Raw genomic sequence first — 256701 nt, 5'->3', positions numbered from 1 at the left:
CCATGACCCCTGCCATTGTCTATGCTAGGCTGCTTCCAATAGCTAAGCATAGCTTGGAAAATTCTGCTCTCATGTTTGTTTGCTTTGGGTTTTATTAAGTACTGTTTTTGCATGATTATGTAATTTAACTGTGATCCACCAAAACCTGTCGCTTTGAAAGCACAGGGTAGCAGAACAAAGCTAATCACAGAAACACTCTATTTATGTTAATCCTGCGGGGAGCCTACTCAGGTCATTTCTCTGGAAGCTCTTTTGACCTTGCTTTGCATAGCCTAAACATTAGGCTGCTTTCAGTTATTAAACCTCTGCTAATTCAGATCCCTGGTGCAGAGCAAATGTGCTATTAGTGATGAAAATCGTCATCACAGAAATGCTCGCTGTGGGATTGTAAACCCTGCATTATTTCCATCTCCGGCTTCTAATTTACCTCCGTACTGCGGGCCTCTGCGGATAAAGGAAATGGTCTCCTAAAAAAAAAAAAAAAAGGAAATGGTCTCCTGAAGGGTGGGTGTGCAGGCCAGAGCCTGGAATCGGCTCCTTACTACTGCCACCTCGTGGCCAGTCCAGGCTCTTCAGATTTCTAATGGGTGGAGAAGGGCTTTGGGCTCTGCAGTCCTCAGTCCCGCAGCTGGCGGCGGGGTTTTGGTTGCTGTTTTTACGTAGAGAGTAGGGTACTTGTGCAAGGAGGTGAGGAGTAAACATTCTGATTACCCGAGACGGCAGATTTTTGGACGTGGGTCATTTTGATTCGACTTCTTACTGGAACAGCAAAATACACACATGCACGCATACGCACATACATAAATCCTCTTCTGCTTCTTTCAGTCCTGGCCTCACTAATGCCTCAGGAACTAGGCTATGTCATCTGACACCACAGACCGGGGGACATGAAAACACAGATCTTTCACTCGACTGATTTTAGTTTTCCTTCCCTAAGAGTTCCCAGCCACGAGCCTGGCAGAGGCTGTTCAGAGACGGCGCTCCAGCACCTCTTCCTGAATAACATGTGGGTGGCCGACCGTGGGGCCACCCCAAGGAAGCACTGAGAATGCGGAGTTCCTGAGTCACACTTCTTACCTTGGAGAAAGGCACCGCCTGGTGGGACAGAGCCTTGCTGACATGTGATTACACTTGGTGTGGTGTCTCATGCCTGTAGTGCCAGCACCAGGGGGCGGGGCGGGCCAGGGCAGGGCAGGTAGATGCAGTCTAAGAAGTCCTGAGTGAAACCAGCACAACTTGGTGAGAGGAACTATATGCCCCAAACAAACAAAAATCTAGTTTTGCTTCAACTATAATCTAGTCTTATGCCTTCTGTAGCATTTAAATGGATTTTTTTTTTTACTAAAATTGCTGATTTGTACTTCACTTTGAATATTTTGGAAAGATGAAGGCCAATTCTGAGACAAATTCTCAGATTCAAGCTTAAAGGAGGTGAAAAAAAAAGGGCAAGAAATGCTTTGTCTCCCCCCACCCTTCCCCATTCTCCTCCTCCTCCTCCTCCTCCTATTTTTGAATCAGAGGACAAAGCAGGACAGTGTGGTCAAGTGGTTATTGGCGGTGATCGGGGGAAAGCTCCCCGCCCACCCACTCGCCGGGGACAATTCATAGCTGAAGTAACAGCCAATTCTGTGAGAGCCGGGCGTGGCAGAGGCTGACTTCCGGCCTCTCTTTGTCTCCCATCTCTCTAATGATCCTGCCCGAGGCACTGGAGAGAAAGTACAGCGATTATGCATTGTGACAGGCACAGGCTGCGGATGCGGCAGTGCTAATAACAGTGGTTTTTCCAGTTCTCCCCGTACAAGTTCTGCCTGGCTCATGGCCGTGGGCAGCTTATTCCTGTGGGTGGTGGGAATCCTAGGTTGGCACTCTCATTTTCACTCCCAATCTCCTGGCACTGTAGCTCTCCTTTAGCATGGGTAAGGAGGTAAGTTTAGATGCTAGCAGCTAGTTTTGCCAAAGCTGCCCGAGGAAAAGGACACAGCATTTCAATTCTGTGTGCAGGGATAAAGTTAAGTCTTCTTAATAGGCAGAGTCAGCATCCACTGCCTCAGGTTGATAGCAAGCCAGGGTTTTCTCCTGAGATGAGAAGGCTATGTTAATTCTGTAATTCTATCGCAGATGCGAGAGAGATGCTGTAACTTACAGAGAGGAAAGGTTTGTTTTTGCCTCATCATTTGAAGTCCCCGATTGCTTGGCCCCAAGCTTCAGTTCTAGGGTGAGGGACAGGCCACGGGCAAAGTGTGTGACAGAACAATTCTTTGCTAGGAAGATGGGGGTGGGGCTGGGAGGAGGGGCAGAGGGAGCAGGGGATGCCACTCTGCTTTGCTTTCATGAATTTGACGATGCTGGGTACCTCGCGTACTGTGTTTGTCCTTCAGTGACTGGCTTGTCTGACTTAGCACCAGGTTGGTCAGGCTCACCTCCAGGTACGATCAGGTTCATCCTGGCTGTAGCATGTGATATGAGATGATTTTTATTGGCCACAGACGGGAGTCCATGCTGCAGAGAGCTGAAATACAGCCCTTTACATAGGGCAGCGATGTAGGAAAATGTCTGAAACTCAAAAGAGTTTTGACTAGTGTCAAGAGATCATTTATCTCCGCCTATACCCATCCCAAACATAGAAACATCTAGATCTCCTGCTTTTAAAACACAAGATTAAACGATTATATTTTGAATTTTATGAACACACACACACAAAAACCCATTTCATTATGTATTTCAGCCACAAAAGATGGGGGGTGGGAGCATGGGCAGGAAAAATGAAGGCAGGGAGCGAGGGAGAAAAAGAGATTATCAGGAGAGATATAAAAATATTTTGAGAAGAGGATTAGTGGTAATAAACTGTCCCCATTTTTTTTATTGCAGTTCAGTTATGCCCCGGGCTTCCAAATGGACTTTTGCCTATTATTTCTTGTCCTCTGAAAATGTGAACAGCTGATTAAACTGTTAGTTCCTAGAAACCCAGATTCCTAGGGTGAAGAAAAAAATGCATGCTGCTGGTCAGAGGGTAGAGTACAGGCAGACCTTTCCACAAGAGCCAGGAAGAGCCAAGATGGTTGTGTGTGTGTTCCAGTGTGAGCACAGTCAGCCTTCCCCAGTGCCCTGGCCAGGCCTGGACCCCGAGCTGCGGTGGGGAATCCTCATTCTCACCACACGTCAGGGCTGCCCTCGCTAGGCCATGGAGCCCTGAACTGCCGGAGAGAAATGAGCGCGCCAATTCTTACCTGATATTCTGGCTCTGGGGCTTGGATCAGAGCGTGGGTGCTGTTCTTGAGCTTTTCCCCTCAAGCCTAGTGCCACAGCACTCCAGCCACAGCTCCACAGAAGGGTTTGGGGTGGTTTATTGGAGATAAAAGTCTCACAAGTTTTCCTGCCCAGCCTGGCTTCAAACTGAAGTCCTAAGTTCTCAAGTAGGGATTGAGTCGCTCGGATGACAGGCATGCTTGTTTTCACTTTTCTTCACAGCTGAATAGTACTGCCTTGTCTTGGCCGAGGGAATTTAGCTCATAGAAATGCCCACACATTTTCATGCCATGCAGGGCAGTGTGGTCCTCAAGGGAAGGCCTGGGCCCTGCCTGCCCCCGACCCGGGGCCGTGGAGGAAGAGCCCTGCTGCCGACGCGGTGACAGGAGAGACCAAGTTGTCTCCCGTTTTTCACCTCTTCCTCACCCCCATTTTCCGGCCTTGCCCTCTGAACCTCACGTGGCGGTTCAGGCTGTACTCCTTCGGAGTCGGTGGAGCTGAGCAAGGCCTCGGTAAGCACTCTTCTCTATTACAACCTGACGCCCTAACGCTTCAAGCAGAGGGACAGCCAGGCGACCTACCAGTGGTGACAGCGTGGGTCTGAAAGGTGCCCAAAGCTCATCTGTTGAAGAATTGTCCCCCGAGGCAGCTGGGACTTTTGGAAGGCGGTGGTTGCGTCAGGGCTGTGACACCACGGATGGACTAATCCACCCATGGATTCCTGTTCTGATGTCCTGTGGGGAAGGGATGGAAACTGAGTTGAGGGCCCTTGGTTGGGAGCAGGTTTCTGGGGGTGTGCCTTAGAAGGTCGAATCTTGTACCCCGCCCTTTCCTCTCTGTCTGTACCTTCTGTCCCTCCCGAGGTGGACTTTGGCTTTGGCTCAGTGTACCTGGGGCCCCACACAAACCTTTCCTCCGTCCAGCTGCTTTCCTCGGGTGTGTAGCACCGCTGGGCGGCACGTTGGCCTTCAGGGACGCGAGAGATCTGAGTTAGTATGACAAGTTTCAGCTGCGTATGGCAGAGAGGGGGGAGGTTTTCTTCCCCTGAGTCACTTTCTCTGTTCCTCAGGCAGATCACAGCCCAACCCATAAAGTTGGGGCGCGTGGTGTGGGGGGTAGGCCCCGCCTTTGGCACGCGAAGAGATGAGGTTGTGTGGTGCAGCAGGTAAGAGCAGTCCTGGGCCAGTTTCCTGCTTAAAATAAGAGCGTTCTTGGGGCTGGGAAGGTGGCTCAGTGGTAGAGCGCTTGCCTTGCATGCATGAGGCCCTGGGTTTGACTCTTCAGCACCACATAAGCGGAAAAAGCTGGAAGTGGCGCTGTGGCTCAAGCGCTAGCCTTGAGCTGAAGAGCTGAGGGACAGCGCCCAGGCCCTGAGTTCAGGCCACATGACCAGCCAAAAAAAAAAAAAAAAAAAGAGAGTTCTTAATACTTCTCTTTCCTACTCAGACGCCTGTGAAGGAAGCCATTCTGCATTCTGTCTGTTTGTGTGGGATCGTGTCTATCTTGCTCTTTTGCTGGGCATGAGATATACTCTTCTAAGCACACCCCAGAGACCCAGCTCCCACAGCTGGCTCTCAGCAACTAGCGCCCACCACTTCCGCATAGAGACGCCACCTGATACCTGGCCGTGACAATGCGTTTCCTCAAACAGACGATGTTCGTCCATTGTTGAGTAAACGATGGAACTGGGTCAATGAAACCAGTGAACCTCAAACTTTTTCCCATTCCTGAGGTGCTTGTTAAAACATGTCTGCCAGGGTCCGCTGCGAGTTTTTGGCAAACGGGAGAGCTTGTACCTGTACCAAGTTCCCAGGTGATGGCGGGGCCGCAGCAGGAGAAAGAGCCAGCAGATGGCGCCATGATCGAACCCAGGCCTCCCCTGGGAGTGGATGGAACTGGGTCGATTCAAGTCTCAGGGTGTGGAGGCAGCTTTTCCTCAGCAGGAGCTTGAGGCTGCAGTCTGGCTTTGGAGAGCGGAAGGCACTGAGGGAGTGGCTGGGGCGGGGGGGGGGGGGGGTGCGACAATCAGAGTTATTTCTACCACCCCAGGTGCGCTCCGGTCCTCTCCCTCCCTCCTCCCCCACCTTGCTAGCTGCCAGAAGCATTGTCTTACCAAGAATCAAAAATAAGTTCTATTCCTTGGAGCGTCCTCCTCCGTGGCTCCCTTTGGGGAATGACTACATACAAGCAAGAAACTCTTTCCTAAAGTCTCATGAAATCCCATTCGCTGTTCACGCTGGGGGCCTGGGCCCGCTTCCTACCCGCGCCACCCACCGTGACCGCCCCGGCGCTCAAGTCTCCGGTGTCTCCACCTCAGGTGCCTCCCTGCCCACTTTAAAGAACTGTGAGGATCACAGCATGGTTAGCAAGCCCTTACGTCAAGGTCCGGACGTGCTGATCATGAAGGAGCTAGGCAGGAAAAGTGGGGGTCTGAGGGGCGGGATGGCATCCAGGTTTAGCTCCTGATGTTACGTCGCACAGAGCTAGCTGCACTATCGCACACAGGGGCCACTAGCCCGGGTGGCGTTCAGGTACTTAAAATGCAGCTAAAGTGACCAAAGCAAGCCCGTTTTCAGCTATCTAAGTTTAATCCAACTAACAAGAATGTGCTGGTACTGGGGCTTGAACTCTAGGCCTCATGCTCCCATTTAGCTTCTGTTTTGCTGAAAGCTGGTCCTCTACCACTTGGGCCACACCTCCACATCTGGCCTTTTACTGGTTCATTAGAGATAGAGTCTCATACATTTGTCTACCTTGGCTGGCTTTGAACCAAGCTCCTTATCATCCGAGCATCCTGAGTAGCTAGGATTACAGGTGTGAGCCACTGGAGCCTGGATTAATTTAAATGTAAGTCTGGGGCAGCCCAATATTAGCAGAACATCTGGGTGCATGTCTAGGGGTGATGGAAATGCACCCTTTGGGAAGGGGGAAAGAAATATTTAAATTGCTCTACTGAAAATGGTACAGGAAGTTTAGGGGACCCTCCAACTAGCAAGGAAGGGAGAGAATAAAGAAGGAAGGGTGAGAGGAGACCCAGCCTCTCTGGTGGCAGGAAGGGCTTCCGGCGGGCAAGCCAGTCCATGTGCAGCTGGAATGTCTAATATTCCTTTTCAGTTTGTTTTCCGAGCCACTTGCTGGTGCCGCTGGGCTCTGTTTTCCATCTCTTGCCAAGTGTCTGCACAACCCTGAGCCTGGGGGTGGTGGCAATTAGGGAGCGAAGGGAAGATCGAATCTGAGGTGTCCAGTGAGAGTGACTCATTTAAGAAAAGTATCAGCACACGTGCGAGGGAAACAGAGAAGAAAAATTCAGCACACGCAGGACGGAGCGGTGGGGAGGGGGCTCTGCAGCGATCCTCCATCCTGCTGGGAAGCCAGCCATTCCACTTCTGGGAGCAGGGACGTTTGGATCCTCATAACCCAAGTAGCAGCACAGAGCAGTCAGAACAGGGTTTGCTGCAGGCCTCAGGTGCAGGAGAGAAAGCTTCTAAGTTCCACAGGAGGACCCAGACAGGAAGCAGAGACACCGTGTCTCACTGAATTTATAAAGCATGACATCATTTTTTTTCCAGAGCTTTGTATCTCTCTGTGGTGTGTAACAGCAATGAACCCCCCTGTCCCAAATTTCTGTAGTCTGTGTGTGTGTGTGTGTGTGTGTGAGAGAGAGAGAGAGAGAGAGAAAGAGAGAGAGAGAGAGGGGGGGGGGAGGGGAGGGGAGGGGGGAGAGAGGTTTGCACAGGCAGGTGCAGCTCAGATGACGGGCAAGCTTCATGTGGTGCAGCACAGAGCTCCCAGCCATTATCTTTTGTGTAGTCTTGGAAGCTGGCTCCTGAGTGTCATAAATGTAAGATAAACCTCCTCCTGCAGGGGTTTCTCAGCGCACTGGCAGATGAGACTGCGTCTGCTCCCCACTCCCTGCGTGGACCCTAGCGGTAAATCAAAGCTTCGGCTTAGCAGCCACCTGAGGTTCAGCCCCCAGGAAGGCTGTGGATGCAGAGCCAGGGAGAGGAGCGGGGACTTGTGGGTTTTCCTAGTCCCTCGGCAGCTCTCGCACACGTGTGAGGATCTCACATACGTGCGGGGTCTCACTGGGTCTTGCCTTTGCCCGCACCATCTCCCCATTGCTTCCCCTCTCCCCCTCATCTTTGTCTCCGTGTTCCGTGTTCGTCTCTCCATGTTCCTGGCCATGCTCATGTAATCCCTCATGTTCCGTCTGCGTGGTTGCTCAGGGCAACTCCCAGTGGATGTGGAGCGAGCAGGTATTCTTTGGTCTGATTTGAGAGCATCTCCTTTCCAGAAAACTCCTATTAACAGAATTAAATTACCCAGAGGGTCGGGATGGGGGAGAGGGCAGCAGCATTCAGGTGCAACCTGGCAAAACACAATTCCGTCGGACAATCAGACATTGCTAGTCCAAGAGGCAAAGCTGCAGGCCCGTGGGAGGAGGGGATGGAGGACAGAGGACTCCATGGATGGAGCACAGGAGAGAGGAAGGCGGGGGAAGGGGCATCCCTCTGAGAGGGGCCAGACGAGAAGTACACAGGGAAGAATGAATCCCGAGTGTTGCAAGTCAAATCAACTGCATTGAAATTGTGACTAAAAGGTAACCATTGGTGGCTCACACCTAGAATCCTAGTTACTCAAGGAGGCTGAGAGAGGAGGATTGTATTTCAAAGCCAGATTGGGCATGAAAGTCCATGAGACATCTCCTATTAGCTATCCCCCGAAAAAACCAACCAACCAACCAACCAAAAAACACCCTAAAAGTGGAGATGTGGCTCAAGTGGTAGAGTTTCAATCATCCATGAAATAGCTAAGGAACAGCACCTAGGCCCTGAGTTCAAGCCCTATTCCTGCATTAAATAAATAACGACTCAGTCACCACTGGAGCGGTTCCCTTGGGAGTGCACCTCAAGTTTACTTCCCTCCTGAGGACAGGTAGTGGAGAGGACCACAGCTTGTCTTTGCCTGATGTCCATCCCTCCCTTCCTGCCACAGCCAAGACCAGCAGGATTGCTGTGCGCATTTCTGTCGTTCTCTCTGTCTTTCAGAGCACTCCATCCTGAAATGTTTGTGCAGCTAATTAGTTGGGAAGACAGGAACACCTGCATATTTGAAAGACCCTGATTGTGAGGCATTAATTAGGAGCTTGTCTGAGGGTACCAGTTGGGTGTCTGCTTTCCACTGTGAAAGGTAGAATCCGCAGTCCTTGGAGGAAGTTAGCAATGACACTGCGCTTTCCCACCGCACCAGGCTGCAGAAGGGACTGCTGGCCACAGGGCTCTGGTCCTCTGATGAAGGCCCAGGAAGGTGTATTCTGATTCATTAGCGATGAAGTCGATGTCTGCATGAACCAAGCTTTGAGTGTTTGTTTGCAGTGCAAGGGCGGAAAAGCAAGGGCTGTCCCAGTAAGGTGACAGCATCTTCCATGAAATCCACCCCCTAATGCCAGCTAACACCCAGGTTTATCAAGCAGTTACCAACTTCAGGCACGGGGCTGAGTATCTCCTCCAAGACGCTGGCCTTCTGAACTCACAGATGAGGACGCCATCAGTGTCTGTGAGCCGGGGGGGAATGTGTCCTAAGGTATGGGCTAGCACACACTGAGGCGTGTGAGGGCATCATTGGAAGGCTGGGGCTTCTAGGCGCTCTCTCTCTCTCTCTCTCTGTCTCTCTCTCCTTCTCTCTCTCTCATTCTTGCTCCTGCTCTCTTGCTCTCTGCTCTCTCAGCAGTACTGAGGACTGAACCCAGGACTTGGTGCTTCACAGGCGATTGCTCTACTACTTGAGCCACCCCTCCAGCCCCCTTTCACCCTGGGACTCCCTTTGCGCCTGGGTGTGCCTGGACAGCACTCCTCTCCCTGTCACTGAGGTCACAGGCAGTCAGTGCTGCACCCAGAGCCCGTGGCGGCAGGCTAGGCCCACCACGCTCGTCCCCAGGAACGGGGGTCACAGAAGCACCAGCTGAGATGGGGGTCTCTGTTCCAGCGGCCCTAGAATGCAGGAGCGGTTACAGAGCAGCAAAGTTCCAGGGGTGATCAGGATTCCAGGACAGCCTTGGGAATAATTACAGCTCACAGAGACATCAGCCTGCAAGTTCTCACTAAGCACCCGGAGCACAATAGCCATGTGAGACCCAAAGACCAAGGAGCGTGCAGTGCACTGGGGAGATAAAAATAGCACCCTCGGAACAATTAGAGAGCAATTCAATTCATGCCACTGTCTGGTTCTGACTCAAGTACAACAGGACACAGGGACTTGGGGAGAATGGAGAGGAGAGAGCTTTTCCCTGGAGACACAGCTTCCTGGAAAAGCTGGGGGTGGATGCTGGGGGTATAGTCCTGGGTGGCAGATGCTTTGAGGGCAGGGTAGGGTGCTCTGTGTCTGCAGCAGCCTAAACCAATCCTGGTATCACCTTGGTGTGTGAGCATCCAGTTAAAAGGCAGGATATAACCGGGCACTGGGGCTCATGCTTGCAATCCTAGCTACTCAGGAGGCTGATCTGAGGATCGCAGTTCAAAGCCAGCCCAGGCAGAAAAGTCTGTGAGACTCTTGTCTCCAATTAACTACCAGAAAACTGGAAGTGGTGCTGTGGCTCCAAGTGGTAGAATGCTAGCCTTAAGCAAAAATAGCTCAAAGACAGTGCCTAGGCCCCGTGTTCAAGCTCTACCACTAACCAAAAAAAAAAAAAAAAAGACAGAAAAAAATAAATCGGGACACAGTGCCTGACCTATGACAGCTTTGATGAGTAAATAGATCATCGGAGTCCCAGGCATTCTCGGAGTCACTCAAAGGATGAAGAGTGGCAGGAATATTTCTTGGTCTATTATCTATGCATGGAGGAGGAGAGAGGGAGAGAAGAGGAGGAGAGGGGAGAGGGAGGAAAGAGAGAGAAACACCACACACACACACACACACAAACACACACACGCCTGTGTCTTCATTCCATATTTATTAAGACCTGGTTTAGGGGGAGGGGAGAGGAAGTCTGGAGATGAAACAGACAAAGTTACTGGCTTTTAAACCTCCATATTAGATCTTCCTTTGTAACTCAGAACCTAGTTACTTATACCGTCATTCAGAGGACGGGATATTCTACCCCCTAAACAAACATCTACTCTGCCAGTCATTGGCTTTTGCCCTTACGCCATACTGTCATGCAATAGGGACTGGATCTAAGCACGGAAAGGCAGTTACAGCCACGTGGGGAAATAGCCACAGGAATTCAGGGCAGTGCACAATGGCTTTCATGGCACGGTGTGCAGGGTGTTGGGAGATTTTAAGAAAAGATCCTCCGAGCCAGCCAGATGAGTGAAGATAGACATCACAGAAGACTAAGCATCTAGTGGATTCTGGAAGGTTCTGGAAGGGGCTCTGTTGAGGGCAGGTGTGGTTAGTGGGAATAGTGTCTAAGCAGGTGGAAAGGGATGCAGGAAAGCTAGAAGCATGACAAGACAGCAGCATGCGCCGAAACTATAAATAATTGAGTGTCGCTAGAGCGTGAAGTGCTAAAGGGAGCGAAGTGGACGTTGACATGGCCCGGCCAGCAGGAGCTCACTTGTGAATGACTCGGGTCGAGGCAGCGAGACAGATCCTGTCTGGTTGATGATGGATGGCATGTTGGGGAATGAATGCTGAGTGGTGAAAGGATGGCACTGGACTTGTGGAGTAAAACAGTGTTCTGTCAGCTGCACGCTGGATGAACAGGGCTGCAGTTCAGGGTGGGGAAGGGCAGCTGGGTGAAGAGGTAAAGAGACTAAATTAGAAGCTACGGCCAGGGTCCATGCTGGAGATCAAGAAGACTTGCTCGGAAACAGATGGTGGGAAAGGAAGGATGGGGGGATCAACCAAGTCAGGTTCTGTGGGGTGAAGGGATCGAGGCGGGAAGACCGCTCTGCAGTGGACGCGGGACTGGTGGACCTCCCTGCCCCCACTGTGCTGGAGTCGCTCCTCTTTCTTGGTTGGCACTGAGAGCTGCTCTTACCCAAGGTCATTGCTTCACCTGGGTCATTTCTTCTGGAAGATGCTGCTCACCATTATCCAACATCGTCACATATCTTCAGTTCTGTGTGTGTGTGTGTGCACGCACGCGCATGCGTGCACATGTGTGTGAGCACACCAGTACTGGGCTTTAGCTCATGAATTTGCGCTTTTGCTTGGCTTTTTCACTCACAGCTGGCATTCTACCACTTGAGCCATGCACACCTCCAGTATGTCTAGATTTTTACTGACGAATGAGATCATTGTCACATAGACTTTTCTGCTCAGGCTGGCTTTGAACTGCAGTCCTCAGATCTCAGCCTCCTGAGTAGCTAGGATGACAGGCGTGAGCCACCAGCGCCTAACTAATTCTTACTACGATTCGGACCGTCACCCGCTTTGGGTCAGTCCTCAACCTCTGCGCCTCCTCTTTCATGGCATCATGAGCCTTCCCAGGCAGAGGTTCTTAAAATAGTGATAATCATCATCATAAACAGCACATGCTGAGTACCACTGAGGACCGAGCCTCCAGACAGGCTCTGTAGCTGCAGCTTGCTGTGGATGTGCTTGCTCTCTGTGCAGCCAGGGAGACGGACGTTGTTAGCCGTATGGCTCACAGATGATGGAGTCCAGTTAAATATCCAAGCCCTCGGTCATACGTTCTCCTAACACTCCCTGGGGCGCTCCCCTGCCAAGGGGTTGCCATGGTGACATCAGAGGCAGGGCTGAGGGAAGCTTGAGGATGCGGATTCCTTCGTAGCTCCCTGGAATGGACTGATGTCAGCCTCTAAGTCCCGGCCGGGACGCTCTCTGAGAGGCAGGTTGAGTCCAGACTTGTTGTGTGCTTCCTTAGGTATTGATGGAGCCTCTTGACTCAGCGCTCAAATAGCAACAGCAGATGCACTGGGTCAGGTGATCTGGCTCAGAAATAATGAAGGAATGGGAACAAGGACAGGACTTGGGAACTCCAGGAGCCATGGCGGTGCCGTTCAGGGAGGACACAGGTCACCCCGCCGACCTCCGACGAGGCTTTCTTTGCTGCCAACTACAGAGAACATTTTGTACCTGGAAGTCCTGCCAAAGATCACACTTGGGCTTTGGCCCAGTTTCACGGTGCTCCTCCTCCAGAGGCCCCTGTCAAGTTTGTTTCCGCGTAGCTGCTCCAGCACAGTGCCTCAGCAGCCATTTGGCTCCTGGTGTCCTTCTCCATGCGGCTGGCTGGAAGAGCTACTGCTCTTCCCCTTTCTCCCTTCTTTCTCTAGGCCCATGGTCCCCCCACGCTGCTCCCGTCCCAGCAGCTGGAGGCCTGAGGTCTTTTCTGTGTGGTGCTCTCTCCCCAACATCTCTGCAATAGGATCTCCATGCCCCAGGCCTCCATGCTCTTCCTCTGAGAGAACAGCACCCCTGCCACACGGGCTGGGCAGTTCTCACATGGCATTCAACAGGGTAGATCCAGGTTCTTCCTTCCTTCCTTCCTTCCTTCCTTCCTTCCTTCCTTCCTTCCTTCCTTCCTTCCTTCCTTCCTTCCTTCTTTCCTTCCTTCGTGTGTGTGTGTGTGTGTGTGTCCCAAAGCTTGAACTCAGGGCCTGAGCACAGTTCCTGAGCTTTTTTTTAACTTAAGGCTCTCATTCTACCACTCGAGCCATACCTCCATTTCCAGCTTTTTTTTTCCTTTTTGCCAGAGATGGGGTTTGAACTCAGGGCCTGGGCACTGTCCCTGAGCTTCCTTTGCTAAAGGTTAACACTCTACCACTTGAGTCACAGCTTTTTCTGTTTATGAGGAATTGAACCCAGGGCGTCATGCATGCAAGGCAAGCACTCTACCACTGAGCCACCTTCCCAGCCCATCCAGCGTTTATGATAGTTGGTTGGAGATAAGCATCTCATAGACATTCCTGCCCTGGCTAGTTCTGAGTCACAATCCTCAGATCTTAGTCTCCTGAGTAGCTAGGATTACAGGTGTGAGCCACTGGTGCCTGGCGGGAGATCATGATAGTATATGCTGTTTTGAATGATGTCCTAAGTTTTCAACTTTATTCAGTAGGCAGTAGGCAAGCCTTGGATATTTTGGACAAGAAGAAGATCTTCGGACCTGCTGCTCCTGGAGAGATTTGGGGCAGATGGGAGAACAGGAAGGTATTGTGATCGTTCGGAGGAGAGTTGGGAAGAACTTGATAAAGACAAGGCACCAGGACGATGAAGAAGGCAGATTTGGAAGCCATTAGGCAACAGGCTGGATGGGACACAGAGGCTTCTTCGGTGTTGGGAATGAGAAGGAGGGAGAGAGGACGAGGAGCTAAGAAAGCGTGATGTGCCATAAACCAAACAGAGCAGAAGGAGTAGGATTGGGGGAGGGTAGAGAGGATGAATTTAATTAGGACACGAGGAGTTGATGTTATTCATTGAATCCATTTTTCCACGCCCACTTTTCCTGCTCCTGGCAGTTTCAGAAGGAATGACAATAGGAAGGTGATGGATCCAGCACGATGCACCCCACCAGATCCTGAATTCAAAGCAATGACAGCACCTGGAAGGCTAAACAAGTCACTATGCAAAATGAACTCCCTTGTCTCCAAGGAGGAGGATCAGAGAGAATCCAGAAGCGCCCCGGCATGAGTCAGAGCTCCTGCATGATCGATTTCCCCAAGAACTCGGAGACTTTCTTGACTGGCAGCCCACCCCTCCCTCCCCTTCTTCCTTCTGCTTCCACAAATCTGGATCACCCGCGAGGGTAAGGAGTACTGTCGGATTTTTCAGAACGACATCTTGTCCTCAGCTATATGTAATCTCTGCTCCGCTTCGATCATCTGTTGAAGCTGGGGGGATCATCTCTCAATCTACATCCATCCACAATGTTTAAAAGCACTTCTCATTCATTCAACAAATATTGTTTGAGGGTTTACTATACGCCAGATCCTGGCAAGTCACCAGTGAACAAAACAATGTCCATTTCAGTTGTGACATGTGGACTGGTAGAACTCAGACCAGCACTAACACAGGAAGACACATTTTGGCTCAGTCTTCTGGGTAGCTAGGATTACAGGGTGAGCCATTGGGCCTGGTGTAGCTAGGGTGTATTTTTAAATTTTTTTCTGTGGCCAAACTGAAATTTGATTCTCATCATAATCTGTTACTTGTTCATTATAACATCCAGAGATTTTTTTTTTTCTGTGTCCTCAATTCCTTTTCTCCCCCTGTAGCATCTGACACTAGAATCTGGTGGACATCTATGTTTGTCTGGCTTTCGAGGGCCATTCTCTGAACATTTTCCTGCTCAGTGCATGGAAAGACCAAGTTCCTTTTTCCTCTGTCACAGATGTCATGTGCACTTCCAGTCAGCATTCCTGGAGACTCTCTGCTGAACACCTCTGCACCAAAACACCCCAAAGACCTACTGGGTCTCCATGTCCTGCATCCTCCGCAGCTCTGGGTTCTTTTTATCTCAGAACTCCAATTCTCACAGAACACTTAAACCTGGATAGTTCCAACCCCCAAATTCCTAATGTCAATCATTTTTTAATAAGTTCAACTGTCAGAAAGCTGCACTCTCATAATGACCTACCAGTCAGGAAAGGAATTGAATCTTCCTTTCCTGCCTTTCTGATTTCTCTTGCTAAAATCCAGTCTCAAGTTCACTTTTGACTTACTTGCCCTTCCCCATACCATGTCTCCCATCCTATAGAATTCTGCTAATTCCTTTCCTGGCATTTCTGTCCTTTCTACACAGTTTGTCCTGCCCTACTTCAAGACTTATTCCCACAGGCTGGAATGATGCTATCCAAAGATGCTAGAGTCTGAAGTGGATTTTCTCAATGGATCACCCAGAAAACATCTCTGGTCCTCCATAGTATCATCATATCGATCAGCACAGTTGAAAGAGACCCAAATCCAAGTTGAGATGTCTGGGATATAGACTTTTATCTGTTGCCAAAAGAATTGGGTGCTTTGGGATGTTTATTTAACTTTCCTGGGCCTGGAAGAAGCTTTCAGAGTGACCTCTAAGGCATCTTCCTGCTTAAAAAAATCTTTAACTAGAGCATATCTATACTATTACTGGCTTAGAGGAACAAAATGTATTATCGAGAATCCAGTTAGCTATTCTAGTAGAAGATAAATGGATGGCTTTTGGAAAGGAGAAATAATGGGGAGAAAAGGGAGCAAAATGTTCTTACCCTACAGACGATGCTGTGCGCTGTCATTTGCTTAAATCTGGCTGCAGATGTCTTTAAGGAATGAAAATGAAGCGTCTTTCCCTTGATTATGAGATAAAACCTCAGTGATTCTCCTCTTTCCATTAATTCCTTCTGAAAAAGGGAAGATAGTGATTTGTCAACATTGATCAAAGCAAATGGCCGCTCTTCCCATTCCCAGATCTCATCTTCCAGGTTTAAAGAGGAAATCAGAGAAAAGTAAGTTTTGGTTCCCACTTCTCAGGGTGTGTATCGATTGCATCCTCACATAATTTGCTAGAGTTTCACTTTCTGCCTTGGGTGGATGATTAGCTGGGATTTCCTCTTATCTCGAGATCTGTGCCAATGAAGAAGAGTACTTCATCCTTCCTTCAGGCCAAGAACGGTCAAGGCCACAGACAGTCTGTCTGAGATTGTCTCCCGTGGGCTCTGGGCCGTGTGTCCTAGCACCTAGACAGATCCATGGCAGAGCCTGCCTGCCTGCTAGGCTGTTCCAGAACTCTACATCCGGAGCAATGGGGAGCCTCGTCTGCTATTCCCAAACTATCCAGCTGGTCATTTGAATTGCAAAATTGCCGAAACCTGGAACCTTGTGCAGAGTTTGGGACATAACAAGATCAAAAAAGAGAAAAAAAAATTGACTTCCAGGCAGCTTCCTGGGCTGAGGCTCTTTCATGAAACCTTGAATGGCCACTCTGCCTGATAAAACCCGACAAAGGACTCCGCGAGATGCCCATCAGGCATGCGCTTCCTCCCTGGCCACGCTATCCTGGCACCAGAGAGCAGTGGTGTCTGAACGAATTCTGTCAGCAAACCATCAGCTGTAACTGACACCTGTCATATATAACCTATCCAGTCTGTCCACCCATCTGTTCATAGCAGCAACCTGGTGGCTCTTTGAGGGAACCTAGTCCTGCTCATAAGCGATTCTATCATCTTCAACACCTGGGGTGAGAGTTACACCAAAAGTTCCTGAATACTCAAAAGCCATAAAATCCCAGCATTTGAGAGACTGAGGCCAGCCCGGGCTCCATAGAGACACTATGCTTTAAATACAAAGAAACAAAAAGCAATCAAGCAATAATAATAGTTACAAATTGAGCAAATAATTACATAAAATAAGGCATACACTGTGGTATTACTCTCTGGATGCCATAATTGAAAGGTATGTGTAAAGCTATTGTTTTTAAAAAGTCAGCAAGAAAATATCAAATAGGTAAAATGTTGGAGGACCAACAATGCCCAGCCAAATGTGTATCTCGTAAATCATTATCTATTAATTCTATAAGGCTATATTTACCTTGTTTTCATTCTAGCATAACCATTAATCATATTATAATGTTTTCAGGTTGTCTATGTTTAATTGATAGTAATCTAAAGCAGAAGTCAGAAAGTGTTTTCCTTTTTTTTTTAGACTGAACTTTTTATTTGCATCATTTAGTTGTCCAAGAGAATTTGCAATTGACTTTCTTGAAGACAAAAGAGAAATAATTCAATCTTACATGTGGCTCTGTCCCAAATACTAAGCTAATTGAAAATACTGTTGAACTGTGAACACACTTGTATATAAGACATAAATGAAGCCGGGCGCCAGTGACTCACGCCTGTCATCCTAGCTACTGAGGAGGCTGAGATCTGAGGATCACGGTTCAAAGCCAGCCTGGGCAGGAAAGTCCGTGAAACTCTTATTTCCAATAAACCACCAGAAAACTGGACGTGGCTCTGAGGCTCAAGCAGTAGAACGCTCGCCTTGAACTGAAGAGTGCAGGGACAGAGTCCAAGCCCAGAGTTCAAGACCCACAACTGACAAAAAAAAAAAAAAGACATAAATGAACAAACACAACTGTATATAAGACATAAATGAGAGATTGGAGGCATGTCTCAGGTAGTAGAGAGCCAGCTGGTGAGCAAGTGTCAAATACTGAGTCCTAGTTTCAGACCAAAGAAAAGAAAAGAAAAAGACATAAGTGAGTTACTAGGGGTATAGCTCAAGTGGTAAAGCTCCTGTCTAGAAAGCACAAAGCCCTGAGTTCAAACCCAGTCCTGCCAAACAAACAAACAAGGTATAAATGAATTAATACAACTATATATAAGACATAAATGAATGGGTTTGGTTGGGTCCCAAGAAAACTTTATTTAAAAATTAGGCAGCCAGCTCGGTGCCAGTGGCTCATGCCTTTAATCCTGGCTACTCAGAAAGCTGAGATCTGAGGATCAATGTTTGAAGCCAGGCCAGGCAGACAAATCCTACCAACGCTTATCTGCAATTAACCACCCAAAAGCCAGAAGTGGAGGCATGGCTCAAGTGGTAGAGTGTCAGTTTTGAGCAAAAATAGCTAGGTAAGCCTGGTGCCGGTACTCACACCTGTAATCCTAGCTACTCAAGAGGCTGAGATCTGAGGATCATGGTTCAAAGCCAGCCCAAGCAGGAAAGTCCAAGAGACTCTCATCTCTAGGTAACCACCAGAAAACCAGATGTGGTGCAATGGCTCAAAGTGTAGAATGCTAGCCTTGAGCAAAAAGCTCAGGGACAGCACCCATGCCCTGGGTTCAAGCCCCATAACCACCACCAACAGCAACAAAAGCTAAATAAGAGTGCAAGTCCCTGACTTCAAGACCCAGTGCTAGCTTGCACACACACACACACACTCACACACACACACTCACACACACACACACTCACACACACACACTCACACACACACACTCACACACACACACACTCACACACACACACACAATGTTATGAGGTAAGTTCAGGGTATAGCCCAGTAGTTGAGTACTTGTTCAACATCTGTAAGACCCTGAGTTCAATCCCTAGTACCACAGAAAAGGTCATTATTAGAGATCATTTATCAAAGACTTCAAATAATATTAAGCCTGCTGTGTTTATGGGAGGTATAAAATTCCTTTTCTTTTTAAACTACTTATATTTGAATTTCCATCATTTGCAAACAAAAAGGTTCCAATTATTGTATAATATTCTGGCTGCAAAAGTCAGTCCATTAATGAACTCTTGGTCATCTCTGCCTTTGAAGATTTCTTGAAAATTAGACCTAATTGTCCACATGCTTCCCACCCTTAGCCCCTACACTTATAAATTGCTCAGATCTTGCCAAAGCAATTGGGAAAGAATGACTGTTGAAGCTATGAAAGAAGGTGAAATGCAGATGTAGTTTCGGCCTGGGGCCGAGGTTCACGGTGATTCCTCACTAGAATCCCTTGGCCTAACGAGTGCCACCTCACTCCACCTCAGACGACCCACCTGCTCTGATTTTGATTTTGACCCGTGGGATGCCATCAGATATCACTCAAAAGACTTGAAATCTAAGTGAATGCGCTTCAGCATTTACTTCATCAAAACTAAAACTATCTGATTTTTCAAAGGTAGTGTTAAGAGAATGGAAAGACGATTCTTAGATGAGAAGAAAGTATTTGTAAAGCAAGTATCTGATAAAGGACTGTACCTAGAGTTAAGATATATGTATATATGCATGTACACATCTAACTATTCTGTCAATCTGTCTATCTATCTATCTATCTATCTATCTATCTATCTATCTATCTATCTATCTATCTATCTATCTATCTATCATCTATCTACATACCCACCTTAGTCTACTTAGGCTGCCAAGACACAATATTGAATATTGAGGAATTTCAATAAACAGAAATTTATTCTCTCACAGGAAGACTGAAAGACCAATAGAGGCTGAGACCAAGGTGCTGGCATTCTTGGTTCTGACCATGGCGCTCTCTCCTGTTCTGTTGACAGCTGCCTTTTTTTTGGTCAGTCGTGGGGCTTGAACTCTGTGCCTAAGTGCTGTCCCTCAGCTCTTCAGCTCAAGGCTAGTGCTCTACTGCTTGAGCCTCAGTGCCACTTCCGGTTTTCTGGTGGTTTGTTGGAGATAAGAGTCTCACAGACTTTCCTGCCCAGGCTGGCTTTGAACCGTGATCCTTAGATCTCAGCCTCCTGAGTAGCTAGGATTACAGGCGTGAGCCACCAGCACCTGGCTGACAGCTGCCTTCTTACTCACCTAGCCCTTCCTGTGTGTGTGTGTGTGTGTGTGTGTGTGTGTGTGTGTGTGTGTGTGTGAGAGAGAGAGAGAGAGAGAGAGAGAGAGAGAGAGAGAGAGAGAGAGAGAGAGAGAGAGAGAGAGAGAGAGCACATTTATATTACAAGCAGACGCTAACAGCATACTAAATGGCCATCATAAAGCAAGGGCCAGACATGTAGGCTTTGACACCTGTAACTAAAAGATGTTTTTGCAGCCTGGCCAAGGAATCACATTATCGTCACCTTTATTAGGAAGCAGCTGGAACTCTAGAGATACCTCAAGCTTTTACTTCCCGTGTGCTCTCATAGCAGAGATATTTATTATTGCTGTCTCCTTCCATTAGTCTGCTGGGATTATTATCTGGCACGATGCTGTCTCAGAGTGAAGTAGTCCTTTGTGGGGCATAAAACAGGCCAGATTCATAAAATAGCCCCTCATGTAGGCCCAGTAACTGGTGCTTCAATTAAATTAAAGTCCGTCTCTTGGCATAAGACTGGTCATTTCAATGTTCTTTGAACTTTATGCAAGGTTTTCTTTTTTGCTCATGTTAGGACGTTTTTCTCTCTTGTTAAAGCATATTAAAAACAAACGGAGCACCCCAGAGCCGGCATTTGTTCACCACCTCAAGCTGCCTCTTCCCATCCACACCCGTTCCTGAACAACGGGCTCGAGGTCCAACGCCTACCCCAAAGGTGCCTGTCCACTCCGTCGGTGCCTTGGACTGGGCCCTGGCTCTGCAAGACTGGGCAATGCCCACCATTAGGGAAAACACCCCTGATTGGATTGATAGGCATGGTTCGTGGACTGGAGTCCATTTCCCTGGCTTGAAAGCAGGGAAGGTGATACGGGCTGGAGGGGAGCTCCCAGGATGGGCGAGGCCCCTCCACAGCCAGGCTGGCCTCCCTGTGCGAGAGTGACCAGGGGCAGCTGGTGATGTGGGCAGTGAGGCAGCCGGAGGGAGTAGGCCGAGTGCCGGGGGGCAAGGTGCAGCTCGGAGGGGGCATTCTTCTCCCTGACGCCAGGACCTCTCCGGTGGACCTCATCAGAGCCACTTCTGGTGCCGTGGACTGAAGAAGACCTAGCTCTGCCCTGACACGTTAAAGCACCGTGAGTGAAGGCCTTCCCCTCATGTGAGAATAAGAAGATGACAGTGCCTGCTGCCCAGCAAGCCTCATGATCACATAGTGAATAAGACACAGCACTTCCCACCAGGCCTGAGGCTTATCGGGGTTGAATTAAGTGCATCCTGTTCTTACTGTTACTGTCTTTCTTATTCTTTCTCACCCAGGACGAACTGAACATTTGGCTTGAAGACCTGTGTCTGTCCTATGACTTGAACTCAAGGCTTTTTACAAAGCTTTTTCCGTGCAAGGGTGGTTCTCTACCACTTGAGCCACCAGCTCTGCTTCTGGCTTTTTGCCAGAATAAGTCATATGGACTTTTCTGCCTGGGCTGGCTTTGAATCTCAATGCTCAGATCTTAGCCTCCTGCGTAGCTAGGATTACAGCTACTGGTGCTTGCCCATATGCATTTCTTAAGCTTCCTATGGGTTTGACCCTTCTGGTTTGGCATGGTGATTTATCAAGAGCTTCCTCCAAAGAATGACATACTTTCTGATTCTCAAGGGCATTCAGATGTCCAAATCTCGAAATGTCTAGATTTGCTAGAATGTTGGACTGATACAGCCTGCCCCAGAATCAAGGGTGAACTGCCATTTTGTACATGTTGGAGCTCAAAGAAGTTACTGCAAGCCTCAGTTTGTGCCTTGGTTTCCTCATGTACAAGTGGACGCAGAGTTTGATTGACCTTTTCTGGTCATTGACTATCCAGTTAGAAAATGCCCTACACAAGGGAGTTGGCGGGGCTGGGAAGGTGGCTCAGTGGTAGAGTGCTTGCCTCACATGCATGAGGCCCTGGGTTCGATTCCTCAGCACCACGTAAGCAGAAAAAGCCGGAAGTGGTGCTGTGGCTCCAGTGGTAAAGTGCTAGCCTTAAGCTGAAGAGCTGAAGGACAACGCCCAGGCCCAGAGTTCAAGCCCCATGACCAGCAAACAACAACAACAACAACAAGGGAGTTGATTGTTGTTGTAAATCACAGCCCTTACTTACTGAGTGGCCCTAGGCTAGTTACTTAGCTGTTGTCACAACGCTCGGCTCTTTCTGGATGTTGTGAAGCCTACAGGAAAAGGTGTTTGGGTGGTACAACATTGCAGTGGTTCTTCACACAGGTGGTGTTTTACGAATCCCACCCCAAGCCCCTAATACACCCACACCCATACAGCCACCAAGCAGAGCGCCCATGACAGAAGGTACACATCTGGACCATTTTGTAGTCACCAGTCTCAGTGGTGAAGGTGTCTTCTTCCTCTTCCTCCTCCTCCTTTTTGTTCTTCCCTTTCCCTCCTCCTACTCCTCCATTTCTTCCTCCTCATGTTTTGCCTGGGGAAATAACAAAGCTGTGCTCACTTCTCTCGTCATTTCTCTCTTATTAGCTTGGTTTCTTTCTAAACCCTCTAGAATAATAATTTACAAAATAACCTAGTTGTGTTTGATGCCAGGAGTCGGAGTCTGTCTTGGCTGCCTTTAGGGAATCTGACCTCCAGGGGGAGCAGAGCCAGCCTTCACTCTCTGCTTACCTGAAAGAGGGGGGGGAGGGGGGGAGGACTCCCGGTCCATACGAGGGGGGTCGCCCTGTGCCCTTGGACAGGACGGGACGAAGGTGGGGTGTGGGGAGTCTGAAAGGACATTCTGAGTGAGAATGGAGAGGAGGAGCCTCAGTTCACCATCTCACCTCCCTCCATGCGTCAGGGCTCTCACCGGGAGGAGGAAGGAGAAGCCTTTACGTTCTCTGTTTGTAGAAAGTGTCTTTCTGATCACCTGGTGGGTCCCTGTTCCCTTTCAGCAGGCTCTTGGGACTCCTAGGCTGACCGGCACAGTGCAGCCAGTGGTACGTTGGCAGAGACCATTGAAAGTCGTAGTCTTTTCCCCCTAGGGTTGAACTGGCATCAAGTAACGGTGACACGTCTGTTTATACACATACAGTACAGTAATCAGACACCCCTCCATCTCTCTCCCGCACCCCCATCCCCTTTCCCAACACAATCTCAAACTTCATTGTACTATATTATCATAAGTATGTAAAACGTTTGGACCAGATTCACCCCTCTTCACCTTCTTTGTTCACTTCCCACCTCACGCCAATACCCACACCACCTTGAACAGAACTGTTTTACCTTTCTGGGGTGTGTGTGTGTGTGTGTGTGTGTGTGTGTGTGTGTGTGTGTGTGTGTGTGTGTGTGTGTGTGTGTGTGTGTGTGTGTGTGTGTGTGTGTGTGTGTGTGTGTGTGTGTGTGTGTGCGCGCGCGCGGGCTGCTACTGGGGCTTGAACTCACTGACTTGCACAGCTCGATGGTGGTTGTTTTAAATCAAGACACTTGAGCTCTACCTCCACTTCTAGCTTTTGCGGGTTAGTTGGAGATAAGTGTCTCTCCAATTTGTCTTCCCAGACTGGCTTTGAATTGGGATCCTTGTCCTGCAGCCTCTTAAATAGCTAAAATGCACAGCTGCAAGCCACTGTCGACTAGATTCTGTAATTTACTTTTAAAGAGTGTACTTTAATTGTTCAAAGGGCCTTACGGTGCTATTTCACACACACACACACACACACACACACACACACACACACACACACACACAGACTGACACCTTCACTTACTCTTTCTTTTCCCATCCCCCCACCTGTTACTATTCAACAGAGTTCTGTGAGTTTTGTTTGTTCACAGGTGCCATGGATTTGGTTATTGTTCACCCTCTAACCCTCTTTTCCTCCCTGATTCCGATGTCTTCAAGCAGTCCCACAAGCACACACATGGGATACTTGTGTATCTCTTAGGCGAGAGAAAACATAGCCTGGCTTACTTCCTGAACAAAATCATCTCCAGTTTCATCCATCTCCTCATGAACAGCACAATTCCATTTTTCTTTAGTGTTGAATAACACTCTGTTGTCTGTACACAGCCCATGTTCTTGATTCATGCTGGGGCATCAGCCATTCCCACAGCTTGGCTACTGTGAACAGTGCAGCAGTGAACATGGCGTGTGGGTGCCTCCAGTCTACGGTGACTATAGATAGAGTCTTGGCTCCATTTCTTAATCATTTTGTCATTAATTGTCAGCGGATCCATAGCGGCTCCAGTCCTTCCTGTGTTTCTTCAAGTGTGTTTCAGGCTATGATACGCCTCTCTTCTCCTCACACTTAAGAGGTCACAGGGCAGCAAGTGGCTCATTTGGTCCTTGGATCTATTTGGCCTGTCACCCCATACACTGTCTTTTATTTTTAATTTTCAGAATGAGATAAGGCTGGCTCTCTTTAAGGAGCGGCCTGGAGCATAGACAGATGATGAGATGGCTAGCTAGTGAAGGTACATCCCATAGAAGGAAGTCTGGTGTTTAGGAGCTGCTCAATTAAAAGAAGCTTTTGGCACATATAAATACCCACTATCCCTCTGTGCTCATTTGAGAGCTTGCTCGAAAGGATTTGCTACTGAGATGTCTCAGATTACACAGAATATCTATTATTCACTTCCTCCCGCTCCAGGGAGGACTGCAGCAGGTTTCATACCACATGGGGAGAGAGCAAAGACATGGTTGGACTTTCTGTATTCTTGGTCCTGGGAGGTGTTTATTCTTTTGTAAATGTGTTTGTTTATTTAGAGGCAAGGTTCACTCGGTAGCCCTGACTGACATAGAACTTGTGATTCTTCTGCCTCCCGAATGGTCTGAGGATCATGGTTCAAAGCCAGCCTGAGCAGGAAAGTCCGTGAGGCTTTTATCTCCAATAAACCATCAGAAAACTGTAAGTGGGGGCTGGGAAGGTGGCTCAGTGGTAGAGCGCTTGCTTTGCATGCCTGAGGCCCTGGTTCGATTCCTCAGCACCACATAAGCAAAAAGAAAAAAGCCAGAAGTGGTGCTGTGGCTCAAGCGGTAGAGCGCTAGCCTTGAGCTGAAGAGCTGAGGGACAGTGCCCAGGCCCAGAGTTCAGGCCCCATGACTGGACCCCAGAAAAAAAAAAAAAAAAGAAAACTGTAAGTGGCACAGCGGTTCAAGCGGTAGAGTGCTAGCCTTGAGCTGATGAGCTGAGGGACAGTGCCCAGGCCCAGAGTTCAAGCCCTTCGACCAAAAATAAAATAAGATAAAATAAAATAAGTAGGACTGATCAAATGTCTAGGGTGAGTTAACACTGGCGGTCCCTCCAGAAGTCACACAAGCTGGGCAGTCACATGGACTGCTGCATTTCCACAGGGTAGCACAGTGTTCCCTAAGTGTATGTCTTACATCATTAATTCTCCAAAAGCCATGCAAGAAAGGGTTTTCAGATTGAATGTATTTCCACAATACTCATAAACAGAAGAAAGGCCTAAATTGTCTTGCACTAAAAAAAGAGCTGAGCATTGTAGTACATGTCTATAATCTCAGTACGTGTGAGGCTAACACAAGAGGATACTGAGTTTGAGGCCAGCCTGGGCTACATGAAGAGACCTCTGTCTCAAAGCAATCACAAGAGAATAAAACAGAATGAAACATGGCTTTGTTAATTTTTTTTTTGTCGCCCGTGAGGCTTGAACTCTGGGCCTGGGCACTGTCCCTCAGCTCTTCAGCTCAAGGCTAGTGCTCTACCACTTGAGCTACAGCACCACTTCCAGTTTTCTGGTGGTTTATTGGAGATAGGAGTCTCACGATTTCTCCTGCCCGGGCTGGCTTTGAACCGCGATCCTCAGATCTCAGCCTCCTGAGTAGCTAGGATTACAGGCGTGAGCCACCAGCACCCGGCGGCTTTGTTATTTTTAACTTTCCTTAAATCATGTTTTCCCAAACACACAGGGCTACAGAGTCCTTGATTGGATATCATCTATTAATATTGCAAAAAACTAGTTCGTGTTCTATAGCATAAATGTCTAGAAATATTTTGCCTGATACAAAGATAAGGAGGCCAGGGACTTCTGCTACCCCAGCTTTATAAATATGAACAAGTCGGCAGTCCCTTCTGGGCCATGATCTAAGAAAGCCGGACTCCTTCTAGCTCAATGAATCTAGAAGCTATGGCTACCTGCATGGGACATGCCAAAATACATGAAAAATAGGCTTAGAATTGGAGAATTTGAAATGAGATAATTATGTTGGAGCATAGTACATAGTGTCTAGGAACTCATAACAAATGCTTGATTTTTGACTGGTTTGGGTTGTTTCTTTAAGTCAGTAGTGGGGCCTGAACTCTGGGCCTGGGCGCTGTCCCTCAGCTCTTCAGCTCAAGGCTAGCGCTCTACCACTTGAGCCACAGCGCCACTTCCGGCTTTTTTCTTTTTGCTTATGTGGTGTTGAGAAATTGAACCCAGGGCCTTAAGCATGCAAGGCAAGCGCTCTACCACTGAGCCACCTTCCCAGCCCTGTTCATTTTTTTGATGGTGGTGCTGGGGTTGGAATCCAGGTCTTCATGTGTGCTAGGCAGGCACTTTACTGCTTGAGTCAAACCCAGAGGCTTTAACTTCATTTTGTTGGTGGTATTGCTGTCTGTTTTGTCTTTTCTTTGTTGGAGATCAAACCCAGGGCTTCACAATTGTGTGTATGTACATGCACATGTGGGCATATGCCAGTTCTGGGGCTTGAACTCAGGGCCTGGGCACTGTCCTTTAGTGTTTTCACTAAAGGCTGGCACTGAACCAATTGAGCTGCAGCTCCAGTTTCAGCCTTGCATTGGTTAATTGGAGATAAGAGTCTCATGCACTTTCCTGCCACAGCTGCTTTAATCCTCAGATCTCAGCCTCCTGAGTAGCTGGGGTTACAGGTGTGAAGCAGGGCCCCAGAGGGAGGGGAAGGTGGGGTCTGTCCAGCGGAGTCCCTGGAAAGCAGCTGAGCCCAGTGATTTCAAGCCCTGGGGATGGGAGGAGATGGGCAGTGATGGTCAGCACCTGGGCATGGCGGGAGATGGGCAGTGATGGTCAGCACCTGGGGATGGCGGGAGATGGGCAGTGATGGTCAGCACCTGGGCATGGCGGGAGATGGGCAGTGATGGGCAGCACCTGGGCATGGCGGGAGATGGGCAGTGGTGGCCAGCACCTGGGCATGGCGGGAGATGGGCAGTGATGGTCAGCACCTGGGGAAGGCGGGGGATGGGCAGTGATGGTCAGCACCTGGGCATGGCGGGAGATGGGCAGTGATGGTAAGCACCTGGGGAAGGCGGGAGATGGGCAGTGGCGGTCCTTGGCGGGCTTCATCCTCCGGCCGCTTTCGCGTGGTCGGGCGTTAGCCCGGGGTTTTCTCGCGGGCTCGGGGACCCCGGAGGTGGGGTCCTCGTGTGGCAGCCGGTCCGGACAAGCAGGACAAGCAGGTCCGTTCGCATGCAGGGAGCCGGTGGGCCCCGCGGCGGGACTTCCTGCTCGGCGGTGCGGTCCTGGGCCCCCCCCCCCCCGGCCTCCGCTGCAGGGGAGCCCGGAGACCCGGCGACACCCTCGGCCCGGCTGGGGAGCGCCAGGGGGTCGCGGCGGGTGCCGGCGGCATCCGGGCCCTCCGCCCCCTCTCCCTTCCTCCCTGGAAAGGAGGTGAGCGCTGGGCTCCCGGTGGGGTTCGAACCCCGGGTGTTTAGGCCCCGAAGGAGCGGCCGGCGTGGACGCGCCTGTCGGGTCCTGTGTCCCCGAGTTCCGCCGCCGCAGTGCTGGGCGCGGGAGCGAGGCGGGCCGGCGGGGGGAATCCGGGGGCGGCGGGGCTCCCGAGAGGGAGCGCGGGAGGGGAGCGGGCCCGCGGGCTGGCCGCGATCGCGGAGGAGCGGTCGGAGGCGGCGCCGGGGGGGCGCGGGGCGCGGGGCGCGGGGCGCGCGGGCGGGGCCGGGTATTTATAGAAAGGCGCCGCGGCGGTCACGCCGAGCCTCGGAACCGGGGGAGCCGCAGCACCGGGCGCGGGCGCCGCCGCCGCTCCTCCCGCGCGCCCGGCCTCGGCGGCAGGCGGCCGTCCCGGAGCCCGCGGCGCCGGGGTCCCGCCGCGCCCGCCCCGGCCCCGCGCCCTCCCCACCCCGCCTGGAGCCCGAGCCCGAGGCGGGGGTCCGCCGCCCGCCGCCCGCCGCCCGCCGCCGCCGCGCCCGGGTCTGCGTCCGCATGAGCGGCTCTCCAGCCAAACCCAGGTAGGAACTTCCCGGTCCCCGGACCCCCGGGGGCGCGGCGGGGCGCTGTCGGGTCCAAGTCACCAGAGGGCACGGCAAAGCTATTAACACGGACGGCGGCCTGGCTGTGGGGTCCCGGGGAGGCCGGGCCGGGGCAGCGCGCCCGCACCCGCTCCCTCCGGCGCCATCAGAGCCGGGCGCCCTGGCCCCGGGCACGGCGCGATTCCAAGCTGGGGCAGAAGGAGACGCGGGAGCCCTAGGCGGATCCGGAGGCGGCCAGGCTGGCGGGGGTTGGCCTTCCTCACCTCCTCCTCCGTGTAGCAGTGCGGGACTCCGGGTTTGCATTTCGGGACGTGTGTGGTCACCTGGGGAAATCAGGACTATGTGGACCAGCGGTGCGCAGGGAAGGTACTTGAACCCTCTGGCCGACCTCATCACTCCCAGAGAAAGTTCATGCCTCAGAAAGTTTCCTAGCCAGCTGCTGGCGGCTCGGGAGGCTGAGATCTCAGGAGCTCCGTTTGAAGCCAGCTGGGGCAGGAAAAGTCCAGAGACTCTGCTCTCCAATGAACCACCCCAAAGCTGCAAGTAGAGCTGTGGTTCAAATCATAGATCAACAACCTTGAGCAGAAAAGCTCAGGGACAGCACCCACTCAGCACGAGTTCGGGTCCCACTCAACCCCCTCCACCCCCAGGCAGGAAGAGTTCTTCAGCAAGTGGGGGGGGGAACCTCAAGGTGACAGGAACAGGTGTTTGAATGCAGGCTGTGATCCTGGGCGGGCTGGAGCACAGTAAGGGCAACTCTGCCCCAGGCCGAGTTTCATACAACCACATACACTTGGAAGACCCTGAGACGCCCGCCCCCTACCAAAGAAGTAATAATTAAACATTAAAATTAAAAAATGCTTTCATGATAGCAGCAGATGTAAAACTCCCACCACTTCAGGCAAAAACGAAGAGGTTTGTGCAGGGGGGCTGAGCTATATCTCTCTTCTGCCAACACCTCCTGGGTGCACCCTGCCCCCCTGGGGGGTGGGGGGCTCTTCAGGAGGGACAAACCCAAGCTGGACTCCCTCAGGAAAATGAATATGGCAAACAGGTTGAAAAAGTTACATGTCTATTCATCCAGAGAGAGAGAGAGAGAGAGAGAGAGAGAGAGAGAGAGAGAGGCTCATTGTACACTAGGCAGTCGGAAGGAGGTGTTGTCCCCCAGCCCCTCCTTGATACACGCACACAGCCTTTAGATTAGATAGCACCTTACAGGCACGGAGCCCGTGGCTCCATTGTGAGCAATCCAGTCTTGTTCCGGAGATGAGCTTAACAATTATTCCCTTTATTCACCCGTGCCTCCCACCTTCGTTCCTTACTTGAAGGTTATGTTTCTTGCTCATACTGGATGTCCCCATCCGAGCCACCTTCCCTGCTTCTCAGCACTCTTAATTGGCTCTTTTGATGGGGTATAATAAGGTCACCAGTGCGGCCCCCTCCTTGAGCTCCCTCTCTTAGTAACTTGCTTAGATGTGTCATCTTCCACCTACAACTTGGGCAAGAGCCCTCCCTGCTAGGGGTCCTTGTGATTCAAGAGACCTAGGGTCTGTCAGAGGGGCAGCCGAGATTCCGATTTGCCCCTGACCACATTCAGATGTTGTTCAGAATTGGTGTGAGTGTTGGAAAGGAATCATTATGAACTCCACACTGGGGTCCTGCTCAAGCATCTCAGCTTGGCTTTGCTACCTGTTGGGAGCACCCTATTTGTTTGCTGTATGGAAGGATCATGGACCCAGAGGGAAATCCCATCCATCCCTGCCACCGCCTTCTGGCCCTTAGCTGTCATACTTGTGCCTGAGACCGCTGTCCCACACAGGTGCAGACTGGAGACTTGCAGTCAGTGGGAATCACCAGCCCCAGGCCTACAGCTGTGCTTCTGGGGCTTGGCTCCCCAGGCTTGGCGCTCACAGGCTGCTGGTTTTGCACAGGTGGTTTGTAGGTTTTAGCTGCTTGTGTCTTTGGGCTGAGCTCACATTTCTGCCATGGACCATCTTGTTCTGCTTGGCCCTGGGGCGGGGCTGCGACCTCTGGGGTTCTGCTGGAGTGTGTACTCTTGTCGTCTGGGGGACTCCTGAGTCCTTCAGCTTGACCACAGCCTTGTCTTTCTTCCTCTCCCTATCCCTTTCTGCACCTGTGGATTGGTACCCGAGGAGCCACAGTTCTTTTTCAGCCTAAGCATGATCATTCTTCAAATGCCAGTAAAAGCCTTCAGTGCCTCGATTTCATCTGTGCACAGCCCCGGGGCCGCCTGCGTCTTCCAGTTCCATCCCACAAGCCCGTCACTGGGGGTTTGCACAGCTCTGGCCCCTAAGGCAAGCCCTGGCACGCCATTCGATTCGTAGCTACAGGGTCTGCATTGTGCCGCTGGGCAATGAACTGATATTGTTAAGGAGAGACCAGAGGTGGAAACATTGTTACAACAGAGAGAGGAAGGGATGTGTCTCAGGGAATGGATCCTGAACAGGCATGGGCTCTTACCGAGGGTCACCTTAGTTTATGGACATCACTGTGTGTGTGTGTGTGTGTGTGTGTGTGTGTGTGTGAGTGAGTGTGTGTGTGTGTGTGAGTGTGTGTGTGAGGGAGAGAGAGAATTCTGTAGATGGAGTAATACTTGTTAGGAGGGGCATAAGATAGCTAGAAATCCAGGAATATAGCCAGGTACCAGTGACTCACACCTGTAATCCTAGCTACTCAGGGAACTGTCTGAGGATTGCCATTCAAAGCCAGCCTGGGCAGGAAAGTCCATGAGACTCTTATCTCCAATGAGACACCAGAAAGCCGGAAAGGGTGCTGTGGCTTAAGTGGTAGGGCACTAGCCTTGTGCAAAGAAGCTCAGAGACAGTTCTGAGTTTAAGCCCCACAACTGGCACACGCACGCGCGCGTACACACACACACACACACACACACACACACACACACACACAGAGCCAGGAATGTAAGTTCTTGTTTTTAGAATGGGCTGGCATTGATTAATTGTGTCAGGGGGGCTGCTAACCACCTTTTCTCCTAGCCCTTCTCAAAGTAGTAGCTCAGTTTTGTCCTCAGAGAAGAAGTCTCCAGGGACCTGAAGAATAGCAGCTGTCACTCACAGACTACCACCAATAACCCCGTTCTAGGTGTGTGGAAGAGCTCTGTGGAGTTGGTTTTATGCACATATTAGCAGGCCTGTTGATGATTGATTGTTATGTGGAAACAAACGGCTCCTCTGATGTGAAAGCTGGTCCAAGGCAGGACGTTTCCGAAGCCCTCAGAGGAGGGAAGGCCACGGAATCTGTCCTGCCTCAGCGTTGTGTGACCTTTGGTGTAGATCCCCAGCTCGGAAAGACCACACTTCTTCCTGAGCCTGGCTTATCACCGGGTTAACGTGAGGTGGCTGTAGACTTCAAGGTTCAAGAATTTGGCGATTAAGGGCTGGGAAGGTGGCTCAGTGGTAGAGCGCTTGCCTTGCATGCATGAGGCCCTGGGTTCGATTCCTCAGCACCACATAAGCAAAAATGAAAAAAGCCAGAAGTAGTGCTGTGGCTCAAGTGGTAGAGCGCTAGCCTTGAGCTGAAGAGCTGAGGGACAGCGCCCAGGCCCAGAGTTCAGGCCCCACAACCGGACCCCCCCCCCCCAAAAAAAAAGAATTTGGCAAGTGAACCTTGAGCATTTAATTTTCACAAAGCCTTTATACAAATAAAAATTGATTTGTTCAAAATACAGGCCCAGTGATGTACCACCTGCCTGCTCCCCTCCCACCAGGAGCTATGAGCTCACTGAATACTAAACATATTTAGCTAGAGGAGGGGGTAGGGAAGAGACAGCTCCTACAACTCATCTGCCACTCCATCTAATCGATCTCTGAAATGCCACCTTTTCAGATACCTTGGGGGGGGGAGAGGTGGATAGAGAGAGGACCAGGTGAGAGAGAGCAATCCTTAGAAGAGCTGGTGAGATCCAGGGGGCCAGGAGATAAGCCAAAGCAGGCCAGAGGAGGGTGCCAAAGAAGGGGAGGAGAGCTGGTCTCTGGGAAGAAGAACATGAGGAATGACACCGAGACACACAGGCTGGGAGAGGGCAGGCTGGAGGAGAGACCCTGAAGCCCCAAGGGAGAGAAGACAGATGGGACAAGAAGACGCAGAGAGCATCTTCAAGGCCGTGTGCAAAGAAGGGCCAGAGAAGGGCCAGGGACGGGAGGGAGGAGGCAGCAGCCCTCTGCTCGGCGCTCGTGCTCCGCTGTCCGCCTTTCTTCTCTGGCAGATGAGGAGCCAGGGCCCGTGGACCAGCCCCGCCGCATGCTCGCCGAGCTTCGCGGGGAAGCCGCACGCCTCAGCCCCTCGCCCAGGATCATTCTATTTTTACATTTTGCAGGATTGAAATTAAACAAATGACCCTGGGATGGCAGGTTTTCTTTCTTTTTCTTTTTCTTTTTTTGAAGATTTGATCTAGAACACCCACACAGCCAGCGCCGGGTGGCTTGAAGATTTTGCATAATATCCTATTTAATCAGCTAAGAAGGCTTCCTTGAGGGGGCTGCCTGGCCAGCACAGAGCCTGGGCTTCCACAGCCACCTTGAAAGAACCCTGTTGCTGATAGTGGACCAAAGCCAGAAGGGAGCCTTGTTGTCTGGCTTGGTTGGCAGGAAGAATCCCAGTGAAGTGATTCCAAGAAGCTTAGCATTTCCTCCTCCTCCTCCTAGGACTCTCTCTCAGTCTCTCTCTCAGTCTCTCTCTCTCTCTCTCTCTCTCTCTCTCTCTCTCTCTCTCTCTCTCTCTCTCTCTCTCTCTCTCCCCCCTCTCTCTTACTCCCCTCCCCCTCCTCGTCTCTTTCCCTCCCTCCCTCTTCTCTTCCCTCCCCCCTTTTCTCTCCCTCCTTCCAGCCTCGGATTGTTTTTAGAGATCTCATTGGTGGACAAAAGGAGTCTCATTGGCTGGGGCTGGCTGTAGGAAGCAGAACCCCAGTCCTCTCCATCGGATGGACCTATTTGTTGATCTGGCTGGCAAGCTCCAGTCTGCTGTGGCAACGGCTTAGGCAGCATGTAATGAGCCGGTTTTACCTCTAATATGTGCTGCAAGCACAGAGTAGATGATATTTAATTGGTTTAGATATGGACTCACTCCCTACAGTCCTCAAGAGCTAGCTGTAGTTAAATACACACCCTGCTGCCTAGAACCAAGAATGCCTGTCAGGGGACCCGTTATCAGGAGAAGGTTGATTGAGTAGCTGAAAAAATGTGAGATTCTTCAAAAGGCTTATCATGGCTATGCACATTCATGTTTAGTAGGATATTTATGGGCTCCATTTTCTTATCTACTGAAGGCTTATATAGTTCTACCTCCATTACTTTTAAAATGCTATTTTGACTAGACCATACAGTGATGAAGTTCGCCTTCGAGTCAGTTCTGGATGGGACAGTTTGACTCAGATAGCAACACTTTCCTGCCAGAGAGCCTTCTAGGGGCTGAGATTTCCCTTTAGAAAAAACAGGCATAGCGCCAGAGAAGAGTCCCTGGCGTGACTATAAACAGGTCTGTCTGTCTCTGATGCAGGGAGCAGTCAGAAGCCTCGACGGGGCCATATGCATGCAGAGACCCCAGTGGATTAAGACCTGACAGTACACACCAGGAAGGCAGAAGCCAGTCTCCGGCTCCTCTAACCAGGAGGCATGCAGCTGCTTTCTCAGCGTTCTCTCTCCTTGGCTAGCTAGTTCTTGCAATGGTATCTGGCATGGTTTTGAAACCAAGCAACTTCTTTTTAATGCATCATGGGGGAAAAGGGGAAGAGATAAACCCAGGTCTAGACTTGCATCACTCCTGACGAGTCAGAGTACCACCTTCTGGCTGTGTGATGCCTTTGCCTCCATCTCGAAGGTCTCTGGGCTCAGAGTTGAGCAGGATACAGCCCACAAGCCACCAGAGCAGAACACGGCAGTCCCCAGTCCCTCCTTGCCTGGCCACGCATTTTCCCCAGACTTTTACCCTGATCCTGAACCTCCTCATACTCGTCTTTGTAAAGATATATTTGGGAATGTATTCTTCAACTCGATTTTCATTTCTTTTTTTTCCCAAAAGCTTCCATAGCTCTTTCCTGAGCCAAAGCTCCTGTGAACACTTCAGTTTTATTGTTGCATCCTGGGCCAGACATTTCTTGTCCAAAATGCTTGGGACCAGAGTATATCAGATTTAGTTTTCTATTTAATATTTTCATAGACATAGTGAGATATCATGAGGACAACCTATATTAAGCAGGAAAATCATTAATGTTTCATGTATCATTTGCATACGTAGCTGGAATGGCTATTTTATACAATACTTTAAATGCACATGTGTTTGCCTGTGACTCCCTGTGGGGTCCACTGAGGACATCATGTAAGCACTCAGAAAGTTTGGGGACATGTTGGATTTCAGATTGGGGGTGCTCAGTCTATACTGCTGAATTATCACTTGTATCATGAGCTGTCTATGGCAGAAATCTTATGCAGAATAAATGATTGTTATTCATATCTTAAAGGCACTGAGACTAGATGTCTCAGCAGTAAGTGCTAGAGCTAGAACTTAAACCAATGTCCTAGTACTAACTACGTTATACTTTCCTTATAGATAATACATTTGCATTTCCTTGACATCCTTTCTCACCATCTGTCAGTAAACACTTCTCTGTGTTTACAGGAAGAGACACTGTGTTCATCCTTGTACTTGATACACAAAGGGATCTCCTAAAATGTGAATACATATGCAAATCTAATTTAAGGCTTTAGAATAGAGAGACTGTATCTGTTTTCTTGAGACCCCTGGTTCTCCCCCTTTTTTCCCACATGGAGGGCATTTATTCATAGGAAGCTACACATTTTTGTTTTCTTCATCACAAAACACCACAAATTGCTGGACGCTGGTGGCACACACCTGTAATCTAGCTACTCAGGAGGCTGAGATCTGAGGATCGTAATTCAAAGCTGGCCCAGGCAGGAAAAGTCAGTGAGACACTCAACTGCAATTAAGCACCAGAAAACTGGGAGTGGCGCTGTGGTTCAAGTGGTAGAGCGCTAGCCTTGAGCTGAAGAGCTGAGGGACAGTGCTCAGGCCCAGAGTTCAAGCCCCATGACTGACCAAAAAAAAAAAAAAAGGCCATAAATTGCTATTGGATGTGTTATAAACAAAGATCCATTCTTTAGAACCCCTATTCTGAGAAGAACCCACTTTTTAATTTTAATTTATTGTGTGTCAATTGGGGCTTGGACTCAGAGCTTCTCAGTCTCGCAGCTTTTTCACTCAGGCCTGGAGCGCTACCACTTGAGCCACAGCTCCATTTCTGGCTTTTTGGTAGATTAAGGATAGTGAAGAGTAGCCTTTTCTGCCCTGTGATCTTCAGATCTCAACTTCCTGAGTAGCTAGGATTACAGTGGTGAACTACCAACACCCACCGGACAATGCCCCTTATCAATCAAGGTTTTGTCATGTGAATCACTGCCAAGATGCCTTGACACTTAAATCACAGAAAGGATTTCTATTAAGGATTTCTTGCTATTAAAAAAAAACAAAACTTCTTTAATTTTTTTTTAGATTATCTTTATTTGTGAATCCTGGTCCTATACAGCAGTGGGTTTTTTGGTTTTGTTTTGTTTTGTTTTTGCTAGTCCTGGGTCTTGAACTCTGGGCCTGGGCACTGTCCCTGAGCTTCGTTTGCTTAAGGCTAGCACTCTACCACTTGAGCCACAGCCACTTCTGGCTTTTCTGTTTATGTGGTTCTGAGGAATGGAACCCAGGGCTTCATGCATGCTAGACAAGCATTCTACCAGTAAGCCATATTCCCAGCCCTAAATCAAGTTCTTTAAGGCAAAAGAATTGTAGCACAATTTAAGGGAGACCACCACGTCCGAGAGCGAGATGCCAGGTCCCTCAGAATTCAAGCTTCCGCAAGTCTGCTGCCTTCATCCTGGCAGAGGCCATTCCCTCCATTTGAACTCAGTTGGCAACAAGCAATAGAGAATGTTAATTCCGGGTCTGGGCTGGGCCTTCCCCCTACTCACACACTGCTCCAGTATGCATAAGCTTCCTGTTATTTGTCTGAGAAAGTCCAAATCCAGGTAAATAAGACTGTTCCAACTGCTTTATTTAGCAGTGAGACCAACCCAAGCTGAATGATTTATTTTGGCTTGTCAAAAATCAGGAATGAATTAGCAGAGTTATTTTCTTAGTGCATTGGTTTAGCAGCTGATGAGGCTAGAGAACAAGTCAAACTGAGTTAAAAATAATCTTACCTATTCCGTTTCCTTCTTCCCAAATTTGCTATTTCTTAAGACATCTGTCTGCCACAGACCTGCATACATCGTGCTAGGACTGAGTTTTGACTCTTCTGTTGGAGGTCTGCTGGCTCTTAACGGCAGTCAAAAGGACAGCTGTTCAGCCTTTCGCTATCTCCTGTACCTGCGTCAGAATGGTGGGACTGGGGTCAGGTTTGAGAAATTGATCTTGGGAGAGGACAACAAAAGGAATTACAAACAAGCCTGAGACAGGAGGCGAGCACAGACATTCACACTTTTTACGGGCTTTGTTCCTGTGGGAGCAAAGGACAGAAACAAGTTAATGGATAGGAATCGAGGGTTTTCAGAGCACTGGGTAAGTGCTCTTATCTTCTTTGCTTCTTTTGTACTGGAGTATTTATCTCTACCAATTGTGTACAGGATGTAATGTGTCCTTACTCCAATTTTTTTTTGTTCTAAGCTTATTCCTGTCATTTACTTTATTTCTACATCCTCCGTTCTTTCAATAAATATTGAAACTCAGGCTGAGATCTGAAGATTGTGTTTGAAGCCAGCCTGGGCAGAAAAGTCCCTATGAGATTCTTATTTCCAATTAACCACTCAAAAAACCTGAAGTGGCGCCGTGGCTCATGGAGTAGTAGTGCTAGCCTTGAGCATAAAGAGGCTCAGGGACAGCACCCTGAGTTCAGCTCAGGCCCTGAGTTCAAGCTGTGTATTATTAAATGGGAGATTGTTTTAAAGGCTGTGTAGGTCAATGTTGGTGGAGCTGCAAGGTGTAGGCCCTGCGGAGTCAGAACAGTGGGGGGGGGGGGGAACCCGGGGGGGCCACAGTCCAGCTAGCCATTTTAGGGTGATAGGGAGAGGCTGGTTAATTGGTATTCTGAAGAGTTTCTAAAATATGCTGTTGCAAGCATTTTCCACCTGTAGCTTTTTCAAAGGTCCGAGCCACAGGATTCTTTTTGTTCCTGGGTTGTATTATTTTTATTTTATCTTATGTCATAATACTTAAATTTGTCACTCCCAGAGAACAGTGGCTATGCCTCAGCTCACGAAGCGTGAGGTTCACAGAGCGGTTTTCTAGGCCATTCCCCACTCCGTCCAGCCAAGTAAGACAATGATTTCCCTTTTCATCCAGCCGGGCGTGTTGTGAGGGGTGAGTCACCCCTCAGACTGTGCTCTTTTACAGGCATTGTCACCAGAAGCCAGCATATGAGCCACTGCTAAGACAGACAAAGACTCTTCCTGTCGGCCAGAGAGCAGTACTGGTGGGTGGAAGTCCCACCTGTCTGACTTGAGCCATTGGAGTTCCTGTAGTTCTTGTCTATTCTTACCCCGATTCCCCCCAGGCCCAGTTCCCAGCTCCTTCCTGAGTGCAAGTGCTTGCTAGGTCATTATACAGTAGCTTGGTGCCACTTCAACTCTCTGTTCTACATGCAGTTAGTGGAAGACAACAGGTCTCTGTGTGTTTGTGAGCCATTGATGTCATCCAAAAAGAGTTGTATAGATGGAGTAGGGGGCGGGCAAATAGGTCTTAAACCTCAGATGTGTTTTTGGTTTTGGTGCTTGTACTAAAGCTTGAACTTAGAGACTTACACTCTTGCTTAGCTTAATCACCCAAGGCTGGCACTCTACCACTGGAGCAATACCTCCACTTCTAGCTTTTTGCTGCTTAATTGGAGATAAAGGTCTCATGAATTTGTCTGCCTGAGGTTGGCTTTGAGCCACAGTCCTCAGATCTCAGCCTCCTGAGTCGCAGGATTACAGGTGTGAGCCCCAGTACCTGCCTGCTTACTTGTTCATAGAGCACCAGAGCAGGGTTGTAAAATGTCCTTTCTGTGTTAGTCTGTTACCTTTCCTTATGGGTGGTTCTGGTTTCTTCCACTGTTTTTACAGGAGGACTAAATGTGATTACCCAGCCTTTCAATTGAGATGTCAAACATAATTACCCAGGAAGCAGCCTGGTAGAGGGCCACATGACTCCCTCATTATGGGTCTTACTGCAGACTCTGTTCGAGGAATACTAGAAGTTTGGCTCTTGGTGGCCCTTTGTGATTCTTGCTCTGTATCTCTGGTTATTTAGGAGCCCAGAGTTGCCTTGTTTAACCTTTTATAGATGAAAAAAATGAGGCTGAGCAAAAAGAAGTCACTTCTTCAAGTTCACCAGTCTGTGGGAATCGGCTTGGGCCTGACACCCTTTGCTTGACACAGGATTTCATGCTGTCCGTGAAGGTCTGCTTGTGAGGTGGTGGGAATTGGTCTTCCCACTGAGGTGACTGCTTGGGCACCAAGTAAAATGCTCTGGTCCTCAGATGGTCCTATATGGATAGTGTGTGTGTGTGTGTGTGTGTGTGTGTGTGTGTGTGTGTGTGTGTGTGTGTGTGTGTGTGGTGCACGCATGCATGCACATATGCATGCCAATATTAGGGCCTGAACTTAGGGCCTGGGTACTCTCTTAGCTTTTTCACTCAAGGCAGGAGCTCTACCTCTTGAACCATGCCACCAGCATTATCTTGATCACTTTATCACATTTCTTTCTATTAAGAAGCAGAGATTAGCGTTGATAATTGAGAGCTGACTTTGTCTAAAACATCTTTGAACTCTTACACAGCAGAATGGCTAGACTCATGTAGAGCACCCGTAGCCCTTGCCTGGTCTTAGAGCTGGAAGATTTGAGGGTTTAGGTGAATCCTAATAGCATGGGGCTCTTCCCCAGCTTCTGGCCTGCTCAGGTATGGCAGTGTGCCTGTGACGTGCCCAGCGGTGTAGTCTGAGTCCGTGCTCATATGACCCCAGCGTCCATCTCCAGAACTGAGGGCTCTACAGCTCCCTGCTTGGGGCCTTGCTGGTCAGGCTGACAAAACACATGCTGGCTGCTACAGAAACAGTCCCGAAGCTCCTGTCCCTAATGCACCTGTCCCCCTCTAGGAATAACATATGCTCAGGAAGAAGGGGTTACCCTTCCTAGGTACATCTCTTCCACAGTAGTAGGGGCAGATGGCTTGCCTACGAGGACAAGAACGTGAATGCAAATCAATTAAACTGCTTGTAAGAAAATTAAGGAAGTCTTCCTGCTCTCCTCCATCTCTCTTCATAAAACATACATTAATAAATTGCATTATGAAAACCTATAGTCTCCTTTTGCCAGAGTTCAAAGAGATATCCCTACAAGGTTAGCTGTATGGAATGAGGGTGGTTTGTTATTGGCTGGCGATTTTGCCTCTGATTTTACTCTCCCCAGGAAAATTCCTTCTGGACAAACTACAGTGAAGAGCCATGGACTCATCCATGTTAATAGCTTTACTGAGCAGGTGCTCAGCCGTGCTGGTGTGGAAGGGAGATGCTTTGGCAGGGGGTGGGGGGGAGGGTTCCGATGTATCATGCTGGTACTGATGCTTTGACTATTTTTCTGTCCTGTTCCAATGCTACAAACTGCTTCCAAAATGTGATACATGACATGTTTATAGTCTGGATTGTCTCTCTGTTATCTGTGCTATTGTTTTGGTCTGTCCTGAAATAACCCATCAAGTAATTTTGTGTTTTGTCTGCCCGGTTTTTCCTGTCTCAGTCAAACCAAGTCCGCCTTTCCTTCGGAGCGGGGCCATTTTGCTATGGCATCTTGGAGACAGAAAACGGTAATACAAAACAGTCATTACTACTCACAGCCCTCTTGTCTCTTATACCCCAAACTCTCTGTTCAACCTTTAACTGAAACCACAGCCCACTGTTTCAAGGAGCCACCTCTCAAATAAAGGGAACCACTAAGGCCCAGAGATTTCTAACCACAGATTTACTATCTTTAGCATAAAAGCCGGAGAGCAGTCTAGCTGCCATCTCTGGCAGGAAGGGCAAGTTAAAAACAGTCTGGACACCCTTGAGGTCCCTGACCCACAGGCCTCCCAGCCTGCAAGTTTCATTCTCCTAACAGACTCCTGCTGTACTTGTTTACGTTGGGTTAAATGATTACAAAGCCATACACAGAGCCTCTCGTTTTAGTTCTAGATCAACCTCGCCGTATGGGCTGATGGGTTCTGGGCTGAGTGCTTGGGTCATAAGATGGCAGAGGTGGGAGACATCATCCTAGCAATGAGCTACAGGACAACACCATTAGAGCCTGTTGCCCGGTTGCCATTGCTCGCGTACCCTGTGATAGCGTCAGTCTTCATCATTGGCCAATGGAGCAAATAACTGCAGTCTCAACAAAAGATCCATTTGACCTTGGCATGGAATCAAGTCTACTCTGCCTAAGAAATCCTCTCCATCATTATCATTTTGGCCATTAACAACTATTTATTTATTTTTGTCCATTGTGGGGCTTGAACTGTAGGTCTGGGCGCTGTCCCTCAGCTCTTCAGCTCAAGGCGAGCACTCTACCACTTGAGCCAAAGCACCAATAATGGTTTTCAGGTGGTTCATTGGAGATAAGAGTCTCACGGATTTTCTGCTCAGCTGGCTTTGAACCATGATCCTCAGATCACAGCCTCCTGAGTAGCTACAGGTGTGAGCCACGGGCACCCGGCTTAAACAACACTTTATTGCAGTGCGTGGTGTATGGCAAACACCTTTTAAGAAACAGTACATTCATGTTCTCACTTAACTCCCTTCACAAGCAATCAGTATTATTGATTTCCCAATTCAACATATCAGTTGATAAAAACAACACATCTTGGTCACTGGTAACCCTTTCACCATTTTCCCCTAGCTAACTTTTTTTTTTGACAAGGTCTTGTATGTAGTCCAGAGTGCTGGGGAGAGCATCCTAAGTAGAGAAGACAATGTCCACAAAGACACTGAGACTGAAGAGTGTGGCTTTTTATAGAAGGTGTTATTTTGGAATACTAACAAAGGAAGTAAAGGGATGGAATGAAGAAGAGCATTTGTGGGCACACCAGATGTTTATCTTCTGTCAACCCAGGTCCTTATAACGGGAGCTATTGAGGAATTTAAACAGGGTGATACAATTGTATCTAGCTAGTCTGCCTACAAATGACTGATTCAAGGGAGTCATTCAGTTAGGAATGTCTTTGGCTTCAATTTACTGAATACCTAGCGGACAGTAGCTTAAGCAAATGAGGGGCTACTTTTTATATAATCCCTCCAGGAAATGTGGTTTGGGGCCTGGTGTTGATAGCAGAGAATACAATCTGGAGATGGCCTTGTTTTGTGGTTTCAACCCACCATCCTCACTGGTTTTGTTTTGTTTGTTTTTGCCAGTTCTGGGGCTTGAACTCAGGGCCTGGGCACTGCTCCTGAGCTTCTTTTGTTCTACTACTAGAGCCACAGCGCCACTTATGGCTGTTTCTGTGTATGTGGTACTGAGAAATCAAACCCAGGGCTTTGTGCATGCTAGGCAAGCGCTCTACCACTGAGCCACCTTCCCAGCCCCTCCTCACTGGTTTTGATTCTGATCCTTGAGCTGTTATTTTGTGGTCCCATGAAGTCCATTACTGCTCAGAGACCTTGCTCTCCCTTGAGGAAGGAAGAAATAAGAGTTTGGTGGGGTTTGTTTTGCCCATCATTTTTTCAAGGAGAAAAAAAAAAAAAGAACAGAAATTTCCTAGTGTCCCTTCCTTTATGTCTTCTTGGCCGATCCTGGAAAGAGCCATCGTGAGTTGCAAAGAAAGCTGGAACAAAATATTCTTTCCAGCTTTCATCGCAGGAGAAGGCAGAGTATGTGAAATGAGTGTTGAGTTAGCGAACCAACATGTGCCAGAGAAGTCTCTCTGTATGGCAGGCTTGGGGATGGGACTGTTTCCTGATGAATACCATCCGTTCCGGGAAGTCAAGAAAGCAAAGGACTATCCGTGATGAAAGCAAAACAGTAAACAAGCCTCTTCACTATCACTCGACACAGGGGCAGGGAAGGAAGAACCCTGGGCCTTGGGCACCACTAGCACAGGGAGTAGTCTGGGTCCCATGAGGACTTTGCTCCTGAAGAACTGCTAGGTGGAGGGCACATCCCCGGGTTGGTGGCTGACAGCGTCCAACTTGTTGTTCTGGAAGTGAATGTTCCGTTACCTTTTTGTGTGCCTTGCTAGGCCTCAGTCATTATTTGTTCCCGGCTAGAAGGATGCGAGGGGCTGCTGGAGGGTAATACGGAGTTTAGGAGGTGATGGGGGACTGAGAGCCTCGTTAGTCCACAAGTAGCTTATGTTTCATAGGAAGCAATAAGAGACTGCGGGGAAAAGTGCTTGTGGCTTGAGACCAGTTGAATAGCAGTAACCTAGCCACGGGATACAAGTCACCTGTGAAGTACGCTTTAGTGACTAGATGTCGGGTGTCACCACGCTAGCTCAGCGTGTTGCAGAGTTGTCTGGTCCAGCCTGGGTGTACAGACATCCTTCACAGGTACACATGCATTTGCTGGACGATACTCTGTTGTCTCCTTCTATTCCCTGGCCAACATGTCAGTGGGAAAGACAGCGGCATTTCCAACTCAACATTACTGATTTATTTCTAAATTTGGAAGAAAGAAAAACAGTGCAAGAGTCAGTATTGCAGGAATGCTTCTATAGGATAAACCATTATGCTAATCATACACTCTTAATATAACTATATAATCTCTGCTAGATGACAAAGAATTTTCATATTTACATGCTTCTAAGCAGATGGAATGTACAATCTTGTAATCTGATTTATTTACTGGACTAGAACTCATAAAATACGTGCTAATAAGAACATGCATACTACCTCTTTTTTATTGCTATTATAAATTATCTTTGATAGACTGTAAATAGATACAGGATTGGGAAGGCCTTGAGTCATGCTGCTATTAACATGTGTATCCTAATGTTGACAATAAGGAATAGCTTGGCATGACTTGAGAAGATCTCAAAGGGATATGGACCAGTCTAGGCCCATCTGTCCCTAAGAGAGACACCCACCCTAAATAGCAAGGCAATTTCTCTTACTTGTGAACATGGGCATGATTCTCTCTCTGTCTCTCTCTGTCTGTCTCTGTCTCTCTCTCTCTTTCTTTCCTTCTCTCTCTTCCTCATATTTTTGTTTGCCCAGATCTTGCCTATTGGTCTGGCTCAGGTCCTTTGAGCAGGGATGTTGTAGATAGGGATGGTGAGTAGAACTTGGGTCAGGTCCTTAGAACTCGAGTTCTTTCCTCCCACAGGACAGTGTTTGGATTGCTGCTCCTGCTCATCCTGTTTCCAGTTGGTGTCTTAGAATTGCCATGGGATTTGGGACACTCCATAGCCGTTAGTTAACTACACCCAGAGTTCTACCTACACCAATGGGCATTATCTTTCTCCCTCCCATCCATTCCTCCCTTCCTGAAATATTCACAAAAGTATCTACTTTGATAAGCAATACACAACTCCCTTCAAACACTCTGATGCTCAGCAACTGAATTTCTTTTACAGTCTTATCAATGTGTCCAATAACAGCGCTGCTCCATTTCCTTGATGCTGACTTCTCTGGGGATGTGCCTCCTCTGTCTTGTCTGTTCACCTTGCCCTGGGATGATAACAGCTATAAAAACTCAGAGATGAGCCGGGTACTGGTGGCTCACGCCTATAATCCTAGCTCCTCAGGAGGCTGAGATCTGAGGATCACGATTCAAAGCCAGCCCGGGCAGGAAAGACCATGAGACTCTTATCTCCAATAAACCACCAGAAAACCGGAAGTGGCGCTGTGGCTCAAGTGGTAGAGCGCTAGCCTTGAGCTGAAGAGCTGAGGGACAGCGCCCAGGCCCAGAGTTCAGGCCCCACGACTGGACCCAAAAACAAAACAAAACAAAACAAAAAAACAACTTCTCAGTCATGTGAACCAATCAGCCTGTCTGTTGAGATGCTCTGGGTACAATGAGATGCCACAGGTGAAGACAGCAGGATGTGTGCTGGGGACAGGAGGAAGGAAATGCTCCCTGGAGGGACCAACCCAGACACCTTAGCAGGAAGGCCATCAGGGAGAAAAGGGAAATGCACTCCAGCAGACAGAACCACGGGGGAGTTTGGTGGTGGTGGTGGTGGTGGTGGTGGTGGTGGTGGAGGAGGAGGAGGAGGAGGAGGAGGAGGAGGAGGAGGAAGAGGAGGAGGAGGAGGAGGAGGAGAAGGAGGAGGAGGAGGTAGAGGTATTTGTTTTTGTTTTGTTTTGGGGTTTTGTTATGTTGTTATTGCTAGTGCTTTTTTCCTTTGAGGGTGGGGAAGGAGGGCCCCAGAAATGGAGAGAGGAAGGGTGAACAATTGCAGTCGTGGTATTCAGTAGACACGATGTGGAAAATGAACTTTGTAACTGGTGGGCAGGGATGGGAAGAGAAAGCTAGGGGAATGTGAAGGAAGGGGGGACATTGTGCAAAAATACATGTACTTATAAAATGATACCCCCTGTGTAAAACAGCTTACTAATAGCAATGAGATATTATTGAGAGAGAAAGAGAGAGAGAGAGAGAGAATAAGACTGTGTTATAACAGGAAGGTGGAGCCAGGTCTAGGGGATCTCAAGCCCAGACAGGAGACCAGGAAGGGAGCCATGAAGACCACAGGGGGCGGGGGGGGGCTGTCCTAATGCTGTAACTTTGATTACACACTCACAGAGACAAAGGGACAGACCTATGGACATGCTCCCAAGTCACATCCAGAGTGGCTGGAGAGCATATAGTTCTCTGTTACTCTCTGTATGGAAAGGCTTGAACTAAGAATCTGAAGACAAAGCCTGAGGGAGATCTACGAACGATACGGAGCTTGAATGAAACGGATTGCCTTCCAGACTGTGGTCTCCCCGAAGAAGGAAGGCATCCCTGTGAGGGGGGCTACTCCCTTGTGTGCCCCGTGTTTTAGCCTGAAAACAGAAGCGCGTTTAGCACACAGCCAGCACACAGTACCCAGGCTGTACTCCCTCCGCCCTTAGAACAGATGTAGTTCTTCTCTTACCAGATACGTGGGCTGTAGTGGTCAGAGGACTAGACTTGGTTATTGGTATTAGAGCTGTGTGTGTCTGTGTCTGTGTGTGTGTGCACGCACGCGTGTGTGCATACATGCACACACTGCTCCTGGGGCTTGAACTCAGGACCCGGGTACTATCCCTGAGCTTTTTTGCTCTTTAAGCCACAACATCACTTCTTCCTGTTTGGTGGTTCATTGGAGATCAAAGTCTTATAGACGCTGGCCTTGAGCTGAAGAGCGCAGGGACAGCACGCAGGCCTAGAGTTCAAACCCCATGACCGACCAAAAAAAAAAAGTCTTAAAGACCTTTCTGCCTGGGCTGGCTTCGAACCTTGACCCACAGATCTCAGTCTCCTGAGTAGTTAGGCTTACAGGCCCACAGCTAAGGTTTAGCCTTAAGCAGGACTTTCATAAGGATAATCTCAATAAGTCTGGAGCACCTGGGGGAGGGCAAGTAAAATTATTTATTTAATTACTATTGATAAAGTGCCTTTACTATTGTAGAGACCAAAGCTATCTTGGTCTGGTGTTTGAAGCTCACCAGTAAAGCAGGAAAATGCAATGGAGATGTTGGAAGCATTCAGTGTCACGCAGGAAGATTCCAGCGAGGCAGAGGCATTGGAGGGCAAGTCACATGACGTTGGTTCTATCAGTTCTAGGAGCTTCTGCGAATGAACCAGAGTGAGGGAGTGATAGAGATTTATCATCAAAACATAGCAGGCACAAAGCCACTGGGCTCGGACTCTGCTCTTTTATTCTTTCCTTCTTTAAAGGTGTCTCATGTACCCCAGTTTCAGTGAGGGTTGTGGGTGTGTGGTGAGGGATTTGTTCTGTGTTGCTATAAGAGGAACAAGGGAAGATATAGAAAAGCATCAGGAAGGGAAAAAGAGGGGTCCCGGGCAGGACATTAGGTTATAGAGATGGAATTAGGGAAAGGTATTGGCTGTATCTTAGGAATTTCTCCCAAACACACATTTACTAAAGCATTTGTAGGGCTAGAAGCAGACACAGGAAACAGATCTATATCATTGACTTGGCAGAGATCCTATGAGCCGTGAGGTCTAACCTCATGTGATTATTTAACTTGCAAGAGGCCCGCCACTGGGCTCCAGGGGAGCAAAGGCTTCTATTTGTTTAACTGACATGATTTACTTTTTTGAAAAAGTTAATGTCAAGCCAGGCACTGATGGCTCACACCTGTAATCCTATCTACTCAGGAGGCTGAGATCCGAGGATCACGGTTCAAAGCCATCTGGGCAGGAACGTCTGTAAGACTCTTATCTCCAATGAATCACCAGAAAACTGGAAGTGGCGCTGTGGCTCAAGTGGTAGAGCGCTAGCCTTGAGCTGAAGAGCTGAGGGACAGGGCCCAGACCCAGAGTTCAAGACCCATGACCAACCAAAAAACAACAACAAAAAAACCCCAAAACTTCAACTGGGCACTAGTACTCACACCTGTAATCCTAGTTACTCAGGAAGCTGGGATCTGAGGATTGCAGTTCAAAGCCAGTCCAGGCAGAAAAGTCCCTGTGAGATATTGTCTCCAATTGAGCAAAAGAGCTCAGTAACAGCACTCAGACCCTGAGTTCAAGCCCCATAACTGACAACAACAACAACAACAACAATTTCCATGATCTGGCTTTAATTCTGCCCTCTGATTTACATAGAGTTGGTTCAATTTTTTTTTCTTTCAAAATATTTAAATGTAACTATCATATTCTTGTGTCTCCCAAACTGTACACCATGTCACCTTGCTTCTTCCTAAAAATATTTTTTCTTTCTTTCTTTCTTTCTTTTTTTCTTTCTTTCTTTCTTTCTTTCTTTCTTTCTTTCTTTCTTTCTTTCTTTCTTTCTTTCTTTCTTTCTTTCTTTCTTTCTTTCTTTCTTCCTTCCTTCCTTCCTTTCTTTCTTTTTTGTCAGTTGTAGGGCTTGAACTCAGGGCATGGGCACTGTTCCTGAGCCTCTCTGTGCTCAAGGCTAGAACTCTATACCACTGGAGCCATAGCACCACTTCCAGTTTTCTAGTGGTTCATTGGAGATAAGAGTCTGGAGGACTTTCCTGCCCAGGCTGGCTTTGAACCACGATCCTCAGATCTCAGCCCCCTGAGTAGCTAGAATTACAGGTGTGAGCCACCAGCATCCGGACCTGAAAATATTTTTTAATCTTGCAAACTGAACTTCCGCTTGACCATTCTTCTTTAGAAGTCCTTTGTGTGGTTGGTGACTCATGAAAGTGCCATCCTCAGAACTGAGCAGTCCAAGAATAGTAGCTTGACTGTGGAATCTCTTTCTAGATATTTGGAGATGGAGGAGCCCAAGGACAATTTAGATTTTACTGCAGCTCCTTTGCTCTGTTGACATGTACTGAGCTAAATATGGGTAACATCAACCAACTTATAAACTACAACCTATCCTAATATACAGTCATTCTTACCTACCTCCTTCGGTCCTGTTCATGATGATTCTTCTGGGTGCTTTGATAAAATCTGAGATGCCTTGAAGTTAGCAGTTCTCTCGTGTTATTGCAGCCTAGTGATTGCGTTAACAAAAAAGGCAGTGAGATTCATTTGCCATTGCTGGGGTCTGCTAAAACTACTGGCTGCTATTGTTAAGTGCTCAGCTTTCTGAATGTTCCATAATACCATGTTGTAAAATAACCGTTTTGGAATTCTGCTAGGGATCCATTTTATGCACAGTGCTCTGTAATTTGTGGAATCTTTCTTTTCTTCTCATTTATGGCACATGGGGATAGGTGCCCACAAAGGGGGAGCACACACGGCAGAGCAGCAGAACCACTTCAGGAGAGCTCAAGGTGAAGCGTGGAATGGGCTCCCGAGGCTGAGGAAAGCCGGGGAGAAAGGGAAGGCTTCCTGTGGGCTGGAGAAGATGCCTGGAAGTTGCAAATGCCTGCATAAGTCAGCTTTCCCTTCCTGTCATCCATGCCTGAGGTGATGGGTTATTATGAAGAGAGAATGTGTACACAGCCCACAGCTTCAGAGGTTCCTCCACCGTCAGCTGACTGCTTTATGTGTGTAGGGGGTATGTTGAGGCAGAATTTCATGGCGGAGCACATGGCAGAGCGGAGCTGCTCAGCTCAGGGCTGAGACACCAAAGAGAAGGTCCGCCCAACAGTAGACAGGAGGGCCTTCTTAACGGCAACCTCCCAAGCCCACGGACTCCTGGGAGCTCCCAGGTGAGGACCCGCCTCTAACACAACGCCCTTGTCTTATCTTTTCTTTTCTTTGTTGGTCCTGGGCTTGAACTCTGGGCCTGGGCGCTGTCCCTCAGCTCTTCAGCTCAAGGCTAGCGCTCTACCACCTGAGCCACAGCGCCACTTCCAGTTTTCTGGTGTTTTATTAGAGATGAGAGTCTCACGGTCTTTCCTGCCCGGGCTGGCTTTGAACCCCGATCCTCAGATCTCGGCCTCCTGAGTGGCTGGGATGACAGGTGTGAGCACCGGCGCCCGGCTCACAAGGCCTTTGCGAGGACATTCCAGACCCAGTGCGAAGCGATATCAGCACTGCTGCACCCACCCCAGGGCCATGGCTGGGGGGAGCCAGGGAGGCTCGGGTTCCAGATTTGAAGAAGTGCCCCAAGCTAGTGCCCCAAGTAGTCAGGAGGAATATACAGTCGTGCGGTGCACCCTCCAAACCAAAAACACTGTGGAAACTCCACGGTGGAAGAGAACCAGAACTTGACATACAGGCACGGTTGGTATGCCGCGAGATTTTGTATGGCATCATTTTCCCAATTACAACTTTACTAAGGAGCAATTTGGGGGCCATGCAATTCACCCGCTGAAAGCGTAGAATTCCTTCTCTAGCATGTTGCAAAGGTGTACCACCACCATCACAATCATTTTCACCCTGCCCATAGAAGTCATGACTGCTCACAGTTTCCCCATATCTCCCACAATCTCCCACGGTCACCAGTCCATGCTCTGTCTCAAGAGATTTGCTTAATTTGGGCATGGACTTTGTGTGTGTGTGTGTGTATGTGTGTGACTGAATGATAACCCATTGTAGGTTACTTACCTAATTCTCTGTTAAGGAGCATTTGATTTTTATTTCCACTTTGGGGTTGCTGTGGGTAATGCTGGTGTGAATACAAATTGTTGTGTGGATATGTTTTCACTTCTCTTGGCAATACCTGGAGTGGAATTTCTGGATCCTATGATAAGTCTAGATAATAATGGTAACTAGATGAGTACTAGATCTCTTGGAAAGTTGCTACACTCATTTTCCAAAGTGGCTGCACTATTTCATGGTCTACCAGCAATGTAGGGGGATTCTGATTTCTCCAGCAATATGTTTCATCATATATATAAAAACCACTTGATGCCCCCCCCATATATACATACATACATACATATGAGTATCAAGTGGTTTATTTGTATTTCCCTGATCATGGTATTAAATATACACCCGTGTGCTTATTGGACATTTTTATGTCTTCTTTGGAGAAATGATCCTTTACCTATTTAAATGTTATTGATCTTGTTATTACAGAGTTGTGGTGCTTTGTTTTGCTGATGTTGGGTGCTTCTCTTTCCTTTTCCCTTTCCCCTTCCTTCCCCTTCCCTCTCCTTCCCGTCACCAGCTCTGCTGTCTGTCTGCTGTCCCTTCCTTCCTGCTCGGTATCCCTTGGCCTTCTCGTCCCATGTACCGCCTGCTCCTGTAACTAAAGTCAGCTTGCTGTCCGGGTCCTTTCTAGACACTGATAGTCCCTCATTGTCCCCGTGTGAGTTCCCTCTCTCCGTCTCTGCTCAGCTTCCCTGGAACAAATTCATACCTACTTCAGATGCTCCTTATTTTTAATGTTTTCCTCCTCTTCTCGATAGAACGTGTGCGGTTTCCATGGGAACCCTGGCCAGGGGTATGGGGCTCAGACACAGGGTGAGCTGTATGGGCTCTGCTCATTTTTGAGGCTCTAGGCGTGTTTCCCTCACTCTTCTCCCACCTCCCTCTCCAGTCCTTCCCCGGGCAACTCCTAGATGGGCTTCCGGAGCCCCAGACCCTTGTGTCCTACGACTGAACTGACCAGATGTTGGTGGCAATGGTAGCGAGCACTGCACGTTGGGAGGAAGCTGCTGCTGGCGTCTCCCTGAGCGCCCCGTGCGCTGTTTCCCAGGGGAAGGGCAGTTTGTCCTCACTGCGAGTCCTGGTAGGAGACTTGCATCCTAGACCAGCACCACCTTCTTCATCTGCTGGCAGAGGCGGACGGGCCTCCTGTGGGCACGGTGCCGGTTCCTCGTTACCGAGTCCCCTGCCAGAGGCAGTGGGGGGTTGCTTGAGAAGGGGTGTTTAGGTAACTCCTCAGTGGTGGGTGACGTTCCAGAAGTCTAAAGGGAAAATCCAGTGGGTGCCAGCGGCTCATTCCTGTAATCATAGCCCTTCTAGAGGCTGAGGATCACGGTTTGAAGCCAGCCTGGGTAGGAAAATTCATGAGACTCTTACCTCCAACAAACTACTCAGAAAAAGGCAGAAATGGCACTGTGGCTCATGGTAGAGTGCTAGCCTTGAGCAAAAAAAGCTCAGACAAAGCCCAGACCCTGAGTTCAAGCCCCAGGACTGGCAAAAAAAAAAAAATTTTAAAGGGTGGGAGAGAAATCCAGAAATGGAGGGCTGGGAAGGTGGCTCAGTGGTAGAGCGCTTGCCTTGCATGCAAGAGGCCCTGGGTTTGATTCCTCAGCACCACATAAGCAGAAAAATGTCACAAGTGGCTCTGTGGCTCAAGTGGTAGAGCGCTCGCCTTGAGCTGAAGAGCTGAGGGACAGCGCCCAGGCCCAGAGTTCAGGCCCCACGACCGACAAAAAATAATAACCCAGAGATGGATGTGCAAGCTGGGGTCCATGGTAGGGGCTCTTCCTCGATGTCAGACAGCCCTTCCGTGGCAAGAGCTTTCCTCTTACTCTGCTGACTGCCCCAGATTAGATCTGAGGTTTTGCCAGAGAAGTGAGCTCAGGCTGAGCTGAAAAGAGCGCGTGGTGGCTGGGCTGATCCAGTCAGCCTCTGAGTGGGTGAGGTGGGCACCCACTGCCCGTACTGTGGGGCCCAGCACCGAGGCGGCCTCCTCCAGCCCTCACCCGCACTGCTGCCGCCGAGTGTGCCTCTGAAAGCACATGGTAAAGGCAAAATTTGGGCCATTTCACTGTCCCGGAATAAATGAGTGACACTGACAGGAAAACTAAGAGTGCCTGGGAGAGGGGAGGGAGAACAGCACAGGAAACAGGGCTTCTAAGAGCACTCATTCCTTTCACTGCTCTTCTGAAAAGCAAATGAATCCTTTAAATTAGGTTACTATCACAGTGTGAGCGGCAACCAACAGATCGCTGGCCTGCCTTTCAAGACCAGAAATGGGGAGAGCTTTGAACGTGGGCCTCATTCTCATTTCAGACCTGGCACATTTCTTTCTACTTTTGAACCTAGATCAGTCAAATCCAGGATTTTTTTCTTTAGGGGATTTTAGAGGAGCTGAAAACATTAAGGGCTATGATTAAGTATCATTGGTCCTTAAATTATTTTGGTTATGACATTTACACTGGTAATGAGCCCTAAAGATCAACTTAGAACTCTTTTATGTTATGACATTTCCTGAAGACCACGCATCTGATGTTCACGCGTCATGTGTGTGACATGTATGCATGTGGGAGAAGGCAATTGGACCATGCATCATACATGTGACATGTAGACACACAGGAGAAGGCACTGTGGGTGTGCGTCATACGTGTGACATGTGCATGTAGAAGGCACTGTGATCATGCATGTGACATGTATTCGTGTGGGAGGACGCATGCGTGTGGGTGACTGTGTTGCCCATTATGGCAAAGCATCTGATAGCCTGTGTGCCGTGTGGCTGCACAGGGGACAGCGGCACAATCACACAGAATAATGGGGAGAAATGAATGAAAGGAATCTGCAGAGGTGTGGTTGGTTAACAGTGGAGGTGGCAGGGCTGTAGGAGAGGGTGGTCTCCTTCCAGCTGTTGCCTGGGGTAGCAGTGAATGCCAGGGGAGGTAAGTGGAGGAAGGTGGGGAGCCAATCTCTGGCCCCATTCTCCACCCCTCCTGTTTCCAACCAATGCCTGCCTTAATCTGACCTCACAAAGTGGCTTGTGCTGCTCCTGAGACCAGCCTCCTGCATCGCACTTGGCGTGCAAGGCTTTGCAAGCAGCCCTGGCCCTATGCAAAGTGATTGGCGCACACTTGAACTGATCATGTCGCAAGATACAGGTCAAATAGGGAGTCTTTATTAGAAAGCTGGTGACTGCAGGCAGACTTGTGTCCCAAAGAACCTACAGGCCCAAATGCAGCTAGCACAAAATTTTATTTTGGGGGGCAGTTGTGGGGCCTGAACTCAGGACCTGGGCTCTGTCCCTGAGCTCTTTTGCTCAGGACTAGCGCTCTACCACTTTGAACTGGCTTTTGAGTGTTAATTGGAGATAAGAGTTTCTCAGGGACTATTGTAAAGTTTGTGAAAGGAGAACATCACATGGTTCAGGTAGAAAAGAGTTTATTGGAGGGAGAGCAAGCTCCGGCCCACATGAGATAGAGGTGTGCAAAGAGGAAGAAAGGAAGAGAAGAAGAGGGCGGGATTTATGGTGGAGTGGATTATACAGGGAAAGGCAGGGAGGAGGTGTACCACAGCAGATGCAGAAGTGATCTCAGAGCCTGGGGAACCTCTCAGTGTCTGAAGGAGGCGTGACTGGAGCAGTTCAGGAAGTGACCTCAGCAGGTAAGGAAGTGACCTCAGAGTTCAGAGTCCTTTGCTGACTCACAGTCAGGTGATTTCTGGTTAGGCTATGGGCCATAGATGTTGTCTTTCATGAAGTGGAAGGCAGGTCCTGGGCAGACCTAACAACTATTATCTCCAATTAACTACCCCAGAAAAGCAGGAAGTGGAGCTGTGGCTCAAGTAGAATACTAACCCTGAACACAAAAAGATTAGGGAAGCCGGGCGCTGGTGGCTCACTCCTATAATCCTAGCTACTCTAGAGGCTCAGATCTGAGGATCACGGTTCAAAGACAGCCAGCGCAGAAAAGTCCGTGAGACTCTTATCTCCAATAAACCACTAGAAAACTGGAAGTGGCGCTGTGGCTCGAGGTAGAGCACTTGCCTTGAGCTGGAGAGCTGGGGGACAGCGATTAGGCCCAGAGTTCAAGCCCCATGACCGACAAAAAAAAAAAAAAAAAAAAAAGCTTAGGGACAGCCTCCAGGCCCTGAGTTCGAGTCTCTCTCCCTGCCCCACACAATCTGTGTTCTGGGTCACACCTGCCCCTTTGTCTCTTACACAATGCCTCACAAATTATTTCTTCTTACCTAAGTCTTTAATTTCTTGCTCTCTCATTGTTCATAAATACACACCATAAATATTCATAAACATGCACCACCTTCCTCTTTATCTGTAAATATGCATTTTCCTGATGTGTGAAAAGGAATCCTCTTTCTTTCTTTTCTTTCTTTTTTGGCAGTACTGGAGCTTGAACTTGGCCCCTGTCACTTGAGCCACGCAGCCCTTTCTGTCATGGTGTATTTTGAGCTCGGCCTGCACTGCAGTCCTATTGGTGCTTTCCTGAGTTGCTATGATGACAGGAGTACACCACTACTTTCCCTTTGGCCAAGATGGCAGGTAGTACCCTGGCAGCTAGCCATCCGTTGAGATGGAGTCTCCTGAACTCTCTGTTTTGGCCTAGACTAGCCCTGAGCTCCTGAGCTCTGCCTCACAAGTCCCTAAGCATACTGGCCCAAGCCCTAGTGCCTGAGTAAGAATCGCTTAAGCTTATTTCCTTTTATCTGCCACATCTTATCTTTGGTGGTTGTTCCTTTTGAGTCTATAAAATCTCTTCCTCTTTCGTTCTCTTCCTCTTTCCTCCTCCCCCTCTCTTTCCCCCCTTCCCTACCCCCATCTGCCCTTAAAAATCAACACCTACGGGCTTGCCCCAAGTGCGTCACCCATACATTCCTTGACTCCTTTGGACTCTGATTTATTTTCTTCCATTGTGCCATGAGTGATCTGAGTGGTCTCTAACTCCCTCATGCCAAATCCCACGTCTCCTTTCCAGACGTCACCCCTTCATTTTCTAGATCTCTCCAGTAGAAAGCACCGTCCTGCCTTTCTTCCCAGAGGCTCTCCGGCCCTGGGGTTTCTGTCGGTCTCCCTCGGTGTCTGCCCACCCCTTAGGCCCCTCCGTTCCCTTCTCTCTTCCTTCTGTGTGGGATGGTTAGTTATCCCACCCTTTCCTCTTGCTGTTAGGAGAGCAGGGGCTCTTCAGTCTTGTTCATTCTCCAGTCCCTCCGTGTATCCCGCTGTCCCAGTGCTGGGTCTAAGCAAGTGCCTGGCAAATAATAGACGGAGAAAGGATTCAAATGAGCATCTCTTGACAGAGATGATAAGTGCTTGGGTTCCCTTCCGGAGGGAGGCCGAGGAAGACACAAGGAGGGGCCCGGGCTGCTCCGGAACCTCCCACGTGGAGTGCGCAAAGCCACGGAACAGCACATGCTGGAGTTCCAGGAGTCTGGTGCGTGAGTAACCGCTCTGGGGATGAGTGTCCCCAGAAGGTTTTCAGAGAAGGACTCACTTGGCGCAGGGCTCTGTGGAGTCACAGCTTGCAACGGATTGCTCCGTGCTCCAGAGAAGCAGCGTGTTTGCTGACACGGGAGCCCACGTACGTGAGCTCAGGCCCCATGTGTGCCACCACGGGCAGACTGTATTTAGAAGCCGCAGAAGGGGGAGGAGCAGGAGGAGGAGGAAGAGCAGGAGGAGGAAGAGGAGAAGGCCTATGCGGAGAATTCTGAGTAATTTAATTGGCACAATGACAAGGCAGGAACAATGGTTTTCTCTGCTCAGTAGATGGGGACAGTCGATCAGAGTGGCTAGCTGAATTTCTCAGCGTGGGAGGTGCTTCTCTGTTCCTCTCCTTGTGTGTGTGTGGAGGGGGGGCTGGAATTCAGGGCCTGGGCACTATCCCTGAGCTTTGTCAGTCAAGGCTAGGCTCTACCACTTGAGCCACAGCTGTCTTTCCAGCTTTTTGGCAGTTAATTGGAGATTGCCTGGGCTGGTTTGCACCTCGATCCTCAGATCTCAGACTCCTGAGTAGCAAGGATTATAGGCATGAGCACCTGGTGCCTGACTTTTTCTTGTGCTTCTTTATGGCCTGGTTGTGATGCTCCAGTGTCCTTCCCCATGGCCCAAATCAACACGGGTGATGCGCATCACTTACTCTCAGATTCGCCCTGTGTCCTTTGCTTTCTGTTCAACTTTGTGTTTGGCGAAAGGACATGGGAGCCGCGGGTACAGTGCAGAATGTCCTCTGTCTTCTACCTCCTGCAAGTGGTCCGCTGGGGGCAGAGGTTTCCCGGTTTGGGTTGGATCTTGCTGGACACTTGTGGGAGGAAGCGCAGGCCCGTGGTGCGCAGTGTCCAGATTCCTCTCTCCAATCAATGTAAAACAGCGCTTTCTTTCTGTTAGAAGCCCTTTTAGGAGAAGATGCTTTTCTTTAGCATCTGTACACACTCTAGTCAGTACAAAAACAAAAACAAGGACAAAACTTGATTCTGTTCTTTTGTATGACAGTTTTCAATATAATAAACTAGTTCCCTGAGCCGCTGAAAGCACTCGCTGGAGATGACTGGTCAGCTGTGTTCCGTGTTGTTTTATTTTGATGTTATTTTATTTTCTTTTTTGGGCCCGGTTGTGGAGCCTGAACTCTGGGCCTGGGCGCTGTCCCTCAGCTCTTCAGCTCAAGGCTAGCGCTCTACCACTTGAGCCACAGCGTCACTTCCGGCTTTTTTCTTTTTGCTTATGTGGTGCTGGTGAATCGAACCCAGGGCCTCAGGCATGCAAGGCAAGCGCTCTACCACTGAGCCACCTTCCCAGCCCTGTGTTGTTTTATTTTGAGACAGCATCTTGCTCTGTCAGCCAGGCAGACCTCAAGCTCCTGATCCCCTCACCTCAGCCTCCAGAGGGCTGGAATTACAGGCGTGTCCTACCATGCCTAGCTCAGTTGGTATCTTTAAAATTCAACCTCCCATTTTAAAAGTGAATACATAAACTGAGAGACGAAGACATTCCATGCCTGGCCTAATATCACACTGTACATTGCTGGCGTTACACTGGTGCATTCACCTCTCCTAGATTCATTCTCACCTTTCAGGAGCAGTACCCTAGATCTGGAATCCTAGTGTCAAAAATGTGAGAAAATCTGAAACGGATCACAAATACCCGGAGCCTGGCTCTGCTCTTCTGGCTTCTGGTCTTCCCGCCTCAGCCTTGCATTGGCGGAAGCTCACTGGTGAGGGACGGTGCTGCTCCTGGGGAGCTGCCGGCCTGGGACGTTCTGCCTGGTGCGGGGAAGTTGTGGGCAGGTGCCCAGGTTGCCAGGGCCAAGTTCAGCACTGGCTGCCGCCAAGTGTCCTCCTGCCAAGTCCCCACCCGCTCTTTGAGTCGAAATATCCAACCTGTGGGTTAGAAGGCAACTAGCCGGGAGACCAGGTCTCGACCAGGTCAACCATGTCAGCACTGGATTTGTTAGAAGAGGAGGAGGGAAGAGATGGCCTTGGGATGGATTGACAGGGGTCAGGAGGAGAGGAAAGAATGTGTTGTATCACTGCGTGTGGGGGTGGGGAGAGAAAGAGAGGAAGGAGAGAGGGAGGAGGGAAGGAGAGAGGGAGGGGGAGGGAGAGAGGGAGGGAGCGAGGGAGGGAGCAAGGGAGGATGCTGCCCAGCAGCCCATCTGTTCCCACACTCACCGCCTCACGCTCACCTCCTGACTTCCTCTGTTCCTTCTCCATGCTTCTTCCAGCCACCCTCTAGCTCCCAAGGACCAGGAGAGCAGAGCAATGGCAGCAGAGCGGCCAGGGGAAGAGCAGGACATGCTGTTTAGCCCAGGGACGGATGCGAGTCCTAACCAAGTTGTGTGTGAGGCGTGGCGGGGCCGGTCGCAGCTCTGTGCGTCAGACAACAGGTTGTTAGTACTTACTTGGTGGGAAGGGAGATTACTTGGACTTGGAGTGAGATGAAACTTGGCAATTGAAAAGACTGTTTACATCAACTCAGAAAAACTCTCCCTTGGCAGAAGGTTCTGGAGGACTTGAGCCTGGTACCCATAGAGAGAGTGTGTGCTCGACCAGATCCTACAGTGGGATGTCTGGAGTCTTCGCTTTATCTTTTGGTTATGAAACTGATTTAGAGGACTGGACTGTGGCTGAGTGGTAGAGCGCTTGCCTTGTATGCATGAAGCCCTGCGTTTGATTCCTCAGTACCACATACACAGAAAAAGGCCAGAAATGGAGCTGTGGCTCAAGTGGCAGAGTGCTAGCCTTGAGCAAAAGAAGCTCAGGGACAGTGCCCAGGCCCTGAGTTCAAGCCTCAGGACTCGAAAGAAAGAAAGAGAGAGAGAGGGAGGGAGGGAGGGAGGGAGGGAGGGAGGGAGGGAGGGAGGGAGAGAGAGAAAGAAAGACAGAAAGAGAGAGAGAGGGAGGGAGAGAAAGACTGGGAGCTATTGGCTCATGCCTGTAATCTTAGTACTCAGGAGGCTAAGATCTGAGGATCCTGGTTTGAAGCCAGCTCTGTGTTTCCCTAGGAGCACCCTGCAGTACCTTAGGTTTTGTAGTTACAATTTCTCCAATAATGGGGTTCAATCCTCAGTTTCCTTCTCCTGCTGGGGAGGATTCATTCATGGAACACCAATAATGCCAAGTTCAAAGGGTTCCGAGAGTCTTTGTGCTCAGAAGGGTCCCTGACCCCCAAACTCCAACCAAATCACTGGTAATCTGAACACTGCAGGCTGGGAATTAGTATTTTCTCTGAATAGTTTCTTCTTCTTCTTCTTCTTCTTCTTCTTCTTCTTCTTCTTCTTCTTCTTCTTCTTCTTCTTCTTCTTCTTCTTCCTCTTCCTCTTCCTCTTCCTCTTCCTCTTCCTCCTCCTCCTCCTCCTCCTCCTCCTCCTCCTCCTCCTCCTCCTCCTCCTCCTCCTCCTCCTCCTCCTCCTCCTCCTCCTCCTCCTCCTCCTCCTCCTCTTCCTCCTCCTCCTCCTCCTTTTCAGGGAACTCTTCAAAGTACAGGCCATTCACTGAAAAGCTTCCTGTTCACTTTAAAAGGCTCGATTGTAGCTTCTTGACATACCCATTTGCTCTTCCTAGAGGCCGGAGAAGCTTCCTCTGAGGACCTCGGGTCTTTCTGGCCCACAGACAAGGACTCGCCAGGAGCTGGCAATGGCTCAGTGAAACCTGGCCACTCTTGCCCTACAGGATGTTTCAATGCCAAGCCTGGCGTGTGAATGTGTGCTGGCCAGCAGAGGGCCTGGAGAGCCTGTTTTCCCCACCACCAGGGGATTGACCCTTTGTGTCTGAGTTATTTCTTTGCGATTTCCAACAGGACTGGGCTAGTGATCTTTTCCAAGCATGTTGGGCTAAATCAGTGTCCAAGAATGTAAGAGAAATAAGTAAACGGACAGGAGCTTGAGTTTTCCTCTTCCCAAATTAAGCGTGCTGATGCATTCATTGATTGAGTTTGGTATTGGGGACCACTGATGCCCTCAGCTCTGATCTCCACTGTGTGACCACGATCTCCAAGAAGGCAGCATCTCTTCCGGTGAGTCTATCTCGTCTACAGCCAACAGGCAAAGGGTTCCTCACCGGCTGTTCCCGGCAGCGGCTCTAGATGGTCCAGACCCGGAGTGATGAGGTCACAGCTACTCTGATCACTTCCAAGGACAGAATGTGACCTTTGTGAATGGGCTGTCAGCAAAGTGACCTCGGGATGCCTTTGGTATTTATTGAGGCTGTTGGAGTTGACGCTCTTGCCTGGTGGTGGATTCTAAGCCAGGGGTCAGTGTTCTTCTGGGTTGATGTGCAAAAATGGTTTAGCCTTTATGGACGCCTCCCCCCACCCCCACACACACAAACAAAAACAAAACCACCCAACTGGTCCCGATCTTGGCTTTGGCCTACAATTGCTGAGCCGTTCCCAAGAGAAGTTTAGCTGCATTAAAAGCTGTTTATTAAGAAAACTGGATGGAACTCCTAAAGAGCCTCACCTGCCACTAAGACATTTCCCACAGCCTTCTATCTTAACTGGCAGAGCTTATCTTCCTCGGTTCCTGCGTTCCTGGAGGCCGGCCTGTGTACCACGTACCGCTTCTCCTGCCCTCTCCTCTTGCCGCCCCTTTGTTTTATCTCCCTGAGAGGCCTAGGCGCCAGGCACATTCTACCCAAACGAGAAGGAAGGGGGTCCTTGCAGCCTTTATCTTCTCTCCTGGCAAAAAACTAAATGGCAGGGCTGGAGTAATGGGCCTTAAACAGAAAAAAGCACAATAAACCTATACCACATACTATCTAATTCTAGGAGAAAGGAGGGACTGGAGGAAACTTCCACAAGACCATGTGCTCCTCCCTCTCTGTATTTTTTTTTCCTTCAGAAGTAAAGACATGAGTTTCACATTCCACTGAGCACGTAGGAAGGGACAGGAGGGACAAAGGCAGCCACTTCCGTGGGTCTCCCTGCGGCGGGGCTGGAGAGCACACAGGATAAAGGGGCTCCGTTGACTCCTTAGCTCTGCTGCCTTCTGCTTGCAGAGTAGATGGATCGCACACAGATCCACGCCAGCGGCCCCACCAACCCCAGCCTGTGAGGAGAGGGCTGCCAGAGCAGGTCCAGCGGGAGGACGGGCCTCTGACCTCACGCATTGTTCATTTACGTCTTCTGTAGCCTTTGTGCTCAGCAGAGCCTGTGGGCAGCCATGGGCGGTGATGATTAGAGTTCAGATAGGACTCTGTCCAGAGAACTAGCCAGGAAGCAGTGATGGCTCTGAGCTACAGCCCTCGTTGGCTCAGCTTCAAGGTTGTCCAATTAAATCAGTCCTCTGCCGTCTGCACAGTAGATGACCTCGCAGAGACTTGGGAGGAAGTACTAAAGGTGATAGGCATCCATCATCGCCATATTTCCACCATTATCATTATTACTGCTGTACTTATTATTTTATTTTGCTGCGTACGTGTGTGCGTGTGTGTACATGCGTGTGTGTGCACGCACGTGTGCCGCATGCTGTTTTTGAGGCTTGAACTCAGGGCCTTATTTTCTCGCTTGGCTTTTTCTGCTCAAGGCTTTACCACTTCAGCTACAGCTGCATTTCCAGCTTTTTGCTGATTAACTGGAGATTAGAGTCCCACAGACTTATTCTAGGGCTGGCTTTGAACCATGATCCCTAGATCTCAGCTTCCTGAATAGCTAGGATTATAAGCATCTGCCACCAGGACCTGGCTTAGTTTGCTTTTTTTTATGGCTATACTGGGGTTTGAACTCATGGCTTTCCATTTGATAAACAAGATTTGAGCCATACCCCAGCCCCTTTGCCTTAGTTTTCAGATAAAATACTGTACTTTTGCTGTGGGTGGCCTCAGATTTGGTCTTCCTGCTTCTACTCTTGCATAGCTGGGATTATAGGAGAGGTCTCTGCACCCAGCCACTAGCAAGTGCAAGGGGGGGTTTACTAATGCATGTTGTACTGAGGAAGAACACTGGTCTCCATTTGAACTACAAAATTATACTATATCAAAGGAAATGGCTAAAAAAAGCAGCATGAGAAACCTTTGGAACTACAAGCTGTAAAAGCAAATAACTGGAATTACATGTTTGTGATTTTTAAAGGATTATCCAGGTATGGTGTTACGTACCTCTACTCCAGCACTTGGGAGGCTGAGGCCAGGGAACTAAGAGCTGGAGGTGGGCCTGGGGTACAGGGTGAGGTCCTGTCTTAAGCAAAAACAAAAACAAAAATTATTAGTGGTAGAACTGGAGGTGTGGCTTAAGGAGTAACGTTCTAACCCTGAGCCAAAAAAAAAAAAAAAAAAACTGAGCCAGAGTGAGAGTCCCAGAATTCAAGCCATGGTAATGCATACACATGTCATACACACACACACACACACACACACACACACACACACACACACACACACACACACACACACACCATAGATTTCCTGTTAGTCATTGTTTAATCGACTAACTTTTGTCATCATGCTTCATTGGCAATTTGGTAAGTTTGGGGCATGCTTTTAGCATTTCCTACTAGTCTCATTACTTGTGGCCCCAGCACACTTTATGGGCATTCTGAATATTGTGCACATATACCTAGCCTCCTGTAGCTGTTACTGTAGCTCAGCCAAGGGCTAAATTGGTAAACTTAATACTGAGGTTTGTTTGTTTGTTCTATTTATTGCATCAAGCTCTTGTAAGTCTTAGAAATAAATAAAAATGGCTTAGCTCTGCTTCAAAGAGGATTTTCCCCTAGAGCTGATTTAACATACACACACACACACACACACACACACACACACACACATACACACACATCTCTTAATATGGAAACTAGTGTGCTGAATGCAATCAGTCTTGCTGGGGCTGTGGATATTTCCAGGGTATTAGTTACAGCCCATTGCATTGGCTTTACCAGTTCCTTTTCCTATAAAAAGAGGCATAGAAAGATCACCTGCTTGAATAGCCGAATGGAATGGCGTCTTTTTAACTTCTACAGAGTGTGATGGAAATGAGAATTGAATGGCAAAGGCGCTCCTATTGTAAAGAAGCAATGAAGCATTCTCCAGTTCCTTTAGAAAAAGGCAAGAGCAGAAATCTAAGATGCTGACAAGCCACAAGTTCTATTCACGTTAGTGATAATAATCAGGATAACAACGATGATCATAATTGTGCCTGTTGTTATTGCTTGCCAACTTCCCCTTTCTCCACAGACCTTAAGATAAATAAGCCTGTACTACAGGCTGGGAACTTGACTTGAGCCTCACCTACCTTTTTGTGCATATGAGAAGCCACTGAAAGGATTTTTATGTGGGCAGCGAGTGTGGCCCTGGGTGGAAAAGGTGGATTTTCAGGGTGTGCTGTGGTGTGTGGGTGGCTGATCCTTGGCATCCCTTGTTGCTCTAGTGATGAGGGTGATGCTGTAGCCTGGGAGTGTGGAAGCGTGGATTTTCTGAGCACGAGCTCTGTGGCCAGGACTGGGCCCCAGGCTTTGGACGTATTATCGTGTTCATTGCTCACAGTCAGCCTGGGAGGTGAGCACTTTTATGGTCAACTGTTCTTCACGGTTCACTGAGGCACTGAGTGATCAGTTAGCCGGCTGCAAAGTGGCGGGTCCTGGGTTTGAACTCATACATTCTAACTGTAACACTCTTGCATATCATGCTAGCCTCCACCTAGTCTTCTGCAAGTGAGGAAGTAAATGAATATTTTGTTCCTGCTTTTCTTAGAATATTTGTAGTACATGTTAAGAATGTACAATTTTGTCTGCCAGCATTGGAAATTCAGATGTCATATATATATATATGCAGATATCATATTTAAATTTATTTTAAATGAATCTTGAAATGGATATTAAGAATATATAGGGAACTGGGTATTGGTGGCTCAAGCTGGCAATCCTACCTGCTCCGGAGGCTGTGATCTGAGTATTGTGGTTTGAAGCCAGCCTGAGCAAGAAAGCTCATGAGACTCTTTGTCTCCAATTAACCAACAAAAAGCTAAAAGTGGAGCTGTGGCTCAAGTGGTAGAGCTCTAGCCTTAACGATAAAGCTAAATGAGAGCTTAAGGCCTAGAGTTCAAGCTTCAATATGGGCTCAAAAAAGAATGAGTGAACAAAAGAAAGGAGGAAAGAAAGAAAGAAGGAAGGATGAAAGGAAGGAAGGAAGAAAAAAGAAAGAAAGGAAAAGAAAGAAGGAAAAAAGGAAGGAAGGGGCTGAGAATATGGTTTAGTGGTAGAGTACTTGCCCAGCATTCATGAAGCCCTGGGTTTAATTCCTCAGTACCACATACACGGAAAAAGCCGGAAGTGGCACTGTGGCACTGAATTCAAGCTCCAGGACTGGCAAAAAATAAAAAAGAAATAAAAAAGAAAAGAAGGAAGAAAGAAAGAAAAAGCAAGGAAGGAAAGAAGAAAGGAAGAAAGAAGACAGGAGAGAGAAAGGAAGGAAGAAGAAAGAAAAAGAGAAATGAAGAATATGGTATTTTATATAGGCACATGCAACGTAGGTGCATCTAAAGCCTCATCTATTTGAATAACAAACCAAAATGATATCTTTCAACTCCCACTAAATCTGACAAGATGGTAATTGAATGGTAAAAGCACTCCTGTTGTAAGGGAGTAATGAACTTAGCAAATCAGGAGCCAACTTAGGACTAGAAGTTGGCTTTCAAGGCTTAGCTCACTCAAAGCGAGAGGCAGCCAAGCTGACATGTGAGAACCCAAAGCCAGAAGTGGACCTGTGACTCAGTAGCAGAGCACCAGCCTGGAGCAAAAAAGCTGAGGGACAGCACCCAGGACCTGAGTTCAAGCTCTAGAACCAGCATGCATGCACATGTGTGTGCGCACACACACACACACACACACACCACCATCACCACCATCGCCACTACCACCAAACGTTATACAAAAATTCAGTCCGCGAGATAGAGAGAAGATACACGTTCAGAGGTTGAATTGGGAGTCTTTATTAGAAAGCTGGTGACTCCAAGTGGACTCCTGTCTCAAAGACCTGAGCTGCACTCAGAACTCAGCTTGTTCGTAATTAATGGACTGCCTCCATCTATAGGAGCCAGCAGTAGGCGACCAACGCGGCCAGTACGATGTAGGGATTCGCGTCCTTGCGGGTATTCTTCTACTTGGAGACTCACATAAAATGAACGCCTAGAGAGGGGAAATTCAATGATGTTTGATGTTGGCCTTCCTGTGGTCAGGAGTGGGTCTCCTCTGGACCAAGGTGGAGATTTTCAGGAAGGTTGGACAGCATGAGAATGTGGAAGTTGGCCTGGGAAGGTGGCTCAGTGGTAGAGCGCTTGCCTTGCATGCATGAGGCCTTGGGTTCCATTCCTCAGCACCACATAAGCAGAAAGAGCTGGAAGTGGCACTGTGGCTCAAGTGGTAGAGTGCAAGCCTTGAGCAAAAGAAGCTCAGGGACAGCACCCAGGCTCTGAGTTCAAGCCCCAGGACTGGCCAAAAAAAAACAAGAATGTGGAAGTTGGGGAGAGTTGTCTATCTGGGGACCTTTGAGAGAAAGTAGGACAAAGTCTCTTCTGGCAGGCATGGTATAGCTGAGGCCCGCAGCCAGCAAATGTAAGAGCATTGATTGAACTTCAGTTCAGAGTGTTTTTCTGAAGAGTTGGGAGATTAAAAGCTGTTTTCAGGTGCATTTTTTTGTTTTTTCAATTGCTCCCTAAAGATCCATAGTCCAAAAACTCTTCTTACCTGAGAATTCTGAGCGTTTAGTTCATCAGGAATGAATGTTCTGGCAAAGAGCATTATGGTCCTGGGTTCCTTCCTCCAGGGTCCCCGAGGAGCTGGAGGGAAGCTGGTTGGGACTTGGTAATTCAGGGGATCGTGACTACAGTCACAGCGGGCCAGGGGCAGGCCATATTCTTGTTTCTGCCTTTTTAGAAGGGCCTTGTGCTAGAAAAGCCATCTCTGGAGAGTTTGAGGTGGGGAGCTAGTTGTGCTGGGTGACTCCCCAATCCGCCTGTCCCTGTGCCCCCCCCCCGACCTTTGCCGAACATAAACGTGTTTCCTGCACAACAGGCTGGCACATGATGCTGCCTTCAGTAAGACGCGGCAGTGGAGGGCTGGCGCAGGGGAGAGCGCTTTCCGAGCACGCACGAGGCCCTGGGTTCGAGCCTCAGTACCCTCCACCCTCTCAACAAAAAGAAAACAGTAATCATTATGCTACAGGATGCCAATGATGAGTTGAGCGGAGGTCTGAGCAAACTGCTTTGAGGGTGTCCTGAACTTGTAACAACGGATGTTAATGGAGGTAGCAGATGTTTTTGGAGGAGGCTCAGCAGGCAGGAGAGCTGGGAGTGAGTGCCCGAGCAGTCAGAGGCTGGGGCGTGTGGAGAAGACAGAACCTTAGGTCTGGAAGTGCCCCGCGGTGGTCTGGCCCCCTCACAGAGAGCAGGTCTCCTTGGTACCCTGCAGCGCCCTGCGTGGAAGCTCACTGTCATGTCTGGATTACCGTGTCTGCTTCTGATGGAGCCCGGGAGGTTTGGGCAGACGGGGCATGGCGAGGAGGCAGGCAGTACCCTTGACTTTCCATGTTCTAGGGGCACCGGGCCTGAAGGGCACACGGGACAGAGGAGTGCTGACTGTCCAGCCGGGACAGTTTTGAGGGTGAGGACAGAGCACCATGTCCCAGCTCCAGGGTCCGAGGTTCTGCCTAGGGGGTGCTCAGACTGGGATGCGGTGAGCAAGCCTGCAAGGAGCGAGACTCCGCACTCACTGCCCGGTCTCAGCCCTCGCCCCATGCTACTTCCTGGAAACAAGTCCAATTAGAACCTTAAGACCACAGATTGGGTCTGCAATCCTTAACAGCAGGAGCCTTGAACACGGGGACAGGGGCTGCCCTGCTCATGACCCTCAGATGCCCAGGCAGCCTTCCCAACAGGTAAGAGGTACTAGAATACTTAGGGGGAAACAGAAATTAGGGCTACACTTTATTATTATTGTTGTTGTTGTTATTTAGTGTGTGTATGTGTGTGTGCGCGTATGTGCGTGTGTGTGCACACACACCAGTACTCAAGCTTAATCTTAGAACTTGGGTGCTATCACTTAGCTATTTTGCTTCAGGCTGGCACTCTACCACTGAGCCACAGCTCCACTTTGGGCTTTTTGCTGACTATTTGGAGATAAGAATGTTGGATTTGTCTGCTCGGGCTGGTTTTGAGCCACCATTTTCAGATCTCAGCCTCCTGAGTAGCTAGGATCACATGAGCCTGTACATGGGTAAGTGTTTAGCTCAGATATATAAGTATATATTTTTGTTGTCAGTCCTGGGGCTTGAACTCAGGGCCTGGGCACTGTCCCTGAGCTTCTTTTGCTCAAGGCTAGCTCTCTACTACAGCACCACTTCCAAGCCTTTTCTGTTATGTGGTACTGAGGAATCATACCCAGGGCTTCGTGTATGCTAGGCAAGCGCTCTAACCACTGAGCCACCTTCCCAGCCCCTCTCTTTTTCTTTTTGAACAAGGCCCGGTTATGTCGTTTAGGCTGATCTTGAGCTGCTGGATTCAGTCAGTCCTCCTGCCCAGCCTCTTGAACCCCCAGGACCTTAGGTATGCACTACAGCACTTGGTTTAAATATGAAGAATTGCTTCAAGCAACTCTTTCCAGTTCACAGATGCTGAGGACTGCAGGCAGACACAGATCACCTCTCAGAGCCTATCTCCAGATCTCAGCTTCAGAGTCTGCAGAATGCTGCACAGTACCCGTGAGTGTGGCCGGGTGTGAGCCCCCCAGGGGGGAGGGGCGCCCAGCACAGTGCTCATCCTTCTCGGGGGTCAGGACTCTCCTGAAAGGTGGAGACCAGCAACAGGCAAGAGCTCACACCCAGTGCTGAACCGCACAGAGTAATTAATTACCTCCAGATGCATCGCTGCAGAGAGATAAACGATTCCGGGTGCCTGGGAGTGGTTGCGGGGCAGGGTGACAAGTGTTCCAGAAGATGCTTCTCCTTCCAGCCCAGCCTTCATCAGCTTCCTCCTCTGTCATAACAAAACAATTTGAATTTTTTTTGGGGGGTCCGGTCGTGGGGCCTGAACTCTGGGCCTGGGCGCTGTCCCTCAGCTCTTCAGCTCAAGGCTAGCGCTCTACTACTTGAGCCACAGCGCCACCTCCGGCTTTTTTTCTTTTTGCTTATGTGGTGCTGGGGAATCGAACCCAGGGCCTCATGCATGCAAGGCAAGCACTCTACCACTGAGCCACCTTCCCAGCCCTGAATTTTTTTTTGCTTGACGGAGTATGCAAAGATAATCTCCTGGGTGCTCTGCAGATGAGAGGTCATCAGCGATCAGCGCAAGCCAGGTGACCGGCTCTAGGGGTGGTGGGGGCATTTGGTTCTCTGGAACCTGGTCGGCAAGTCTGGTTCTCCAGTGTGCAGAACAGGAAGGAATGGGCCTGAGCTCCTAGCAGAAGAACCTGGGCCGGTAGCTCTAGGGCTTCAGCGCAGTCATGGCCTAAAGCATGGGAGCCTTCTCTCTCTGCCTGAGCCTCGCTCCTCCTCCTCCAGTCTGGGTCGGGAAGGTCACACAACGCCGTTCATCATCTGTGAAGCTCAGCTGTTTTCTTTTCTTTCTTTTTTTTTTTTTTTGTCGGTCGTGGGGCTTGAACTCTGGGCCTGGGTGCTGTCCCTCAGCGCTTCAGCTCAAGGTGAGCGCTCTACCACTTGAGCTACAGCGCCACTTCCGGTTTTCTGGTGGTTTATTGGAGATAGGAGTCCCACAGTCTCTCCTGCCCGGGCTGGCTTTGAACCGCGATCCTCAGATCTCAGCCTCCTGAGTAGCTAGGATTACAGGCGTGAGCCACCAGCGCCTGGCTAACTCAGCTGTTTTCATACGTGGTTTTAAGAAAATGACGTGGCGTCCTTGTGCCTCAGTTTGCTAATCTGTGAAACAAAATGAACTGTGGAGACAAAGCAGAGGTTGAACCAGGTGTGTGTGTGTGCGTGTGTGCAAGGTCTCACTGTACAGCCCAGGGCGGCCTCAAGCTTTCTTACCTCAGCCTCTCAAGTGCTGGGATTGGCGGCAAGGGCTGCCCTTCCCAGCTGGGACCAACTCTCTGAAATTATTGCCATTTTGAAATTCTGCGCTCAGCAGAGCGTGAACTCTTTCAGACCTCACACACCTGCTTCCGAGCACCGCTGCCCTCAGCGTCTTGAGCGTAAATGCGTGTGGAGTGGAGGAGTGCGGGAGGGTGTACAGCGCCCCCCACAACCCCTCGCAGTGCATTCAGCAGACTCCAGGCAAACCGGTCTCTTCTTTTTCTTTTTTAAATTTGTTTACATTAGCTATACATGGGGGGGGGGGATTTCACTGTTTCACTTCCACACATTTACAATCTTACTCCCTCTATTACTCTTCCTTCCCCCTCTTCCAAAACAATTTCAGCAGGTGTCATTGTTCTGTTTTCATAGCTACAATACTTGGACTGCATTCATCCTCTTCTTGCTAGCCTGACCCCCTCCCACTGGTACTCACCAGAGATGAATCCTTTTAGTATTTTGGTTGTACCTCTTGCTAGGTTTTAAAAAAAAATATCTATAGCCCCATGCTTTAAAAAATGTCTTTCAATATATTACTGGTATGTCACATTTATTGAATAAATAAAAGATATTAATCTCAGATCTTAGATAAAAGAATTCAGATACAGACATTTGCACAAAATAACATACCCTTAAATATAAAGACCATCAAGGATGTTGTAAAGGCCATCAAACTAACTTACAATAGAAAACAGCCCTATATTGCAGAAGAAAAACATGAAGAAGAGGAGGAAGAGGAGGAAGAGGAGGAAGAGGAGGAGGAGGGGAAAGCAGATGCGTAGGGTCTTTCTTTTCTTCACCACCCTGCAAAGAAAATAATAATAAATAAGGTCTCCTGAGCCCTCTGCCTCTCTCCTAATCTATGGGGGATTGCTGTTGTTTCCAAAAACTGAAGTGTGCCCTAGGAAGAAGCCATCCTATCTCATATTTACCACTAGTCTAGGATTTCTATCAATTTGGTTAAAGCTAACATTTCCCAGATCAACAAGACTGTCCTTTCCTCTACCAAGAACAACATCCAATATTCTACCCATGTATCCATCCATCCACCATCCATCCACACTCCATTACTGAGTACCTGTATGAGGCTCTGTATGAGCCTCTCTGCAAACCTTTCAATGCCAGTTTCCTATGGTTTTAACTTTGACTGCTTCCCTGGAGGTAGCTCTTACTGTGTGACTGATCCCTGCCCCCCTCCCCCCCCCCAGTTCCGATGAATTCCAAATTGGTAGCTTGAGCCCTTCTTCTTTTTTTTTTTTGGTCCGGTCCTGTGCCTGAACTCTGGGCCTGGGCGCTGTCCCTTAGCTCTTCAGCTCAAGGTTAGCGCTCTACCACTTGAGCCACAGCGCCACTTCCGGCTTTTTTCTTTTTGCTTATGTGGTGCTGAGGAATCGAACCCAGGGCCTGGAGCATGCAAGGCAAGCGCTTTACCACTGAGCCACCTTCCCAGCCCCGAGCCCTTCTTCTTCTTCTTCAGTTTTCAAGCCTTAAATTAGAGTGACCATTCTGTCTTCCAATACAGGTTTCCCAAAATGAGTTTGTTCATTTTCACTTCACCTAAAATTTAAAAAAAACAACTAAATTTAATTAAAAAAAAAAAAAAAAACCTCAAGGCAAACTTTGAGTGCCTTCGCACATGCCGCACTTTGCTGGAAACATGGCCTCTGGTTCTATCTGGAAATCTAACTTTGTGAACTTGCAGACCTTGACTTGATGCTGACTCCCCTGTGACTGCTCTGGGTAAGGATCTTTCTCCCTGTCTTCACATGGCATTTATCACACATTTCTACCTACTGAAGTGCATTTTCCTATCAGATTGCCGTTTGGGAGTGATTTTATGCTCCATCTTCCCCTTTGTGAAGCAGCTGAGGACAGAGTCTTTGGCGATCAGCTTTCAAATAAAATACTCTTAAGAAGCAATGAATCCTTTCACATAAACTTTTCAGAAGCTCTTTATAGTATCCAGTATGATGGCATGCTTAGTGTCTGGAACATAGAATACTTTGTGATTGATTTGCTAGATTACCGGGTACCTCGCTACACTTCAATTTTCTTAGCAGGTATAGTCAGGACTCCATTTTAAGTGGCATAATCATAGAGTCACATTTTGTTCCTCTGAAACGTAACATCTAACAACAATAACACATACACAGAGGGGGCGAGGGAAAACTAATAAAGCTTATTCTCACCCTCTAAATGTTCCCTTGACTAGACTCTTCTTCCCCTTCTTCCCTTCCCTTCCCCTCTCCTCCAGTCCTCTCCTCTCCCCTGCCCTCTCCTTCTCTCCTTTCCCCTTTCCCTTTTCCTCCTCTCCCCCCTGCCTTTTTCCTCTTCTTGCCCTCCTCCCCACCCCGGGTAACTTTTCACAGTCTAACTCTAGGTCCTAGAAGAATGTTTCAGCCAGGGAAGAAGGTTCTCAAAATCCATTGGAGAATAAATAGCCGTCTCCCGTCCCCTTCCCTGACTTCTTCATTTGTTTCTTCCATGCTTACTCTTTAACCTAGAGCAATCTCATTTCTTCTCTTGCCACTCCGCTGAAACTGTTGTTGCAAAGGTCACCCATGACCTAATTGCTATCTCTAATGGAATTATCTCAGTCTTTCTCGTGGCACCTGGCACCATTTATCTCCTTGAAACGGTCGACGGAGAAAGCCTAAGCTGTCAAGTAGAGACCCCCGTTGTGATTTGTTTCTCTCTCGCTTGCGGGCTACGTGAACGTGGGCAGGTCACCCCTGCGCAGTGTAGAACGGGCCGTCGGCAGCAGCTAATCAGGATTGTCGGGGCCTCAAATGGCATGGGCACACAAAGCGCTTAGCCCAGGGCCTGGCTGCAAAAGTTGGCTCCTTTCTTTCTTCCACTTCCACGCCGTCCCTCTGCCTCTGAACACATCTTCATGCGGGCCCCATTTTCCCTATCCAGCTGCTGTCATTCCTGCCTTATTTCAGATTATCCCTACTTCTTGCCTAGAGCCTGCTATTCGAAGCATCAATACCTCAAAATACTGACAGACCGAAAGACAATTTCCTAATGGGTCCAGTGCCTTCTACCTTTTCTGTTCAATACCTCACACTGTCACCAGAGTTGATGGTCTCCAAATACAGCTCAACAATGTCACCTTTCAAAAAAAAAAAAAAAAACCTAACTAAGAATGCAAATCAATGTGAATGGCTACCTTGTGTTTAAGGAATAAATTCTATGCTACATTTGGTCCTAGATTTCTCCTGTCGCATCGCCTGGACCTCTCTCCATCAGTTCTTATTTATCTGGCCTTATTTTTCAAACTACTATCTTTACTTCTCGAGGTCTTCATTGCTCATACTGCTTCTGCTTATATTCTTTTCTGTTGAAATGCATTCATGCTTCAAGGTGCACACATACACTGTTTGTGTGTGTGTGTGTGTGTGTGTGTGTGTGTGTATGAGAGAGAGAAAGAGAGAGAGAGGGAGAGACAGAGAGGGGAGAGAGAGAGAGAGAATCAGGGCTTGAACTCAGGACTTCCCATTCTTGCTTGGTTTTTTGTTCAAAGCTGGCTCTCTACTGATTGAGCTGCTCCTCCACTTCTGGCTTTCTGGTTGGTTAACTAGAGATACCAATCTCCTGGATTTGCCTACTTGGGCTGGTTTTGAACCACAATCCTCAGCTCTCAGCCTCCTGAGTAGTTAGGACCACAGTTGTGAGCCACCAGCACCTGACTCACGTTCATTTTGCATGTCATTAATCCTGCTGGGCTGGATTGTGGGTTCCCAGGCGCGCGTGATACACAAGCTATGTCATCTTTCTCTTATTTGTTCCCAGGACTGAGGCAGTGAGGAGTGTCACCCAGTGCTGTAAGCTTAACAACTCCTTATATAGAACTCAACTGAAGAGTCCAGCTTCTTTTTTCTTTTTCTTTTTTCCAGTCCTGGGGCTTGAACTCAGGGCCTGGGCGCTGTTCCTGAGCCTCTCTGTGCTCAAGGCTAGCACTCTACCACTTGAACCACATTCTGGCCTTTTCTGTGTATGTGGTACTGAGGAATCGAACCCAGGGCTTCCTAAATGCTAGGCGAGCACTCTACCACTAAGCCACATTCCCAGCCCCGAGTCCAGTTTCTTAACAAGGGCATGATAAAATACAATTAGACATAGTAAAGCTTAACACTGCCAGTCACTAGTGGCTCATGCCTGTAATCCTAGCTTCCCAGGAGGCTGAGCACCACAGTTCAAAGCTAGCCTGGATAGGAAAGACTGTGAGACTCTTCTCTCCAGTTAACCATCAGAAAACTGAAAGTGGAGCTGTGCTAGTCTTGAGCAAAAAAGCCCAGGGACAGTGCCCAGGCCCCCGAGTTCAAGTCCCACAACCAACTTAGATAGATAGGTAGATAGATAGATAGATAGATAGATAGATAGATAGATAGGTAGGTAGGTAGGTAGGTAGGTAGATAGATAGATAGATAGATAGATAGATAGATAGATAGATAGATAGATAGATAGATAGATAGATAGATAGATAGATAGAAGTTAACTTTTTTTTTTTGGTTGGTCATTGGGCTTGAACTCTGGGCCTGGGCACTGTCCCTCAGCTCTTCAGCTCAAAGCAAGATTCTACCACCTTAGCCATAGCGCTACTTCCGGCTTTTTCTGCTTATGTGGTGCTGAGGAATCCAGCCCAGGGCTTCATGCATGCCAGGCAATCACTCTACCACTGAGCCACCTTCCCAGCCCCAAAGCTAACATTTAGAGTAGTATTTATCTCTGTGCCAAGCTGTGCTCTAAGAGGCCAATGTAGTGGAATGTTCTCTGTGGACTAGATAATACTCATGAATTTTATTATATACAAGGGAGAAGGAAGCCAGGCTCACACCTATAATCCTAGGTACTAGGGGGGCTGAGACGTGAGGATTGAAGTTCCAAGCCAGCCCATGGGCAGAAAAATTCACAAGACTCTGATCTCCAGTTAACTTGCAAAACTGCCAGAAGTGGGGCTAGAATATTAGCCTTGAATGAAAAAAGTTCAGGGACAGCCGGGCGCTGGTGGCTCACGCCTGTAATCCTAGCTACTCAGGAGGCTGAGATCTGAGGATCGCGGTTCAAAGCCAGCCCAGGCAGGAGAAACCGTGAGACTCCTATCTCCAATAAACCACCAGAAAATCGGAAGTGGCACTGTGGCTCAAGTGGTAGAGTGCTAGCCTTGAGCTGAAGAGCTGAGGGACAGCGCCCAGGCCCAGAGTTCAAGCCCCACGACCAACCAAAAAAAAAAAAAAAAAAGTTCAGGGACAGACCTTGAGTTCAGGCCTTGAGTTCAAGCTCTGGTAGTATTGGCACGCACGCAGGCACACACGCACACACACACAGAGTGACAGTGAATGATGGAAAGTGATCTGAGCAGCTCGTGACTTTGGCCTGTGCATCGAGTCATTTGTGGATTGCTCAACACTCCATGATCCCACTAAGGAGTGCAGATGAAGACTTCCGGCGTGGGGCCATGGCCCCAGGATGGACAGGGTGACCTCCAGCCCTGGTTTGCACACAAATTGTCCTTGTAAGATTAAGAGGACGGGAGATGATGTCTGCCCAGCTCTTGGTATTCCAATGTCAAGAACAAGGGCAGTCTGATGTTGTTCTGTACAGCATTTTCTGACTCCTAAGCCTTTTGAAGCACTAGACACCAGAAAGGCTTATCTGGTGATGTCAGCGCCGCCCTGGCTGCCTTGAAGGCTGGTGGAGACCAGCCTTGCAGACCCGTGTGTGCCCCGAGGCTGGCAGCCCTGCCCGGCTCCTGGCTGGGCAGGTCATCCCCACTGGGCATTTCTCCTTTTTCCTCCATGTGGTTTAGTTAGGTCCTGTGTGCCCAGCCCAGGTCTCCCACTCTGCCCTCCTTTGCTTGAGCCACAGCTCTGCTTCTGGCTCTCTGCTGGTCCATGGGCTCAGTGGTAGAGTGCTTGCCTAGCACGCATGAAGCCCTGGGTTCCATTCCCCAGTACCACATTCACAGAAAAAGCCAGAAGTGGCGCTGTGGCTCAATTGGTAGAGTGCTAGCCTTGGGCAAAAGAAAGTCAGGGACAGTGCCTAGGCCCTGAGTTCAAGTCCCAGGACTGGCAAAAAAAAAAAAAAAAATCTCAGGGAGTTTGAACCATCATGATTGCCAGATCTCAGATTCTCCTGAGTAGCTAGGATTACAGGTGTGAGCTACAGGTATTTGGCTCCACCCTTTTTCCTCTACCACACAAATTCAGTTCCATTTCTTCTAGCTCCTCCCTAGCCAAATGAAGGAAAGATTCTGAAAGGGACCGGAGACCAGTCCCCCGGCAGCTCAAGTCATTCTGTCTCCTGATCTTCCGCCCTTCCTGTCCCACCGCTACCCTAATGGTTGGTAGTTGGGTCAAGGATTCAAAGCTGTTTTTGGGTCCCAGGGAGATGTTTATTTAGTATCTGGTGTTCAAAATGCCCCTAACAGTTGCTTCAAACTGATTTTGTAGAAGACAGAGGGAAAGGCTTTTATTTCAGAGAGAATCTGAGTTTTCAACTCCCACAAATGCCAGGATGGGCTGGGCTCTCCAGAGATCATCTCTTTTCTTCCACTGCCGGTAACTGGACTCATTACCTTTAGAGTTCTGCAGGGAGAACCGCTCTCACCGGGTTTGGGCACGCATTCCAGTTCTTAACCGGCTTTGCCTGAGTAAATGTTTGTCTCGGGAGGAGGTCCGCCCGTCCCCCACCAGCAGTGGACCGGTCAGCAGCAACGGGATGTTCCCCAGCCCCGCAGTGGACAGGTCAGCAGCAGAGAAGGGAGGAATGTCTGACCATTGTTCCCAAAGCAACCATGCTGTCTGCCCAGGCTTCCTTCCCTGAGAGTCACAGGTTCCCCTTCTACACCCAAAGCGCCCGCGTGGGCTGGGCTGGGCTTGGGCAGCCTCTGCATTCCCCCCTGCTGTGCAAGGGGGAACCTCTGTGCCCCAGGGGTGGTGGCTTTGTTTTTAGGGTTTTTGTTTTTGTGTGCTTGTTTTCGTTGTTGCCCCAGGCACCGGGGCTGGAACTCAGATCCTGGTCATCTCTCTTAGCTTTTTGTTCAAGGCTGATACTCTAACCTGGGAGCCACAGATCAACTTCCACCTTTTTTTTTTTTCTTTCTTTTGTGGTTAAGTGGAGACAAGAATCTCAGACTTCCCCTCCCGGGCTGGCTGCAGCCTTGACGTCTGGGTAGTTAGCATTTACAGACCCCAGGGCCCAACCTTGAGTCTCGAAGTTAAAGTGCTGAGGAGATGTTCTCTGGTGTTCTCTCCAAGGTGCCGGCCCTTGCCCTGGGGCAGGTGGAACGGTGGGCTTGGGGTACAGGCCCCTCCTACCTTGCACGCACTTGGGGTGCACCCCCAGAGACATCCAGCCTCAAAGCTGCTAGTTTCACTGAAGTTTTCGGTTGGAAGTTTTGACTGAATAATGGACTGTGTCGATTATGGGTCCCAGATGTAATAGGCAGGTGTTGGGTGTCTTGTGTCGCTGGAGAAAGGGAGCCTGTGCAGCCCAGAATAAACAACAGTTGCTGAGTAATGTGAGCTCCTTTCATTAGAGCCCTTGCGGCGAGGTGGGGTGGGGGTGGGGCTGTTCTGGTCACCACCTGTCTGGGGCCGCGAGGTGAGGTCAGATCCCAAAGAGCTGAGGAGCCACTCCGAGCCAAATGGGGAGGAGAGGGAGCGTGGAGAGCAAATACAATGGCTGAGGACCGGAAGGGGGTTAGGGACACTCTTGGACCTTTAAACCCCTACTACACCAAGTGCTTCCTCCTTACCTCCCTCTCTTCTTTCCTTCCTTCCTTCCTTTCCTTCCTTCATTCCCTCTCTTCTTTCCTTCCTTCCTTCCTTTCCTTCCTTCATTCCCTCTCTTCTTTCCTTCCCTTCCTTCATTCCCTCTCTTCTTTCCTTCCTTCCTTCCTTCCTTCTTTCCTTCCTTCCTTTTTTTGCCAGTCCTGGGGCTTGAACTTAGGGCCTGGGCACTGTCCCTGAGCTTCTTTTGCTCAAGGCTAGCACTCTACCACTTGAGACACCACACCACTTCCAGCTTTTTCTGTGTATGTGGTGCTGAGGAATCGAACCCAGGGCTTCATGCATGCTAGGCGAGCACTCTGCCACTGAGCCACCTTCCCAGCCCCTTTGCTTCCTTTTCTCTGCCTGTAAAACAGATTTTGGGAATTTGGACAGTGACATGAAATTTGGTGGTATACCCAGATGGAGTCAGGACTAAGGAAATTTCTGGAAGTATGAGAAACTTGCTTTCCAGAGTCCATGCATTTGATTGAAGGTCTGGTTTCCAACCCTGGCCTTGTCAGATTAGTTGCTGTCTCCTATAAGTGACCTTGATACCTTCCTGCACCACTGTGCCTGACATTGGTCCATCTCTGCTGTTCTACCTCGGTCCTAGCTCTGCTGGGAAGGTGTGGTCTGACGTCCAAAGGCCCTCTGACAAGGCAGGAATGTCACACACACACACACACACACACACAGAACACAGGGCACTGGAAACATTCAGACTCGTTTATCCTCAATTACCCTCAAGAAGGGAGCGAGGGTTGTCCAGGCTGTTAGAGGACTGCTTTTGTTCCATTGTTATCTTAATAAATGGACCAGGCAGAGGAGCTGGGGTGTCTTTTGACTATAGCCTGACGGAAAGAGGGGGCTGCCTGTGGCTCTGAGGGGAGGCAGTGTTAGGGATCAGAGGTGCTCTGGGTGCCATCTGGAGGAGTCTTTCCCTCAGGGCCGGTAAAATGCAAATGTCCCTTCTCTGTGGTGCCCAAGGGTTCAATTAAATCCCAAAGGTTTTCAGGTTCAGAATGCGTAATGGCTGAAGTGTGTGGGAAGCAGGGGCTGGTGGCTTTTGTCAGCCCTGGATTATATTCAGCATGCCCCCCTCCCAAATGTACACAGGGGGTGTACCCTCGGTTGATCCTCCCTTTCTCCAAATTTTCTTTAAGTTTCCTGACTCTTGTCTGTCTTGTGGACCCCTGTTTATTTTTTGGCCAGCCTTCTGTCTACTTCAGCAGCTGGGACTCCAGTCCAGCCTCAGGCAGGCCCCTTACACGGGGACCTTGTCAGGTCCCTTCAAAGCGCTCCTCCTTGGAGGAGATCTAAGGCAGTGAACAGACCCTGGGGACCCCTGGCCTGGCTGGGACTGTGAAGTCTCCAGTCGCAGCCCAGCCTCCTGGCATCCTCAAGCTGGAAGAGCCGTCTTGCTCCTAGCCAGGCCTGATACCTCATGGAAAGGGTTTATCCATGCCACATCCGGGCCCCAAAATAAAGTGACACCAGATCCTCCGGATGTGGAGTCAGGAACTGGGACCCATGTTCTGGGACGTCATTTATAGATGGCCTGGCCGGGCTTCCTCTCAGCCAGCCTCCCCTGAGCGCACCTCCTTCCTTCTCCAGAGCCTCTCAGAGGCTGTGCAATGTCAGGGTGTCTGGAGCACACCTATGTGGCGTTTCAGGGCACCCCAGACCTGTGTCCAGCTGTGACCCTTTGTGTCCTGCTGGCCTGCACACACGCGCGCGTGCACACACACACACACACACACACTCGCACTGAATTATTGTGGCCTTTAGGGTGTTGGTTTTCCTAAGCTTTGGGGCACCTGTGAAGTGTGGTCTTATTCTCCCAGGGAAGCGAGGCCATGGTTCTCGGCTGGAGGGACTCACAGATTGGGTAGCGAAGTGGGCAGGTCTGGTTGTGGACTGGCCATGTGGTCTTAAGTGTTCCTTGTGTCCAGCTGGGAAGTGCTGGGCACGGGTGCCACAGACTGTTCTAGCCGTGGGGCTGGCTAGGCTCAGACCCCACCCAGATGGCTTCTTTCTGGGGCCATGTCTTAGGACACAAGTGGATCTAGGGGAGGAGCCACTCAGTACTTTTGAGACACTACTAGGACTGACCCACATGTTCTAGGCTCTGTGATGTGGGGACAAACTAGATTATGTGACCCAGTCCATGCTCACAGCCGTACTAAACCAGTCCCGGGCAGGTCGCAGGGTCCCATGCGGTGAACCGCCGCGCTTGGCTCCCCTCCTGTCCTCTCATGCTTGGGTGCCACATTGGCAGGGACGGAACAAGGTGCAGTCTGTCTGTCTTACTGGTCCTGTGTGTGTGAGTCTCCATGGCGTGTTACACGTGTGCATGGTCTGTTGTGGGTGTGCGTTCCTGGTCTGTTACATGGATGTGTCTCTGTAGTCTGTTATGTGTGTGTCCGTGGTCTATCCCATGGATGCGCGTGTGTGTCCGTGGTCTGTCCCATGGATGCGCGTGTGTCTCCGTGGTCTGTCCCATGGATGCGTGTGTGTCTCCGTGGTCGGTTACGCGTGTGTGTCACGGTCTGTGAGGCGCCATCGAGTCCTTCCTTCTCAGCGGTCATTTTGGAAGCAGCCCCCTGCCTTCTCCCCGGCTATGTCCGGTCCGCCCGCGCGGACGCACCGGACTCGGAGAGGCGACTGGGCTGGAGAGTGTCCGGTCCCCGCACCGGCCGGCGGGGGGCCGGAGCCGCGGGGGGCCCCCGGTGTCCCCGGCCCCGGGAAGGGGCGGGGCTCGCGCGGGGCCCGCGGGCCAATCGCGGCCGGGGAAAGTTTGGCGGGCGCTCGGGTTTCGGGGGCCGCGCGGGGCGGCGCCTCGGGCGGGCACCGGCGGTCGGGGCGGCCCGGCCCCGCCCCCTCCCCGTAGTTACCGGTGTCTCGCTTCCTCCCTCTCTCCCCGGCCCTCCGCCGCGCAGCGCCGCTCCCGCGGCTCCCCGGCCCGGTCCGCCCCGCGCGCTCCGCTGAGAGTCGGCCGCGCCGCCCTGGGACCCGGCGAGGCGAAGGCGCCGCGAGCGGAAGACAAACAAGGAGCGCGGGCCCGGCGCGCGGCGGGCGGCGGAGGCGGCGGCCCGGACCAGCGCGCCCGCGCGGAAAAGTTTCCCCCGGCGGCGGCGGCGCGCGCGGCGCCCCGGGACCCCGAGCCCAGCTCCACCCCCGGGCCGCGGGCGCCGGACCCCGAGGATGCCGGCGGCCAACGCGATGGAGAGCCCGCAGCCGCCCGCCCTGCAGGTGCCCGAGCCGCGGGGCGCGCCCGAGGGCGGCCCGGCCTGGTCCAGCTCCTCCACCCCGACCCTGCGCCGCCGGCGCCTCCAGATGCGCCGGACGCGGAACGTGCGCGAGCCGAGCCTGGAGGCCGCGCTGGCGCCCGACCTGCCCGGCGCCCTGGGCCCCGGCAAGGAGTTCCTGCAGCTGCCCTCCATCGAGATCACGCCCTCCAGCGACGAGGACACCCCGTGGTCCAACTGCTCCACGCCCAGCGCCTCGCCGCGCCGCAAGCGCTTCCTCCTCCGCAAGTGGCTGCGGGTGCGGGAGCGGAAGGAGTGCAGTGAGAGCAGGTAGGTCCCGCGCGCCCCGCGCGCCCCCGCGCCCGGCCCTCCCCTCCCCGCGCGCCCCGCGCGCCCCCGCGCCCCCGCGCCCGGCCCTCTCCTCCCCGCGCGCCCCCGCGCCCGGCCCTCCCCTCCCCGCGCGCCCGGCCCTCCCCTCCCCGCGCACCCTGCGCGCCCCCGCGCCCGGCCCTCCCCTCCCCTCCCCGCGCACCCTGCGCGCCCCCGCGCCCGGCCCTGCCCTCCCCGCGCCCCCCCGCGCCCGGCCCTCCCCTCCCCTCCCCGAGCACCCTGTGCGCCCCCCCCCCCCCCGCGCCCGGCCCTCCCCTCCCCGCGCGCCCCCGCGCCCGGCCCTCCCCTCCCCGCGCGCCCCCGCGCCCGGCTCTCCCCTCCCCGCGCGTCCCCGCGCCCGGCCCTCCCCTCCCCGCGCGTCCCCGCGCCTGGCCTCCCCCCCCCCGCGCGCCCCCGGTGGAAACTTCCCGGTGAGGGAGAGAGCCCGGCGCCCAGGCGCTGCCCTGGGGACCAGGGCGGCCGCCCTGAGCTCCACCCTCGTCACCGTCTCCCACCGGGACCAGGCACTCCGCTCCTGGTTAGAGACACCGCCTAGACCTAGGGCTTCGCGGGGTCCTCGCTGGGCGGTGGGAGGGGACGACGAATCTTGGGACTAAAGTCGTTTGTCGTGACTTGTGACTTGTCAGTTTCCCCTCCAAAGAGGGACCCTAAAAGCAGACTCGGGTGACAACAGAACACCAGATACCGGGTAATCTGTGAAGGGTTGGCGCGCATTGGCTCAGGGTTCTGGACACCTGAGAGCACGGCGCTGCGCGGTGCTTGGCACGTGGGGAGGGCCTCCCCGCCCTCCTCGCCCATCTGGCGGGGTGTGGCGCCACACGCCCAGGGTCCTATTTCGTGAGAGGCCGAGGTGGAAGGATGGCGAGTTTGAGGCCGCTCTGAGCTGTGTACTTCGTACCAGGCCCAACGCCGGGGGGGGGGGGGGGGGGCAAGACAGAGCAAGCTGTCTTCAGGGGGACTCACCCTTGCGGCCTCAATAAATCCTAATCCACCTCCAGATAAGGGAATTCCGCTTCTCACCTGAGAACATGTAGGAGACACACAGACAACATAGCTGTGAGATGGCCTAATGAAGAAGTGGAGAAACGGTGACTGGTGGGCCGTCAGATTGATGTCCGCCAAAGGGCTCAAGTTTTGATTCATGGAAAATGCGCTGCAACCCACGAGAGCTCACGCCTGTAATCCTAGCTACTTGGGAAGCAGAGGTCTGAGGATCCACCGTTTGAAGCCAGCCTGGGCAGGAAGGTCCATGAGACTCTTATCTTTAATAAACTACCCAGAAAAAGTTGGAAGTGGCGCTGTGGCTCAAGTACAGGCACAGGGAGAGCACCCGGGACCTGAATTCAAGAAAAACACACAAAAAGCACCGAAATCCAAGGGGTTGGTGGCTCTCCCCTGTAATCCTAGCAACTCAGGAGGCTGAGATTTGAGGATCCTGATTTGAAGCCAGTCTCTGGAAAGTCCATGAGACTCTTATCTACAATTAACCACCCAAAACCAGAAGTATAATTGTGGCTTAAGTGGTAGAGCAGCAGCTTTGAGTGAAAAATCTAAGGGACAGAGCCCAATTCCTGAGTTTAAGCCATGGAACTTGCACATACACACAGATGTGTTGAGATCCTATATACAGAAGTGGTTTTGCTCTTAAAAATATACAAATAGGATTCAACTAAATGAGGAGCTATGGTTGGTTCTAGAAAATATGAAGACATACCTTCAATATATGAGTGGCAGCTGCTCCTTTCTCTTCTGGGTAATTGGGTGGAAGCATGTCTGGTGCAGGCCCAGGGCCTGACGAGTTATATCAGTTGGCTTATTTAGAGTCATTGTCATACCTGCCGTGTGATTAACGTGACATTTTGTTATTGCTGGTTGTGTAGCCCTCTGAGCTCAGGAAATAAGGCAGTGGGACGTGCTGGGACTAGCGTTTGGGATTAGAACTTGGAACAAACGACCAGCAACAACAACATGTAAAAAGAACCTAGAGAATTAGTGTCTGCGTGTCTTCCAAAATTACTTAGCCCAACCCGTTGAGGTAATTGTTCAAAACCCAGACTGAAGACCAGAGTCTCTGACCTGCTGAATGTAGATGGAAAGTCAGAAATCGGGTGGGGAGAGGGGCTCCTTTCAGGTTGGCATTGCGTTGCCGTTCTGAGGAGGGCAGGGATGAGGGCTTTGGGCAGTGGGCCACTGCAGCTTGTCGGTCTAGGGGACATGAATTCCCTCTGTGCCATCACCCTTCCCCGGCCATTCTGTTTTCTACCTGTCCTTCCTGATGGCTCAGTTTGGCAGGTGGACAGCTAGAGTGTATTTTCACCCCGGGCCTTCGGGTTTCTGTGAGGCTCCCCTGTGACCTTGAGCCGTGCCTCCCACGGGCTGTGTGCAGCCTGGCAGGCCGGGTTGTTCTGGTGACTCGTCTGCAGATAAAGGACGCTTTCTCTTGGTTCTCCATCTTTCCCCTGATTCTTGGAGGAAGGAAGGCCTGTTTCAGGTTTCACTCAGCACAGTTGCTGGTGGAGTGCCCCCCTATTTGACTCGTTTGTAAGGCTCACCGCTCTGCTTGTGAGAGGCACAGGGAGTGTGGCAGAGCCAAAGCCCCTGCCCTATTTTGGAGGGGGGGAGTGAGGCTGAACCAGGGCCTTGAGCCTGCCGGGTAGGCTCTCTACCAATGGAGCTGTGTTCCCAGCCCTTTCCACTTTGGTGATTTTCAAGATAAGTTCGCCTTTTTTTTTTTTTTTTTTTTTGTACAGACCAGTCTGAACATTGATCCTCCTGTTGATACTTCCTTCCTGTAGCTGTGGATGACCGGCATGCCACCACACCCAGCTGTTACTGATTAAAACGGGAGTCCTGAGCTTTCTGCTTGGCCTGGCCTTGTTTTTCCATTCTCCCATTATCTACTTCCCAGGTGCCTGGGATTATCAGGTGTGAACCAGTAAGCCTAGCCTATGTCTGGCCACTCACACTCTTCTTAACACACAGCAACAAGAAGATGCAAAGGGGCCTGTGATTGGTCATTAACCTAAGGAAGTCATCAGTACCGGATAGGGTTAACTAGCAAGTTATTCTACCAGACCCATAACTCCTTGAGGGAGGAGACGGAGTCCTACTCGGTGCCAAGTTTTCTTAAAGCACCTTAAACGCTTGATCACCTTTAATCCTCTCAACAAACTCAAGCGAAGAAACAGCCGGGAACCTGAAGTTCAGAGATTAACTGGCTCCTGGTCAAACAGCAACAAGGCTGGAATTTGAACCATGTTCTTCTGATCCTAAAGCTTGAGTTCTTCATCATTCCACTGAGGCATCTCTCCCGGGCTTGGAGGTGGTGGGCCCCTGCATGCTCGTGAAGGTACTACTAAAGTGTGAAGGAGTTGGTCGTGGAAGGTAGGAACTGAGTCAGGACAGCAAGCAGGCTGCTGAAACGATTGTGTGTGTGTGTGTGTGTGTGAGTGTGTGAGTGTGTGTGAGTGTGTGAGTGTAGACGATACTGATGACACAGGTGTACTGCCTTTCAGAAGCAGCCAGCCTTTGGCCGTTGATGTGGTTTTAGATTAGATCCCTGGTGGAAGCTGAGGTGGTGGAGATGTAGTGTGGTGGGCTGATTCACGCTGGCCAGCTTCCTTCCTCTGTGGGAGCTGGTCTTTCGAGAGTTTCCATGCGGTTGGATACTCAGCTGTGCCAGTTGTATGCTACGCAAGAGCCTGGCATGAGTGTGGGCCAGTTCCCAGGGGTAAGTCTGCCCTTCTTGGTCAGTTCAGTTTTCCTCGTGGTGCTCTGTGGCCCGCTGCCGGCCCACTCGGCCTTCATGGAGGCGTCTGAGCGGCCAAGCTGCCAAGACGGAACTTTCTTGCTGCCCCCAGTGGGGCAGCGCTGGGCCTGGGGGCAGGTGTTTAGATGCAGAACCCAGCTGGCCTGGAGAGCCCCGCGTGCTTGCCGGGCTGCTGTGTGCCCACGAGCTTTAGGGATTTTCCTGAGGCCCTTTCTTGGCATTCTTGGCCAAGATCCATGTGTGCCTTGTTGCGGTGGGGAGGGGGGGAGGGAGAGACCTGGAGGAGAATATAGCCTGTGATTGTCTTGGGGGCCCTGGGAGCTGGTTTACCACAGCGTTGGAGCTGGTGGAACTTCTCCGAGGAGAGCGTGCAACCTTTCTCAGAGATACAGAACAGGAACACGTAGGCGGTTTGTCTGATCTCGTCTCGTCTTTCTTTTCTTCTGCTTTTCGTGCTAATATTGTGGCTTGAGCTCGGGGCCTTGCTTGCTCATTGCTGGCCCTTTCCCAGTTGGGCCACAACTCCAGCTCAGCTTTTGGCTGGGTAATTAATTGGATAGTAAGTCTCAAGGGTTTTTTTTGCCAGGTCTGGCTTTGAACCAGGATCCTCTAGGTCTCAGCCTTCTAAGTAAGTAGCTAGGATTATAGACATGAGCCCCTGGCACCCAGCTTGGCTTCAGAGAGAAAGGTGTCAGCGGAAAGATGTCAGACAGTGGTCTGCCACCCCTGGGCCACCACAAGCAGCCACATGCCACCCCCTGCAAGTGATTCAAATGCTCTGCTTTCTATGGTTCTGGCTTTTCAGTTCTAACGGCATAGTCCAAATTCATTGCTGGGGAAATACTCTGTATTGGATAAGACTAGTGGGCAAAATTCAGTCACTGGTGTCTTGTCAGATAGGGTGAAGTGTTTTACATCCTTTGCACAGCCTGACTGAGCAATACTCCCCGGCCAGTCTGATCTCTCAATGTGGCAAGGAAGGGAAGCTCCCGGCAGGTCTTGGAGGCGGAGCTGGTCTCCAGCCCTAACTAGGCCTCACATCTTACTCAGCCCAGCCCACCTCTCTAGTGTCCTTTGCCCCCTGGCCTGGTACCTCTACGCCGAATTCTGGCCACAGAGCTTCTAGATGCTTCTGGTTGGAGGGAGGAAATGACGTGGCTGAGGGAAGGTATAAGAACACAGCGAACAACCCACATGTTTTCCACCTACCCCACTTTTGCAGCGATGGAAAAAAGCATTCGCCTAGGTTCCTGCCCAGTTTGTGGGTGACAACTGCTCTGATTTGAATGGGACTATGTGTCTTGGAAGCCAGGCTGGAGTTGGATCCTCAGGGGTCCAGCTGGTACCAAGAGGGTGGAGACCTAGTTCAACTTTGGTGTTTCAAGGTGAAGTCTTTGGGAAATGCTTAGAATTTGATGAGATCATTAGGCTGGGGAGCTCATGATTGGGTCATGGTGGCTTTTTATGAGAGCCAGGCACCTTCCCAGTGGCTCACAGCCATAATCCCATCTACTCTGGAGGCTGAGATCTGAGAAGCACAGTTAAAGCCAGCCTTGGCAGGAAAGCCCCGGAGACTCTTATCTCCAATTAATCACCCAAAGGCCAGAGGTAGAGCTGTGGTTCAAGTAACAAGCAAAAAAGAAAGCAACAAAACAACAACAAAAATACCTCAGGAATAGTGCCCAGGTTCCAAGTTCAATCTCTAGAACCAAAAGAAAAGAGGCAGGGGGAGGGGGAGACCGGAGGGGAGAGGGGCGGGGGCCAGCTGGGTGACACACCTGCTCCCTGACTGTCCTGTGCCGCCCTGTGCCACCTCTGGATTCTGTTAGCCAGAAGCCATCAGGAGTGGATGTGAATCCTGAAACCTGAAGAACTTTGAGGTAGATCAAACCTTTTTTAATTTTTTGATGCTTTATTGTAAAGGTGATGTACAGAGGGGCTACAGTTACATGAGTCAGGTAATGAGTCCATTTCCTTTTGACCAGTGTGGCCCCTCCCAGTTTTACCCCTCCCGACTTCCCTCCCCTGCCCCAGTTGTATAGTTCATTTCCATGTCTAGTGGGTTTCACTGCTGAATTGGTTCATTCTTTGTCTCACCATTTCTGTGCTTCTCCTTCTCTATCCCCTCCCCAAATTAGATAAACTTACATACAGTGCAAGTAAAACTTTCTTAAAAAATAGCTCTGGGGCGCTGGTGCTCACACCTATAATCCTAGCCACTAAGGCTGAGATCTGAGTGGGATTTTGTTTTTTTGTTTGTTTTTTGCCAGTCCTAGGGCTGCAACTCAGGGCCTGGGCATTGTCACTGAGCTTCATTTGTTCAAGGCTAGCACTCTACCACATGAGCCATAGCGTCACTTCCAGCTTTTTCTGTTTATATGGTACTGAGAAATCTAACCCAGGGCTTCATACATGCTAGACAAGCACTCTACCACTAGGCCACATTCACAGCCCCAAGGCTGAGATCTGAGGATCACGGTTCAAAGCCAGCCTGGGCAAGAAAGTCCATGAGACTCTTATCTCCAATTAACCACCAGCAAACCAGAAGTAGTGCTGTGGCTCAAGTGGTAGAGCACTCGACTTGAGCTGAAGAACTAAGGGACAGTGCCCAGGTCCTGAGCTCAATCCCCAGGACTGACAAAAAGTAAAATAAAATAAAATAAAATCAGCATGCCTTTGTGATTTTGTTACAGTAACAACAACAACAACAACAAAAAACCCCAAAACCTAAACAGCAATCCTTGGATATTTGAGCCACTAATTAGGAAAGTACAGGATAACAGTTTGGAGACTACCAAGGTCTGCCAGTTCATTGTCTTAAATCATTGCTGTGGAAGTCGATGATCATGTTGGGGCTAATAGCAAAAGCTAGCTAAAATTTGGGGCACTCGGAAAGCAGTTTATAATTTTAACACAACTTGGATGTCTATACTCCCTTCTATCACCATTTCCCCCTTCCTGGGATTGGGCTGTGAGCCTCTAATCTTCTGGCTCTGGTGGTGGGCTTAGGGCCTGCCCTGGGACCCAGTCCCTGTCACCCATTAGCATTGGAGGGCTTGTTATGAACTCACTCAATCTCTCTGGGTTCAGATTCCGTGGGTTTAGGAGCTGTGTGACCACAACGGGGGATAGAGGCCAAGTCTGTGTCCTACCACAGATGACTCCCTGTCTTCGATCATGATTCCAAAGGACCAAATGGTTCCAAGACACTGGCACATGACTGGAGTCCCACTTGGTCATTAATGATTAATCTGTCCTTCCTTGTATCCTGTGGAAACATCTCTGGTTCCAGGTTACTCAGATTTGCACTGCTCCATTTCATCTTGTCTGGTTCTGAAAGCATACATGGTCTCAGTATAAGCCTTTGCCTCTTCTGTGGTCTGCTACATTGAGCTAAGAGACAGTATTTCCCTCCTCTTCCTCTCTTGTGCTGGTACTGGGCCTTGAACTCAGGGCCTAAATGTTGTTCCTTGGCTTTTTCGCACAAGGTTGGTTCTTTACCACTTGAGCCATAGCTTCCCATCTGGCTTTTTGCTGCTTAATTGGAGATAAGAGTCTCAATGGAATTTTCTGCCTTGGGCTGGCTTTGAACTGTGATCTTGAGATCTCATCCTCCTGAGTGGATTAGATTACAGGTGAGAGCTAGCAGTCATCCCTTTTAATTAATTAATTAGTTTTTTTTTGCTTGTCCTGGGACTTGAACTCAAGGCCTGGGTGTTGTCCTTGAGATTCTTTTTTTGCTCAAGGCTAGCACTCTACCACTTGAACCACAGCACCACTTCCAGCTTTTTCAGAGTAGTTTATTGGAGATAAGAGTCTTGTGGCCTTTCCTGCCCAGCCTGGCTTCAAACTGTGATCCCCAGATCTCAGCCTCCTGAGTAGCTAGGATTACAGGCATGAGCCACTGGTGTCTGGCTCTCCCTTTTATTTTTATTCACTTGTTCTTTTTGTTGTTGTTGTTGTTGTTGGTTGTGGGACCTGAACTCTTCAGCTCAAAGCCAACACTCTACCACTTGAGCCACAGTGCCACTTCCAGGTTTTTCTGCTTATGTGGTGCTGAGGAATTGAACCCAGGGCCTCAGGCATGCAAGACAAGCACTCTACCACTGAGCCACCTTCCCAGCCCTGACTTGTTCTTTTTATGGAGAAGCCTGGCGGTGGCTGTCCAGGGGTCATTAGCCTGGGCTCCAGTGTTATCCAGGGGCGCATTATCAGCAACAGCACACATTTCTTTCACGAGATCCATTCCTGGGGTTTTAGAAGCTCTGACCTGGAACTGGAATCAGAAAAAAAAAAAAAAAAAAAAGACCACATCCTTGCTATTCTAATTGCCCAGGCAGTTTGTGAAACAAGGACCGAAAATAATTTCCAAAGTTCTGCTTCTGGAGTAGTGGACGGGAGGACGGAGGTGGGTCTCCAGAGTCCGGGGCAGAGCTCTGGCAGGTGTGCATGCCATTAGCTGCTGTCATGGCCACCCGTTTCCCAAACATAGCAGCCAGGCCAGGCCGACCTCGGGCCACCTGCCTTGTCCTCGCCAGCATTTATCTCCCAGCTGGGTCACTGCACTTGAGAGCCCTTCTGACCTTTGGGTGGCACTGCAGGGTTGGAAGGATTCCTGGGAGCGGAGAGGGAGCATCTCATCCCCAGGAATGGGCTGCCCTTCGCTTGGTCACAGCAGTGCTGTCTGCCCCCGGGTCTGACATGAGAAGTCACGTTGGAAAAAAAGGCAAGTCCTCCAGGAGGACTTAGATACTTCTTGCTGTGTTTTTGAGCCATACTTTGTAGGATGCTTTACCTGAGATCTATTGGGGATCCTGCCCCCTCCCCAGCTCCTTTCCTCTTGCGGTGTCCTCATTGGAGATGGACCAATTAGTTGGCTGCTGGCCATGCTTGATGACATTCCTGTAGAGACTCAGAGTCCTCAGAGCTGTTGCTTTCAGATTTTGAGGAAAGCCTTGGCTTTGTTCTGCCAGTTGCTGGACCTTTTCCAGAGAGCTCTGTGAACCCCTTCGAGGAGGCTTTGCATGGGGTGGCCTGCCCATTCTAAAAGGTTTCTAAAAGAACGCTTTCTCTCTCCCCCTCTCTCTCTCCCCCCCCTTTCCCTCTCTCTCTCTCTTTCTCTTTCAGATTGCTTCCCTCAATATCTCCATTAATGTCCAGACTCTGTGTGTCTGTGTGTCAGTGTGTACTGAAAGTTGAACTCAGGACCCTGGGCTTTTTCCACTCATAGCCAGCACCCTACCACTTGAGACATACCCATTTCCAGCTTTTTGCTGTTAATTGGAGATAAGATTCTCACTGATTTGTCCACTTGGTCTGTCTTTGAACCAGTCCTCAGATCTCAGCCTCCTGAGTAGCTCATAGCCCAGTGAAAAGACCAGGATATAAAGAACAGCATTTACAGTGAAAGGCCCTGCTTGGCCGGAGAGGCGTTGTAATTTTCCCTTCGCCTTGCTTCCTCCCCCTCCGCTGCCACCTGTCCACACCTGGCTCTGCACTTCTCAGAACACGCAGCTTCCATGTTTGTTTTCAAGGATGAATGGGTTCCACAGGGCCATTTTGGCACCCTCCACGCTGGTCAGTGGCCGGTGACACCAGCGTACAGATCCTTAACTCACCTGTGCTGTCTTCTCTTTTTTTTTTTTTTTTTTTTTGTTGTTGTTGTTGTTATTGTTAGTAGTTGTGGGACCTGAACTCAGGGCCTGGGTGCTGTCCCTGAGCTATTTTGTTCAAGGCTAGTGCTTTACCACTTTGAGCCACAGCACCACATCCAGTTTTCTAGTGATTAATTGGAGATTAGAGTCTCATGGACCTTCCTGCCTGGCTGGCTTTGAACCGTGATCCTCAGATTTCAGTCTCCTGAGTAGCTACGCTGACAGCTAGGTGACCCACTGGTGCCCAGCTGTCCTCTCCAGTTCTTGGGAGCCCATCTTTGCCCAGGATGCAACCACATCCTGGCAGTGAGCTGATGGCATTCTGTCCACACTTGTCTGCCTTTCGGGGCAGTTTCTCCTGGGATGGCCGCCCAGGACCAGCCTTGGAGATCAGCGTGGGCTGCTGGTCATTGTGCAGAGAGGCAGCATGGGAAAGAGGCTTTGCTTCTGCTACTTTCTTTGCTCTGGTCCTGGGCCAGTTACTTAATCTGCCTGGCCTTGGTGACTTTACCCTCCTTCCTCCTTCCTTTCTTCTTCCCACTTATAGGAGCCACTGGTCCTGGAGCTGAAGCAGGCAGGCGCTCTACCACTTGAGTCAAGCTCTTAGCTCTTTTTGCTTTATTTTTCTGGTGGGGGTCTCTCATGCCGTGCCTGTGCTCTTCCTTCTCGGGCTCCGGGATGTCGTTCCCCACTTAAGGATGATTACACATGTATAGTAATTTATCACGTGGACGTAGAGATTGATTACACATAGTCCCTGTAGCCTCCGGGCAGAAGCGGGACCTCACAGACTCACTGTGTCCTTCACTGGGTCTAAGCTATGAAGTCAGTTCATTTTATTCAGCGCCGACAAAGCTCTTTGCATGGAACATAGTTGGAGCGGGAGCAAACATGTGTTTAGGGAATGAATGAATGCTCACACAATGAAAGCATCGAAGGAAATTCAATTTTCATTTTCTGAAGCAAGACGTCCTCTCTGAGCCGAATAATTATCATCCGTTTGCCGTTTGTGTAAACCTGAGTTATTACATGTTGGCTTCTGTGTCTGTTTTAGATCTGTTGGTTTCCTTTCTGGTGTTGCTTTGATCTGGTTTGTGTCCCCATCGGCCTGCAAGTGCCAGGGGCCTGCGGCTACTGCTCTTACAACTGCGTGAGAGGAACTGACCCCCCCTCCAAGAAGGCTCTGGCCAGAGCGTATTAACAGTAACGTGTTGGGAGCTGGAAGTGGAGTGGTGGCTCAAGTAGTAGAATACCAGCCTTGACTGAAAAAGCTAAGGGAGAGTACCTGGGTCCTGAGTTCAAACCCAATGCCAGTGTGTATGCGTGTGCACTTGCACATGTGTGTACCCATGCACACTATAAATAGCGACACACACAACATATTAGGAGCCGTATTTTTCTGATACGTGACCTAGGGCTCTGGTACAATGTACAAGTATTGACTAGGTTCCTCCATCCAATAATAGCAATAATAATAATAAAATCAACCATGGCAACTTTGGATAGTGTTTATTTTTGGAGCCGTGGTTGCTATGGTAACAATTCTTTTCTCATCGTCTGCTTCCAGGTCAGGCAAATAGTCTTTTATTTCTCTTACAGAGAAGAAGGATTTTGGAGTAAATGCCTTCTTCCTTCTACCTCTCCCTTGGCCCAGTGAACTTAAAATATTTATAAAATTCGTGCTGTGTGCCAAGTATTATTCTTGAGATCAGAAACCACAGTGATAAAAATAAGATGTGAAATCCACATCTTGCTGGATACCAACAAATTAACAATGCAATATTGTCTTCATTTGTTTAAAAGCAAGTTACTTGGCCAGGCCACGCTTCTAATCCTAGCTACTCAGGAGGCTGGGATCTCAGCTTGAAACCAGCCAGGCAGAAAAGCCTGATACACTGATCTCAAATTAACGAGCAAAAAGACAGAAGTAGAGGTGTGGCTTAAGTGGTAGAGTGCCAGCCTTTGAGCAGAAAGGGGAGGGGAAAGGGAGAGAGAGTGGAGGGGGGGAGAGAGGGGGCGGGAGAGCATGAGCTTGAACAAGCTAAGGATTCGCACTCAAGCCCCAGTACTGGGACACACACACACACACACACACACACACACACACACACACGTACACACGCACGCACACACGCACGCACGCGCGCGTGCACAAATTATCTGAGCACCTCACTGAAAGGGAGTTGGTTTGCTTCCTAAAATTCAAAATCCAGAGTTGTAAGAGGCAGAGTTTTGTCCACGGCTTTGAAGGAAGCCATAGAACTAGCTAGGGAGCTGGCTGGGGGGCAGTGAGGCTGCCCCTCCCCCATGGTTAATCGGATTTAATTTGATTTGCCAGGGACATCTGGAATGCAGACAACTTTTGTTCCTCCCGAGTTGTTGTCCTTGTTGTCCGGGCCTGGGGCGAAGGTGGGGTTAAGCTGGGTCTGTCTCCGCGGCTGTCAGATGCCTACGCAGTGGCTGCCCTGGTGTGTGGGGTGGCCCCTGGGGAGCCAAGGCTCTGGATCACCCACAGTGCGAGAGCCTGGAAGGCAGGCAGTGCGGGAGAGTGTGGGGCTGGGATGGCACGCGGCCTTGGACTGGCAGAGGAGGGTACCGTGTGGGCACAAGTGACACCAGTGCCAGCACATTGTCACAGCCTCCGTCTGAAAGCCCTTGTCCTTTCAAAGCCTTCGCCAGCCTTGGGCTCAGGAGAGACAGGATGAGGCCCCAGGGACCCCCCACGGTCTCCCATACACACCTCTTCTAATGACAAGCTCAGCACGACTGTCTGGCTGTCCCTTAGGGCAGTCGTCCCTACAACCTATGGGTCGGATGTGGGAATGAGGACGGCCACTGGTCCTTAAGGAACTGAAACCCTGACACGTGGCCCACTTCCGAGTTGCTAAGCAGTGACAGAAATCGGTGTAGTGGCTCACAGCTGTAATCCCGGCTACTGAGGGGGCAGAGATTGGGAGGATCAGAGGTTCAAAGCCAGCACTGGCAAAAAATGAGGGAGATCCCCATCCCAACAAATGAGTTGGACATGTGCTGAAATTCCACTTATGAGAGAGGCACAGGGAGAAGATACACATTTCACCTGAGGACAAAAGGGGCAAGACCCTGTTCAGAAAATGATGAAAGCAAAAAGAGAACCAGAGCCAGCCAGTGGCTCACGCCTGTAATCCTAGCTACTCTGGAGGCCGAGATCTGAGGATCATGGTTCAAAGCCAGCCTGTGCAGGAAAGTCCATGAGACTCTTACTTCCAGTGAACCGCCAGAAAACTGGAAGTGGTGCTGTGGCTGAAAGTGGTAGAGTGCTTGCCTTGAGCAAGAGAGCTCAGGGACAATGCCCATGACTAACCAGAAAGAAAAAAGAGAGAGAGCAACTCATTCTTGTAATCCTAGGTACTCAAGAGACTGAGATCTGAGGACCAAGGTTAATAGCCAATCTGGGCAAACAAATCCAAGAGACTCTTATCCCTAATTAACCAGCAAAAAGCTGGAACTAGAGACATGACTCAAGTGGTAGAGTACCTGCCTAGAAAGAATGAGGTCCTGAGTTCAAACCCAAGTACCACTAAGGAAAAGATGCAAAGTCTGGTGCCAGTGGCTCATCTCTGTAATCCTAACTATTTAGCTAACTACTCAGGGGGCTGAGATCTGTGGATTGTGGTTCAAAGCCAGCCTGGGCAGAAAAGTGCCCATGAGACTCTTATCTCCAGTTAACCACTCAAAAACTGGAAGTGGCGCTACAGCTCACGTGATAGAGCACTAGCCTTGAGCACAAAGAGGCTCAGGGACAGCGCCCAGGCTGAGTGCAAGCCCTACAACCAACAACAATAACGAGAAGAGGGAAAATGAGAGAGAAAGAGAGAGAGAGAGAGAGAGAGAGAGAGATCACTCATAATTCATCTCTATTTCTTTTCTTTTTATTTTTAATTTGGATTTTTTTAAATTGTGAAAATACCATACAGAGGGGTTACAATTATATGAGCAAGGTAATGAGTACATTTCTTATCAAGCATTGTTGCCTCCTCCTTTGTTTCCCCAAATTCTTTTCTTTTTTTTCTTTTGTTGGTTGTGGGGCCTGAACTCTGGGCCCGGGCGCTGTCCCTCAGCTCTTCAGCTCAAGGCTAGCGCTCTACCACTGAGCCACCTTCCCAGCCTCATCTCTATTTCTATACATGTATGTATCTGACATGCATTATATATGTATGTATCTGATTATACAGAGGCATGCACACACACACACACACGCACACGCACATTCATGCTGATATTGTAGGCAATTAAAATCCTTGGGAAGTAGGCCACATAGGCCAAAGATGACAGCCACAGTTCCGGCATGCCTCTACCCTTTCAACGCTGCAGCTCCTGCGGGGAGCGTTGGCTGGATTTTTGCAAGCACTCATTAAACAGTTGGGCTGCCAGGGGGAAGGGAGACCAAATGCCACCAGCACTGGTTGCTTGGCTCCTGTCGGCTGGCCCTTGAACCGAGGCTGTCTAGTTCATTTATTGTTCATCCGTTCCTTTGCCTAAAAGCAAATTTTTATAGAGAAACTGTGAGGCCTGCAGTGTGAAACACCAAATAAATGCAAGCCTTTAAAAGATGGCAGATGTGTCTAGGAGGAAGCAGCGGCTGTGATCTTGGGTGATCCTGCTGGCTAGAGTCTCAGGAAGGCTGCCTTCCTTAGGAAGCAGTGTGGGCTGGACGCTTCTGTGGTAGGAAAGCAGAAGCAATTTATTCTCCGCTAGGGCCTAGTTTGTTCTGTCTCAGACTAGACAAAGATGGCTACAGCTTGTAGAGCGGGGAGTCCCTGCTATGGATAAAGGTTGTGGATAAAGCCTGCCATTTTGCTTCTCTCCTCCCTTTTCTGATGGATGGAAACCGACCCTTTAGTTTCTCCTTCCAAGAAGAAGAAACAAGACTTTTCTTTTGTGTCTCAGAAGCATCCTTGAGATGAACAATTTAAAATTTGGAAGGCCATCTTCACAGTATTATTATTATTATTAATAATAATATTGCTAGTCGTGGGGCTTGAACTCAGGGCCTGGGCACTGTCCCTTTGCTTCTTTTGCTCAAGGCTAGCACTCTACCACTTGAGCCACAGTGCCATTTCTGGCCTTTTTCTGTTTATGTGGTACTGAGGAATCAAACCCAGGGTTTCAGGCATGCAAGGCAAGCACTCTACCACTCAGCCACCTTCCCAGTCCTTTGTGGCTTTATTTATTTACTTCTTATAACCTCGTCCCTCCTCACCATGGGGAATCCAGAGCCCCAGGGCACCTCCTCAGTGTGTACCACGAGTTCAAGGCCACCTGGCATGGAAATGTGGGTTTATGAAAATAGAGCAATGAAGCCTGTTGAAATTTTTTTGAAGTGTAGGGTAGTAGAATGGAGTGACCGGGTAAGGTTGCTCGGCATACTTTGTGTGTGGAAATGGGTGTGGAAATGAACCCTCCTCTACCATTGCTGTATGATAATAAATAATATGAAAAACCTATTAAAGACCACTTGGGTGGAGCGGTTATGCCAGTGATCCCAAGAGGCTGAGACAGGAGGATTGTGGGTTAAAGGCCAGCTGGGTTACATAGTAAGAATGTATCAAAAACAAAACAAAACAGTGCTGTAGACAGTCTATGAGCTAGAGAAACATTTGTGAGATGAAGATGCTTTTTGCGCGTCACCTGAAAAATCGGATTCCCTCTTTCATAAGACGGGTACATGCAATTCTTTTGTTCCAACAAATACTTGAACTTATGTCTAAGTGATACTTTAGGACCACTGTGTCCTGTACTTCTGAGAGTTCTGTGACTTGCTCCATCCCCCTCAGTACGAATGATAAATACTGCTCAAATGTGTTACTTTGTGTAAGATTCACACCCACTGGGCTGGGAAGGTGGCTCAGTGGTAGAGTGCTTGCCTTGCATGCCTGAGGCCCTGGGTTCAATTCCTCAGCACCACATAAGCAAAAAGAAAAAAGCCGGAAGTGGCGCTGTGGCTCAAGTGGTAGAGTGCTAGCCTTGAGCTGAAGAGCTGAGGGACAGCGCCCAGGCCCAGAGTTCAGGCCCCACGACCGGACCCCCAAAAAAAAACCAAAAAAAAAAAAACCCACAAAGGTTCACACCCATTATGTATAATAAATGTTTAAGAAAATAGGAAAGCAAACACGTAAGTTTACTTTTCTCCCAGTTGGTAGAGGTATGGAGTGAAAGAGGAAAATGTTTGATTAAACTATGTGTTCCCACTATGAGCAGATAGACATTCATTAGGATAAAGTGAAACAGATTTTGCTGGAAACTGCTTCTGACTTCCCTTTAGATTTAAAAGTACACCAAGAGGGGCTGGGAAGGTGGCTCAGTGGTAGAGCACTTGCCTTGCACACCTGAGGCCTTGGGTTGGATTCCTCAGCACCACATAAGCAAAAAGAAAAAAGCCAGAAGTGGCGCTGTGGCTCAAGTGGTAGAGCGCTGGCCTTGAGCTGAAGAGCTGAGGGACAGCGCCCAGGCCCAGAGGTCAGGCCTCGGATGGTATGCATTTACAGGACCTCCATCTTCCCTTCGGGACTTGTTCTGCACACATCAGTGCCAGTCATGCAACACAGGCGCATTGCCCTCGCTGCTGCCACTTCTGTAGTAAGTGGCGCGGATTTCAGTGCAGGCTCTGCCCTTTAGTCTCAGGTGATAATAACCTGTTTTTTAGTCTTTTTTTTTTTGAGACTCAGCTCCCAGTTTTACTTTTGAGATGATCATTTTGGGGTAGGTATGAGGGGTGCTGCTACTAAGACTTGATGTCAGGGCTTAGCTTGCTTAGCTTTTTCCACTCAAAGCCAGTGCTCTACCACTTGAACCATGTCTCTGGTTCCAGTTTTTTTTTTTGCTGGTTATTAGGGGATTAGAATCTTTCAGGTTTGTCTATCCAGGCTGGCTTTGAACCATGACCCTCACATCTCAGCCTTCTGAGTGAGCACCAATACCTAGCTGAAATGATCACTTTTTATGTGCTACTGTGTTGATGATCAGTGTCTCATCTCTGCATCCCTCCTGCAGAAGATTTTGGGACCCTTAAAAGCAGGAATCTTGCTGGGTACCAGAGCTTACACCTGTGACCCTAGCTACCCAGGAGTCTGAGATCTTAGGATCACGATTCAAAGCCAGCTTGAGCAGGAAAGTCCATGAGACTCTGGTCTTCAACTAACCACCAAAAATCAGAATTGGAGCTAGGCCTCAAGTGGTAGCATGCCAGCCTTGTGTGAAAAAGTTAAATGACAACACCCAGGCCCTGAGTTCAAGCATCAGCACCAAAAATAAATAAAAAGAGGAAGAATCTTGCCTATTTTCTTTGTTTCTGTGTTCCCAGTAGCACAGGACCCTTCTACAGTTAGGATCATTCAAGGGCTAAGGAAAAGGGGAGTTTGAGATACCTTCTACCCCAGGGACAGCAGGGTGCGGCCGGAGGAGCGTTCCGAACCCCCGGCTTGCGTTTTGCTCTTTGTAATGCTGTTCATGCCTCTGTGACACCTGTTCATACACCTGTCTCTTAAACGTCTTCCGGTCATTGGTGTCCCGTTCTGAAAAGGAGAGAATTAGATGAGGCTGTTGGTGAGGTTCTCTCCCGCTGGTGAGCATTGACCCATGATTTTATGAATTGAATTATAGACTTATACAATGACAGGCTATAAAGAGATCAGAGTGAAAGGACACAGCGATCAGAGAGAGCAGGCGGGAAGTGAGTGGGTCTCTGGGCTTGTTTGCTGGTTGCCTTGCTCTGAACCACGTTCATTCTCTAGCCGTCGTCCGTCCCTCAGCTTTCTGTTTTTTTGGGTCCGGTCGTGAGGCCTGAACTCTGGGCCTGGGTGCTGTCCCTCAGCTCTTCAGCTCAAGGCTAGTGCTCTACCTTGAGTCACAGCGCCACTTCTGGCTTTTTTCTTTTTGCTTATGTGGTGCTGAGGAATCAAACCCAGGGCCTCAGGCATGCAAGGCAAGCACTCTACCACTGAGCCACCTTCCCAGCCCCCGTCCCTCAGCTTTCTAGGTTCATCCACACATTCTTCTCTGCCTACCGATCTGTCTCCCACTTAGCTGCCAGAACAGATTTCTAGGAAAGTTTTTTTTGTTTTTTAAGTTCAGCTTCATTACCTAAAGCCTGACTTACATAGAGAGACCCCATCTCAAAGAAAGAACTTCAGGAGAAGAGGATAGAATTTTCATGAAAAAGGAAAATATTATTTAGTAAGTACCGGCTTTTAAGTGAGATGGAAGGTGGGAAATGTGGACGGTCAGTACCTGACCACATCCATTTCCCCGGCTCTGGGATAGGAACTTTTGTTTACGCCTGAATGTCTTAGGCCTTTTGTCCTAGGTTGTGATTCTGAAGGGCAGAGTTGTGTCTTGCTTCCTGGGGTCTGCGAGGCTCTTGCCGGGCCCTACCTGAAGCTCACTTCTCTTTCCCCTGCCCCAGGGCCCCCATGCAAAAAACGTTGTTTGAATGAAATTTGAAGTGAATGCACGGCCCCACAACTGAAGAGGCTCTGTGGAAAGCGAATGAATGCAAAGTTACCGCCAGTGCTTTAACAGCAGCTGAGCGCAAGGGTGCACGCCTGTACTGCCAGCACTCAGGAGGCTGTGATTGGAGGACTGAGAGCCTGAGGCTAACCTGGGGTACATAGACACCCTTGAAAACAAATACGAAACAAAACAGTGAACAAATGAAACATCTAAAACCCCTCAAACCAAATCAATCAAAAGCAGAAGTTTCCCAAAGGGCGTAGCAGGGAAGATACAGCATTCAATGCCTCAGGCATAGTCCATCTGTTCTGTTCTTCCCAGCTTCCCAAGTCCCCCAGTTAGTAGATGACCAGAAGTCTTGGTTGGTTAGAAGTAAGTGTGTGTGTGTGTGTGTGTGTGTGTGTGTGTGTGTGTGTGTGTGTGTGTGTGTGTGTGTGTGTGTGTGTGTGTGTGTGTGTGTGTGTGTGTGTGTGTGTGTGTGTGTGTGTGTGTGTGTGTGTGTGTGTGTGTGTGTGTGTGTGTCTAATTTCTTCCAACTGGAAAAAGCCAGGATCACAGTGTTTCCTGGGGCTAAAAGGTAAATGAATTGGGGGTGGGGGTGGGGCATGGGAGCAGGAAGCTGAGAGGGTCTTCTGGGGAATAGCACAGTTCAAAGGCCTTTCGTCCTGGAGCTTCCTGGTGACTGGTGGTGTGTTGGTCTGGGATGGGTTTTCCATGGGGCTCTCTCCCGTCTTTCATTTTAGTCCTAAGAATCCATCCTCTCCAGGTGCTTTTGCATGTCCCCCACCCTTGGGTGCCTTTCTCCTTGAGCTCAGCCTTCTCAGTTACAAGTTCCCCACTTTGTACCTTTTCAAGATTCATTTATTTTACTCCCCCATCCCCCCTTGTGCCAGACCTGGGGCTTGGAATCATGGCCTTTTTGGTCAAGGCTGGGGCTCTACCACTCGAGCTATAGCTTCACTTCTGGGTTTTTTTGTTTGTTTGTTTGTTTTGTTTTTTGGCTGGGTAAGAGTCTCTCTCTGCCCAGGCTAGCTTCAAACCAGGATCCTCAAATCTCAGCCTCCCGAGTAGCTAGGATGACAGGCGTGAGCCACCATCATCTGGCTTATTATTTTCAATTTTGTGAACTGCAGGAACACAGGCGGCCAGTGACAGAATTAATGCTGGTATGCAATTATCAGCAAAAGAGAAAGCCTTGTTCTTAGTGGCTGCTGGTCTTTAGTCGGCTGTGACGAGGCCTGGGCTGCTCAGTCCCGAACCTCTGCTGAGCATTGTCTGGCAGGTGTTACCCCTCGTTTCTGAGGACTCGGCGGCCCAGGTCTGCTCAGGGTTGGTTAGTCCCTCGACCCGGCTGCTCACTCCTGCTGGCAGGAGAACAGACTTGGCTCCATCCCTGGCATTCTTCCTAGACCTCCTGTGGAGAGCCTTGGGGCACCACACTTGGGCTGGGCAGCGGCCTCAGCCCCAGAGTCCTGCCCTCGTGCCCAACCAGAATGGGCCTGAACTCTCTGGTCCCCGAGTGCTGAATGGCCTGCTGTGCCCGGCGCATCTCACCTGTCGTTTTCACGCTCTCGGGTCGTTAAGACGTGTGCTGCTAGATGCGGTTCCTGGGTGTTCTTCAGCTCTGGTCAGAGGCTTTTTCCTGCGGTCGTGGACTCCGCGCCGGGCGCCGCCACCAGGCAGCTGCTGTCCCCGGGCCGCGGCTGGCTGGCTCTCGGTTTCAGGTGTGCGTGTGACGTGGCTGAGAGCTGCTGGCTTCAGGTCAGAACTGACGGATGCTCCACGAGATGGACGTGAAGCCCCGCCCAGCTCCCAGCCTCAGCCCAGGACAGCCCGACAGGGACCCCACTCACCAGTGAAGTCGTTCCCGCCGCCCTCTGCTTTCATGCCAATACCAGGGTTCAGCCTGGTGTGGGGTCAGGGTGAAAGAATAAGGGCATCAAGGGCAGAAGGTGTAGACAGAAACCCGCAGTCCATGCCTCCTGTAATCTGAACTATTCAGGAGGCTGAGATCTGAGGATCGAGGTTTGAAGTCAACCCAGGCAGGCAAGCCTGAGAGACTTTTTTTTTTTTGTGGGTCATGGGATTTGAACTCCGGGCCTGGGCGCTGTCCCTCAGCTCCTCAGCTCAAGGCGAGCGCTCTACCACTGGAGCCATAGCGCCACTTCCGGCTTTTTTCTTTTTTCTTATGTGGTGTTGAGGAATCGAACCCAGGGCCTCATGCATGCAAGGCAAGCGCTCTACCACTGAGCCACCTTCCCAGCCCCTCCTGAGAGATTCTTATCCTCAGTTAGTCACCAAAAGAAACTGAGAAGTGGAGCTGGCAAAGTGCCAGCCTTGAGTGCAAACATGAAGGGACGGCATCCGGGCCCTGAGTTCAAGCCCAGGACCTGCTTACAGGAAAAAGAATCTTTGCGTTAACATGTACTAATTGTACCTGAGAATGGATTCCTTCTTCACCTCCCTTTCCAGTATCTGTTTGTTACCTCTCCGGTGAGGCTGGGCAGACGAGATGGAGTGTGGACCCGGAGCCCCTAACAGTCTGTGAAGCAGTGTTCAAGGTGGAGGGCTGGAGTCAGGAGCAGATCGGGTGGCTAAGCACCCACTGTCTTCAGTAGATGGAGGAGGAGGTCTTCCCCAGCGTACCCCAAGGGGTCTCTCTGAGGACAATGGCCCTTGTGTGGGGGGGGAACAGTGACAAGTTTGGGTTTGTCATTAGTTTCTGCAGGGCAGAGGGGGCAGAGCTGTGGGTCAGGCTGGGGGTGGAGTTACTGATTTAATCTCCGGGTGTGCAGAGGGGAGAGCAGCCCCTGCTCTGTGTGCAGGCCCCCCGGGCAGGGTGGCAGAGGCTGGTTATGTAAGAAAGGGTTGAAGCTGGGAATCAAAGGACAAGGGTTGAGGAATGAATTTGCCTGCTGGATTAAGGAGTTCTGGTGGCTTCCTGCACATGACGGGGGGGGGGGGGGAGCAGGGGGGGGCGGGGGCAGAGGCCGAGTGTCCCCTGGTTGGCTGGTCGCCAGACTTGGTGACCCGTGGCAGTGGGGGACGTGGCAGCGGCGGGCACAGAGCTGCACTGGAAGGGAGCGGGAGGCGGCTGGGCCCTGTTAGAAACCGTGTGCTATCACCGCCAGCGCCAAGCAGCGACTTTAGAGACGGACCTGGGGATCTGCACCTTGAAGCTGGCCTCTGATCCAAACCAGTGTGGTTTGTCCAACATTTATTGATACAGTTCAGTAAAGTGGGACTTTAGTCATTTGCAAGCCTAAGATGTGGCTTAAACATGAGGCACATAAAAACAAATTAAAAAAACAAAACAAAACAAAACAGAAAACAGCTCCATCAGTCAGAATCTAGGTTTGGCAAGTCAATAGGAACTTTTTTTTTTTCCTATTCATTTGACTGGTACTGGGGCTTGAACTCAGGGCCTCTTGCTCTTGATTAGTGTTTTCACTCAAGGTTGATGCTTTACCACTTGAGTCACAGCTCTACTTCTGGCTTTTTGCTGGCTCACTGGAGATAAGAGTCTCCTGGGTTTATCTGCCTGGTCTAGCTGCAAGCTGTGATCCTCACATCTCAGCCTCCTGAGCACCTGGGATACGCCAGCAGTGCCAGGCTTTCCTGCCTTTTTCACTGGCATCAATTACTTGGACAGACGACTTCGTACAATGTAGAAGCCTTGATCACTGGGCCCTCCCTCCCCCGCCCTCATCTGCCAATCCTCACCCTGCCCCCCAGTGCTAACCAACTTCTTTGGTCCAGTTTCACATGTGTATAAAATACTCTGCACTTATGTTTAAACAGTTTTCAGGGTTCAGGTACTTTTTTTTTTTGCGAGGGGGGGGTGGTAGCTGGAAGTGGAGATCCTCCTGCCTCTGTCTCCAGAGTGCTGGGATTATAGGCTGCACCACTATGCCTGCCTCTGTGTGACTTGTACTACGACCAGTCTTTGGGCAGGGACATGGACATAAATGGATGGAGGTAGAAAGTCGGGAATGGCGGAGGGGAAAGTGTTGAACCGATTTCTGAATCTCCTGGTTTAGGCGACTAATCCGACGGATGGTGATGTGGGTGAGGGGCTCGGGCAGGCAGCTATGAATTGTCTGGGGGGAGGAATGAAGGTGGGGGTTGGGAAGCTGTGAGCGTGCTAGTGAAGGAGGCGGCAGGATTTTGTTGCTGTCTAGTAAACAGTCGGATTACAGGGGCCTGGGGTCCGCTGAAGCCGTCGGAGCCGGAGATCCAGCTCTGGGGTGAGCAGGTGGGGTTGGGTGAAGGCATGGGTGGGTGTGGGCTGGCTGGAGGCGAGCGTGGTGGGGGAGAGGAGAGGGCTGGACAGACGCCAGGAGATGGTCAAGCGACCACCAGTCTGTATATCAATTACCAAGCCCGTGGTTTTGTAGGTGCTGATGACATTTCCAGAAGCCTGGCAATGAGTACTCGGGGTGTTTGTTCTGTAACAGGACAACATAAAATGTTAAGTTGTTTTTGTTTTGGTTTTTGGGTTTTTTTGGTCGGTTTTTGGCTTGAATTCTGTAAACCCCACATGACAAGGCATACTCTTGGGTACCGACCTGGAGTTCTGCATGACGCGTGCACTGGACACACACAGCCACGTGCGAGTTCACTCAGTCGCCTAGTATGGAGTCAGTGGTGTCTCCCCCCCCACCCCCCCAGCCTGGTGGCTGGAGAGGAGCGGGAGGGATTGGAGGTGTGTGTGTCGTGACTCGTCCCTGTTCAGAGGGGAGCTGTGGAGACGGACGCTGAGCTCATTTTGCACACCTTACAGGAAGGCAGCAGGGCCCCAAATGCAGCAGTTTGTCCAAAATACACTTTGGGGGCTTGTGTGTGTGCAGTGGCTTTTGTTTGCTTTGGGTTGAAGAACTTTCTGTGGCTTTCTCTCCCCCCATGGAGTGCTGTGGCGTGGCGAGTGAGGGTTCTCTGTGGACAGGGAGGAGCAGGTTGCTGGGGCGGGCAGAAGCGGGAGGGCCTGCTGCGGCCTTTGACACCTCGCTGTCCCAAATCTTGAGTCCTCACAGATTTCAAACCTGGGAGCAATCAGGCTACACCCATGGCCTCCTGAGTGCAGGCTTACTTCTAAGGGACCTGGTTGACTTGTATTTACTCTCTAAGAGTGGCTGAGATTTCACCGTGAAGCTAGGCAGCGGTTGAGGCCCAAGAGGCTCCTGGGGTGTGGGAAGTGCTGCATGGCTAAGAGGAAATGGAAAGGCTGGGAGCTGATACAGTCCTCCCTTCCCCTTTCTCAGAATCCATGTCAGGAATGGAACTGGGTAAGTCTAATTCTTCTCATTGCGTGGGCCGAGAGCCCTAGAGCTTTGTTGTGTGTGAGGACCCTTTATTTTTAATCTTTCCTTTTACCAAGCACTGGAAAGAACATTAATTTTCCACCTCCAGTCAGAGCTCTGCTATACCTGTGCTCAGACAAGCCAAGGATTGCCACGAACATCTCTAACGCATGAGCAATCCTAAAGAAGGGTAAATTCACGAGTCTCAGCCCCGGATCTCAAGTCCCCTCACCGTCTCCCGGGCGCTTGTGTTTGGCCAGCCTGTGTGCCCGCCTGGAGGCGCTTCTGTCGCTTCGCACAGCTGAGGGTCCACGGCATCTTAGCTCAGGACGGGCGCCGCAGGGCTGGCATTGGTTAGGGACACACTGGTGGTTTTGTTGAAGTAGCTTCTGTATGTCAAGGGCTACTTTGGTGTCCCCAAAGCCTAGACCAATGCGTGAAGCACAGTCAATGGAAACATGAGCTAGTGAAAGACACCCCAGAGGTCACACTGCCCCTTCCACACCCCAGGGGGATTCACGGGACACTTTCAACACCTTCAGAAAATGTTGACCAAAAGGAGAGCTCTGTCCGCTGGCGTGAGGGCACACTCAGCCCAGAAGTCCTTCTGGACTGACCAGACACTCTGGGACATGGAGGTCGTTATAAATATAGCGTGGAAGGACACGCAGAGATTTGCTTATTCATTTATCAGAAATATTCTGTACAGGTAATACATGCTAGGCAAGAAGGGTAGGCACCGAGGATTGGAAGAAATAAGGAAAGATCTTTGCACTCCTTCTTTCTAGTGTGGCAGAAGACATGGTAAGCCATTAAGTATTAGTTAGCTGGCACAGGCCAACTCGGCGGCAGCAGGAATTCAGAGTACGTGGCGGGCATCAAGGGAGAGTTCTCCGGGTTTTGCTTTTGGAGGATCCAGAAGGGCCACAAGATCGAGTGTCTGCTTAATGCCAGATAACTTAGGTGTCTGTGGCGATTAGTTGATTTAATTCTTCTAAGACATCAATAGTGTAGATATTAGACTGCTGGGTAGAGGATGGAATGGGGCTGTCTAGGGCTGAGATTTGAGTGTGGGTGGTCTAAGGCTAGAGTCATGAGGTTCGATTCTTAGCTAAGCTAGCTACATTGCTTCTGTGATGGGAGCTAGGGGGAAAGAAGGGGTCGGGAAAGCCAGATGGATTCAGAGAAAGAGGGGTTCAAGGCAGAGGCGGGCAGCGGGCTGGGGTGGGCTGTGTCCCCTCAGGTCTGGGATCGGAGACAGTGTCTGCACTGAGGTGAGGAGTTACTTGGCCTCAAGTGATGGGAAGTTGACGAGGGCTTTATTCCTCTTTCTTTTCTTTCCTTCTTTCCTTCTTTCTTTCTTCCTTTCGTCAGTTGGAGGGCCTGAACTCTGGGCCTGGGCACTGTCCCTCCGCTCTTCAGCTCAAGGCTAGCACTCTACCACTTGAGCCACAGCGCCACTTTCAGCTTTTTCTGATTATGTGGTACTGAGGAATCGAACCCAGGGCCTCATGCATGCAAGGCAAGCGCTCTACCACTGAGCCACCTTCCCATCCCAGGGTTTTTCTTGAATGTAGAGGGTGCTGGGGGTGAAACCCAGAGCCTCGTGCAGGCGGACAAGTGATCTCCCTTGAGTTGTACCCCCAGCTCTTATCTACAGAGAACCACAAAAATACAGTGGTGGTGTTGTGGCTAACGTGGTAGAGCACCAGCCAGCCTTTTTAAAATTAAGCTGTTTTTTTTTTTTTTTTTTTTTTGTCGGTCGTGGGGCTTGAACTCTGGGCCTGGGCGCTGTCCCTCAGCTCTTCAGCTCAAGGCCAGCGCTCTACCACTTGAGCTACAGCGCCACTTCCGGTTTTCTGATAGTTTATTGGAGATAGGAGTCTCACGATCTTTCCTGCCCGGGCTGGCTTTGAACCGCGATCCTCAGATCTCAGCCTCCTGAGTAGCTAGGATTACAGGCGTGAGCCACCAGCGCCCGGCTAAGCTGTTTTTTTGTTTTTGTGCCAATACTAGGTCTTGAACTTGAGGCCTAGGTGCCATCCCTTAGCTCATGGACTGTCCTGTCCAGGCTGGCTTCAAACCATGATCCTCAGGTCTCAGCCTCCTGAGTAGCTAGGAGTTCAGTCAGACGTGATCCTCCTGTGCTTTTGAATACTAAACCCCAGCTCGCCCCCATGGCTGATTGGACCCTCCCCAAATCTCTAGTCCCCGTCCAGATTCAGCAAGCTATTATTGTGTTGCCCATTCTACATAGGTCATGCTTGCTTATCGAGTGCTGGGTGAGTTGTGATGTCCATGCCTATAATTCCAGCAACTAGGGGAGTGAGCCCAGAGGGAATCAAGTGTTGAAGGGCGAGCCTGGGCAACTTGGTGAAATCCTGCCTTAAAGTACAATCAAAAGGACTGGGAATGCTGCTCCGTGGTAGGGCGCTTGCCTAGTACATGTGAGGCCCTGGGCTCAGTCACTGCTAGTGCAAACATTTAGCGAAAGAAAAAGAGAAAGAAATGTTGCTGGATTCTGTTCCCCTGGCAGTCCAGCTGCGCCTTGCAAGAGGGAACAAGGACACCGTCCTGGTGGCTTGTGGGTTTGGCCCGGCCTGGTGCACGTGTCCCTCCAGTGGGGAGGGACAGAGGCATCATGAGAATTTGCCCAGCCTGCTTTGCCAAGCTTCCTGGTCACAGCCTGGTGAATTCCTGCCTGTGGGGCTCAGGGCAGGGCTTCGCTGAGATTTCCCCGGCCCTTCCCGGGCTGCTCTGACCTGCACTGCCACGCTGCTGCTGCTGCTGCTGCTGCTGAAGAAGAAGAAGAAGAAGAAAACTAGGGTTTCGAGCAGAAAGGGAGCTCTGGCTCAAGTGGTAGAGTGCCAGCTTTGAGCAAAGAGCTAAGGGACAGTGCCCAGGCTCTGAGTTCAAGCCCCAGTGCTGGCACAAAAACAAAACCCAGCATTCCATGGGGCTGGAATCCCTTGGGAGTAGTCAGGAATTATAAGAGGTCGCTGCCGTGTTGAGTCCCATGGTTTAGTGCTCCAGACTGGATTTCTACAGCAACTGAGGCCAGTTCACAGTAGGGAGATGACACCGTGCCGGTGTCTCCACAAGCTGTCTTGGGGGAATGGTGAACAGCTGCTTTCTTTTTTTTTTTTTTTTGTCGGCCGTGGGGCTTGAACTCTGGGCCTGGGCGCTGTCCCTCAGCTCTTCAGCTCAAGGCAAGCGCTCTACCACTTGAGCTACAGCGCCACTTCCGGTTTTCTGGTGGTTTATTGGAGATAGGAGTCTCACGGTCTCTCCTGCCCAGGCTGGCTTTGAACCGCGATCCTCAGATCTCAGCCTCCTGAGTAGCTAGGATGACAGGCGTGAGCCACCAGCGCCCGGCTGAACAGCTGCTTTCTACATCCCCTCTCACAGCGCAAGCCGTCTTCCAGTCATCTGGTGCCTAGATGAAGTCTTTCCAAATCCTTCTTTAGGGTTTCTTTTTCAAGCCAGCAGACATTTTTATCTGCCAGTGCCATCTGCTGGACTTGCTCCAAATTCTTTTCAGCGTGTGCGTGTGCATGTGCGTGTGTGTGCGTGTGCCTGTGTGTGTGTGTGTGTGTTGGTTCTCAGAGCCTCAGGGCTGCCACTCTACCACTTGAGTCCTATCTCCACTTCTGGCTTTTTGCTGGTTAATTGGAGAAAAGATGAGAAGAATCTCGCTGGCTTTTCTACCAGGACTGACTTTGAACCACAATTCTCAGCTCTCGGCCTCCTGAGTAGCTAGGATTACAGGCCTGTCCCCGTGGCGCTGATCTTTTCCGCTTCCTTCCACGACTCCGCGGTTCTGTGGCTGTGGGGAGGCCGGGTCCCCTCTGGGGTGCCGGAGGGGGGAGGGGGGAGATGCCGTGGGGTCACCTTCAGCTACTCCACCCCGACCTCCGCTCAGCACCCTGCCCGCACCTTGTCTAGGGTGTCTGCATCCCTGGACCCCTGTCCCCTGCAGGAGGGATCTCCTGTGGTCAGCCTTCCCTCCCACCCCCTAGCAGCGTACCTGGGGCATAGAAAGCAAGCGGTGGAGCAGAGCTATAATGACTTTTGTTCTGCCTCTCCCAAATCCATCCAGTATGTACGTGTGCATGTATGAATATATATATATATATAGAGAGAGAGAGATGTTGTGTATAACATATCACATGTCATATGTAACAGGGTTCTTTATATACAGATATATATGTAATACATATGTAATGGGTCATGTTTGTACCGCCTTGCCTGGTTGTTTGCAGTTCTTGATGCTCAGGATTGGTTTTAGTTATGGTTTAGGAGGCAACAGTGCCATCTGGTGGCCTAACTGGCTAACACCAGCTCAGAATGACTCCTGGGCAGTTCTAGTGTATTACAATGCTGTATGTTTGGGTTGCCTGGCAGACCCTGGCCCAGGGAGAGAATCACACCGACCGTTCCGGTTGGTGGAGCCCTCTTGTAAGGCCCCCTTAGAGAGCTGTCTCTCGTTGGGTGGAAAAGAATGAAGGACTCTACCCTGCTATTCCCATCTTGGCCCCTAGAGGCAAAGAAGACCAGGTGTTCCTGTGCCGTGGTGTTTGGAATCCCGCACCCCCATGCCCCACCCAGCTCCCCCTGCCCAGTCACACTGGTTCCTTGGGGTCTAGGTGGGTTGGGGAAGGAGGGTCGTGTCTCTGGCCGAAGACGGCGCCCAGGGACACAGACAGGCAGCGGGCGGGACCTTCCTTGTCCAGTCCTCCGGATTTGTGCCCTTTCTCCTACCCCGTGCATGCTCACGTGACACTTCCACGGGGAAACGTGCAGATGTAGTTGTGTAACTGCATTTCCTCACCTGAAAGACCTCCTGCGGGTTGGGAAGGAAGCTGAGAACTAACGGCTCACATCCTGTCTGTCCCCAGCAGCCAGCAGAGCAGCCAGCAGAGCAGCCACGACGATGATTCCAGCAGGTTCCTGAGTCCTCGAGGCCGGGAGGAAAGGTAAGAGCAGAGGAGGGCGGGGTGGGGGGAAGGGACCGTGGTGGGGTGCGGGCTGGGTGAGATGGTGCTCCTCCCGTGGGAGAACTTTGGGAGACCTCTGTGTTTGGATAAAACCAAGGGCAGAACACGGTGGCTACTCTGGAGGCTGAGATCTGAGGATCATGATTTGAGGCCAGGCGGCAGATCCCAGCCCCTGGGGTAGCTAGGATTACTGATGTGAGCAAGGAGCTTCTAAGCTCCTTAGGACTTGCTCTGCCCAGGAAGTCTGTGGACAGTAGGAAACGAGACCAGCAATGCGAGCGTGAGCCTGGGCGGGCAAGACTGGCCCTGCGTCCTGCCCCTGGGTCCACGCATGAGGGAACGTGGACCCTCAGGAAGGTCTAGAGGGGCTGGCTGACACCCTCTTAAATTCAATTAATTGGTTAATTCACTCATTTATTTAGACATACTGGGGATCAAACTCAGGGCTGTACACCTTCTAGGCATGGGCTTCACTATATCTACAACCTTAATTGCACTTTTTTTTTCGGTGATACTGAGGTTTGAACTCAGGACCTTGCACTTGCTAGGTTGGTATCCTAACACCTGAGCCGTGCCTCCAATCTGGCTTTGTGTTGGTTAATTGGAAATGGAGCCTAGTGAGCTTTTCTGCTCAGGTTGGCTTGGAATTGCACGCCTCTATCTCAGCCTTGCTGTAGCTGGGATTATAGGATGGGCTACCAACACTACAACACAGCTCCTCACCATAGTTTTCAAAGCAACTTACTTAATTTTACTTCCCTGGAGTGCCCCCTGTTTGTTGCGCATCACATCTTGTAAGCCATGAAATAGGGGAAGGTGTCAGGCGGGGCAGGGGCTCAGGAGGTGCGCGGCCTGACCGTAAGGTCTGGTGGTGGGTGCAGTGAGTTCTTTGGCAGCAATCAGCCCACGATTGATTTCTGCCTTTCCACTGGCCAGGGAGACCTGGAAGGCAGGGTGAAGCTCAGCACAGAGTGAGCGGCTGTTTGGAGACGCCGGGGCTTTGGAGCTGAGGTCCCAGAGCCCGGGAGCTGACACCCAGCACACACAGGCCTGTGACTTCCAGCTCCGTCCTGCCACTCTGATTGTGTGTGCGTGTGCATGCATGTGTGTGTGCGCGTGTGCGTGTGTGCGTGCACGTGCCCACATGCGCCCGTGTGTGTGCCCGCTAGTTCTCCAGGGCCTTGTATTCTCCCTTAGCTTTTTATACTCAAGGCTGGTGCTCTACCACTTGAGCCACACCTCCACTTCCAAGAGTCATTTTCTTCTAGTTCTTTCCTCAGTTTAAGGCAGAATTTTGCTCTGTAGCCCCGGCTGGACTTGGAACTTGGGATCTTCCTACCTCAGCCCCTCCAGAGTGCCGGGATTACAGGCTGTACCACATGCCTGGCTAGGAGGGCTATCTCCAGTTCTGCTTGTTCTATTTCTGAAATGTCCCCACGTGCACATTTCTGGAGCACTCTAACTCCTTCCTGGCTGGCCGCTGAATTCCCCACGGTCCCTTCCCTGGTCGCTCAGGTGATGCTTCACCACGAGGAGGGGGGATCGGGGGCGGGCCCTGGGCGGCCCCCCCGCTCCGCGCCAGCCGCTGACATGGCACCCACGCCTGCCAGCACCCTCCGCCGGTGTGGGGACGGGAGCGGGGAGGAGCTCTCCAGGTGCCCCGTGCTGTGGGAGGGGAGGAGAGGGGAGGCTCTGCGTGGACCTGGGGTGTGGACCCGAGGCAGCGGGGTCTGCTTAGCAGCAGACTGCAGTTCCCGGCCCTGGCCCTCCACCTGCCCGGGTTTCCTCTGGGGCCCGGAGCAGGGCAGTTCCGTGTCAGGAGCCGGTCCTCGCCAGCAGGTGGGGCGTCTGCAGGGGCCCAGCGAGCCACGTGGCTCCCCCTGAGCCCCCCGCCGGCCGTGTGCGCTCCCCCCAGCCCAGCATGGTGCAGAACCTGCGCGTGGAGTCCACGTCCTGCAGCGCGGCCGTCAGGCAGGCTTGCCACGGTCGCGTGTCCTCCCTGAGGAAGAAGCTGGCCTTTCTCCGAGCCAAGTAGGTGGCGGGGAGCCCAGGAGGCGAGGGGCAGGAGCAGGGGCCTCCTCAGGAAGGCTGGAGCGCCCCGGGGTCTGGCTGCCCTGATCGGAAGCCGGGCAAGCGCCTGATGAAGGGCCAGTGCCGGAAGGGGCAGCTGGGCTCCAGCAGGCGGCGGGGGAGTCTGAAGGGGCAGGCCGGGCCGGGCCGGGCCGGGCCGGGCCGGGCGCGTCAGCCTGGGACCTCCTGGGACCCTCTGGAAGTCAGTGCGGCTCCCGGGGCTCAGAGGCCGCGTTCTTTGCTTCTCTCGTGGCGAATTACTTCAGTTGGTTAAGAACTTGGAGAACCCAAGAGGAAGGACCAATAATGCTACCTGGGGTGGAATTCTAGGGCAGACGGGGGTGTCTTTAGTAGTGTATTGTGATGGAACCGGGGCTTGAACCTGGGGCCTGGGTGCTGCCCCTAAGCTTTTTTGCTCAAGGCTGGCATTCTATCACTTGAGTCACACCTTCACTTCTATTTCTATTTTTATTTCTATTTTTATGTTTTGCTGGTTAATTGGCGTCTCATGGACCTTCCTGCGTAGGCTGGCTTTGAACCATGATCCTCAGGTCTTGGCCACTGAGTAGCTGGGATTACAGGCATGTGCCACTGGTACCTGGCTTTACTTGGTTTGTGTGCTTGTTTGTATTGTTCAAAATCATCTTACTCCTATGAATCTACCTCCTTCCCAAAACATGGAGATAATTATACCTATGTGGTAAAGATTGTGAGGATCGAAACAGGAGAAAGTAGGATAGCCCTGGGACTGTGCTGGCACACAGCGGGTGCCCACCGAGTCCTAGCTTTGGTAGTCAGCAGCGGGTGGGAGCCCGGGCTAAGCCTGGGAGGCGGCTGGACAGCTGGACGGCGTGGCTGGCGGGAAGAGGGGGTTGAGAGCTGTGGTGCCTGCTCCTTTGCTGAGTGGCAGCTGCCTTGGGTGAGGAGATGGAGGTGTGTGCCAGCTTCCTGACCTGCAGCAGCCCGGCCCAACTCCCGGCCCGTGGTCCTGACCTGCAGCAGCCCGGCCACACTGCCCGGCCCGTGGTCCTGACCTGCAGCAGCCCGGCCACACTGCCCGGCCCGTGGCAGCAGGCACACTCCTGCCAGCCGGGTCCCTGGAGGCCGCTCCCGTCCAGTGCCGGTGGTCACAAGCTTCACCAACGACTCTGAAAGGGGCCCACGGGCTCCCCTTCCCACCTGAAGAGTAGCACAGGCTGGTGCCGGCGGCCCGCGGGGATCCACCTCCACCTCTGCAGGCTCCGTTTCCTCCCTGGGGCTTCTCCCCTCACCCCATTTCCACCTCAGCCCTGAGCTCGCGCTGCGGCCGTGGCTGGGCTGTGTGTGGATGTGGCATCGGCTGGCTCCCCCGCCGCGGAGGGCAGGAGTGGGTGGGGTGGGTTGAGTGCGCGCTCCTGAGCGCTCAGCAAGAGCCAGGCGTCGGGGCGCTTGCCCGGCCCACACCTCCTCCCCGCCAGCCCCCGCGGCCCCAGGGCAGCCCCAGGCCTCGCTGACAGCCGACTGGCTGCAGGACTGGCTGCAGGTGTAGCGTCACTTGCTTGCGTTTCTCCTACTTCAGCATTTCTCCTCTGCCAGAGAGGGGCCATTAATTATAGCTCAGCAAAGTCTCTCCCCCCCCTTTCCTCTCCTTCCCTCCCCTGACCTCCCCTCCCCTCTCCTCTCCTTCCCTCTCCTGACCTCCCCTCCCCTCTCTGACCTCCCCTCCCCTCCTCTCTCTGACCTCCCCTCTCCTCCCCTGACCTCTCCTCTCCTGACCTCCCCTCCCTGCTTCTCTCCTCTCCTCTCCTCTCCTCTCCTCTCCTCTCCTCTCCTCTCCTCTCCTCTCCTCTCCTCTCCTCTCCTCTCCTCTCCTCTCCTCTCCTTCTCTCTCCCCATCCCCTACTCCCATAATTGGGATTTGAGTTTGGACAACTGGCAGGGGGGATGGTAGGTAACTTTCATCCACCACCCCCTTCTCCCCCCTCCCCTACTTTCCTAAGTCCTTCTGGGAGAAATCGGTCTCCTATCAGCCATGATGCAGAAGCCTGTGAGTGGGTGAAAGTTGGGAGCTCAAGGCAGAGAATCTACCCTCGGGCTGAGCCCTGTGCCGCGTGCTTTGCTTCTACGTTATTTGAGATTGATGGAAGTTAGGCAACAAAGCCCATGCGTCCTGCCTCTCCCTCTCTCCCTTTCCCCCTCTCCCTCTCTCTCCCCCCCCACTCTCTCTTGCACTTTGTTTGTTTGTTTTTTGGGTCCAGTAGTGGGACCTGAACTCTGGGCCTGGGTGCTGTCCCTCAGCTCTTCAGCTCAAGGCTAGCACTCTCCCACTTGAGCCACAGCACCACTTCTGGCTTTTTTCTTTTTGCTTATGTGGTGCTGAGGAATTGAACCCAGGGCCTCAGGCATGCAAGGCAAGCGCTCTACCACTGAGCCACCTTCCCAGCCCTCTCTTGCACTTTGAACTTGGGGCCTCAAGCTTGTTTGGCTTGTACTCTACCCATTAAGCCATGTCTCTAGACCAACTTTTAGCTAGTTATTTTGGGATGGAGTTTGACAGATTTTTCTGCCCGGTCTGGCCTCAAACCTTGTTGTTCTGGATTTCAGCCTCCTGAGTAGCTAGGATTACAGGCGTGAGCCGCTAGGCCCGGCCCCAGTGCTCCTCACTCATATTGCTCATTCATGGCGGTTGGCCTGGAGCAGCTCTCTGCAGAGCCCTTGCTCTTACACGCAGGGCTGGGGAAGCCACTACGGCTGTGTTGGCAGTGCAGCCTGGCTGTAGACCCCTGTGGTACCAGTGTGCGTACCAGTAGTGTGTGCGTACCACTAGTGTGTGTACCACCTGCATGTGTGTACGCCATGGGGGGTACCACCAGTGTGTAGATGGTGTGTGTGTTGCTCTGTACTAAACAGTTTTTATTAGCACCAATTGGTTGTACAAGGGGGTTTTATTTTGACATGTCCTTATGAAATGTAGTATAATGAGGCAGAGATTGAAAAAGGAAGAGATTTAAGAAGCAATTGAGTTAGGCATGGTGGCGCACATCGATAATCCCAGTGCACGGGAAGCTGCGGCAGGAAGAACTTGAGTCTGAGACCAGCCCGAGCTAAGCTACGTAAGGAGACACGGTCACAAACAACAGCCACCACAATCAAGAAGTACACACGCAGGCCTTCAGGTGGTGCTGCGTGGCAGGAGCCGGAAGCCAGGGCCCTCCGGCCTAAAAGCGTCACATGCCGCGCGCCCTTCCCGTGCCGATTCCACCGGTTATCTACCCCTCTGTGCATAACTTCCACAAGGAGACATTTGCCAAGAAACTGGGGTCTCTTTCAACAAAGAAACCAATAGCTGTCGGGAAACTCGGAGTGTACGTGAGGGAATGACGCAGCCCCTGTGTGTGTGTGGGGGGGGGGTGTCTTTAAGAGCAGAGGTATCTGGTATTCATGGCAGGAGCTGCCTTTTGCTTTGTTGATACTGCCACGTGGTCTCGAATGGCCTAGGCTGGCCTTGAACTCTTGGTCCTCCTGCCTCAGCCTTCTGAGTGTTGAGATTTTAGGTGTGCCCCACCTCAGGGCATGGGGCTCCCCTCTGAGGGTGTGTGGCTTTCTGTGGGTTCTCTGGTCCCATGGTAACAGCAGTGCTCTGTGGGTGTGGCTTAGTTAGCCACCCCGCGCGCTCGCTTGTCAGCCGCCAAGGCTGGGATTTAACGCCAGAGCGGGGGTTCTCATTTCTCTAAGGCGTCTCCTCGAAGGAGGGAAGGGCGGCTCTGGGGGCCCCTGCGCAGAGCCTGCTTCCCTGGGCCCCGATGGCTCCATCTTCCCGGCCAGGGTGGTGAGATCCGCACTCCAGAGAGAGGCTATCGGCGGGGCTGTGAGTGCCGGTGATCCTTTAGACAGTTGGCCGGGAGAGAGCAGACAGCCGTGAAAGTGAACGTCCTAATTAAATATGCCTTCCGGCCGAAGGCTCTTGAGAGATCCCTTTCAAGAGTGTCTTCTGTGCCTTGTTGATTTTGAGAAGTATCCAAAGAGTTCAACAGACCTGTGGTGTTGGGAAAGGTCCAGGATGGGGCCACCTTTCCCAGCCTCCTCTGGGCTTCTGCTTCCTGGCCAGGTGTGTGCTGCAGGGTGGAACCGTGCTGCGCTTCCCTCGGTGGGCATCAGCTGAGCCCCTGCGGGAGCTCTTCCTTTGTCCACGGGCCTCCTCCGGCCTCCCGTGGGAGGATGACACGCTGCTGCTTGCCGGCCTTCCCGGGGGCTGCGCCTGTGGGCTGTCTGCCACCTTATCCTCAGCGTTAGCAGTGCTGACTGGGGTGTCTCCCAGTGGGCTGAGCTCAGGGATGCCCACAGGTCCAGACAATCCACAGCATCTCCCACCCCGAGGATCCTTCCTGCACCTCCTCTGGTCTGCAGGGGAGTGGTTTGGTGCCACACACTGGGCCAAGGTCATGCAGCATCCTGGCCCTCTGTGGCTTCCCCTACATTCACACCTGGAGCTCAGTTCTGATGAGCCCCAGGGCTCTCCGCAGCCCCGCCACGGGGCTTGTGTGAACGCCATATTGGCACAGGAGCAGGACTCCCAGGCAGAGAACGCTAGTGCCTCACACATTCGCGACCTTTTCCTGTGCTGAAGAACTTGCACCAGCTTTGTCCTCACGGTGCACACGTGCAGGGACCCAGCGCCCGCTGGAGGTGGTGTGGCTGTGCATGGAGATGGTAGGTAAGAAGAGACGCTGCACACACGGGCGCCTGGCCTGGGCGCCAGGAGCAGACGGCTTGGAAGGTTGAGGGATGCATAGAGCACCCGCTGCCCCACCCTGCCACCCTGGACGACCCTCAGATAGTAAGTGTAAAGACATCATCTCCATTGGCATGTGGTGAACGTGTCTATTGCTGTCAGTCATTGTGTGGTCATTTAAGTGTCGGGCATTTTTCTATGAAATACTATTACTCTTATTGGAAGACCTCAACTCTACAATATTCCAAAATGTAAGACTTCCAGCACTGACAGAAGTGGAAATTTCCACACCTGACCTTGGCTGATGAGTCACAGGCAAAAGGAAGACACTAAAAATACAATTCAAAATTAGTTTCGGGCTATGTGTACAAGTTGTATGAGACAATAGACTTGGGGGAGAAGGTGTGTTTTAGCACTGAAGTTTGAAGTCAAGGCTCTGAGCTTTCTCTCCTGGTGCTCTACTACTTGAGTCATGCTTCCAGACTGGTTTTTTCCCGGTTATTTTGTAGTCTCATAGACTTTTCTTCCTGGGCTGTCTTTGAACCTTGTTCTTCCAGATCTCAGCTTCCTGTATATAGATGTATATAGCACCTGTTCCTAGCTGGAATTTTGTATTTCACTGGAAACCCACCTCCAAGATATCACATTATATATATTATTCCAAAATCAAAACAAAAACTTCAAATCCAAAACTCATCCCACACCTCTAAATTCTAACCCATGCTACACTGCCCTGTCTAGACCTGGAGGCTGAGACCTGTTCATATCACTCACACGTGTGACCCTGCGGGGGTTGCAGGCATGGCTAGCAGGGAAGGAAGGCCGCCGCTTTGCCCGTGCTAGCAACAAAGGCCCGGGTCTTGCAGGCTGGGGAGCTGGGGGACTGGGGGCCTAGGCCCCCTTTCCCTGTATCTGCAGGATTTGCACACTACCATTCGGCTCTGCCCAGTGTTCCCTGTTACCCTCATTCTTTCCCTTACGTTAGCCGCTGTCTCACACCTCTGTCTTGATATTTTATTTTGCCTCAAATGGCAGGTGGGTTTGTCTGCAATCCATGGTCCTCTACCACAGCGGACTCTGGGAGAGACTTAAAATCCTGTGCCCTGGGGTCAGAGGTCACCTGGAGGAGGCGAAGGCAAGCCTCTGCCCACTGAGGACAGAAAGCGAACACGTAGCATGGAGCATGGAGCACGTGCCGGACGCCGTTTGAAGGTGTGTGAGGTGTTAGCCCAGTAATGGCAGCTCGTAACGGCTTCTGAGTTGAGCCATGCCCCTGCCTTGCTAATGAGGACGCACAGGGACATGCTCCAGGTCTCGTGCACCGTGTGGTGGGGCAGAGCCTGGGGCTTGGCATTCCTCGCACCCGGGACCCGTCCACAGGTCTGTCTCTCCCCTTCCACAGAACCTGTTCTCTGTACCTAAGCTAGCTCTTTCTTCTTTGAAGTTCCCTTCAATTCTGTGATCCGTCTCTCTCTCTCTGTGCCATGCCTTCTTTTCAGTAGACAGTCATCACCCAGACTCTAGGGAAGGGGTTTTTACCCTTTTGGATGAAGATGGCTGATCCCTACTGGCAGTCTGGGACAAGCAGAGAGCCCAAGCCTGGGCTCTTTAAGCAGTGCAGACATGGCCGCAGGACTGCCTGCTGCCCAGAACTACATCTCCCAGAATGCCCTGTTGTGAAGTTTATCTGACCAGGGTTTGAAACATCCTGCCCGGAGGCTCCTGGGAGAAGCGGCAGGTGCCCTGTCCCCGCTTGGAGCTGTGCCGTTCCCTCCCGCATCTCCCCCTTCCCCACTGGCAAAGCTCACTCGTTTCAAAAGCATCTGTTTTAGTTTTTTCCCTTCTTTTCTTAACTTGTGCCTTAGTACAGTAATTAAGGAGTTAGAAAGTAATACCTAGGGTAAAGTAATTAGCATGAATAATTGCCCTGGAGAGAGAATATTATGAAGAAGCATTTCTTTCTCTTTTTTTTTCTCCCCCATTAAATATTAAACAAAATGAGTTGAAGTTGGAAGAGGATCTCTAGTTCCAAAAGCAAATGCTGAAAATTCATGGGTTAGAAGAGTTACAAGGAATTATCAGACTTCTCTGGTGCTTAGCAGAGGTGTAGATTTCATGGTAGCTCTGACATCTTGTTTTTCTTTTAATTTCCCCATTGCAGTATCTATCACTTTTCTTGTTCTCTTTCCATACCCAGGTTTGAACTCAGGTCCTCATGCTTGAGTGGCATGTTTAACTTTCTTGGCTCAACTGGTGCTCTGCCACATGAGCTGATTATTTTAGAGATGGAATCTTGAGGATTTTTCTCCCTGAGCTGGCTTTAACTCTGATCCTCCAGATCTCAGCCTCTTGAGTACCTAAATTCACAGCAAGAGCTACTAGCACCTAGCTGAATATCACTTTCTTGTCTTCTCTTTTTTTTTTTTCCAGATATGAGTTACTTTGTAAAAATACACAGAGGTCAGCATGTATTTGCCATGTCCGGATGTGTTGTGGTTTTTTTCTCCCCGTAGTGAGGTATGGGAGATTGAATTCAGGACCTCATGCATGCATGGTAGGCTAGCACTCTACCACTAAGGTACATCACCAGCCTTATTCCTATTTTGAGACAGGGTCTTACCAAATGGCCAAGGCTAGTCTCCAAGTCCTGTCTAAAAAGCCTCCTTAGAATTTGTGCTTATGCGTACTAGACCTGTCTGTGTGTGATGATTTTTTAAGACGGGAATAGGCAGACTGGGTGCCAGTGGCTCATTCCTATAATCCTAGTTACTCAGAAGGCTTCAATCTGAGGACTGCAGTTCAAAGCTAGCCCTGGCAGGAAAGTCTGCAAGACTCGTTTTCTTCAATTACCACCAAAATAGTTGGGGATGGTTTTATGGCTCAAGTAGTAGGGTGCTAGTCTTGAGCACAAAAGCTCAGGGACAGTGCCTAGGCCCTAAGTTCAAGCCCCAGGACTGGTGCAAAAGGGGGAAAAATGGAGTAGGTAAATGGTTTTGGGTCAGTGGGGAGACCGAATAGACTCTTATGACGATAGGTTTGCTGTCTGTGTGGTTTTGTGGGTACCAGCCTTCTGTTCTCCATCTGTGCATTGACTTTTCTGCAGGAACATAGAGTGGACTGCAGGCTGGAGCAGTAGCCAGAGGTCACAGGCTTCTGAGCAGGGAGGAGGTCCATGGTCATGGTTAGCTTTGCCAGTGTTTTGTTTTGGACACAGAGTCTGGCTGTATAGCAAGGCCTAGGCGGGTCTTGAACTCTTGATCCTGCCTCATGCTCCCAAGTCTCAGGATTATAGATGTGTACCACAAGGCTTGGCTTTTGAGGTTGATTATATCCTTCACCATGGTCTAGAGCTTATAAAAAACAGAGAGCGAGCTACAGAAAATCACCCACTGATTTGAATCCTGCTAATAGTTGAACATGCCTAACAAAACTCTGAGGAAACATGCGCTCCACAACTGAAAACACTTTTAGTCCCAAGCCTATCAGGTAAGGGAGATGTAGGGCACAACCTAGTGCTGTTTTATTTGGATAAAATGGAGTAGGAATGGGAGAAGTGATATATTCCACATTTAATAATATGGAGAAGAAATGAGCCAGGCATAGGGATCAGGTCCCCTCCTCGTGCTCCTTAATTTTTGAATTAAACTTGGTAAGGCAATGACTTTGCTGCCTAATGTGAGTACGAGCAAATTCATTCTTTTCAGCTAAGGGCAATTTTCTCTGCGCTATGGAGATTGCTTTATTTTTATTTATTTAGTTTTGTGCCAGTACTGCGGCTTGAACTCAGGGCCTGGCAGCTTTCCCTTACAGGCCTGGTCTACTCCAGCCTCAACCAATTGAACCACAGCTCCACTTGTAGCTTTCTGACAGACTTTCCAGCCTGGGATGGCTTTAAACCATGCCAGAGCTCAGCCTCCTGAGTAGTTAGGATGACAGGTGTGAGTCACGGTGCCTGGCAAAAGATTAAACCACTTCTCAAGTAAAGATCAGTGGAAATGAGCCCAGGGAAGTTGTTGACCTTAGATTCCTCTTGGGTAAGAATGAATGGAGAGGGGCTGGGAAGGTGGCTCAGTGGTAGAGCGCTTGCCTTGCATGCATGAGGCCCTGGGTTCGATTCCTCAGCACCACATAAGCAGAAAAAGCCAGAAGTGGTGCTGCTCTGTCTCAAGTGGTAGAGTTCTAGCCTACAGCTGAAGAGCTGAGGGACGGCGCCCAGGCCCAGAGTTCAGGCCCCATGACCGACAAAAAATAAATAAATAAAAGGATGAATGGAGCAGTGACTGGAAGTCCGGTGCGACTGGTCTGAGGCCTGTGCAGGAGAGGTGGGCCCCGCGGCTTGGTTCGGATGAGCAGGTGGGCTGGCTGGTAGGGCCAGGCTGACTGGGGAGAGGCGCTGGGAAGGAGGCTGCCGGGGCACACAGGTTTGCTTTTCCCTGGGTGGCTCTCTCTGCGCGGGAGGATCTCTCTGGTAGCTCTGCAGGAAAATCGGAGCTGGCAACCCGTGTCACCGCTAGCTTCTCCGAGTGTTGCTCTTTTGTACCAGTGCTGATTCTGGCACAGGCAACTGCATGCAGGGAATATCTGCGCAGCACTCCCAGTAGGGTCTTTGTAACCCGGCCGTTCCTGGCGGGCCGGGGTTCTCTAACTGGTCCGCCTCCCTCAGCAACCTCTGTCTCCCCCAGGCAGCCTGGCGAAGCCGCGGGGGGGGGGGGGGGTCAGGGGCCGAGAGGAAGCTGCCGTCCTTGCAGGCCGAGCGGCCGTCCCTGCTGGGCAGGAAACCTAGAGTGATGAATGGGGCTGGATGAAGTCATCCTGCTCCTCCAATCAGGCTGCCGGGAGCCAGCCCGGGCCTCTGCGGAGCGGCCGCTCGCGTGTGCCTCCACACACAGGCTGGGGGTGGCTGGGAGAGCACTGTGCGTGGGGTGTGACCCGCGCTCCTGGCTCCCGCGTAGGCCTCAGTCAGTCTGAATGTTATTGCAAGGTGAGTGGCCTCCCCTTTGTGCTCTGCACCCCCTGCCGCCCTGCCCTGCCACTCCCGCACCTCCCTCCTGCTTCTTCTGAGTCCCTGCCCCCGCCCAAGGGCCTCACACCTGTCCCCACCGCCGGTCCCAAGCCCCCAGCACCCGCTCACGTGCACCCCCAGTCCTGACTGGGGATGGAACGCAGGGCCTCCACCGCACATGCTCCCCAGGAGGGGGGCCTGATGAGACCCACACCAGCCTCCAGGGGCCGAGTGCCAGGAGAGAGGGGGTGCCCCGACCCGAGCTGGGGCCTCTGTGGGACTCGCCAGGGCCCCAGGGCTTCTTTCCTGCCCTCCCCACTCGGGGCCCCAGGCCTCTGGTTTCCCTCTTGGCCTCCGGAGGGGGTGAGGTGCTCTTTCTGGGTAGAGGTTTGTGACTCTGCCTTTTCTCTCTGGATGGTGCCACCGCCCCCCTCCCCCAGGCCAAGTGGAGATGATGGAGCCGGCCGATGTGGCGACAGCAAAGGTAGGATGGAAATGCTGCCGGCCGCACTGTGCGTAAGTGGCTTCGCTCGGCGACTTCTGCCTTCAGTTCACTTCCTCTCCCCCCCCCCCCTCCATTCCTGAGCATCCAGGGGCTGTGTCCGTGGAAGGAAGCGACCTCGGGAGAGGTGCTTGCGGAGTGACAAGCCACCTTGTGTCCCCACCAGTCTAAGCCAGTGGATGGATGGATGGATGGATGGGTAGGTGGGTGGAGGAATGGATGGATGGATGGATGGATGGATGGGTGGATGGATGGGTGGATGGGTGGATGGATGGATGGATGGATGGATGGATGGATGGGTGGATGTGTGGATGGATGGATGGGTGGATGGATGGATGGATGGATGGATGGATGGGTGGGTGGAGGAATGGATGGATGGATGGATGGATGGGTGGGTGGGTGGGTGGGTGGAGGAATGGATGGATGGATGGATGGATGGATGGATGGGTGGATGGATGGGTGGATGGATGGATGGATGGATGGGTGGATGGATGGATGGATGGGTGGATGTGTGGATGGATGGATGGGTGGATGGATGGATGGATGGATGGATGGATGGATGGATGGGTGGGTGGGTGGATGGATGGATGGGTGGATGGGTGGGTGGATGGATGGATGAGTTGATGGGGAGATGGATGGATGGATGGATGGATGGATGGATGGATGGGTGGATGGATGGATGGATGGGTGGATGGATGGATGGGTGGGTGGATGGATGGATGGATGGGTGGATGGGTGGATGGATGGATGGGTGGATGGGTGGGTGGATGGATGGCAACAAGGGACGCCATGCCTGTAGTGTCTGGACTCACTTCCATGGCTGTCTTTTTCTTTAGTAGTCTTCGCCCTGTTTCTTTTTAGTCACTCCTCTTCATTTGTCTTCTTCCTCTGCCCGCACTACGGCACTGTCTCCCTGCCTTGGTGCATCTGACATTCTGGGGGCCTCCCCTCTCCTCCCCCGTGCTTTCTGAGCCGGGTGGGGCTGGGGTGGGCCGGGCTGGGAAGCCTTAGCAGCCCTCATATGCTGCAGCCGAGGCTGGGCTCGCGATTGGTGAGCTGGTGTCTGTCTGATTGGCAGGTGGTGGGCTGACCCCTCCCCTGGCTCTGAGCCCTCGGGGACGGTGCCTGGGTGCCATGAGTGGTTTGTGCACACTAGAGGGCGATCCTCAGCAGCTTTCTAATCTCTCCCAGATCCTGTTTGCAATTGGAAATGTATTTTTCTGTGGTTTTATTAGTGATTGACCCACACACACACAAGGAGCTTGAGACACTGGCTGTGGCTGGGCCGTCCAAGGAGGCCGCGTCTGCGTGGCCCTTACCCAGCCCCTAGCCCCTGTGCACAGGGAGACGCCTTGTTTGTGGTCCTTGCTTTTTGACCAGACCGTAGGGTCTCCTTTCTCTCAGAGATGGAAGTCTCTGCGAGGCTCAGACTTCTGGAGCAGGTTGGGTTCGCTGTGTTGCGTACAGAAGAGAGCGTGAGGTAGGTCAAGGTGCAGGTGCTTCAGGCAGTGATGTGCTATCCTGGTCAGGATAGGCCTGTGGGAGTCACAGGGCTGGGTGGGTTTTGCATCTTTACTTGCTGTGTGATGGGATCCAAGTTACTTTACATCTCTGAGCTTTCACCTCAGTCTGCAATAAGATGGACGTTACATGCGTCTGTTGTTTTGCCAGGTTAAAGATGCCTCACATTTGAAGAAGGGGGCTGGAGAAAGCACATGAAATGAGAACAGGTCCTCCTGGGCCTTTCCCTTTTCTTTCTCCTCTTTGTTCTCTTCTTGTCACAAACATTTAAGGTCCTGTGACCCCCGCCTGCCCCCTGGAAGTATGCTGGGGCAGCTGTGGGGGCAGGGAGCGCCACTGTGCCTAGACTCAAAGCAGTTCACCGCCGCTTCCCAAAGCTGCCGCCGGCCCACGAGGCAGCCCCCGAAGCCCTGGGCAGTATGCTGTGAACCGGCTGGCTTTCAGGTCCTGTGTGGGGAGCACTCTGGGTGTGGCGAAGTTTGGAGGCACTGTGGGAGTTGTGAGGTTAGTTTGGGGAGATGTGTTCGTGCCTGCATTTGCAAAGGAGGGGGAAGCAGAGATGGCCTTTGTTGGCCTCCATCCTTCTGTCCACGTTGCAGATCACCCCAACAGGCATAGAGGTCAGACAGGATGCTGGAGCTGGGTTCTTGCTGAGGGTAACATTTGCCTTCAGGACCTGGACCACAAAATTACAGGAACAGATGCTGTTCAACTCAACCTGTCCTGATCCAAGCCTGTTGGACGGATGCCGTTAGTGCGGGCGTTTTTCATCTTGGTTGTGAACTATGAAGCTCTCTGGGCTTGATTAATTATATCTGTGTGTCCCTGTGTGTTTTCCTGGGAGAGACCCCATGGCTTCTGTCAACGCTACAGAAAGCTTGTCACTCGCAAGTGTATGGTCATTTAACTGATCTGAGATACCACAGTCCAGGTTCAAATCCTGAGGTTCAGGGGGGCATTGGGTCAAACGCAGATGGACTGACAAGCCATTTGCATGACTTGGATGTCACCTGTCTGTGTGGAAATGCCTGCCAGTGCGCCCCTCACCTCAGCCCTTCCCACTGCATGTCTGGGCTGCTGCTCCCAGGAGTCCCCACAGATCCACAATGCACTGGGTTAGGTTACTCTGGAATGAAGTAACTTGATGGGCTTGGCCAGCCTGGATGAAATGCCCGCTGGTTCCTAGAGAAGGGCTTTTGGAGGTGTGGCTTTATTCTGGAATTCTGGATTTTGAGGTTCTCTTGAAGCATTGCTTTTTAAAATCTGTAAGGTTATATGTTCAGACTAATGCTCTGACCTGTTAAGAAACATAAGGTCCAAAATTATGTCCTTAGAGTTTTGATCTCAACCTTGAGAAAAGAGATCGGGAGAGTTTATAAATCCATCACTCAATGAGTGTTTATTAAATGCCAGTTTTATGCCCATGGAGGTTTTAGTCAGATAACGCCTGACCCCAAGGGCAGGTGCTCCTAGTTGCTGGGGGAGGTGAACAGATTTTTAGCAGCACAAGGTAAGCAGGGTCAGGAGAAAGGCATCGGCCCCACGGAGTCACGTGAGAGCCACCAACTGGGCAGGCCCTGGGGAAATGGGGTTCAGTCTCAGCATTGATCAGACAGGCCCACATGAGAGCCGTCCGAGCTCCACTCTGCAGCCGGGCACCTCTGATAGTGACCTTGTCCTGGTCTCTTTCCTCATTTTTCAGCAAGGGCATCAACACTACAGAGCGGTGAGGGTTAGACCAGAGCACTTAGGTGGGATGTGAGTCCCTCCATAGGAGGCTGGGATCTGAGGAGCAAGGCTGGAAACCCCCTTATCTCCAATTAACCAGCAAAGAGTGGAAGTGGAGTGAGGCTCAGGTAGTGGAGTACTGGCCTTAAGCAAAAGGCCATGTCAGATCACCAGACCCTGAGTTCAAGCCCCAGTACTGGCACTAAAATTTTTTTTTTTTCTGGGAAGGTGGCTCAGTGGTAGAGCACTTGCCTTGCATGCATGAGGCCCTGGGTTCCATTCCTCAGCACCACATAAGCAGAAAAAGCCAGAAGTGGTGCTGCTCTGTCTCAAGTGGTAGAGCGCTAGCCTTGAGCTGAAGAGCTGAGGGACAGCGCCCAGGCCCAGAGTTCAGGCCCTACGACTAACAAAAAATAAGTAAATAAATAAAAAATAGGGCTGGGAAGGTGGCTCAGTTGTAGAGCGCTTGCCTTGCATGCCTGAGGCCCTGAGTTCGATTCCTCAGCACCACATAAGCAAAAAGAAAAAAAAAGCCAGAAGTGGTGCTGTGGTTCAAGTGGTAGAGCGCTAGCCTTGAGCTGAAGAGCTGAGGGACAGCGCCCAGGCCCAGAGTTCAGGCATCATGACTGGACCCCCCCCAAAAAAATTTTTTTTGAAAACTAAACATAATTTAGGTTTTTTTGTGTTTTCATACTTAGCATGGTGCCCTAATTTTTCGCCATTCATTCTGGGTCCATATAGAAACTTGACCATGGTTTGTACTCGCACTCAGCTGGCCCCCAACCATTAGAGGAGCACACTGGTGACTTAGCGTGGGCAGCACAGGTGTGTTTCCCCAGCAGGTGAGTTCAGAGGCTCGGGCGTGCTGGTGACAGAGCCGTGTGTTACGATCGTGAGAGAATGCGGTGGGCACCGGACCTTCTGAGTGCATTTCCTTTTGTAAGTGTGTTTAAAGCAGTGGTGGGGAGAGTCCTGGAGGTGGACAGTGAGCAGTTTGCAGACTGCGTCATCAGAGGCTGTCCCACGGAGGCGAGCAGACGGGGGAGCGGCAGTGGACACCTGTCACACAATTAGGAAGGACAGTGACAAATTCTGGATTCATTTTCTGGCTAGCAGAGTAATCAGGCCATAATGATAGCAGGCAGGCTTCATGTCGGTTCACGAGCAGGCTCGCCATTCCTTGTCAACTGATTAAAAAATTAGCATAATGATTACAAATCTTTGTTCATTTTGAAAGGAAGAGGCATATGTCCTGATTAGATATGCCTCTCTCTGGTTGTTATTACATTATACTTTGTTATGGAATGCGCCTGTCTTATCTTTGATTATAAGTTTCTAGAGATCAAGGTGTGTGTGTGTGTGTGTGTGTGTGTGTGTGTGTGTGTGTGTGTGTGTGTGTGTGTGTGTGTGTGTGTGTGTGTGTGTGTGTGTGTGTGTGTGTGTGTGTGTTATGTATGGGGGGGGTAATGTTGGATTTTGAAAATTCATGATTTACCCGGGCCATGAACCAATGTAATGAACACACCACCATTACGTTTTATTTTAATACAGCGAGTACACCCAATTACTGCTGGGTGAATACAGCAGAGCCTTAGGCTCTGTGGACCCCTAGTTCCAAGAAACCACTGTGACATGAAAACCCAGGAAGGCCCAGGATGCTCAGGGCGCAGTGCTTTTCCCCGTGTGTGCGATTCATTCTCCCCATAGTGCTACCATGCTCCTCACACCTCCGTGTACCGCACATCTCCATCTATCACTTAACGTAAGCACATTGCGTGGACATCTCTGGCTTGGGAGGATTACCCTTTTGGGGCACTATTTGTTGTTTTCACCAAATAAAAGGCAGAGAAACACTTGTCAGGCTACGGGATTTAAACACAATTGACGAGAAGGTGGGGCCAGAGGCACTTACCTACCCCAACCGAATTTAAAATCCATCTGCCTATCCATCTGTCTGTCTGTCTGTCTGTCTGTCTATCTATTGACCCATCACTTATCTATGGATCCATTCATGAATGAAGAGCTGTGCTTGGTTAAGACCATATGAAATAAATCTGCACTAGAAACATAGGAAAAGCAGTAGAGAAAACGTAGGGTTGGCTGGTGGGTTGGTGGGCAGTGGTTGACCATCACTAGGGTTAACTTGTATTCCTGACCCCCGACTCCTAGTGGCTATTGTCATCAGAGCCTGAAGGTCACAGGCCTGGTAAGTATGGACTGCAACTCCGGAATCCCGGTGCTAAACCACAGCACACATCAGGGACGGGCCAGGCCAGGGGTCAGTTCAGACTTACCGCACAGATGCAAGTTACATTGCTGCCAGTAGTAGCTCCTCGCTGTCTCCTTTTACTGTGAAATGAGGAACCCTGGCTTCATCCAGGTTTTTCGTTTTTGTCTCTTGGCAACCCTCAGAATAGGTAACTTAGTTGGGAAGGAGAAAGCCCCATGTGGTGAGGGTGAGCGGGAAGCAGCTGGCCGTGGGCGATGGGCGCCCCTTTCTGAGAGAATCTGTTTGTAAGCCCCCACCAGGTCTCCAGCACCAGCGCTTACCCCAGATTCTCCTAAGAACAAGCCGGGAGGAATCTGCCTTGTTCTTCCATCTGGCTGGAGAGATTTCTTTGGTTAGACTTGCAGTTGCGGTGGGTGGAGTCAGACGACCCTCTCCTTCCTGGTCTGGAGGGGCCGATGGGGTTCCATGGGGTGTGTGTTTTCCTGACTCTCCAACTCCTACCTCCTAGAGAGAGGCTGGCCTTCTGTCTACCAGCAGAGTGTTAGGTTTTTAAAAAGAGGTAGCCGAGTAAGAACAGCACCAGCACGCACGTGGTACTCAGGTAAGGGGTAGGTTTATTCAGTAGACCTGTTGGGACCAGGCAAGGTTGGCACTCCACGTGGCTGGGAAAGGCCTGGGAATGAGAGAGAGCTGGGAAAGAGAGGAAAGAGAGAGGAAAGAGCTAGAAAAGAGCAGAGAGAGGTAAGAACAGCAGCACTCACGTGGTATTCAGGTAAGGGGTAGGTTTATTCAGTAGATCTGCTGGGACCAGGCAAGGTTGGCACTCCACGTGGCTGGGAAAGAGGAAAGAAAGGAAAGAGAGAGAAAAGAGCTAGAAAAGGGAGAGAGAGCAGAGAGCTAGAAAAGAACAGAGAGAGAGGTAAGAACAGAGAGAGAGAGATAGAAATGAACAGATAGAGTGTCTGGGCCTGGGCTAGGCCTTATCTAGGGTATAGGCCGGGAAAGGTGTGGCCACATCAAATTCAGATGTGACCTCAGCGGATGCAGATGTGACCTCTTCCAGGTGTCCCAGTTGCCTAGGGAACGCAGGTACTGGGTGGAGACTTTGCTGTGAGGAGGGTGGAGTCTGCTCGCCATCCAGGAGCCGACCTTACACAGAGGAGGGCTTGTCAGCCAGGACAGACTGGTGAATGACAGGCAGGCTGACTGATCTGGAGCAGGGCTTTGGAGAGCGAGGGCAGGGGGGTGCAGGAGAAGTCTTCTTTGAGATTTCCCCTGGCAGAGAGGGTGAGGGCCTGGGAAACCCTGTCCCCTCCAAAAGCCAGCCTCGTGGGAGAGGAATGTCAAGAGGGCTCGGACGATCAGAGCAGACAGAGCAGAGCATTGGGCTCTGCAGGGAGCTGGCGCCCAGCAGAGCTGGCCCGGGAGGAGGCTTCCAGACTGGAGAGGGGTGAAGGGCCTTGTGGTGCCACATCCATGCTTTACCTTTTGGTTCTTCCTGCCTCTGCCTGCGCATCCCTCAATACACATGGGACACTGGCTCCAGAATGTTCTGCAGATCCCTAGTCCATCAAAGCCCAAGCTTCTTTTTTTGGGGGGGGGGTCCAGTTGTGGAGCCTGAACTCTGGGCCTGGGTGCTGTCCCTCAGCTCTTCAGCTCAAGGCTAGCGCTCTACCACTTGAGCCACAGCGCCACTTCTGGCTTTTTTCTTTTTGCTTATGTGTGGTGCTGAGGAATCGAACCCAGGGCCTCAGGCATGCAAGGCAAGTGCTCTACCACTGAGCCACCTTCCCAGCCCCAAGCCTCTTGCACGCAGCGGGACATCAGTGCACATCCTTCCCCTTTAGGACCCAGTACAAGGATGGATGCCATGTCAATAGCTGGTAGGCTGTGTTGCTCAGGGACTAATGACCAGGCAAGAGTCTGTGGGGGTGGGGTCTGGCGGACGCCCCCTCCTCTCCCCTTGTGCCTGGCTGACCACCTTGCTCGCCTGCCCTAGGGAAACCCCTAGAGTCTCAGGCGGAAGTCGGGGTCTGGACACCACCAGCCGTGCCTGTCCCTGCTGTCCCGGGAGCTGGTCAGCCTCCACCCGCCTGGCGCGCATCCCTGTGTCGCCGGCCCTGTGGCAGGGAGGCAGGGAGGCAGGGCTGTGCTCAAGGACGCAAGGAGAGCCACGACCAGGAGGGGAGGGCCGGCCGGAAGGCTCCAAGCTGGGAGCTGCCACAGATGAACAGCCCAGAAGGCCAGGCCAAGGCCTGCAGGGCCACACTGTCACCCCGGTGGGGTGGCAGAGGGTGGAGAGCCTGAGGGCCGAGGGAGGGCGGGGGAGGAGGAGGGACCCAGAAGGGGTGGGGAGCACCTGAGGGGCCATCTGCCGGCCCCCGGCACAGCCTCTGTTGAAGGCGGCCTGGAGTCTGGCGGAGGGGGAGGGGATGGTTGTGGGAAGGCAGGCTGCGTCCTCCCCCATACCTCTCGCTTGCTTCCTGACCTCCAAAACGCTCCTTAAATATAACACTCCAGCGCCTGATGACTGCCGGCCAGCCGGAGCCTGCGCCTGGCTCCCCAGCGTGTGACTGCAGCACCGCGCTGCCCCAGTTCAGTCAGCAAGGAGAGGCCCTGCCATGCCCGCGGACTGCGGCCCTGCTGGCCTGGACGAGGGGCCGGAACATGGAGGGCCCCTCCAGACAGGGACCCTGGGGCCTGGGGGACTTACCAAGGTCACCGTGAGGCGGAGAAAGGGCTTAGGGGCCTGGTGGCCGGCGGAGGGGGGGGGCGGCGGTGACCAGGGGGAGGTGGCCAGGGGGAGGTGGCCAGGGGGAGGTGACCCCTCTCTGGCCGTACCCATCCCTATTTTTGGACAAGGCACAAAACCGTTTTCGTTGGATTATGCAGCAAGAAGGCTTTCAAGGCCCATAGGAAGTCATCCCTTCCCCCCACCCAAAACAATCAAAGTAGTTGAAATCAAAAGGGGACTTCTGCTGGTGGCTCCCACCTGTCATCCTAGCTACTCAGGAGGCTGAGATCTGAGGATCACGGTTCAAAGCCAGCCTGGGCAGGAAAGGCTGCCAGTCTCTTACCTCCAATTAAACATCCCAAAATACAGGAAGTAAAACTGTGGCTCAAAGTGGTAGAGCACTAGCCTTGAGCAAAAAGCTCAGGGATAACACCCAGGCTCTGAGTTCACTACTGACAAGACAAAACAAAACGAAACCACCAAGAAAACTCCAACATTTCAAACCCAGTACAGTTTGGAAGAAACCACGGAAGCAATGAAAGGCTTAGTTAACACAAACTGATGCTCTAGTAATCAAACCACAAGCCATGTCCAAACATGGAGGGATTTTTTGTTTTGTTTTGTTTTGTTTTGCCAGTCCTGGGGCTTGAACTCAGGGCTTGGGCACTGTCCCTAAGCTGCTTTTGCTCAAGGCTAGCACTCTACCACTTGAACCACAGCGCCACTTTTGACTTTTTGTGTTGATGTGGTACTGAGGAATTGAACCCAGGGCTTCATGCATGCTAGGCAAGCACTCTACCACCAAGCCACCTTTCCAGCTCCAAACTTGGAGATTTTTGAAACTGTCCAGGCTAGCTTTGAACCACGATCCTCAGATCCTCAGCCTCCTGAGTAGCTAGGATTATAGGTATGAGCCACCGGCGCCCAGCACTTGGAGATTTTTTTTTGGGGGGGGGTCCGGACGTGGGGCCTGAACTCTGGGCCTGGGCGCTGTCCCTCAGCTCTTCAGCTCAAGGCTAGCATTCTACCACTTGAGCCACAGCGCCACTCCAGCTTTTTTCTTTTTGCTTATGTGGTGCTGAGGAATCGAACCCAGGGCCTCAGGCATGCAAGGCAAGCGCTCTACCACTGAGCCATCTTCCCAGCCCACTTGGAGATTTTTGAAACTGCATGTCATGTAAAACTCTGTTATGGTCTAGCCCCTCTGCTCCTTGCCCTACCAAGTCTGCTCACAAAAACTCAAAGGAGAAGATGGACACCCAGTTATTTTTTAACTACAACTGTTTTCAGCCAATATTGAGCAGTTTCAGGGTATCTATAAGACACAAATATACAAATGATTCACTTATTAACAGGCAGAGATGACACTAGTTGTCCTGAACTGATTTGGGGGAGGGTGGAGGAAGAGAATAAAAAAGTAGAAAATATATGAAGTATAAAGAGAAAAGACAACTATGCTCTGGTGGCTCACACCTGTAATCGTAGCTACCTAGGAGGCTGAGATCTGAGGATCTCGGTTCAAAGCCAGCCCGGGAAGGAAAGTCTCTTAGACTCTTATTTTCAATAAACCACCAGAAAACCGGAAGTGGCACTGTGGCTCTAAGTGGTAGAGCACTAGCCTTGGGCAAAAGAGCTCAGGGACAGCACCCAGCCCTGAGTTCAAGCCCCACAACTGACAAAAAATAAATAAAAGGGGTGGGGGGAGGAAGAGAAAAGGCAAAGGTTGCGCTTCCTGTGTTGTCTGCGAACTCCACCATTCTCTTCACCATCTTTTTTTCTTTGTGCATGTGCCAGTCCTGGGGCTTGTGCTCACGGTCTCTCACTCTCGGTTGGATTTTTCACTCAAGCGTGTGTAACTTGAGTCACATCTCCACTTCCAGCTTTGTTGCTGATTAAGTGGAGATAAGGTCTCCTTGGATTTTATTGCCTGGGCTTTGTACTTCAGGCCTCAGACCTCAGCCTTCAGATTGGCTACGATTATAGACATGAGCCGCCAGTGCCCGTCCTAAGCACCTGTTTGAAAATCTTGGTCATTCTTTCACTTTTTAGGTTTATGGCTATGGAGTAGATTTATTTGTTTTAGTTGTTCTTCATATAGAGGTATGGAATCATACTCACCTCCATCTTCCTTGACTCCCCTTCTCTGTTTAGTATTGTGTTTCTGAAATTCATCCGTTCTGTGGAAGAGAAAGTATGGCGCATGTACACATACAGTGCTGTATACTGTTCCATTGCCACAACAGCCCAGTATTTGTCTTCCGCGTTGCTATCTACTTGTTTTGCTCGCAGGTTCCTTCTTTTGCCGGTTGGCCCTGTTATTCTGGAGAGGGTCCCACTGTGTTCTGACGTGAGCTGCGGTCTCCCTGGAGCAGGATGGCTGATAGGAGCTGCATCTTAACTTCATAATTGGGTAGTTGAACTTAGACATCCCTTTCCCAGCTCTTGTCTAACACTCAATAATGCCAGGCTTTGATTTTCTTGGGCCTGAAATGGCTTCTTGTGGCATTCTGAATGTGTATTTCCCCAAGTCCTAACGAAGGTGGAGTGCCTGTCCACCTATTCATTCATTATTTCCTTATTCAAATCTTTTGTCTATTTCCGTCATGTCTCTGGCCCATGTCAGAGCTGGTAGAAGTTTCATGAACAGTTCTTTTCCTGGTGTGTGCTGGAAATACTTTGGGAGGGGCAGTGCTGTGCCGGGCAGTACTGGGGTTTGAACTCGGGGCCCTGTGCTGGGGTGTTCCACTCCTGCTGACCTCTAACAGGTGTCTCTCCAGACAGACCTTGCCTTTTCCCCCCGTCCTTTGGAATGAGCACAAGTTGTGCTTGGCTCTGCTGGGCATGTGGTTCTTCTCTTCCGCGCCTGTTGGGTTTTGTGAGTTGAGTGGGTAAGCCTCAGTTCCAGTCAGTTGGTTGGTGACGGCGGTTTTCCCCCTTGCTTCCAGTTGGGGCTTTGGACTGGCTGATTTTCCTAGGTTGGCCTTGGGCTGGGCTCCTCCTACCTTTGGAGTAGCTAAGACCACAAGTATATGCCCAGCTTGTTGTTTGTTCTGGTACTGGAGCTTGAACTCAGGGCCTGAATGGCATCTCTTAGCTTTTTCATTCAAGGTTGGTTTTCTACCACTTGAGCCACAGCTCCACTTCTGGCTTTTGGTGGTTAATTGGAGATAAGAGTCTCTTAGACTTTCCAGCCAGGGCTGCCTTTGAAGTGCTATCTTTACAGGCGGGATCCACCAGCACCAAGCCCCAGCTTGATTTTGAGACAGGGTCTTGCTAGCTCTTGGCTGGGCTAGCCTGCAATCATGATCTAGTTATCTCTTATGACTGCAGAGTTGATGGGCTAGCACAGGAATCTTCATATCTACCCAGAGTCCTCTCAGTGAGGTTCTCAGAGTGGCTGGATCACTGGGCCTGTGAGTTTGAGGGATTGGGGTATCTAGGTCTTGAAAGACAGGTCTGTGCTGAAGGTAGGGTTTGGGTGGAGGGGCACAGGCGCTTGGAAAGGTAGCTACAGGTGTGTTCCAGAGGCCTGAGGCGTGGAGTGGGGCCTGGCACGGGCTGTGGTTGGACTCCATGTTTTGACTGTACGTCCCCAGAAGCAGCACGGTGTCCTGGAGTGTCTCCTCTAAGCCCTCAGACAGACCGCAGCGATTGCACTTGAATAAAGTTTGAATGGGTCACTTAAACACTTGCTTCTGGCCCCTGCCCTAGGGAGAGTGGAATGCTGAGAGCCAGGGGCCCCTCCTGCCTTCAGGAAGCTCACCCCTGCGAGGCCGAGGCCGACCAAGCAAATTCCAGTCCCATGAGTCTTTCAGCCGGGGAGCTGCGCCCCGGGTTTTGTAGAAGCATAGGCCGGCGGTGAGCGCACGGTCTGGGGTGATCTGTGAACTGTTTGGGGGCCAGTTTGGGGAATCGCTTATTATGGTTCAGTTGAAGGTTGCTATTTCATAATTAATCTCCTCTTTGTTCATTCCCAACCATCCGCATTTCTGACCCAGATAGTCAGAAACTGGGGGAAGTTGGTGTGCAACTCCTGCGTCCTGGCCTTGGGGGGTTTCATTTAGGGGGAGCCAGGCCCTCTCTGGGAGTCCTGTGTTCCCCACGGAGGTCCAGGGCTGTGTGTCCTGCGGTGCAGTGGGGCGCGGTGCAGTGCTTGGAGCCCCTAAGTGGTGACAAAGTGCCATTTAAACCCCAAGCCGGACTCTTGCAATGCCCAGGGTTGCTGGGGCAGGTAACGGAGGGGCAGAGGAGAACTGGACCCTGTGTCCTGCTGGTAGTGGCCCTGCCTGCCGCGGGTGTTGGACAGGTTGAGGGTGGGGAACTCCAGTGCAGCCCACACCTTGGGGGCTTGGGATGGGATTTCTGAGGTTTGCTGGGATTTGGGGTCTGGGTTCCCTTCCCCTGCCTCCCGCGGTGCTGCCCCTCTCCCCTCCCTTCCCGGAGCCCGGTCCCGGGCAGCACGCAGTCAGTCCCTGGCGGTCTGTCCCACCCTGGGACAGAACGGGCACTGTGTCTTTAAATGGGCGGAAGTGGCTGGCAGAGCTGCGCTTGGGGCTCGGTGCTGCATTGATTAGGAGATTACATGGAGCCGCAGGAGCAGCCTGTGGGGAGCGAGGGGCCGGTTGTGCCAGGTCTGAGCTCTTCCTCGGCCGTCCTCCCCCGGGCTGCCCGGGGCAGATAGGAGCTCGGGAGGGAGGGTGGCGGCCGGCCTGCCCGTGGACAGCGGCTCCCGGGCGGGCGGGCTGGGCAGCCTCCCCGGCATCTGCCCATCCTCACTGGAAGCCGGGGCAGCGGCTGAGCCGCTCCGGCCTGGGGCTGGATTTGCAGAAGCTGCCCCGGGCCTCCTGGCCGGGCTTCCAGCTGGAAGGGGCTCCGTGGGGGGCAGCAGCCGTTGGGGTGCCCTCTCCCTCTCCCTTTCTCCTCCTCTCTCTCTCCCTCTCTCTCCTCCTCTGTCGTGTGTGAGTCGCGGTCCATGGGATTCTGTTCTTCTGGGACTCGGTCATCTTTCCCACTATGTTCTGGGACCTCGGGAGCCAAGCCCGGGATGCTAAGCACGCGGCGGGCCGATGGTCCTGACTGTACTAATGAAAGGATTCAAGCTGTCTTGGTAAGTGGAGGAGGGGGCTCCTTCTCCCCCATCTTTCTTCAACCCTGGCGGGGTTCCTCCCTGCACCTCAGCAGCTCCCAGAGATCTCCTTGGGTGAGGCCTGAGCTGCAGATGGGGTGACACTCAAAGTTGGGGTATACGCCCCCCAGCCTCTGCACTGCTATAGCATTTCAGTCCCCCCGAAAGATAAGAGGGGTCCGGAAGTTGGGGGAGGGGCTGGGGAGAGAATCTAACTGCAGCAGAAGAGTCTCCAACTTTGAGGGCTGATGAGTGCACAGGGAGGGGGCTTCTTAGAGGAAGATCCCGCCCTGGGGGCTGGTGGGGCCCTGTGCCGTGTGTGGCTGGGCTGGGGCACCGCTAGGCTCTTCCCCCCCGAGGATGGATACCAGGGTGGGGGCATATTTTAAATATCGGGTGCTTGGAGCCCCCTGAGCTGTGCCAGCAGCTCTGACAGCCGTGGAAAGGGTGAGAGAGGAGCCAGATCCCATTCTAGGGGGCTGTCTGTCTGTCTGTCTGCCCCCTGCAGCCCCAAGCGCGCACCCTGGGGCTCTTCGCTAATGCTGGCCTTGGCATTGGAGCCCAAGAGGAGCTTTTTGCTTTGCTTGCTTGGGGTGTGGGGGAGCCTTGTATTCTAGCAACAGACGTAGTCAGAGTATTTTTACCTTCCATTTTAAAAATAACACTCTTATTGCTCTCTCTTCTTTGATCCGCGGAGGACCAGATGGGTGGCTGAACTGGCTTTTTGTCTGGTTGAGAAGCTGCAGATTTAGCTCAGGAAAACTTTGTTCTCCCAGGGAAATCTGGGCAATGTGTGCAGCCGAGGTCTCCCCCCGCCCACCTCCCAGCCTGGGGGGGAAGGTGGGATGGAGGGGGGCGGCCTTTCCCCCTTGAACAAGGTGGAGGTGGGAGGCACAGAGGAGCTTGGGAGCGCTCCCTGCAGGGCTGCAGCCCCGCTCCGCTCCCCAGGCCTCCACTCCGCGGCCTCAGGCCCCCCCTGCAGCTGGACCTCCGCGGGGTCTCTGTGTGGCAGGTTGAATGGGTATCAAGTAGTTGAGGGAAAGAGTCTTTGCTGGGCTTTAAGCCACATCTGGCTTTCCAGTAACCCCTTCCCTAGATTAATCCCCTCCCTCCCCCCAAGACAATCAGCTCAGTTGTCTTCCTGTAGGCCAGAAGGTCCTTCATTGGCTCTTGAAAAGGTGGCTTGAAGAGGCTGAGGGAGGAGCTGTTCCCGCAGGCTTAACTCTTAAGCACTGGGAGACTCCCAAGCCCGGCTCTGGGGTCCCTCCCTCCCACGTTCAGTCCTGTGCCCAAGGAGAATGCTCGGCAGAGGTGTCCGCACCAGCCACCCTGTCTTTGTTCCTGTGGGGCCACGCTTCCTGCCTGGTCCTACTGGGTTGCAGATTATCAGCAGAGCTCACTGTCCCGGGGGTTCAGGGACCCAGGGTCTCCTTCCCCTGCGGTCAGCCGCCAGCCCAGCCCACCAGGCAAGCCTGGCTGTCATTCACATGGGACATCACTTCAATGCAGAGGGGTCTCTGCTCGGCCTGGATTGCCCCCCCCCCCCAGGGACTTGCAGAGATGTTTGCCTTTAAAATCTGCCTTGCGTATCTCTTGATGCATTTCAACAAGGAATGCAATGCTCAGCCGAGCACTGGAATTGGCTCACCTTGGTCTGCTTGGGCCTGACATGGGGGGGTGGGGGGGAAAGGGATGTCCTTTCTGCTGTTCAATCATGGGTCCCCTGTTCCCTTAAATACGGTATCCCCCCCCCCATATTTGTTTTGTGGATGTTTGAAAGCAGGATGCTCCCTCCTGAGGGATGACCAAGCACGTTGCCTGCCTTGTGGCTGGCGCTGGACGCACAGCGCAGGGCCTGTGTTTGAAAGCGTTTCTGTGAGCGCTGTGGACGTCGGCTCTGTGAGGGCACAGACCGGGATAGCGCCGCCCAAAGTAGGACAGTAGCAGCCGGCACGGCTGGAAACTTACCAGGGCTCAGCCACCACGCCGCGCTCACGGGGCTCGCAGCATTTCATGGGGAAACTGAGACAGATGGGGGAGTGGCCTGTGTGAGGGCACCCAGAGAGAACTCCTGGCTTTGGGGTGGCCGCGGGGGGGCCCCCCATGACACATGGCTGGGGGTCCTCACTCCTGGGTAGCGTGTGTCCCTGGCTCTGCCATAGTGAATAACTGAATGAGACGTGCGTGCGTGCGTGCGTGCGTGCGTGCATGCGCCAGTACTAGGGCTTGAACTCAGGGCCTGAGCACTGATCCTAAGGCTTTTTGCTTCTGGGTTTTTGGTGGTTAACTGGAGATAAGAGTCGCACTGACGTTCTTGCCTGCTGGCTTCTTCCTTCAATCCTTAGGCCTCAGCCTCCTGAGAAGGTGGGACTACAGGCGAGAGCCACCAGTGCTTGGCTCGAGCCAGGCCCCTTTAACGGTGTGGAAATGTGTTCTCTCAGGTGACTTCCCATAATCCCCCCAAAGTGACCCCTGACTCCTTTTGAGAGCCAGGGAAACTGAGGTACAGAACGAGGAAGTGCTTTGGTTAAATTTATGTGAATAAAAGCCAGATGTAAAGTCTCCCTTTATCTTCCTTCTGGCTGGGGCCGGAGGTGAGAGGGAGGTGCATCTGTGTCAGGTCTGCTCTCCTGGAGAGCAGCTCACGGCTGAGCCAGCATCGCAACCAGCCCTTCATTCTGGAATTGCGGATCCAGGCTGTATTATCTTGACCTGTGCTCTGGCATTCAGGAGTTAAACCTGGTGGAAGGCCACCCATCACCATGGTCATAAAGGGCCGCACACTCACAGATGGATGGAGACCCTACACACTGGCGCTTGCGCGCGGGCGCGCGCGCACACACACACACACACACACACACACACACACACGTGCGTGAGCCAGTAAGCACTAAGGGTCTCGTAAGTGCAATGAAGAACCAAATAATCTCAGAGCCGGGTGCTGGTGGCTCACACCTGTAATCCCAGCTACTCAGGAGGCTGAGATCTCAAGACTGCAGTTCACAGCTAGCCTAGGTAGGAAAATCCATGAGACTCTTATCTCCAGTTAACCAGCAAAAGGTTAGAGATGGAGCTGTTGCCCAAGGGGTAGAGCACCAGCCTTGAGAAAAACAGTCAGGAACAGCACTGAGGCCCTAACTTAAAGCCCCAGTATCAGCACAAACAAATAAACAATTCCAGCTATGGTGGAGGTTTCTCTGGGTAAAGGTCTGGGAGGAGGCTGGAATATAGTAGTTGGGGGACCGCACCTCCAGCGTGGTGGGCTTATCACAGGGCATGTTTGGATGCTGCCTCTGATATGTGTCTGTGATTGACAAGTGGCCTGTCTCGGCAGACGGCAGGAGACAGGTGCCTCCATCCTGTCTCCGGCGTTGGGCATGAGGCCGTCCTGGAGGACAGCTCAGTGACCGTGTCTGCCCGTAACTTTGTGGGCAAGGTGAGGGTAGCGGTGGAGGGGGCGGAGTAGGGTCCCTAACGTTAGAAAGCCAGCGTCCCCGTTCCTGCATGGCGCTCCCCTTCTCTTGGTGATGTAAAGATGTTTCTGCTTTCTGTAGCACCCGGGAAGCTCACACACACACACAGCTGGGACTGTTTCCTATCTCAAGTGCTTGGTCCGCCACAGGCCGGGGTGGACCGTGTGGCTCTGTCTGCGCTCTCTGCTCCTGTTCCTGGCCCTTGTATCTGTTGAGGGCCGGGGGTCGGCACAGATGTGCGGGAGAGCTGGTGTGGGGAGAAGGTGAGACTGTGTAAAAAATCAAATGACAGATCTCGTAAGAGTTCAGAGAACCTAGCCAGGCAGGAAAGTCTGTGAGACTCTTATCTCCAATTAACCAGCAAAGAGCTGCAAGTGGAACTATGCTCAAGTGGTCGAGTACCAGCCGTGAGTGAAAGAGCTTGTGTCACTGCGTTCAAGCCCTAGCTAAGAGACCTTGGTGGAGCCTAGCTGTAGGACGTGTAGCAAGGGTGGCATTTAGCAAGGAGCGTTCTCAGTCCCCAGAGGAGGGAGGGCTTAGAGCTCCTTTGTGTGAATTAGGAAGACAGGTCCTGGGATTGCCCAGTCACTGACTTTTGCTCAATAATTCATAGCCATCATTGGTTAGCCATATTGGTACCCAAGGTCAACGGTCCATTGTTCTCTATCTGGGCCTTGATCTGTTTGTCAGTGAAGGGAGCTCTTTCTTCCTGGGGCTTATCTAAACCACGAGTCTGTCTTTTGAGGTGCTTTGCTTTGCAGTTGGCCTCTGCACACCTTTTTAGAGCCGGTTTCTCAGACAGAGGGTCAGGAGGAGGTGGGTGGGGGTGAAGCGTGTGGGGTGTCTCTCTGTGCCTGGCGAGTTGATCCCAAGTGAGAGTCTTGTCACCCCCTTGGGGCCTGTGGGGTGGTCTCGGTGGGCGCTGCTGCTGGCCGCGGCGAACCGGGAGTAAGTGACAGTGCTGGGTGGATTAGTCACCTCTCAGCTTCCTTTTACTAATGATTATTTTTCAAAGGTCACAGTCCTGCAGGCGGGCGGCTGTGATGTGCACTCTTGGTGCCCTTCTTTGGCCAGCAGGGGGTCCTGAAAATCAAACCTGGCTTGAAAGTATTATTCATTTACAAACATTGCTCAGCAGGCCCACCCTCTTGTGAACAGTGTGCCGGTTATTGTTTGGGGAGGGAGAGGAGCTGGAGTTCCTCATGGCCAAGGGTATGGAGGGCCAGAGGGCCGAGCCTGTGAGATGTTAGCCCTTGAGCCAGCAGGGCAGTTCCGGGCAGTGACTGAATCTTCTGACACTACAGCTTTCTTCAAAGCGTTGTTGGGAATCTGTGGCTCACTCCTGTTATCCCAGCTTCTCAGGAGGCTGAGATCTAAGGATTGAGATTGGAAGCCAACTCAAGCAGGCGAGTCCGTGAGACTCTTAGCTCATCTACCTAACCACCAAAAAGCCAGAAGTACAGCTTGTGGCTCAGGAGGGAGAGCACCCTGGCCTTGAGTTCACGCCCAGTGTCAGCAGAAACGAACGGACTAAGTAACCGACTGAGCCCGGCAGTGGCTCCTGGTTTCTCCTAAGTCCAGTTCAAGATCACCACCTCCCCTCAACCTCTGGACAGCCCCCCAGGGACATGTGACCCCCAGGGACATTGTGTCATGATCCTACCCCCCTCTTGGCTCAGTGCAGTCACCTGGGGGTGAGGACAGTGCAGTTAGGCTCACACCCGCCCTGGCTGCTGTCACTGAGCAGCTAGTACAGGAAAGCTGGGGAACGCGGGCCTCTGGAGGCAGGCTGTCACTCTAGGATGGGCCCAGCCTTCACAGGTGCCACGAGAAGCAAGGCCTGGCGGTGAGGTTGGCAGAAGACCCTCTGTGACCCTAGGCCAGGGGTCAAGTTGAGCTTGCGTCCTGTTACGTACGGCTTGCTAACCAAGAATGCATCTGTGTGGGGTTTTTTGTTTGTAAACAATTGAAGAAAAATCAAGAGAAAGCTGAAGTGAAAATTACGTGAGATTTCATCCTTTCCCGTTGGACGCAAGCTCACACCTTGGTCTATGTATTTTGCATAAATACTGTGCATGTATAGGTATTCTGCCTGCTGACGTGTTATAGCCCAGAGCTAAGCAGTTGGGACAGGAACCTGTGTCCTAAAAACCTAAAACATCCATTGTCTGAGCTCTCTTGTGCAACATTTGATTTAGACAAATAGAGTTAATTCTCAAGCATGACAAAATGCTGCACTTTGACTGCATTCTTGTAAGCTAGTAGTTTCGTTTAGTGGTTCATGCTCCTATAACAACTTACTGTATGACAGGTGTATTTTTAATCTTACTATAGAGAAACAAACCAAAGTTTTCTGAGCTATGCATTATTATTAGCTTCTGGGTGAATAACGTACAGAGTCTTAAGTTCTCTGCCGAAGGTTGCATAGCTAAAAGTGTTTGAACTGGCAGTTTGACTTCAGAATCCATACTTCTAACCATCACAGTTACAAATCCATTGGCTGAGGGCATGGCTTAAGTGGTAGAACACCTGCCTAACAAAACACAAGGTTCTGAGTTCAAATCCCAGTATGCCCTCCCACTACCCCCCCCCCCAAAAAAAAGCACCACAAAAGTTAAGACAAAGCAATTGGAAGGTAGGTCTTTCCCTTTTCATTTGCCCAAGGAAGTATGAGGAGAATCTTGGGATCATTGACCAAGATGGCACTTGAAAGATACAGGGAGACAGAGTGACATTAGCCAAAAGGTTGAGAAAGGGGGTAAGTGGATGGGGTTGGGTGTGGGTTGATTCTTAAAATAGAGGCTAGGGACAGTTTCAGGAGAGACCAGCTGGCCTCTGAGGCCTGGGGGGGGGGCGTGGGGGACACCATACCAGGCCACAAAAACCGGAACAAGGGTTTTGTGGGATGGGGAGAGCTGGACAGCCAGGCCAAAGAAGCGGGGTGGGGGGGGTGGGGGGGACAGGGGGGAGGCTGGGGTAGAAGTTGAAGAGATGAAGCAGAGTTCATGTAGGGGCAGCTCAGAGATGAGAGACCAGGGCCTGCTGCCCCCGCTGGAGATGCCTGGGGCCAGGATGGCCAAAGAGCACAGAGACACATTTGCCGGCTCAGTGCACAGCGCGCTTGGGGCAAGGACTGGGCGTGCATGGGGACTGTGGGAACATCTGTGAAGATGAGCTTCAGTAAGGAGCCACAGGAGGGGGGCACCAGCAGGAGGCCCACAGAAAGAACAGAAGGGGGGTGAGCTGGCCTTTCTCCTTCCTTCCTCCTTTCCTTCCCTCCCCTTCCCCCCTCCCACCTCCCCTTCCATGCCTCCCAGCTCCATCCCTGTCCTTGGTTCTGATCCAAATCTGGAGCTTTCAACACAAGCCTTTCGGTGTGGTAAGGCTTTCCTGAGCAGAACGCACAGTGAAAATAACTTCCCTGTCCCTCAGGGCTGGGTTAAGGAGGATTTTCTTTGTGTGTGTGAAATGTTTCACCCATATCAAACAATATAAGTCATATATCCATACAACTTCAAGATAAACAAGGAAGTGGCAGGAAGCCTCAGAACCTTTCCCACACCTGTGAAGCTATTTTTTGTTTGTTTTTGTTTTGGGGGGCTTGAACTCAGCCTGGGGGCCTGGGCAGTGTCCCTGAGCTCTTCAGCCCAAGGCAAGCGCTCTACCAGTTGAGCCACAGCACTACTTCTGGCTTTTTCTGCTTATGTGGTGCTGAGGAATCGAACCCAGGGCCTCATGCGTGCAAGGCAAGCACTCTACCACTGAGCCACCTTCCCAGTCCCGTGTGAAGCCATTCTTTTTTTGGGGGGGGTCCGGTCATGGGGCCTGAACTCTGGGCCTGGGTGCTGTCCCTCAGCTCTTCAGCTCAAGGCTAGCACTCTACTACTTGAGCCACAGCGCCACTTCCAGCTTTTTTTTTTTTCTGCTTATGTGGTGCTGAGGATTCAAACCCAGGGCCTCAAGCATGCAAGGCAAGTGCTCTACCACTGAGCCACCTTCCCAGCCCTGTGAAGCCATTCTTAACATCACATTGGTGACAATATTCAAAAGCCCAGATGACAACGCCCCAGAGAATGCAAAGCTGTGCTGACACCTGGAGCCTGGGTTTTAGCATGCTTCCTGTGGCGGAGGGGGCTGCTGCTCTCCCCCTCACACCTGTGTGGGCTGAGACGAAGGGACCAAGGGTCAAGCCAGCCTAGGCATCAAGATCCATGAGACTCCTGCCTCCAGTTTATCAGCAGAAAGCTCAAAGTGGAGCTGTGGCTCAAGTAGTTAAGTGGTTTTTGTTTTGGGTAGTGCTAGGATTAGAACTCAGGGCCTCATGCTTGCTAAGCAAACAAAGCCTGGGAATGTGGCTTAGTGGTAGAGTGCTTGCCTAGTATGCATGAAGCCCTGGGTTCCATTCCTCAGTACAATATACACAAAAGAAGCCAGAAGAAGCGCTGTGGCTCAGCTGGTAGAGTGCTAGCCTTGAGCAAAAGAAGCTCAGAGACAGTGCCCAGGCCCTGAGCCCAGGACTGACAAATCAAAACAAAACCACTTGCTAGGCAGGTACTGTACCACTTGAGCCACCTCTCCAGCCCCAGTGCAGCTTTGCGGTAAATACTGCCTTTCTTCTTGGCACTTAATTATATGATTTACTGGGACATAGTGTGTTCACGGTTCCAATAATAATATTAGCACCCCAATAATATTAGTTTTCGTGTTTTCTTAACTGCCCCGTGGATGTCAGTGTAGAGAGAGACTACGCCTCCAGGGACTGAGGGAAGAGACCGCGACCTCACAGAGCGGCAGCATCTGGCTGGATTGGCCAGGTGACTGTCCAGCCACCCCTTCCCACTCCCTGGAGGCTCCACCCCGTTCATTGTTGATGCCACCTCTCCTCCCGGCTGGTGTGATTTCTACAGCAGTCATCCGCCCTCTCTGCCTGTCGGGTCGGAATGTTATGTTTCTCTTGGAGCATCGGCTCTGTGGCCAGTTTTCTTTTGAGTTCTTGCCCTCCCTCTTCCTACAGATGTCCCTCTGACCTGGCCCTCCAGCACAGTCTTGCTCACTCTCCTGTGTAGGCGAATTGCACACACACACACACACACACACACACACACACACGCGCGCGCGCACACACACACACACACACACACACACACACACACACACACACACACACACACACACACACACGAGACCCTGGGCTCTTGCCTGCTCACTGCTCCTGACCTAGGGTGGTGTCTGCCATCTTCAGAGCAGGTGCTGAGGAATGGGGGGGGGGTCCCTAAAGTGCTCACTCAGGCAGGGCTCCCCAAGCATCTCTGACCTTTGTGGAGAGAGGGCGTCCTTAAAGGGACAGCAAGCTCTTTTCTTTTCTCATGGCGCATGGCCAGCCCAGATGCCAGGGACTTGAAGAGGTCTTTGTTCTGGCAAAGGCAGACATTTCCAACTGCCGGTTCCCTGCGAGGTTCGACACGTTAAGTAGCCTGGATCCCCCCACCCTCTTCCAGGCGCCCGCCATCCCCAAGGCAGTTTTGTCACCAGGATTAAGTCCACAATGGCCCTCGCTGGGCCACCTGCTCAGTGCCCCCTCCCAGGCTATTTGGGGGTGGTTGGGGTGGTTGGGCAGCCCCTGTGAGCGGTGCAGGGTCCTCTGCCCAGACGGCCTGACATGGGCGTTCGACTGCAGGCTCTGGATTCCGGTTCCAGAACTTCTGGGCCCCCAGAATCTGAATAGGCAACATCAGAGTTTGAGAAGCCACTGGCTTAGATGGTTGTCAGCATCATGTGGGACTCAAGGGACCCAGAAATTCTGCCTGAATCTGCACAAGGCAGTTCCTCATTGGGGATCTGGGGAGGGGACCCTGAAGCTGAGCCACTGGGTGTGAATCCTGACCTCACTAGCGACAGTCTGACTGACCTGGGGTGAGTTCCTCCACCAGTCCGCGCCTCTGGGTTCCCACTGGAAATGATCGTACAACGGCAGTACCTGGGAGGGAGGCTACTTGGAGGGATAGAGTCTCTTTCTCAGGTCCTGACTCAAGACTGAACTCAAGGCCTTGTACTTGCTAATCAGCACCCTGCCCTACCAATTGAGCCATATTCTCAACCCATGTTTTGCTTTAGTTTTTTGTTTGTTTGTTTGTTTGTTTTTTCAGTTAGAGTCAGACTAGGATTGTCCTACACGGATCTCCTCACCTGGGAGGAGAGGCCCCTGCACAAGGCTGGCCTGGGATTGTACTCTTGAATTGAGATCCTACTGTTACCTGCCTGCCTAGTGGCTAGGATTATAGACCTGACCCGCTACACCTAGCTTTTGTTGTTTTGTTGTTGTTGTTTTTAAGTGTTGTTGTTGTTTTTAAGATAAAGAGATCATCCAGGCTGGAGATTGTCATTTGAATAGTCTTGGTCCTTGTGGAAGCTGGCTTCAGATCAGGAGACCTCGCATGTGTTAGGAACTGAACATTCATTCTTGGGCTGAGCCTGTGTGGGTCTTGGCTTATTCTGTGCATTTCCTTCTGCAAAGGAGGCTCCATCATTTGTCCTCTGGTATCTTGGTCCATAAAGTGAGCAGAGATCCCCACCCCCACTCCCACCTCCCGGTCACAGTCTGCAAAGGCTGCCCCAGGAAGGCCCAGAAAGCTACATCTGTCAGACTCACCGACCTCCTCTTCAGAAAGGGATAGAGACAACAACCCGTAGGCCAGAAATAGCTAGCCGTAAGTACAAGGCATTATAATTACTATCCACGCCCAGCTCAGTCCCCAGAGTTAAATTAACCCTCAGGGCAGGAGGGTGGACAGCCGTGTCCTGGGGGGTGGGGCTGTGTGCTTGGGAGTTGTGACCAAGGATACTGGAGAAGACTTGCTCTCCGGCCCTGAATTTCAGTGTGCGTCCACACTTCTATTATAGCTTCTTGGTTTTACTCAGCTATTACTTTTCTGAAAGCAATCTTGTTGACCATGTTTTCCTATGTCTACTGCTTTTGATCCTGTGCTCTCTAATTTCCTTGGGCATCTGTTCCACAGCACAGATGCTGTGGCTGTGCATGGCGTGGCAGGAGGGAGATACACACCTAACCTGGAAGAATTGGGCTAGTTTACACCCACTCTAGGTGTAAGGGAAATGACCACGCGAGACCAGACATTGGTCAAATAAGGAATTGAAGTAGTACACTCACAGGCTGCAGGGCCGGTTGTGCTTCTTTAAGCTGACAATCCCAAATACCTCCAAATCCAAAACTTCCTGAGCACCGAGATGAGGCCATGAATGGAAAATTCCATGCTCGACTTTACGTGATGCTATAGTAAGTGCACTAACATTCATCCATCCATCTACCTGTCCATTTATTTTTGTGTCAGTACTGGGGCCATTGAGCCACTGAGCCACAGCTCCACTTCCAACTTTTTATTGGTTTATTGGAGGTAAGAGTCTCGCATCCTGCCCAGGCTTTGAACTCTGATTCTCAGATCTTAGGGTCCTCAAGAGCCAGGATTACAGGCCTGAGCCACTGGTGCCCAGCCTACTAATGTTCACTTATATAAACCATAAATAATCTGTGTTTAGGCTTGGACTTCATTCCTAAAAAGACATCCATTATGCATATATATATATATATAAATATTCCAAAATCGCAAATCCCGAACACTGCTGGTCCCAAGCACTTGGGATGAGGCATCTTCAACCTGCCATCTGTAGATCTTGATGTGAGATGCCGGCAAGTCAAATGCAAGGTTATTTAGAAGAAAACAAGCCAGGCCTCTGGAGCATATCACGTGGGCTGTTTTCCGTCTTGATTACAAATGTCAGCATGCAGGGACCCAGCAGTGGGCAGGGTTTTCTTAGCATCCGCTCCCTCCCACTGGAACATATTTTACAAGGCTTCCAGGAAGCTGCACAGGGCCGTTTCTGTTCGTGGGGGGGAGTTGGATGCCACCGCTGCTCTGAGATGCAGTGATAGATCGAAGCAGGACTTGTGCTGTCTGTCTGCCCTGAGGAGGGGCTGACACTGCTCCCTTCTTAGTTAAGGATATTGATTCCTTCTTGGAGGCTAACGGAAAAGGAAAACATGACCTTGTGTTGGTTCCTTTTCTACTTTTTTTTTCTTTCTCAGTTACTGGGGCTTGAACACAGGGTCTAGGTGCTGTCCCTTACCGTTTTTACTCAAAGGCTGGAGCCAGTTCTACCACTTTATCCACACCTCCACCTCCCGCTTTTTGATGGCTCAGAGTCTCATAGATTTCCCTGTTTTGGCTGGCTTCGAACCGCAATCCTCAGACATCCAGCTTCTGAGTCTCTAGCACTGCAGCCATGAGCCACCGGTACCCAGCTGCTTGTACCACTTTTATCATTGGAGGGAATTACAAAGGAATGACGGTTTGGGGTAGAGATCAGACTGAGAGCTCAAAAATCATTTCCATGTGGAGGTTCACGGGTGTGTGTGTTTCTGGCCTCTCAGCAGTAGTAGGGAAGTAGCATGCATGACGTCAAAGCCAGTGGAAGTGTCTCATCTCCTGGTGTGGCTGAGGCCAGGTCTATGACCTGGCTTTCCTCACTGCTCTGCAAGGGGTAAGAAGAAACAGAAGTGGGATGCCAGTGGCTCCCAGGACCCTTGCCCAAAACAAGGGTCTGAGGAGGCTGAGGCTCAGAGCAGGGGTGTGTTATTACCATTATGACCATGTAGGTGTTCGGACCCGAGGAAGTTGGGCATTGTTTTATTAAGTGAATGCTGGGCTGATCCCTCACCCTGAATCCCTCTTTTAGGAGCTCCATATATCTCCTCCCTTCTTTTCCCTTACACGAGTTCCCTACTAGTTCCCAGTACAGAGCACGGGTCCCATGTTGGTGCTCTTTTGCTGTGAGTTCCAGTCACTGGTGGATGATCTCTGGTCTAAAGGAAGAGCAGGCGTGGGCTGGATGGGGGGATGGTCTCGAGGCTCAAGCCTTGGGCTTGAAGGACTCAAGATCTATTCTTAAGCACAATGTGTCAGCATCTTAACTGGGGCACCCAGCAAGCAGGCTTCCCTGTGTAAGACGGTAATCCAGGATTAAGAAGAGGTCAGTCACCTCTGCAAAGAGGTGATCTGGAGCGGGGCTTAGTGTCTCAGTGTCTCAGTGTCTCCTGATGTCCAGCACGCTCCTGCCGTGTGCCCCTCTGCCGGTGGCAAGGAGCTTGGAGTCTCTTAAAACTTGAATGTGGTGCAGACCACCCTGAGCCTTGACTTTGGCCTTTTCCTGTGCCCTTCACCGCGCATCTTGGCTCCTCCTTGTTCACGTGTATTCCTTGAGCATGTGTTTTAAGGCTGGAAAGAGACACTGAAGAAGACTCCCAAATTTACCTGCCGGGGGTTTCTTGGGAAATGCTCCTGCAGTGATGCTGTTTCCAAGATACCTAGCCTGCCCTGCTGCTTGGCGGGAAGCCAGGGGACCAGGAGCTGGCTTAATGAGAGGTTAAAAACTCTGATGCCCTGAGAGAGGCTTTGGCCGGTGGCATGGAAGCTGTAGAGCTGGGGCAGCCCTGCAGATGCGTCCCGGAGTGAGGCGAAGTGAGCGGGTGGTTCCTATCTGGTCACTGGACGGGCTGGTCTGCAGGCAGTGTCTGTGGTCCAGGCATGTCTGTCGGAGGAGTTCGTCCATGACCAGCGGGGTGGGCTCCATGGCTTGTTTGGGGACGGAGGATGCTGCCAAGGGGCTGCACGTGCAGGTTCAGAGGAAGTGGAGGGCCATGCTGAAGAGGCAGACAACTTGGGCTAAGTTGCCCATGTTCCTTTCCTGGCGTTCTCTTCTGTGTCAAGCCTGGGACTTTAATTTGCATTGGGAAAACAGAGTCGATTTTCACCTGTGTTCTAATGCTCTGCCGCCCCCTTGCAGCCACCGGGCTGGCAGGTTCTTGGTTCTCATGGGCAGTGGTTGGTCACCTACGAAGAGAGCAGCCTGCCCCGTGACTCTCCCTCTGGAGATTCGGAGTGGCATCCATCCTCTTTCTCACTTTCTTTTTCTCTCTGTCCGTGTGATCAATGCCTCTCTCCAGCTCCTGGGCCCCACGCTGCTTCCCTTGCAATCATGACCTCTGCTGGCCTAGGCCGTGAGAGAGAGAGAGAGAGAGAGAGAGAGAGAGAGAGAGAGAGAGAGAGAGAGAGAGAGAGAGTGTGTGTGTGTGTCCTAATGTTGGAGCGTGCATAGGGCCTGAGCTTTCTGTCTGAAGCATAGCCCTGTTGACCTTCCTTGGGAGTGAATTCTTGCCTGGTGCTACCAAGCCATCAGTCTAATTTTGGAGATTGAGAAAAAAGGAAGTTTTTCATTCTCCCTCCAGTGCCTTTCAGAATGTCAGGAAATTTAGCCACACGAGATCATCTTTTTTTAAAGGGAAAAGAATAGAGCAAATAGGATCAATTGAGGACGGGGCCACTTTCAATATTAAGTTTCTAGTTCCTAGTGAATGATGTGTTGGTGTGCCAGGGAAATGTGCAGATATGTCTATGATCTCTTGGACTCAATTTTCTTTTCTGTGAAATGAGAACAATAGATTAAATGAGATGCATTCCAAATATGTTCTTCACAAAGTCTTTGAATAAGGCCTAGCATGTTGCATCGTGCCAAGGTTTAAATGAACAAGGTCTAGCATGTTGCATCATGCCGAGGTTTAAGAGTTGTTTTTGTTTTTCATCTTTCCTCCCAAAGTGCCCACAAAGAAGCCTCTGCTTCTCATGCCCTGTCTCTCTTTGACTGTAGTGGCTTGGGAGGCCGTGGTGTTGAATGGCTGAGAACGGGCTCTGGAGTCAGAATGCTGACAGAAAAGTCTTCCTTTCTGTTTTGTTGTAGTTTGTTTGTTTTTAAATTTTCTGACCAGGAGGAAATTATTTAATCTTCAATATTCCCCTACTTCCTCTTTTGTAGCATAGGATTGGTGTGAGGATTAAACAAGGATCAGAATGGTCCCTGACTCTTAGTATACTCTAACTTTTCTGGCTATTTTGTCATTCCTGAATAACTTGAGGGCGGGCAGACCCTGTTAACTCAGCTGCGCTTTCTACTCCTCTGCACAGGAGAGCATCCAGCTATGCCAATCATCTGAACAAGGAAAGTTCCATGTTAAGAATCATTAACAACGGGTGGGGGGGGGGAGGGAGGATGGGAAGGGATGGGAAGGGGAAACAAAGAGCGGGCAACAATGCTTGATAAGAAATGTACCCGTTATCTTGCCCATGTAATTGTAACTCCTCTGTACAGTATTCTCACAATTAAAAAAAAAGAATCATTAACAAGTAAAGACATAGAAGAACTCCAAAGAATGCCAAGATAATAGATATTGCTGTGTAGAGAAAGAGGGAGGGAAAGAAGGATCAGGGAGGAGAGCACTAAATGAAGGACTAAGCTTTCTTTGTAGGAAGGCCCCACCCAAGATGCAGATTCTGAACTCATGGAAGAGGGCGTGGCCGTGGATCAGTGGAGGCTGAAGGTGGCCCCAGGTGGGGCACAGGATTTGCCAGCTGTCTGTCTGGGTCCAGCGAACAAAGTTCCCCTGCCCATACCCTGCCCCTCAGCTCCACCGTTCAGTGGAGAAATGTGTCCAGGAACAGCTGTGTGTCACAGACAGTGTATAGAAGGGTGAATTTGGAGCGAGAGGCAAGTGGATAATTGGCCTACAGTGGAACCCACCCAGCAGGGTGATTCTGAAGGTTAAGTGTAATACTGTATTTAGTATTGTACAGCAAGGAACCCCATTGAAAGTGCTTTAAGAATGGCTCACATGTGTGGGTATCATCACAGACCTCCCCCACACTGCGTGCCAATGGAAGTCCTAACAACACAGTACGGCACCGGCTGCACATTCAGGTGCCTTTTATGTAAGTCAGTGGGCGTTTCTAGACGTAGCAAGATGGGATAGAAGCATGAATTTGTGATTGGAGGGAGTGGAGGCCAGCTTGAGCGAAGTTTCCTCATTAGTTGGATGAGATAAAGTTTAAGGAAAGAGTCACATGTGTAAAAGCACCCATCCTGGTGACCATCACTTGATTCTTTCCTGTCTTTCTCTGTACATGCATATGTGTGTGTGCATGTGTGTGCGCACGCATGCACACGTGCATGTGCCAGTAACAGAGCCTGATCTCATGCACCTGGCTGGTCCTTAGCTTTTTCATCAAGGCTGGCACTCTACCACTCGACACATCTCCTAGCTCCACCAAAATTGTTTATCTGCTTGGGTAGATCTAGCTCATAACCTCTTCCTTACTTCTGTTCCTGCAGAAGCTCTCCTCCAAGAGCTGTCAGACTGCACAGAACGCTGAGAAATCCCTTCCTCTCCTCCCTCCTCTCTCCTCTTCCCTTCTCCCTGTGTCTCCCCTCTTCCTTCCCTCCTCCCCTCCCTCCCTTCCTTCTGGTGGAACTGGGGTTTGAACTCTGATACCTTTGGGCTTGCTAGGCAGGTGCACTATCACTTAAGCCACACCTACAGCATCCTCTTTCTCTTTTCAAAGTAGAAACAGCCTCCATGTTTCCCATCTCTAAGAGAAAGGTTTAACTCAGAAGAGGGTACCTACTTTACCTTCTGTTTCCCAAATCCATGTACAGAAAAGAGTTATGGGATTTCCAAAGGCACCGATAACTTAGTAATGGAAGTGTGGAGTCTGAATGGTGGGTATCTGTCCGGGGAATTCGTTTTGCATGTTATGACTCAGCATGGATTCACAGACACTGTTAGCAGATGGCCTCTGTCTTCCCAAGTTCTTTTTTTTTCTTTTTTTCTTTTTTTTTTTTTTTTTGGGACCAGTCGTGGGGCCTGAACTCTGGGCCTGGGAGCTGTCCCTCAGCTCTTCAGCTCAAGGCTAGCACTCTACCACTTGAGTCACAACACCACTTCCGGCTTTTTTCTTTTTGCTTATGTGGTGCTGAGGAATTGAACCCAGGGCCTCAGGCATGCACGGCAAGCGCTCTACCACTGAGCCACCTTCCCAGCCCCAAGTTCTTTTCTTTCTCTTCCTCTTGCTTGGCTGTTTTACTCAAGGCTAGCACTCTGTTACCTGAGTCACAGCTCCACTTCCAGTTTTTTGCCGCTCAGTTGGAGATAAGAGTCTTATGGAATTTCCTTTCTAGGTTGGCTTTGAACCACAGTCTTCAGAGCTCAGCCTCCCAAGTAGCTGGGATTTCAGGTGTGAGCCGCCATGTCTAGCTCCAAGGCCTTTGCTGACACAGGATAGATAAGAGTGAACTCAGGGAAGGCAGATTGGGTGTGTTCCCATATGTGTTCTTCCGTTTAATTACTGTATACGATGGGAAATTATTAATTAAATTACCTTCCTCCTCATCTGAAAAATGGGGATTATGAGCCCCCATCTTTTACATTACATGAAATCATTCTTATCAGGGGCTTAGCAAATGGCATTTGCTAAGCACTTTGGAAGTACTCTTGCTATTATCAGGATAATTTTGGTTTTATTGTAGCTCAAGTGAGGAGCATTTATTATGAAAGAAATGTTTATGTTCTCCATAATACAGTAGGCCAGAGACTTGGCTTTGCATGGCCTGGAACCTTCTTGGGTAATGAGCTCTGGGGCATGGAGAGCAGGCTCAGCACATTCTCATGGCTGAGGTCACAGTACCCAGGTCTTAGGAAACAGTTTCGTTTTGTTTTGTTTTTAGTTTCAGACTCCACTAAAGATGGATGAATACCTGCTCGGCACTGGGAAATCTTTCATTGTGCTGATTTTCAGCAGTAGCGGTCGCTGTTGGCCAGGATAGAGAATAATAGCTTCTGTTTGTCTCACAGGTACACAGTTTATGTTAGATGAAGTCGAAGGTGTATTATGTGTGTTTGCATCATGTAATCCTCTCACAACCTGACTCAAGTCTCTTGTTTTTGTGACCAATCTAAAGGTAATGGTAGAGAGAACAAGATCCAGGAAACTTCTATGCGTGTATGAAAATGTCCTAGTCAGCCACATCCTTTTGTACAATAGATAGATGTTCATAAAAGAAAATAAAGAGAAAAACAATGGAGGGATCTGAAGCTAAGTGTGCATAACTTTTACCGAGTTAGCACTGGCTTCATCATTTCAACCAAAAGCTACCACAACACATCGTGGGAATACTAACCGTATGGGACTGTAGAGGACGAAGAGGAGTGCGTGCATTCTAAAGTGCTCATGGGAATCCCTGAAGAGCTAGCCCAGGCTGTCCAAAGTCACCTAGGGAGTACTGGAGGCAGGTGCCAGTATTCAGCATGCGAAAACAAGCGGAAAGAACAGTGGAATTTGCAGTTAAGTTCTGCACTTCCTCTCCTACCTGCTGCGCGGCAGGGGGAGGGAAGGCACTCAACTTGTCCACTGCTTTGATTCTGTCTCCTCATGTATCCAGCAGTAGAAAACGAATAAAGATCTATGTATTGGCTTTTTCAGATGGCAGCTGAATCTGAGGTAGGATGTGGGAGGGGAGGAATGACTGAGACTTAGAGATGCAAAAGGCAGCCAGACTTGGGTGTGGATCCAGATCCAAGGCCAAGTTTATTTTGTGGTGTCAACGCAAAGAGGCTGGAAGGCTGTCGTCTAAGCAGGAAAGCAGGCTGGGCACTGGGGCTTGGCCACCTCCCGAGGATGGCCGTCGAGGCCAGCCAGGGCAGAAAAGTGTGCTAGACTACAGCCCCAAAATAACTAGCAAACAAGCCCAAGATTGGAGGCCTGGTTAGCTCAGAGGCCATAGGGACCCAGTGACTGTGGCCTGGAACCCTCCAGGTAGCCCAGGAAAACCTTTTCTCTCTTAAGTTGGTTATCTCAGGTATTTTATCAGCCTGTGGAAAGGTAATCTGGGCAGCTCATTATCTTGGGGAAACAGTCTGGTGATCTAGAGTGCCAGCTCAGGCCCTTCCTCTCCCTCCCTCCATTCATTTCTCCTTTTCTTCCTTCCCTTTCTCCTTTTCTTCCTTCCCTCTTCCCTTCCTTTCTTCCTGTAAGCTGAGTAGGTTATTGGAAGGATAAAGGAAAGCCAAGAAAGGAAAGTAGGCAGATTCTCCTTCTAGAGATGAAGAGCCCACAGGAGCCCTCTAGGCAGGGGGTCCTGGGGTAGTTCTAGTCCTGGGGTCCTCCGCATCTTCTCCCCCGGGCTTTGTGCTGATCGCTGGACGGCTGGTGCGTGTGCCGTCCCAGCTCTTTTTGTTAGTTGAGTGGGCACCCTGGGCATGATGGGAAGTAGTATTGGAGCGAGAACTCACGGCATTCTGGGAAGAAGCAATTGAGCAGGAGCCCAGGGCACTGTGGACACAAGAGCGCCAGGATGGGCCGGCCGCTTGTTGTACACCACGGGACCGACACCTTGTCTGGACTCAGCATCCTCAGCTGTTTTTGGCCACTAAGACCGACTCGTGTGACCGGGGGGATCGAATGTCTTAATGTGGACAAAGTACTTTATAAGCACAAGTGCCTTTCAAGCGGTTCATGATGTCATTGGAGGGTAGACTACCAGACAGAATGTGTACCTGGACATGCCTCTCAGCACCACCCATGTGATATGGGAATTCCATCTGGAGACACAGAGGTTGAATTGGGAGTCATTATTACAAAGCCAGCAGCTGCAGACAGACACACATCCCCCCAAAACTTAGAGCCTCAACTACATTTCAGGCTGTTAGGAAACTGAGCCATGAGAGTAGGAGAGTGAAGAGCAGAAAAACACTCTCATCAAACCTGATCAGTTCCAATGGTGAGCTGAAGTGGTGAGCTGCGGAAAGTCAGGAGACAGGAGGGTCCCTGAGGTGATGGGGTGCGGGGGGGCCTAAACAGGGTCACGGTTACTGGGAGCTCCCGAGCTCAAAGTCTAGAGGGTACAAGGCACGGACTGGCAGGCCCAAGTCCCCGCCCCTGCCTCTAGGAGTTCAGGCACACCTGAATTCCTTCATTCACCAAGAATCCAAAATGGTCCCCGTTAGACCCAGTGCCCGAGCATCTACCACATTGCCCCGATGGTGCCAGTTAAACCTAGTAGCCATATTTCAAAATGCTGTCCTGTCAGCGGATGGATGGAGAACCCCAAAAGTCACATGCTTGACACCAGTGCTGAGCCTCCATCCTGGGCAAACCTGACCTGATCAGGAAGCGAGCATGGCCGTTTGAGGTCTCTGCTGCCAGCCTGCTGCCCTGAGAAGCCCTTGCCATTTTCCTGTACAGATTGCAGCGTCCAGGGGCCGCCTACCTCCTCCGGATCCCCAGGGCTCAGGCAGCAAGAGCTGCAGCCATCCAGGAAAGGATGCGAGGCTCGATTTAGAGCCTGCGCCTGTGTTTTTATTTAGCATCCCTTCCTTCACACAGGTTGACCTAATAGGCAACACCTGGAAAATAATTGGCGACAGCCCCGGGAGCACAGGCTCCTGGGAGCAGCATCTTGTGTTTTGTCAGATTTGGCGATGGAGAGGAAATCGCTCCCCGCGGCCCCGGTGGCTCTGTCCTCCAAGCTGGCATGAATAATTGAGGGCTGGCAAGCCGACTGCACCAAAGAGTTGCATTATGTAAACCTGCAGGCGGCTGCGCGTGTGTGTGTGTGTGCGCGCGCACGCACCCGCGTGTGTCTGCGCGAGAGGGTGCATGTCTGAGTGTGTCTGTGCGTCTGTGCGCGTGCGTGGCTGAGCTCAGAACAGCTGTGTGTGAGGGAGGGAGAAAGAGAGAGAGAGAAAGAGAGGGGGGGACAAGCGAGCAAGGGGCTTCTGTATGCTGAGCAGCCACGCCAAATACCCACCACAGCCACAGAGGGAGGTGGGGGGCAAAGAAAATCAAAGGGGGGCCATGCCTAGGATTCCAGGGCCGCGGGAGACCATAGAACGAGGGAGATTTCCCAGCTTATGAGAGCCCTGCTTCTCCCCTCCCCGCCCCAGTCCCCTCCTCTGGTGGTAGAGACACGGCCGGCCGGCATGGACGTGGAGGGGAGGCCCTGCGGCCTCAGCCCCTGCCCCCCGCCCCGCCCCCACTGCCCAATGCATGAATGAATGAGCGCCTTCCTCTCTGCCGGCTCTCTGCTACTGTTCCTAATGGCTTCCAGGTTAGTGCTACCTCGTGCTGACGCGCTCCTGTGTGTACGTGTCAGTCTATCTTTGTTTCCTCCTGGGATGTGGGGGGGGGAAGGCGTGGCTGGGTCCTGGGGTCAGGTGGGGTCCCAGGGGCTGTCGCGAGGACCTGTCTGTCTGTCTGTGTCTGTCTGTCTGGGTGGTGTGCGTGCACGCTGTTCAGGGCAGCCAGGAACACAAACCTTTGGAGGCAGAGTGAGATCTGGAGTCCATGTTTGCTTCTGTCTCTGTCTGGGATCTGGAAGCAGCCGGCGTGACATGCCGCGGAGGTCCCAGCTGCCCTCCCCCCTGGCCTCTCCTCTCCGCGCCCCTCTTCCCTCCAGGAGCCCTGCTTGAGGCCAGCTTTGCAGCCAGCGGGCAGGGGCAGCCCTGGGTGGGCTGGAGCCCAGGGGTGCCTCCAACGCTGTCTGAACCAGGGCCCCTCTCTGACCGGGGCAGGCGGTCAGGGGACTGCATTCGAGGGACGTCGTAGAGGTGGCCTGGCCTCGGGGGGAGGGGAGGAGACTGGACAGGCCATGTGTTCCGGTCCCCACCCACTGACTTCCGTGGGTGGGAGGGGGCCTGGGCAGGGGAGCTTAGGGACAGACGTGACTTGCTCCCCACGAGGCACTCGGGTCTGTGACCAGCCGACGAGAGGAGAGGCGGGAAGCGGACAGCGATTCACTTCTTCAGCTCAGCCGGCACTTGACTCGCAGATTTGTCCTGTGTGTTAAGGAAATAGACGGGGGGCGGGGGCTGACTCCCCCACCCCCCAGCTCCCTGCACTGCGGGTTCTGTACTTGATTTAGGGAAGGGGAGGACTTGGAGCCTGCCCCATCCCCACCCCCACCTAGAACCCAGCGCTCGGGGCGGGCTGGGGCTGATGGCTGTGTTCTGAGATTAGCCAGCGAGCCCCTGTTCTGTGTCTCCCCTCCCACCTCCCCTCCCCACAGCTAACCCTGAGTCATGCACGCACTTCACGCCCTCGCTTGAGTAGCACTTTGTAGGTTACAGAAGCCTCGGTCCGAGTTACTGTGTTTTTTTTGTCTTTAAATCCAGCCCTAGTAGAAGGGACAGACAGAGGAGTGTCTTCAGAGCTGTCTACAAAGTAGCGAGCTGAGGGCTTGAGGTGGACAGCGGGAACCAGCGCCCCTGGTAACTGCTTAGACCTTGAAGCAGCAGCGTTGACATGTCAGCTGGGGGAGAAGGAAGAAAAAAATCTTTCTACCCAGAAGAACAACGAACACAAACACAGCCCTCCTCTTCCTCTCTTTCCTGGCCCCACCACTGTTATCTGTTGTCTGTCTTGGTGATGCGCGTACACCTGTGCCGAGTGCTGTGTGGGTAGCTGTCTGGGGCACAGGTTTCCCATCGTGGTGGCGGCGGGGCGGGGGGCAGGAGACGGCTCTGGGAAAAGTCTCTGTGGGCCCTGCACTGGTAGAGCAGGCCTGCAAACTCAGTAAGATGTGGTAGGGCTTTGTGGGCCATTCTGTCTCTGTCACTGCTAACTCAGGCCTGCTTTGCATAGAGGCTGAGAAACCTGTCAACAAATCATTTCATGGCTGTGTTCACACACACACACACACACACACACACACACACACACACACAACCTTTATTCATGGCCTCTGACTTGGGGACGTCACAGAACTGTCGCATGCCATAAAATATTCTTTGGGTTTCTTCCACCCATTTAAAGAGGTAAATAGCTTTTTAAAAAGAGAGTTTTGTGGGCTGGGAAGGTGGCTCAGTGGTAGAGCGCTTGCCTTGCATGCATGAGGCCCTGGGTTCGATTCCTCAGCACCACATAAGCAAAAAGAAAGAAGCCGGAAGTGGTGCTGTGGCTCAAATGGTAGAGTGCTAGCCTTGAGCTGAAGAGCTGAGGGACAGCACCCAGGCCCAGAGTTCAGGCCCACGACTGGACCAAAAAAAAAAAAAAAGAGAGAGTTTTGTTTTTGGCTCAGGTACCGGGGCTTGAACTCAGAGCCTGGCCTCTGTCCCTTAGGCTTTTTGCTCAAAGCTAACACTCTATTATTTGAGCCACAGCTCCGCCTCCAAAATGTGTGGTTTTGAACCTGGCAGAGTGGTGTTCCCAATGAGCACGTCCGGATTTTAGTATGACACGGGTTAGAATAAGCTGGGTGACTTCTTCCTGGTCCTGCCAGATCTAGGGTTTGGCGGGGACGTGGTGGGTGTGTGGGTGTGCGTGCACACCAGACCTCATGCTTTTCTCTTGCTGCAGGATAAAGTGACAGAATGACACCCAGAGACTCACCAAAAACCGTGACTAATTCCAGCTTCCCTTGTTTTAGAAAATGACTCCCCAAATAGGTTTGCACTCTGGTTTGTGCGAAGCCCATGGGGCGGTTCTTCTGCTCCCTTCTGAGCCTGTCTGTCCCCACTCTGGAGAACTTGGACGGGAGTCCATTGAGTGGAGAGGGAGCCGAATGGGTGGTTATTTGTAGCTCTGTTCTGTGAGAACTCACTTTACAAGAAATGAGATTTGAGAACAGGTCCTAGGGTCAGAAGCCACAGGACAGCTTGGAGTTTACAATTTAAAAAAAAAAAAACTCTCAAGAGTTGCCCTGGGGTGAAACATTTGCATATCAAATAACTTCTCTAGTGCTTGTTTTAAGAGCTGGGTCTAATTGATGTGTGGGTGGAGATTCTGTTTGGACAAAGGGTCTTTAACTTCTGAGAATAGGTTAGAGGACCTAGAATTCTCTAACCAGGGAGAGGGGAGGGAAGGAGGGGCTGCTGACCTCAAGTCTAGGAAAGCCTGAATGAGAGAATGGCCTTAAATGCCAGATGACATACTTTTAAGGCTTGCTTCTGGTAGAAAGTGGCAACAAGGAGAAAGACAAGGTGAAGCTCTGGGATTTCGCGCCCTAAATGTATGTTAGGTTAGGCTAAAACCTCTGGGGTGACTTACTTGCCTGCCTGAAGCCGGGCAGGGAGACTGAGCTCTTCAGCACTTCTTTCTACCGAAATCCCCATGATTGGAGCACAGTGATCGTTCCTTGAGCTATTTCTAGTTCACTGTCTCACAGAAAAAAAGCAAGAGCTGGCCTTGCGTTCCCGAGGTGAAGGAAGGGTGGGCAAGCCCATCTCTATAGGACCGTCAGCCACGCATGGGAAGGGCTCACCCTACGCGGCCCAGCGCCTCCCACCCGTGTCCCACCGCCTAGCCAGGAACTGACGTGCTCTGACCAGAGAGGTGGTGCTGGATTGAGGCTGAGGCAGCGGCATGCAGGTCCTAATGGGGTGTGAAGCCCTCTGTCTGAGAGACGGCACCGTTCTACATGCCTCTCTGGGTGCTGTCTGTGTGCTCGTTGGCATCCTCTTCTTATATCCTTCGGGGGGGGGTCAGGTGGCATCGGCATTCTTCTCGAACAATAAAAAGCTGCATTTTTGAGAGGAGCGCTTTGCCCCCCCCCCGCCCTGATTATACCCAGGGAAGGGACCCAGTCGGCAACGCCACCTAATGCCCCATGCGCTGTTCTTCGCGGTGACAGGTGGTGATTAGAGATATGTCGATTGAATCCAAGCGGCTCCTATTACACCATGTTGGTAATTACATTTATCTCTTCCTCCAGATTGTGGGTTTCTTAGTCAGAGGCAATATTCCTCGCGTCTGGAACATTACTTGGCACGGAGCATGGTCTCATCCATGGGTGGGTGGGTGGTGAATGGATGGATGGTTCCTGCCCAGATTCCTTCCAGCTTTAGTGGCAACATTTCTCTTGAGGGGGGTGGGAACGGGGGGGGATGGGGTGGGGAGGGGCCCTCCATGGGCAAACTTGGAACTCGGAGTTCTATTCAGTTGAACTCCCCCTTGCCTCCTTCAGTGGCTGTGGTCTTCTCCCGATGGATTGGAAAGCTTTGTCAGGGAAAGGGCTTTCTGGAATAGTGTAGTGCCTTTCTCCTTTTCCCTTGAACGTTGAAGCTTCTGAAATACTTTGGGTGGGATTGGCAGAGGCCCATAGAAGTCAGGTTAGAAAGTACTGTCTCTCTGTGCCCAGTATCATGTTTAATGTTGTATGGAGGCAAAGAACCATCACACAATCTATTGGGCTGGATGTGTAACTGTGGAGTCGGAGGTGCGCAGAGCATGCTGATTGGATGATGTTGAAACAGATGAGCTTCCTTTCTAAAGGCTGCTGAGCCCCAAGAATTAGACAGATAATGATCATTAAAAGTCCTGGAGAAATAAGGGCATGGAGTTCCAAATCCCTCCACAGGATGTTCATACCTGTCTGCTGCCGCCTCACGAGTGCTGTACCGTGAAGCCAAGGCCGGTGGCTGCCATCTGGGCTGCCTCAGAGGAAATCCCTGCAGCCGGGGGAAAGATGGAGCCTGCAGCCAGGGAGGCTCCTTGTAGGTGAAACAGTTACGGATCAGCCCAGCCAGCCAGAAGGACTGTTCCCCAACGGCCAGGGGCCTGTGTGCTGTGGACAGTCTCAGGAAGAGGCCATTGTGCAACTCTTGTAAGTGTCTGCTTCATCTCCCAGCATCCTTGTAGGGGTCGGGGCCAGCTGAGGGTGTGGATGGGGACCATCTTGTGCTCTCCCTACATCTTCAGGAAGTGGGTTCCATCCCTTCGCTGGGAGCTCACAGCCTGCTCCTCACCCTTTCTTAGTGTCATGAGTAAGGGTAGGGACCTCTTGCACTGGGGATGCACGGTTTAACTCAGTTTATCTTTAACTTTTTCATGCCGGTAAGATAGGCATGGACAGCCGAGGAACATGAAGTCCACAGAAAGATAAAATGGTTTTTCTCAAGGGTACCAAAGAGCTCAGGATTTTTTTTTTTTAATAGGTCCTGGAGCTTGAACTCCGGGCCTGGGCACTGTCCTTCAGCTTCTTTTTGCTCAAGGCTAGTGCTGTACCCCTGAGTGGCAGCGCCCCTTCTGGCCTTTTCTGAGTAGTTTGTTGGAGATTACAGTCTCCAGAACTTTCTTGCCTGGGCTGGCTCCCATCCACGAACCTCAGATCTCAGCCTTCCAGGTAGCTAGGATTATAGGTGTGAACTACAGGTGCCCAGTGAGCTTAGGATTGAAACCCTGATCAATACTATGATATCTGGACAAAAATAAAAAATGGACAAGACCAGCCAGGAGTCTGGGGGAGAGGTCCTATTTTAGTTTTCATGGGTCCAGACATCAGAATAAGGACTGACTTCTAAAGAAGAAGGCTGATTTGGGCCCAGTTTAAGAGAAATACGTCTAGGAGCATGGCTACCAATATAAGCAGTGGCTTTTAGAAGAACTCTTTTGTTGTTGTTGTTGTTGGTCGTGGGGCTTGAACTCTGGGCCTGGGCGCTGTCCCTCAGATCTCAGCCTCCTAAGTAGCTAGGATGACAGGCGTGAGCCACCGGCGCCCGGCAGAAGAACTTGTTTCTTTACTCCTGCACGCGCCAGTGTGTGGCAGTCATTTTGCTAGAGGCCCTGGGGGGACATTGCGGCTCCTGCGGTGCAGACAAGGGCAAGCAGGTGATGCCACAGTGCTGCTGGCCTGGCCTGGCACAGGAGTGCACCTTGGACGGGGTGGCCCTTCGGGAGTCTGCTCCACACTTGACCTTGGAGGTTGTAAAGAAACCAACAGGCTCAGGCGGAGACACCAACAAGTGGAGCTGTCTTTGGGCACTTGCTGTGTTCAGGGAAGAGAATGGCCCAAGAAGGCTGGACTAGCTCTGTGAGGGCATGGTACCGGAAGACATTGGGAAGGCGGTTGGATGCCAGGAGTTGGGTAGCTGTCCAGTATGTCCTTCTCCTCGGAGACTCGAGTCTCGGCCTCCAGGGGAGGGTCGGGAAGCTCCCCGGGGGACTTCTGGCGGTGGTCTGTGTGGCACCCCCGAGGCGCCCCCCGATCGGACCCTCTCTGAAGATGCGTGGCCATCGCGGCGGCGCTGGCTTCCTCCCAAACCATCTGATCCTGTGTCTGTCCGCGGGGTGGGGGTGGGGAAAGTGGGTCAGGCTGTTTTGGCATTTCAGGCGTGGAGTCCCACTTCTCTTGCAGGCTCTTGTCTCCATGGAAATGAAAAATAGTGTTTGTCATGCCTGTTCCTGGATTGAATTCCAAACTGGGATGAACAGAAGCTGCGGGAAACCCAGGCGGCGGGGAGCAGGAGGATGGATGGTACAAGCTGCAGCGTTGTGGACGAGCCTGCTAGCTGGAGCTAGAGAAGGCCTTTCCCCGGGCCAGTCCCACCCCCCACATTCCCTCTGGGACCCAAGAATGCCTGCAGAAGGGTAACTGAACCTCTCGCTGCTTTTCTCTTTCACAGACCTTGCCCCTAAGTCAACTCATCAGTTAATAGATTCATCAGCAACCGAAGTCGCTGGTAGGGCTTTGCTCCATGCAAGACATGGCACAGGTCTAGGGGTTTCATCAGGCAGCTAGTTGCAGATGTTGTAGATGGACTGGCCTTGTTGACTTTGTAAGATTTTGGGAAAAGCATTTTTTAGAACTTTCCTCCGATACTTACAGGAGGGCAGGAGGGGTCAGGAAGCCCCTGAGTTGTGGGCAGGACACCCACAGAGATGTGAACAGGCCAACCGGGCAGAGGAGCCGGCACAGGATGCTCCCAGCAGCTTGTGCCCCGTGGTACAGCAGGTGGAACAGGCCCATTCCAAGCCAGGATCTGCAGGTGGCATCTGTGAGACCTGTGATTGGGCAGAAAGGCCCTCTCCGGGGAGCCTGCGTCCTCCCTGCCCTTGCTCCGGGCAAGATGCCGCTGAACCCTAGCCAAAGTGAGGCGGCGGCCGCGGGCCGCCTCTGTCCTGCAGTGGGGTAAACACACGCCCTCACGCAAGCCTCCCGACTCCTTTCTTCACTGGGCCATCACAGCTTACCCTCCTGATACAGTGGGCTTTCTTCCTCTGAGGAAACTGACCCGCTGGGCGTGGGGGGTCTCACGTAGCAGTTACTACAAGTGGTAACACCAAGAGCAGGGTCCACTCAGGGCCACTCCTAGCAGCAGATGGGCACCCATTTCTGACCCCTTCAACCACCCACCATATCTAGCGTCCTACAAAATATGTTGGGAGCCACTGAGACTTGTTGGCACTGGTCTGGGAAGATGAGTTTGAGTATGTGCACGTACTAGTACTGGCACTTGAACTTGAGGCCTTGGGCTCTTCGAGCCTGGCTTTTTCATTCAAGGCTGGCACTCCATCACTTTGAATATTTTTTTTGGGGGGGGGTCCAGTCATGGGGCCTGAACTCTGGGCCTGGGCACTGTCTCTTAGCTCTTCAGCTCAAGGCTAGCGCTCTACCACTTGAGCCACAGCACCACTTCCGGCTTTTTCTGTTTATTGGTGCTGAGGAATCGAACCCAGGGCCTCATGCATGCAAGGCAAGCGCTCTACCACTGAGCCACCTTCCCAGCCCCCACTCCATCACTTTGAACCACAGCTCCACTTCCAGCTTTCTACTGATTAATTGGAGATAAGAGTCTCATAGACTTTTTTGCCTGGGCTGGCTTTGAACCTCTGTCTTCAGATCTCAGCCTCCTGAGTAGCTAGGATGACAGGCGTGAGCCACTGGCACCCGGCTGGATTAATTTTTATAAGTGACTTGGTATTTTCCTCTCCAAGGGAATCGGGGAGCGGTTGGGATGTGGGATTTGAGCCATTCACCTCCTTCCCCCAAGGTTCCGGTTGGTTCTGCCCCTTGCTACCCTATTGGACTATGGATTTTCACGGCTAGAGACGTTGCGTGGACACCGTTAAATGGCAAGCAGAAATGCAAAGAGGAAGAACCACCCTCAGGAGTCCTCACAAACTCTCAGTGTGGAAGTGGTGTGGGTGATGGGTTGCATGTAAAGCCCTTGCAGATGCTGCGCAGATGCACCTGTGGCCTTTCTCTCTGGAGTGAGCTTGGGCTATGGGAAAATCCAAAGGGGAACTGGCTGATTCCCCTGGTAGTGTGGAGGGTGATGCATGTCCTCAATCTTACAGAGAGGAACAGAGTTCACTTTATGATTGTCGCTCAAATACATCAGTTGAGGCCGGGCGTGTTGGTGTAAGCCTGTAACTCCAGCTCTTGAGGGGGCTGAAGTAGGGGGATTGAGGTCCACGGCTGGCCCAGGCTCTGAGTTCAATCCTCAGTGCTGCCAGATAAAAAGGAGAGACTTGCGGTGCATCAGCCCATGGGCCAAGTACGTCACTCGCGTTATTTCGCCGTATAGACAACATGGCTCTGTGAGACAGGCGTCCATTCTTCCAGAGAGAAAAATGAGGCTTAGGAGACCAGGTCACACCACAAGCAGGTGGCCAGCGTGGGACCCAGCCCGGGCTAGCTGGCGTCGCAGGCGGCAGTTAACCCTGTCCCTGCCCTGCGGGCTCCTGGCACACGCACTGGAGCTGGACGTCCCATTTCTAGTTGAGTGCTTTGCTTCCCCAGTGCGGGCAGCGGCGCCCGGCCCGGCACGCAGCCTCCTACAGAACTTGCCAGCGTCCTCGAGGACGCAACAGCACCCGACTCAGCACAGGCTGGGAGCGAGCCGCGGCCCGCTGGCTGGTAGGATGCACTGTGGTGTGATTTCGGGGAGCCTCGGCTGCCGTCCAAGCTAGGTGGAGGCTCGGGACATCCAGAGGGAGGGGCGTTAGTCCTGCAGATCCTGGTGATTTTCTATCACGGTGTTCCACGCCCAGCGACCGCGCTTTGCTGCCAGGGGCTGGGCGGCCAACCGAGGACCCACTGTGCTGTGCTCCTTGGTTGAGGGCCGCTGTCCTCGCGGGGGGCTGAGGGTGAGGCTGGAACACGGTGGCCAGCACGTCCAGGGGGCGGATGGAGACTATGGAGCCATTGAGAAGCCTGCGTGCTCTTTCCACATCTCTCTGTTTGTGAAGGCCCTCAGCCAGATCTGAGCACAGGACGTGGGGTCAGGCACTCGACAGCAGGAGATAGTGTGGTCAGACTCAGGCAAGCACTGTTTGTTAGTGAGAAAACCCGGAGACTGAGATAGGCCTTGTTGGAGATCTTCAAAGCAGGAAATGGATGAACAGCATCTGGGACACAGGCCGTGGGCTGAGGGTGTCTGTGGGGCTGGAGCCCGAGCGCGAGCATGCTGTGTAATGCTCTGTGCGGTCCATGCTGTTCTATGCCTCCATCTCCTTTCTTTCTAGAACATTCTCTTCTCTCCTTCTCTGACCTCCACCTGGCCCTGCACTAAGCTCCAGGGCCATTTCTGTAAGAAAGCCAGTCTCCCCATCCCCCACCCTGATCACCTCATTTGTAGTTTATCTTCAGACAAAAAGATATGTGTTCAGCTTATCTGTGCTGAAAATGCCCGAAGCCAGGGCCCTTCCCTTGGCATCTTGAACGTCCAGCACTGGTGTAGTGGAGGTGGTCAGTGAACACTGCCAAAGCCGGAAAGACAAGTCTGCAAGCCACATCCCTCGTCAGGGGCTTACACCCCCTATTGCTTAGGGTTTGGGGGATTTTGTGGGTTTTATTTATTTATTTATTTTGGTCAGTTGTGAGGCTTGAACTCCAGGCCTGGGCGCTGTCCCTGGGCCTCTTTGTGTGCAAGGCTAGCACCCTACCACTTGAGCCACAGCACCACTTCCAGCTTTTTCTGCTTATCTGGTGCTGAGGAATCGAACCCAGGGCCTCATGCATGTGAGGCAAGCACTCTACCACTGAGCCACCTTCCCAGCCCCATTTAAGGTCCTTTTCTTTGCTTTAAAGTCTAAAGATTTTAAAATATAATACAATCTTATTATTAATCATGCTGGCATGATTAATGGCATAGAGTTTGAAAGGTTCAACACTATGAGAAATAGTTTTTTCATACGGGATCTGCTGGTTTTATTTCTTAGCAGTATATGCAAATCTGTGGGATGAAGGGATGACTGTGTGGTGTATGTGTGTGTGTGCATGTGTGTGCATGCGTGTGTGCATATGTGGTGCAGGCATGCACACATGGATGTGTATATGCATCGTGCTGATACTGGAGCTCTCAGCTTTTCACTCATGTCTGGCTCTCTACCACTTGAGCCATACCTCCACTCCCAACTTTATGCTAGTTAATTGGAGATAAGAGCTCCCCAGATTTCTCTGCCCAGGCTGAGATCTCAGCCTCCTGAGTAGCTGGGATTACAGGCATGAGCCACCAGCGCCCGACTCCCAGATCAGTGTGTGACACAGAAGCCTGCTTGGCTTGTGTCTCGGTAGTTGTTTGGTTTGGTTGTTGTGGGTAGGGAGAGAGTCCCCCGCTGTTCTGGGAATGGAATCCTGGGAGGCACTTTAAACCTATTTGGCTGTGGTTTGAAATTGGCTGGCCCGGCTCACTCTCAGGACCCCCAGACCACACGCTGTGGGCTGCCGGTCTGCAAACTTGGCCCCGTGGTGAGGCTTCTTCCGCTGAGGCAGAACAGTGAAACTTTCTTCCCCGGGGTCTCCAGTGCTGTAGTCCCAGGGCAAGGGGGGCAGGGGCAGGACTTGGTGGGCGTCCCGGAGCAGGGACCGCTGGTGGTAAGTGAGATGTTAAATGCACGCTGTGTTTTTGCTCTCCTTGTGCGTCCTTTGGCCATGGTGGTCTCCCCCCCACATTGGTTTCCTTCCAAAAAGTTCAGCGCTGCCCCCCCCCGCTGTCTCCCCCTCGGTGCTTTCTGCTCTGCCTGGGCCGAGGTCCTGCTGAAGGGACTTGGTTTTTATCTCTGGTGTGTCCGCTGGGATGTTGGAGGACGGGGCTTCTGGGGCTTCCCACACAGCCACCACTCCCTGAAGGAAAGCTGGATGTGGTGTCCTGAGAGTGCAGCTCCCGCACCCCTTGCCCCTCCTGCTCCCGCACCTCCTGCCCTCCCATACCCCCTGCCCTCCCGCACCCCCTGCCCTCCCATACCCCCTGCCCTCCCGCACCCCCTGCCCTCCCATACCCCCTGCCCTCCCGCACCCCCTGCCCTCCCATACCCCCTGCCCTCCCGCACCCCCTGCCCCTCCCGCCCCCGCACCTCCTGCCCTCCCATACCCCCTGCCCTCCCGCACCCCCTGCCCTCTGACTGCTCAGTTGGTGGCTGGGGTACTTGGCTCTTTACACCCAACACCACAACCTGGTGCTGTCCGCTTGGTAGCTTCACATTCGCTTTCTTTCCCATTTTCCCTGCCTGTGTTTGTGTGTGTGTGTGTGTGTGTGTGTGTGTGTGTGTGTGTGTGTGTGTGTGTGTGTGTGTGTGTGTGTGTGTGTGTGTGTGTGTGTGTGTGTGTGCAGGTGCTTGTGTGCATGCATACACACTCATGTGCACTGGTACTATGGTACTGTGTGTGTACGTGTGTGTGCAAGTGCATGTGTGCATGCATACACACCCGTGTACACTGGTACTGTGGCTTGAACTCAGTACCACAGCACTTTTTTGTTCAAGGCTGGTGCTCTTCCACTTGAGCAACATGGCTAGCCTGGCTTTTTCTGGTAAGGTAGGCTGACCTCAAACCTCAGTCCTCAGATCTCAGCCTTCTGAGTAGCTAAGATTACAGGCCCCAGCCACCAGTGTCCACCCCCCAACTCTTACTAATTAACCTTTCCCTTTATTAATCTCTTTCTGTATTCTGTCCAACAAAGCAAACATCTACTGAAGTTTAACCAGCACATTCAGTTTTCCTCTCCTTTTTTCTCTGTCATCTCTTCTCCTCTGAAAACACAAGCAAGTGAGAATCTGGTAGTCACTAGGAGATCATAATAGCGTAATTGGGTTTGGTAAGATGGGATGGTTAAGGCACTTGCTGGACATGAATGTGGGGGAGGGGTGGTGCTTGTTCACCTTCACCATCAGGGAAAGCGGAGCCGTCTGTAAGAAAACACAACAGAATGGTGTGGGCAGGAAAACCCAAGCAGAAAGCCCACATTTTGTGTGCAGGCCCTCTGCGATCAGCAGACGCTTACCTTACCTGCCAGATTCGGTTTTCACTTTTAAAATTAGGGGTCTGGGCACTTAGGGTGCTGTTTTAAGAGCCCAGTGTCATGAAATATGTGAGAACGCTCTGAAAAACAGTATTGTGACTGCCATTATTATGAGCAAGTGTTCCAAGTAGAGCATGTATACAATGAACTAATAGCATTGTGTGAGCTCCAGTGAGCCTTTCAGATCATAACTGGACGGCGCTTGGCATCTGAGAGGATAATGGGGGCTCCAGCAGTGGTTGGATGGTCAGACACCCGGATGGATAAATGTAAAGCTCAATTGCTGATTGCCCTACCAGCCCTTTCCTAGTCCTAGTTCTGTTTTCATATGTTGGCACCACTGCCCTCTCCTGGCCAATAGCAGAATTACACGGCACTGAGTCCATCCCTGGGCCCCTGTCTCCCTAGGCGCCCAGGCCTCCAGCCTGCATCACTGACCGCCTGCTCTCCTCCCCCTCCCCCTCCCCCTCCCCCCTCCTCCTCCCCTCCCCCTTCTCCCCCTCCCCCTCCTCCCCTGCAGCACGGCCAGTAACTCCAACCGCAGCACACCGGCCTGCTCCCCGATTCTCCGGAAGCGGTCCCGCTCGCCCACCCCTCAGAACCAGGACGGAGACGCGATGGTGGAGAAGGGTTCGGACCACTCCTCGGACAAGTCCCCGTCCACCCCCGAGCAGGGCGTGCAGCGTAGCTGCTCCTCCCAGTCCGGCCGGAGTGGGGGCAAAAATTCCAAGGTGAGCGGGGGCCGCCGACCCTTGTCGGCTGGTGCCGGGGGGCTTGGTGCTGCCCGGGAAGGGGTGCTCTCCTCCTGCGGTGAGTGGATGGCGCCGGTGTCCTTCAGGCCCCGGCCGGGCAGGCAGGCAGGACCGAGCTCAGCTCAGTGGCTTTCCAGCCTGGATCCTGAGGGCCCTCCGCCCTGGGAGCCCCAGGACCGGGTGCTGAACCCTTCTGCAAAGTTGCCCCCTAGAGCTAGTGCTAGGGATTGAATCTTTCAGAGAAACTTCCAGAATGCTCTGTCCGGCATCCTGCATTGCCATCGTCCCCACCCACTCCACACACATCGGGCCACGAGGACAGCGACCCGGCCGGGCATGGCGGCATGTGGGCCCTGGCAGCCCCGGGCTGGTGATGGCTCCCCAGAGAGCACCCCTCCCGTCCTCAGTCTTCCGGGAAGCATGAGGCAGCACTGCCCAGATGCTCCTTCTAGAAGCTTCTCTCTGCCTTCAGATTCCCAGGGCCCGGCAGGGGCTGGGGACCCCAGGGAGGTGAGGGAGACCGTGCCCCATCTGAATTTGTCTTTTGATTTCTTGTTCTTCCTCTTCCTCCCGCCACTTCCCAAATCCCTTCTTTGCATGCACCGTCTTAGTCTCACAAGCGCCTCTCAAAAGTAAGCCATGTTTCGTCTGTCTCCTCCTCTCCCCTCTAGTGTTGACGTGTCTGTAGTGCTCAGCATCCTCGCCCTCCGCCCCCCGCCAGTTCTGCCCACGTGTCCTGCTTGGTCCCTCTCCCAGAAGGGCCGGCCCCACGGCCCACTGTGCCCCCTCCCCACCCAGATTGGCTTGAAGTTACCGAGGGATGCGGGAGGCCCCCCCCCACGTCTGCCTGCGCCCCAGCACTGCCTGCGGTGGGCATCCGTCCCCCTTCCATAGCGCCCTCTCCAAGCAGAGCCCGCTGGGGGGCCCACAGCCTTGCGGGGGGCGGCCCCCTCAGGGCACCGCAGGCCCCTGCTGCCCCTGGTGATGGGGGATGGTGGGAGGATGCCCTTTTGGAGGGCACCATCCTTGCCCCCATCCCCACAGCTGCTCGCCTGGGTGACCCCGCCCACTTCCCCCCATGCCCATGGTACTGGGGGGGGCGGTGCCCCGAGTGCCTAGAGTAGCCCCTCCAGGTCCTGGAGAGACGGGAACAGGTCAGGGAGACAGAGACAGGGGCCCAAGGCAGGGCAGAGGGCATCGCAGGGCTCTCCCTCCCCCACCGCGGAGCCGGGCCTGGGTGCGGAGGAAGCCAAGGTCCCGTCTCTCTTAAGTGCAGCAGACGGGCACGCTGCTGTTCCATCCTGGGGAGGGGCAGAGGCTGCACAGCTGGGCCCGCAGGCTGCCACCTTCCTACGGAAAGCGGGGCAGCAGCTGTAGCTGGCTGCGGGTGGAGTGGGCACGCCGGCAGGTGTCCTCTGTGGGCTCGGGAGCCTGGGCATGCATGGCAGGCCCGGCATCAAGGGCAGGCCCGGCATCGAGGGCAGGCCCGGCATCGAGCGCAGGCCCGGCATCGAGCGCAGGCCCGGCATCGAGCGCAGGCCCGGCATCAAGGGCAGGCCCGGCATCGAGGGCAGGCCCGGCATCGAGGGCAGGCCCGGCATCGAGGGCAGGCCCGGCATCGAGGGGCAGGCCCGGCATCGAGGGCAGGCCCGGCATCGAGGGCAGGCCCGGCATCGAGCGCAGGCCCGGCATCGAGCGCAGGCCCGGCATCGAGCGCAGGCCTGGCATCAAGGGGCAGGCCCGGCATGGAGCGCAGGCCCGGCATCAAGGGGCAGGCCCGGCATCAAGGGCAGGCCCGGCATGGAGCGCAGGCCCGGCATCAAGGGGCAGGCCCGGCATCGAGGGCAGGCCCGGCATCGAGGGCAGGCCCGGCATCGAGTGCAGGCCCGGCATCGAGGGCAGGCCCGGCATCGAGGGCAGGCCCGGCATCGAGGGCAGGCCCGGCATCGAGGGGCAGGCCCGGCATCGAGGGGCAGGCCCGGCATCAAGGGGCAGGCCCGGCATCGAGCGCAGGCCCGGCATCGAGCGCAGGCCCGGCATCGAGGGGCAGGCCCGGCATCGAGGGGCAGGCCCGGCATTGAGCGCAGGCCCGGCATCGAGGGCAGGGGTCTGGCCAGACTTGCGCCCGCTCTCCTGAGAGCGCCCGTCCCTGCTCTTGTCGATGGGGCCTTGAGGTGTTGTAGGCCCGGCTGGTGGGAGGGAGGGCCTGGATGACCCACACCAGGTGGGCACCGGGGGCTTCTCTCTGCTCCCACATTTGTGAGAAGAACACACGGAGCAGGGGCGTGGCCACCGCTGGGAGTGTATATGTTTGGATCTGGCCATGGGTTGGAGCAGGGAGTGTCCAGTGATAAGGACTCATGTTAAGCTCTGAAATGGCGGGTCATGTCGGGAACCAGGGGCCAAGATGCAGAGTGCAGGCGTGGACAGGGACCACGTGGGGTGCAGACAGCGGGGTCTGGAAGGTGTAGAATCCAGAACCATCTAGGAGGAGGGGTCCCTTCTCCACGGATGAAAGAACAGAGCGTGGGGAGTGTTTAAAGCAGACCGAGCAGCTTCATTGGAGAGCAAAAGGGAGACTGTGATGCAGGCCTTCCCTGGAGAAGGGTCCAGTGGGTCCAGCGGCATCCTCTGCCAGGGTGGTCTCTCCAGCGTGGGGCTCCTCCCAGGTCGTGCCCACGGCTGAGGGCTGGTGTGTGCACCGTCCCGGGGCTTTTTTATTGGTAAGTGGGAACCCAGGGCATGGTGGGAAGAAGAAGCAGTACCATTATTATTGTTGTTGTTGTTTGTGCTTTCTCCTCTAACGGAGGAGGTCCACTCTCCCCCAAATCTAGGAGCTGTAGGCAGTGTGGAGCCTAGGAGACTGACCTGACACGGGGCGAAGATGGTGGATCTAGGAGAGGGAGACACTGCAGCTTAGCGAATGGACCCCGTGTGGTCTAGGTGGTGTAGATGGTAGCCTCTAGGAGGTGTACACAGAATTGCCCAGTGTGGCCTAGGAGGAGTAGACAAAGTTGTCTGGAGCGTCTGCCCCTCAGAGTGGACCTGTGGTCTCCGCAGCTGAGGTGGGTGCTGAGGAGGGAGACGTGTCTGGCTGCAGGCGGTGGGGCAGACCCAGGGTCTTGGGAACACGCCCAACGCTGGCTGAATGGAAGCTGGTGTGGGCTCCCTCTTGGCAGTTGAGGTCAGATGATTCGGCACCTGGACTTCCTCACCCCGAGAGACCCGGGGTCTGGGCAGGGCCATCTTCAGCAGACAGGCCTCCTCTGAGCCCTCAGCCCCAGCCCTCGGTGCTCTGTCCACACGGGTGGGCTGGAGGCCGTGGTCTTCCTGGAATGCAGGCGCAGGCTACAGAAGGCGGTGGGAGTTCCAGCAGGAGACAGCCCTGTGCAGACCCGGGCCGAGGAGGCCTCGGTGGCCATAGGCCGTCTCGGAGGAGGTGCAGGGCAGGGGATCTGAGGTCCCACCGCTCCGGTGGCTGCTGGGCCATCTTGGGCCGTCTCCCGTCCTCCCCAGAGGAGGCCATACCTTGAGGTGTTTTTCAGGCAAGCTAGAAAATGCCCCCTTTGCCCTCCCTGGCCTCCATTTCTTCTGGTGTGACGCTCGGGGAAGGCCTGGCTGGGCCCAGTCTTGTTTCAACGCGCTGTTGAGTCTGATCCTTGTTTCTGTCTCCCGTGGGCTGGACGGGAAGATGGGTCCCATTCCCAGCAGCCGTGCTCTGCCCCACCATCAGCTCCCGCCCAGCAATGATTGCTTCTGGCCACCAGAGGGAGCCAAGCCACCCCTGTTGCCAGCGCCTCTGGAGAGCAAGCCTGGGGGTGGGGGGGGCGGAGGCCGGCCAGTCCTCCGCTTGGGCCTGCAGCCCCTCTCTCTCTGGGCTTGGCTTTAATGACCCAGTGTCGTCACGCTAGTGTTCTCCCTTTTTGTTTTTTGTTTGCATTCTAATTTTTGTGGTTTTCTTTTCAGTATGACAGACTTAACCTGATCAAAGTAAGACGTTGGTTTTGCCCCCCTCACCCCTAGCGACAAGTCGAGTGCGTAGCCCCGTGCCCACCTCCCGGCTGCCTTGTCCTTTGCCCTGGGAGATGCCTTTGGACGTGGGGGCAGGAAACTTTCCCAAGGTGACTTGGGAGTGTTTCCAGGGCCCGACCTTGCTCCGGTCCTCGGGGTCCGCCCCTGTACCCAAGGCTCACGGAAGCCAGAAATGAGCCCCGCTCACTTTCTCTTCTGAAGCCGTGTCTCTGTGCCCGCCCCCTCCTCTCTCTAGCCAGATCCGTAGATGGCGCTCTCCAGCCCGTGCCGCAGCCCCTGGCTCTCTCCTTGGTTCCCTGGTGGTCTCTGTGCTCCGGGCAGGGCTCCGAGCGGCCTCAGCAGGGTGGCGGCCTCTCCCCCGCGCCTGCAGCCTCTCTAACTTTCTTCCAGGACCCAGCTCAGGAGGGCATGGGGGGCGGGAGGGGGAATGATCCCAAGAGACTGGTCCCTGAGGGATGGTCCAGGAGGGGGTGGAGATTTGGGGGGAGGATCAAGGGGCCCTGGGTGCGGGAGGCGCGTCTGGAGGGAGCGGATGGGAAGCCCGCCGGGGCTAGCCGCTCAGGGGCCACAGAGCCCCACAAAGCCGTGTTCTAGCCGCTGCCTTTTGCGTTTCTCTTGAGGGCTTGTGCGCATGCTCTGCCCGCCTTTACAGAAGAGCAGGTAGTGGGTGCCACTACCCACACTACTGCGGGGCCATTTCCTCAGGGGCGCACCGGGCCTTCGGCCAGGCTCGTGATGACCCTGACGTTCTTTGCCCCAAACAGATTTCCAAGGGATGAGTGCTTGGTGCCAGTGCGTGGACAGGGACCGCCCATGCGGGGAGGGAGATCCTACCCCGTGCCCGCCCCCCGCCCCGGGGCCTGAAGGCCACCGCAGGGACCGGACAGTAGCCTCCGCTGTGGAACAGATGGCTGCGCCCTGGTGTGGGCTTTCAGGAGCTCAAGGGAGCCGCGGGCAGCGGCCCTCCTGCGGCAGCGTGCATCCGCGCGGCTGTGCCGTCCCAGGCTCAGAGAGCGGCCCCTGTCCGCGCCTCCAGCGCCGGCCGCGGCCCCGGGGCCTCCCGGCCCGGCTCCCCGCCCAGCAGCACCAGGGCCCCGGGGGGCTGGGCTGGCCGCAGGAGGGACAGCGCCGTGTCAGGGCAGTGTGACTTCCGGATTAGTCCGTGGAGAGACGGCTTTGGGGGAATTACCATGAGCCCCTTTCAAGGAGGGGGCTGGAGGGCCATCTGTCGTCCTGGCCACATCTGGCGGCTGAGGTGGGAACGGGGGTGGGGGGGGACTCTCCCCAAGGCAGCACGTTGGTCCCTCGCGTCACCTGCAAAGCGAGGGGTCAGGTGTCTGCAGAGGTCGTGCGGTGGGAAGGAAGAGGGGTGAGGGGAGGTGGACCCCAGGCCCGGTGCTCAGTCACCCATATCCCTCCAGGCGCGCCCAGAGCGCACCGAGGGCCGGCTGCCCGTCCGGCCTTCGAGCTGGCTTCCCTGCCCAGGAAGGGCGGAAGGGCGCCATGGCGCACAGGCCCACGCCCCTGGCTGTGGTCAAGGCTACTGACCTGTGCGGGAAGCCCTACCGTCCTAGTGAATGCAGGGCCTAGGGACAGCGTCAGGGGGAGCTGGACACAGACAAGGCACCAGCCCTTCTCCAGGGAACCTGTTCCCTTCCAGTCTTCGGGGGGCTGGGTGCACAACCCTCCCCGGGGTTGGGGAGGCCCCTTAGCAAAGGCTCCCGCCCGCCTCCCCCAGAATCTGTCCTGCTAGCACTTAGGATCAGAAGAAGGAACTCACGCACCCCACGCGCTGAGAGCACTTTGGCAGAGAAGTCCCCTGTGCTGTCCCCACCGCCGCCCTGTCCACGCTGCCTTCCACAGGGCTGCCCACCTGCCGGGCTGGCCTCCTCCGTCCTCCGCTTCGGGGCAGGGCCTCGTCGGGTCCTGGATGCGCTCCACGCATCCTGAGCCCCCATCCACAGAACCTCGTGATGGGGCTCCGTCTCCCTTCCAGCCACGCTCTCGCTGGTGCTGCCGCTGCCTGCCCCCCTCCCCCGGCCACCCCGGCCTTCCTGGCCTTGGGCCCGTCCAGCATGAGCTGCGCCCAGGTCTCCTTTCTGCAGCTGTCTTAGAAAGGATGCTCGTGAGCAGCCCCCGGGAGCAGGGGACCGCCCGGGGCTCCTCCTGCCAGTCCTCCGCTGTGTCTCCTCCGGCTGCTCCACCCTGACTAATCTTGCCTTCTTTTATGTTTGTCTTTTCAGAAAAGCCAGAGCTGGTACAATGTAAGTATTCCTGTTTCTCTCCTTGTTGGGTGGGTGGGGAGTGGGCGGGTGAATGAGGAGGGGCAATGTGGGGTTCAGTTCTTGCTTCTCCATGAGCGTTTCCCCTTACCAGCTTCCTCTGTCCCCAAACCAGATGCAGTAATTGTTCTCTGTAGCTGGGCAGGGAAAGGCCTGGTCAGGAAGGATGTCCTGCCCTGCCCCCTGCCCCCTGCCCCCTGCCCCCTGCCCTCTGCTCCCTGCCCCCTGTCCCCTGCCCTCTGCCCTCTGCCCCCTGCCCCCTGCCCTGTCCCCTGCTTCACTGACACTCCCGCACAAGGCCGCTCTTGTTTTCTAGGCGGGAGCAGGCAGACAGGGTGTTGGGACTGGGGCAGCCTTGGGGTGTGAAGACCTCATCCCTTGGCACAGACTCTTGGGGATCATCTTGAGCTGAGAACCCTCCCATGGAGTAGAGTCTGACTTGTGCCCTGGCACCTTCGCAGGGGCCCCCGGAGCCCTCTCCTGTCACAAGACGTGGCCGCCCTGAGGTCTGTGGTGAGGGTGTAGCCGCGCCATCTCTAGGTCACCTGCCTGGTCCGCAGACAGCCCTGCAGGGCCACGTCCCCTGACTACAGAGTCAAAGCTGGGGCCTTTGAACTCTTGCCCTGGAGAGCAGCTGAATGGAGCCTCTTGGCAGGCCCTGGCTGTGTCTCCGTCTCTGGGACTGCCCGGGGGGAGCTGCCGATGGCTTCAGACTCTGTCCCTTCTCTGAGCCTGCGTCTGGGTCTTCGTGCATGATGCTGCAGAATGCCATCTCCGTCTCTCTTCTTAGCCCAAGTCCTGCTGGAGAGGGGCTCTGCGCAGGGAGGAGCCACTGGGGAATGGTAGACAGGAGAAGCTGGCTGTGAATGAAAGCTGGAGGGAGTCAGGGAGGGGGCTGGGGAGGGGCCGTGTGTGCAATGTCCAGCCCTTCCCTAATACCAGCACAGACCAACCAGCTCTGGGGCTTCCCATCAACCCCTGCCCATCCTGGGTGCTCTTGATTGGTATGCCGGCCGTAGTCCCACCTACCCACCCCACCGGGCCATTCTGATAGGAGGAAGCTGAGGACTGGGGTGGACTGGGGTGCTGGACCCCTCCCCCTCACGGCTGCTCCTCCCTTTCACCTCCCCCTTAACCTGTGTCCTCCCCAGGCTGCTCAGGGCTGGTAATGGAGGAGGGGGGAAGAGAAGCGCTCTGCCGGGGAGGGGAGGGGAGGGGAGGGGAGGGGGGTACAGGCCTGGCTGTTCTTCCTGGCAGCTGTCTCGGGCTGGCTGTTTCAGAACTCCATCGTCCTCTACCCAATGGTCCCTTTTGAGAGGGAAGTACCTGACCACAGCCCTCTAGCCCTGTCCGTCCTTCCTCTCCCTCTCCCTCCATCTCCTCCAGTCTCTCATTCCATCTTCAACTAGCCTTCCCTTTCCCATTGATTCTCCCTCGGCCTCCCCGCCTCCCCGGCCCCGTGCCCAAGACGTGGCTTCTCGGACTGCAGCGGCAGCGAAGACACTTGGCTGGAGGATGGGCGAGGCTGCGGCAGGCCCCAGAACCCGCCCGGAGAGCCTCACCGGTCCTTCCCACTCCTAGAAAACTGCCCCTGCCCCCCCCCCCAAACCTCCAGGAAGCAGAAAGGAATGAACGTGGGGGAGCAGACCCCGGGAGACGGAAGATGGAGAGATGGGCAGAGAGGGGCTTTCCCTTCGGCACCAGACAGTGTCAGAGCAAGAGAAATAAATTCTGGCCTGGGTGTGAGCCCTTGTGGGCCGCGTGGGGAGGGGGCGGATGCACACTTCTCTACCTTGCTTCTTTCCCGGAGTGCCGCCTGGCACCGGCTGCCCGACGCCCCTGCCCACTAGGACACTGGCTTTGTGGGGGTGCACAGCGCCAGTAGGGCTAGTCCTGTGGACAACCCAGCGAACCTGCCTGGGATAAGTATGAGAAAGGAGGGTCGAAGCTTTGTAGGCTCAAACCCCATGTGTCATGGGGGGGGAGGGGGGGACAAGCCCCCAGCCTGGCACTTTCTGAAGGACTGCCTCTCTGACCCTCATCTACTACCTCCTTTTGTGATGTACCCGTGACCCTGAAGACCCTCCATCCGTCACCTCCCTGGTGTGATCTCATCTCTTCTGATGACACGTCTCTCGGGCCCACACCCTTCCCTACCCTTTTTGTTGTTGTTGTTGGTCGTGGGACCTGGGCGCTGTCCCTCAGCTCTTCAGCTCAAGGCGAGTGCTCTACCGCTTGAGCCTCAGCGCCACTTCCAGTTTGCTGGTGGTTTATTGGAGATAAGAGTCTCACGGACTTTCCTGCCCCGGCTGGCTTTGAACTGTGGTCCTCAGATCTCAGCCTCCTGAGTAGCTAGGATGACGGGCGTGAGCCACCGGCGTTCGGCTCCTTCCCTGCCCTGGAGCTGCTGCTTCCACATGGCCGGCTCTCCACCTCCTGCCCCCCTGCCCCACACCTGGCTCGGGCTGCCGGATGTCCTGTGTGGATCTTAACTGATTTCCTCCTAGGTGAGGTTAATGCTGTACTCTGATACATTTTCCCCCTCCTGGGTTCCCCCTCCCTCTCATTCCTGCCGAGCCCAGGGAAGGGGTACCACTTGGTCCCTGCTCCTGATATTTGCCTTCGAGTTAATGTTTAGGCCAGGGCCAATTCCCCTGGCTCAGTGTCTGGCCCTGCCCTGCCCAGCCCGTGAAGCGGGGTAGAGGGAGACAAAGGCTGATGCAGACTGGGACTCATCTCCACCTCTTATCTCTCTGGGCAGATCCTGCCCCTATCTCGCCCACACAGTCATTTTTTTATGTGGCCTCTATCAGTGGTTCCGGGGAATTGCAGTCCAACGCCTGGCGCCCGGTGCTGAGCCTGGGTGCAGCAGAGTGCTGGGGAGGAGGCAGGCAGGAGGGGAGGCCAGGCCTGCTGGGCAGAGAGCTCCTCTCCGCCTGGGTACGGTACGGCGGGGTCCGCACCGGCAGGCATTCTCGCAGAGGCCCGTGAGGAATGTATTGATTTGGTGAATAATTTCTGAGCGTCATGCTAACTGCTGTAGGAGACAGGAAACTGTTAGAGGCGTGGAAGGTTCCGGGGTGGGAGGTCAAGAGCAGGTCACGTGGCAGGACGCAGCAAGGCAGGGGCTGACCCCAGGGTCAGAGAGCAGAGTAGGGAGAGGGTGGGGAAAGTCTCCTGTGCAGGAGTCAGACTCTTCTACGTTGCCAGCAGTGATGCCTGGAAGATCCCACATTCCTCCCAATTACTATCTTTGGGTTGGGGCCCAGCATCTACTCTTTTTCTTTTTTTTTTTGTTGTTTATGTTGGTCCTGGCACTTGAACTCTGGGCCTGGGCGCTGTCCCTCAGCTCTTCAGCTCAAGGCTAGCGCTCTACCGCTTGAGCCACAGTGCCACTTCCAGTTTGCTGGTGGTTCATTGGAGATAAAGAGTCTCACGGACTTTCCTGCCTGGGTTGGCTTTGAACCACGGTCCTCAGATCTCAGCCTCTTCAGTAGCTAGGATGACAGGCGTGAGCCACCGACGCCCGGCAAAACTCTATTCTTTAATGTGTCCGCCAGGTCATCATGCTGTAATTGGAGTGGTATTGTACGATGGTGCTGAGGCTTCACCCTAGACACGGTGAAGACTCCCCTGTCTCCTGGGCATTGTTCCTTTGCCCCCCAGGTCCGAGCAGCTGACCCCCCGTCTTAGTGGTGCTGAGGGAGGACAGCATCCTGGGAGAAGGAGGTGCCTCAGACAGACCCCAAGGCCGTTGACCTCAGCTTCTCCCCGGCTAGCACACTCACTCCGAGAGCCGCTGGGCGGTGCAGCGCCCAGCCTGCTGGTTTGCCGCTGGAGATGGGTCAGCTAGGGGGAGAGCATGTCTCAAGACGTCCCTGGCTCTTTGAGTCTCAAATTTCAGATTTCATCATCACCGCGGTGCCCTTGGCACACCCCTCCCTCCCCCCCCACTTGGAACTGTGGCCAGCAACTTTCCATTGCAGGAAACATCTGCTGGGTCGGCGGGGCTAGGCTAGGGGTTACTGTAGGACGTTGGCCGGGCCCATCGCACAGATCCTGTAACTCGAAGCATGTGCGGCTAAGGCCAGGCCTCCCTCCTGCCCCAGCGGCTCTTAACAAAGAAGTTGTTTGCTGAAAGGAACGGGTCTGGAGGGGAAAGGGGCGTGTGCAGGGGGTGGGAGGAGAGCCGGCCCAGAGCTGCGGCTCTGCCCGGGACAGGACCTGGCGGGCGTGGGACCCGGCGGCCTGGTGGGGAGACGGGCTATTCAAATGTGCCACTCTACCTACGATACAGCAAGGACCAGGGAGCCCCGATCTCTCCTGCGCGCCTAGCAGAAGGCCGTGCGTCTCGCTGCAGGCCATACTGTCCTGTAGAGCCGGCCAGCCCGCTGGGGTCCCCCCCCCCCAAGGCTCCCTGCGTCTGCCTCTTCTGGCCTCCGCCGCGGCCACGGGTGACCGGGTGACGGTGCTGGTGCCGGTCTGCACTGGGGAGGAGGAGGAGGCGCTGAGCCACACCCCTCTCGGGGCCCCAGCCTGAAGACTGGCAGGACGGATAAAACAGACAGAGCCTCCTCGTCTCGTTCATGAGGCCTGGCACCAGGGACGCGGGAGCCCGAGATCGCCCCTCTTCCTTCAGCCCAATGCAGCCCGCCGCTTGGGCCCCGGGGGGACAGTAGGGAGCGCACAGAGGGAGGGGCAGGACTGGGGGCCATGGAGTCCCTGGCCGAGTCCGGGGTCCTGTGGAGCCTCCTGCTGGAGCAGGACGGCTGGTGTCTCCGGTGGCATGTGAAGATGTTTGCCCGCGAGCTCGCTGCTGCCGAGCACTGCTGCTGGCACGGATCTGAGGAGCTCCCCGCTGTGAGTGTGTCACCCCGTGTCTCTGTGTCCCCACGGCCCTTCTGGGCGCCCTGGCGTGCCCCGCTTGGCTCCAGACTTGACAGCCCTGGAGTGGGAATTCCCTGGCCGTTCCCAACAGGAGGAGACTGCTTTGATGGTCGGTAGGGGGAGGGGGGAGGGGGGGAGGGAGGGGGGAGGGTCCGCCCCCCCCCCCCGCGGGGTCTCTGTGCTTTATGCTGCAGTGTGGCGATGTCTCTGCCATCTTCAGGGCCCGTTGGTAGGATTAGGGCCCTTCCCGCAGACCTGGGGTCCGGGGCCTGGGGACCCGGAGGGGCGGCGTGCCCGCCACAGGCAGAGGAAGGGCCCTGCGGGGACTGTGGCCACACTCCGCGCCTCCGTCCCAGTGGACATCGGGGCTGCCCAGAGGAGAGGACAGGCAGAGGTTGAGGGAGAATCAGAAGCAGGAGGTGCGCGGTGTCTGTGTGTCCGCAGGGGCTGAGGCCACCCTGCAGGTGCTTCTCAGACCAGGGTTGCAACTTTGTGAACACCAACGAGGAGACTGGAGGCCGTGGGAGCCCCAGAGTAGGTGAACATCAGAGCGAGACAGGGAGACAGACAGACAGACGGAGAGATCTTTCCGGCATCTCTGCTACTTCCAGCTCGCTGACACATCTCCTGTGCACTCCCATTTAGTAACCGCGCCCCTTGGGCAAGTTGCTCGACCTATCTGTGACTCAGTTTCCTCCAGTGTGAAGCAGGATTTTGGAAGCCCTTCCGTGATTAGATGAAGGGATGCACGGGGCAGGCCTGTGCCGTGATAGCTCATTCTGTGCTCGCCTAACAGCCGCTCGGGGTGAAGAAGCCGAGTGTGGAGGACACTGTGGCCAGGGGGCCAAGCACGGGCTTGTGGTGTGTGGGCCAGGGGGCCGGGCGGGTTGGCTGTCTCAGGACCGGGGATTGTTGCAGCCGAGGGTTTTCCTAGTCGTAGAGGTCATGACCTTGAGGACGTCCACCCCCAGGGGACTTGATGCCTGATTCAAGTACTTGGCGGGTGGTTTCGGGACTCTGGGGGCGCAGGGCGGCACAGCAGTGTTCTGGACAAGGCAGCTGGGCACCTGCTAGCAAGAAGAAACGCTAGGCATTCACATTCATTACAGACCAAGTGACCGACAGCCTTCTGCCATCTTTCCCCCCTCTCCCCCCCCACCTCCCAGCAGTTTCCCTTTTCCCTCTCTGCTCCGCTTCTCCACCCTACCTTCCCTCTCCCGTGGGAAACCTCCCCAAACTAAAGCCACGCCACCATCTCCCCTCCCGCACCGGGACATCCTGACACGAACTCCCTTTGTTCAAGAGACCATCAAGCACGGCTTGGGGGGCTTTGCGCGGTACAGATTCACACCTGGCGTCCGATTCCCCATAAGCCACCCCACTTGTTAAGAAGCCCCAAAAGTTGGGGTACGGGGGGCTCAGTCTTTCCTCACGACAGCTGTACGCCTGTGGATTTCCAGGGAAGTGGGTGTCGTACCAGCAGGACACTCTGCTCGGGCGTGGGCTCCCGGCCCCTGCTCGGCGGCCCGGGTCTGCAGGAGTCAGTCGAGGCTGGTGGAGTCCGGCTGTCTGTGGCCCTGTGCAGCCTCCTCGGTCTGTCATCTGTGCTTCCATAATGGTTTTTGTTGGGGGGGGGGGGGGGAGAGAGAGAAAGAGAGAGAGAGAGAGAGAGAGAGAGCATCTACTTTAAAGATTGTGAGCTCTGTAAACGCGGGGTTGCTGTCGGTCCATTGGGCTGGCTTCTTCGTAGTTATTGGTCTGTGGGGCTGAGCCGCTCCCAAGGCCCTGGGATGGTGAGCTCCGGGCTGGCCAGCAAGAGCCCCACAGCGCATCACAGGGTCAGATTCTCTGTACTGGCTTTTCCCACCCAACCTCCTGTTTCTTCCCTGGCCTCCTGTGTCTGTGAGCAAAAGATCCTCGCTTTGAGGGGCCTTACCTTGAAGGGTGCCCCCACCAGCAGTGCTGACACTGACTGCCCGCTTCCCTCTGGATTAGGAGTCCATCTACCAGGATGGGGAGGGACACTGTGCCCCTTGAATGTCGGGGGTGCTTTTAATTTCTCCTTCTTCCTGTTTTTGTTTGTTTTTGTTGGTGGTGAGGCTTAAACTCACCTGGGCCTGGGCGCTGTCCCTGAGCCTCTTTGTGTTCAAGGCTAGCTAGCGCTCTACCACTTGAGCCACAGCGCCCCTTTCATCTTTGGAGTGGTTAATTGAGGCTGAGTGTCTCACAGGACTTCTGCCTGGGCTGGCTTTGAACCACGATCCTCAGATCTCAGCCTTCCGAGTAGCTAGGATGACAGGCGTGAGCCACCTGCGCCTGTCTCCCCACCCCCCTTCTTATATGAGTTAGTTCAATTGAAGATGATACAGAACTCAGACTCGAGCCAAGAGCGGGCTCTGCAGGAATCGAAGCTGGGCTCCCTTTGAGTGCGCAGCTGAGGTGGGAGTGGCTGGCAGACTAGAGACAATGAGCCACTGGGATGTTTTAGAAGGAGGCTGTTACTGTACGCAGACTCCTAGACCAAGCGTCATGCCACCTGTACAGTGCGCGAGGTCCAGATGACGGTGGGAATGGAATCAGGGCTCGCAGGAACAGCTTATTTTTAGCCAGACTTCTCAGCTCCACCTGTGGCCAGGGGACCCTTCCTGCGGCCTTCACTGGCTTTTATTTGGTTTTCCTCTTTGCTGTCTCTGCTTGGCCCCTTACCTTCCCCTCTGTCTCCTCGTCCTGCTTCTTGGCTATTTCAGGAGCGTCTTCTTGGCACCTTTGTGGCTAGACGTGGTGCCTGCCAGCCTTGCCCAGACCCTGATCCTAAACCCTTGAAACTCTTGGCTCATGCCTTTCCTAGTACTGGCCTTATGATTTTTTTTTCATGCCATGATTTAAAATAAAATCACATAGCGAAGAGTTCATTCACTGCGTCAGTGCTGCTGATGTCTGAGAGACACTGGCCGCTGTCCCTGGGCCCTGCTTCACTGCCCAGGGGCCTGTGGCTGGCAGAGGATGTCCCAGGAGGCCCTGGCAGTGGCCCTCCTTCCCGCCCAGGGACCCTCGAAGCCTCTGCCTTCATGTTTTGTGAGTGATGAGTGTTGGATGCAGAGTCTGCAGAAACCGCTTCTCTGCATTGGTTTTCCATCCCAAGGCCTGCTTTGCTGCCCGAGCCTCCAGGGCGTCTGGGGTAGCAGAGCCTGCCTGGCCTTCTCCCGGGCCTGCAGCCTGGCTCTCTAGTCCTCCTTGAGCATCTGGCTAATCCCGCTTTGGCCGTTGTCATGCAGGTGTTAAGCCCCACTTACAAGCAGAGAAATGAAGACTTCCGAAAGCTCTTTAAGCAACTTCCAGACACGGAGCGCCTCATTGTCGGTGAGCTGGCGGCCTGGGAGGGGTCAGGCAGGAAGTTGCTCAGGCTGCTTCTGTGTGGAGCCAGCCCAAGTGAGCACATGCGCCTGGAGCCCACGATTGTGCCCTGAGCGGAGGGCCGACCCCAGTGCACCTGGTTCAGGGCGCTCACAGTAGCTTCCGGTACCCACCCAGAGGGAGTCACAGGCACGTATGCAGATGGAAAGGGATTGGCAAACCCCATTGGCCTTTCACTATCTGTGTGTGCCCTGACTTGAGGTGCCAGAGACTTCCTTGGTTCAAGGATCTGGCAGCCCTGGGCATGGGCAGGTGATTGAACTCCCCTGGGCCTAGTGGGAGGGTGGCTGCATGCTCCGGCACCCCTGAGCGCCCATCCTGTTCCCTGACAGACTACTCGTGCGCACTCCAAAGAGACATCCTTCTCCAGGGCCGACTCTACCTCTCCGAAAACTGGATCTGCTTCTACAGCAACATCTTCCGCTGGGAAACTCTGGTAAACACCCGGGACCCTGGCAGAGGTGTAGTTCGGGGGTCAAGCTTCAGCCTCGTGTGCTAAAGCCATTCTTGGTTCACTCCCCAGTGCTACTTAAAAGTAAGAAAAAAGAAAGGAAAAGAAAAAATCTGAAGACCTGGGAGCTGGGCTCTGGGGGCTCACGCCTGTAATCCTAGATACTTAGAAAGCTGAGATCCAAGGATCATAGTTCAAAGACAGACCAGGTAGGAACACCCATGAGGCTCTTATCTCTAATTAACCAGAAAAGCCAGAAGAAGTGCGGGTGTGGCTCAAGTGGTAGAGCACCATTCTTGGACAAAAACAACAACAAAAAACGAACACCCAAGGTTCAATGCTCAGGTTTTGAGTTCAAGCCCTAGTACTGGCACAGAAGAAGAAATAAAAAGACTTGGGACTTGCTCCCTTGGGCTTTCTCCTTGGCCGTGGCCACACAAGGCTGCCCCAGTCTCTTCCTGAGCTGAGTTTTCTCCCTGTCATTTGCCCAGTTCATGCCAGCACACGCCTGAGTCTTGAAGAGTGCCCAATTCTGAGTTCCAATGAAGCTATCTCCTCTTTCGCACATTTTCCTCCCACCTCTTGGGTGTGGAAGAGGGTATGAAGAGCATTTGCTTCTGGCAAATGCAGGAAATTATTTGGCATAAGTTGCTACTCAGGAAGATACAGTAAAGTAGGAAGGGCTTTGGCCTTGGCGCCCAGAACTGGCTTGTGTGCTTTTGAAAGCTAATTCACTGTGAATTTATGCTAGTCTTTCTTTATAGTCCATATAACCCTCATCTTATAAAATAAGATACAAACTAACTAGGTTATTGTTTGTATTTATTTTATTTTTTGTGCCAGCACTGGGGTTTGAACTCGGGGCCTGGGCACTGTCTCTTAGCCTTTTTGTTGTTGTTGTTGTTCAAGGCTGTGCTCTACCGCTTGAGCCACACTTCTGCTTCTGGTTATTGGCAGTTAATGAGAGATGAGAGTCTCATGGACTTTTCTGCCTGGGCTGGCTTTGAACTGTGAACCTTGAGTAGCTGGAACTATAAGCACCAGCAGTCTCCAGTGCCTGGCTCCCAATGGCAGCTTCTCTGAACATTTAGCAAACTGCAGAAGTGAGAGCGACAAACGCTTCCTAAGCCCAGAGCCCAGGCTCCCGTGGCCGCTGTGCAGCCCAGCTCCTACATAGCCGCCTGACCAAAGGGAATAATCGTGGGCCCCCGCCAGGGATGAGATCCGTGTGCTGTGGTGGGATTTCCTTTCTCACCTGGGGGCCCAGCAGACACGTCTCCCGACTCTGCCAGTGCCCCTCTTGCTCAGTCTGTACTCTCTGTGTCTGTGGGGATGCCAGCTGACAGTCCGTTTGAAAGACGTCTGCTCCATGACGAAAGAGAAGACAGCCCGCCTCATTCCCAATGCCATCCAAGTCTGCACAGACTCAGAAAAGGTAAACAGAGTCAAATTCTGGCCTTTGGGACCTACCCGCCCTCCTCACACATTCTTCTGCGTTTCAGCCCTAAACTGCATTAATCCAGCCCGCTGCTAAGTGGGCTGGAATGAGACGCAGGAAACGATGCAGATGCGGGCGCTGTGGGGGTTGGGGCCGAGCTGCCGGGGAGGCATGCGTAACGCTGGACTTGGATCCAGTCCTGTGCATGGAGGCGTGTTGAGTGACCTCTGTGCACCTCAGGTTTCTGGAATCTAAAACAGGCCTAGCCATCCTTATTTAGAGTCTAGAAATGATGCCCCATGAAAACACCGCAGAAAGAGAAGCCATCGCTGTCCCCGTGGACGCGGCGGATGACGTGTCTGATTAGAGATGGATTGCGCTTGTGCCTGTGGAGGGAAGGCAGGAGATAAAAGTTTAGAAGAGGGAACTCAGTGATCTTGAGCTTGAAGCAGAGCTGAGAGCTAGCAGGCCACAGGCAGGGGCATCTCCTGGGCCCGGGTCTCTCGCTCCTGTGCATTTGGGTAGTAGGGTGCTTAGAACTGTGAGATTCTAGGTTCTAGGGTCAGACAGGCTTTAGTCCCCATTCTCTGTCCGGCATGGACAGGTGTTGTCAGTGCCTGCATTGTCTAGCTTGTTCTTAGCTATCAACCCCTGCTCTTCACATAAGGCGTTGTGTGGATTTTTTTATTCTCTCTCTCTCTCTCTCTCTCTCTCTCTCTCTCTCTCTCTCTCTCTTAGTTAGTGCTCACTTATAAGGCAGGTACTCTACCGCTTGAGCCACATCTCCGGCCCCTCTGTATGGTTTTACATGAAATATCGCTTGTGAAGCACTGAGCAGATGCTCAGTGAAATGCAACACTCCATCCTTCCTCCTGAATGTTACCCCCAGCCCGCCGGTCCCTCTGGCCGCACAGACCAGGCCTTGTTCCGGTCGGTGCTGTGCCGTTCCTTCAACACACACAGCAGAGTCAGCACAGGCATGGGCACATGCACGCGCGCAGCCAGAGAGCCTGGGAGTTGCCTTTCCTCTCAGCAGCTTCCAAGCTCTCCCCTGACTAGGTTCCAGTTGTAGATGAAGAATTTTATTTTCTTTTTTATGGGAGGGATATTGTCAAACCAGAGAGAAAAACACTGAAGAAAATGTAAATTAAGGGGCTGGGAAGATGGCTCAGTGGTAGAGCGCTTGCCTTGCATGCATGAGGCCCTGGGTTCGATTCTCCAGCACCACATAACCAAAAAGAAAAAAAGCCAGAAGTGGCGCTGTGGCTCAAGTGGTAGAGTGCTAGCCTTGAGCTGAAGAGCTGAGGGACAGCGCCCAGGCCCAGAGTTCAAGCCTCACAACCAGACCCCAAAAAATAAGAAAATGTAAATTAAATTTTTAAAACAGCTGGGCGTGGGGTTGCGGTGAGGATGGAGACCCCGGGCCCCCGGGCCCAGCGCGCTGCCCGGCACTGGCTGCCTGCGCTGTGATCTCGCATAGCGGGACCCCGGCGCATTTTCGGGTGAAGTCACATCAAGGGGAGCATGCTGCGGCTTGCTACATGGGCAGCCTTTGGGGGGGGGGGGCGGAGATTGACTCCGAACCACACACCAGGACAGAGCAATTCCACCAGCTGCAGACCAACCCGCCCCCAGGCTATTATGAATCTGAACACGTGTTTCTTAGGGTTTTCTTTTCCAACCTAGCACTTTTTCACTTCGTTTGGAGCCCGGGATCGGACGTACATGATGATGTTCCGGCTCTGGCAGAATGCGCTCCTTGAAAAGGTAAGTGCTGCCCCGCCCCGGCCTTCAGCCAGCCAAGGAGGTGCTGGTCCCCGTGGGGCTTGCTTCTCCCGCGGCGTGGCACCAGCCAGCTCCAGGGGAGCCCCACGCCCTCGTGGTGCGGACGTCCGGCGGTCCTGGAGGGAGCTCATGGCCGAGAGCGTGGCCTCAGCCTGCCAAGGAAAGCCTTCGACCCCACAGTGTTCAAATGTGCCAACCCGACGTGGCAAAACATGCAGCCCCAGGAATGACTGCTGTGGAAAAGAAACAACTGTCATGAGAGAAAAGGGTGGTGGTGGTGGTTCTGTGCTGGTCCTTGGGCTTGAACTCAGGGCCTGGGTGCTGTCCCTGAGTGTTTGCGCTCAAGGCCACGGCTCCACATGTGGCCTTCTTGGTGCTTAGAGAGAAGAATCCCTTAGATGTTCCTGCCACTCTGGCTTTGAATAGCTCTCAGCCTCCTGAGTGGATGGGATTACAGGTGTGAGCCACCAGTGCCCAGCAGGAAAGGGTTTATAGTTGCAGATCCCCAGAAATATGGGGCATGGCTCCTGGGCCACATGGGCCGGTGAGGAGGCCGAGGGGCGAGGGTTCGAGAGGCCCCTGTGGGACGGAAGGGAGGGCGTGGCCAGGGTGGCGCGTGGTGTGAATAATGTCAGTGGGCCTTGGTGTCTGATCACCCCTGGCTTCGGGGAGTCAGGGCGGAGGAACCTGGTGGGTGGGGAGAAGGTAGGTTCGTGGGTGCGTACCGCCTTTGGACAGATTGCTTGGTTTGTTACACATCGTCTGGCTCTAGGAATTTTCTTGCTCTGGGAGCTTCACTCCTGTCAGCAAGGTGATACAGAGAATCAAGCTGCGGGACCCGGGGGCGGGGCCTGAAATCCTAGCTGCCCCGGAGGCTGCGGTCCGAGGAGGGCCTGACGTCCACTCGGGAAGGGGTAGCTTGGCTTTCCCCGTCCCGGGGAGCGGGCCTGTGTGCGGTGCCCCTGTGCAAAGGGGGGTCCCGAGGAAGAGGCTCAGAGCCCCTGTCTCCTCCCCGCAGCCCCTGTGCCCCAAGGAGCTCTGGCACTTTGTCCACCAGTGCTACGGGAATGAGCTGGGCCTGACCAGCGATGATGAGGACTACGTGCCCCCGGACGACGACTTCAACACCATGGGGTGAGCGAGGCCCAGGCGGGCGGCCCCGGGACTGGGACTCGGGGTGGGGTGGCGGCCAGCGTGCCCGGGGGCAGAATGGCCTTGTCCCGTGAGTAAGGGAGGCCCGGAGGACGCCAGAGGGGACAGCGAGGCACGGTGGAAGAGCGCGTAGGGGCCGAGCAGGCGGGGGGCAGGGCCGTGAGGCGGAGGGGGCCGCGGTGAGGGTCCTGCGCCCGCGGGGCTGGCCGGTGCTCCAGAGTGGGATGCGCAGGGTTGAAATTGTCCATCTCACCTCGTCACAGAACCATTCTGGCTTCTGTGTTGGAAATAACCTGAAGGGAGCAGAACAGAAGCCTTGAATAATTTAGGTAATCTAAATGAAGGGTGACAGTGTCGGGAGCAGGTTGGGGGCCGTCAGAAATGGCTGTAAGCAGTTCGGGCCTGGATTTGCTGATGGATCAGAAAGGAACAAAAGGCAACATTAAAGCTGGTTGGCTGACTTGGCCACTTGGAAAAACAGAGAGGCGCCAAATGGAGATGGACAGAAGTGTGTGCAGAACAGTTCTGGGGGAGGTAGGAGGTGGGTTTTACCAAATCGAGATGGGGGAACCTGCTAGCCAAGTGGGAAGGTCAGAGAAGGCCAGGAAACATTTAGGAGTGTGGGGGTCATGGGAAAATGTGGGCCTTGGGGCTGGGAGCGGGGGCGGGGAGGGCGCGGGAGGTACACCGGGAAGCCCAGGGGAGCAGGGATTGTCCCCGTGTCACTCGCTGGAGTGAGATGAGGAGCAATAAGGACCATGAGAGCTTGGAAAGGTGGCCATGGGGGACAGGCTAGAGGAGGACAGGTCAGGAAAGAAATGGAGTGTGTGGTGCTTAGACCTGGGCGTGGTGAGATGCCCGCAGGGACTAGTGGTGTCCTACCGACTTCACCAACACTGATGGGGTTATCTCTACCATGTACATAATGGTTTACCACACCATTGTGCCGCCGCTAGACATACAACACTCAAATCTGATGCTGCTCCCAATCATGATTATAAAGTGGGGGGAGGACAGAAGCACCCCCGACTTGGAGATTTCTTCTGGTGTGCACGATGCAGAGAAGTTGGTTAGCTGTCACCCAGAATTTGGTGGATACCACTGAGTCCTGCCTTAGGTAGTCTTTGGAACTTAGCAGGGCGGTTCTAGTTGTTAGGGTGGGATGGAATCCAGTGGACCAAATGGTTTGAGATTAATAAAGGGCATGGTTAGGTAGGGATAAATCTTAACAGGAAGGGGAACTTTTTCATGGGCTGGGTGGGGAGAGGTAGGGTGAGTAGGAAGGTTTTAGGGAGGTAGATTTTTTTGGTTAGAGGAAGCAGGAAAGCCTGCTTTTTAGATGGACACAGGCCCAAGTTCTAAGAAGCGTCGGTGATCTTGATCGTTGAGACTAATGTGGGGCGGCGTCTTCTCCAGATACTGTGAGGAGATCCCCGTGGAGGAGACCGAAGTGAACGACAGCTCCTCTAAAAGCAGCATAGAGACCAAGCCCGATGCCAGCCCTCAGCTGCCCAAGAAGTCCGTCACCAACAGCACGCTCACCTCCACAGGGAGCAGCGAGGCTCCCGTCTCGGTGAGAGCGGCGGGCCACGTCCCCATCCCGGCCCAGCATCCGAGGCTCTTAGATACCCGCAGGAGCTCAGCCTGGGAGCTGCCGGCAGGGGGGTGCATGCATCTGTGGTCAGTTCCTTAAGGAGGTATCAGGAGTCCTGGGGTTGTCTGTGATCTGGTGCTGGGCCCCGCGCTGGCTTTAGCTGGCTAGGTTATGTGACGTGGTTTGACGTGGGAGATTAAAACGGTTCCAAGTCCCCTGTGAAGTGGATTCTGGCTGCTCTAGATCCACCCCTCTCTTGGAAATTGGTCTTGGGCCCATATTTTTTATTTCTGTTGCCTTGGTCTGAAGTCAAAATCACGCGTGGGAACTGTAGAATGCTTTATTATTGTCAGGTGCCAGTGGCTCACGCCTGTAATCCTAGCTACTCAGGAGGCCGAGATCTGAAGATCAAGGTTTGGAGCCAGCATAGGCAGAAAAGCCCATGAGTCTCTTACTTCCCGTTAACCAGCAAAAGTGGAGGTGTGACTCAAGTGGTAGAGCACCAGCCTTGAGCGAAAAAAGCTAAAGTTTAAGGTCCTGACTTCAAGCCCCAATACTGGCATACTGTCATGTGCGCACTCATGCACACGTGCGTGCACACGCACACACATGCACACAGAACAGTTCGTCCATTTGTTTACTATGTATCGAGTTCTCTGAAGTTTATTGTTCTGCTAGTCCTGGGGCTTGAACTCAGGGCCTGGGCGCTGTCCCTGAGCCTCTTTGTGCTCAAGGCCAGCGCTCTACCACTTGAGCCACAGCGCCACTTCGGGTTTTTCTGAGTAGTCCAGTGGAGGTCAGAGTCTCACGCGTTTCCTGTAAGCATGAGGATGTCCCGGCCAGCCCGTATCTCCCGTGGGGAGGCGGGCCCCTCACTGCGTGTCTCCGCTGCAGTTTGACGGCCTGGCGCTGGAGGAGGAGGGGCTGGAGGGCGACGGGCCCCTGGAGAAGGAGCTTGCCCTGGACAACATCATAGGGGAGAAGATGGAGATCCTCGCGCCCGTCACCTCCCCCTCCCTGGACTTCAACGACAACGAGGACATCCCCACCGAGCTCAGCGATTCCTCAGACACCCACGATGAAGGTAAGCGGCTCAGCGTGACCCCCGGGTGCCTTCCGGAAGGCTTGCAGTGCGCGTCTGTGGTCTGTCCGCAGATCCCGGTGGGTGACGGAGCTCTGTATACTGAAGGGCACCTTGGTGTTAGCTACGCCCCTCTCCAGAGCCCTGCAGGGCCCATCTTCCCATACATGTCTAGCAACGCTTGTCCTGCGTTCAGACTTGTCTCAAAATGCCCCTCCTGTTAATAGCGGCTTGTCCGGCTCTGTGCCCCACAGCCACGGGAGGCCAGGAAACCTTGATATGTCCCAAGGAAAGCATCGCTCAGTAGATCCCCGGAAGTAACGCAGACTTCAACAGACTCTTCCTCAGGATAGTTACAGAACTCACTCGAGACTCGAGCCAGGGGTGTTCACTAGACCAGCAAAGAGAGAGGTTGCGCGTCGCAGGGGTTGCAGCCTTCCCTTCTCCCGGGCCCACTCGGGAAGTGTGAGGCTCCTGGAGTCCGGGGAGTGGAGCTGGTGCTCGGTGCTCGTGGAGCCAGCTGAGTCCCTGGGCTCCTCCTCTGAAGTGCTGGTCGGTTCTTTCTAGCGCGCAGACGCAGAGCTCTCTGGTTCACCTGTGCACGGTCACTCTGGGGTCACCCATGGGTGACCCCTTCTAACTTGTGCCCTCTCACCCCTGTGGCCTGGGATCTCGGCCACCACAGTGGGCCCGGGTCGGGCTGCCATCTGCTGGGATGGTCCAGCCTGGGCCCTGGAGGCTGCCGCATGCTCCTCCAACCCCAAGCATGCAGGAAATGTGGGCCTCTGGTCTTGAGGGCCTGTGCACACACAGTCATGAGGGACTGGGATGCCGGAGGCTCGAAGGGAGCACCGAGTCTCAGCACCCACCTAGGCGGCCTTGGTGGTGGCGCCGTATTAGCTCTCGGGTGCGGGCAGGTGCGGGCTGCCCCCGCGGCCCTGCCCACGCCCCCGCCTGTGCTCCGTGCAGGGGAGGTCCAGGCCTTCTATGAGGACCTGAGCGGCCGCCAGTATGTGAACGAGGTCTTCAACTTCAGCGTGGACAAACTCTATGACCTGCTCTTCACCAACTCGCCCTTCCTGCGGGACTTCATGGAGCAGCGGCGTTTCTCCGGTCAGACCGACCCGCCAGGCCGGCCCTCCCCGCCCCCACCCCCTCCCTCCCTCCACGCTTGCTCCCTGTCCTTCCTCTTTGCCTCCCTCTTCCTGTGACCCTGGAGCTCCCGATGGCCGGACACCCTCCTCCAGGCCTTCCATAAGGCCAGAGCCGCCTCAGGACCCTTGCTGCCCCGTGGCCGGCTTCCCCTGCGCCCCGCAGCGCACGAGGGCCCCCACTGCCGAGGCAGCCACCCCACTCCCTGGGGAGAGGACGTCCCCCCGAGGGACCTCAGGCCCTGGACACAGCGCCTCCAGTGTTGCCAGCACCCGTAGGAGGCCCGAGACCTCCTCCCCAGCCCCCGAACGGTCTCCACCCTGAGCCCTGCGCGCCGCTTCAGCAGTGCCACAATGAGCCTCTTTCTGCTCCCACTCACCCCTCTCCCCCCCACCCCCTTCCCCCTCCTCCCTTCTTCCGCCCCCGCTCCCTCCTCCCCAGCAGTGGGCCTCCTTGGTCCGCACAGAGAGGAGGGAGGTGATGGGGGCTCCCGTGGGAGGGCTCACGAGCCCCGGCCCCTCTCCTCACCCCAGGGCACCCCTCTACCCTCAGACATCATCTTCCACCCGTGGAAGAAGGAGGAGAATGGAAACCAGAGCCGAATGGTTCTCTACACCATCACCCTTACCAATCCGCTGGCTCCCAAAACTGCCACTGTCAGGGAGACGCAGGTGGGAGCAGCCGCAGGGGGCAGGCGGGGGCGGGGGGGGGCTGTCCCGGTGGGCAGGCGCCGGTGCCGGTGGGCGGGCGGTCTCCGTGGCTCAGATGGGCCCCACTTCCAGGGCTTCTGCACTTCCCATTCAAGAGTCCTGGGGCAGGGCGCTTGGGAAAGATGCTTTTCCGTCTTACATCCCTGGGTTTGACCCCCCCTCCCCCTCCCCCCTCCCCCCGGCCCGGGATGTGCAGACCATGTACAAGGCAAGCCAGGAGAGCGAATGCTACGTGATCGACGCCGAAGTCCTCACCCACGACGTGCCCTACCATGACTACTTCTACACCATCAACCGCTACACGCTCACACGCGTGGCCCGAAACAAGAGCCGACTCAGGTACCGGGGTGGAGGGGGTGTGGCTGGGTTCAGACAAGTGTCACCCGCTTCCTGGGGAAGGGAGGACAGAGCCTCACCGCCGGCCGGGGACTCCGCCTTCTCAGGGCTGCTGGGACTCCAGCTCCATCTTGATGGCTGGTACTCTGTCATGAGTGCTTCTCCTTCACCACGCAGCACCAGCCAGATAGCCTGCGTCACCCCCCCCATCCGTGCTTCTCTGTGGCTCATACACAAGAGTCTTAGAACGACTCCCCAGTGTGGATTTATTTCCACTTTTCAGATCACTAGTAGCTTTGGCAAAAGCCAGGTGCTGAAACTCAGCTCTTAGAAACGGCAGCCTGTGTCTTCCCGCCGCGCTCTGCCGTGTCTCGTGTGTCTCCCAGAGAGCAGAAGCCAGCTCCCCGCGCTCCGGCGCTTGCAGCCTTCTCTCTGCTCCTGTTGGAACCCCTGCGCCTCAAAGCAGTCCTTTGTGTGGGTGTGGGCCGTGCGTCCAAAGGAAGGAAGGAAGGAAGGCAGGAAGGAAGGCAGGAAGGAAGGCAGGAAGGAAGGCAGGCAGGCAGGCAGGCAGGCAGGAGTGCAGCCCCGACAGCCAGTGGGCACAGGCGCAGCGCGTGCATGCTCACTGGTGGGGCGTCTGGTCCTCACGCCAAGCACCTGAGCCTGCGCCTCCGGCTCCTCCCTCAGGGTCTCCACAGAGCTGCGGTATCGAAAGCAGCCCTGGGGCTTGGTGAAAACCTTCATCGAGAAGAACTTCTGGAGTGGGCTGGAGGACTACTTCCGCCATTTAGGTGCGCGCACGGGCCAGGCTGCCGGCTCACCCGGAGAGCGTGGGCCGCGTGGGGGGGGGGGGGGCGTGCAGAGGGGAGGACCAGGCAGTGAGCCGTCTGATGGGCTCCCCTGTGGCTGTGAGAACTGGCGGGGACGGGTCCATCTTTCATGCAACCGTGTCTGCAACTTGATTGGATGGTCGAGGGATCCGATGCCTCTGCGCACCCCCTGGAACGTCCGGAGGAGAGGGCTGGGGGGGAGGGCGGCGCTGGGGCTCCTCCTTTGGCATCCCCAGGGCCTCTGCCCACCGGCTGGCCTCCCAGGCCCTGGGGTAGGGAGGTGCTCTTGTAGGAAGTGGTCTCTGAAGGCCGGGAAGAGGAGCAGTCATGCGGCCCTTCTGTGCCTGACAGAGAGCGAGCTGACCAAAACCGAGAGCAGCTACCTGGCCGAGATGCACCGGCAGTCCCCCAAGGAGAAGAGCAGCAAGACGCCCGCCGTGCGCAGGCGGAAGCGGCCCCACGCCCACCTGCGGGTGCCCCACCTGGAAGAGGCCATGAGCCCCGTCACCACGCCCACCGATGAAGACGTGGGCCACAGGACCAAGCACGTGGCAGGTGGGTCCCGGCTGGGGCTGGGGCTGGGCTGGGGGCTGGAGCCATCGCTCACGCACACGTGCACACGTTTGCACATATACGCAACTTTGCACCTTGAGTGTGATCTGACTGTAACAAGGGTGAGGCTCCCCGGCTCTGGGCCCTGTTTAACACTTTCATGTGCTCTTACTAACCTCCTGTTGGCCCCGAGCTCAGGGGCTGACCTCATCCTGGGGGGATGGACTTCCTGTTGACCCCATCCTTAGGCCCACCTCCTCCTGTTGTAAGTCTGGGCAGCATCCGGCCAATGTCCCAGGGACCAGCGCCGTCCCGGCGGACAAAGGGCTCTAGGGGCATCTGAGTGGCCTCTTTCTTCTCGTGCAGGTTCCACGCAGACGCGGCACACCCCCGAGGACACCCCCAATGGTTTCCACCTGCAGAGCGTGTCCAAGCTGCTGCTGGTTATCAGCTGTGTGTAAGGAACTCGACGCTCCCTGCCCCCGCACGCAGCCCCGGGAAGACCCCTGCCACCTCTCCCGCACACAGCGGCCCTTCCTCGTGTCCGTTGTTTGCTTGGCCCTCTGGTCTTCTCTGTCTGCATCGCGGTCTGTCACTTCTTACCTCTTACCTCTCTTCACTTAGCACCTAGTGAGGCTGCACACGGAACTCCGACCCTTCAGGACACAAACGCCAACAGTGAGAGAGGCAGGGCCGCTCCAGAGCCCCAGGCAGGGTAGAGCTGACTGAGGCGAGCCCACGTTTCAGGAGCCCGTTCACTTGCAGCAGGGGCCTAGCTGCCTGCCCTGTGCTAGGCACTCACATCCCAGAACCATAGGAGGTGGAGCTGGGGGGCACTGCAGGTTCAGGCCAGCCCGAGGGACTCCACCTGGGATGGAAGAAGTTGGGCGTGGTAGCATGTGCCCGCCATCCCCGCTACAGCGGGAAGTGTAAAATAGGAGGATTGCGGTCCTGAGGGCGGGGGGGGGGGGAAGGGGGGAGGAGAAGAGGGGAGAGTGAGACCCTATCTCAAAAACAACTAGCATGACATAGAGCTGGAGATGTGGCTCAGCAGCAGAGCACCCGCCTAGAGAGTGAGTTCAAGCCCCAGTACCACCAAAATAGGGTTAGACATTTTTAAGGGAGGACCCACAAGCTGTCCTCAATCCTGAGTGGCTCTGGATTTACTCTCTTCACTTCTCCGCCATCTCATAACGTTCAGTCCCAAAATGACCCAGGCAGCCCCCCAAGCTGGGAGGAGAGACACACACACGCACACACACACACGCACACACACACGCACACACACACCTGCATTACACACACACACACACACACACACCGTCCTCCGGCCCCTGCGTTACCCTTGCACACACACACACACACACACACACACACACACACACACCCGTCCTCCGGCCCCTGCGTTACCCTTGCTCGGCCTCCCTGCCTCACACCAGTCCCCACGCAGCTCTGGGAGGCCTCGGCTGGTCTCAGCGAGCCCAGGCCCAGGCTGTGGGGCCCTCTGCAGCCGGGAGGAGCTGCCCGAGGCCGGAGGCTCGTCTCTGGAGTCCCAGCGGGAGGCAGGGCGTTGTCTCCTTGCCCCATTTTCCCTTGCTCTCTCCTTCCTGGACTCCTTCCCCTGTGGTCCCAGCGCCTCGTATCTCTTTCTCATGTACATTCACTTGTTCTCGGCCCCCGACCCCGTTCCCCACTCCTCTTTCTAACCTCTGCCTCCTCCTCCTTTCTCTCCCTCGCTCCCATCAGGATCTGTTTCAGGTACTGGCTCTTGGATGATGCCCCTTACACCCCTCATCTTCCTTTCCAGCTTCCCTCCCTTCCCCCTCCCCGTGCCCAGTACCTTCGCCCCGCAGCCCTCTCCGCACTCCCCTGCTATGCCCAGGCTCCTCCAGACCAGGCTGCTGCTCTCGCCGTTTGCTGCTTCCCTTTGCTCATTTCAGAGGACGCAGCTGGGCAGGACCAGCACGGGGGCGGGGCGGGGCGGGCGGGGCGGGCGCAGCTCCCACCCACAGCCCGGCTGCTGACGGCCCTCGCTTCTCCTTCTTCATCTGTCTTCTAGTCTGGTGCTGCTGGTCATCCTCAACACGATGCTCTTCTACAAGCTGTGGGTGCTGGAGTACACCACCCAGACCCTCACCGCCTGGCAGGGGCTCCGGCTCCAGGAGAGGTAATCCTGGCCTTGCCTCCTTCTGAGGCCTAGCTTCCGCCCCGGGGCCCTTGAGATGCCCTCACCGCCCTCACAAACCAGGGAGGGGGAGGCGGCTTTGGGATGAGCCCGGTGGAGAAGCCCTGGCAGCTTCCGTCCGCTGGTTTGGGGCGCCCACTGGGCTGTGAGGGCCGTGAGCAGAGGACAAGGTGCTCTGATGTGACTCTCTGTCCTAGGGGTCTGGGAACACAGGACGGTCCGCTGAGCATAACTCCAGCTGCCGGGGCGCCCCCTCTACCCCACAGGTTACCCCAGTCGCAGACAGAGTGGGCCCAGCTCTTAGAGTCTCAACAAAAGTACCACGACTCTGAGCTCCAAAAGTGGAGAGAGATTATCAAATCCTCTGTGATACTGCTTGACCAGGTACGGTGCCTGAGCATCTGCCCGTCCCCGCGTCCCCAAAGTGGGGGGAGGGGGAAGGGACAGGGATGCTGGGAGAAAGGCCTTCATGCCTCCCGCCCCGAGGCTCGCTCCTCTCCACCAGCGCGTCCACTGTCCCCGCTTGAAGCCATCCTCGCACGGGCATTAGACACCCAGGCATTCCTCAGAATAATGAGGGTCAGTAAAATCACACGTTGACTTCACACCAGGAGGGCTGTAAGTTAGTTGAAAACAACCTTTTTCTTATGTATCTACTTATGTATTTACTATTTTTATAACTTGTAGGCCTTGCACAGGCATATTTGTCTGAGGTGTCTCTGCTTTTATGGATTTGTCTTCTCAGCAGACATCTGCCATTTTCCTTTTTGTTTCGTGCCACTTCTGGGGCGTGAAACTCACGGCCTGGGCGCCGTCCCTGAGCTCTTTTGCTCAAGGCTGGCACTCTACCACTTGAGCCGCAGTTCCATTTCTGGCTTTTTGCTGGTTAACTGGAGATAAGAATCTCTTGGACTTTCCTGACCCAGCAGGCTTTGAACCACAATTCTCAGCTCTCAGCCTCCTGAGTAACTAGGATTGCAGGCATGGGTCACCAACTAGAGAAAGTTCTAGAGAGATGCGGCGCTTAAGACAGTGAGCCTCCCCAGGGTGGCCAGTGAGGAGCTGACTGAAGCACTTTGCATGAACTCCCTGCTCCCACCGTCCCGTGGCCTTGGGGACCTGCCACAGGGGTGCGTGACCGCCGCTGCCGCGTGGAGACACTCCCTAAGGGCCGGGCCCCTGTCTTACAGATGAAGGACTCGCTCATCAATCTGCAGAACGGCATCCGTTCCCGGGACTACACGTCCGACAGTGACGAGAAGCGGAGCCATTACCACTGACAAGGCAGGAGAGGGTGACCGCAGAGACCTGTGCAATACGTGTACATAGACCCTATAAATATATATATATATAAATATATATATATACAGAATATAAATATATATATTATATACAGATTTTAAAGAGATCATACCTATGTACCAGGGAGAAGGCGCGGCCCCCACCCCCCCACCCCCCTGTCCAGCCGGAGCACTGGAGGGCTGAGGACAGGGACCTCCTCTTAGCACCCACCTCCCCCATCCTCCTCCTCCCTCCATTTCTCACCGTTCCCTTGCTGGCCACTCTTGGCTCTTGGAAGGGAAGTGTTGCTGAGCCAAAGTCAGGCCTGTGAAGACCCGCGGTCTCGAGAGAAGTCTCGAGGGGGCATTGCTTAAGGTGCTTCATTCCCTGATCCCTTTTTGATTTGTCTCCAAATAAAAGACAACCTGTTCTTCCCCACCCCTTGCTTCCCCAGGCCTTCTCTCGCGAGCCCAGGAGCATGGGGGGCAAGAGTCAAATCCAAACTTCCACCCTGGCGGCCATTGCGGGGGACCCCTCTGAGGCCTGGGTGGGCGGGCAGCATCAGAGGGCCTGGGCACAGAGGCCACGGGCCGGCCCAGGCCGCCCTCTCAGCCGGCCCTGCTCTGCCCTGCGCTGTGCTCTGAGCTGGGCTGGCTGTGGTCCCTTTTTCTCTCTGGTTTTTTCTCCCAGGCTGGATCTGGGAGGAGTGTCACTTTTCTAGTGCCTAAAGTCCTATTGTTTCTCTGTGCCCTAAGAGCACGCTGTCTATTAGCCACGGGGAGGACATTTTTGACCTTGTTAAACCCAGGTTAGTGGTTAGAACCCAAGTCAGATCCGTAGCTCTGATCTTTCGCTGTGAGCTGTGAGTTTGAATCTGGGATGTGCTTCAGGGTGTCCTAGACTCTCCAGGGTGAGCAAGACTTTGAAAGAGAGAGAGAATGCCCTAGGATCGTGGGTGTTGGCAGGCCGTGCCCAGCATTCTGTAGTGAGCGCCCCAGCCCAGCCTCTGTGGGTCCCGGCGTCTTTGGCGTCAGCAGTGGAGACAGCTCCTGAGACCGTGGAAGGAAGGCTTTGGCGCAAGTGCTTGTGTTTGGACAGAAAAGGGGCTCGAAGGAGCCACTACCCACAGGAGGCCGTCCCATCCCATCCTTGTGTCTCTGGGCTTGTTTGTGTGCGTGTGTGCAAATCCTGCAAGTTTCTGGTTCCAGAGAAGTACGAGATTACCAAGAAGTAGAGGGAAGACGCCGAATTAGGAGCGTAAGCCCGCCAGATTTGGCCTACTTGGACTGCTGGCTTTCTCTGATCACGGGAGGCCCTTGTGGGCGCGTCCATGGCCCACATACTACTGGTTTTTTCCGCCATAACCATAGGAATGCTGCCAGCCCTGGGCAGGGCTCATGGACATCCCTGGCGCAGAACCCCGGTTCACCTGGCCAGACGCGCTCCTTCTTCTCCTGGGCCTCTTGACACAAACGGCAGAAGAGCCCAGAGCCCAGCTCTCCCAAAACACCAGCGCCAAGGAGGGAAGATGTTACCGTGACCAACTGCAGCGGCAGGCTTTTCTTAGAATGGCTTGGAACATTGCATTTTCGGAAGTGGAAAGCTTTTGACTTCTTTGGGTCTTGTCTGAGAGCTAGGTCTTGGTATTTTCCAGAGGGACGGTGAGGACGCCGGGTAGCTGCCCGGCCCTCGTCCACGGGAGGAGGGTGGAGAGGTGAGATGCGTCCCACGGAGGCTGCGCATGCCCCACCACAGTCGCTCAGCACGCAGTCCTTCAGCCCGGACTCTGAGGCAGACGCTGGGGACCGCAGTCAGCACCGTGAGCCACACCGAGAAGGAAAGGTGCAGATGCCAAAGAATTGCCCCTGGGAGTAACCCGGGGCCCCAAATCACCCCCAGAACTGTTCAATTGATGGCGTACGTGATCACTGAGCCTCATTATTAAAGATGACGTGAGTCCTACAGAATGGCGTAAAGTGGGTGTGTGCGTGGGGGGAGGGGGTGGCGGGAACAGAGTTGGCACAGAGTCCTGCTGCCGGCACGGCCCGCTCGGGTGTCAGAGGAGCTGCTGGTTTGAACCCCAGAACCCCAGGAGTGATGTGTGTATCTAGGGTGTGTCTCCTTTAAAAAACACCATGGATCTCTTGTGAGATTTCTCTGTGCTTATCGTTATTATCGTGATGGCCGTTCCCGGGCGCGAACCCTCGGCGCTCCACCCGCGTCGCAGCCGCAGCCTTGTTTTGGCTTTGAAACTGGAAAACACAAGAAGTATGCGTTCCCCCGAGAAACCGATTTCCATCCTTAGGCAGTGAGTTGTGAAGAGAAGGCTCAGTGGCTCCTGCAGACAAGCCTGGGGTCAGCCCTGCCGGCGTGGGCGCCTGCGGGCCACCGGCTTTTATTTTAGTTGTAGTTAATAATGGAGGAATGCTGAGGGCCCCGCAGACCTCTCCCTGTGAGGATTCGTGTGGGAGAATGGTCGAGAGGCTGCGCTCAGTCCTAATGTGCAGTTTCTAACCAGATGAAGCACAGCTCCAGGATTATAGACTTCCATTCCGGCTTACTATGGCGGGACCCGCACCACCCGCCTCCCAGCAGCCGTGTAGACAGCTCCTCTGCCTCCCCGGACGAGGGGACCGCGGCCCAGGACCGCAAGGCCAGCCGCTGACGCTGAGCCGGGCGCTGTGGTCAGCCGCAGTGTCCGCGGTGACAGGCGGAGGCCGGCCTCTCTGGGGTGGAAGCTTGCGTTGGCTTCGCTTGCAGGGTAGGCCCCACACCAGGCTGCGCGTCGTGAGTTAGCGTTAGAGGCTCTCTGGTCACTCGTGAGCACTCGGGCAGCGTGCGGGTTTCCCAGAAGCGGAGGTGGCTAGGCGTTGTGCTCGGGGGCTGGAGGGCTTGGGAGGCCCCGCAGCAGACGCCAGAGCCGCCGTCTGTTACCCTGGGAAGGCGTTTCTTCCTCCTTTGGCGAGGAACTGGGAGGAGAGGGTCGGGGACAGAAGAGCACTATCAGGGATGCGCCCGTCCTCCATCTCAGTACCGTGAAGTCTCGTCGCGCCATGGCTCCTCACGGCAGAGGGCAGAGTGGTGTGAAGCCATGCCCAGCCTCACCGGCCTCTCTGGGCTCAACCAGAACCCTCCTTGGCTCGGATCAATTATATAGCATTGGCCAAAGCCCTGCAGTTGGTGTAGGCCCTGGAGGGAACGTGGCCCATAGTCTACGTGCATTGGGGCCGAGTCTGTAGGGTGAGGTCCTGGGAAAATGACCGGCCCTGGCCCTACCCTGCCGTGGTCCGAGGGCCCTTTCTGTGTTGTGCTGCGCGGTGCCCGGCCACCGCCCGCCCCGTCTGCCGGGGGTCTGGGACTGGCCCTGGGGGAATCTCCCTCTGGCCCTGTCCCGGCCTGCAGGAATCCCCATGGACCTCCTTCCAACTCCACCCTACCCGTCTCCCAGCTTCGGGACAACCATCCCCACCCCCAACTTCCAGCAGGCCGGCCGATCCCTTGTCTTTCCAGAACATGCATTCTGGGCTCACGAGGAGGGATGGTTCTGGCTTTGGATTTTTTCCGGAAGGCTGTCTGCCCGTCCTGCTTTGCAGAGTGAGCCGGCAGCGCGTCTGCGTGGGGTGCAGCGCTCCCCTCCTCTGCTGGCCGCCTCACCCACCGGGGCCCCGTCTGCTCCCCGCTTCTGCCCCGTGCGACCACTCAGGGGTCTTGTGACGGCGTGTGGCCAGCCGGATGCTCTCCCCGCCGCACGGAGGGTTGAAGGACATGGCCGCCTCCGCCCCGGGCCTTCTCGCTTCTCTCCACACCGGAGACCTCGCAGCGCGCCAGGCGGTACGGCTGGCTCTGTGGGGACTGGCCCCGGGCGCCGGCGCCGTGTGCGCAGCTGCGCGGGGACCCCTCCCCCCACCGTGTGCGCAGCTGCACGGGACCCCCTCCCCCCACCGTGTGCGGTGCTGCGCGGGGACCCCCTCCCCCCACCGTGTGCGCAGCTGCGCGGGGACCCCTCCCCCCACCGTGTGCGCAGCTGCGCGGGGACCCCCCCCGTTTTGCCAACCAGTATGTGTGGCACCCACATTTCCCTCCCTGCACCAGGGCCAGACCACTGTCTGCAGGGACCACGCCGTCTTCCCCACGGCGGTGCTCTCCCCTCACTCAGCCTGGGCTCCGCGGTGGGGAGGACCGGGCGAGCGGCCCTGGCGGCCCCTGAGCCACGCTGACGGGGCGGCGTGGGGTGGGGGAGGAGAGGGAACAGCGCCCACCCTCACCCCGGCCCCGGACGGGGAAGAACGCGGCCGGTGCAGTGAGTTGTCTGGTTGGCACTGCGCGGGGCCGGCGCCGTGCGCGGGGCCCGGGAAGCTCACTGCTAGAACCTAGAGACGCGCAAGGCCGCCAGCCAAACCTCGGTGAGGCGCCAGCGCCGTGGCCGCGCGCGTGCACTAAAGAGCAGAGCACTGGATCACGCGTGGGCGGTGCGCGTGGCTTCTCGTGTGGCCGCGGTCCTCGTGGCGCGTTCCTGGCGTGCGCGCCTGTGTGCGCGGTGCCCGCCCGGGGCGCGGAGGCCGGATGCGCGTCGTCGCGCCGCCCAGACCTGGTGTGTTGAAGATGTTCTTCTGCAGCGCATGTGACTGCGGGCCTCGCGCTGGCCAGGCAGCCACCTGAATGACGTCCACGGCCCTTTCTGTTCTGTTTTTCAAATAGGGTCTGGCATCGGTGCCTGGCTGACCTGGACCACAATCCTCCTGTTTATACCTCCTGTGCAGCCCGGCCGCAGCAGCACACCACTGCGCCCAGCCTGATTGCTTGGAGTCGGTGACATGTTCCCCATCTGAGCCTCCCCCGCAGACTGATTTTGTTTCGGCTCAGTCTGGGCTACTGTAAGAGCTGTGGTGGCGGAATCCAGTTTCCTGTGGTACTTTTTCCCTTTGGGGAGTCTTGGCACTTCCAGGACGAGGGAAATCAGGAGACGCTTTGCCTTGCATTATGCGCCTCGGGAAGCGGAGGCGAGAGCCCTGCCCCCCATCTCCCCGAGTTCCCTCACCACTGGCGTCTACCACCCGGTCAGCAAAGTTGCTGCTGGGTGAGATGATGTCTCCTGTGTTCTGAATCTTAGTAGAGGAAAAGGGAATAGGCAAGATCACACAGAGCCATGTTTCCTGGTAGACTAGGGAGTGTTTCGGTTCTCTGGGTGTGCTCATAAGGTGTAGGTGCTGGGTGGGGGAAGGGGCTGGAGTCTAGCACGGGGTTCCATGAGGTGCTGAGGGGCGCCAGAGTCTACGCAGCAGACACAGAGCAGAGCAGAGCAGAGCCAGCTTTATTGAGAACAGGAAGGTTATTGAAAGAAAACACTACGAGCAGGCATTAGGCTGGGGGCATGGGTGGTCTCGCAATGTTTCTGGGGTAGGAAATGCAGGAGGTGCTGTGGGGTGACCAGCAGGGAAGATTCCATCTACCGTCGTGCCGAGTTTGCTAGTTGTGTGTGATGGTGGTTCACAAGCACTGGTCAGGGTGACCTCCCTTCCCGCCCCACCCCCTGCCCTCTGCACCCGCCGCACCCTGCCCGTCCAGTCCAGCCAGCAGCGCGGACGCAGGGAGCAAGGACGGAGCAACTCGGGCTCCAGGTGCAGCCGGCATGTGCCCGAGCTGTGGTCAGACTTGCTCACCATCTACCGTGGTACCAGAGGGATGAAGTAGGGTTTGGATGGTGGCATTTTCACGCCCAGGATCTTCGAGTGTAGACGGGTGGTACTGGATGAAGTCGGGGAGTGGATGGTGGGAAGGCCGATGGCAGCACTCCAAGCACTGTCTGCACCCATGTCCAGCGGCCAGCGGCCACGGAGCCGGGGCTCCGTCTGTTCGCAGGGGGAGGCGGGGGCAGGGGTTTCTGTTGTTTTCTCCTCCCATTACTCTTCCGCTTACCGGGAAAGGGGACGGTCAAAGACGTGTCTGAAAAGTTAGCCCTCGGCCCTCCTTCCGGCAAGGCTCTCGGCACAGCCTTCTCTCTTGGCTTTGCTCTCCTCTCTCCCTCACCTCCTGTGTTAGACAAGGCTGTTTTGCAAGGTTTACCTCTGACTTGTGGGCTCCAGCTTTCCTCCTGCCGCAGCCTCCTGATTAGCTGGGACTGGCGTGGACTACTCTTCCCGACGCATGTTTTTATTGTCCTGTGTAGGACTAGAAGGAGACAGAGTACTTTCTCCTCCCCTTCGCCATTCACTGTGGGACATATTTTCCAGTGTATTTCCTCCTTGGGAATTTTCCTTTGCTACTCACAGGTCTAGTTTGACATTGAAGGCACGCCCAAAAACACCTTGAAGAAAAAAAAGCTCTATATGCAAATGGTTGGAGATGAGAATGGAAAGGTAAAGGTCAACAAGCTGTGGAAATGGAGGCTGAGGGAAGGACGGGCACTGGCTGCCAGGTCTCCCCACCCGAGGTCGGAGCTCTGCCACCAGGCTGCGCTGACAGTGTAGGCCCACGAGGCGAGCGAGCGGCCTTGGAGCCCGGCGGGTTACGTTCGCGCGGTGAGGCAGTGGGTTGGGCAGCGCCACCCCCAGCCCCGCGTGGCCCTGGCTGAGCTGTGTTATTGACCATCAGCCTTGGGAAGTCCCAGCGTCAGGACGACAGGTGCGGTTCACAATGGCTCTGGCCCCTGAGAACTCTTCCAAGCCCTTCGATAAGCAACAGCATGCCAGATGAAGCTTCCAGAGCCGCACGTGTGTAGCTGGGCCTTGTGCAGGAATACGGGAAGAGGGAGAAGGGTGAAGACTTAAATAGGCTGGTGATTTATCGTCACGGTCAAGGCTCCCGGGAAGGAGATGAGCTGCAGCTATGGAGAGATGAAGCGCAAACCCAACTCGGGCAATGAGAAAGATCGACTCTCACAGGCACCGTCCTGCCGTCCAGCACGCCGCGCAGTGGTGGGGGAGGGGAAGAAGAGGGTGAGGACTGGCCGGAAGCAAGAGCAGCGAAGAGCTCGGTGGACGTGACTGACACAGAGGGGCAGGAGGTGGCAGTGTCTGGGCAGACGGCAAGCCAGGCTGGAGGTGAGAAGGCTCAGATTCTGGCTCCCACTGATTATCTCTAGTGTCATGATTCAGTAAAGCTGCGTGTTAATTAACGTCCACCCCAAGAGGTCACTGCAGAGGCATAAAATGGCCTCACAAGCCATACGCTCAAATGACAGCATCCACAACGCGAGGGGTTGAAGAGTCAGAAAAAGGAAGAGAAAGGTAACTTGGATAAACAATGCGTGTCATTCAGCTTCATTAGAAATCACTTTGAAGACATTGGGGTGGGGCTTTAAAAAAAAAAGTGATGGGGAAAAGAAGTGCCCGGAACTGGTGGCTCACACCTGTAATCTGAGCTACTCAGAAGGCTGAGATCTAGAGGACCCAAGGCCCAGCCCGGGAAGGAAAATCTGCAAGATGCCACCTCCAAAATAACTGACAAAAAGTTGGGCTGGATTCAAGGCTCAAATGGTTGGGTGCCAGCCAAACAAGCAAGCAGAGCAAGCTTGAGGCCCCGAGTTGAAACCCCAGTGCAGCTAAGCAAGCACGTGCACAAAGAAAGCAGGAAGAGAAAAGCAGTCATGCAGACCACCTCACTGCAAGCTACCTGCCCGGTCCACTGGAACCAAGCAGAAGTGGTGTGGAAGGAAGAGCTTGCTGCTGGGGGCGGGTCTGGACTGGTTGTGACTAGGTAAACCTGTGCTAACCAGACTTGTTTCCTACTGTAACAGTCTATCCCCAGTCTCTGAAGGATAGCGTGGAAAATTACTATTAAGGGTTTTGGATTTATTGCAGTATTTCCTTCTGACTTAGGTGTGTGGGGTCTCATTTCAAGGACATCTCTGGGATGGAAGAGATGGAAAGAAAATGGGCTTGTTACATGCAGCCCAAAGCCCAAGGAAAATGGCCTTGTGTATAAACCTCCCAGCTCCGAGGGGCAGGGCTCTGGCTGGGCCTCAGACACTGCCATCTGGCATCTGCTAAGACCCCCTCCCCTCTCTCATCGCCGGGTATGAAGGGTATTGCCCTTGGATCAGTCTCTAAAGTGAAAATGAGGTTGACTAATATTTTCCCCACTGTTTCTCTGCTCTCTTTAAGGACAGAGAGAAATCCAAACAAGATCAGAAAGGTGTCATGTGACTCCGACGAGCTCCTTAAATTGCCCTTCATCCTTGGTGCCTCAGGACTGAGTCCAGGTCTCCAGAGACCTGTCGGGCTCTCGAGCTGGAGTACTAAGCTCCAGAGAACACCTTAGTCCGTATAGAAGGAGAACCTAGAGAGGCATGCTTCTCTCTGGTGCCGTGAACGGGGGACACTCGACCTCACAGTGCCCCGGTACACAGCAGGCTTTTGCTTTGACCCAGCCGAGTCACTGCTTGCTTCCGTCTCCTGCAGCAATGAGGAAGAGCCGGCCCCGGCCGGGGGAGCGGAGGGACGCACTACCCTCCAGCACTTCTGCAGCACTGGCTGCCCACGGGAGAAATCCGGCTGGAAAAGGCAGGAGAGGGTGAGGTTGAGTCCGAGGAAAATGCCGGCTCCTCCATGGTGGCAGAGTCTTGAGAGGTCGGGAGTGAAAGGTCAGACGCGGTGGATGCACGCCGCGTGGGCAGGGGAGAGGTGCGGCTGCAGCGAGGGCGGGCTGGGCTGGGCCTCCTCCTGCTGCCCTCCACCTCTCGAACTCTGGAAATCCTGTCCTTGGGTGCGGAGGCCACCTACCAACGACAAAACAACTCACTGAGAACTTCTGGCCCCGGTAGAATCCAAACATGTGCTGTGCTCAGAGAGGGAGCAGGAGAGGATCGGATGCTGGGGAGGCGGGGGGGGGGGGTGAGGGGGGAGGGGAATGAGGTTTCCCCACGGCTCAGGTCACCCCTGAAGGACTGGACACCTGAGCATCAACCAAAGAACCTCAAGGGTGGGGATAACCTGGCCTAAGGAGCTAGACGTGAAGTCACTGGGCTGCGGGTGCCCCAGCAGCCCAGACCCCGCAGTCCCCGCCCCTCCACGTCCTGGATGTCACCTGGAGCCACCGCGAGGCCCTGGCGCTATTCCTCCACGGGGACCGCGGCGTTCTCCTTGTGCTCCGACGGGATGGCAAGGTAGTCAGACCTACAGGTGGGCAGGGAGGAGAGCGTGGCTTGCTCGTGGATCAGACGGACATGGAGCCTGCAGGTATCAGTCTGGGAGCATACTGTGAGATGGTCTGTGAAGAATGACGTCTCCCTTGTGTCCATGAGACACACCAGGGCACTGCCTGAGACGCCTCCCCTTGAGTTCCTCATCTCAAAGCTGCCTGGATCACAGGAGTCCTATCAACTAAAATCCAAGTACCATGAGGCCAGGTTTCTGGTTACTAATTCTCGAGACTCTTTTATGCTTCTATGTGGAGTCAGGGTAAATTTCCTGGACTTGCCTCTGGTCGATGTGGATGGGTCACAGCTCTCTGGGATTCTGGTTCTTCTGAGGGTCTTAGTCCTGTATGGACCCAATCTAGTACTTCCTAAGCCTGGGCACTTCCTGTCTAAGCATGAGCATTTCTAAGCAATTAAGAAATCACAGCCTGCTTCAGCATAATTTTTTTTATCTGTATATGATCATATATATTTTTTTACTTTCCTGAGGTCATAGATATTGTGTAAAATAGGGTTTTATTTATGACTTAGTGCCAGTACTAGGCCTTGAACTCGGCCTTGCGCTCTCCCTTGGCTTTGCATTCTACCATTTGAGTCATACCTCTGCTTCTGGCCTTTTGCTGGTTAGTTGGAAGTAAGAGTCAAATGGGCTTTTCTGCCCAGGCTAGGTTCAAGCCATAATGCTCAGATCTCAGCCTCCTGAGTAGCCAGGACTAGAGCTGCGCGTGCAGCATCGTACGCAGCGTTTCACACACGTTTCCAGGTGTTACCAGCCCTGGCTTTCCAGGCTGTTGCCTGAGTGACCCTGAGGTCTGTGTTCTCTTCTGTCTTTCCTCTCCCCACTCAGCCTGCCAGTGTGGTCCCTTAGACCCTTCTCTCTCGTGTCCCTCATTTCTCGTATGTGCTCTTGAGGGACCGGGGTCTTGGTGGAATGAGGGAGGTGTGGGCTGGACAGGAGAAGTTTACAGCCCCCGGGTGGGGTCTTCAGTGGCTTCGAGGTTCTAAGGGAAGAACGCGGGACTCGGGGTAGCGCCCTGGAGGAACCAGCTGACCACCACACAAGGAGTGAGAACGGATGTGAGGGACAGGGAGACTAGGTTCAAATCCCACCGTCTCCATTCACTGTGCCCAACCCCAGCAGGCCACTTGACCCCTGCCTGCTGCTGGGGACTGTATGGGCTGCTGGGTGGCAGCGGCGGCTGGTCCTCTCCTCACTGGCTAAACGCAGGCCAGCGTGCAGCAGGGATGGGCTGGCAAGGGTCTGCGGGCAACTCTCCCCGTTTGCTGTTGCTCATCTGTAAATGGGGGCAATCGTGTTGCCTGCGTGGTGGGCTGTCCTGACGGATGCCCAGCCATCTCCTCGCCCCTGACAGCTCTCACCATGACTTCGGTGGCTCTGGACTCACGCGTTCTCTTGGGCTGCCTCCTCGGCCTTCGAGACCTTTCTGTAGCAGTATATCATCTCAATGAGCAGCCACAAGGTGAGGAAGACCAGCAGGATGTACATCATGATCTCCGAGACCACAGAGGTGAAGTCCTCTCCAGCTGCGAGGAGGAGGAGGAAGAGATTCAGATGTGTGTCCCACATACCCGCACCTGCCGTGGGGGCCTGTTCTGTGTGCACCAGTACTGGGGCCTGAACTCGGCGGCGCCTCCTCTCGTCTGGCTGCTTGCTCACAGCTGGTGCTTTCCCACTCCAGCCATGCCTCAATCCAGTACTTTTTTTTACTGGTTAGTTGGAGACAGTCCCTTGGATTTTTTGACTTTAACTTTGATCCTCAGATCTCAGCCTCCTGAATAGCTAGGCTTACAGGTGTGAGCACTGGTGCTGGGCTAAGTCTGGCTTAACTGAGCATCAACGCTTAAAGGAGCTCCAGCTTTCACTGGCTTTCACTGGCTGCTTCATTCAGGGTTCCACCCCGGAAGCTGTTCTCGGGGTTGTTTGTTCTTAGTGGTGGCACTAGGGTTTGAATGCAGGACCTTGTGCTTGTTAGGCAGGCGTTCTACCCCCTTGAGCCATGCCTCCATGCCCCTTCTCAGTGGTTTCAGTTCCTCTAGGTAAAGAGGCTTTAGATTTCTATTCAGAACAGGAGCCAAGAGCCTAAGGCCAGGAAGAGTCCAACTTGAACAGAAAGGCCCGGGGATGGGGGATGGGGGAGATGGGGTCGCCACCTCTGAGCAACCAGAGGATGGTGAGGGTCCCATGGGAGGCTGCCAAGGGACCACAAGGACAGCAGGGAAGAAAGGAGAAGACACACAAAAGGCGGGTGGTGGCGTGAGGTGGGAGGAGGGCAGGCCGCTGGGGTGGGTAAATGGATTCTGCCCCCGCCTCCCTCTCCCTTTCACACCCGTGAGCCAGCCCCTCACTCACGGCCCCAGAGCTCCCTCCCTCCTCCCTCAACATGACAGACAGCACCCAACCCACTGAGTTCGCACCTGCAGCTTTGAGTCTGGCGGCCTGTATTTGAGAACGCCTCCCGGGGAGCCTCCACACTTCTTTCCAACTGAACCATCCAAGCAGCTCTGAGGTTCTAATAACAACCCTGTCTCCCCTCTCTTCTTACCCAAGGCTGCCTGGCTGCCTGGCTAGCTCACTCCCCCCGGGCCAGGGGGCCTCTGGAGGCAAAGGCCTCGGAGTGGCATCTACCTAGATCTAGAAGGCCGCAGCCAACAGTTCCGGAGGTTGAACAGCAGAGGGCGCCAGGCTCCGGTCCCCAGAGAGGAGCGGGCGAAGTAAACAGGAGAGGAATGGAACTTTTGAAGAGAAGCTACTCCAGAGAGCCGCCAGCCGCGCCCTGCTGCTCACCGCGGACACGGAGAGGGGCAGGGACTCACCCCTGCACTCGGGTGCTCTGAGCATTTTCTGCCTCCATAAGGGATCCACCTTCCACTTTGATCTTGGTGTACCTGCATCTTCTCTGCCATTCACTCTCAGGACGGGACAACCTTCACCTCTTTATTTTTCCCCACAATATGACTTAAAAACATCGACTGCGTCTGGGCGGTCAGGGATCCTGGGTCACTGCTCTAGGCAGGATGCTGACTTTGACCTCACTTGCTTTTTTTCATGACCCAGGCCGCAATGAGCTCACCCTTCTATGTCTAAGGGCAGCCATGATGCTAAGAACATGCTAGGAACATGCTAAGGACATGACTGAGCGGCCGCTGGGAGCGGCCCCTGGTTTCGCTGATCACACGCTGGCGTGTGAAGACACATTTGCAAGGAGCTGGAAGCACAGCTCCCGGGCCCGCTGGTGAGACTACAGGAGGGAATGAGGAGCTGGGCGTCCTGCCTGGGTTCTGGGCTTGGACCGTGTTCGACTCACAGACACGGCCGACGCCAGAGGCGTCCGCAGACGGTGCCCTCGGACAGCTCTCGAGGGTCACTTCCAGCCAAGAATGGATATATGAGAAGAAAAATGCCACAGGTGGCGAAGGGTGATGATTGCGGCAGAGAAAGCCAGACGCCAAAGCCAAAAAAAGAGATGGTTCAGAGAGCGCGCTCACAGCGTCAGCATTCCCGGGCGGTCTGCTGGACGGTGCAAATTCTACAGAATCAGAAAGTGTGTGTTCTAAGAAGCCCAGCGTGAAGGGCGGGTGTGGTGTCGGCCTGGGGCACCCCGTTCTCAGTATGGGGGGGAGCGAGGCGGGGAGCCACAGTGCAAAGCCAGCCCCACAAACCCTGCCTGAAAAGCAGTGACAGCGGCGAGGGCCTGGGTGAGGCTCGACTAGCAAGCACAGGCACGAGTTCGAGTCCCACTACCCCAAGAAATAAAAATGAACTACTGCATCTGGCTCTGGGGCTTGCTGAACCCTGAGAGCTCTGCTTTGGCGCTGTCGCTGGCTTCCGGGTGGGAAGGGAGAGAACTTGTAGATAACCCCACGGCTTCTCTGAGCGTCCACGCAGGCCCCGGCTGAGGGAAGCGCCCTCCACCGCTGGCTCTCGGCCCCCGCTGTCCTCGGAGCCTTGGCGGGGCAGAGGGGCGGCGGTGAGGCAGCGGGGGGGGGGGGGAGCAGGGCCCTCCTGCAGCCCGCAGCGTCCGCCAGCCCCCCGCCCCCCACCGCCCGGCCCTCCGCCTCACCTTCCTCCGTGACCCGGAGGGGAATCAGCCGCGTGGTCTTCACAAAGGGCCGATGTGCCTCAAACTCGAACTCGCGGGACACGTTGCAGGTGTAGAGCCCCGAGTCGTTGAGGGTGACGTTGAGCACGGTGATGGACACGTCCTGCAGGTCCTTGCTCCCGTTCCACTGCAGCCGCCCCTGGAAGGGGCTCTCCACCTCCTGGTGGCCATTCCGATACTCAAAGATCTGCAGGCAGAGGAGCGGGGCAGGTGGAGCCAGGAGAGGGGGCAGGGGGGAGGGGGCGGGGGCTGGGGGGAGGGGGCAGGGAGGAGAGGAAGGGCAGGGGGCGGGGCAGGGGCGTGAAGGAAAGGTGGGAGGGGCAGAAGGGGCCATGTCCCCAGGAGAGCCACACTGCGGCAGGGGTGGAACGGTAGCGGAGAGGAGGCAGACAGGTGTCGACAGGGGACCCACAGGGGAGAGGCGGGGAGGGGTGAGTGGGGAAAGCCTGGCAGGAAAAGCCAGGGGAGAAGGGGGAAGGAGGGAAGGTGGCTGGTGCTTTCTGGGGCCCAGGAGCAGGGGCAGAGGAGGGGCAGCAGGAGGTGGGCAGGAAGGCGGAGCGGGAGGCATGGCGGCCCAGCCTGGTGGCCCTGGGCAGGCGGCAGCTGGCCTGGCCAGGGCAGGACCCAGGGTCCCCCGCTGCCCCTGGACATCTGAACCTCAGGTTTTCATGTTGGGCCCAAGGACTGAAATTCCTTCGTTTTCCGAAGGACTCGTGCCACCGTGCCCCTCAAGGGTGCGCACCAGCTGCGGCTGGACCAGTAGGATTTCCCCGGCAAGGTCTCCATTTCCTGCTCTGCCAGGAAGGTAAAGGGCGCTGCCAAAATGGCTGGGCACTGTCCCTGGGCTTTTCAGCTCAAGGCTGGTGCTTGACCACTTAGGCCACACTCTACCTCCAGCTTTTTGCTGGACTTTCCCGTGTGGGCTGGCTCGAAGCTGCCATCCTCAGATCTCAGCCTCCTGAGCAGCTGGGATGATGGGCGTGGCAGGGCGCGGGCATCCTTGGCGCTCCAGTCGCTGTCTGGGGGGGGGGGGGCCTGCGCTGCGTCTACAGGGAGGCTCTGCTCTGCTCTGCTCTGCTCTGCGCTCCCTAACCACGTCCCGGGACTGCGGGGAGGACGGGACAGACCAGAGGCCGCAGGACAGGCGCTAGCACACCCAGGCTCTAAGCAGGGCTCCTCGTGCTCCCCTCCCTCCTCCCAGCCAGGGCTGCCTCGGCGGCCGGCCTCTGCCTGCCCGCGGCTGAGCTGAAGGAAGAGAGGCCGCGTGGGAGCCGGGGAGCGGCCGCACAGGCCGGGACATACAAGGAAGTCTTTACCGCCCTCCGGCCTGTAGAACCACTCGACCACCGTGGTGGCCTCCACCTCCTCCCTCTTCATGCAGGAGATGCAGCGCAGCTTCATGGGCTCGCCCTGGACCGCCTCCGTCTCGGAGGGCACCTCCACGCACACGGGGAGGCAGACCCCAGCTGCAGAGGGGGCAGGGAGGAGGGGCAGAGAAGGGAGGCGTGAGGCCGGGCGTGGCCTCGCGCACAGCGCACGGGCGGATGCACAGACGGACGCACGGGCGGACGGATGACGCTCGCCGGGTCTCCCCGTCCAGGCGGGGCACGGGCCTGGCTTCCAGCCAGCAACCCACCAGCCACGGAGTCCTTCCACCCTGCGCCACACCCACGGCCACACGGGCGTGTGCATGAAAGGACCTGGCGGAGCTCTAACCACTTCCAGGCCTCTACCCAGGGCCAAGCAGCGCAGCAGGCGCTGTGTTGCTGGGCGGCGCGGCTCCTTGCCGCTGGGCGGGCCTGGCACACGCGTCTGGAAAGGTGGACGCGACTGTGTTGTTTGTTGTCTGAGACTCCAAGTTCTCTAAAGCTGTCGGGAGATCTCACCCTATCTGCACTTTAGGAAAAGGAGGGGGGGTAATGTGGGGGTGAGGCCTGGCGAAAGGCACCAACCCGAGGCAGGTCAGACAGTGCCACACCTCGCGTGCCCCCGGGGATCCTGTCACAGGTCCTGCCCTCCAGACGCGCAGACCCACGTGGGCAAGGCGAGTGTACCAGATCTCAGACTCAGGCTTAATCCAAAGTGGGGCACAGCTGGCAATAAAACAAACGCAAATGTGGGCGGCACTGACAGGCAGAGGCGGAAGGAGTTCCGCGGTGTTCAGAACAAATCTGCACGGTCGGAACCTGCCAGGGACATGGCATCTCACAAAAGGAAGCTGTGTGCAGCCGCCGTGCCCACGGGGGAACAAGACGCTGAGGGCCTGCGGGCAGGGTCTGGTGAGAAGGAATGCGTGCGTGTGTGTGCATGTGTGCGTGTGCATGTGTGCACACTCATGTGGCGTCCAGCATGGACAAAGAACATAGTCATTTAAAAAAATGGAAAGATCAAGCCGGGCGCCAGTGGCTCACGCCTGTCATCCTAGCTACTCAGGAGGCTGAGATCTGAGGATCTTGGTTCAAAGCCAGCTCAAGCAGGAAAGTCCTTGAGACTCTTATCTCCAATAAACCACTAGAAAACCAGAAGTGGCGCTGTGGCTCAAGTGGTAGAGCGCTCACCTTGAGCTTAAGAGCTGAGGGACAGTGCCCAGGCTCAGAGTTCAAGCCCCATGACTGAGACACACACACAGACACACACGAAGGTGATTTAGCCTATTAAGTATTTGTGGGGGGAAAAAAACGAGAAAGAAGAATAGGCTGTGTTAATGGCTGCTATATTTAACCAAAGAGAACCAACTCTTGTGCTATCACCAAGTCTCTGTCCATTGTCACACTGCCTTTCCCAAGATCGCTCTAGAACACTTCCTTTGCAGTAAGAGGTCTTCATTAGAATATAATTACCAAAAGAGGTCATACATGAGAGGTGCTGTGGCTCAAAGTGGTACAGCACTAGCTTTGACCTAGGGACAGCACTAGGCCCTGAGTTCAAGCCTCACAACCAAAAACAACAAAAACAAGTTATTTGCTGGCCCCCAGTGGCTCACACCTGTCATCCTAGTTACTCAGGAGGCTGAGATCTGAGGATCACGGTTCAAAGCCAGCCCAGGCAGAAACAGTCATGAGACTCTTATCTCCAATAAAACGCACCAGAAAACCATAAGTGGAGCTGCGGCTCAAGTGGTAGAGCGCTAGCCTTGAGCTGAAGAGTTGAGGGACAGCGCCCAGGCCCAGAGTTCAAGCCCCACAACCAAAAAAAAAAAAAAGATGTCAGGAATGGGCTTATTTTTAGACGTCAACATCCTGAAATGATTTGCCCTCTCAGATGAACAGTTATGCTGCTGGGCCTGGAACGGGCAAGATGGGGAGCTGTGGAAGAGCAGGCCTGCAGAGGCCGGTCCAGAAGGCACAGGAGCTAAACGGAAGGGGGAGGCCAGGGAAAGCCGAGGGCATCGGGGATGAAGGCTAGGACGGGGGTCTGTGTGCCCACCGCGGTCTAGAAGAGGCCAGGCAACACTGGAGTCAGCAAAGAGCTGCACCTTGCTGCTCCCCGAGTCCACGGTCTCCTCCCTGACTCACCACCCACAGCACTGCCACAGGGAGTAAAGGAAGCAGTGAAGATCGCTTTGTAAGCTGCTTCAGCCGCAGGTGGAGGGCTTAAAACTATCACGTGACAATAAAAGAAATAAGGGAACTTCTCTTTCCTTTCGTGCAGAAGGTCCTCAGAAAGTTGTTTCCGCACTTTGTGGGCGTTCTATGCAAATATGGCTTGAAAAGAAGAAGTACATTAACGCCAACTTATTTCCAGAATTCCAATCCCATGCAAGCCAAGTGAACTTGCATTTGTGAGTGGGGATCATTTTCTTAGTCCTAGCACTGTTGGATAAAGGGATGCTAGCGATCATCTGTGCCAACTTCTAAAGTCTACCTATGAGGAGGCAGCTATGTTGTTTTGTTTTTGTTTGCCAGTTGTAGGTCTTGAACTCAGGGCCTGGGCACTGTCCCTGCGCTCTTCCTACCACTTTGAGCCACAGTGCCACTTCAGTTCTCTGCTCCTTAATTGGAGATCAGGGTCTCACAGACTTTCCTGCCCGGGCTGGCTTTGAACCGCGATCCTCAGATCTCAGCCTCCTGAGTAGCGAGGATGGCAGGCGTGAGCTAGAGCTTCAGGTTTCACCTGGCAACGCAAAGGACAGAGACGCCAAGCTGCTAGGTGCATCACTGCATGGCGGCACGCTGGTCCCCGCCACTCTAATCCAGGGGAGGACTCTCACTCAAAACGTGGAAAGAAAAGTCTCCCCTCCATCTGCACCCCCAGCCTCTCAGCCTCTCGGCGCGGGCCTCCCTGGGGAGGCTGCGGCTCCGCTCCCCTCGGGTCTCCTGTGCCCTCGGGGCGCGCGGCGGGAAGGCTGCCCTTGGGGCTTGGTGTTATTCTTCCCGTCCGTTCCGCGGGGAGCCCGGCCGGGCCCCGGTGGCGCAGCCGCCACGCCGAGGCCTCCGGCGGGGCCCGGAGTGACCGCGGGCCTACGCCAGGGGTGGGCGCGGGCGGGGCGCGGCCTCCGCCCAGAGACGCCGAGGTCGCGCAGGCCACGCGGCCACTACAGGCCCCGGTCCCGCTCGGATTCCACGCACGCGCCGCTGCGCTCCCGCACACGTGCGGGCTCCCAGGCCCAGGCGGCCGGTCACGCCCGGCCCCGCCCCGCCCCGCCGCCCAGGCCCGCAGCGGACCACAGGGGCGTCCACCGGGGACCAGCGGCCCCGGGCCCGGCCCCAGGCCGGCGAGCGGCGGGCGGCCCGGCGGGCTTCCCGGTGGCGCTAAGCGGACCCGCGGGCGGCGGGGCCCGGGGCCCCTCTCCCGGCTCCCGGAGCCGGCGCCGCCCTCCGGAGCCCGGCCCCGGCCCCGCGCCCCGCGCCCGACCGCGGCCGGCGCCCACCTGATGCCCGCGGCGGGCCGCACTTACCCCAGGAGGCGAGCAGCAGGGCGGCCGCGGGGAGCGGCGCGGCGCGGGCGCGCATCCCGTCGGCGGGGTCGCGCGGCCCGGCAAGGCTGCGCGCGCCGCGATCCTTCCAGAACGCCTCCGGGACGAGCGGGGGCCTGGATCGGGCCCGGGCCCGGCTCAGCACCGCGGCCAGCGGCCTCCCCGCGCCCCCGCGCTGCGCGGCCCGGCCCGGCTCCGCCCGCGGCGGCCCTCGCGGGGCCTAGGAGGCCGGGCCGTCGAGGGGGTCCATGGCCGCCCGCCGGGCCGCCGCGGCGCGGAGCTCGGGGCTGGGCGTGTCCCCCGGCCGCGGGATCCGCCCTCGTCGGCTCCGGACGCGGGGCCCCGGCTCGCGGGGGACAGCGGGGCCGAGGGACGGAGGCGCCCGGGGGCGGCGCGGCCGGAGACGAGCCCCTTCCCCTGCAGCGCGGTCCGCGGCCGCTCCGGCCCCTCCTCGGCGAGCGCCGTCGGTCTGGACATGCGCGGGGGCTCCGCCCGGCCCGCGCGACCCTCCCCCGCCGCGGCCACGCCCCCCACCCCGCGCGGGGCGGAGCCGGCGCCGAGGACGCGCGGGGTCCCCCGGGGCCCCCGCCGCGGTGACGTCACCGCGGCCCAGAGCCGGGCTCCGGCGTCTCCCGCGCCCCCGCCCCGCGCCCCCGCCCCGCACACCCCCCCGCACCCCCCCCCCCGTTCCCCCTCTCACCCTCACCCTCCCAGGCCAGCCTAGGGCCGGCATCAGGTGAACTGGTTCCCAGCGCCTCGAGCGCGAGACGCACCTGTTCCCCAGTCCACCCGCGGTCGAGGAGCGGCGCCCCATCCCTGCGCCCCCCCCCGGCCCGCGCCCCCCCCCCCCCGCCTGCGCCCCCTCCGCGCCTGCGCCACCCCCCGGCCTGCGCCCCCTCCGCGCCTGCGCCCCCCCCGGCCTGCGCCCCCTCCGCGCCTGCGCCCCCCCCCGGCCTGCGCCCCCCCATCCCTGCGCCCCCCCCGGCCTGCGCCCCCCTCCCCGCCTGCGCCCCCCCGGCCTGCGCCCCCCCCGGCCTGCGCCCCCCCCGGCCTGCGCCCCCTCCGCGCCTGCGCCCCCCCCCGGCCTGCGCCCCCCCCCCCCGCCTGCGCCCCCCCTCCCCGCCTGCGCCCCCCCCGGCCTGCGCCCCCTCCGCGCCTGCGCCCCCCCCGGCCTGCGCCCCCCTCCCCGCCTGCGCCCCCCTCCCCGCCTGCGCCCCCCCCGGCCTGCGCCCCCTCCGCGCCTGCGCCCCCCCCCGGCCTGCGCCCCCCCCCCGCCTGCGCCCCCTCCACGTTGCTCTTAACACTCGTTTCCCAGCAAGAGGGCGGTGGCGTCTGGATCCTGGGCATCGGCCGGCCGCAGCCGCGACGCAGATGGGAGGCTGAAGTTGGCTTCACCAAACTCTCGGGCCCAGGCACGCGTGACCCTGCTCCTGTGCGTGCTGACCCCCGCTCATGTGGGGTGCTGACCCCCCCCCACTCATGTGGGGTGCTGACCCCCCCCGCTCATGTGGGGTGCTGACCACCTCCCCGCTCATGTGGGGTGCTGACCCCCCGCTCATGTGGGGTGCTGACCCCCCCCCCGCTCATGTGGGGTGCTGACCCCCCCCCCGCTCATGTGGGGTGCTGACCCCCCCCCCGCTCATGTGGGGTGCTGACCCCCCCCCCGCTCATGTGGGGTGCTGACCCCCCCCGCTCATGTGGGGTGCTGACCCCCCCCCGCTCATGTGGGGTGCTGACCCCCCCCGCTCATGTGGGGTGCTGACCCCCCCTGCTCATGTGGGGTGCTGACCCCTGCTCATGTGGGGTGCTGACCCCCCCCGCTCATGTGGGGTGCTGACCCCCCGCTCATGTGGGGTGCTGACCCCCCCCCGCTCATGTGGGGTGCTGACCCCCCCTTCCCCCATGTGGGGTGCTGCCCATGCCCCCCCACGTTTGTCCATTTGAAGGCCCAAGGAAGTGCTGGCGTACTTCATCCCCCCACGTTAGAAACGTGGCATACCGTTTGCGTTTAAAGCCAGCTTCCGCCATCCACGCATCCGTGGAGCTTCATTGCCTCTTCCTTTTTTTCTTCCTTTTTTCTTTTTTTTTTTTTTATTTTGGGTCGGTCGTGGGGCCTAAACTCTGGGCCTGGGCGCTGTCCCTCAGCTCTTCAGCTCAAGGCTATCGCTGTACCACTTGAGCCACAGCGCCACTTCCAGTTTTCGAGTGGTTCATTGGAGATAAGAGTCTCACGAACTTTCCTGCCCCGGCTGGCTTTGAACCCCAATCCTCAGATCTCAGCCTCCTGAGTAGCTAGGATTATAGGCGTGAGCCACCGGCACCCGGCTCAGTGAGACTCTTATCTCCAGTTAGCCAGCAAAAAGCCGCAAGTGGAGCTGTGGCTCAAATGGTAGAAAGCTAGCCTTGAACAAAAAGCTCAGGGACAGCGCCCTGTATTCAAGCCCCAGGACTGGCAGAGGAGGAGGAGGAGGAGCAGCTGCTGCTCAGGGGGGGGGCTTCCACACTGATGCTTATAGTTTCAGAGATGTTGACCCATGAGGAAGCCGCAGAGAGGCAGAGGCAGAGCAAAGCTGATCTAATGGTAGCAACAGGAAGCGGCACAGCAGGGAACAGCAGGAAGCAGGTGAAGAAGACAGAGCGCTGGCCACACGTCCTGCGGGACCCACTTCCTCCAGTGAGGCGCCATCTTGCACACTTCCACCATCTCCCATTTTGACCCCATCAGGCAGATGAAGCCCTTGGTGCCACGCCGGAGTTCTGGTGGACGGGACCCTGTGCCGAGAGGAGCGAGGGAAGAGTGAAGCGTGGAAGCCAAAATCAATACAAGGATCAGAAGAGGTCTGTCAGAGACATGAGAGAGCCCTGCAAGGTGGGCTGCCAGACAGGCCAAGAGAAAAGAGAGGCCCAGGGCCGTGCTAGCTGTGCTCAGAGACTGAGAAGAGGATGGCACGGAGCGTCTTCGGGGGAGGGAACAGCATGAGGAACAGCGTGCTGGAGGGGGGTGAATGGCATCTGACACGTGCAGGGAGGGGGATGTGGGAAGGACAGCAATAATGAATCTGACCTGAAGGCTCACACAGGGGGATGGTACCACCAGGTACCAGGAGCCCTGTTACCCCTGACTGCTGGAGGGGGCGGGGCGGGGGACTGTGGGAGAGGCAGGTGGTCTCAGCCATGGGGTCCCCCTCTGGAAACCCAGAGAAATGCCAAGAGGAGCATTTGAAGATCAAGAGGTAGCTGAAGTCCGAGTCAAGACGGGAAGTGCAGCGACCTGCCTTTGCCATTCTGAGGAGACTTTGAACAGCAGGGCATCCCGCCGCCGCTGGACAGGGGAGGGAAGAAGGGTTTACACCATAGCTAGGAACACCGGGAATTAAGCCCCATGGGGTCTCCAGGCCGTTCCCTCATCCGGCCTGCCAGCCTGCTGTGCACTGCTGTCACAGCAAAGGATGCTGGGATGAGAACTGGAAACGGGGACCTGGTGATGGAACTATGCAGACCCTTCCTGGATTCACACGGGGGAACCCAATGGTGAGAGGATCAAGGCATCCAGCAGATGGCTTGCATTTCAGCCAGGATTCAGAGGCTCACGCCTGTAATCCTAGCTTTTCTAGAGGCTCTGATGGAAGACCAAAGCCAGGCCCGAAGCCCTGCACCCTTGGCTCACGCCTATAATCCCACCTGCTCAGGAGGCTGAGATTTGAGGATCAGGGTTCAAAGACAGCCCCAGCAAGAAAGTCCTTGAGACTCCTATCTTCAGCTCAAGGCTAGCGCTCTACCACTTGAGCCACAGCGCCACTTCTGGTTTTCTGGTGGTTTATTGGAGATAAGAGTCCCTGAGCTGGCTTTGAACTTTGATCCTCAGATCTCAGGTCTCTGGGATGACAGGCAGGAGCCACCAACGCCCAGCTGAGTATGAGATTCTTATGGGAATCACCAAAGAGTCCTTTAACTCTGTTTTCAATCATCAGGAAGTGACTAAAAACTTACCTAAGACAAAATAAAGATGACTTAGATTTTTTAAAAAGACAACTGTACAGTCTAATTCACACTCCGGAGTTAAACGTTCTATCAAGAGTTCCAGGCATATTGCAAGTGTCATACAAGTGTTTATTATTATTATATTTGTAGCTTTTTTTTGGTTGTAGGGCTTGAGGACCTGGGCGCTGTCCCTGAGCTTTTTTCACTCAAGGCGAGCACGCTAGCACGTTGAGCCACAGCTCCACTTCTGCTTTTCTAGTCATTCACTGGAAATAAGAGTCTCACGGACATTTCTGCCTGGGCTGGCTTTGAACTGGGATCCTCAGATCTCAGCCTCCTGAGTAGCTAGGATTACAGATGTGAATACTAGCACCTGGTATTTATAACTTGTTGAGCTCTGAATTGTAGAGTGTCATACATACTACCTAATAAGTGTGTATTATTACTATTTGATAGACTGGTAGAAACTTTATTTTACTAGTTGATATTGATTATTACTAACAGTGAATAGCGATAGTGGCTGTTTTATTGGGAAACTGGAGCAGAGTAGCAAATGGGCAAGATCTGGGTTCAAACTCAAGGTTGTCTGATTTTCTCCTGCAGTAAAGTGTTCACCTCGGTCATGATCTTACCTCCCTCCTTTGTAGCAGAAGACTTTCTCTCCCAGAGGAGCAAATCCAACCTGACACTAAATGACAACTGCAGACACTTGACTTTGAGCAGAGAAGAATTCCTCAGTGCTTAAATAAGACACAAAATCCAGTGTGCTTAGCATCCTTAGTTTTAGGTTTCTCTCTCTCTCTCTCTCTCTCTCTCTCTCTCTCTCTCTCTCTCTCTCTCTCTCTCTCTCTCTCTCTCTCTCTTTCCCTCCCTCCCTCCCTTTCCCTCTCCCTTTCTCTCTCTCTCTTTCCCTCTACCTCCCTCCCTCTCCCTGCCTTTTTTTTCCCTCTCTCCCTTTTACTCCCTTTTCTCTCCCCCCTCCCTCCCTTCCTCACCTCCTTCCCCCACAGGAAGGAGACAGGATGACAGAGAACATGCTGGAAATGCATTCCAGGTGAAGTCATGGGCGTATTTTGCTTCGTGGTGTCCTGCAGACCGACCTCCTCCCCCTGATCAAGCCCCTGGCTCCGCCGGCTGGAGAGCGAGGGAGCGGAGCTGGGGCGCAGCTTTCGTAGAAGTTCCTGTAAGATGAGCGCCGCAGCTGCCACCCTGGAGAGCTTTATTTAGCTTCACTCAAAACAAGTCCCTCCCTGCCCTCCCTGCCACGCGTGCTTCCCACCGGGCCAGGGCGGAGGCGGGCAGCGCCGGCGGCGCAGGCTGCCCGGCGTCAGACCAGCCTCTGCGGCCGCGCAGAGAGGGCCGCGGTCCCTCACCTGCAGGACACCAGCTGCCGCTGGGCTCTCCCTGCTCGCCTCGGTCCTCCAGCACCTTTCCTGCCCCGCCCTGCCCAGCCTCAAGGCCATTGTGGCCTTGATCTTGCTATTCTTGTGTCTGCCCACAGAGGGAGACACTTCTTTCGTGGGTCCCAGATGTGAAGGAACAAAAGAGGGCGCACAGCCGCCCTGGGGAGCAGAGACCCTCAGCTTTTCAGGAAATCGGAGCACGAAGGAAAGGATGTGCAACTCTGGGAGCGGGTGGCATTATGCCAGGTTTACACAAGCACGGGCAACGGAATGAGTAACCTCATCTTCCATCTTTCTTAAATCCCGCCAAGGTTTGCCTGCGCCGTGAGAACGTCGTTCTCATCCCACCTCCCAACATTTTTCAGCAGACATCTGGAACGTTCTGCTCTGGGCCTGTCTTCCAGCCTGGGGATGAGCAGATCCTGCCCAGGGTGAGCGGGAGATTGCTGCCCTGCAGGGCACAGGGGCCCGGCTCATGAGCGTCTGGCTTCCTGGTCTCCTGGGTACCGCTTCTAACTACATCGCTTCCCTCGGTTGCCATGGAGATAGGGGTGCGGGCGCCCCCTGTTGGCCTGTGGAATAACACAGTCTTCATTGGCTTCATCTTCCCTCCCACCTCCTTCTCAGTCCTCCTAACTCCTACCTCAACTGTAGACACTCACACTTGTGTCAGAACAAGTTACCCGAATAGATTTGCCTTAAATATATCACAGAACAACAGAGAACAAACTGGTCCAGATGAAGTCATCTGTGCACGCCCAGCAGGAAGTTTGAAATACCCAAAGTACCATCAGATACGCTTTCCTACTTGAGTCTCAAGTTTACTTCATCTGTAGAAGGTGAAGTAAACGTCTCAGGCACTGGTCAAAAACAAAGAGAGCTAAAGACATGAGTGGGGCTCGTGTGTGATCACTGTGGTGTGCTGCTCACAGACGTGGGGCTCGTGCGTGATCACTGTGGTGTGCTGCTCACAGTGGGGCTCGTGTGTGATCACTGTGTGATGTGCTGCTCACAGACGTGAGGCTCGTGCGTGATCACTGTGGTGTGCTGCTCACAGCCGTGGACGCGTGACCGCTTGCTGATCCCAGCGCTCTGTGGGTTCTCGCAGGATGGAACAGAGGCAATGCGACCATCGCAGTGTGGGTCGCAAGCTTTCCCCCACAGTGTGGCGGTGATGTGCTCCGTCCCTCATCAACTGGCAATGTGTATGAACTGCACCCCCGCCCCCGAGGGCCTGCTGAAAGAATATGCTTTGGTAAAAGGTGGAGGAGTGCCTTCTGATGCTCACACAAATCGGAACCGTTTTGGAAAGTTTTCACAGTGTGGCGATCACATTCTATCACGCACGCTGTCGAGAAGGACGCAGGCCTGTCACGGGCTCAGTGAGGACCACGTTCCCCGCACGTCCTCCGTGCCTCCAGACCAGCTTGTTCCACGCAGGCGCCCCCCCCCCCCCATCACGGGTCACCGCGAGCATCCTCAGCCCGGACCCTGCCTGCGGCTGCCAGTTCATGTGTGGTCACTTAGCGGCCTACGTCCGCCCGGCCATCACCCGAGGCCCAGCATGAGCTAACCATCCTCCCACCCCTCATGCATGCCACCAGAGCCCACCAGAAGCTAACGATCATTTCTGTTGAGTGCCAGCACACGATGCCACTTTGAACATTCGCATTTCCTCTCGTGAAGAAGGAAGCGGAGGGGCAGGTGGAGGAGGAGGAAGGCTCTTTGGCCAAGGGCGCAGGCAGGGAAGCAAGGCGGTAGGAGAAGCGGCTCTGTCTCGGAGCACCGAAGCTGTCAGGCTGACATAGCTAAGACAAATCTATTCGTGTCACTTGCTTCATCCTTCCTTGTGCTGCATCCCAAGGAAGGGAAGGAAGGAGGAGAAGAGGAGGGACGGGGGCCTGGGGCACAGTGCCAGTCCTGTGGTCTTCTCTTGGAGCAGGAACAGGAAGAACCAGGGGTGGCAGAAACAATCAGTGCAGGCTCCTCAAATAGTAAAACCCCAGGTTGTTCCGAGGGGAAAGTCTATGGTGCCACATCAAACGGAATTTGGAGAAGGAACGTTTCTGCTTTTCTAGTCTACCCTTCCCATGAATAAGAGGCACCTCCTTGAGCAAGTGGCTCCGTTACTTCCCTGGAAATGCTTTTCCTGTCTTTTTTAAAATGTTTCCTTTTAGCCGGGCGCTGGTGGCTCACGCCTGTAATCCTAGCTACTCAGGAGGCTGAGATCTGAGGATCGCGGTTCAAAGCCAGCCCGGGCAGGAGAGACCGTGAGACTCCTATCTCCAATAAACCACCAGAAAACCAGAAGTGGCGCTGTAGCTCAAGTGGTAGAGTGCTCGCCTTGAGCTGAAGAGCTGAGGGACAGCGCCCAGGCCCAGAGTTCAAGCCCCACGACCGACAAAAAAAAAAAAAAATGTTTCCTTTTGCTCCACGCCTCCCTTTCTTTTGTGCTAGTACTGGGGCTTGAACTCAGGACCTTGCACTCTCACTTGGCGTGTAGGTTCAAGGACAGCGCCTACCGCTTCCAGCTTTTTGTCCACTCAGGCTGGCTTTGAACATCATTCTCAGATCTCAGCCCCCTGCTGGGCTAGGAGTATAGTTGTGTGTCACCAGGGCCTGGCTTCTGGAGATACCATGAGTGCAGTTCCTGTTTCAGATGATTTCTTGGCCCTTTCGGTTCTAGAATTCATTCATTGTTTATTCAATAGCAATCAGTATTGTCTGTTCAACTACATCCTGAACACAGTTCTTGGCACTGATACAATGTATGAGAAAGAATACTCACTCTCAAAGCAATTCATTCCCTAATGGTCACTCTTGATTTGATTGGATTGAGAGATGTCTAAAACACTCTACTGTAGATTGCTGATTGACATGTGGGTGAACCACTGAGGGAGTGGTCAGAGGTGATTGACGTGTAGGAGAGCCACTGAGAGCCTCCTGAATGTTGGTGGCACCATCTGGTAGGCTGCGGGCCCCAGATAGAATAGAACAGGAGCCTGTGCAGGTTTTCTTTTGGTCTGGGCTCCCTGGCCACTGCGTTAAGCGCTGCCCTGCTTGGCCGAGCCGTCCCGGCTCCGCGCCGTGAGACCGCAAGCCTTCCCTTCCTTCATCTGTGTTGCTCAGGTGTTTTGTCCCAGCAATAAAAGTATAAGACCGCCTAGTGAAGAGGACAGGCCCCTGCGGTGACACAGGTCCCCGGGGACCGCGGGAGCACAGGGCAGGCCTGGAGAAGCCCGTCCCAGAGGTAACTCGAGTTGCTTTTGCTTGTAACTCAGAGATGCCAATAGCCAGTGATAGTGGGAAGGCAGAAGACTCGTGTCAGCTGCCAGGCGCTGCCAGCGTTCCTGGAGCTGGTTAGCAACCCCGGCCCGTAGGTCTCAGGGTGCGGAATGGGAAGAAATGCAGGCTCGGGGGCCCATGAACCCCCCAGGCCCACTAGGCAGTGGTGGGCGCCCGGAGCCAGGCCCTGGGCCGGAGGGCAGAGGCAAGGCCAGGAATCCGAGTCATGATGCCTGCCATCCCATGGCCGACCTGGTCGCGGAGCCTTCCGTCCTCAGAGCTGGCCTGGGCCTGGGCAGGGAGGGTGGGAGTCGCCACAGGACGACTGAGCACTGGGTCAGGATGGCGGAGGCATCAGAAGAGAGCCTGGTGGAGGGAGCCTTTGTGCTGCCTGTCCCCGAATGTTGTCTAACCCTGTGCTTCCTTGATGAGGCCTGGGCAGGGCAGACCAGTGTCCTAGACATTGTTTCAAGATGGACGTTGGAATCTGAGTGAGTAAAGCTTTGGCATGAAAGACGAAGAAAAAAAAAGAAAGAAAACCCTTGGTGAGCGTTGATTGATCTGAGGCTCTCCGGGAATGGTGGGGTGGGGAGAGGAGGGCGGGGAGGGGGAGGGGTGGGGAGGGGGAGGGGGGTCCCACATCTCGGCCTCCGTGAGTGGCCGGTGCTTTAGCTCCTGCTTGCAGACGTGTTACACATCAGACTTGCTGCCCCTGAACGCGTTTCCATGGCAACCTTCCCCAGCAGGCAAAGAGCAGCATGTTCAGCCCCAACTGGGAGGCTATGAGATAAAAATAAATTCTGATGGATGTAGGAGGAGCCGCGGGCGCCTGCGACCCGGGGATGGCCTGGTAACAACACCAGACGGAGCGAACTTTCCTATTTCCCTTGCCTGCCTTTTTTTTCTTTTTGCGGTCATGGGGCTTGAACTCTGGGCCTGGGCGCTGTCCCTCAGCTCTTCAGCTCAAGGCTAGCACTCTCCCACTTGAGCCACAGCGCACTTCCAGTTTTCTGGTGGTTTATTGGAGATCAGAGTCTCACAGACTTTCCTGCCTGGGCTGGCCTTGAACCTCGATCCTCAGATGTCAGTCTCCTGAGTAGGTGGGAGGGTGGCTCCATGGTGGAGCGCTCGCCTAGTGTGCGTGAAGCCTTGCGCTCGATGCCTCAGCGCCACAGACGCAGAAAACGCCGCAAGTGGAGCTGTGCGCCAAATGGTGGAGTGCTAGCCTTGAGCAAAGGAAGCTCAGGGTCAGCGCCCAGGTCCTGAGTTCAAGCCCCAGGACTGCTCCCCCTGCAGCCCCCAAAAGGAGGCAAGCATCTGTGCAGTGCAGGTTGTGGAGATGCGTGCGGCACAGCAACTGGGGAAACGCAGGCGTAGCCAGGGCCGGAGGATCGCATCCTCAACCTCCTCTCCCCGTCAGGAGCCCAGACCAGGGCACAGCGCAGCTGGCACTGACCGGGGCCCCCAGTCCACATGAAACCCTAACTTCCTGGCAAGGTGGGATTCCGAGGCCAGGCTTTGCGGAGAAAATCAGGTTTAGATGAGGTCCTGGGGGAGGAGCCTCCCGATGACCGGGAGCTCCCCAAGAAAGACGCCGTCTCCACACTCACATCCGTGATAGCAGCTCCTCAGGAGGTGGAGAGCTGAGGATCCCGAGAATTCCACAATACTCCACTTCCAAAATAACCAGCAAAAAGTAGAGTTGGAAGCATGGCTCAAGTGGCAAGCACCAGCCTGGCAAACCCGAGGCCCTGGGTTGGAAGTGAAGGTGTGGCTCAAGTGGTAGAGCTCTGGCCTGGCTTGAAAGAGCGAAGGCAAGAAGCAAATAAGGCTTGCGTTCATAAGCTTGGGGGGAAAGAGGGAGGGAGAGGAAGGAGAGAGATGGGAAGATGCAGAATTCAGACGCTTTTTGTCACCCCAAAGGAAGAGGCCACATGAGCAACAAGGGGGAAGTGGCCATCTGCAACCCTAGGAGAAAGAAGTCTCCAGAAACTAACCATGACTGTACCTTGTTGCCGGAATCCGAGCCTCCAGATGGGTGAGATCATTTCTGTCGTTTTCAGCTGCTTTATTTTGGAGACATGGCTTGCTGTCCAGTCCGGGAGACCGGTCTGGAGCCTCACAACCCCCTGCCTCTGCTGACTCCCGGCATGCACCGCCACACCCCCTGGAGGGGTCCAGGGCTTTCATGGCAGACGAGGCAGTAACTTGATCATCGCTTTCTCCTAGACGTGGTCCAGGGTCCCAGCATCACCAGGCGTGCTGAATGACATCTCCTACGTAGTCGCAAACCTGCCAAACCTTCCCGAGCAGCAGAGGGCTGAGGTGAAAGGCTCTTATCAATAATGCACCATCTTAGATGAACAAAGCTGGGCTAGGCAAAGATGTAGGCAGATGGACGTCTTAGAAGTGGGAGTTAGAAAACATACTAACAAGGAGAGAAAGTCAAAAGGGTTTCTGAGTCCCAGGGTTCTCTGTGCATGGTTACCAGGTTGGCCCCACCTAGAAATAGAAGACCCTCGTCTCTCACATGGGCCTGGCGGCCCGTGTTCTCCCTTCCACTCCTTTCCTGAGCAGATCGGAGGCTGCCCCCACCATTCTATTAAAGGACTTACATGTAGCCTGTGCCCACATTCCGGGGAGACAGTCATCCGGCGGCGAGTGCGTGCGGGCGGGTGGAGCGCCGATCCAGGGCTCTTCCTGGGCAGAGATCAGCTGCGGGGAGGGGCATCTTGTTGCTGGATCTCCTGTCCATTTCCTGGCCCGGCCTGCTGTGTGCCTGTGGGCAGACTTCCTGTCTGCGGGCAGATGAGGCTCAGCTAGCGGAAAGGAGCGTGGAAAAAACCTACCAAAAGATGCATGGTTTATCTGCGTCCAAGACAAGCAAACAAATGAAAAACACCAAACCAACCAACCATAGGTGGCTTTTCTGCCTGCGCTGCACTGTGACCTGGCCAGCGTAGGCCCTGTGGAGGGCTGCACCGTGGCCTCAGGACTCGGCTTTGGATTTGTGGATCTGGGGATGCGTTTGCGTCTGTGGCGGGGAGGGGGGAGCAGGGGGGGCTGCGGCCTCCGGCAGCCCGGTGGCTCCTCACTAGGCTGCGTTCAATGCGGAGCTTCGAGGCTGTTTGGGGCCGATGGTGAGCAGGGATTGTTTAGACTCCACTCCATCCTGATGGGGATTCATTGTCTCCCTGATCCCAGGCCCGCCTCGCGGGATGATGCTGGGTGACAGCGCAGGCTCCATCTTAATTGTCTGACTGCCGCAGGCTGCAATCTTTGCATGTGAGGGCCGGGGCTCGCCGGCCTCTCTCCCTCCGAGCCGTGTGGGGAGGCCAGGGAGGCCAAAGCGGACCCCAGCAGAGCGGCCAGCCGAGGGGACAGGGGACCAGCGGAAAGGGACAGGGGACAATGCTGGGATGGAGAGGAGGAGTCAAACTCTGGCTCAGCACACGCGGCAGCGTGGGGCGCGTCCTCAGCGCTGCGCTACTTTACTAGAGACCAGGTGACGGGGGTCGCCCCCCCCCCCCCGCTCTCTGGGGTTATCTGGGAAGGTCCTAAATGCTCCTGTGTGTCACTGCAAGCAAGAAGCAAAGGAGGGGCACCGCAGGGCAGGGCACGGGAAGAGGAGGCAGCCAGCACTGGGGCTGGAGGGGGGGGAGGGACAGACGCCCCCCCAGGCCCCCAGAGGGAGGGAGCTGGGGGGACCGGCTGCAGAACTGTGTTACCACAGAGGGTCTGACAGCTGATACAGATGCGGGCGACTCCACAGACCGCCGCTCTGAGACGAAGCCGCCCGCATGCGTGGGTGAGGCCGCTGATACATGGAGCAGATGTCTGCAAGGATGGCAGAGGTTGCAGGAAACACTGAACCAGGCAGACAGGAGGCGGGAGGGGAAGGGAGGGGAGGGGAGGGGAGGGGAGGGGAGGGGAGGGGAGGAGAAGGGAGGGGAGGGGAGGCTGCCCAGCCCAGCACTCTGGCCCGGCCTCTGAGCCTCCGATGAGCATCTCTGGGTGCTGAGGCAGCCTCCCAATCCATTCCAAATCGGATTTTTTTAATGCCTTAATTAGACTTTGCTGAAACCATGCTTTTTGCTTTTCCTCCCGCAGTCTGAGCTCCAGTCCTGAAATGGCCCCTGGGTTCACATCCGTGGGTTTCTCATGCATTTCTTCTGCCTGTGTCATGCGGGTGTTGACGGCTGGCGAGTTCCATGACCTGCAGTTGTTGGCATTGGATTTGAGATGGCAGAACGGGGCGGGCCGCTGGCGCGCCTGCCTCCTCCAGCCCCGCCCCGCGCTGGAGCTCCTGAGGCTGAGGACGCTTGAGAAGGCCATCGGGGATGCTTGCAGGTCCTGACCTGGGCCTCCCACCAGCTAGCCGGCGAGAGGCGGTCTGGTGAGCTTTAACGCCAGGCTGGTCATGAGCTCCGTCCTTCCGGCCTTGGCCGCCACGCAGCTGGACGGCAGGCATGAGCCGCTGGCCCCGGGCTGTGTTGGATTCTGAATCTGCAGAGTCTGGATGTTTGTAATGGTGACCACTTCTCTGGTTGTTTTTGATTCTCTCCTGTGAACCGAGAAGCCTTTACTCTTCTAAAATGTTATTCTGTAGCATCCTTACTTTCAGATTACCTATGTATCTATTGTCCCAACAGATGATAAGCTCTTCGTATATTCAAGATCTTTGTTTACAAATTTTTAGTGCCCACCTTAACTCTCCTCCTGGACATTTAATAAATTCATGTCTGGGACTCCGAAGATGCTGGCAAAAGGTCGCCACCTGGTGTCCGGAGTGAGGGAGGGGGATCGGAGGCAGTGGACTCACTCTGAGGTTTTTTTTTTCCTTTTTGGTCTGGTCGTGGGGCTTGAACTCTGGGCCTGGGCGCTGTCCCTCAGCTCTTCAGCTCAAGGCTAGCACTCTACCACGTGAGCCACAGCGCCACTTCCGGCTTTTTTTTCTTTTTGCTTATGTGGTGCTGAGGAATCAAACCCAGGGCCTCATGCATGCAAGGCAAGCGCTCTACCACTGAGCCACCTTCCCAGCCCCTGAGGTTTTTCTTATATATGACTTTTAAATTACAGCCCAGATTACTTTAAGCTTTCTATATTTACTTTCCTGTTTTGACACTTACCATTTTGAGTGGCGAGACTTTTAACTTCTTCAGCAATTATTTACATTTCTAAAGCTGAGCGTTACAGCCAAGGCGGTCAGTGCTGAGGATCCCGAGGTGGATTCCAGGCCCCGGAGGCTCTTGTGGGCTTGCAAGGTGGACAGGAGGCAGCTGTCCATCCATCCATCCTCCCATCCGTTCACTCGTTTACTGTTCAATACCTACTCCTGAGCATTCGCTGTGTGCCGGACCTAACAGCCAGGATGGGAAGATGGGTGCTCCGAAGCTTGCTGCTCAAAGCAAAGACCGGCCTTAGCTATGTCTGAGTGCACGCCCCTGCAGAGCAGGCCAGGGGAGCCCCGGACTTCACTGGGCTTCACACACAACAAGATGGTTCTACATAATTTTTTTCATCAAACAGCAATGCTTCTGTTTAACACCTTAACGATAAAACTACCTTAAAAAATGAAAAAAAAAAATTTTCACCATAGCCAAGTTATGGAAACAGCCCAGACCACCCTACAATGGAAGAGCGGATCAAGAAAATGTGATTATGTATGCACACAGGCAACACATACACATAAATGCGTGCGAGTGTGTATCTATATATATGTGTGTGTGTGTGTATGTACATATATATATATATATGTATGTATATATACATATAGGTGAGAGTGGGGGCAGACAGCAGAATTGGCACGAGAAAAGGCCACAAAGCGGAGTGTGTGTGCCATCCTGAGCATGTGGGAGAGTCAGAGCCTGGTTTAATGTTTTAAGGAAGTGAAGGTCTGATTCAAGCGGTAGAGCATCAGTCCTGAGCAAAAAAGTTGTGAGGATGATAAGCCCTGAGCTTATCACACGTGAGGAAGGAGGTGGAGGGGGAGGAGGGGGGAGAAGGGGGGGAGGGCGTCACTCACCGGGGACGCGCATGACCCCAGAGTGGCCCAGAGTCCTGAGTGCCCTGCAGAACCCACACAGTGTCGGCACTCCCGTGCGGGAGGCGTGCGAGGAGGAGGCCGAGGTGGGTGGGACAGGTCACGGACAGGTAAGTGGAGGAAGGGAGAGGGAAGAGTGTGGCACAAATCGCCGGCTTGCGCTGCGCAGCCTCCCAGCTCGGGTGCGACCAGGGCTCTGGTCTGGCAGACCCTCGTGCCCGCACTAGACATCTTTGTACTTGCACCTCTTGCAAGTTTGGCGCAGCGCCAGGAAGCTTTCAAACACGGGATGCCAGACATCTCCCCATTGCCACCCAGAACCTGGACCTGCAGACCCCCAGTCACAGCAGCCAGGGAGTCTCTGGTAAGCCCTCTAGTGGTGAGTTCTTAAACTACACGTTTGACCAAGCGGGGATCCTGCTTCATTTTCTCAAGGGCTCCGGGAGCCTGGGGCTTTGGTCCCAATACCAAGATTGGCTTCTTAGTGATCTACAAGTGTCCACATTTTACCCACAGAAGCCTTAGAAGTGCGAAGTAACCCATGTGCCCCAGGTTGCCCATAACAGAGGCAGGATTTGCACACAGCTGCAGATGCCTGCCCAGGGCCTGTGTGGGTTTAATGCCATGCAGGGCACACAGCAGGTGTCCACGGATGCTTAGCAAATACATGGATGCACCCAGGTCTGCTTTGGGATACACACACGCACACACATACACGCATGCACACACGCACGCACACACACACACAGGCTGACTCCATCTCTTGGCATTTCTGGTAGTACTTGCTCAGAGATTGAGTGATTCTTTGCCGGTCTATGCTGGTCTAATGCCCTTGTCAATTTTAATTCTGAGATGGGCAGGGGAGCACATTCCTGCAACCTCCTACTTGGGAGACTGAGAAAGACGGTCTCAGAGATGAACCTGATTTCTAAGGAAATCAACATTGATGTTGTTGCTCAACACAACTGTTGCTCCTTTGCTATGTCAGGTCCCTGCCCCGCTGCTGCAGACACGGGAGATGACACACCCTTCCGGAAGCGAAACTCCAGCGGGTCAGAGAGAGGACGGAGATCTAGTGTCTGCATCTGAGACCTTGTCGGGGAAGTGAGGGTGGAGATACTGGTGTTCCAACCAACCAGGCCGGCCCTGGCCCTTCCCTTTGGCGCTGGGACATCTCAGGGCAGACTGCGCACCGTGCTGTGTGGACCTGCGCCTGCTTAGCAGATACTTCCCTAGCCAAAGGCAAGGCTCACGTCTTAACGTGCATTACGGACTCCCAACTGTCACTGTGCTGGTGGAACATTCTGGACTCCAGATCTATTTGTAAGGAGGAGGGGCTTCATACGCCTCAGGATAGGAAGGCCTGGAAAGTGAGTGGACAAAATGGAAAGCACCAGAAAACGACCTCACGTGGCTGTGAGGATCACTTTATTTCACATGTATTTCCGCAAGGGCTGCGGCTGCCTGGTGTTCAAACGCGGCCCGCGCCTCCCACCACGACAGACTTTCCTTAGTGGACTGCTCGGACGCATGTGGCACGCACGGGGCCCCGGACTGTGGAACAGGTTAAAAGAAGCGGGGCACAGGAGCCGGCCCTGAGGAGCACCCCGCGCCCTCCACGCAGGTGGCTCCCCGGCCACCCTCCCCTCATGCCCACGGGCGCGCGGGCTGCCCTGAGGCACTGCTTGGTTCTACAGAAAACTGAAGTCACGAAGCAAAAGCCAGCCACACACAGACGTGGGGAAACCCTTCACCCCTGCGAGCGTCGGGCCGAGGCCGGAGGAGGGGAGGCAGGCAGGCCCGCCTGTGTGGCCGACAGCAGCTAGAACAAGACAGCTGATCAAAGAGGCTGCTGACGAGCCCCCCTCAGCCCTCCCCGCTCCCAGCACCACGACAAGACAAGAGCGGGGCCAGAGGGATGGCGGTGCCGTGTGGCGAGGTGGTGGGGCACTGAGCGAGCGCCCGTGCGGAGCTCAGGGCTGTGTGCTTTAAGAAAGCTGCAGGTGCAGCCGACCCAGCCAGCCAGCCAGCCAGCCAGCCAGCCAGCCAGCCAGCCAGCCCCCAGCCATCCAGCCAGCCCCCAGCCATCCATCCATCCATCCATCCATCCATCCATCCATCCATCCATCCAGCCCCCAGCCATCCATCCAGCCAGCCAGCCAGACCCCAGCCAGCCAGCCAGACCCCAGCCAGCCAGGCCCCGCCGCCGGCCGCTGTGGGTGGCGCTGAGGCTCCGCCGCTGGCCCGCTCGGCGTGGCAACACACCCCTATCACTATCGCCGCAGCTATCACTGCCTGACCATCTGACCCAACCCTAGGGACCGTCACCTGTCACCTGTGTTCAGGGTGTGCTTGGCGGGGGTGGGAGGTGAGGGGTGCTGGTGGGGAGGGGTGCAGAATCGCAGCAGGTGGAGTCCATTTGCAGAGGGGGGGCTAGGTCTTCTCCTCGTGGGTCCTCCGGTGGCGGTTCAGGTGGTACTTCCTGCTGAAGCCCTTCCCGCAGGCCGGGCAGGGGAAGCGCCGCTCCTCGGCGTCGCTGTGCTGGCTGAGGCTGAGCTCCCTGACCACCGCGTGCACCTCTCTGTGGGCCAGGAAGCTCCGGTGGTCCCCGAACTCCTCCCGGCACTCGCAGCAGACGTAGGGCTTGTCCCGGTGGGTGGCCTGGTGGCACACCAGCACGGACTTCTGGCCGAAGCTCTTGCCGCAGGTGGCGCAGTGGAAGGGCCTCTCCCCCGTGTGCGTCCGCCGGTGCCTGGCCAGGTCCGAGGCCCAGCGGAAGCACTTCCCGCAGTCCCCGCACGCGTAGGGCCTCTCCTTGCGGCCCGCGGCCTCCTCCCCGCGCCTCCGCGGCGGCGGGCGCTTGTGCGCGCGTCTGTGCACCTTCTGGTGTCGGGCCAGGTGTGTGCTCCGCGTGTAGCTCTTCCCGCACTCCACACACTTGTAGGGCCTCTCGCCCGTGTGAGTTCTCAGGTGTCTGATGACGTGCGAGTTGCACCTGAAGCTTTTCCCGCACACGGGACAGCCACGGCCCTGCTCCGACACGGGGGGCGCGGGCGTGTCTTCAAGACTCGTGACCCCACTTACTTGAGAATTTCTCCCCCCGAGTCTCCATTTGTGAAGTCTATCCCTGCTGTCCTCAACTACCACTTCGCAGTCTGGAGTCCGGGGGGCCTCCTGGTCTCCCCGGGCGGGCCCGCCTGTGTCCTCCGTGCTCCCGCCCTCCTGTGCTGCACACTCAGGCTCATCTCCGCTTCTGTCTCCTACAGAAGAGTGAGGGGAGAAAAGCAGGCATTACACCGGCTCGCGCAGCGCTCTCCACACGAGGTGCTCGAAGGGTACTGGGGGGAAGGGACTGCAGAAGGCACCACCAGCCCCACGCAGCCTGTCCCAGCAGTGCCTGTCCCGTCGCCAACGTCAGCAGGGACACACGTAAAGGTTTCAGCAGCGAAGGGCAGAGCCGATTCCAGGCTAGTCGTGATTCTTTCTGCACCGCCTGGCAGTGTGTGTGTGTGTGTGGGGGGGGGGGGGGTGAAGAGGACAATGGCAGGAATGACAGACTTCTTAGAAGCAATGAACCTGGTGTCCCAGTGCATACCCGTAATCCCAGTGTGGGGACCACGAAATGGTAAGACCTCGACTCAAGCAGAAAACACAACAATCCCGAAACAGCCCGAGACACAAAAACAACGGGTGCGAGGCCCAGGGCAGTGCCCCACTCCTCACCCATGTAGGTGAAGCTCAGAATCTCCGGCTCCTCCAGCTCCTGGTCATCTGGGACCTGCGGCTCCCCCTCTCCCAGTGCGGTGTCCTGGAGTCTGGGGATCGGAAACGCTGCTCGAGAGAGGGGAGAGGAATCCCGAGTGAGCCCGAAGGACCCTGGTCACTGCAGCCGGTCAGTCAGATCTCTGGTCTCTTCAGCCCGAGCGCCCAGGCTGAGGAGCATCTCTTGCCTGCAGATCTTGCTCCTCCCCCACGCCGGGGAAAGCGGGTTAGCCCGTCTCTCCTCTCCCGGTCTCTATGCTCAGACTCTATCCTAGCCTCCAGCTCCTATGAGGATCCACCTGCCTTCCCAATCGTTTTCCGTGGAAGCAGGCTCTTCAGCTAATCATTCCTTTGATCTCATTGGTATGAGAAATCTTAAGTTCAGTGCTTATAATTGCTCACATGACCCCAAATTTCCATTAAAGACCTTTGCTTGGCTATGCCAGAGTAACCCCAACTTTCCAATGAAGACCTCTGCTCAGGGCAGGCTGGAGACAGAGGGAGCCGCGGGGAGCTGCTTACACAGCGAGACCACGATGCCGCAGTCCTCTTCCAGCACGTACTCGCCGTAGAACTCCTGCGTGGGCTCCAGGTCTCCCCACTGCTCCTGGGACAGGTACACGGCCACATCCTTGAAGGTGGCCAGCCCCTGGAACAACACACGCGGCCCACTCAGAACCTGACACGTCAGGCAGCCTCCTGCTCTCCACCACGGAGCCACGCGGCTCCCTTGCCCCACCCGGCGCCTTCAGGGACGCCCAGGCCCTGCGCGCACTACTCCACAAGGCTGCCCTCCCCCAGGGCCTGTGCCTGAAGCAATTCTACCTTCCTGTCTTCAGGTTTTCCTCTCCGGGCATCCCTGTGTCACAGCCCTGTGTAACCCTGCTCAGTGCTGTCACTCAGTCTGTCTCGGCAGTGCCGCCAGCCCTCCCTACAAACAGCTAACACGTTCATCTGTAAAGACAGAGCGCTGCCCGGCTTCGCTGGCTCTAAGCACATACAGAGTTCACACGGAGCGGCGCAGCCCACCCCGGCCTCTTGGCACACGGCAAGGCACGAAGGGGGGAGGACGCACCTGAGAGAGCGCGGCGAGGAGGGCGGCCATGCTGGGGTCTCCCAGGCCCCTCTCCACGGGAGGGCCCGGCTCCTGGGGCGCTGGCACCTCTAAGAAGAAAAGGCGGCAGAGATCAGCGACACAGTGCAAAGCCGAGCACTGCCCCAAACTCCCTCTGAGGGGAACCCCGACACCCCAGTGCCACCACCTACACAACCAGCAGAGTGATGAGCACAAATAACAGCCCCGCGCTGTGAAGCCAGCCCGCTCGGGGGCCTCCCAGCCAGTGTCCAGATTTCTTCCCACCACCGCCTCCCAGCCTCGGAAACAGAACAGCCCCTCCCGCCCGGGAGCACCCTCCCGCCCGCCCAGGCTGCCCACCGCTCTCTTGTGGGGGCGGCAGCCCCTCTTCACGGCATGGGCTCCGCTGCTCGGCTGCCCCCTGGTCTGGACTCTGGATGGCGCTCTGTGCTGGGCACACCGTCTCTTCCGACAGGACCTCCTGGCCCTGAACATGGACAGTCACCTGGGGACGAGCCCAACTTCCAGTGACCACGCGGTCAGAAGGAAACTTCCGGTCATTTCAGAAGCTGCTCAAGCAAAAGCTCCCGGGGGGGCGGGGACAGGGCTCTGGCTGCCCAGGCCACCCCACCCAGATGGGCAGAGGAACCACCACTACTCTGCTCTCCTCACCCCTGCTCCCACATCCCAGCTCACCGTGAGGCCCCCCTCCCACCTCACCCCAGCCTTCACCGCGTCCCGCCGCCCTCCTGGATGGCAGGTCCCGAGGCTGAGGGTTTGGGATAAACTTTGATGAAAGTCACAAAACCCCCCTCCCAGGAAGCCAAAGAAAGAAATGCAAAGACCAAGGAAGACCCTCAGTGAGCCCCAAGCAGGCGTTCCAAACCCCAGCAAGTCACGATGACAGGCGCGCGCGCACAGCCCTTCCCAGGGCTCCGGGATTAAGAAGAGCCCCGGGCAGAGCCCGTAACACCGGAAGGCAAGACACGAGGCCCTGCGCCCGCCGCGCCACACAGGTCAGGACTCCCCCTCCTCACCCACCGCCTTGGGCTCCTGGGTTGTTTCTGCAAACCCTCCACGAGGGTGACTGCCTCCTCTCCGCTTTCTGGCCGCTGGCCCCGCACCCAGCTCTGCAGGTCTCCGGGCAGCACCGTGAGGAACTGCTCCAGCACAAGCAGCTCCAGGATCTGCTCTTTCGTCCGCCGTTCGGGCCTCAGCCACTGGCGACAAAGTTCCCTGAGTCTGGTGAGCGCTTCCCGGGGGCTGGCGGCTTCCTGGTAGCGGAAGCAGCGGAAGTTCTGGTAGGAGGTCTCCAGCACAGGCTCCTCCCGCCGCGACGCAGGCCCGCAAGCCAAGTCATCTTCCAGTTTCACCATCAGAATCCCCTCTTCCTCCCACAGCTCCTGCTCCTCCGGCTCCAAGGCTGCGGCCATCTCCCAGCTGCAGGGGCTTCACACCATCGACAGCTCACACGGGCAGTGCCCCTCGGCCCAGCCTGGACACCGCGGAAGGGCTGCCCCAAGGGACCTGGGACAGAGAAAGAAAGATGAACAAGAGCAAACGCCGGAAGCGAAGCAAGGCATCAAGAGTTCTGACTTTAACTGTAGTCCTTTACACACACAACTTCACACGACTACCCTGGCCCCCAGCCCAATCTCCACGACCACACCATGGGAGGAGCTACCCGGGGTGGGGTGATCATGACTGAACTGTGGCCCTGTACCGCCTGGCCTAGGCCCGGCATGGTCCGCCATCATCTCTTGCCTGGACCAGTGCCCCACGGGCTCGCGTGCCCACGGGAGCACTCAACTGGCCAGGAGAACGCTCACAGCAGACGGCTAACCAATGTGCTTCTGACCGTGGTCTGTTACACTCACCATGGGTTCAGATGCGCCAGAATGCACATTCTAAGACACCACAGGCCAGCGCTACCCTCTCCAGACCAGAATCCCTGCAGTCCCGCAGGACTGCAGCCACAAGACTCCCTGTGAAGCTTCTGCCCTGCGTCCTTCTACAGTCGCGAGGCACATAAAGGTGAGCAACAGTGAGAGTAAAGGGAGGGAGGAGTCTTCAGAGGGGGAGGATGGGAAGCGGGCGAGGGCTGGCGGGGTTAACGGCCCCGGCCCAGGTCCCCAAAGAGGCACATTCTAGCTCCAGATCTCCGGGTCTCACAGACAGCGCCGGGCAGCGCGGCCGACCGCCTGGCCCAGTCCGCCGGGCCCCCGGCTGCGCAGAGGCCAGGCCCGGGGAGGCCGCCTTGCAGGGCGGTCGGTCCTACTCTAGGTCTCTCTCCAGTGTCCGTCCTCTGAAAGGCTCCGCGGCCCCACGCACGAGGTCGGGCCAGGCTGGAGGCCCGGAGGCGCGGGGCCGCGGACATCTGCCTCCCCCGGGCCTCAGCCCTCGGCGCACACGGCAGCGCCACAGGCAGCGACGCTGGCGACCAAGCCGGCCCGGCGCTCCCCGCGCGCGGCCCTCGGCGCAGCCCCGCCACCCCGGCTGCCGGGGCCCCGCCGCCTTCGGAAGTAGCTCCGGGGTCGGGGCCGGGGAAGGGGCCGCACGGCCGGCCACGTCCCCGGCGGCCTCCGCTGCGCCCGGGGCCCGCGAGCCTCCCCGTCCCGGCGGGCCGTCGGGGCCGGGGCCGGGGGTTAGGGGTCCCGGGGTCGGGGGTCAGCGCGCCACCGCGGAAGCCGCGGCGGGGCCGAGGCCGGGGCCCGACGTCGGTCGGCGCCGCCCCCGCCTCGGTTCCCGGCCGCCGCGCCCCGTCGGCCGCGAGGGCCGGCGCCTCCCGCCTCGCTCCCGCCCGGACTCACGGCTCCCGCGGCTGCGGCGGCTCCGCCCCGCCCGGCCAATCCTCCCCCGACGGCCCCGACGGCCCCGCGGAACCCGAGCGGCGCGGGCGCCCGGCGCGTCGGAACACGTGGGGCCTATGCGCCCGGAACCGGAAGCCGCCGCTCGCCCCGCCTCCCGGCCGCCCCGGGGCCTCTCTAGGCCGCGGGAGGGCGGCTCCGCTCGGTGACCCGCGGAGGGGCGGGGCCCGCTGGGTGCGCTCCCCGCGAAGTCGGTCGCGGACCCCGGCCTCGCGGCTCCCGGCGCCGGGGCCGGCGGCCAGGCGGGGCGGGCGGGGACGCGGGGCGCTCACAGCGCGCACGCGCAGAGCACGGGCGCGGGGAGGCCGCCGCTGCCCGTCTGCTCGTCGGTCTGTCCGTCTGCTTGTCGGTCTGCCTGTCTGCTCATCTGCTTGTCGGTCTGCCTGTCCGTCTGTCTCTCTGCTTCTCTGCCTGTCTGTCCGTCCCTCCGTCCGCCTGTCTGCTGCCGGCTTGCTCACTCACCACAGCGCTGCAGGTCTTCTTAGCATTTAGGATTTGCCCAGAAATTCCCATCCTGAGCCCGCGGTCCGGGACCCCACGTGGGGGGGCTGCTCTTAGAGGGGACCCCACAGCCCCCCCCATCCGCGGCGGCCCTCCGCGCTTCCGCGGTGGCTTTGGTGAGATGGCGACCTCTCCTCCCAGCGGCGCTGTGCCCGGCCGCGGCCGGCGTCTCGGATCCTCGTCCTAAATTGCGCCCAGCTTGTAACCTGAGTAACACCGTTGTTCGGGGAAATGGGTATTTTGTCTGTCTTGTTTCAAATGTAGAGGAAGCTCAGGGAAAGGGCAGTTGGGGCTCGCCCCATTTCCTCCGACAGGTGCTGCTGGTGCTGTTCTGGGTGGCCTCTGCTTTGTGCCTCTTTCCTCGGGGTCGTACCAGTGACACTTCTGCTCCTCTCTGACAATTTCTGTTACTCTTGTCCCTTAAGTCACCTTTTCTAGTTGCCACGTGCTAGCCTTCCCTTCTCACCCATGTCTTGTCTGTCGACAAGAATCTATTCATCATGACTTGAATGATGCTATTAACCCTTCCTGGTCGAGAGAATGTGTCAGGATTTCTCTTGAGAGGTAGAACCAATAAAGTCTAGAGATGAATAAAAAATAGTATTATGGAAGCTGGCTTATGCTATCATAAAGGCTGAGATATGCCGAGATCTGCCCTCATCAAGCGGAGGAGCAGGAAGTTGGTGACACAACTCAGCCCCAGGCCGGAAGCCTGGGAGCCGGGAAGCAGGGAAGGGAAGGTGCTAATCATTGAGTTCTGGCCTGTGGGGGTCAGAGAAGCAGGTGTTCCAGGACCTGGAGGGCGAAGGTCAGAGAAGCAGGTGTTGGGTATCTGGAGGGCGGGAGGGATGGGTCCCAGCTGGAGGGGGCGGGTTTGCCCTCCCTCTCGGGATGTGTGGGGAGTCCCAGTTCTGGAAAGTGGACCCTGGACCGTTGAGGAGAAGGGAGCTTCGGGGTGAGGACGCAGGCCGGCCGCCAGGAAAAGCCCTGCCACCCCTCTCCTGAGCAGTCCTGGGAGACGCCCCCGAAGGCTCCTCCCGAGTGTCAGGTCGCTGGGGGAAGCAGGCAGCCAGGAAGATGGCAGGCTGCGAGGGGAAAGCAGGCTGCTTCCAAGAAAGACCACGTCCCACCAAAAACACCATCTGAGTCAGCCATGGTTCCAGGGCACTGGCCTAAGACGGCGCCGACTGGCCACACAAGCTAAGAGCCCCAACTCCCCACTCACTACAAGTGCTGCTTTTACCTCGCCTGTAAAAGCTCTGCTGCAGCTACACTCAGGGCGACCTCTCTGATCCCGACCAGGGAGCTCGCCTGGGAGCGAACCCCAATAAACTTCCCTGTCAACCTTTTTATTTCTCTCCGTGTGGTCCTTTTCCCGCCTAAAACGTTAACTCACCACTTCCCAGGGCCCCTCCTCCTGGGGGTTATCAGTGGTCTGTTTACAGTGAGGATTTCTTCCTAGGAGTAGAAAACCTTCAGGCCCAGTTCAGGCCCAGCAGAGGGGCTGGTGCGTGGAGCCTTGGTGTCTTTCGCCAGACCTTTCCACAAGGAACTCTCAGAGGACGGCAGCCTGGGACTCATGCAGATCCCTCCCAAAACCTGCCAGGCTGCCACCCTCATCCCCCTAAGGACAGCCCATTGTCATTCCTGCGAACCACTTCCATAAGCTTTCAACCCCAGAAAATGGAACTTTTGTTGTTACTGGTTGTAGAGCTTGGACTCAGGGCCTGGCGCTGTCCCTGGCCATTTTTGCTGAAGGCTAGCGCTCTACCACTTTGAGCTACAGATCCACTGCTGGTTTTCAAGGGGTTCATTGGAGCTAAGAGACTCATGAACTTTCCCGCCTGGGCTGGCTTCGAATCGAATCCTCAGAACGCAGCCTCGTGAGTAGCTGGGGTTATTTTTACTTTGTCACTTGGCTTTGTGCATGGTGTGCACCCTATTGGAAGTGTTTTGTTTTTTTTTTTTTAAATTTTAAACCGTGTATTTCTCTCCAACTTGCAGTCCACTACTTCTCTCTTCACACCTTTCCCAGCTGACCTCTGTATGTTTGTCCCCATTACTGATTAAATAGTTGTTACTGATTAAATAGTTGTTAAAGATATTGCAGCCAAGCCTCTGCATGCAGTCCAGGATAAACACAGGGCTGCCGAAATAGTCCCTAAAAGTGACCACTGTTCACTTCCATAAACATCTGCTCTGCAGAACTTAAGCCTCCTGTCCCCTCAACAGTTTCCAAGAAAACCAAGCTTAGACTCCGCCCACCCATGGCAGGCTCAAGGTCCAACAGAAGAAATCTCTTTGGTAGGGCCTGGAAGGTTCTTTCCTTTTTTTTTTTTTTTTTGGGTCCGGTTGTGGGGCCTGAACTCTGGGCCTGGGTGCTGTCCCTCAGCTCTTCAGCTCAAGGCTAGCACTCTACCACTTGAGCCACAGTGCCACTTCCGGCTTTTTCCTTTTTGCTTATGTGGTGCTGAGGAATCGAACCCAGGGCCTCATGCATGCAAGGCAAGTGCTCTTCCACTGAGCCACCTTTCCAGCTCTGGAAGGTTCTTTCCCATTAAGCATCTAAACTCTTGTCAAAAATAAAAACAAATGAAGCCGGGCGCTGGTGGCTCACACCTGTAATCCTAGCTACTCAGGGGGCTGAGATCTGAGGATCGCAGTTCAAAGTCAGCCTGGGCAGGAAAGACTGTGAGACTCCTATCTCCAATAAACCATCAGAAAACCGGAAGTGGTGCTGTGGCTCAAGTGGTAGAGCGCTCGCCTTGAGCTGAAGAGCTGAGGGACAGCGCCCAGGCCCAGAGTTCAAGCCCCACGACCGACCAAAAAAAACAAATGAAATAAACCATATTCATAGTTATAGACATTTGGCTTTCCAATATTTGACCCCCAAGGGAACCACTCATTAAAAAATAATCCATGTCTCAAGGAAGAAATGTCTAGGCAGTTTTCAACTTTGCAATTGTTTTCATGCAAACGTTATTCTTAGAAAGGGAAGTGGAGAGAATCTCAGTGTTGTGAAATGTGCCGGGTGGTTAGAGGAGCGGGCTGTGGAGCGTGGGGAGGGCCGGGCTGGCGCTGGCGGGAGGAGGAAGGCCGCCAGGGCTCGAGCCCGGACTTCTCCTGGGTGGATTTGTGTCCTGCCTGAGGGGGGTCGAGTCCTGAAACTCGGCTGGAAGAAGCTGCAGTGCTGGAAACTTCTGGGAACCGCCTCCCCACAGCTGCAGGCAGATTGTCCTTGGCTGAGCCGAGTGGCCCCAGGGTCTCAGCTGTGGGCTGTGGGCAAGGAGGCTGCGGAGGGCTGTTTTCAATGCTAGACCTAAAAGAAACGTCAACCCTGCCTAAGAGACAGCGGGCGTGGGTAGAACTTCGCAGGAGATTAGACTGAACAACAGTTATTTTGTGAGAGTCGTGTGTGTGTGTGTGTGTGTGTGTGTGTGTGTGAATTGTGGGGCTTGAACCCGGGGCCTGGGTGCTGTCCCTGTGCTGTTTGTGCCCAAGACTGGCGCTCTACCACTTGAGACACAGCAGTTTTCAGAGAGTTTATTGGAGATAAGAGTCATATGGACTTTCCTTCCGCAGGCTGGCTTTGAACCATGATACTCAAATCTCAGCCTCCTGAGTAGTTTGGATTAGAAGTGTGAACTGCTGGTGCCCAGCCTAGAGTGTGTGTGCACGTGTGTGTGTGCGCGCGTACGTGTGCACACATGTGTGCACACTGGTAGTGGGGCTTGAACTCAGGGCTTGGGCACTGTCCCTGACCTTTTTTCAAAGTTAGTGCTCTAACACTTGAGCCCCAGCTCTACTCTGGCTTTTTTCTGGTTGATTGGAGAAGTGTCTATTTGAATTCTAACAACTTTCACAACTCTTCACCCCTATCCACCTTGAGGGGAAGGTAGAAAAAGAAATCCAGAGCTTTCCAACTGGAAAGCCACCTGGATGGCTTCAATGGATCTCTGTTACCTGGCTGTCTAAGATTCACTGGACCACTGTGGCAAGTTCATTTTCTAACTCCTTAAGCCTTTGTGAACAAGACCCAGCCCCACCCGCTTCCAGGTGAAAATTCCCGAGAGCTGCTGCTGCTCACCGCCTCACACATCTCCACCAACGCTGATACCTGGGAGAGTTTTGTTTTCTTTGGCAGATATTCACACCAACTTTGGCCCCAGCGCTTTAGAGTTTCATCTTGTGCTTGTACAACGTGATCCGTGTTCTCCGCATCATCTCCCCCATCAGCCTGAAGGGGCCGGGAGTCGCCTACGCCACTGGGAATGCTGCAAAGCAAACCCCAGTTCCTTCCTACACACAAAGCGTGGCACAGAATCTTGGGGCACCCTGTCACAGGTGGGAAAGATCTAGCCATTCATGGCGCTGTGGCCAACAGGCTCGCCCTGGGATTTATTTTCGGGCTAAAGTTTGCGAAGCACTATTTTAGCTTCGGATGAAGCTTGATCTCACCAACAACACAGCCAGTACTTGTCACTGATTGAGACAATTGGGAAAACAGAAACATATTGGCTTGCTGCTTAAAGCTCTGTTCTAAACCACGCACTGGTGGCTCATGCCTGTCATCCTAGCTACTCTGAGATCTGAGGCTCTTGGTTCAAAGCCAGGTCGGGCAGGAAAGGCTGAGACTCTTATCTCTAATTAAACTGGAAGTAGAGCTGTGGCTCAAAGTGGTAGAACGCTAGCCTTCAGCGAAAGAGCTCTGGGACGGCGCCCAGGGCTCTAAGTTCAAGCCCCATGACTGACCAAAAAAAAAAAAAAGCTCTGTTGTAGTTTGTGGAACACGATCAAAGCTCAGCGAAACTGATTCTCGCTCACTCAAGCTCCAGCCTGCCGCCCAGCTGCCCATTTCCAGAATTCCCAGGATTTTCCTCTGGTTGGGCTTTGACGTTTCTATTCTGCATTCATTGGCCTTCAGGGCCAGCTACCCTTGAGCTGCGCCTGCTTCTGTCAGTCTCTGACGGGTCCGTGCGCCCCGCCGCGTGCTCTTCCCGCCGGTGCCCGTCCTGGCCCGGTGCGTTTGCAGAGTTCCAGCACGTGGAGCACAGCGTGTGCTGTCAGGCACTGCAGGAGCCCACGAGCCGCGTGACTCCGGCCCTCACCGCAGGATGACGCCACCTGGGTCTGCCTGAGAACCTCAGACCCCCAAGGAGACGCGTTCTTTCTATGGGGCCGTTGGATAGAAGTCATTGCTGTTTGTGCTTGCTTCGTGGGATGGCAGGCTCCTTAGCGGTGTAGGACAAGTGTCTCTTGCTGTTCTGTTGCACAGTCGTGACTCCCCGTCCTGTTCCGATGGAAACCTTGGAATCTGGCAGCGTGGCTTGCTGCTGATTTCTACCTCTTGTGCACACAGGCTTCCTTTCCAGCATCAGGTCTTGGTCCTCCCCGTTTGGCTCAGGTAGCTACCCGGCTCTCGGTCTCGTCTTTAGCATCATCTCCACAGAGGAGGCTTCCCTAACAACCTTATTTAACCCTAAAACTCATCCTGCGCACCCTCTCTTCCTTTACAACCATGACCAATGCCGCACGATGGCCAATGCCAACTCTGCCCTCCGGCTGCGGGAGGCTCCCGCCCTGGATGACTATCAATGATCACTCCAGCTCCAGTCTCTTCCCAAGCTCCAAATTATGACCCAGCGGACGACTTACATCACACATCTCACAGGGACCTCCAGTTCGTTTAGTCCACCACTAACTCGGCCCTCTTGTGTTTCTTGGCTTAGCAATAATCTCCTTTTCTCAAGTACAGAGGGAGACATGATGCATCTGGAGCTGCATCTCTTTGTGCCTCACCTACCTGCTGACCACACTCTTCCTTCATCTGATGAAGAGAGGGCAAACCTTGGTGTCTTTGTCGTGGGAGAGTCCACACGACACAGTACAGCCAACAGAAAGTCTTTAATACCAGCAGTTGGGCACCCAAAAGTGCAGTCCTGGCTCCCCTTTTGGGGCTGCTTTTAAGCAAAAATGTACATCCTTGTTTGCTCAGTGGTGGAAAGTCCCTAACTGTTCTTTCCTGCAGGTGCAAACCAAGCCGAAGCGACCAAAGTGTAACGGACGTTGCTGTAGGCAGGTGTGGAGCGAGGGCAGCCGAGCCCGATTCTGTGCTTGTCTCTAAGACCTAGAAACACAAACCTAGAAACACAAACACAACAGTGGCTGCATATACCTTTAAATGTCAAACCGTAAGGCACTAGTCCCAGGAGTGGGTGCAGCCCACAAACGGGAAATGGAGAAGCCCCACCACCTCTTGAAATATTCAAGAATGCCTAGCAGGAAGCGGAAAGCTCTAACATTTCTAATATTTTCTTCTCTCTTCTTTCATTCAGAGGTGGAGACTGTGGGGCTCAGGTAAGTTGTAAACAGACAACCCAGGGGCCTAATCAGAATTAGAATTGGCGGCCTGTGAATCACTGTGGGCGGCAGTTCCTGGTTTTAAACGAGAAATGCACAAGGTAACACCTGCGGAGCCCCACTCCGGTCCCAGGGCCCCCGGTGAATGCCGGGGAGGGCAGAGAGGGTCAGGTGAGCCCCTTGGCGGCCGGGTGTCCACACCGGCCATGTGTAGAAGACGGGCGGGCAATGTCACAGAAAAGAGGGTTACAGTGATCTCTGCTGTAATGTTTATATAATTTATTTCCTGCAGTATACCAGTACAGACAGGAAGACTCCCACCCAGCACCCAGCACCCAGCACCCAGCGCCGGTGGAAGCAGATTCAGCTGCTCATGACCATGAGCAGGGGTTGCAGGGGCCCAGGTGGAGGTCAAAGGTCATGACAGCCAAGAGGATAAACGCCACTGTCCCCAAGAGGAAGCGGCTGTGTGGGGGATGCATGCTGCGAAGGAGGCAACTTTGGAGCAACAACAGAGGCGCAGCTGGGTCCAGAAGGCACGGGGACGGGGACGGAGGAAAAACAATGGGGTTTGCACACGGACACCTGCGCATCTCAGGGTGGCGCATCTCAGGTGACATTTGCTGCCGCTGTTAGTGCGTGCGTAGGTTTGCTTTAGATGTTATGACGCGTCCACAAGTGTCCACTGGATTGCCTTGTGTTCACTTCCACTTGCACCATAAAAAAGTATTCTCTACCATCATAAATCTCTGTGAAGGAGAGAGTTCGCGGTATAGCAAGTATGATTTATAGAATGTTTATTAATAGCGTGTTGCGGAAGAAACTATTGGTTTAGCCAGGATTTTATTTTTTTAATAAGCCATCTCCCAAATCTTCCTTTGTAGACTCCCAACCACTCATCGCCATTCACATAATGCCAAACACAGGATGGCTTGGAGATCTGCACAGTACACACACCACACACACACACACACACGCACACACACGCACACACACACACGCACACACACACGCACAGTGCTGTTCCCCTCTGTTGGCATGGACTGAAAGATGCAATCAACTCCCCAGATCCCAGATCACACGGCCCAGGACACGTGGCGCTCCTGGGCGCTCTGTCTGTGGGGTACGTCCTCCTCCTTGGGGTTGGTGCTGGTGGAGTGCACCCGGACAATGCTCCGGGGCACGGCCGTGTATGCGGAGATGACCTCGATGGAGCTCCTGTCCAGGGGAAGGTCCTCGTTGGACTCACGGGGCTGCAGGCAGCTGCAGTCTTGGAGGGACGGCTTGCACTGGAGGACGGAGAGGATGCCTGGGAAGCACACGGAAACCATGGCGCTGGCGACCAGCAAGGACCCCGCCCGAGCCGCGCGCCCCCCATCCCCAACCACCAACCACCAAGGACCCCGCCCAAGTCACACCCCCCGCCCCCAACCACCAAGGTGTTGGGGGCTGTTGCTCTGGTGGAGACTGGGCTGAGTAAGCGGGTTATTCTTGGAGGACAGGCTGCCGCTGGCTTGGGAAGGGCGTCGGAGGCAGGCAGGCAGAGGCTGCAGCCAGGCCTGACTTCTGGCTCTCTCCTTACAGACACTGTCCTTCCAGGTTGGACCCAGGGCCGGGGCAGCTTTCTCACTCAAGGTTAGCACTGGAGTCACAGCACTGTGTATTTCTGGTGGCTGATTGGCGTCCCAGAGCCTTTCTGTCTGAGCTGAGCTGGCTTCAGAACCCCCTCCCTTCCTCCCCCCCTCCCCGCAGGCTCTCCCCCCAGGCTCCCCCCCCCCATGATCTCAGCCACCAGTACAGCATAATACTGCGCTTTTTAAAGTCACCGTGCCGCTTTTCTTCCGCAGACACACCCCACCTTCCATCCTGTTCTCTGTCCTGGGGAGCTTGGTTCTCAGCGCTCTCCAAGCGCCCAGGGACACTCACCGCAGGTAAGGAAGAGGATGACGGTGAAGCAGGCCGCGATAAAGACCCAGGTGGGCTTGAAGCTGGAGAAGTACACGGACTGGCCCTGCTTCAGCTTCAGGTAGTACTTCACCAGGGCACAGAGCAGAAGGAAGCCTGCCATCCAGAGCAGAAGGACAGAATCCCTCCTCAGCAACTTTGGTTTCTTGACTCAAGTTTTCACCCACGCAAACCTGACTTCCCAGCCTTTCCCACCGCCCGTCTCGCCTGAGGCCCAGACCCGCCTCAGAAGCTGGGTGTACACCCGAATGGAGCGCTGAGACGGCCAGATGGCCGGACGGCCCGACGGCCGCAGCCTGGGGCTCAGAGCCTGCACTCCGCCCCCCACGAGGGGTGCCCGGAAGTTACCTGTGAAGAAACTGAGGAAGGCAATGGTGAGGTGGATGCATTTGTTCTGAGGAAGCATGGAGGTGAACTGCAGACCCATGACCAAGTTAATGTGGAAGGACAGGCCAAGGACCACCATGAGCATCATCCTGACCGCCTCCAGGCCGGCTGCTGCAAAGCAGAAGCTGTACTGAGAGAAGGACAGCTATTTCTTCTACCCTGGGCCCACCAACGTCTGGGCAAGGACGGGGACGGGGTGAGCGAAGGGTGGGAAGAAGAGGGGATGAGGGAATTAGAAGAGGTTGCTCTTGGTCTCAGGGTCCTTATAAACCTCGTCTCCTCTCCTTTTCTGAGAATTCATTACTATTCAATACCGTCTCTTCCATCTCGTCTCATCCAGAAGCAGAACCGTCTGTTTCTCTTCTTGCCGCCCCCCCTCACCCCTCCTCTCTCATTCTAGTTGTGTTCATCACCCTGCCAAGGCTTCTCGATGCCCAGTGACTGAGACTAAATGCTTCCCATCGTTCTCCCCGGCATGCCGACGGTGAGACGTAGGAGTCTGAATTGCCTCGATGGTCGTGGCGGTGGGCACACGGCTGCCCCAGGAGGCGGCCCCAGGAGTTTTGGGGGTGAACGGAGGTGAGGGAGGTCCAGGGGAGATGGAGCCCTCCTCTCCACCCAGCCCTGTACACGGAAGAGTCCTGACCTGGCCAAATGGCAGTGCAACACATCATCCAGGGACTGTGGCTAATCTTGTTCTTTTTTATTTTGGGAAGCAACTCAACCCATTCCTCCATGATGAGGCTGATCACCATCAAGGTTAAGGCCCAGGAGGAGAAGAGGATGTTGATGGTCTGGATATTCCTGTTCTTTAGGACCATCGCAAGAGGGGGTGTCTAGCTGAGGCCACCACCAACACTTCATATGTCTCTTCTTTGGTCTGACTGCTCGCAGGGAGAGGGGGAAACTCGGGGCTTTAGTGACGGCGGAAGCATGGGTAGTGGCGGAAGCTGAAGTCGGGTTTGGAACGGAAGCGCCCCTCACACCACCCCTTTATTGAGAGAGGCCTGTCGTCAGGGCTACGAACCGCCTCGGAATTGCCTACTGCTTTGACCTTCGACCCTGGAGCCTGGGGCAGGGGAAGGACCAAGGTGCTCAGGGATCCTGAGAGAGCCAATCAGATGCTGAGAAGGGTCAGAGGCCACAGATGGAGAGAGTTACCAGATACAGGGGAAGCAGAGGCCTTGAAGACACAAGCTCCATTACAGAGGTCCTGTTTGCGTTGTTCGAATGGCTGGACCGATAGTTGGTGGGGTCCTCAGATACTCCAAGATCAGCACGAGGAAGAATCATGGAGCCAGAACTGCAGAAGGAAACACCGAATAAACATGGGTGCTTTCTAGGCAGGTCAGGAAAAAGACCAGGGCCTTGAAGACTGGAGAATACACTCAATGCGTTGCCTGGAGTGTTATTGTCAGGACCGACGCTCATCTCTTGCCAGAGTTGCCTTCATAGTTTGCAGAGAAGTCGTTGGGATTTTTTGGGTTCCATGGTGTCATGGCATACAGCAGGGTCCCTGGAACACACGGAGCACACAGTAGGTACACACGGAGCACACAGTAGGTACACGCAGTAGGTTCAGAGCAATACCCAGGCAACCATCTCCGAAACGCCTCTCTCGCCCGTTTCCCTGATTCCCGAATGGGTTCTTTCACTGCCTTCACCACGCCACGCCGCCTCTCCGACCTCTTCCACACCTTTTATCACCGTTGTGTTTTCTTTTTTTTTTTTTTTTTTGTCGGTCGTGGGGCTTGAACTCTGGGCCTGGGCGCTGTCCCTCAGCTCTTCAGCTCAAGGCGAGCGCTCTACCACTTGAGCTACAGCGCCACTTCCGGTTTTCTGGTGGTTTATTGGAGATAGGAGTCTCACGGTCTCTCCTGCCCGGGCTGGCTTTGAACTGCGATCCTCAGATCTCAGCCTCCTGAGTAGCTAGGATGACAGGCGTGAGCCACCAGCGCCCGGCCATTGTGTTTTCTTGATCTTTCCCATTTCTTTAAACACATAGGATATTTAATCTCAAGGCTTTATAGTTAAGAAAACGGACTCGAACGAACTGAGCGGAAGTGGAGGTGAGTCGGTGCCGCAATGGAGGGAATCTGAGCCAAGCCCCCTGGTGTGCTGGGTCCCAGAATCTCCCAGAATCTTCCAGAATCTTCACGGATAGAGGCAAGAAAGCCAAGCTGTGAGACTGGGCACCGTTTGGCCCTGAGTGCCATGTGTGCGTGGAGGTTTCTCTTCTGACTCCAGTGTCTGAACTCTCAGCAACCGCACATGTCGCAGTCAGGACCCTGGCCGCGGTGGGAGAAGCTTCCAGGACTCCCATGTCAACCCCAGCTTACCGCAAGCTCTGCCGGCTGCCTGGGAATCTGTCCTCTATGCTTTGACCTCCTGACTGGACAAGGACATTTGCAGCTCAATCAATGATATTCTTCTGCATTGATTTTTGTTTGTTTGTTTGTTTGTTTTTTTGTCTGGTCTGGGCCTGGGCGCTGTCTCTGAGCTCTTTCACTCAAGACTAGTGCTCTACCACTTGAGCCACAGCGCCACTTCCTGCTTTTTCTGTGTATGTGGGACTGAGGAATCGAACCCAGGGCCTCATGCATGCTAGGCAAGTGCTCTACCACTGAGCCACCTTCCCAGCCCAAGAACTGTAATTTTTATGTCTAACATCAACAAGGAAACCTTGACTTAGAGAGATTTGATGCCCAAATGCTGCACACAGATAATAAGTAGCAGATGTGGGCCTAACACCTCCAGAGGATGAAAAGCCTGTGCGTGCATTCTCTGTCTCTTTGTCCACTTGTTACATCCAGGCTTGGCCATCAGGTTATTAAGGTCTTCAGGAGAGCTGCAGTGGGCAGGCTGACACAGGATCACGTCACCTAAGCCCGGAGGGCTTCGTGGGGCTGGGCGGTGTGGAGTCCCCGGGCACTGTGTAGGTCGCTAAAGAGTTTACCCTCCCGCCGGCTTCTGGAGAAGTCGGAACTAATATTGTGGCATTAATGATGGCAAGATTCACTTGTGGATCATGGGACCTAGTCCCTTCTGAGACCATTAAAGCGTTCCCTAAATGCCACGCGCTCTGGGGACTGTGCGGAGAAGGGAGCTGCTGTTGTGCACGCCGGTGCCCGCCCCGCTGTGAGCCAGACCGCGGCCGAGCGGGCCGGCCTGGGCCCGGAGGCCGCCGCCGACACTGGGCCGAGCAGGCCGGCCTGGGCCCCGAGGCCGCCGCTGACCACTGGGATTTCCTGGGGTGGAACAGTTTGTCCCGGACGCTCAGCAGACCCTGTTACCTTGTATAATGTCTAAATCAGATTGATTCAATTGATTCAAACATCGTTCCTTTATGCTCTAATCTTCCACAGCCTTCTCTTCTAACTGCAAAATGCGCGTTTCTTTACTGTTACTAGAACATTCTCCCTTACAGTAGCACCCAGAAATTCTTCTTCCATCTTCCCTTGGCCTGCCTTCCCAGGCCTCTCCTCCCACTTTCCCCGGCTCTGGTGACAGCCGTTGTCCCCCTTGTATTTGGTGATACTGGGGACTGAACTCAAGGCTTCACACTCGCTAGGCAGAGACGCTACCTCTTCAGCCATACCTTCAGACTGTTTGCGAATTATTTTTACTTACTTTTTACTTACTTTACTTACTGGGGCTGAACTGGATGCTGTCCCCGAGCCTCTCTGTGCTCAAGGCTAGTGTTTTACCACTTGAGCCACAGCGCTGAATCTGGCTTTTTCTGAGTGATTCACTGGAGATAAGAGTCTCACAGACTTTTCTGCCTGGCCTGGCGTTGAACCTTGATTTTCAGATCTCAGCCTCCTGAGAGCTAGGATTACAGGTGTGGGCTTTGGCGCCTGGTACATTGACCGTTTTTTGAGATAGGGTATTCTTTTGTGCCCAGGCCAACCTGGGCTATGATCCTCCACCTGAGCCTTCCTGTGTCTTGCTCCCCGTCCACTGGTTGAGACAGAGTCTTGCAAACATTCATAATTTCACTCCTCTTCTTGTACCACGTCCTCATCATGCGCAGGTGATTTCTTTCCATGAACCAGCTGTCTCACCTGGGGATTGCTTTGCTGCGTCTTCAGGTGGTTCTTTCTCAGAGGGACAAGAACACAACCCGCCCTGACCGAAACAGAACACGACGGGGCCGTGTGTGCGGCAGAAAGCATGAATTCCCCCTGAGGTCGGCCATGGGGCCTGCCAGGCCCTCGGAGCACAGGGGAAACGGTCCCTTGTTTCAACAAGCTTCCAAACGCCAGCGAAGACCACGGCGTCCGTGGCGGTGCTGGGAGGAGGTCGGCACAAAGATGGCAGTCCCACAGCACTTTCCCAAAGAACAGATTGGTTGGAGAGCATGTTTAACACCCACACAATACAAGTAAGAGCCGGGTTTCATTCGCCTTTGCTCTAATCCCAGAAATTTTGGTTTTAACCCGGTAGGTACTTTGTAGCTGAGGATGAGGTACTATGAAATAATCTCACAATTTTCCCCATGGATAGATTGAAATTCAGCTGTTTGCTTCTGAAAATTGGGGGATTTTTTTTTTAAACAAAAGTACGTATGTTTACTTCCAGGGTACCAGGAATGGTTCATCTAAAGATGGCCGGGTCTACCAGATGTCCTGGAGAGCCCGCCCCAGGTCTGGGGTGGGGTCCAGGGATTCTTGCTACTATTGGTTTCCATGGTTACCAGGCACTAGAAACATTGAGTCTTTTCTTCTCAAGGAGCCATTCCCAAAGTTCTTCATGCAAATCTTTATTTTCTATTTCTCAGTTCCTCTGCTTGTAACCTTAGCTACACTTGACTGTCCCTTTCAGATCTCCTCAGGTACTTCTCTCCACTAGTAAAGTCTCAGTTTTAAATCAGTCATTCCATAGAGGGAGTCTTTATAGCAACCAGCCCGGCGCTGAGCTCAGACGGCGCAGCACTGGGCACTGCCCCCTGCACTCCACAGACTCCAGGACACATCGGCTCCCGCGTGAGGGACGTTCTGAAGGGCCTCACGCGGAGCTTCTTGCAGTGTGTCTAAGCGATGGTAGAAGTCCCAGGTGGCCGGCCAGCCTGGGGACAGTGCCTACAGTACCGTCTTACGTCAGACCTCAGGAGACAAAGACCCTCAGGGACTACTGGTTGTCTTCTTATTTCTAGGAATAAAAGACCCAGGTCCTTGTTACCTGCAGCTCTACAGATACTTTTCAAGCAAGGCATATTTACACACGTTAGGAGAAGAAGGTGGGTTTCAGAGTTATGATGCTTATCTTGTAGGAATATTACAATGGATTCTAAACTTCACTCCTCAGTGCCCACAGGAATCCTGCACATTTGCACCCCGCTGAGTCACCGGAACAGAAGGAACTGGCCACCGTGCCTCCCCTGGACAGGTGTGGGTTCCATTACGGTCTGTTCACACTTATTTACTTTGCACAGCAATGCCTTAACTGTTTATTACTCACTATTATTTACTTTTTTTTTTTTTTACAGACTGAAACACAAAACTCACAGAGTCTGTCATGAGTTGACTGTTACACTGTAAGACTTAACTGGGGCTGGACAGACTCTCATGACTTACATGTAGTTCAGTGCTTTCCTGCCACCCATGCACTCCTGGGACAACTGAGATTTCATGTATATATATATATTCACATTCTAACCTTTTGCTGTCTGAGCGTACAGCACTAGCTGTTGGGCCCGAGTGAGTCTTCAGAGTGTGGCTAGTTCAGCTGGTGCTGCTGTCAATATAAAATACAGCATGCGTGTCAGGACCGGCCTCTTCTGCAAAACATTGCAAAATACCTCATTATAATTCTTCTATTGTGTACACGTTGAAGTGGTATTTTGAATATAAATTAAATAAAACATATTATTAAAATTAATTCCATCTGTTTTTAATTTTTTAAATTAGGCTCATAGAACATTTTATGTTGTTTACTTTTGTTAACATGTATTGTCCCAAAGGGATTACATGATGATATTTCTGTGTGTGTGTGTGTGTGTGTGTGTTTGTGTGTAATTTTAAAAGTCTGTCACAGTGTTTAAAAATAACCTGCTTTAAAATGGCTAAAAATACATTGGCTCTGAATCAAGGCTGAATCAATGTAGTAGAAAAGTTTGACTAAGGGGCTGGGAAGGTGGCTCAATGGTAGAGCACTTGCCTTGCATGCTTGAGGCCCTGGGTTCAATTCCTCAGCACCACATAAGAAAAAAGCCAGAAGTGGCGCTGTGGCTCAAGTGGTAGAGTGCTAGCCTTGAGCTGAAGAGCTGAGGGACAGCACCCAGGCCCAGAGTTCAGGCCCCACGACCAGACCCCCCCCCCCCCAAAAAAAAAAAAAAGAAAAGAAAAGTTTGACTAAAAAAGTTTTGGCCTTAGTCTAGTTGCATATCCTTTAGTATCTGGTTAAATAGACACGGCTTATTACTGCTCTGTGCGAGTGTGTGCATATATACACACGTGTGTGCATGTATATGTGTGTGGGTGCTCATGGGCGTGTATGTATGTATGCACTGGGGCTTGAACTTAGGATCTCAGCTCTTGTTCAGCTTTTTTATTCAAGGCTGGTGTGCTCCATTTGAGCCACATCTCTACTTCTAGCTTTTTGTTGTTTAATAGGAGATAAGAGTCTCTCAGATTTGTCTGCCTTGGCTGGCTTCATATGGAGATTCTCAGTTCTCAGCCTTCTGAGTAGCTAGGGTATTACAGGTGTGGGCCCCTCACAGCGGCTACTAGTGCTCATTTTTATGTCTTAAGTCAAGCTTTTTATAACATTTCTATCTAAAACACAACACAATGTGTTGTTACAAGCTATTTGACATACACAACACCTGTGGTATCTCTGAATTCAGAGATAGTTAACAAAATGCTGGAATATAAAACTTGTACAACTCCTACCCTTGATCCAGGAAGGCTTTTGCTGAGAGCATTTTCCAAGTCAGGCCTTGCATGAACCTGGAATGCTTTCTGGTCCCGAGAAAGAGGGTCAGGGGAGGAAACAAGCAAGAAGGAAGACGATTTCACATCGAGGGGAGAATAACCGAAAACGACCCCTCCAACTAGCGTGCAGGACTCTGGTTGAAATGCCGGAGCCGGCATTGTGTGCTTTGCCACGTGGCTGGGGCCGTGGCTCAGAGCAGCGAGGTCCGATAGGCATCTGCCACCCGCTGCCCCGGACGCGGCGGTGGGAGGATCTCCATTCAAAGCCTTCTCTGGGCGAAGTGAGAATCTACCTAAAAAAGAAAGCAACAAGGGCTCGGGGTGTGATAGGACTACTGGTGATACACGGTGATAGACTACTGGTGGCACTGGCTTGCCTAGCCAGCCCTGGGTCCTGAGTTCAAATCTCCAGTAACACTCAGTATTTTTCTGGCTGGAATGCCTGGTCCTGGGGAACTGGGGGCAAGCTGGAAGTCCACCCGTCTAACCCGACTCTTCCTTTCTGCTCCGTAGATTTCGTGGGGGAGCATGGGTGTACACAATCACTCCGTGGTGACTGAGTTTCTCCTTTTGGGACTCACGGAGCAGCCCGAGCTCCAGCGGCCCCTCTTCTGCCTGTTCTTCGGGGTTTACGCCGTCACCGTGGTGGGAAACCTGGGCTTGATGGCCATTATCAAGTGCAGCCCTCAGCTCCACACGCCCATGTACTGCTTCCTCGGCGCCCTGTCCTTCATCGACCTCTGCTACTCCTCGGCCGTCACCCCCGGGATGCTGGCGGGGTTTCTAGGCAGGGGCAGGACGATCTCGTATTCGGGATGCATGGCTCAGCTCTTCTTCTTCTGCCTGTTTGTCATCTCCGAGTGCTACATGCTGGCGGCCATGGCCTACGATCGCTACGCGGCCATCTGCCACCCCCTGCGCTACGGCGCCATCATGTCCCCCCGCCTCTGCTTTCTGCTGGTGGCTGCCGTCTTCTCCGTGGGCCTCGTCGACGTGGCGATTCACGGAGGCTGTATCCTAAGGCTGTCTTTCTGCAGCTCAAACACCATTAGGCATTATTTCTGTGACATCGTCCCCCTGATAAAGCTCTCCTGCTCCAGCACGGCCGTGGACGAACTTCTGATCTTTGTCATCGGTGGGTTTAACATGGGAGCCACCAGCCTGACCATCGGCACATCCTACGCCTTGATCCTCGCCAGCATCCTGCGCATCCATTCCCAAGAGGGCAGGGCCAAAGCCTTCAGCACCTGCAGCTCCCACCTGACCGCCGTGCTCGTCTTCTACGGGTCTCTCATGTCTATGTACCTCAAGCCTGCGTCCAGCACCTCCGCCCTCCAGGAGAAGGTGGCCTCTGTCTTCTACACCACGGTGATCCCCATGCTCAACCCCCTCATCTACAGCCTGAGGAACCAGGACGTGAAAAAGGCCCTGGTGAAACTTACGCGATGCCAGGTGTCTTCGTAATGGGTGGCTCTGTGTGAGGATCTGTTAGCACAGTCGTGAGCGTGCTGGTCGGCGGGTGATTTTTTATGGAGCCCAGATACTATATTCAATTTAGGGATGTGTGTGTTCAGGTTGCTGAACAGACGCCCACGCGAGATCCGTGTGCTAGGATGCAACGCGTGCGGAAGCGTGGAGGGTAGCATGTATTCAAAATGTAATGTTTCATTTCACTGCTGCGATTGAACACTGATCCTTGGCACTTAGTTTCCTGAATCCCGGCCCCAAAGGAGTAAAGCCTAACTTTGGTGTGTGGCATAGTCATACGAGGAAAAGACAAGCACACACGCATGACTTTCTAAAGAACATTTCTCTTACGGAAACCTGTGTAAGAAATTCGAGACAGTGTGAGGCAGCCCCTTCAAAAATGTTTCTAATAAACGTGGAAGACGTTTTTACACTGTGTAATGTTAAAGGACTTATTAAAGGGTGGTGTTCTGTTAAAGCAGAATTCTTCGGCGAAGACTCAGCACGAAGGAAAGCTGGTGTGGTCTCGGGGAGTGCATTTGATATCTGGAAACCCAAAGATAGGACTTAGGCCAGGTGCCCGTGGTTCACGCCTGCCATCCTCGCTACTGGGAGGCTGAGATCTGGGAATGGAGGGGACGGGTGGGGTTGGGACAGGCAGGAGAGAGTGACGGAAGGGGCGACAGTGACCAAAATGCATTGTACTCATAAATGACACATGGCATTGTAACTCCCTCGTACAACTACTTAAAAATAACAAAAGCACAGGGGGTTAAAAACCCAGGCATAAAAGCTGAGAAGAGATTTAAAAGAAAAAATGCTTTCCTAACAACACAAGAACCCTCTAAACTTCTACCGCAGGCTGGGGTTGATCTCAAGGATCAAGGCAAGAAGGAAATGTGGCTGAGGAGGCATTGGAGGTCCCAGGACAGAGCCCGTCCCAAAGACAAGGTATTTTTAGAATAGCATTTTGTTGTTATCTTTAAGGACTTGTACAATTTCAAGTCAGGTTGTGAGTATAATGTGCAAAAGCAAATTAAAACATTAACTTGCATTCCTCTCTTTCTTCCCCTTTCCTCCCCCATCCCTGGTCTGCCTTTCCTTTACCTCTTTCTCTCTTTACCTCTGTCTCTGTCTCTCTTCTTTCTCTCCCCTAAGGAAATTATTAAAACACTAGCTAACCATAAGCAAAAGAAACAGTTTGCTTATTTCCAACAAATGATGAGGAATTTGCCCCACAGGCAAAAAGATATGTTCACCCTCAATCAGAATTAAGGTATTTATTAAAGCCAGCACGTCAGAAAGCAGTTGAAGCTGATGTGGAGCTTGGTAGTTATCGGTGGCAAGAACGTGTTAAAATACCCACATTGGGGGAAGGTGGCTCAGTGGTAGAGCGCTTGCCTTGCATGCATGAGGCCCTGGGTTCGATTCCTCAGCACCACATAAGCAGAAAAAGCCGGAAGTGGCGCTGTGGCTCAAGTGGTAGAGCGCTAGCCTTGAGCTGAAGAGCTGAGGGACAGCACCCAAGTCCACGTTCAGGCCCCACGACCGGAAAGAAAAGAAAGAAAGAAAGAAAAATCAAATTGATGTGTTTTTGAACTAGCTGGCTGGCTGGACTTTTTCTTTTCTTTTCTTTTTCCTTTTTAAAAAAAACTCTGCACTTAGACCTTTGATCTGTAAGGTAGGTGGGTTTAAAAAAAAGATTGAGCCCAAAAGAAAGATAGGATAAAAGCAGTTTGGAGACGAATAATTAAAGCAGAACTGTTCATCTTTTGCAGGAGGAGGTGGTGGTGTGGTCCCCAGGGAGGGCGGTTAATTTATTCCCCAGGGACGGCTTCCTTGGGTCACTGCCCTGGCCCAGGCAGTCCCTGGGGACGGGGGGGGGGTAGGAGAGCCCCACGTTTGCCTGCCCACACCCCACATTTCCCTCCCGCTCCGTCAATAACCCTGTGTGCTTAAGCTCACCGATTCCAGTCCCAGAGCCCTCTCCAGGGCTCACCTATGTGACCAGAATTTACATCCGTAAGACAGCCATGGCGCTGCTGGGCGCAGACGGCTGCAGGTGAGTCACAGGGACCTCACGCGAGGCTTCACCTCCCCCGTTCCTGGAGCCGGCCACGCCCACAGCCATCCACGCACGCACTGCATCCTTTGGAGCTCACTGACCTTGAGGACCCCGTGTGTCCTTGAACCCCACTGAGCTCCCATTCTGAGTGGCTGTGGGTGGCCCTTCCACTTCCGGGATACAGAAGAAGATGAAAGTTAGACCAGGGGAATAGAAGTGCACGTCCACTGAAGTAGGGCACTTGGAGGAGAGATTTAAAGCTCCGTGTGGCTGAGGGTGATTCCTACGCTATAGATGGAGACTAACCGGCTCCTGAGATGCCACAGCTAGGAAACACTAAAGCCTAGATTTCATTCTTGACTTCCCAGTGCAGATACCCTATCTGATGCAGGGCCTGCTTCTCGGGAGCTGGAGCTGGGACGTGACCGCCCTTTATCCGCTCTCCTCCTACTGTCCTGTCTCTGGACCTATTTCTAGCCAGGCATCTTTATTTTTTATTTTTTTTTGGGTCCGGTCATGGGGCCTGAACTCTGGGCCTGGGCGCTGTCCCTCAGCTCTTCAGCTCAAGGCGAGCGCTCTACCACTTGAGCCACAGCGCCACTTCCGGTTTTTTTCTTTTTGCTTATGTGGTGCTGAGGAATCGAACCCAGGGCCTCATGCATGCAAGGCAAGTGCTCTACCACTGAGCCACCTTCCCAGCCCCCCTTGCAGTTTCTTAACCTGCACTTTCCTTCAAAACCATCCCTGTCTGCCCTGATTCTGACAAGAAACTTCAAGATTTAGCCAAAGTGTCACTGCCTGGCATTCTCCAGGCCCAGGCTCCACGCTTTGCACTTGTGTCTGATCTCATGTCTCACTTGAAGGGTAAAATGTTAGTATTCTGTTTAAGTTTTGAAGCAGCAAGGCAGGCACTGGTGCCCACAATTTGCCCACCTCCTCCTCCTCTTTGAGATAAAGTCTATATTACTACATAGCACAGGCTGGTGACTCTTCGTATTCAGTTCTATTATTCTTTTTTTGGGGGGGGTCCGGTCGTGGGGCCTGAACTCTGGGCCTGGGGTCTGTCCCTCAGCTCTTCAGCTCAAGGCTAGCGCTCTACCACTTGAGCCACAGCACCACTTCCAGCTTTTTTTTCTGCTTATGTGGTGCTGAGGAATTGAACCCAGGGCCTCAGGCATGCAAGGCAAGTGCTCTACCACTGAGCCACCTTCCCAGCCCTCAGTTCCAGTATTCTTATGATGGTTAGTATTCTCTGCATTATACAAAATATTGAGAGACTAACTGATCCCCTGATTGGAAGAAGTCACACACGTATGCACAGAATTGCACTTAGAAATGTGTGCTGAAGGAGGGGGTGGGGGGGAGTGGGATGGGAAGGGGAAACAAAGGAGGAGGCAACCATGCTTGATGAGAAATGTACTCATTACCTTGCCCATGTAATTGTAACCCCTCTGTATGGTATTTTCACAATAAAAAAAAAAAAAAAACCAGAAA

At 53.9% G+C, this 256701-nt stretch overlaps 5 protein-coding genes, 1 long non-coding RNA gene and 1 pseudogene across 26 annotated transcripts; 2 read left to right on the top strand and 5 right to left on the bottom strand.

Annotated features, from left to right (window-relative positions):
* Positions 1 to 27606: 27606 nt before the first annotated feature.
* Positions 27607 to 197068, top strand: LOC138809989 (protein Aster-B). 15 transcript variants are annotated; one of them, XM_069997236.1, is made up of 20 exons: positions 27607 to 27641; positions 106916 to 106993; positions 165546 to 165756; positions 172053 to 172073; positions 180254 to 180338; positions 180725 to 180828; positions 182183 to 182278; positions 183968 to 184048; positions 185085 to 185200; positions 186635 to 186791; positions 187707 to 187896; positions 188863 to 189006; positions 189598 to 189716; positions 189952 to 190094; positions 190779 to 190882; positions 191273 to 191476; positions 191840 to 191930; positions 193533 to 193640; positions 193856 to 194042; positions 194849 to 197067. In XM_069997236.1, the coding sequence occupies exons 1-20, from the start codon at positions 27616 to 27618 to the stop codon at positions 194936 to 194938; spliced, it is 2355 nt and encodes a 784-aa protein (XP_069853337.1). In that variant the 5' UTR covers positions 27607 to 27615; the 3' UTR covers positions 194939 to 197067. The 15 variants fall into 15 exon arrangements, 14 of the variants coding, with proteins under 14 accessions (XP_069853337.1, XP_069853361.1, XP_069853317.1 ...); XM_069997216.1 differs by lacking the exon at positions 27607 to 27641 and adding an exon at positions 78277 to 78744 and having other exon boundaries at positions 106919 to 106993; positions 194849 to 197068; XM_069997214.1 differs by lacking the exon at positions 27607 to 27641 and adding an exon at positions 78277 to 78744 and having other exon boundaries at positions 194849 to 197068.
* On the bottom strand, positions 34741 to 34839 carry LOC138810410 (small nucleolar RNA SNORA11; annotated as a pseudogene).
* Positions 53759 to 57671, bottom strand: LOC138809557 (uncharacterized). 2 transcript variants are annotated; one of them, XR_011366891.1, is made up of 5 exons: positions 57393 to 57671; positions 56558 to 56740; positions 56017 to 56252; positions 55016 to 55309; positions 53759 to 54130 (listed from the first exon to the last, which is right to left on the bottom strand). It is a non-coding gene; the product is annotated as an uncharacterized lncRNA (long non-coding RNA). The 2 variants fall into 2 exon arrangements; XR_011366892.1 differs by having other exon boundaries at positions 55016 to 55268.
* A 3165-nt stretch (positions 197069 to 200233) lies between the features above and the next one.
* LOC138809980 (sodium channel regulatory subunit beta-3) lies at positions 200234 to 213577 on the bottom strand. The gene is made up of 6 exons (XM_069997206.1): positions 213094 to 213577; positions 209499 to 209662; positions 208158 to 208383; positions 205482 to 205620; positions 203964 to 204052; positions 200234 to 203655 (listed from the first exon to the last, which is right to left on the bottom strand). Exons 1-5 carry the CDS (start codon positions 213146 to 213148, stop codon positions 203989 to 203991), a joined length of 648 nt encoding a protein of 215 aa, XP_069853307.1. The 5' UTR covers positions 213149 to 213577; the 3' UTR covers positions 200234 to 203655; positions 203964 to 203988.
* Positions 213578 to 229236: 15659 nt separating this feature from the next.
* LOC138809962 (zinc finger protein 202-like) lies at positions 229237 to 235545 on the bottom strand. Of its 6 annotated transcripts, none has more exons than XM_069997170.1 (7): positions 235471 to 235545; positions 233698 to 234187; positions 233021 to 233165; positions 232661 to 232749; positions 232108 to 232234; positions 231547 to 231654; positions 229237 to 231083 (listed from the first exon to the last, which is right to left on the bottom strand). In XM_069997170.1, the coding sequence occupies exons 2-7, from the start codon at positions 234091 to 234093 to the stop codon at positions 230257 to 230259; spliced, it is 1692 nt and encodes a 563-aa protein (XP_069853271.1). In that variant the 5' UTR covers positions 234094 to 234187; positions 235471 to 235545; the 3' UTR covers positions 229237 to 230256. The 6 variants fall into 6 exon arrangements, with proteins under 6 accessions (XP_069853271.1, XP_069853261.1, XP_069853281.1 ...); XM_069997160.1 differs by lacking the exon at positions 235471 to 235545 and adding an exon at positions 234538 to 235056; XM_069997180.1 differs by lacking the exon at positions 235471 to 235545 and having other exon boundaries at positions 233021 to 233147; positions 233698 to 235057.
* Positions 235546 to 243185: 7640 nt separating this feature from the next.
* LOC138809552 (transmembrane protein 225-like) lies at positions 243186 to 245740 on the bottom strand. Its single transcript, XM_069996189.1, has 4 exons — positions 245387 to 245740; positions 244702 to 244851; positions 244315 to 244449; positions 243186 to 243697 (listed from the first exon to the last, which is right to left on the bottom strand). The coding sequence occupies exons 1-4, from the start codon at positions 245559 to 245561 to the stop codon at positions 243465 to 243467; spliced, it is 693 nt and encodes a 230-aa protein (XP_069852290.1). The 5' UTR covers positions 245562 to 245740; the 3' UTR covers positions 243186 to 243464.
* Positions 245741 to 252203: 6463 nt separating this feature from the next.
* LOC138809545 (olfactory receptor 8D4-like) lies at positions 252204 to 253139 on the top strand. Its single transcript, XM_069996176.1, has one exon. The coding sequence runs from the start codon at positions 252204 to 252206 to the stop codon at positions 253137 to 253139; it is 936 nt and encodes a 311-aa protein (XP_069852277.1).
* Positions 253140 to 256701: the final 3562 nt, after the last annotated feature.

This window comes from Dipodomys merriami, unplaced genomic scaffold (genome assembly GCF_024711535.1).
Source record: "Dipodomys merriami isolate MVZ:Mamm:240054 unplaced genomic scaffold, mDipMer1.0.p SCAF_103, whole genome shotgun sequence".
NCBI classification, from domain to species: Eukaryota; Metazoa; Chordata; class Mammalia; order Rodentia; family Heteromyidae; genus Dipodomys; species Dipodomys merriami.
The sequence above is the reverse complement of the archived record's forward strand: the minus strand, read 5'-3'. Positions and strand labels throughout refer to the sequence as shown.

Coding starts and splice junctions, on each gene's coding strand:
- LOC138809989 (XM_069997214.1), top strand. CDS start 78,371: ATGCCGGCGGCCAACGCGATGGAGAGCCCGCAGCCGCCCGCCCTGCAG. Junction 187,897..188,862: donor CTCAGACACCCACGATGAAG/GTAAGCGGCTCA, acceptor TGCTCCGTGCAG/GGGAGGTCCAGGCCTTCTAT. Junction 193,641..193,855: donor GGGCTCCGGCTCCAGGAGAG/GTAATCCTGGCC, acceptor TCTCTGTCCTAG/GGGTCTGGGAACACAGGACG.
- LOC138809980 (XM_069997206.1), bottom strand. CDS start 213,148: ATGCGCGCCCGCGCCGCGCCGCTCCCCGCGGCCGCCCTGCTGCTCGCC. Junction 209,663..213,093: donor CCTGCTGCTCGCCTCCTGGG/GTAAGTGCGGCC, acceptor CCCCCTCTGCAG/CTGGGGTCTGCCTCCCCGTG. Junction 204,053..205,481: donor GAGGCAGCCCAAGAGAACGC/GTGAGTCCAGAG, acceptor GCCCACCTGTAG/GTCTGACTACCTTGCCATCC.
- LOC138809962 (XM_069997170.1), bottom strand. CDS start 234,093: ATGGCCGCAGCCTTGGAGCCGGAGGAGCAGGAGCTGTGGGAGGAAGAG. Junction 232,750..233,020: donor GCCGCCCCCACAAGAGAGCG/GTGGGCAGCCTG, acceptor TTTTCTTCTTAG/AGGTGCCAGCGCCCCAGGAG. Junction 231,084..231,546: donor TCTGAGCTTCACCTACATGG/GTGAGGAGTGGG, acceptor ACTCTTCTGTAG/GAGACAGAAGCGGAGATGAG.
- LOC138809552 (XM_069996189.1), bottom strand. CDS start 245,561: ATGGTCCTAAAGAACAGGAATATCCAGACCATCAACATCCTCTTCTCC. Junction 244,852..245,386: donor TTGCACTGCCATTTGGCCAG/GTCAGGACTCTT, acceptor TCTGCTTTGCAG/CAGCCGGCCTGGAGGCGGTC. Junction 244,450..244,701: donor CTTCCTCAGTTTCTTCACAG/GTAACTTCCGGG, acceptor TCTGGATGGCAG/GCTTCCTTCTGCTCTGTGCC.
- LOC138809545 (XM_069996176.1), top strand. CDS start 252,204: ATGGGTGTACACAATCACTCCGTGGTGACTGAGTTTCTCCTTTTGGGA.